Below are 245,884 nucleotides of genomic sequence, written 5' to 3'. Positions count from 1 at the left end.
AGTACAGCATAAAGGTGCATTGTGTAACGTTTCGGCTGGACCGTCCATCAAATGCTTTTCTCCATGGAGATGTTATTGCTTTATCAGAAAAGTTTCACAGTATGGCATTCAACCTTTTGATCTTCATGGAGGCCAAACCAGACCAAATTACTGGGCAGATCTGTGGAGATTAGGGATGGGCATGATTCATCGATTAATCGATAATTGATCATTAAGAATTTCGTCGATTACGTTAATTTTAATCAACAAACCGAATGTAGGTTGCTGTGTGTAGCGTGACCAAACAGGGGTCTGTACATGTGTCTCTCTGCACTCAGAAGGAGCGAGCAAACACAAACATTCGGTCAGTCTGCAGCGTACCGAAGCACAAATGCGTATTTAACGATGACTTCTACAAGAAAGTCCACGCTTTCCGTTGCGTTCGGGACAAGTGTGAGTCCATGTGCACAGTGAACAAAGCAGGAACATATGTTTCTGTGTCCAGTGGGAAAAAGTTTTACCAGGTGAGAGTCGCGCAATGTCGATGACGAGTCCCCACCTCCCTCCCCCCGTACGGTGTCCTGGTTTTGACAAACGCAAATATGGTCACACTAACCTGTATTCCACTGAGTCATGTCTTTTAATCCGACAGAAATTGACCGCATCAGCGACACAAGAGCTGTAGTTTTATCTTCGCTTAGTTTATGCAAATTAGCGATGCGGTTTTAAGTTTCGTTTCTGTGAGAGTTGCGCAAAACTGAATTAAACACATTAATAATTAATAATGTCAAACGGGCTGATGTGGCTCTAGAGTGGTTACGGTTTATATGTCGTAAAGTTGAATTTATTTATGCAGATTAGTAGTGCAGCTAGTAATAATAATGATGATCATTTTAATATAAAAACGTTAATGATTAATCGATAATCGATCGTTAATTCTTCCGACGATCGATTAAGAAAATTTCATCGAATGCCCATCCCTAGTGGAGATACAACCCATCTTACAGTCAGAATGTCTGTTTTTCTCGGTATTTTTGAGCTATAAATCCACCTGTGATTGATTAAATGTAAGGTAGAGCTGTTTAATGTCACATTGCAGAACTTTCGAAGCAGAGCAATGACATATCCATAGAAACAGTAATGGACCCCCAACCAAAAAGTTACATAGTGCACCTTTTACTTGTTATAATGTTGTTACCTTCTCAAAAACATACTTGGAGTTGTGTTTCATTCACACATGTTTGAGTAACCCATCATCATTATTCTGTCTACATCCCTAAAGCTCAAAATGCTCTGTTCCACATTGTGATGTCATGAAGCAGGGGTTTTGCAAATTCACAGCTACCTTTTACCTTTAGATCAGTAGAGATCGGCATTTCCAGGGCTGAAATCATCTAAATAATGATTGTAGTGAAGGTGTATGAAGTTCCTGTGTCACCGTATGACATCACAAGGTGGAACAGAGTGTTGATGTTTAGCTGCCTTTTTAGGTTTTAGCAGATCAAACAGAGGATTTTTTTTTCTTTTTTCCAATATGTTTAATATTCTCAAAGCATTTTTCCAAGTTGTTCAAAGTTCCCAGTGCACATCATTGACCTTATACATCATCCTGTATCTATAGTACTAAATATTTTTGTTCCTCCTCTGTAGCCCAAAGTGATATAATAAGAGCAATAAAGCAGTTCAAGTCTCCAGAGGAAACATTTGATCTGATCACAACAATAAAAATGTTCCCCGGACGCCTCTCACACTGTTTACACGGCTCTTTATCGACGTGTGGAGTTACGTTTCTCGTGTTAAAAGATTAACAGAGCAGCAGATCTATGAAAAAAACTCCACGAGGCCCATGAATATATATGACACCAACATGTGGGGCACGTGAAAAGCATTTCAATCCATATTTGAACGTATAAATGAAAAGAAGTGTGCAAAAATACTTGTCTATAGATTTGATAGTGGTGATGTTAAAGAGGGGATGGAGCGGGTGAGGTGGCTGTTTGCTCTGCTGCTGTGTGAATGGGGTTAAAGATGGTTGTGGCTGAAACATGGTAGAGTGTACAGAGAGTTCATTTATTTTAAAACCTTTGCAAATATTTGGGAGACAAGCTATGAGTGGCTAATAATCTTCCTGGTTGAATTTACGATCCAGGTTAACACTTTGTTAGCATTAGGCTACGTTCAGACTGCAGCCTGAAATGACCCAAAACAGATTTTTTTCGCCCCTATGCTCCTGTATCTGATCTTTTAATGAGTCTGAACGACACAGATCCGATTTTTTTCAAATGCGACCCAGGCCACTTGGATATATGCTCCTAAAACCGATACATACCCGATCTTTTGACATGCGACTTCAGTCTGAACGGTCAGGTCGCATTCATCCCACCTATACGTCAGGCTCGGAGTCTCGTCAATGGAGGGAAAGCGAGGTTAGCGAGTTTATTAATATTTGGGGGATCGCTGTATTCAGGCCTAACTGGAGGAGTCTTATTGGAATGCGGTGGTTTTTGAAATGACTGAGCATGGCTACAGGCGGTTCTGGCTTCAATGTCAAAAAACAAAAAATAAAGAGCGTAAGGGCCAAATACACAAAGGCTCAAGACTCAAACAAATGAAGCGGCTGTGGGATGTGAAACCTGTGAATTTTACAAAAAAACTGGACAGTATTTTGGGAGACAAGCTCAGCGTTTAGGCTACTTCCGTAAACACTGAGCAAACTCGCTGCGTGTGACATCGTCGTGTTTTCCAATGCGCATGTGGGACACTTTTGGGGCATTTAAAGTTCACACTGGAGATCACATACAAATCACATTTAAATGGATATATGAACAACCTCTCAAAAAAATCCAAATTGAGCATCAAGTCCTTCAGTCTGAACATAGCCATAGATAGGACTGATAGATAGGCTTGGGTCACGACAGAAATCAGACATTTATTTTATTATCAAAAATTAATCTAAAAAGTGTCTTACCATTCCGTGTTTTTGAATTCAAGTTTTAAAATCCACTGTAGATGAGAGAGCCATTTTTCTCCAGGTTTTGCAAGTTATACAAATATCACATCAGGCCACGGAAGTTAATTATTTGTTTTTCGATTACACTTTTTTTTTTTTAGAGAAGCAGTTCATAGTTTGCAGCGACATCACACTGGAGGTGTTGTGCACATATCTGTATGGGGGAATTTACACCAGTTTCCATGGTGACACAATGCACACACACACATAAGCAAACACTGCCAAAAATAAATAAATAAATCAACAAAAAGGTGAGCGTGACTAACTGAAAAACTCGCTTGTATATTTGAGAGTGTCTTGTTTAAGGGTCCACTAAACACCAAAATCACTTTTTTTCTACTGATTAACTGTAAATGGGTCTAAAATAGAAGTGTATACCTATCCCTGGACTTATTTTGGCATTTTAGTGCGTACTTGTTAAAAATCAGACTTTTGGGTCATAAGCCTGTTCCGGCCTTTTTAGGATCAACTATGGCCACTACATTTGAATTTTCAGGTTGGACTAACGGCCCCTAATGAGTCAGATGCAGGTTATTACGTGACGAGCACAACCACTGGCGTCTACGGGCGGTACGTGAGGAGCCCCTCTCAGCCCCGCCGCTACCTGGCACTGCTGGTCACCGCGATGTCCCGCCGTGTCTGGAGAAAAGAGAAATGGTGTAATCCAAGCACAAATGTCCGCTCTGTTTCAAGGTCTGGAGCACACCGGTTTTGGTGTTGGATGTCTGTCGGCTGTCAGTCATCTCTCCAAGAGCTCACCCCACACCTGCTCCCCCCAAACCGCCCACTCTGGAGGATTTTTCAGATTTTGCTTACAGGCTGAGTAAAGCTTCGAGGCGGTGTTTAACGGCTCTTTAACAGCACAAATCAGCTCACCTATTGTAGTCTGAACTAAGTCAGTTTTTAATGGTCAGATTGTGTTAAAATAAAGATGATATTAAAGTCTAACTTGAGTAACAGTTTCAGAGCATCACACTGCCAGGGAATGTTGATGACATCGCAATATATTTCAAATCTCGATTCTACATTTCAGTCCCTCACCTGAATTGTTCCTTATCTTGCACTACAGTTACAAATGTTTCATGTTTAATGGCAAACTACAGAACATGTCAGTCAAAGCAATTACATGTCCAGCTTGAACCCTCCACCAGAAAAGCTACAAAAAGTTACGTAGTCCACCTTTAATGCCAAGATCACACGACCATCCAACTAATATTAATAATTCATGTATCATTTGTTATGTTCTTTATTGACTTCCATGTCCTTTGTGTTTCCAGCCGGGCCATGTGAAGTTGTCCAAACCTGTGGCTTTGTGGACCGTACAGGACGTGTGCAAATGGCTGAAGAAGCACTGTCCCAATCAGCACCAGATTTACAGTGACGCCTTCAAACAGCACGACATCACAGGTACACGAGCTCCTCCATGTAATGTTCTCAAGGCTAAGGAGGGCACAGGGAAGTCAGTTAGGAGCTGGTTATGTGATATCAGCAGGATACCGTCTACCTGAAGGTAACTGTGTCAAGTAGAAGTTTTGAAAAGTTTTTCAAAAGTGTTGGATAGCACATAGGAAAATACTGATAGACGTGAACCTTATAATAAACATGTCTACATATATATTTTAATTAGAGTTGGAACAATTATCATTTTCATGTTTAAAAGGCCCATATTCACAATTTGAATTTACCTGGAGCTGTGTTTTGTTTCATTCACACATGTCTAACTCACAAATCCCGCACATTTAGGCTGAGTTTCTCTCTCAAACAGAAAACTCTGTTTGACAATATGACATAACTCTTGTTATGTCATATTGCAACACAGGAAGTGCTCCAGTATGTTTTTAAACGCCATACACCTTCACTAGAATCATGTGGATGATTTCACCCCTGGAATTGCTTACTCTACTGAATCTCTACTGAACTAAAGGTAAAAGGAAGCTGAAAACTACCACTACATGACATCACAATGTGGAACAGAGCATTTTGAGTTATGGTGATAATAGCAGACTAATAATAATAATAATACATCTTTATTTATACTGCACTTTTAAAAATGTTTTCAAAGTGCTGTACAAGCAGCAAAGAACAATATAGAAAGAATAAAACTAGCATGCAGAAGGCATACAAAAACAGACAAAGATGCAAACAATCCAATAAATTGTAAACAATAAATAAATAGAAAGGAATAGAATAAAAATAAATAAGTGTAAAAAAACCCTCAGTCGTCCATAGAATCCATGGGAAAGGAGAAATTCAGTTTGTCACCTGGACAGAAGTTTATTTTATCAAATACGTTTAGCAGCTCATCCAAGCTGCTTCTTCAGTTCTTCAGGAATAAAATCGAGCTAAAGCATTAGTTTTATATAGAGCTTTTCCAGACGCTCAAAGTCTCTTTACAGTTTGGTGCATTATTCATTCACTCTGCACTCAGCACCGGTCCTGGGACTAGTGATGTTACGAGATGTGCCGACGCTTCGAAGCGTGTGCCGAGTAATCCAGGAAGTCTTTGGTGAAGCTCGTATCGAGGCTTGTATCTGTGACGTATGTGGTGACGGTCGAAGCCTCATGAACCGCCCGTACCACGTGACTGGTTCAGGAAGTGTTTGCGGATTTGGTGTGATTCGAAACATAAGGGCCAAAGAAACGCAAGAGATTCGCCCAATATATTTTGTGGTTTTGGGTTATTGCGAGTTTGGTACGTTCTATTTGAGATTCTTCTTCTTTTTTTTTTTTTTTTTTTTTGCGATGGAGCCAGCAAGTGACTTTTCTCTGCACGCCTGCTTCATCTGTGCACTGTGAAAGTTTTTTTTTTTTTTCAAAAGCAGGGGAAATACTCTGTAAAAAAAATAAATAAAGAAATCGTCTGAGTCCAAATACTGTGGAGAAATCGATATTTTTATATAAAAATGAATAAAATGACCATATTTTGCCATCCTTATTGTGGCACAAGCACAGACATAAATTAGTAACACAAACACAGTCACATTACAGCCCTATCTCCAATTTGTTCCTACTTTTTCTTTTAACCTGACCATTATATCATGAACACAGACTCCAGGTTAATACATTCACACTTTAAATATTTTAATGTTTGTGATTTCAACATAATCATTCATTTATTCAGTATAAATTTTTCCATCAGAACCTCGATGATCATGTTGAATGTTCTATTATCACTCTGCCTGTTATACATTTTTTGGTCACTTGATGGCGCAGTAGAGCAAATGAAGCACCTCGAAGCATTAGCTTCAGTGCTTCATGAGGCTTCATCTCACCATCACTCCCTGGGACAGACCGTCAGAAAAGAGGCTGCCAATCTCGCTACGAACACCACCAACACTCACACCATGCTCATACTAGGCACTGTGAGTGAAGCGTCTTGCCTAATGACACAACATTTTTTTGCCATTGGCGCCCCACTGTAGCACCAGATTTTCTCAGCGGTCTCCTGTCCAGGTACTACCCAGGCCTGGTCCTGCTTATCTTCTGAAATCTGACAAAATCAGGCTTTGACAAGTAAAGTATTACTCAAATGTGTGAATGAAACAAAACACAACTCCAGGTTTGTTTTTGATGAATAAACAATTATAACAGTGCTCAGGAAGTAGCTTATATGTGCCCTTTGAATCATTTCAGTTAAATATGTAATAAGTGTTTCTATGCAACACACGTCCCAACAGTATTCACTTCGGTCCACTAGATTCCTTGTTGCTTTTCCACCCATTCCCGCGCCTTGACCCTGACCCCCCCGCGCCCTCTCCTGCCCCCCCACCTGTCGGCCCGTCCCTCCACCTGCGTTCGTTGCCCCTGACAACCGCTTCCATGTCAATCACACCCTAATGAGGCGGCACAAGGTCACCCTGCGCTCACCCTCCTCTCTCCGCTCCCAGGTCCAACCAGCAGCGAGGGCTAATTACCCCTCGCTGCCTGGGCTCCTGGAGCATGTCTGATTGTGCTAATATGTTTATGTATGGGAGCGCAGGCCCCACTCCGCTGGAACTGCTGACCAAGGAGAGGGAGACGGAGAGAAAGTACGAGCGAAGGAGAGAGATAGAGAGAGAGTGGGCGAGAGAAAGTGAAATGGGATAGAGAGAGAGCTCAGGGAGGGAGAGATCCAGTGCTGAGCGGAGGGAGGGGGGATGGAGAAAGACGGGGAAGGTGGGAAGTGAAAGTTGTATAGCTGTGGAGTTAGGCAGAAGGAAAGAGAGAATGATGCAGAGAGGGAAAGCAAAAGAGAGAACACACTCTGAACCTCTGGCATTGATTGAGAGGCAGATGGAGAGAGAGAGAGAGAGAGAGAGCAAGAAGAAGGGAGTAGAAGAGAGAGGGAGGTGGATGGGGAAAGTTAGAGAAAAGAAAGAAAAAGAGGAGAGAGAAGAGAGAGACTGGGAGGGGAAAGAGAGAGACTGGGAGGGGGGAGAGAGAGAGACAGAGAAAGAGAGAGATTAGAAGGGGAAAGAGAGAGAGAGCAAGGAGGGAGGGGAAGAGAGTTGATGGATGGGGAGAATTAGAGAAAAGAGAGAGAGGAGAGAGAGATTGGGAGGGGAAAGAGAGAGAGAGTTTGGGATGGGAGAGCAAGAAGGAGGGAGAAGAAAGATGGGGATGGATGGGGAGAGTTACAAAAAATAGAGAGAGGCGAGAGAAGAGAGAGATTGGGAAGGAAAGACACAGGTGAAGAGAGGTAGAGGAACAAAGTAACAATCGTGGCACTGACCAGAGAGAGAAAGAGAGAAAGTGAGATGGCGAGAGAGACAGACAAAGGAAGTGAGGAAGAGATGTGTACTCTCCTGACACTGGTTGATCGAAGAAGGAAAAGGGAGAGAGAAAGAGAGGGATGGAGAGAGAGACCGACAAAGGAAGAGAGGAAAAGGTGTGTACCCTCCTGGCACTGGTTGACCGGAGTCAGGAGGAGGAGAGAGAGACAGAGAAAGAGATGGAAAGACAGAGAGATGTGTGGGTCGTAGATGGAGAAGTTAATGGCGTGTCTGTGGTAACGATGACTGACAGAATGACTCATTGTTTAGTGTCTGAGTTGAGTTGTTGTGTGTCAGGAAAGAGACGGAAAAAATAGCATCTTTTGTGTTCCAACTGAAGCATGCAGGTTTTATTGACTGACCATGTATACATGTGTGTGTGTGTGTATATAATATATATATATATATATATATATATATATATATATATATATATATATTTTTTATTTTTTTTTACAGTTAGGCTATTTGTCATATGAAGTACAACAAGATGTGCTCAGTCTAATCACTTTTGTACTTTCATTTCCGTGAGAATATTTTACTTGCAAACATTTGTCCTGTTGACAAATTGAATTTCTTCCTTTGCCATAGATTCTACCTGGAAGACTGAGGGACTGTACACATAAATCACACTTTATTTTACCATTTAGACCAGGGGTGTCAAACTCAAATTCACAGAGGGCCAAAATTAAAAACTGGGACTAAGTTGTGGGCCAAACTAAATATTTACTGAAACATTTCAACAACATCTGCATGTTTTTTCTTCTTTCGAGATATGTAATGTTCAGAGTGTAAAATTTGCAGTGAAAAAAATTCACAGGAAAGATCCAAGATGCCAAGGCAGAAGCAATCAAACATCTCATCTGTGGGCGGGGTTTTCACTTAAAAAAATAAGAGATGAGGTTTTGATGAGGCTAATTCTGACCAATCAGATCGCTTCATTGCACTATTTCCTGTTTGTTACTAAGTTGTACACTAAGTTAAGTATCGGATCACTTTGGCTCAATTGCTTCTGCCTTCTCTTGTGAAACTTTTCACTGAGAATTTTGCACTCTGAATTTTGACTGTTGAATATGAGGACTTCAAAATACCTGAGCTGAATATTTAAAAAGTGAAATATTTATTTTAAATTTGATACATATTGAAAAAGTATGTTTAAAATTTCAGCAACTAAAATTCTGAATAAAAATAAAAAATAAAGCATCTTTTTTCATTTTTTCTGTCTTCCTACCGGTGGAGGCAGGACGACAGCACCATCTGCAGTCCGACTTCCTCAGGACAGTATCTCGTATTTCGATTGCCTCTTTAATCCAGCGACAGTGTTTGTTTTACTCTGTCCCAAAAAAACAAACGTCGCTGGATGAAAGAGGCAATCGAAATACGGAAACGTGCCTATGGAACTGTAAACCGGGACGAGGGTGCTTTTTTACTCTCACACACCTGGGATACTGTCCTGAGGAAGTCGGACTGTAGATGGCGCCAAAACCTGTATAAATCAGCTAACTCGCAACATGACTTGACCATTCTGAGGAAGACCGCTAGTGAGCATTCAAAATTGTCAGGTCTGAAAAAAGAACTCATTAACATAAATTATCTGAAGACCAAATGTTCCTCATTGGACTATTTTTTTTTTTTTTCAGAGTTTAAAGATTCAAAGTGAGAAATTCAACAGTATTTAAAATTCAAAACCTAATGGAACAAATCATCTTCCACAATTTCACCTTATAACAAACACATAGGCCTGAAAGCAGCTATTATAATCAGCACTTCTCTTATTACTGTTCTCACAGACAGTTTAGACAAATACCACTGAAACATTTCCATAATCATTTGATAGCATTGGCATATTAGAGTGAGACAGCCTGGCCCCTGATGTACTCCACAACACTAATGCATGTGGCTGTGCTGTGGAGCCAAATGATGCCTTCTCTTATTAGTCTGTGGGTGATTAAACCGTCATAACCTGCTTTTCTAATGAGCCATTAACATAACAAGCCTTGTTTGTATTAGCAGTAATGATTGCAGCTGGCTCACAGGGATGGAAGGGTTAACAGGTATCCATTACACTCAGACTCCGACGCACTGCACTGCTCCAATGTGGGGTTTCTGAGCTTTTGGGGGACATTATTTAGACTTGGACTGTATTACCTTATATTGTATAACTCTCTAAAATGCGTATCTCAAGTCGGACTATTTATACTTTGTGGTGACGTCATGCTGGGGGTGTTCTACATGTATCTATATTGGTGGAATGTTCAGCAGTTATCATGCTGATACAATGAAAGTCTGAAAGTTAAGTAAAAAACAAAACAAATTGATTTAAACAACACAGTTTCCAGAGCCTATCATCAATACAAGTGTTCATGGTTCTGTTTAGGAGTTTTTGGTTGATTTATTTTGGTGTGTGATGTGATAATTCAACATCAGTATCGTGGGATGCTGTATTGATATATCTCCAAGAGTATTTTTTGGTATATTTTTCTAATTACCGTATTTTCCGCACCATAGGACGCACTCATATGCCTCCAACCCCATTAAAAAGCGATTGTGCACCCTATACACGAATCCACTCGGGTGTCCCAGCACGACTTCAGTAAACTACAAAGCCGCACCACCCGCAGCGCACGCAAACACGCACGGAGCAGACAGCGACCAAGCAGTGAAACACACCTGCAGCCACACTCATCACTCCACGCGGACGAGGAATGGAACAGAGGAACGAACCGAAAAAGCGAGTGCAATGTGCCACTTCTAGACACAACTGAACAACTGAGTCAGTGCGAACACGCCAACAATCCAGTGGTCCCAGACAGCACCCTCCCTACACGCCACAACTGAACAAAGCTGAGAGTCACCGTGAACACGCCAAACAAAGTCCGACTGACCCATCCAACTGTTGTGTTTCGTTTAAAGTCCGGTGCGGGTTATTTGTGAAAAAAGTTCTAAAATAGACCAATCTATGACAGTGCGCCTTATAATCCAGAGCGTCCAATAGTGCGGAAAATATGGTATTTTGTTACAGTGCTACAGTTTTGTTGCTTGGTTATAGGAAGAAAACTTGTTTATTTGACATTTTCACAGTTTTGACGATTAAAATTGGTGTGTTTCATATTAACTTTGCACAAAATGTGGTTTAACAAAGACTTCTAGTATCACAGCCATGAATTAGCCGTTATTTTTTATTGAACCATATCAAATTGATTTGAAATATACCATATCAAATCGAAATTTAATTGTATCGACATATGTATCGTATTGTGGCCTACATATCAAGGTATGCACCATATCGGCAACTTCTTAATGACACCCAGGCCTAATCACAGGTATAGTCTGACATTATTTCACAGACAGACGTATTTAACATACACAGACCAAAAAAGTGTAGGCTGAAGTTTGAGCTTATTATGCCTCCTCTTTATTCTTTGTCAGAGCATCATCTTGACACCAGTTCATGTTCATAAATACAGCAAGAGGAAACAAACAAATCAAACAAAACAAAGTACTACAGCACAAACTAAGAGTCATATTTCATGTAAGGTCCACCCCTTAACAGATATACAGAATGTCATAATGTTCTCATTTTCTTCTTGATAAACATGGTCGTTCCTCTGAGCTCATATTGTCTATTTTCAGCAAAAAGGTGAGAGTGACTCAACTGAAAAAAAGCTTGTGACTGTATATGTAAGTGTGAGAGACTTATCCAACAGCACAAAACATCTCACCTGTACAGTTGAAGTTCCAACTAAATCAGTTCTTTCTGGTCTGATTGTATGGCGTGTGTATTATGGGGTCCTATAATACACACACACGATAAAATATGCATTCGGGCGTATTGCATTATTTCACACACGTAGATATTAACTGCGAACTAGCAAATTATCTCTGTGTGCGAGGAGAAATCTGTGACCTGCACGCAAAACAACCACTGGGCGGAAGATGCAAAAGAATGCAAAAGACAATGAACTCTCTCGAAGTTGATTTCTGCTTGTGCGAGATTCATTTCTCTTCTCTCAAGTTGTTTTCTGTTCGCTCTTGCACAAGATGGATTTCTCAATCCGTGTGACATTCGTTGATTAGTTTTTCAAAATAAAACCAAAACTAAAAAAACAAAAAAAACAACTTTTTTTTTCATTATTTGTCTCCAAAACCAAAATGAAAAAAAGGGATAATGATTAATTTTTTTCAGTTTTCGATTTTGTGTTTCAATGAATAATGGAAAAAATGGATAACAGCTGTTTCCTGTTTCTGTGACTTAAAATGTAATGCCGGACTTTTGCACCGCATACGGACTGAACCAAGACTGAACCAGGACTGAACCAGGCTTAAAACGGGACTGAACCGGGACTGAACCGGGACTGAACCGGGACTGAACCGGGACTGAACCGGGACTGAAACAAGAATAAACCAGGACTAAACCGGGACTGATACGGGACTGAAACGGGACTAAAATGTGACTAAAACGGGACTGATACAGGACTTAAATGGGACTGAAACAGGACTAAAACAGGACTAATGGGTCTAAACCAGAAAAATGAAATGAAAAAATGAAAAAACTATTTATTTTTTCATTTTGGTTTTGGAGACAAATAATGAAGAAAACAGTTGTTTTTTCATTTTCTTATTTTTGGTTTTATTTTGAAAAACAAATGAACAAATGATACACACCTTAAAAAAATCCCCCTTGAGTTTGAGCAGAAATCAACATCAAGAGAACTCATTGTCTTTTCGAGGGTGTGTCTGCCGCCTAGTGGTTGTTTCGCGTGCAGTTCAAATTTCTCCTACCGCGCAGAGATAATTTGCTCACTCGCAGTTAATATCTACACATGTGAAATAATACAATACGCCCGATGCACGTTTTATCGTACGTGTGTGTTATGGGACTAGTTTGACGCCATAGATTGTGTTAAACAAAGCTCAGATTAAAGTCTAACTTGAGCTTCAGACAGAGCAGTGCTTCTTGTTAGTATCAGACCCACAAGGAATGTTGATGTCATCAGCTGCAAAGTACCAATACCAAACTGCCACTCAACTGATGTAAAACTATGATAAATAATTACCACAAGTACTACCCCACCACACTATTTAGAAAACCTCTTAACCTGTACTTCACCTTTAAATCATGTGGTAGAACCTGATTGTTTTCCATAAAAGGAATGATGAAGGGACGAATTGAGTCCCCACAATGTGATAAACTCCCGCCCACCACAATTGGCACAATCCTGTATTGAGATTATGCAGGCATAATTCAGTTTGTCTCTCATCTAGTATTAATTAACAGTGACCAATTAAAACAGACCAAGCCTCACCAATTAGGCGCACAAGGTAATTTGCATTCCAATCAATCTCCCAAATATCACGGCACTATTTTCTGCGCTCCTATTAGAGTAAACAGAGGAGGGATATTGTGGGGACACAATCATGCGTAGACAAACAAGTGGATGAATTCATTTGGGAGTGCGTGCAGCGGTGCATCTCTGAACGTCTATTTGTCAAGTGTTTTTAGAGGCAGCGGTCGTGACCTGAGAGTCAGAGGGGACGTGAGCCGGCATCACAGAGTCTGCTTGGGTTTAGGGCGCATTTTAATATTAGTTTGAAAGTTTAAGCTTTGTTTTTGGGATGGAAATGGAAACAAAAGATGCATGGGGTCAAAATGCGTTTAGTGTATGGGGATGGGATGTTCGCAAAAAAACAAAACAAACAAACATTGAATTGCTTGTTTCTGGTGTTTTCAACTTCATGTTATGTTCGATCTCACTTGTTCCTCAGCCTTTCACTTTAAAAGTCCTGTATTATGTAAAATTGACTCTTGTGAGCTTTAAAGGTGCACTATGTAACTTTTTGGTTGGAGTCTGTCACTTGCTTGTTTATATGGAAATGTCATTACTCTGCCTATATAACATTAAACACCTTTACCTTACATTTATTTAATTACAGGTGGTTTTATGATCATATTAAAATTGGGAATAAACCTGGACTAAACCTGGACTAAACCTGGACTAAACCTGGACTAAACTTGGACTAAACTTGGACTAAACTTGGACTAAACCTGGACTAAACTAGGACTAAACAAGGGTGAAACCTGGTCTAAACCTGGTCTGAATCTGGACTAAACCTAGGCTAAACCTCTAGTAAACCTGGGCTAAACCTTGAGTAAACCAGGACAAAACTAGGGTTAAACCTGGGCTAAACCTTGAGTAAACCAGGGGCCTAAACTGGGCTTCAACCTGGGCTATACCTGTGCTAAACCTCGAGTAAACCAGGGCTAAACTTGGGCTAAACTTGGGCTAAACCTGTACTAAACCTGGGCTAAACCTCGAGTAAACCAGGGGCCTAAATCTGGGTTAAACCTGGGCTAAACCAGGGCTAAACCTCGAGTAAAACAGGGCTAAACCTGGGCTAAACTGGGGCTACCAGGGCTAAACCAAGATATGTTGTTTTACTTCACAGCTGTGTCTTTTCAGGGTCAAGAAATACCAAAGTGCAAACAGGGTTCAAAGCAAATTCATATTTAATTTTTAACCTAAAATAAAATAAGTTATTTTGAGTTAAATGTTTTTGTTTACTTCATTCTATTTTCATAGTTTTGATGCCTTCGGTGACAAGCTACAACGCAAATAGTCATAGAAATAAAGCAGAAACATTAATTTAAAAAAGTGTCCAAACTTTTGACTGGTGCTGTATAGAAGAGGGAAGACTGCTGAGCTGTGCCGACTCAGCTTGAACCCAAACATCTGCATATGTGATGTAAAGTGTGCGTTTTCTCCACAGCAAAAACACTTTGAAATGTTTAATCTTCCTTCTCCTTGTACCTCAGAGCCCAGCCCCGCTCTCTCTGCCAGCTCCTCTCCATCTCTCCATCTCACTTGTCTGTGCAATGTAGCCGTCTGCTCCTGAAGTAGCAGATCAATAAGCACTCTGTATTGTAGATCATAATTCCGAGCGGCATCAGTGTCCTTCCTGCTTTGACATAAAACAACAGAGGGAAATGCATCCGCGCTAAAGGCCCTGGCGCTGCGTTCAGACCAGAGTTTGAGTATTCTGCTCCATAGGCTCCTGTAACCCCCGCCACACAAATCAATATGTGCTCTGCTCCCTTTAGCATACCCTGCCAAGAAATATTAGTCTCCCAGCCCCTGACAGAGCACGCTGGGGTTTAGCTCAGACACCCTGCTGACATTAAAAATGCATTAAAGCATATTAAAGCCTAATTAGTTATTAGTCCCTTTTCTGTCATCATCTGAGAGAGAGGTGATTTGTGGGCTGCTTAAGGAGTTAAACACTATTCCCCTGTATTTAATATGGCCTCAGTGCACAAAGCTGTTAATGTGAGGCTCTTGGAGAAAGACATTTTCAAAGAATCATCTGAATAATTTGTCACGGGGTTGCAGTGACGATATCAAATCCTGTTGTAATCTAACCCTATGACGATGAGGAGACATTGTAATATTGTGAATCAGTGTATTTGTGTGTAATGCATCTTCTCCTATGGCCCAAACACAGACATATGCCAACTACTATCTCCAACCCACTCCTCTAATTTGACAGCCATAGTCATCGTCTAACTGAGTGACAGTCACTACATTTACTCACACAGGTAACTCTAAGCATAGCCAAAAATAGCTTATTAAAATGACAACATGAATATAAATCAGTGTTCATACTGATTTTAGTATAATCTCACTGAATGTTCTGAATGTCTGTGACAATTGTTCACACCCAAAGCCATCAGCGTTCTGTGGAACTTGTTTTGTAGGAGAAAGGGGGGGGGGGCTTCTTTCATACATAAAGTGGAAAATAAAGCTTGTGCTGGTTGGGTCGCTGAAACCTTGCAACTAGGGGTGTGCAAAAATATCGAAATATCCATATATCATATAGTTTAATGTGATGATACAGTATCGGTATTCTGGACTGCTATATTGATATATCGCCAAGAATGTTTTTTGGTGTATTTTACTCAATTATTTTGTTACAGAGCTACAGTTTTGTTACTTGTTTATGCAACACATTTAGCATGTTCACTGTTTTGATGATTTAAATGGCTGTGTTTGTACAAAAAGTGGTTTAACAAAGACTTTCAGTATCACAGCCACAATTTAGCTTTTTTTTTTAAATTGAATCGTTTCGAATCAATTTGAAATATATTGTGTCGAATCGAAAGTGCATTGTATCAAGATATGTATCGTATAGTAGCCTATGTATCGAGGTATGTATTGTATCAGCAATTTCTTAAACAGACAGTTTGGAATTTTGGACATGGAACCTCATTTTCTAGTTAGCCAGAGTGGAGATGTGTGGAGACACTTTTTAAAATGCCCATAGTTATCCTGCCACTAAAAACAGTCTTACCCACTCCACAAAACACCCGAAGCAAAACTATTACACCAGACTGTCCATGTAAATGTCTGTGTCGAGAGAATAATGTTGGAAATAAAACCTTGCATCACATGAATCGTCGCATGTTGAGAAACTATTTTCTCAGATATCAGGAGCTCACTGTTGCTGCTCAAACATAAATCCTTCAAATGCAAGGTTGGTTTTACTTCTAAAATTATTCTTTCAACACAGACTTTTAAATCGACAGTCTGGTGTAATAATAGATTTGCCTCGGGTGTTTTGTGGAGTGGGTAAGACTGTTTTTAGTGGCAGGCTAACTATGGCCATTGACATGCACTAGCCTAGCACCAGTGACCTCTGCAAATACAAGGACTGGATGGAACATTTTAAAAAGTGTCTCCACACGTCTCCAACACTCTGGCTCACGAGGAAATGAGGCCCTATGTCTAAAATTCTGAGCTGTCTCTTTAATGATACCCAGCCTTACTTGCCACCCTTATATAACTACACTTTTTGCAAATACAAGCCACATTTCATTTATGTTTTATACATTTAATTTTCAGACATAATAGGAACTGCATGGCTCAAAAGCAAATATACATTGAAGTACCTATATTTTTTACTTTTCTCTAAACATGACCCAACAATACAAGCTCGTCTTGTCGTGGTCAGGCCGTAGTTTGTTTCATTATGGGAAAGGGTTGGCTATACGGTAATATTAGAAAAAGATTGACTTGACATCTCCCTCCTTCTCAGTCTCCTCAGTTTCTTTCCACATGGAGAATCCAGTGATAGATGCCAATGATCCTTGTAATATCCACTGATGTGTTGTGTCATTAATCTCACTCTGAAGAATTGATACTAGAGCGCTTGCGCATTAGCATTAGTTTTTTTCACTTCTGTATTTGACCTTCCACGGTTTACTTTTTTTTTTTTTTTTTTGGAGTACTGCCCCGACTCTTACATCACGTGTCCGAGCCAATGACTCCAACCAGCAACCTGATGCATTTTTGACGAGCTGGAGGGAAGGAAAAAATGTGACACTAGCCAATTTAAAACAAGCAGAGATCTCCATCAAAATGTCTTAACTAAAGATGTACTGCGTAACTTTTCTGGTTTAGAGCCTGCCTGCTTGTCTTCATGAAGATGTTATAGCTTTGCCTGGAATGTTCTACACCACAGGATTAACCTTATCTATCCCCATGCAGACAAGTAGGGCCAACTTACAGGTCAGATCTATTGAGAGGCGACCCCACTCACAGTTAATTAAGTGTTTTTCAAGCTTTTTTTTTTTTTTTTTTACCTGGAGGACTAAAGGAGTGAGGGGCGAGGTTTGGACATACGAACAACAGTGTGATTGGTCAAACTGTTATCTATATTTCAAACTCCAAACAGACACCTGGCTTTAATCAATTGAACATGCGTGATGTCACATAGTACTTGAAATCATGGTGGCCACTGGAGGCAACACACAACACAAAGCAAAGCAAAGCTGCAAATTTACCTAGTTTGCACTTAAATCGAAAGAGACTAGAAACAGTAGACAATGCTATTAAAACACCATATACTAAAAGCAGATTTAGAGTTTAGCTCTGCCTGGAATGTTCCACAGTGTGACATTAAACAGCTCTAGTTTACATTTATTTCATTACAGGTGGTTTTATAGCTCAGAAATACTTCAAAAAATAGGCATGTTTGACTGACTGTGAGCTGGCCTCTCCACAGATCTGACCTGTAACTTGGTCCTGTTTGGTCTCCATGCAGATAGAAAGGTTTAATGCCATACTGTGAAACATTCCAGACAAAGCCAAAGTTACACAATACACCTTTAAGCCATGTTATAATGCTGTTACCTCATCAAAAAAACAGACCTGGAGTTGTGTTTTGTTACATTCACACATTTTTGATTAATCTTTTATTCTTAGTCCATCTACTTCTCTAGACCACAAAATGCTCTGTTCCACCTTGTGATGTCATGTAGTGGTAGTTTTAAGTTCACAGCTTTTTTTTTTTTTTTTTTCATTAAATTTGTAGTGGTAGTGATGGTAGTAGGTAGTGGTAGTAGTAATAAGTAGTAGTTAGTAGTTAGTAGGATTAGTAGTAATAGTTAGTAGTTAGTGGTAGTAGTGATAGTGGTGGTAGTAGTAGTAGTTAGTAGTAGTAGTGGTAGTAGTGGCAGTAAGTGTAGGTAGTAATAGTTATTAGTAGGATTTAGTAGGTAGTAGTAGTAGTAGGAGTTAGTAGGTAGTTGTTAGTAGGATTTAGTAGGTAGTAGTAGTTGTAGTAGTTAGTCGGAGTTAGTAGGTAGTAGTAGTAGGTAGTAGTAGTAGTAATAGTAGTAATACTAGTAATAGTAGTAATAGTAGTTGTTAGTTGGATTTAGTAGGTAGTAGTTGTTAGTAGGTAGAAATAGTAGATGTTGTAGTTGTTAGTAGGAGTTAGTAGGAAGTAGTTGTTAGTAGGTAGTATGTAGTAGTAGTAATAGTAGTAGTTGTAGTTTTTAGTCAGAGTTAGTAGGTAGTAGTTGTTAGTAGGAGTTAGTAGGTAGTAATAGTAGTAGTTGTTAGTACTAGTTAGTAGGTAGTAGTAGTAGTAGTTTTTACATTTTTTATTGTTGTTTTTTATGCAAATATATGAACAATAGACACAAAGACTAAAAGACACAGGGGTAATTCACTGATTCAGATGGAAGTTCTCTATGAATTTATAACATGCTATTAGCTTGTGGAGCACCTCCTGTATTGCCACATGACATCACAACGTGGAACAGAGTGTTTTCTTTTAAAACTTCATCTAAATATGCAGGATTTGTATGTTAAAAATGTGTGAATGAAACAAAACACAACTCCAGAAACATTATAACATAGACATCAGAAAATAGTGTCATATGTGCGCTTTAATGTTATTCTGTGGAACATTCCAGGCAACGCAAGAGCATCTCCATGGAGACAAGCGTGTAGCAGACCAAATTAGGAGGGTAACTCTTCGAAATTGATTTTGGATATGGGCAATTTTCACTAAATAAATGAACGCCCAAGTCAACAGCTTTTAAAATTGCAGTATTTCCTGTTCTGCCCACCGCTGGACCAAATATGTTTTTAGAAATGAGCAAATGAAAACTGTCCCCGAGAATATGATTAAATAAAAAGGTAACACAGATGCAGGTAATGGGTAAAGTGCTCCATCGGCTCCCATTGTTTAGCATTGAATCCAAAAGGGAAATTTGAGCCACTCCGATGATGGCCTGTTTGGAGCCAGGCTGACGCAGATGGAGAGAATGGAAGTTAATGACGCCATCGCCAAGGTGATTATAAAGCAGTGCGTAGTGTGGCTTTAATTACCTCTCTGCAAATTGGAATTGTGCATCTGCCACAGCGGATGAGCTCATGTGAAAGATGGGACAGACACGGACCACTGGCACCGAGTCCCTGTTTAAATGTAACTGTGCTGTTCTATCTGATGGGAACAAAAAACATGCTGTAAAAGTGATGGATTTCATTTGCTTATGTGTTAAATGTGAAATACTTCTCAGTCTCAGTTTAGTGTCCTATATAGAGGAGCATCTAAAGTATAGAACAGCTTGCCCTCCGTCTGTATAGAGCTTTCAAGTGAGTTTAAAAACCCTTTTTAATCTCCATCTCTGCTTCTGGATAACCATATGGTACTTCCTTTTAAGCTTGATGTGTATCTCTGTTTGTACTGATTTATGCATTTCACAGCATTTCACATTCAAATACATATATTTTCAACTGTTGCATGTCCACTACCTGCTTTGTTTTCATGGAGATGCTATTGCTTTGTCTGGAATGTGCAAGGGTATAGATTATATTTATATACATGCATCCCAAATTTTGGACTTCCGGTCATGGCGTAATGCATACTGGGAAAAATCCTCCAAAAAAGTGAGCATCAAACCGCCTTGTATGATTTCCCAGTCGGATGCATCTATTGTCAAAGCCGATTTTTTCAAGTCTTTTGAACCATATCACTTTTGTTTCTGGTTCTGATATTGTCATGTTTTAGTTATAGGATTCGGACATCGTAATTGTATGGTTGTTGGATGTACTAACAGCAGAAAATGGCTCGAGAAATGGGCTTCGGCAGTTTGCAAACTCCATAAATGCAAAAGGGAATCAGATGTGAAAAATTGTGTGACTGCAAACCTCCGTTCAAACTCTTTCCCTTCCCAGCGGAATTGAAAAATAGTGAAAGGCGAAGGCGATGGGCAGTATTGATACACAGAGGACAAAAAAGCTAACCTTTGGCTGTGCAAGAAATTATCCGAAGTTTGCAGCGAACATTTTGTATGTGGAGTGCCATCAAAGCAAAATCCCGTTTGTTAAGCGAGAGGTGCAGAAGACAAACAGGCTGAGCTCGCACTTTCTTGTTCTTGTGGTTTTACAGCAACATCACGTCTTGGTCTCTTTGCAGTGGAAGTTGTTTCTTGGTGAAAAGCTGGTGCCTTCCACTTTGCCGTTGACTTTTTAAATTCGTAACCAAGGTTGAGCGAGGGATCTAGTATTTTTCTTTGATGGCGCTCCACATACCAAAAAAAATTCTTAGGCAGCCAAAGGTTACATTTAGTCCTTCCTGTGTATCAATACTGCCCATCACTTTCACCTTTCACTAATTTTTTATTCCATTGGGAAGGGAAACAGTTTAATTGGAGGTTTGCAGTCACACAGATCTGATTCCCTTTTGCATTTATGGAGTTCACAAACTTCGCAAAACCCATTTTCCGCTGTTAGGACATCCAACAACCACACAGTTACGATGTCTGAATCCCATAACTACAATATGACAATATCAGAGCCAGAAACAAAAGTGATATGGTTCAAAAGACTAGAAAAGATCAGCTTTGACAATAGACACATCCCACTGGACATCAAACATGGTGGATTGATGCTCACTTTTTTGGAGGACCCTTCCCAGTATGCATTGCATGATGACTGGAAGTCCAAAATTCAGGATGCACGTATTAACTCTATGGTATCTGTTTTTTTTGCACCGACACAGCACAGAGCAGGAGATATGAAGTGCAGAGAACAAACTGTATATATAAAGTGTATGTAGCTCTTGACTTCACGATGACTACGGTGGGAAACAAGGAAAAACTGCTGTGTTTACTGTGTTTAAAAATGTTGGCAGTGGACAGCATGAAGTCAAATAAATTACGGCGTCGCTTAAAGACATTACATCCAATCATGCTGATAAGCCACTTGAGTTTTTTTCAGCAAAAGCGTGTCATATATTTCCAACAATCATCCCGCTTTGTTAGTTCCTTCAGTAAACCAGCGAGCACTGTAAGCATCATGTAAGGTGGTGTACCAAATAGCAGAGGAGCTGATACAGCCGAACTATAACATGGACATCATTTTTAAAGACGGGGAGGACACAGGAGCGGACTGCCTCATGATGCATGTGAGCGCAGCGTGGAATATGGATGAACACATGCTGCATGTGTCCTGGGAGTCGCTTTGGAGACGCGACTAAAACATTTGCTCTCGTATGTAGGCGACTGAATGCAAGGGTGCAATTTATCCACATTTGGTTGTAGTTCTGTGGAGTGGGGGGTGCAAAATGTTTTCTTCTTCCTCGAGGGGCGTGACAGAAAATAATTGAGAAGCACAGATATAACGTATGTATCTCAATTGAAACAACTAGGCTACATTACAGGTCGGAACTGTGGAGAGGCGAACCTATTTTCAGAGAGAATTGCATTTTTGAGCAATGGAAACCTATGAGTTAATGAATAAATGTGTGATAGATGTGTTTTATGTCATACCGTGGAACATTCCAGGCAAAGCAATAACATCACCATGGAGACAAAAAGGTGACAGACCCTCCACCAAAAAAGTTGCGCGGTGCACCTTTAAAATATGCTGTAGGGAGTTACCACATATTAAACCCTTTGAGGTCTTTTGGTAGCCTTCATTTAAATTCTCTTCTAAAATAAGTTGTACATTCATTTTTATGATGTGAATAAAAAAATCCAGTCTGATGTTGAGATGTGTCACTATGCTGTGCCGGTAGTGTTTTTATTTCAAGGATTTCGAGAAAAGCATTATTTTTCTCTCATTTGACTCAGACAATACGTACTTTGTTTGTTCGCACTATGAAGTCATTCGGACAGGTTTTGTTTTTGTTGTTTTTGAAATGAAGCAAAAGAAGGTTAAATTCTTTCAAACGACAAGGTGTTTCATAGTGAATATGTTGTGTCATTCGTCCAAGTAGCTTCTTAATTTCTGACAGGGTTCTTAAAGTATGTATGACAGATTTTTATGATTCTCTAATTTCGATTTCATTCGTTGGGATTATAACTATTGTAAATATAGATGATAGTTATACACCAATCAAGAAGCAATTTGTGACAAAGTTGAAAAATATGTTGAAAATTACAGGAAGTAGAGAGTTGATACATGCTGATACCGCACAATTTACACATAAGAAACCTTTTTTTTTTTTTTTTTCAGATTAAAACTTAATTTCAACAAAATAAAGGTGTTTGCTTATATTTGTTTTTGTCAGATAATGATTTCTTTGTACATGCATAGATGGATGAATTTGTTAAGTATATTTTCCGCACTATTAGGCGCTCTGGATTCTGGTCATTGAATGGTCTATTTTTTAACTTTTTTCACAAATAAACCGCACCGGTCTTTAAGCGAAACAACAGTTAGATGGGTCAGTCGGACTTTGTTTGACGCGTTCACGGTGACTCTCGGCTTTGTTCAATTGTGGCGTGTAGGGAGGGTGCTGTCTGGGACCGCTGGATTGTCGGCGTGTTCGCAGTGACTCAGTTGTTCTTTTGTGTCTACAAGTGGCACATTGCACTCGCTTTTTCGGTTCGTTCCTCCATTCCGTTCCTCGTCGGCGTGGAGTGATGAGTGTGTCTGCGGATGTTTTTCGCTGCACGGTCGCTGTCTGCTCCGTGCGTGTTTGCGTGCACTGTGGGTGGTGCAGCGTTGTAGTTTACTGAACTTATGCTGGTACACCCGAGTGGATTCGTGTATAGGGCAATCTGGATTGCGGGGTGCGCAGTCGTTTTTGCTGGGGTTGGAGGCTTCTGAGCGTGCCCTATGGTGCGGAAAATACAGTAACAGTTATGGAATTCCACAGTGTCATGTCACGTTTCCTAGCCTGTTTCATCAGCCGGTTTCACTTTGTGGAAACCATCTGACTTCGCAGCATTAGGATTCATTTGCTCAACGATAGGCGGGTACTTTTTTATTTAACCAATCACTGCTATTTGGGCAAGATGTATGTAATGCGCCAGAACACTCAATGGTGTCCAAGTAATTGCCCGCTACACAGCTCTTCGTTGATTGGCCTTTGCACAGTCTACAACTTCTGGGGTTCTTGCAAACTATCTAGTGTATTCTGATTACTGACCTAGCCGCTGGAGAGAAATGAAATTGAGCAGAGGCACTAGGTAGCACCAGCCTGGCTAACATTTTCCAACCAACATTGTCCAAATTGGAAAAACGAGTGTGAATGTTTTTGCAAAAAAGCTTAAATATAATGATCTTAACTGTGTTGTAGTAAAATGATTAGTCAAACCTGTCACCTGTCTTTTGAACCCCCCCCAATGTGGGTACTGTATACAATATATTTATCATAATCATTCATGACCCAAATGAGTCATCTAGCTCCTGTTAACATGCTCTGATTAGCTCTGTTGGGTGTGAAGATGGAACTGTAAACAGATGAAGTTGTACCATACGCCTCTGTTTCTGTTCTGAAACCACCTCTTATTTAGGGAAAATAGTTAGGGTCCATATTGTGCCATTTCCATATCTATTCTAGAATGTTGTTTCCTCATCAAAAACTCCATACACTTTCACTAGAGTCATTTGGATAATTTCCACCTTAGAGCTGCCAATCTGTACTGAACAAAAGGTAAAAGGGAGCTGTAACTGTAACTTCAAAACTACATGTTGCGGGAGCAAGCTTTTAGTGTGTTGTACACCACCATTCCTATAGAGGCCGCGCATGCCCTGTTTTTTTTTTGGTTTTTGATTTCAGACAGGCTTGTTGTGGTTCCCAAATGTTTTTAAGCAGTCGAATCAAGCTACCTTTTCTTGTTGGGGTTAAGTTGGCTATAATATTGTTACAGAGGCAAGTAAATGGTAGCCTGATTAATCAGCCAGTTTCACTTCGTGGAAACCGTCTGACCTCGCATCATTAGGATTCGTTCACTCGACGGTAACCTGGTACTTTTTTTTATTTAACCAGTTCCTCCTATTTGGTTGTGACATTTGTAATGCACCACTAATGGGGCAAACTGGTATATTAAGCTTTTCCCAAATCCCGTAGGAAGAAGGGCAATAACATATTTTCCCTTGATAAAATTCACCAAACATTTTCTTTGTTCCAGCTTTAAATCCGTGATCTCTGGAATCATTGCCAACACAGAATGTCTGGCTTCGTTTACATCCATCTCGACCACTTTGCTTACTGGTGTGCTGTACCACAAAAGAGACCCAGACAGGCATTGAGTTTGACGTCATGGCTTCACAGCTCTTCATTGATTGGCCGGTGTGCGGTCTACAACTTCCAGGATTCTTGCAAACCGTCGACTATATTCTGATTCCTGACCTAGTTGCTGGAGAGAAATGAAATTGAGGTGAGGCACTAGGTGGCGCCAACCTGGTAAATAAATGTACCAACTACCCGAAATCCTGTCTTATCCCTGTTACGCTGCACCACAGTGAGCAACGGAGGGGTTTAACCCTGAAGTCCCGTTATCCTTCAGCCCTGGAGCTGCATTGAGCCCTCTTGTTTGTCTCAGCACAAATCGGAAGGGATAGCATGAAAGGTTAACGTACAGCTTCATGACATCACAAGGTGGAACAGAACATTTTGAGCTTTGGAGATGTTGACTAATAAAAGGTTACTCTAACATGTGCAAATGAAACAAAACAACTCCAGGTATATTTTTGATGAGGTAACAACATAACATGGTTTAAAGCTCCCAAGAGTCAATTTTGCATAACATATGACCTTTCCGCATGTTAGTGAGGTCTCATAGTGAAATTACAGGGCACATTACTGAAACCATTGCTAATGAGGCAAAGTGCAACTCCACGGAACAACTGTTCAAACTACTTGGTTAAAAGCTCAAAGAAAAAATTTTTGCATAATATGGTGCATGTTGAAACTTAAGTGAACAAGCACAGTGCGTTCTTCTGTATACTTGTATTTCTTATGACACTTTATGAATTAATTTGACAATAATTACCACTTTTTATTTTACCTCTCCAGTTTTCCATGAAGGTTTCAGCTGATAACTGCAGAGCTTAATCTTATAGTGATCAAAAGAGTCCGTGTTGTAGCATGTTTTTCCTTGTACCTATACGTCTTACACGCTTCATTGTCACTGATCTGACTGCAAAGGTTAAACACCGAATTCCTGTCGCTGTCACAACATCTGTCTACAGTACAGTTTTCACCTGTGTCTCTGTTACCATGGGAACACTGTGGGAAAAGTACCTAACTCCAATTAAGAACGCTCAGAATTGTGGTTGTGTCTTCTTGGCTTTGTGCAATAGAACAAGATAAAGTGATTCAGGATTGATAGTGACATAGGTTTGTTTTTGGCCTGATTCATCAACTGGTTTCACTTCGTGGAAACCGTCTGATCTCGCAGCATTAGGATTCGTTCGCTCGACGGTAGGCGGGTACTTTTTTTTATTTAACCAATTGCTGCTGTTTGGTCGTGACGTATGTAATGCTCCAAATCCTGTAGGAAGAAGGGCAGTAATGTCTTTCCGCTTGATAAAATTCATCCAAACATTCTCTTTGTTCTGGCTTTGAATCCTAGATCTCGGGAATCGTTGCCAATACAGAATGTATGTCTTCGTCTACATGCATCTCGACGACTTTGTTTACTGTTGTGCTGTACCACAAAAGGGACCCAGACAGGCGTCATGACTTCACAGCTTTTTTCACCATCTAGTGTATTCCTTTTCCTAACCTAGTCGCTGTTTGATATAGGGCTGCAGAATGAATCTCAATCAAACTGATATCGTGAGTTTAATGGACACAATTAGAAAATCGCAAAGGCTGCAACTTTTGTGTATCATTGTTTCTTCCACAAGCAACAAAATATCGTCTTATTCTGTATAAAACTGCCATAACGCTGTAGTTTAGATCTGTACAAACATGTTCTGAAATGTGATTCTTGTATTAGTTTGTCCATTTATATTTCAGTCTTTTTGTCGATACGTCTGGATGCGTTGAAAAGACTTCTAATGTGATCTAATCTAATTCCAGGAAAATTAGAAATCTCTGACAAACATATCATAAAAATTCCATAGTCCAACTTTAAAAAGCAACGCATTTAGCCAAAGATTCCGCCAACTTTTGTCAGGTAAAGTCCTATACTAAACTAAATGGATCTTGTGAGCTTTCAGCCATGTTATAAAAGCAACAAAGCTCCAAAGGCTCTGTTCCACCTTTGTTTTGAAGCTGTATTTTTCAAGGTAACAGCTGCCTTTTACATTAGTTCAGTAGAAATAGACAATTCCAAGGCTGAAATGATTCAAATGATTCTAGTGAATGTGTATGGAGTTTATGAAAGTATGTCTGTGACGAGGAAACAACATTATAACATAGATCAGAAAACACCATAATATAGCTTCTTCAATAATTGAAGAATGAATTCAAGATGACTACATTACAAGATGGATATGTTGAATACCATACTGTGGAATATTCCAGAGCAGTGGTGTGGTGGGGATTTTTCTCTAAGTGTGGGAATGCGATTCATGACACATACACACACACCAATAAGGAGCCAGCCCAGTAAAAATCTGTAATATTTGATGTTTTTTTTTTTTTTACTCAGAATGACGCAGAATCATGTTATTAACATTAACACCATTCATAATCACCTACAGAACATAAATCACAGACTACAACACATGAACCAGGACTAAAGCAGCAGGACTAAAGCAGGCCTGAACCAGGACTGAACCAGGACTGAACCAGGAGGGAACCAGGACTAAACCAGGACTAAACCAGGACTAAACCAGGACTAAACCAGGACTAAACCAGGACTAAACCAGGAACCAGGACTAAACCAGGACTAAACCAGGACAGAACCAGAACTGAACCAGGACTAAACCAGGATTAAACCAGAAACCAGGTCTGAACCAGGACTAAACCAGGACTAAACCAGGACCAAACTAAGACTAAACCAGGTCTAAACTAGGACCAAACCAAGACAAAACCAGGACGAAACCAGGACAGAACCAGGTCTAAACCAGGTCTAAACCAGGTCTAAACCAGGACAAAACCAGGACTAAACCAGGTCTAAACCAGGACTTATCTTAGACTTGAGAGCGAGAGAGAGAACCCCGAGCTCGCAGAGCAGTGTGTACATAAACCTCGATTGGACAAAGGCTGGTCTTAGCCCCGTGGGGTGCGGAGCTCTGCGCCGGTCCATTTGCATGCGGTCACCCGATGGTCTACATGGGCGCACCTCTGTCCTTTCAGTTCAGTTCTGGTTTTGTTCTGGTTTAGTCCTGGTTTAGACCTGGTTTAGACCCGGTTTAGATATGTTTTAGTCCTGTTTTAGTCCAGGTTCAGTCCTGGTCCCTCATGTCTCAGGTCACTATAGGACAGTAGTGCAGATATCATGAGCCTATGCAGGTTGTTTTCACCATTGCCAATAGCTTCGGTTTGACATTTAAGTTGTAGCTATTTTTATATTTGTTTGTTTTTTTATATCTCAGCGTATCCCAGCATACCACGCCCACTACACCCCTGTTCCAGACACTTTCACAACATCACAGACACAAGCAGGTGGTGGACCCTCCCCATGAAAGTTACACAGTGCTCCTTTAAAACCAATACCTCCTCAGTGCTTCATCAACCCGTTCTACTTCCCTTTAAGATTTCCAACCAGGTTTTCTGTGAATTCCATTGAAAATCAGCTCTGACATTCCAGGTTTTGTTGTCATCAGCAAGTTACCCCTCTAATCCTGTTTAAATTCTGCCCACGTGAACTCTCCACCCCAGCTCTCCCCGTTTCACCACCTGTTCCACTTGTATTTGACACAGTGTAAGGCAGATATTAGGGATGCGGTTGCCAGATGCACTTCGCAAGTTTCATCCCCCAGAGGACTCACATATGTGCTCCCAGCTGTCACAGAGATTTAAGGAAGCACTACAGGTGAAGTGCAGTCGTATTCAGTAGGGAGATTTGGGCGCGCTTGAGGCTTTGTAGCGTTCCGCGCTAAAATAGGGTGACACAGAAATGAAATGTGAAATAAAAACATCAGTTCGCAGCTTTGTCAAAGTTAGTTCATGTCACTTTAAATCAGATATATGAATTTCAATAGCATTAGAATATTTCAATGTTATACCTTAAGAAGTAAAGAAAAAGAAATAATAAAATCAGATTAGTGGAGAGTAGAGGTATGCATGTTTTTTAAAGGTTGTATGGAGGATTTTTTTTAATTTCAAATTGTCAGTGAAAGCTTAAAATACCATTACAGAGATGCAGCAGCCTTGTAATTATGATGACCAAAAAAAAAAAAGAATGAAAATTTATCAACTGTGGATGTAGTGAGGGCAGATAAACATCAGCCAATAGATAACGAGACTACCTCATTATCTATTGGCTGTTAGGTTGTCAATCAAACTCCTTATATTTCTAGTGTAACTGACTTGCCTGTGCGCGGGATTATGTAGTTTATGCAAGCGGTTCTTAGAGGCTTTTTCAAACTGTAGCTTCCTTGCAATTCGCACAAAGTTTGTTGCGATGGCAGACGAGAATCCATGACCAGTTCATTGCAAAAGAAAGTCTGTTTTTGAGGTAGATGAAAGAAGAAGAGAAGGGGAAAAGGAGCGAAGCCAAACTGAGTGACTGTGACTGAAGCAGACGAAGGGTCTACAAACTGACGCGTCGGTCGCTAAATCACATGTAGACACGTCACTTCAACAGTAATTCTGAACGCGCACCGGCTGTAAACAAGCGTGGTTTCTAGAGTAAGGAGGCGGGAGGAGGTGTTTCTACTGAGGGAGCTGTGGAGGAGGAAGGTGATGTCATGCATGCACAACATTTGAAAAAGGAGTGTCGCTGTATTTTGCTTTGCTTAAAAAATCCTCTATGCAACCTTTAAGTAAGAGAAATGTCAATAAAAGGTACAGTATATTGTCCCTTTGGGGAAATATGTCCTCTGCATTTGACCCATTCTTCACTGCTGTTGCTTGAGCTAGACCTGGTCAGGACTACCTCAGGATTTGACCTAATGTGCATGACGGCTATAACTGCCCCTCCTCCACCCGAAAAGTTTGATAGTCCATCTTTAAACATGTTAAAAATAGTGTTATAATTATGATGTAATTATGTGTTATTAACCAAATGTGCTCTGTCTTCGGTGCTTCCCTGCGCTTCATCCAGGCGGGCAGATTACCAAACCAATAAGCACAGCGGCTGTTCCTTTGGACGATGTCTTCAGTGGATGAATGGTGTGGGTCTTGGATGCTTGAGAATGTGGTATTACTGCAAAAACAAGCACATAGCATTGTCTTAGAATAGTATAACAGTGGTTTTACAGTAACAGAAGGTACTATGAAACCAGATTGTTTCAACGTGTTCACAGAAGATGAATTTATGAGCTGACATGCTGACGTAATGTGACAGTGGAGTCCCTGTCACGGTAAATGTGCGTGAACGTTGTGGGTCGGGGGCTTGGTGGTAGGTTGTGTGAAGTCGGGAGCACCACATTGGACTCGATCGGCCACGCTGTAAAGCACAGGCAGCGGGTAATGAGCAAGTCTGGAATACCAAAAATGCATAAATGCGGAGTTACAAGTGTAAAACTTACTGATGAAGCACTCCAACGAACCTCATCCAACTTATATTGAATCTGGGTGGGAACTTTTTTTTGTTGTTGTTTATTTATTTCATTCATAAAGTGTAAAAAGACATCAACAGTGTCACAACATCAAACATAGAAGAAATGAATGAAAAGGAGCAGAAAGAAGAGTCATCTTATGTTATCTGCCCCTTTTTCCCTTTTCAAGACAATCCATCTACACCGATAGTTACTAAACATTTCAAATCAGTACATTTCAGTTCAGGCACAATTATTAATCAGTTGTAAACAGAAATCTTCACTTTTATGCACAACAACTTGATTTTCGTTTTCATACGTACACATTGCATTTGATTTTATGTGTTTTTTTAAATGCCGTCATTGGACTTGATTCTTTTATATTGTTGTCAACACTATTCCATACTTTACTTTGGTTCTGAATCTGGATTTTTTAAACATGTAGCTTCCTTTTAAATTGTATTGGCTTGTTCTAATCTCAAATAGTCTTTGAATATTTACAGGTAATACATTGCACTTTGCTTTGTACATGGCTTTGAGGATACTTAAGTCAACAATGTCATGTATTTTGTCATGAAACTTTGAAAAGTGGAGTTTGCGGGGGTGCTTCTGAGAGAAATGGCGTGGATATTTGTAATTGGATGATTGTTGGGGGGGGGGTTAAAAATGTTCAATAAATAAGATCGTTTGGCCACCCACATGTAAATGATTATATTTTTACCAACATACAGGCTGTGCTGGCTCAGGACACTGCGTGGCAAGCGAACATGGCTTCTTTTAGCATTCCCCCTCATTCCCCTTCTGTCCCAGTGAGAGCTAGACTAGTAGCCGCTCCAGGTACTGCAGCTCCCAGTAAAGAATTCTCCCATAGAGAACAATGTAAAAGAGGGTCAGTGTTAGTGCACCAACACAATGCATTTTGAGGGGAATTTGCACTGCCTGTGTTTGGCTGACAGGGCATCCACTTCACCAAGGACAGATTTTGTTGGAATTCTTCTGTATTTTCACAACATGAACTTTTTTTTTGTAAGACTTACCCTAGCCTTGCTCTTAGCCTAGTGGGTGCTCAGTGAACGCGTGCACACACTTCACATTTTTCCACATGTTTCTCGTGAGCTTCCTTTCTAGTGGTGAACACACAATGGGTTTTCACTGACCAGCGGGTCCACATAGTTTTACAGCTCCATTAGTTTGTCACTGTGTTGCCTGTTCACATTCTCGTCTCATTGTCTTTTGTGCTCTTGTCCTCTGCCTTCATGTCCCCAATAGACTGTTTTGGCTTCTGTTTAAATAGCATTTGTTTTGGCCTGTTGGCTATTAAGTTAAGTTTTGTTTTTTGAGTCCTGTTTTGCACTCAGTCGAGGATCGAACCATTATCACAGGAGGGAAAACACAGACCCCAGTCCACAGATCACACCCACAGAGAGGAGTGAGAAACACTGCGGCTCGTTGTAATCATGCACTCTCAAAAATATAGTCAGCTTAACACTGGGGAAAATTCTGGTGGATACTCAGAGATTTGCGTGGGCGCTCTGGCCCCTCAGCACCCACAGGATCAGCGCGTATAGCTGTCATTATTTAAAATAGATTACGGCATGCACATTGCTGATGTTACATAGGTGAGAGGAACTAGCCTGTACTGAGGAAGTAAATGTGGAAGAGAACATTATTTACCATATTTTTCAGACTATAAGGTGCACTTAGAATCTTTTAATTTTCTCAAAACTGGACAGTGCTCCTTATAATCCGGTGCGCCTTATGTATTAATTCTGGTTGTACTTACTGACCTCGAACCGATTTTATGTGGTACATGGTGCTCAAGAATCTGTCATAATGTTTTAGTATTGACTTATGAAGTAGAGGTCTGCGCAGGACAGAATTTTCAGACCCGCTCTCGCCCACAAAGAATAGTAATTTTCTTGCCCACTCCCATCCGCATCTGCGATATTTTGTTCCGCTCCCGACCGCAAATCCCGCAAGATGGGGATGTTCGCTTTCTTAAGATCTGTCAAACACAGAGAAGCGGAAATGTGTCTTAATATATGCACGAGATTGGACCAGATCTGCAAGTTTATGCTGCTTAAAATGTTTTAATTAATGCCAAATAAAATATCCAGCACAAATTATGTATGATATGCTTACATTAATCATTTTATTTTGTTTATTTTACTTACTACCCTCACATTTAGTTTGCTGGACTGCAGTTTATCATCCCACCCGTCCACTCCGGCATTGTGCAGTCCCACTCTCGCCCCCAGTGAGCTTTCAAAATGTGTCCCGCGCACAGTGCAGGGCTCTACTACAAAGCCACATGGTTTGATGGATTGTCGGAGCACTGCAACTACCGTAGTCATGAGTCTCATGGAGTAATTCACATTCACCAAGACAGGGAGGCAACGCCGGGCGAGTTACACCACAATCTGCCAATGGATCGTTAATGCTTGGGCTAAGGTCTCAGTCTCAAATGTCATACTTTTTTTTTTCACTTAATGCGCCTTATAATCTGGTATGCCTTATGTATGACAATAAATGTGAGAGTTCAACATGATTGATTTTGCACCTTATAATCTGGTGCGCTTTATAGTCCGAGAAATACGGTGTATGGGCCGAGAAATACGGTGTATGGGCCCATGTGCCAATGAGCACAGGCCACTGAAAACCATTCTTGGGTTCACTTTCCACATTGTATTATACTTCTCTACTCCCAGTGTACCAATATAAAAGCCATAGAAATGCATTTATAACATAAAACAACATCTGGATAGCTCATAAGCAGCCAGAACAAAATATATTCTTAACAGTTACATGATAGCTTTCACAAATCAAATGGTTTGTAATGATGCCAGTATAGTCCACTATAATTTTATCATGCCATTTGTTTTTAGTTTCAACCTGTATAACTCTTTGACCTGCAGAAACAGTGGTCTAATACATCCTGGTTTGTTACACAGCTGCCAAAACATGCCAGTGTCTGAGGTTGGCAGTGGGATTGTGACATGGAGAGGGTGGGGGTTTCATTTGGTCTCTTTGTAAAACTGTCTCTCTCTCAAATTGCCCCCACTCTCTATTGTAATTAGCCTTGCATTTTAGCACTACATGTGAAATGACAGAGCTGGCTGAAATGACTATTGTGCCTGGATTTCTATTGGACATGTAATCATACTGGGTTTTATACAGGATTCTGTGTGTGTCCCAGTGCACTTGAGACCACTATTCATCAAAGCAGGTGCGACGTTGCCAGGTCATAGCTCCAGATTTATCATCTTTGGGTCGAGACTACAGCACACACACACCTCATTAATCTAACTGCTAAGTGTTCCTGTGTTCTCTACAATATGACATAGAAAACATGCTTTAAAGGTGCTGTACATGATTTATACTATGTTGAAAATGTCAAAAACAAAACGGATTTATTTTAAACGCATTCTTCAATTTCTTAACATATTTTTCGCATCCTAATTCTTCAGTGATGAAAAACGAGCATATTTCTCATCAGTTGTATTATTTTGCATTGGGCTGCCATTCCCCATTGCTCAAGTTCAATAGAGATTATGCACTGGCATCATTTTATTAGAAAAATGTTCCTCAACATTCTGACTAAGTGGCAGATCTATGGGCAGCATCTGTTTCTTTGCTATTTCCAGCCTCATTTTTGTTCGTGGAGCTGTTTTCTAACCTGGCTCACACTAGATTGATTTGTGTGTCTCTCTCAATTAAATTGTACACATGATCTATTTGGAACGGCTCTCAGTGAAAGTGATCGGAACACACAGAACAACGACTGTTTGAATCTGATTGGCGAAGCATCACAACAGCGGATGAAATTTAAACTAAATCTAGTTGAGAGAAAAGCACAGACATCTTCCCTGTCCACAAATCGCTTACCTTCTGCATGTTTTTCACAAACAATAGTCTGAAAATAGTTAGTTTTGGTTCATTTGGGCAGTTCTCCTTTGGCTTCCACACAAACCTCAGTGCTCTGTGATTGGTCGCCCACCACCTGGCCCTATCACACCAGCGGGGCCATTCCAAGATGGATTCTTGTGAGTTTGTGAACTCCATGTTGCTGTGCAAGGTTAATTGTTTTCCCCCAAAATAATTATTTCCTCAACACACGGACTCAGAAACATGTTATTTAAGGAGAGAAAGGTTCAGTTGAACTGTGTGTGATCCCAAAGTCTGTGAGCACAGCCTGCTGGGTCCCTGTTGTTTAGCAGTTTAACTGTTCATTGGTTTTCTACGACGATTTTCTTGTTTTAATGCCAGATACAAACTAAACATTAAGTAAAGTTGTAGGCTTTTATCTTTGTTATTCAACTGTAGCAGCTCTTTCACATTTTCCTCGTGTTTTGAGCTTTTACAAAAGATAATGTCATTACTCACCAGTGACACTCATGTTTCAAAGGTTGTGATGTCCTCTGCATAACCTCCAGACACACTACACAGCTGTTTTCAAGGCACCCAGAGAAAAGGTGCATGTGAACACTGAACATTTTACACAAGTCAAACTATTTCATACTGTATTATATTCTAGCTGCAAAAATGTTCTGTTCTTCCTCATTTAAATGAATGGGATTCTGCTTAATAAGCCAAACACAAGAGAAATGGTAAATGGTCACCACCTTCAAGTTAAGTGTCTTGCCAAAAGAACACATCTGATTGCTCAACTAATGATGTTTATGTGGAGATCAGTGAGTAGTGAGGTTATTCACAGCCAGAAGTTAAATAAAAATATTTCAGGAGCCATACAAAATACAATACACTTTTCCCCAAAAATATCAAAATCAGACAAGGAATTCTATCCTTGCATCACCACAGGCAGTGATCTATAGCAATGAAGGAGAAATTGTGTCAGTGGTATTATCTCTGTGTGCTTCAGGCTTATGAGAACCAATGAAATGGCACAGACGTGATTTAATATTGAAAATGTAAAGAAATACCTGTCTAAATACTGAGCAGAGGAACAAACAACAAACAAGAGGCCCAGACAAGCATGCTCTTAACATTTTGGCAGATTAAAGTCACTAATAATTTATGAAGCTTCAAAATCATTTACAAGCTCTTCAAATATGCAGAGCAGTCAACAAAAGTGAGTGGTTAATATTGCAGCCGAGGCAGCGGGGAGAGGAAGGTTGGGGCCGTAAATAGCACCAAAACTCCACCTCCAATATTAAAGCCGTAAATTTACTGCAGCGACTTGTGAGGAACTACAGAGATTTGAAACTCATAAAAAAGTCTGAAATTCTCCATCATTAAAATGGGCCCACAGTGAAACAGCACATCTGAATAGGCTCCAGTACTGTAAGTGCATGTTGGTGCTGCTGAAGATTACCACATATACTGTAGGAGATGGACTCAGTTATTGCATTGAAATCTGTGGATCATCAAACTAAATCTTACCAGAGTACACGACCAGTCAAAAGTTTGGCACACTTTTTCATGTATGTTCTTTATTTTCATCATTTTTTGCATTTTAGATTCTCACCAAAGGCATCACAATTATGAATGGGCACATATAAAATGTAGTAAGCAAAAAAAAAAAAGAAAAAGGTAAATAGCCACCCTTTGCTTTGAACCTTGGCAGGGGTGGCTGGCCAATAGAGGGTGCTCCCTAACTTGACCTAGATAAAAATAAATAAATGAATAAAAATAAATTATAAAGTCATCATTTTGTGGATGCATTTAGCAAAAAACAAAAACATCTCTTGCTGGTCCAATCTATTGATCAAATTGAGATCTGAATCTATTGTATAGTTGTTACCTGGTGATTTTTCATTATAATATATGTTATTAGAATGTACACAATATGTATACTCTTAGTCAACTTTCTATATATGGTACATAATAAGTATGTATAACGCAATTTCTGCTGATGTCTTTTGACGGAAGAAATTTGCTCGTGTTTTGTATAGAGGGAATATAAACACATGCGTCTTTTTTTGTAAATGTGCAAATGTGTATATACATGTGTATGTATATATAATATAATATGTGTATATGGGTAGGGGTGTTTATGTAGATGCTGTATATATGTATTATATATGTATATGTGCGTTTTCTATTTATGCATTTATGTGTCTGTATGTGCGTGTACATATGTTTACTGTAGATGCCCATCAATAGGGAGTTTAAGGGTGGGGGTTTAAAAGGGAGAAAAATGCACTGCCAACTGGAATATATATAACTGCTAATAATAACATGGATAATAATTTGATCAAAAAAAAAAAAGTCATTATTTTGTCTTAGGCTTTATGTTTCATATTTTGTCTCAAATTTAACATGTATCTGCAGAGACTTATTTTTATCATGTTAAATGTTCTCATATCCCCTTTACTTGAGTCATGTGTTTGGCCTTTGAGTTCGCTAAGTTGGAGCAACTTAATTGAAGTTTTGAGAGAATATGATGTTAGTACATTGCTTCTGCCCATGACTTTACATTGCAGCCCTGAAGTACGTCTTGGTGGAACTTGGGGTGCACTCAGATCAACTGATTGGTCTTCATAAACGTTTATCACACACTTGACCTATTGTGATTCAGCATGCGAACTCTCTCTCACCGTCGCTGATGCCGTGTGTTCGTGTTGTGACAGTAGCCTCTTATTGTAGGTGACGGTGACGTTGTTGGGGCTGGTTGAGTGTAGTGTGTTATGTTGTGTTGTTAAGGCTGGGTGTGAGTGGTTGATCAGGTTGTGCATTGTGCTCTGATGGATATAGTTCAACCAATAGTGACCAAGATGACTGTTTCTGGCAATACTATATAGCCTATATATAAAACACATATAGTTATAATAGATATTTATCATTTTTGCCTAGGCGCCTGCTAAAAAAATTATACCACCAGCTGCCACTGAACCCTGGTTTACACTTTTGGCACTCTTGACCTTGTCAGAGGCACATCTGTCAAGTGAAAACCATTTCAGGACACTTCATCATAAAGTTCATTGAGAGAAAGCCAAGGGTTTGCAGCGCTGTCAACAAAGCAAATGGTTTAAGAATTTGAATGCAAAATGTATTTCTTTTGTCTTTCCTACATTAATTCATATATCTTGCTTTATGTATTTGATGTCTTCTGTATATATATATCACAAAAAGTAAACATAACATTAAAAAAAAAAAAGAGAGAGAGAGCATGTGTCCATACTTCTTTCTCCTCTTCTTCCTCCTCTTCTTCCTTTTCATCCTTCTCCTCTCCTCCTCCTCCTCCTCCTCCCCTCTCTGCATGGCTGTGCTCCACTCTGCTCAGTTTGGATTCCTGCAGCTTTGTCCTGGCCGTGTTTCTCTGGCACCCCCCAAAACAAGAGTCCAAGAAGCAGGTCCAGCCCCACAGTCCAAAGCTGGAGCCCACCTGGTGCTGTTAATACTGGAGCAGCCCGGAGGAGCAGTTCAGGCCTGATTTAGTTAAACGTCTTTGGAGAAGGCAGCTTAAGTGAATTAGACCCATCGCTCTGATGAATGATTTTGGATAGGAGCAGCAGCATCCATTCAGAGGAACAGTCTCGGAGGAGAAATCAAGGCGTTCACGTTAGAAGAACTGCCAAGACCATTTCAATAGCTGTCCAAGATTTGTGCACAATGATATGTAGTGAGCAAGGTTTAAGCTAATTGAAAAGAGAAAAAGGAAATAAAATAAACATCAAGCTACAAATACTAAACATTTTTCAACCTAGTTTAAGGTTATACAATCTAACTTTTCTGAGGGAAGGTCTGCCAGCTGCTTGTCTCCATGATGATGCTAATGTTTTGCCAAACAGGGTCAAAACATATTATGAAAAAGTGTGATACTCAATGCAAAAATGTTTTAAAAATGTAATTTAAAAAAATATATTTTCGGTTAAGAAAAAAATAATTTTCATTCCATTAAAAGTTTCTTTAAAATAATCATCTTATCATATATATCTCATCTTATCTCTGATATATATCAAGATCATTCTAAGGTTAGGTTTACACTGAAATAAATCATCGTATCACTGTATCGGAAACAGTTTGCATCCAGACACGTAGTTTCTAACTAGGTAGTTCTAGCTAAGCTGTTGCCCGTTTGTCTCTGGTTTGTTTAAACTGTTTTATGCAATAGCGTCACATGACCGATGTCACAAACCCAGCGAATCAGGAAGGCGCATGTCACAGTGACGTGGTCCAATACGTACGGCATCTAGAGCTTCTACGTCAGCTTATCAATGTTTTCAGGCGTCCACGCAGTGCTGGATCAGATCTGTACTCAGATGAATTCGAGGGAGCTGGCGGCATCAGATCGTTCCATCTCTGGAGCAGTTTTCCATCGGATTAGTGTGGATGAACACTGCATCCACAACAAAAATGACTCAAATATGTACTAGTGTGGATGGGGCCTAAAACTGATCAGGAAAGGGCCATTCTGTCTGATTGTGTGAGTTTTGTGTACTGATACTTGAAGTAGCAATTCAGAAACAGCAGAGATTTAGTTACCTCTTATAGACCGTATAAAAGATTCTAAGATACTAAGAATTTAATCTAAATTGTGATCTGGCTCTAAGGAAATGGTGATATGATTTTCTTGGCATATGGGTCACCACTACTCCAGACTGAGCCAAGAGAAGATGAACTTGAAAAGCCAGGAGTCAAGAGGAGGGTGTGTTCACTAGCAAATCCACAAGATCATAACCGGGACTGAACTGGGCTTAAACGCATCACTAAACCTGTGCTAGATCAGGACTAGAACAGAACCAAAATCTAGGATTCAGACTGGGCCTAAACCAAATGTGAGTGCACCCTCCTTCAGTGAAATAATAATAATACTACAATACAACAGCAGCAATTCTCAGGGGCAGGAAGTGACTAAAAATGTTATTATTCAACTAAAGACATGTCCTACTGATCGATTAGGTGACTAAAAAGAGGGGGGTGCTCCCAAAACAAACTGCAAAAACTACTATTTATGCAGAAAAAGTACTAGGAAACACTGTATTTGTTTAGTTTAGTCAGTTTAATCACAAATAAATACCAAAAAATAGCAAATCTTAAAATCACTTACTAACTTAGGTGACTAATCATTTTGTTATTACCAGAAATTTTGGTCGATTTAGACACCATTGCCTTATTAATGGACTAGACGGCCCTACAAAGCGCTATTTCCTCCGTCTAACCCGCCTGCTTTTGTGCATGTACGTCTGTGTTTGTTTTCAGGGCGGGCTCTGATGCGTCTGACGGACAGGAAGTTGGAGCGGATGGGCATCGTTCAGGAGGCACAGAGACAACACATTCTCCAGCAGGTGCTCCAGCTGAGGGTGAGGGAGGAGGTGCGCACCCTGCAACTGCTCACACAAGGTACCAAAAACACAACAGTTCACAAACTACTACAGGAAAATATCGTAGGTTTATATTGATACTTTGCAGCTGATGTCGTCATCGTTCCCGGGGGTGTGATGACAACTGTAGGCATGCTCCGTCTGAGGCTTTATTAGACTTAAATTTGTGCTCCTAAACTCCATAACAAGACCATGAACGCTCATATTGACCACAGGCGCCTGAAAATGAGTTGTTTAAATCAATTTTGTTTTATTTTTTAGACAATCTTAGAACTTTTTTGACTGTGTGCAATGTGTTACCATGATAACTGCTGAACATTCCACCTTATAGGCATACATGTAGAACACCCCCGGCGTGATGTCACTGCAAAGTATCAATAGAGAAAGGATGTTACAAAGTCAAATGTGATCATGAGAAGAAGCAATTTTACCACTGTCATGATGATTGACGCCTGAAAAATGGTGAATTTCTTTATTTACTTCCATTTCAGATTACAATACAAATAATTCGTTTTGCATTCATATGTCAAATTTTCTCTTCTCCCCTGCTGCAATATCAACTGTGTGTTCCTACTTGTGCTGGGTACGCCTGATATAGGCTCAGTTTTGTCATTTTCTAGTCCTGGTTTATTTACCGTAAATTCCAGATTATTGAGCGCACCTGAATATAAACTGCATCAACAAAATTTTAACTCAGTTTTAAAATTGTACATATATAGGTCACACCTGAATATAAGCTGCAAGTGTCCACGTCTTCAAGTACATTTTCAAGTTTGGGCCATCTGCTTTTATCGCCTCTGAAAGCTTTTGTCGTCTTTTTGCATTAAGTCAGTTCGTCACGCTGCCGTCGCCAAAGTCTCACTGTCGACTCATTGATGACGAGCTCACATGCAGCAGCTCTGTTTCCTTCTTTCACAGCCACATCAATTGCCTTTAACTTTAAAGCTGCATCATATGTATTTGTTTGTGTGTTTTCCATGAGGAGGGTGTGTGCATGAAGTGCAAAATAACTGTTCAAAACACAATCAAACTAGCATCTCTCTCGGCGCATCAACCCCGTCTCTCCCCACACTCTATTGCGCATGTTTTCTGCAGAAAGAATCTCTGTCCTGTCTGTATCATATGAGTGTCTTGTAAGATTTCAGCAGATTTCAAACTCTCCCTGGGACGGGGTTAGTTCTATCAATCATGTGTGAGTGGATGTCCGGCTACTGAAGTTTGAGATGTTTCTTCTCGTCATTTACACACTCACCTGCATTTAACACATACGAGTAAGACCTATCCCACTCTCTAATTTTAATTTAGCATCATAACTTATTTTATCACAAAGCGATGAACTGTTTGAGTGCGCTGACCACATCGCTAGATAAAACTGCAACTTCTTGTTAACTGCACATCCGCTGTGTTGCTAAACCATAATGTGCCAAACAAATAATCCGTCTATATATTAGCCGCATCATTGTATAAGACACATGATTCAAAGTGTGAGAAAAAAGTAGCGGCTTATAGTCTGGAAATGACGGTAGTCTTGGCCTAGTCAAGGTTTAGTCCTGGTCTAGTCCAGGTTAAGATCTGAATTTAGTACCAGTGCTTGTGTGTGTGTGTTTTTTTTTTTTTTTTTTTAAACTATTGACACAATCTGACATCAAGGCTACCCAAGATCAATTTGCCCATTTCAACTTGCAGCATAAACTATCATTATTGTTTTTATATTATTTAACAATATAACCTGAATACAGCATATGTTAATAATTACCTTGTGCACCTCTGTCATAAAAAGTTGAAGTCATTGAGCCATCATTGTTTAACAGGAGGAGTAGTATGAGCAGGGTTAGATATATTGCATTTGTTATCGTACACAAATGGAGTGACATCTCACATTGGGATCCATAATTATTCATGTGTCTGTGCCATCTGCGCCATGGAGACTGTGCATGTTTGAGAGCCTCTGGAAGTGAAGAATGTGAAACAATTATATAACGACTCCAACACAAATGTCTGTCACTAGACACTCAGGATGAAGAATCGGATGTAGCTTTATTTTTAGCTGTGAAAAATTCAGGTTAAATTCTCAGGAAATGTCACTTCCACATTGGATGGGCAGTGTTTAAAAGGCCCATATTATGCAAAATAGACTCTTGTGAGATTTAAGCCATGTTATAATACTGTTACCTCAAAAAAACATGCATGAGTAACCATTTATTATTAATCTGTCTACATCTCCAAAGCTCAAAATGCTCTGCTCCACCTTGTGATGTCATGAAGCAGTGGTTTTCAAGTTAACAGCTATATTTTTCTTTTAGTTTAGAAGAGTTTCTTAATTCCAAGGTTGAAATCATGTCTCTTCAGTTTGAGAGAAGAACTCAGCCTAAATATGGAGGGTTTATGTGTGAATAAATGAAACAAAACACATCTCCAGTTTTGTGTGTGCAGAAATAACATTATAACATAGATCAGAAAGTAGTGTAATATGGGCCCTTTAAGTTCTATACCACTGTACAGAATAAAAAGGCTTGGGTGCTGCGGGTACTGACAAAACAACTGGAACTGAACTGGTATCAAAATAATATCGTCTATCAGCTGATGGAGTCTTAGTCTACCAACATTTTCTATAGCTGATCTATTTTAGATGATAAGGATTTATATGGGACGGAAGAAAGAGTTAGTAAGTTCGCTGAAATTGTTGAGAACTTTTTTGGTATTTATAAGGCAGATTAAACTTTCTATAAAATATGTAGTTTCCTAGTACTTTTTATGGCTTTTGTTTTTTTGTTTTTTTTGCATAAACTCCCCTGCAGATATAGTCTTATGAGTGCAGTTTCGTTTTGAGAGCTTTTGTCACGGCCACTTTTTAGTCAACTTATCGATCAGCTGGACATGTCTTCAGTCGACCAAGAGTTTCTTTAGTCGAATGTGTCCTCTGAACATCATAGTTTTGTTTTTTTTATTCTAGATAATGATTAAAGGCCATATTATTACACATTTCTGATCTATAATGTTTCCTCATCAAAAAACAGACCTGGAGTTATGTTTTGTTTCATTCACATGTTTAAACCCTGCATATTTAGACTGAGCTCTCTCAAACACAAAACACACTGTTCCACCTTGTGATACAGGAAGTGCTCCACTGTGTTTTTAAACTCCATACACCTCCACTAGGATCATTTGGGTGATTTCAGCTCTGGAATTGCCAATCTCTACTGAGGAAAAGGTAAAATGTAGCCGTTAACTTGAAAACCCCCGGTTCATGACATCACAAGCTGGAACAGAGTATTTTGAGCTTTGGAGATGTAAAGAGACTAATAATAAAGGGTTACTCAAACATGTGTGAATGAAACACAACTCCGGGTTGGTTTTTGATGAGGTAAGAACATTCTAACATGGCTTTACACAAGAATCCATTTTGCGTAATATAAGACCTTTAATACAGGATTCGTATACTTGGTACTCAGATATATAGTGGAATGTGCTTGTCCAGAATTCATACCCCTATTGTCCAGTCCATGCAGATGACTAAATTGAACTTAATGTGCTTAATTTTTCTTTCCTATTTTTCATTTATTTGTGAAATCTATAAATTGAGTGGACTTTTATAACTTTTTTTTCCCACTATGATTTGTTGACAGCCATGTATCTAAAAGGAAAAGATGTCCATGTACATACAGTTCTAATATTCCCATGAAATCTCTTCTTGCTTTGGACTGGCAGTACTCGTAAACAATATGTGTAGGAGGCAGTCGTCACACTGGCCTCTGGAGAGAAGCAGGACCACTTTCCAAACAACGTGTTAAAGCTATAAATATTCACAACGGTTCATATGATGCTACGCTCCATCTCTGCATTCGCACCTTCAGACTGACTGAGTTTGTTACATCAAGCACTAAGGAAAAAAGATACGGTTTGGGCATGTACAGAATACGTGAATGCATATATGGTACAGAGGAGGGAGGGTGAGTACACGGTACAGAGCAGGAACAGTCGTATGGTATTCGCTATTTCCATTTTAGCTCATCAGGGAGACACATCCAGCCAACAATTTGTTATTGGAAAAAAGTGTTTGGGGGGTAAGAGGAGGCTGAGGAGGCTGGTGATTCTGCTGCTGTTATGAAGAAGAGGATTGTAGAGTAGAGCTGAATGATATGGTAATGATCGCAGGCTATGATTGGCCGATGACAAGAGACGTGCGAGATGAGGAAATACCTGGGTGAATTCAATCCAATCTACTTCTTCTTTTTTTCTTTATTTAGCATATTTTGTAAACATGACATTTTCCAAAGTGCTGCACAGACAAATTAACACAATAAAAGACGGCAAATCAAACAAAAACAAGAAATGAAAAGTGTTAAAATGCATAAAGCTCAATTCATTTTAAAAAATGAATAATAAAAAAAAAAAGGTAGTAAAAGTAAAAGTGGGTCTTAAGACTAGACTTAAAACACTCCGCTGTTGGGGCTGTTTGGACGTGGTTGGACAGAGCGTTCCAGAGCTTTGGGCCAAAGGTCCTGTCCGCCCTGGTTTTAAGTTTTGTTTTAGGCACCACGAGCTGGAGCTGGCCCTTGGACCTCAGAGCTCATACGTAAATCTGAATGAGGTCCAATATGTATTGCTGTGCCAGTCCATTAAAAGTTTTAAAAACAAACAATAAAATCTTAAACTCAATTCTAAATCGAACCGAAAGCCATTGCAAAGACGCGAAGGTTGGTGTGATATGTTGTAGTTTTTTGGTTCCTCTTAAAAGTCGTGCCGTGGAGTTCTGAACTAACTGCAGACGAGAGAGTGCGTTTGGAGAGATGCTCATGTGAAGTGCGTTCCAGTAGTGATGAAATAAAAGAATTAACAGATAGAACATTCATTCATTACTAGTTAGGTTCAGTTATTCTTCTATAGGTTTTAGGACTAATCAAAATTGCAATTTGAGTTGGCGCATTTATCAAATTGTAGCTGCAGGTATTTAAATAGTTGGTGTCCTGTCGGTTTTACAGAAAAGTCTTGAAGTACTTGTACTGTAGTTTAGACATACATGGGATTTGGTTCATATTTTAAATGTGATTGCTTGTCAGAAAAAAATCACAATTAGATGTTTGTTTGTTTTTTTTTCAATCATGCAGCCCTACTAGGATTCTAGTTGGCTGTATGTGTGTTCCTAAAGCCTGTGGAGATGTGGAGATGTGGAGTGACAGTGTCCACAGCAGGAGGCAGGCCATTAGTGAGATGTGTCGGGGATTGGGGACGACAGGGACAGGGGCTTCAGGACACTGCCAAAATCTGGATACAAAATATGCAGATAGATTTCTTTACTTTTCAGAATTCTTTCAAAAATCTTTTGTGTTATGTTCTAAAAACACCTGGCTACATCGTCTTATGTTCTTATAACACCAAATGTTGTAGTCATTTGAAGTCACACAGTCATCCATAAATGTACACTCTTAGGAATAATATCTTACTTACAAAAGATATTACTTCAGCTATGTACGTTGGCCCTGTCGCACCTTGGCAATTTAGCCAGCATATGCCGTACCAGAAATTAAATTAAATCAATTTTGACCGTATACATAGAGTATTCATAACAAGTTGGACCTATATATAACATATTAGTAACTTATATAGAACGTTTTGATAAGTTATAGATAACTTATACCAACTAATGCTTAGCGTGTTGCCAGCATCCACAACTTATGCCCAACGACAGTCTAACGTATGCAGCGCATCGCCGACGCTCACGTGTCGTCACCTATAAAAAGGCTGCTGCTCAACAATTCATAACTGCACTAGACATCGCAGTTGCAACATTAATCAGCGTGATCTCTTCTTCTTCTGGCTCTATTGGCACGCAACTGGTACAGTGACAAATCGATGAGATCATGCTGATGTTGGAGGACAGCTAGTATGTATTCTCGTCTCAGCGTTGCCAGATCCTCCATCTCTCAGATGAAATGTGTAGCGGGTGGTACCACGGAGTTTGCTCACCATGAAGTCTGGAGAAGTACTGACGGTTTCCCCATTTTTATACCCATTTCCTGACACGCTGCCAATATGCCATTGTACGGGAGCTATATGTTAGAAACACATTCAGTAAGTTCTGTGATCGTCAGAACATGTCAGATACATCTGCTTACGTCAATATGCGTTGGGGGTAAGTTTGATGTAAGTTACACATAGGTTCAAAGCACGTTACTCATAAGTTCTGGGTACACTAGACATTATCTCAACGTATTTGGACTTATGAGTAACTTACAATTAATGTGTGTGAACGTGTGTTAATGATCCCATAATTTACCTACAACTTATGGCCCACGTGTGCAGGATGTATAAGCATATGTTGGCATGTTGAGAAATTTTCAGCATGCTCATTTTTCGACGGCCTTGCTGTACTTTGATGTATGCCAGCGTGCTTCACCATGCTCCTAACGTATGCAAAACTTACACTCGCATACGTCCGATAATTTATAGGTATTTGCCAAATTTTTCATACGTCGGCGTACACTGGCTAAATCGTCGAGGTGTGACAGCCCCTTAAGGTATTTGACCCATCCTTCAGTGCCACTGGGGTAACTAAAGGATGAAGAGAAGACCCATCTCCAGATTTTAATATTGGACAATGAGGTCAGCCATAGCTGGAGGATTTGACCTATTCTGTTTTGTGTTCATGGGAGAAACCAGAGTGCTTGGAAGAAACCCACCCAGACACACGGAGAAACATGCAGGAAGATCTGGCCCAGGTGTCGAACCAACAACCTTTGAGTGAGCAAGTCACCATGACCTGGTATGACAGTAAAGTAGACAATCTCTGAGGAAAAACTTTTAGATGCTGGCATCCCTTAAATCTCTTAAACAGGGGGCATTATGCACATTTTACCAAAGATGTCATCCATGCATGTTTACGTCATTTAGCGACCTCTCCCATGGCCCAATGTGAACCCTACTTCAGTACTTCAAATATAGCAAAAATATAACACAAAACTGTACACAGCAACATGACAAACTTGATGCGATGTCCAGTAGTTACATTAAAGTTATGCACCCTGATTGTGTTTTGATATCACTCTGAAGGGGGAGTGACTTAGCGTGAAGAGCAAAGGGAGGGGAGAAAGTTATAAAAGATGTTAATGTGTTGTTTTTGGCGAATAATCACTATGGCAACGCATCTTTATACTTTCTACAGGGTCATAGCATCTTTGAAGACGGACATTTGTGTTGTTTTCAGACATGAAGTATTTCTGCTTCTCGATGATTGAACTTCATGCGGAGGAAATGATTTAGAGATTTTTTTAGCTTCGCTCGGATGTGGCTTCCAGAGATGCTTTTGGCGCCAAGCAGAAAAAAGAGAAGAGAGACGGTAGCATTGCAAAGACCCTGGGCTCTGTTCCTCCAGCTACTGTTGCTAAGGCGAAAAATCCAGGAAATGAAAAAGTATAGAGGATGTGATGGTGAGGAAGACGAGAGGGAGAGAGAGAGAGAGAGACAGCGGTGGGTGAGAGGAGAGGGGGAGGAGGAGGTGTGAAAGAAAGGAAAAAGAAATAAATAATTCCTATGTGAGAAGTGAGAGCCCTCTGTCTGAGCTCGAAGATGTGTCGGAGAAAAACTTACAAGAAATAACATGCACTGGCTGTTTTTGTTCACCAGATCTAGACAATGTAGTTTGACAAGCTTGGTTGAAAGTAAGGCGTGAGATTGCGTTAAAAATTACAAACTTGAATTGATTGGAGCAGGTAGAAACAGGAAATCTGTAATAATTTCTGATTAACTGTTAATATATCACCTCCCAATGTGGCTTTTAACTGTAAGCACTGGTCTGTCTGAGGCTTTCTTAGACTTTAATCTGACCTTTTTTTCACCACAGTTTGAACCTGGTTTAGTCCTGGTTCAGTCCTCTGTTTCAGTCTTTGGTTCAGTCCTTGGTTCAGTTCCTGGTTTAGTCCCAGTTCAGTCCTGGTTTAAGACCTGGTCAGTCCTGGTTTAAAAGTCCTAGTTTAGACCTGGTCCAGTCCTGGTTCAGTCCTAGTTTAGACCTGGTCCAGTCCCGGTTCAGTCCAGTTTAGACCTGGTCCAGTCCTTGTTCAGTCCTAGTTTTAGACCTGGTTTAGACCTGGTTTAGTCCTGGTTCAGTCCTCCTGTTTCAGTCTTTGGTTCAGTCCTCGGTTCAGTCCTGGTTTAGTCCCAGTTCAGTCCTGGTTTAGACCTGGTCCAGTCCTGGTTCAGTCCTAGTTTAGACCTGGTCCAGTCCTGGTTCAGTCCTAGTTTAGACCTGGTTCAGTCCTGGTTCAGTCCTGGTTCAGTCCTGGTTTAGACCTGGTCCAGTCCTGGTTCAGTCCTGGTTCAGTCCTGGTTCAGTCCTGGTCTAGACCTGGTCCAGTCCTGGTTCAGTCCTCCTGTTTCAGTCCTTGGTTCAGTCCTAGTTTACTCCTGTTTCAGTCCATACTTTGGCATCTTTGTACAGGTACTTTTAGTGAGAGTAACTTAAAAGTAATGCAATAGTCGTGTAATGTCTTACATTTTAAATGCAGTAACGCAGCAATGTAACTAATTACTTTGAAATGACAGTAACAAGTAATAAATCACGCATTACAGTTTTGAAGTAACTTGCCCAACAGTGGTGTTACCTCTTTTGATACTTTCATTTAGCCTTTGGTGTAGATGCTGAACTTTGTAAATAACTAGGAGAGTGCAGCCCGATAAGAGCGGCAACAAAACCAAAACTCGGACTTTGTTTACTCTTAATAATTAAGAGTCTTTTTACAGGCCTCACTGTTGTTTTTATCCACACTGTGGGAGAAAGTGAAAATGCTTAAATGAGCTCTACTTATTGGTATTATACATTACAATAGTTTAGTCCTCAAAATCTTATTTATTCTTGCAAAAAAGCCTTTTAGAAGATGTATTTTTTGCTCTTGTGTGTTAAAATTAAGTAGACTAGGTGTACTTCTTCACACTATAGTATCAGACTGGTTGGTAGTTGGTAAACCTTTGTCATCCCACAGATGAATGCTGTCATTGTGTCCTTGGGCAAAACACTTAACCCACCTCACCCTCAGTGTCTGCATACACTGTTGTATGAATGCATGTGTGAATGGGTGAGTGGTTCTTTGTTGTAAAAGGCCTTGAGTGCCTTCAAGGTGGAAAAACACTATATACAATGTGATCATTTACCATATACCATCGGTGAGTACACCAAGGCCAAGTATCGCATCGGATCTAATCCCCAAAAAAATGTATTGGAAAAATGCTAGTTCAGTTAAACTCACCTTTCTGTTGAGAATCAAACTTCAAACAGGATCTTGAACACGCATTGATCACAGGCTCCTGAAAATGTGTTGTGTAAATCCGTCTTGTGTTTTTTCTTGAGTTTTCAGGCTTAACACTTATTTGAGTTCATGAATTTCTATTAAACTCCACATTTGTGTCATCCTTAAGTGTTCGACCAGGATCAAAATGACCATACTACAGACTCGTGCTTAGTGCGTGTTTTGGGTTGATGGAGGAAACCAAAGTGCTCAAAGGGAAACCATCCAGACACAGGGAGAACATGCAAACGAGCTGGTGGGACGAGACACCAGACTGGATCTATGAGAACGAGACAAGATGAGATTTTGACATTATTTACGCTATAATAAATACTTTGTGCATTTCAATTCTCAGTTTTAGTCTCACCATTTTAGTTTTACTTTATTTATTTTGATTTTTGGGACTTTACATTCTCGTTTTTTTTCAATCCAAACGTAAAAACATGAGGGAAAAAGTCAAGGTTATTATGTGTGTGCAATCTTGTAGCAATTTAGTCTCGCGAGATCTTCTGGGATGAGATCTTGTTCCATGCAAACTCCACATAAAAAAGACCCCGCTTGTCTACTGTAGAATAAAAATGGTGATATAAATGTCCTAGTTTACTAATTAAGAAGAATAAGTTCCAGTAGACTCAATATTGCATAAATTACATTTGTTGAAAAAAGAGAACAACTGTAGAGAGATTACATGTCACAACAGCAGACAGCAGAGGACATGCCGAGACTATGGCGGAGCTGTTAGCTGTGCCGCGCCTGTAATGAAGGGACAGCAGGCCGTTTGAAGCAGGATATGAATGTGAGAAAAACAAGCATTTTATGGAAAAGACAACAGCACGTATCTCTGTCCCCTCTGATAACCACGCTGTGACTGACACGCTGCCCGTATAACAGACTCATATTTTGGTGGTGATTTTCAAATTAGATTTCTTGTTTATCTGAAAGGTGCCACAGCAAACTGGCTCGTCTCACTTTGCAGCTAGAAGTTCTCTGGTTTTATTCCTGATATAGGCTAGAGATTGATTGATATGGGTTTTTTTCATGGCCAATCCAGATACCGTTATTGTTTAGTTCAAAGATACTGATGGTTGATCAAGTCTGCGATATTTTAAGGCTGATATGTAATGCAGGTTTTGATGTTTGAGAATGTATAGTCACATTTTGTGCAGTGTCCTCTTTGTATTTAGGTGTTCAAATTAAGCTTTATGGGCCCGGTCAAGCAGAAGTAAACAGCAAGGCCAAAAATTCAAGTTAATGCATCTGATATCAAAATGTATTCGACAGATACATATGTACTCTAGTTTATGAAACTGTTTACCTTTTTTCTGTACCAGTTTTTGGTTCTAAAGTTACATATGTTTTAAACAGACCATGTATGAAACATGGAACAAAAATTATTTCCCAAATTTCAAAGACCTGCAAATCATGTAAATAAATGGATGTATTTCATCATATCTTGTGTTGTTCGATCTTTGAACTGTTGATGAAGGTACAGGATTTTTCCAAAAAAAAATAAAAGTATTTAAATGATAAAAATTTACTTGAAAGGACTGACATATTTTATAGAAATAGTTTCCTTTCAGTTTGAAGTAATATTAAAGTATTCGGAAGAAAGAAAGAAAAGCTGACAAATTATGCAAAATCATGCACCTTCTACTTGCTTGCACAATTTTCCCTCCGTTACTTTTCTTAATAAAAAATCTCATTACTCAAAAATTAAGAGGTTTTTCAACCTAATCTTGTACCATATGGTAGAAAACTATATGAAGCAAATATTCAAACCAGTTTGTTAAGGATATGTAAGTGAGAACCACTAGTTATCGCTGTTTGTATTTATTGCCCAAAAAGTGCTGCATATTTCATTCCTTCTGTTACTGACATGAGTTTTAAAATTTTTTGTCAACAACTTGATAGAATATCACAGGTTTAACTTTACCCTGTTGGAGTGTAACTCTTTCCTACATTCTGATACTTTACTTATTTCAATAGTCCCTCTAGTTTCTGAATAAGAGCTATTTGAATGTAAAAAATCTGTCCCTGTTTCCCTCCGTTACCGCTTGACCGGACCCTTATGTTGTTGTTGTTTTTTAGGTAGCTAATATAGGCTTTTTTGATGTGGACTTTGGTACAGTCCCCCATCATCAAACTAAAACAGGGGTCTCCAACCTGTAGTTCGGGAGCCATCAGTAGCTCTCTTAAATTTCTTAATTCAAGCAACATTAGATTTTGTTTCTTATGTTAAGTGCAAAGAGTTGTTGTTTTTCTTATTCTACATGTAGCAAGATCTATTTTCATATTTTAAGTACAAAAAGTGTAGCAAGTGTCTATCACATTATTAGACTCATATTTCACATTTTGTTCATTGCAAAACAAAATATCAATCTAAAACGGTTCAATAATAGAAACAGGCTGACTGACTTCCTGTTTAGAACCGCAGAACTGATGGGCTTTGATGAGTTTCTGGTTAGTGTATAAGAAAAGAGGTGAGGACCATAAAATTATTTATGACAGTTTAATACACTCACACACACACATAACTCCGCCTCTACTACCTACAATCCAGAAAGTAAAATCTGCAGAGTTAAAATTATGTGAATTAAGAGCATATTATTTTAATCTGAGTAAATTTTACATGACAAGTAATGTTATCTACCAATTATCTAACAAGCCTTTTTGTAGTTAAAATAAGTAAATAAATCTTGTTACACTTAAAGGTGCACTATGCAACTTTTTGGTTCACCTGCTTGTCTCTGTGGATTTGTTACTGTTCTGCTTCGAATGTTCCACAGTATGACATTATTAAACAGCTCTACCTTACATTTATTCAATTATAGGTGGTTTTATATCTGAAAAATACATAGAAAAGCATGCATTCTGACTGTGAGCGGGGTTGCCTTTCCACAGATTTGACCTGTAACTTGGTCTTGTTTGGTCTCCATGAAGATAAAAAGGTTCCAGACAAAGCTATAGTATCTCCATGGAGAAAAGTATTTGACAAGATTAAAAAAAAGCCACGAATCTTTGCATTTAGAAAAGAAACTAAATCTCATGTGCCTTGAATCAAGAAAAAATGATCCATTATGTCTATATTCATTGGTAGATCATCTTACTTGTCAAGTCAAACGTACTAAAACCAGGTTAAATATTCTTAATCTGAGTAATTTGAATTTATCTAGATATTACTTTTTACAGTCTACATAGCAAATCTCAGTAACAGACACTTTTTTTTATACAATGGTGGATGACACCAGGTATAAGACTGCCAACTGGTGTCATAAAAGTGTGCCGTCACAGCTTACCTTTTGTGATTTTGAAGTTGCTCTGCTCCTCATGTGTGCGGTGTCAGTGTGACTCTGAGCTGCTCCGTCAGATCGTAACCACAAAACATCAGCAACGCCACGGTAACAGACAATAAAACGACGAACACAGACAAACTCGGGATATAGCGAAAATAAAGAAGATTTTATTCATTACTCACCTCTCGTTAAATGGTAAATTCAAAGTGCAGCATCTCATCCACATTATCCATAGAAATTGCCCAACGCAAATAATGACATCGAGTTCATAAAACAGTTTGAGGCGTTCTTTGAAAGTAAAAAGGTGAGAGTAGTTCCTCAAATGTGTCTGTTTACATTTACACAGCGCATGGATCGAGGTGAAGCTGCAGATTAGCGATAGTGACTCTATTTCGTGTGTACTTTATCGGCAATCTTTTATGCTTTAAAAATCATGTATTTGAAGTATTGCACCACATTTCACAAATAATAATATCACAGTTTTGACTTGTAGCTAAACTAGAAGTGCAATGTTCTGATCTTTTGAACATTTAAGATTCTCAAAGCGAGTGGTTTTACTGTAGACAGGAAACAGCTGATGCAATCGCTCTCACAACTTATACCATGAGTCTTTGCGATCGGAGATTTTAAGTCACGTAAGATTCTCCTGGTGTGCGCTTTTTGTTGCATGTTTAAAAATCGTTTAAGACCCAAAAAATCCTGTAGCACTTGGCGAATTTTAGTACCAGCAAATGGTCTATTGAGCTCCATAAACATTCTATAACATCAGGAAATAACAAATAGTACATTCTCATTTTTCTTCCTTCCTTGTCTGTCCTTCAGTTAAAAGGAAAAAAAAAACATCCCTCTTCATAAGGCCATTTTACTGTAACAAGCAATACATTTTCATTTGTTTCTTCTTCATATTGTACACAAATGGGAACATTTTTGAATCAGAGTTTGAATTTATCAAAGGATTGCAAACAAAGATTTTATGAGCACTCAAGTCTTAAAAGCAGTGCTTATCTCAAACAGGTATGAATCAATCCAAATACATTACTTGTGATTTGTTTTATTCACACAAGTCTGATTAATCCTTAGTAGTCTATCTGCATCTCGAAAGCTCAAAATGCTCTGTTTTATCTTCTGTCATGAAGTGGTAGTTTTCTAGGTACCTTTTTTATGTATTGTTCAGTCGAGATTGGCAATTCCACTTCGGAAATCATCCAAATGATTCTGGCGAAGTTCTATAGAGTTTGAAAACACAGTGGAGCATAATGGAGCATATAACAGATCAGAAAATAGCGTAGTATGAGCCCTGTAACTGGAAAATGGGTGAAGATTTCTCGGTTACATTTTGCTTATGTTGACAGTTCTTGGTGCAGATCTGGCTCCCTTCTTCTACACTGATAAGTAGAGTTTTAGATGAACCAGAGATGAATTCCATTTTTACAGCTCTAAACCACAGGAATCAGCCGCTCAGCATTTCTGCACAAGTGTGTCATGTGCAAATGAAAGATATGAATGTGTGAGAGATGTGTCTAAATGTTGAACATTGAAACCAGTCACAAAATACAACCGGTTTCAATTCTGCTAAATGCTTTCCATAGATTTTCCAATTTTGAGTCATGTAAAGGGAATGTTTTCATGGGAAATATAAAAAAAATAGCATGCAGAAGGTCTACAAGAACAGACAATGATGCAAACAATTCAATTCATGAAAATAAATTGATAAAAAGAAATAGTATAAAAAGAAATAAGGAATAAAATCTAGCTAAAACCAGTTAAAGAAGGGCCAACCGATAAAAATGAGTCTTAAGAAGTGGTTTAAAAGATGATACTGTTGGTGCAAGCCTTATCTCCTCAGGCAGATCGTTCCAAAGCCGAGGCGCCCGGACTGAAAAGGCTCCATCACCTTTCATCTGGAGCCTGGACTTTGGAACAGCGAACAGGGACCTGCCTGAGGATCTGCGGCTGCGGGAGGCTCGTACAGTGATAAAAGATCTGAAACTTGGTGCAAGATCTAAACAAGCTTTAAAAATGATCAGTAAAATCTTAAAATCTATTCTAAAACACACCGGCAGCCAGTGAAGAAAAGCATAGGTTAGTGGTTCGAAGCCCGCTCTTGACGTAAACATCATCGATAGAGCAGCCAGATCCACTGACCCACAGGCTGGAAGTGTGATTCAGCAGATTTACAGATGAACGTTGGCTTTGTTTCCTTGGGCAAGACACTTAACCCACCTTGTCCCCAGTGTATGAATGGTATATGAACGTGTGTGCGAATGGATGAGTGCTTTCTTAATGTTGAGTGCCTTGAAGGTGTAAAGGTGGGTGTGCTTCCAGCTCCATCAACTCTAATTGTGTCTCTAATTCACTTTGTATTGAAAAAATGTCACCCCCTCTCTCCTGATTTTCTTAAAACGTTCATATTAACCTTTTCTACACGATCCTGGTGTTTTTATTTCACTGTTTTGTTCATGAATTCCATCCATTTTCTTCCACTTATCCGGGGCTGGGTCGCGGGGGCAGCAGTCTAAGCAGGGACTCCCAGACTTCCTTCACCCCAGACACGTCCTCCAGCTCCTCCGGGGGGACCCCAAAGCCAGCCGAGAGACATAGTCCCTCCATTAATTCCTATTCCTAATATGGAACTTGGCTCCAAATGTGCCTCTATAACTGCTCGCCTCGTGAGCGGTTTCAATATGATTGTTTATCTTCTATATTTACTTTTACAATATATCACACTTCAAAATGTGTGTCTGTGTACACTGGTGTATGAGCGTGTGTGTGAATGGGTGAGTGCTTCCTTGATGTAAAGTACTTTGAGTGCATTGAAGGTGGAAAAGTGCTGTATGGAAGTGTGACCATTTACCATCATTTATGTCGACACAAGACTGCAGTGAAAACACTTACCTTTGTACCATGTCATGTAGCCAAGGGCATTTTAAATTGTTATTGAATAAATCTGACGAAATTACTTTTGGATTGATAAGAAAAGGGTTGTCAAAAGCACCATCACCCAGATACTAATGGATACTTAAATATGAATCCGAGTGCTTTGACCTAAAACGCCTGACTACATTTTCCCCCAGTTCAAATTAAATCTGTGTCTGAACACTTAGAGCTACAAACAATTGTCTTTGTGAATTGTCTCTTTGTGAAGCTGGGACTCTGGTGGCCTCTGTTGTCTGATCTGTGCTCATTATAAAAGGGAACAAGCTGTGCTCACTGTTTAAGAGATATTTAATGTCACTGGGCTTATTTTCTCTGATGTAGATTAGCATTTTAGCACAACATGTAAACAAACAGTGTTGAGATGATGTCACCGTGCCATGGCCTCAGCTTGGGTGTACAGGTGCAACTAGATCTGTCAAGATCTACAGTACAAAAGGTTGAAGTGTGATATATTGCTGAAGTAAATATAGATGGTAAACGATCATATTGCAACCAGCACATGAATCTGAATTATCCCCAAAAATATTTCTAAATGTACAATATTGTTAAAAAACATGAGCTGCAATAATACAAAACATACTGCAACACTTACGTAGCTAGTTATGAACAATGAGTCATAGCTCATAATATTTCAACTAGGGATGGGCATGATTAGTCGACTAATAGTTAAGAATTTCATCGAACACGTATTCATGTTTAATCGACAAACTGAATGTAGGTTGCTGTGCATTGCGTAAGGAGATGAGGCTGCATCTGACAGACAAACACTGGAACTGCGGCCTCAAATTACCACATTTTGGCTGTGGCACACCTCCTTTACAGCACATCAGTGTCCCGGGTATGATCGGGTTTTTTGAGTATCCCGGTTTTGTCATGGTGCATGTATACGCAGTATCCTGGTAACTGCAACATAAAGTTGAGTGCACATGCGTCCAAAAGACAAACACTTTTCAGTCTTTTCATCATAACAAAAGCCAAAATAAATAAAGTGACCAACATAAATAAAGTGCATGAAATAACTGTTAAATAAAGAGCGCTAAGAGCTAAGAGCAGCGCTTACAATTTATGCAAATGAGCCATGTGGTTTTAAGTTTTGTTTCTGTAAAACGTAAACAAATGTGTCAAACCTGCATTGAACACATTATAATGTCAGGCTGATGTGGCTGATGTTGTAAAGTTAAGTTTATTTATGCAGATTAGTAATAATAATGATGATAATTTTACTATAAACACATTAATGATTATTTGAAAATTGATCGTTAATTCTCCCGACGATTGATTAAGAAAATTTAATCGAGTGCCCATCTCTAATTTCAACACTACAGCTCAAAGAGTGTGCAATTTTACTTGAGCACTGCATGATTGAAAGAGCCTTTTATGAGTGCACCCTAAAACTGGAAATTCCCATATAAGCTGAAGCACTACTATTACTCAAAATTTACTCTTGTGACCTGTAAGCCATTTGAGAATGTTGTTACCTCCTCAGAAACATACTTCCAAAGCTCAAAATGCTGTGTAAAATTTACCTTTAGTTCACTAAACATTGACAATTCTGGTGCTGAAATCAACCAAATGATTCTAGTTAAGGTGCACTGAGTTTAAAAACACAGTGGAGCACTTCCTGTATTACCACGTGACATCACAAGGTGGATCAGAGATTGGATTCTGTTTGACGGAAGAATTTAGCCTAAGTATGCAGCATTTGTGTGTTAAGCATGTGTGAATGAAACAAAACACAACTCCAGGTAAGTTTGTCATGAGAAAAAAACATAACACAGATCAGAAAATAGCGTAATATGGACCCTTTAAATTTAGTTTTAATTAAAAGTAGTCCAATTAAGTATATGTAGAGTCTAACGAGATATTATGTACAGTGTATTGTGTTGTGTGCAGAAAATAGGGAGACTCACCATCTGTCACTACACCTCCCTCCCATGGAAAAAAAAACCTCCATAAAGATTAAAAATATGTAATCATTATCTCTAGACGACTTTGTTCAAGATCTTAATTACAAATACCCGAGTTTATAATTGTCTGTCTCCATAGAAACTAACGAGAAGTCACGCATACAGAACAAAATGTTCTTTAGCTAAAGTCAATTCAACAGTCTGTCATTGTATCATTATTATTATTACAGTACACCCTTACTATTATAGGTTTAAGTAGGGGTAATTGACACTACCTTGATATGAATTACTATAATGTTTAGTAAAATACACTGGACAAAGTTATAAATATTTTGATCATTATTGCTGCAACTAAAATGGACTCACATTCACATTCATCACATCACATTTTTTGATACAAATATTATTAGTAATATTAGGCACATCTTTCTATGTTACATGATCCATTGCAGGTCCATTACATCCAAGTCAGATTCAAAAAGTCTCCCCTCACCATTTGGTCACAAAACAAATCACAGAGATAAACTGTTTATTATGGAGTTCATACGAATCACATCAAAATTTGGACTAAACTTGGATGTACAGTTGAGCAAGATCATTAAAGTCAGGGCTGGTTAAGGTGAAGCTTAATATTTCCGTAGACTATAGTTAACATGGATCGAGTAGTAGTGTAGTAGTAGAGGTAGTGGTATACAGTGGAAGTAAAAGTAATAGTTGCAGTAGCAGTATTGGTCCCTGGACAATGACGTCATTCATATATATATATATATATATAGCGTACATGGCCCATATCAATACCCAGATACTAATGGATATGTAACTACTGTCAAAACAAGATACTCATTTGAAGTATCAATACTGGAAAAGAAAACAACTCATAAATAAGACAAATTGTTACTGTTCCTGAAAGGATGTATAATGTTCTTGATCAAAAGTGGCAATGGTAATTATTTTTTAAGTATATTCATTGACTTACAAAAAGCTTTTGATGTAATAAACCATTCAAGATTACTTATGAAAATAAACAAGTATGGCATTCGAGGGGTGGCTCATCAGTGGATAGCAAGCTATTTAGAAAACAGAAAAAATATATGCAACTAACAACACCGAAATCAGAAAGGTATGATATTAAATGGGTGTGCCCCAAGGCTCGATTCTTGGGCCCAAATTATTTATATTGTATATGAATGATTTTGTTAAAAGTTTCCGAGCTGGGAAAATTCTATTTGCTGATGACACAACATTATTTTACTCTGGAAAAGACATAAAAGAGGTCACAAGTAAAGTTAACAAAGAGCTAAGAAAAGTAAAATATTGGTTTGATTTAAATGGATTGATTATGAATGTTAAAAAAAACTAATTTTCATTTTATTTAATGATAAAAACGAAGAAAGACAACATAACATTAGAAATAGATGGGATACAAATTCAAGAGTAAATGAAACTAAATTTTTAGGAGTTATGATTGATGAAGGTCTAAACTGGAGATCTCATATAAATTACACAAAAGGCAACATTTTCCAAAGCCATTGCTGTTCTGCATAAAATAAAGTTCTCACTAAATAGTACAGCATTATTAACTTTGTATAACTCTATAATTGTACCATATCTGATTTACTGTGTGGAAATTTGGGGTTCAACATGTAAAACTTACCTACAACCTTTATTTATTTTACAAAAAAGGGCCTTGAGAATTATCACCAGCAGTCATTGTAGAGAGCCATCCAACCCAATATTTGTTCAACTTAAAGTGTTGAAAATGCAGGATATTGTTGACTTAAGTATCCTCAAAGTCATGCATAAAGCAAAGTGTAAATTTATTACCTGTAAATATTCAAAAACTGTTTGAGATGAGAACAAGCCACTACAATTTAAAAGGAACCTACATTTTAAAAAACCCAGATTCAGAACCAAGGTTATGGAGCGAAGTGTCGCTGTGAAAGGAGTTCACTTATGGAATAGTCTTGACAAAGAAATAAAAGAATCAAGTACAATGATGACATTTAAAAAACATATGAAATCGAATGCACTGTGTCTGTATGAAAAAGTTGTGTATAATGAAGAATTTACTGTTTGCAATTGATCAGTAATTGTGCCTGAACTAATATGGAATGTTAGCGACGATCAGTGTTGATGTTTTGTCTTGAAAAAGGAAAGGGGGGCAGATAACATAAGATTTTTTCTTCTTTCTGCTCCTTTTCATTCATTTCTTGTGTGTTTGATGTTGTGACACTGTCGATGTCTTTTTATGCTTTATGAATGAAATAAATAAAAAAAATAAAAAAGTAGTAGTAGGTAGTAGTAGTAGATAGTGGTAGTAGTAGTAGATAGTAGTAGATAGTGGTAGTGGTGGTAGTGGTAGTAGTAGTAATAGTAGTGTGGTAGTAGTGGTAGTAGTAGTAGTAGTGGTGGTGGTAGTAGTGGTGGTAGTAGTGGTGGTAGTATGGTGGTAGTAAGTGGTGGTAGTAGTGGTAGTAGTGTGGTGTGGTGGTGGTAGTAGTGGTAGTAAGTGTAGTAGTAATACTGTACGTACGTAGTATAGTGGTTGTTGTTGTTGTAGTGGTTTTAGTAGTAGTAATTTTAATACTACTAGTAGTAGTTGTTGTTGTTATAATAGTAGTGGTTGTTGTAGTAGTAATTGTGGTTGTAGTTGTGGTGGTTTTAGCAGTAGTAGTAGTTGTGGTTGTGGTTGTGGTAGTACTTGTGATTATAGTAGTAGTGGTTGCTGTAGTAGTACTTGTGGTTGTAGTAGTAGTATTAGTTGTGGTTGTTGTAGTAGTAGTAGTAGTATTTGTGGTTGTGGCCGTAATAGTTGTACTCACAGTCGCAGTAGCAATTACAGTATTAGTAATAGTTTGCGGCCAGAAATAGCTGTCAACACTTGTTTTGATGGCAGACTGCTCCTCGCATCTCTCAATCAGTGCAAACAGTACACTTTTAAACCTCTGAAAATACATTAAGAAAGTAATTTTACACACCTTCTTTATTCAATTTCACAGGCCTTAGTACTGCGGAGGGCTCAGTAGAGTAAATATGCCATTACAGCAGTGTGTGATCCAGAGTGTGCTGAAAGCTGGATTCCACAGTTGAGAGGGTCCTGTGAGATTGGCTGTCTGTGCACATGAGGCTAATCCGTGAACACTGTGGCGGTGTATGCTTCGTTTGACTTATTTATTTAGAAGAGAAATGAGATCGGGAGTCTACAGTGAAAGGATGGGCCTGGTGTTCTGACTGGAAAAAAAAGATTGTATAACTTTATATATAACTAAGTTTGCAAAGTTTGAAGTTTGCTCTGAAAGTTGCAGAAAAGTGTCAGCTCACATGCATGCGCGCAGTCAGGCTTTCCATGTTTAGGAGCTAGGAAATATAATGCAGATAATACTCCCTACAACTGCGCCGGACTATAGAGGGGCAGATAATGCTCCCTACAACTGTACAACAGCTCACCCTTATGTAACAGATAATACTCCCTACAACTTTACAACTAGCCCTCTGCACCAGACTATAGAGGGACAGATAATACTCCCTACAACTGTACAACAACTCATCCTTATGAAACAGATAATAATTCCTACAACTGTATAACAACTCACCCTTATGAAACAGATAATAATCCCTACAACTGTATAACAACTCATCCTTATGTAACAGATAATGCTCCCTACAACTGCGCAATGACTCACCCACTGCACCAGATTATAGAGGGACATATAATACTCCCTACAACTGTACATCAACTCACCCATATGCACCAGATAATACTCCCTACAACTGTACAACAACTCGCCCTTATGTAACTGATAATACTCCCTACAACTGTGCAATTCACCTTTATGTAACAGATAATGCTCCCTAAATCTGTACAACTCACCCTTATGTGACATATAATACTCCCTACAACTGTACAACAACTCACCCTTATGTGACATATAATACTCCCTACAACTGTACAACAACTCACCCTTATGTGACATATAATACTCCCTACAACTATACAATGACTCACCCGCTGCACCAGACTATAGAGGGACATATAATAGTCCCTACAGCTGTACAACAACTCACCCTTATGTAACAGATAATACTCCCTACAACTGTACAACAACTCACCCTTATGTAACGGACAATCCTATGTCCTGTTAATCATCATATCATTGTTGCATTGTCTTGCTATGACCTCTTGTATAAAACTGTTATTTTTATATTTTATTACTTATCTTTCTATTTTATTTTCACTTGTACATTTACATTCATATAATTATGTCTGGAATAATGTTAGAATGCATTTTACCATTTATATATTTTTTCTCTTATTTATTGTGATGTGTGAGCTACTGTGTCCAAGTAATTTCCCTTGTGGATCAATAATGTTTGTCTAAGTCCAAGTCTAATTCCCTTTTTCACTGCCACCGGTGTATAAATATAAATAAAACGTGCAAATTACAGCATAATGATCCACGAGTGTTATATATTATAATTATTCAGGAGACACAAGCACAATAGGTCTTCTGAAAACACAAAAACAACTTCAAAATATACAACACACTTTGTCTTTTAGCTCATTTAACAGCCACAAAGAATTCTGTATTGGAATTTGGGTAGGGCAAAGTAAACTAATTACAGTTCTCTAATTACAGTCCTGCCTTAAAACAAGAAGGTCCCAAGTTTGACTCCCAGACCACGTAGTAAAGTTCTGTCTCATTTGCATGTTCTCCCTTTGTCTGTCTGCATAATATTTTCTTCAGTTCTTAGACATTCCCCTGTAACACGAAGAATAACACTACAAACTACAAGGCCATGGTACAGGTTAGATCTGTGGAGAGACGACCACACTCAGTAGTGAAATAATGCCAGACTGTGGAACATTCAAGGCAACTGAACAGTTCTGTATCTCCATGGGGAAAAGCCGGTGGAACACTCCCTACCAGAAAAGTTACATACGGTGAACCTTTAAGTGGAGCTATCCAATTAGGTCATGAAACGTTCTTTATTTCACTCCTGTTTTATCTGGGGTGCAAGAAAGTCTTTCATTGTCAAACGTCTCTTTAAGGAATATAGTTACACTTTTTAGTTTTTTATACCGGTTCATACTATAATGAATACTCGCTCTGCTTCATCACAGGAGCTCCTTTCTGTCAGAGCTTTGCATAAAACAGGCCTTCTCCTCCTGCTTTTCCCTTGCCGTGAATTTTAACTAGTTTGACGACTGAACTTTGCTGACTAGAACGTCTTGAAAAGCTACAGTAACTTAACTGAGCTAAGCAGAAATGGAGGCACAGAGTGTTCACTCAAAACACTTTGGTGGTTTCTTTTACTATAAAATTCTCTGTTACATTTCTGATGGAGGTGATGCTTGTTTCCGTGAAGATGTTGTTATTGCTTTGTGTGACATCAGAGCAGTTGTTACAGATTACAGGTTAGGTCTCTGGAAAGGCAAACCTGCTCACTGTAAGAATGCATGTTTTTTCAAAGCAAAACACCCACAATTGATGCAGTAGAGATATGTTTAATGCCATACAGTGGAACATTTAAGGCAATGCAATACCAGCTCAGTAGAGACAAGTAGGTCTAACTGTAAACTACATACTGACCCTGCATTCGATTATCCTTCCGAATCAGTTTTTCAAGGAAGTTGCCTAGCGACATGCCTGACATGCCCTTTTTCCTGGGACTGTGCGACTCAGACCTCGGTGGAGGAAAAAGTAGACCGAGCAAGGATTCTGAGTCAGAATACAAGATGGCTGTGCCCACTGGGACGTGTAAATATGAAGTGTTTTCATTGTGTTTGGACACTTTGGTGGTTTAAATGACAATTTCAGTCACTCATATTACTGTAATACCTTACCGCGTCTGTATCACTGAATCTGGGTATGGTAGTTGGTGTTGTGGTGAGGTAGCCAGGCTAGCACCACCTAGTGCCTCCGCTCAATTTAATTTCTCTCCAGCGACTAGATCAGGAATCGGAATACACTAGATGGTTCGCAAAAACCCCGGTGCAAGTTCGGACACCAGACAATCAGCGAAGAGCCATACATTCTGTGTTGTCAACGATTCCCGAGATTGAGGATTTAAAGGCAGAATAAAGAATGTTTGGTGAATTTTATCAAGGGGAAAGATGTTATTGCCCTTCTTCCTATGGGATTTGGGAAAAGCTTAAAATACCAATTAGCCCTGTTAGCAGCGCATTATATACATCAAACCAAATTGCAGCAACTGTTTAAATTTAAAAAAGTATCCTCCTACCGTCGAGCGAATGAATCCCAACACTGTGAGGTCAGATGGTTTCTATGAAGTAAAACAGACTGATGAATCAGGCTAGTGTTGAGGCCAATATTGAACAAGTACTTGACTTAATGGGTATTAACATCCCTAAGGTTGTAATGGATGAGAAATCATAACATAAAATGAAGTGCAAATTTAAAAAAAATTAATGAATTAAAGTGGCAGCATTTTCATAAAATGAGGGAATAGTCATAATCATAATCCACGTAGTCCGACACGTGAAACGTATCAATACGCTTTAAGCTCGGACATGACATCAAATCCGAGGTCCAAGTGGGAGTCAGAAGATAATCGAATACAGGGTGATACTTTGTAGCTGATATCATCAACATTTCCTGTGGGGGTGAAGCTAACTGTAAGCACTACTCTGTAAGAAGCTCTGTTACTTAACAGACTTAGACTTAATCTGAGTTTTATTTTATCACAATCTGACCAGAAAGAGCAGATGGTTGGAAACAGAGATGATTGCTGCACTTAAACAAGTCACCCCACATGAAAATTGAAAATTAAAAGCCTAGACTGGACCATGAACACTTGTACTGACCACAGGCTCCTGAAAATGTGGTGTTTAAACCCATTTTGTCATCTGTTTGCTAATGTGTGCATTGTGTCATTATGGTTTCTGCTGAACATTCCGCTAATAGACATGCATGTAGAACACCCCCAGCGTGATGTGACTGCAAAGTATCAATACGTGCACATTTAAATTCACCAAAGATAGCTTTACACTTTGACTAGCAGCAGCAGCAGCAGCACTGTTTTTCTATCCTATATCATCTGTTTTTGTTAAACACTGTGCAAACATCTCATTTGTATGTATTCTAGTTTTACTTTACACATATTTCCCTTGCCAATTTATTCATTGTGTATGTTTGTGTTTTGGCAAAGCAAGATTGCAAGTTTGCCTTTCAGTGTGATTGCTGATATAATATATATCGATATTATCAAACTTTTTTTCTCACACTATTATATACATTTTTAATCTAATAACACGACCTACTGTGAAGGGGATTTGAATTCACATTTTGCTCGTACAGCTTAAAGTGCTCGTGGACAGCTCTGACCCCCCCTATGGGCTTTTAGCGTATGAGAGGTCTTTTTTTTCCCACTGTTTTCATTATCTCCCTCTCACCTCAGGCCCTGCCCTCTCTGGACCTCCTCGTCATAACTCTCTACTCACTGTGAGCGAGAGGAATCCATATTAACACTGAATTATCATCTTTATGGACAAAATACAGGATTACATTTCTCCTTTTTATGATTGTATTTATTTTTTTTACATCGGCAATAACATTTTGCTAATAAAAACTTCCACAACATTTATACTAACTGGATAATTGGCTTGACTTGTATATAGATCAAATGTGGTATTTTGTGTTTCCATTAGGGAATGAGATTGAAATGCCAACAAGATACATCAATGAATAGTTTAAAGTGCACTTTTTCAAGCGTGTATTGGAATGGTTGAGAATGTCACTCAAAAATTTAAATTATTTGAAAGGATAGTCATAGTTTTGGTACTGCAAGAAAATCCTAAAAACAAAATCCTAAAGTTAAGGTAGTTCTTAGCTGGAAAACTGGAGATGGGTCCCTGACAGGTTGCCGCAGTGACGCTAAAGGATGGGTCAAAAGCAGAGGACACATTTCTCTAAGAGGACAATAAAGTCCCGTAAGCTATAGGAAGTGTTTTGCCCAAGGACGGAACCCCACCAGTCTGACAGCACAAATCTTAATGAAATCTTCCTTGGGAATATACAACATCACTGGCTTTACTGGTGTCTGGTCCAGGGTATAGTGGGCGTGGTACGCGAGGGTACGTCGACCACCCACTTCTCCCGAGGTGAGATATAAAAACTAACAAATATAAAATAGCTACAACTTAAATGTCAAACCGGAGCTATTGGTAATGGTGAAAACAACCTGCATAGACTCATGATATCTGCACTACTGTCCTAAAGTGACCTGAGACATGAGGGACCAGGACTGATTCAAGGACTGAACCAGGAGGACTAAACCAGGACTCAACCAGGACTGACCCCAGGACTGAACCAGTACGATTAAGCAGGACTAAAACGGGACTAAAATGGGAGTAATACGGGACTAAAACGGGACTAAAACAGGTCTAAACCCGAAGTGAACCAGAAGTGAACCAGGCTTGACCCCAGGACTGAACCAGTAAGATTAAACCAGTAGGATTAAATCAGGACTAAAACAGGACTAAAACAGAACTGAACCAGGACTGAGCGGACTGAGGATGGGCCTGGAGTAGACCCACGTAGACCATCAGGTGACCACAGGTGAAAGGACTGGCGCAGAGCTCTGCACCCCACGGGGCAAAGCGCAGCCCTCGCCTGATTGCGCTTTGCTGACACACTGCACCTAGGGCTCGGAGTTCTCTCTCTCGGTCTCAAGTCCAAGATTAGACCTGTTTTAGTTCTGCTTTAGTCCTGCTTTAGTCCTAGTTCAGTCCTAGTTTAGACCTGGTTTAGACCTGGTTTAGTCCTGGTTCAGTCATGGTAGGTGTGTGGGATCCATCACATCGATGACCCCCACTTTAAAAAATCCCCACTACACCACTGCTCTGGAACACATGCAGAATTCAACTTTTTGAGCTTAACATTGTTTCCTTCATTCCTGATTAATTGGTGAATCAAAAAATCATCATGCAAGTTTGAATTTCCTAGGATTGTTACGTCACAGGTAAAAGTCCAGAGCTTTCCTGCACTGTTCCGTAAACGATAGCTAACCCTAGTTGTTGTTTGCTTATTCAATAGTAATTCCCCCTGTGAACAGTAGAGGGCGAGATAACCTCATTTCCCAAACATGAAATACCAAAGTGAAGTTACTAAAGAGCATGTTTAAAGCCCAGTGATACTTTGTAATAACATTAAGCTGGGGGCGTTCACCAGTCATAATGGAGAGACTATGAACAAATTAGCAAACACTGCCAAATAAGTTTTAAGATGAAAAGAAAGAAAAAAGATACAAGCATTCATGGTCCTGTTTAGGTATTTGATTTTCAACAAAAAGGTGCGAGTATTAACTATTGTCACGTAGCTCATGGCTGTAATGTTATTTGAGAGAGATTGTTAAACAGCAGAAAACCAGTTCACCTCTTCCAAATAGCAGTTCCAACAAACTCTTCTTCTTCTTTCTGGTCAAACTGTGTTAAAACAAAGCTAAAATTAAAGTCTAATGTGAGTAACAGAGCTTCCGACGTAGCAGCGCCCTCCAGGAAAGGTTGAGAACAACAACTACAAAATATCAGTAACAACTAAAGAATAATATTTGTACATTAAAACCTGAATACTGGACTGGCTCAATCGCAAAGGCTTGTCTTCACCTTTGTATTACCACTGCAGGTATGAGTGTCAAAAGCTTTCACATCATCAGTATACTTCTACTTCTACTTCGCACTCTAATCATGCTCGGAAACGCAAGCTGTAATTGACTCCCCCGTTGTGAAAGCAAAGACTATTTTTTATAAGGACTTTTCAATTGGATCTGGCCTTGATAATGAAGGCACCCCAGCGCTGCTATGGCAGGTATTCAATCACTAAATGGAAGTCCAGTTGTTTTCGTAAATTAGAATGAAAAATTTCTAAAAGGATTGAAAAGAAACCAATTCATTCAATCGGAGAAATGCAAAAATCTTTCTACTCCCAAGTAGTTTTATTATTACTTTAAGCTATAATTATCCTTGACATGACGTGAGGACTCCGCGCTTTGGGCCCACAATTACAGTGGCTCTGAACACTGAGCGGCTAGTTCTTTCTTTACAGTGAACAAGAAGAGAAAGGAAGAAAAAAAAGAGAGGGGGATAGATAGGGCTGTGTCAAGGTTAGCGGAAATGCATTTTATGATTCAGTTTTGTGCAGAGGATTTCAGCACTACCTCAAAATACACTGTACATATAACTATTTGACACAGGGTTTAGTTTAATTTTCCTTGGAGATACAATCTTTTCAAATGGTCAGTTTTTGAGTATTTTCGCGTATATGTCTATTGGATTATCTTAAAGTTTTGCACCTGAGCTTATGTTTTATTTTTGGACTTATAAGCAAAGGTAGTCAGTTCAAATCTTGTCTTGTAGTTAGTTATTCCTTAGGCTAGACTAAGTTACAAGTCAGATTTGTGGAGCAGAAGTTGTGACTTGGACTTGAGTCAGACTTGAGTCACTATTTTTAGGACTTGAGACTTTACTTGATAAAATGGACGAAGACTTGGGACTCGACTTGGACTTGAAGGTCAGTGACTTGGGACTTGACTCGGACTTGAGGCCTGTGACTTGAGAAAACTTGAGAAGCACTTTTGAATCCAATTTTTTTCTGACTGTGATGATTCACTCGAAGATCTTGTCAAGAAATTTAAAAAGGAAAAATTTGAATTTCTACTACTCTTATATAAATACTCAGTACTATGATTTTTTTAAAGTACAATTTATCTTAAAATTCATATAAATTGCAATAATCTAAGATATATTTGGTACTTTGGTTTAAAGACTTGAAATTACTTGAAGCTCAATGCAGACAACTTGGACTTGACTTGGACTTATGGGCCAGTGACTCGAGACTCGACTTGGTCTTGCCTGTTTTGACTTGGGACTTGACTCAGACTTGAGGACAAAGACTTGAGATTTCCTTAAGACTTGCAAAACACTGGCTTGGTCCCACCTCTGGCACACAGTAAGAATGCACATTTATGATCAGTACAAACATAGATGCATTTAATTCAAGATTGTGGAGACGTGAAATCTCCAAGGAGACAAGTGGAACCCCCCCCTACTAAAAATGTTAGTAGCCATTTAACAAAACCACTTAAAAAAAAAACACGATTACCATTCCTTGTGATTAAGGCTTCTTAAGGATTAAGGGTATCTTTAAGAATTTCCTGATTCGATATATACCTCGATACATGAGCCACAATATGATACTTATCTTGATACAGTGCGCATTCGATTCAATATGATATATTTCAGATCAATTAGATACGGTTCAATAAAAATAAAAGCTAAATCATGGCTATGATACTAAAAGTTTTGTTAAACTACTTTTGTGCAAAGTGAATATGAAACACACATTTTAATCCTCAAAACAGTGAAAATGTCAAATGTGTCGCATAAACAAGTTTCCTTCCTCTAAATAAGCAACAAAACTGTAGCGCTGTAACAAAATAATTGAGTAAAATTTACCAAAAAATATTTTTAGTGATATATTGATACAGCAGCCAACGATATCGATACCATGCCATCACATTAAGTGATACAGTATATTGATATTTTCATATTCTTACACACTCCTACTTGTGATGAATTGTGTGAAACTCTTGGGGTCTATGGGGAAAAACGTATGGGGGAAAATGCTCCATTATTTATTACATGTATGAACCATGATGACACAGGGTAAACAAGGGGTGGATTATATATTATATATTATTCATTCCCCACATTATGCAGCGTTACACCCACAAGTCTTTTTCAATAACAACTGTAGCGTTCACCAAGCCTGAAACGAAATCCATAAAGATTCAATACTGTTCACTGAGAAAAGCGGCAGTGCAAATTACCAGCTGTTTAAAGGTCCTTCCTTTATTACCCAAAATTGACTCTTGTGAGCTTTCAGCCATGTTATAATGTTGTTACCTCATTGAAAACAGACCAGGAGTTGTGTTTTGTTTCATTCAAGTTTGATTAACCCTTTATTATTAGTCTGTCCACATCTATAAAGCTCAAAATGCTCTGCTCCACCTTGCGACAATTTTTCAAACTCACAGCTACTTTTACCTTTACATCAGTAGAAAGTGGGCAATTCTAGGTCTGAAATCATTAAAATGTTTCTAGTAAAGCTGTATGGAGCACTTCCTGACATGACATCACAAACTATCCACCACAGCTTATTCATGTAATCTAAATGTTCTCATGGATCTTGCGATGTTGGTGTGAAATCAAAGCCGACCCCATGCTACCAATGACTGGACGCTCGATAGCCCTGTAATACTGTTTTTGTGCCTTTCAGCCCTGTAGGAGCGGCTCATGTTTCCGGACACGCATTCATTAGCTTATAGTGAAATGAGACGCCATTATAAAGTCATTGTGTCAGTGGAGGGCAGCGCTTTGGTTCCACTGTGTCTGACCACCTCTGGACAAACAGGAGCCTACAGTTTCCCAGCATCCACCGCTGCGCCCCCCTCCCCCTTCCTTTCTCCTCGCCCTTCCTCACCCCTCCTCACCCCCCAGCCCAATCAATAGCCCCGGGACAGTGCACCAGGACTGCCCGTTTCCCATAAACATACCCCAGACCTGCCACTGTGTAACATAGAGGAGCTTTAAGTCATGCTATAATGTTGTTACCTCATCAAAAACATACCTGGAGTCAGAGTCCTGCGGGTACAAACAGTTGCTGAAATGGGCGGGTTTTAATGATATGGAATTTTACGGGCGAGTATGCGGGCGGGTAGTGGTTACACACATGTCTAAACAAACTAAACCAGGTCTAATCTTGGACTTAAGAGAGAGAGAACCCCGAGCCCAAGGAGCAGAGTGTCCTCAAAGCGCAATCGGGCGAGCTGGTCCTTTCACCTGCGGTCACCCGACAGTCTACACGGGCACATCTCTGAGCCTGTCCCAACAGTGAGTCTTGGTTCAATTCTGGTTTAGTCCTGGTTCGGTTCTGGTTTAGTCCTGGTTTAGTCCAGTTTTAGTCCTGTTTTAGTCCTGTTTTAGTCCTAGTTCAGTCCTAGTTCAGTCATGGTTTAGTCCCCCTGGTTCAGTCCTGGAATCAGTCCTAAATTAGTTCTGGATTAGTCCTGGCTTAATCCTGGTTTAGTCCTGATTCAATCCGTGGCATGTGCGGTGGAAAAGTTCGGCATCAAGATCAGTGTTTCTTCTGCTCAGTAAATAATGTCTACTACTGAAGAAAACGTAACCGTTTCGTTTCATTTCATTTCGCGATTGTAATTCTTGAAGTCGTAACTTTTCAATTCGTATTCTGATGGATGCTTCAGTTAAAAAGCTTTTAATGTGTGTGATTTATCAAGGGCATGGGCAGGTAACAGGTGGAATGTTAACGGGTCTGGGCGGGTGCGGGTTTAACTTTGATATAATCACAGGTTAACAGGCGGGTGCGGGTTTCCAAAAATGGACCCATGCAGGACTCTGCTGGAGTTGTGTTTTGTTCCATTCACTAATGTTTGAGTAATCCTTTATTATTTTACTTTTACTCTATCTACATCTCCAAAGCTCAAAATGCTCTATTCCACCTTGTGACATCATGTAATGGCAGTTCAAGTTCAAGTTAATAGCTCCTTTCTTCAGTAGAGATTTGTACTTCCAGGTCTGAAATCATCCAAATGATTCTAGTGAAGGCGTATGGACTTTAAAAACACAGTGGAGCACTCCCTATATTATCACATGACATCACAAGGTGGAATAAAGTGTTTTCAGTTTGAGAAAAGAACTCAGCCTAAATATACAGGATTTTTGTGTGAATGAAACAAAACACAGCTCCAGAGATGTTTTTGTTGAGGAAACAATGTTATAATTTAGAAAAATAGCGTAATATGGGCCCTATAAACTACTTTTGACCATGTTTGTCGCCACGGTAACCACGATATTGCGGATCAGTTAATGCGCCATGAGGAGAGATGTAATATGCTAATGTATCAGTGCAGGCTGGTTTATTGTGAGTGGGGCTTTTAATGGGATTACTCATTAGCCATAAAAACACAGAGAGGGCTGCTGGGAGAAAGGGCACAAACTTGTTTATCGATTGTCCAATATTTTAGTTTACAGCCCATCATTATTGTCTTCATTGGAGGTTTAGGGGCCAACGCTGAACGGATTATACCATTGACAAACCAATAGTAGTGCACAGAATTCACTGCTCATTTTCTTGTAGTATAGTTTTAAACAGATTAAGCTATTTTCTGATCCATGTTATAAAGTTTCCTCATCATAAACAGACCTGGAGTTGTGTTTTGTTTCATTTACACATGTTTAACACACAAAGCAATTTGTAATACAGGCACTGTGTTTTTAAACGCCAGGCGCATTCATTAAAGCAAGTTTCTTATGAACAAAAGGTAAATGGAGCTGTTAACTTGAAAACTACCTTTTCATGATATCAGAAGGTCATTTTGAGCTTTGGAGATGGAGACAGACTAATAATAAAAGATTACTCAAACATGTGTGAATGAAACATGAGGTAACAGCATTATGACATGGCTTAAAGCTACAAGAGTCAATTTTTAAGACTCAGTTTAGCCAGCGTATGCAGACGTATGAGAAATTTGGCAAATACGCTGGTGTACGTCGTATAAGTTATAGGCAAGTATCGTATAAGAGCACACTGAAGCACGCTGGCATACGTCGACATACGGCAAGGTTGTCGGAAAAATTTTGAGCATGCTGAGTAAGGTCAGTTATACGTTAATTGTAAGTTACTCATAAGTCCAAATACATTGAGATAATGTTTAGCATACCCATAAGTTATGAGTAAAATGCTTTGAACCTGTGTGTAACTTATATGGAACTTACCCCCAGCGCATATTGACGTATTTGACATATTCCGACGACCATAGAACTTACTGAATGTGTTTCTAACTTACATCTACCCTATAATGGTGTATTGACAGCGTGTAGGGAAATTGGTTTATAAAAATGGGGAAACCGTCAGTACTCCTCCAGACTTCATGGTGAGCAGCCCCCATGGTACCACCCGCTGCACGTATCATCCGAAAAGATGGAGGATCCGGCAAGGCTGAGAATACATACTAGCTGTCCTCCAACATCAGCATGATCTCATCGATTTGTCACTGTACTAGTTGCGTTCCAATAGAGCCAGGAGAAGAAGAGATCAATGGAAGAGAAGGAACTGGGTGAGACCATGGATCGGAGAGCAACGTCAATTGGAACTTAATGTTGCTACTGTGATGTCTAGGGCAGTTATGAATCGTCGAGCGGCAGCCTTTTTATGAGAGTCGGTGATACGCTGCTGTACACAATGCATGTCGTTGGGCGTAAGTTGTGGACGCTGGCAACACACTAAGCATTAGTTGGTGTAAGTTATATATAAGTTATCACAATGTTCTATATAAGTCACTAATATGTTATCTATATGTCCAACTCGTTATGAATAAGCTTTGTATACGTCCAAAAAAAACAAACAAAACAAAACAAAAAAACATCAATAGTTCAGCCTATTCCAGAATTTTAGGGAAATTCTGGTACTTTGGCATACACTGGCTAAATCGTCAAGGTGTAACAGGGCCAAAATATCGAACCTTTAAGTGCTGTATAGTGGCTAATGTCGTAATGATGCATGTATAGAGCTATATGAAGATTGAAGTCAAGATTGCTGGATTTTAGTTACAACACAACAATTTATGAGCCACAACAATCATATTTAATACAGTCAGGATGCAGATTTGTGTTGAAATAAGGTGAGTTTTTGGGTCAAGTCAGAACAAATGATCAGCTTAAACATCAATGAATTCACCTTTTGGATTTGTCATGTCAAAATAAAATGATATTAATAGGAAAAACTGTCTCTTGCCCTCATCTAGAATATGACATTATTACATTCTATAGAATCTTCAAAACACCAATAACATTAGGGTACGTTTGTGTCTTCACATCTGCGCAAAGTGATTGTGTAATAATGCGATGTGAAAAGTGGAATGTAATCAGCAGCTATAATCAAATATATGCAAACAGTTGTGGGGAGTGTTTGCGCTCCAATCTCTGCTCTGTCCTTGAGCAATGGATGGAAAATAAATATATGGCTGTGGGAGGTTTACATGCATTTCAATGATGACACATGATGACAGTATAAAGCATCACATATATGAAAGTATGAAAGTGCTATTGAAGACTGAATAAGTGTATAGTGGAAGTATTTGCACTGCTCCTGCTAGAATAATCACAACTGAATCAAAATTACACCCATGTATGAAAACTGTCCACAAACAACAATCTTATTCTGCCTAAATCTGCCAACATTGTAGTTTAGATTTGTACAAACATGTTCTGAAATGTGGTTCTTGTATTAGCTATTTGGAAAATCAAATTGGAATACTTCAGAAAAACTGCAATTTGACATTTTTATTTCCATCTACTCACATCTGTGGTATTCAAATGGCAACACTGCAATAAAATAAAACTACTCATAAAAATCTAACAAAAATACGATTGTTTACTGCATTGTCAGAATTAACAGCACATTATAAGCACGCTTCTCGCTAATGAAACTACTGCACATCACGTCAGGTTTGTCAAGTTGTTGTGTACAGTTTTGTGTCGTGTTTTTCTGTATTTATGGAGAATTGTCTTCTGGGAGCATAGATTATTTAGACTTGTGGGCTGAGCATTGCACAGATTCTTACAGCTAACCATAAAGAGGGTTTGATTAGGTCCCGGGAGAGGTCGCTAAAATACTTGAACATGCATGGATGACATCTAAAACCTCTTCAGGCATGTTTTTAATGATGGGAACATCATTGTAATATGGTAAAGAGCTAAAAGGAAATTGCATAATGCTCCCTCCTTAAATTGAAGTAAAAATCATGAATTAACTCTTCACTTTCAATCATAATCTGGCATATAAAATTATTTATCATGTTTTGTGAACAGCCATAAAACATTTTTTTTCTATTTCCATTTTTACTCATGAGTCTTTTCAAAAAGACGTAGAGTATGGGACAGCTCAGAAATAATATATATATAAATATATCTGTAATAGCCCAATGAGGTTCATTAGGTCTTCCAATAATTTGTTATTAGGTTCTTTTTTTCAGACCAAGAGTTTTCATTTGCTTTCATACCTGACAGTTTTGACTGTTCACTAGCGCTCTTCCTCAGAGTGGTCACGTGATGTTGCTGTGACGTGTCCAGTCAGCTGATTTATACAGGTTTTGGCTCTGTGGAGACAGGACGACAGCGCCATCTGCAGTCCGACTTCCTCAGGACAGTAAGTGTGTGAGAGTAAAAAAGCCCCCTCATCCTGGTTTATAGTCCCGTGGGCACGTTTCTGTATTTCGATTGCCTCTTTAATCCAGCGACGATGTTTGTTTTCCTCTGTCCATAATGTGGTTCTCTTTTTTACAGTGGTCAGAGATGGCCGATTTGGGTTGTTCCTGTTCTGCTTGGTGTTTTGTTGCTCGTGTGCACGCCTTCACTGTTTTTTACTCTCACACACCTGGGATACTGTCCTGAGGAAGTCGGACTGCAGATGGTGATGTTGTCCTGCCTAGGAAGACAGAGCCAAAACCTGTATAAATCAGCTGACTGGACACTTCCTAGCAACATCACATGACCACTCTGAGGAAGAGCTCTAGTGAGCAGTCGAAACTGTCATGTATGAAAACAAACTTTTGGTCTGAAAAAGGAACCTACCGTATTTTACGGGCTATTAGGCGCTCTGGATTATAAGTCACTGTCATTAAATGGTCTATTTTCGGAATTTTTTCACAAATAAACCGCACCGGACTTTAAACGAAACACAACAGTTGGATGGGTCAGTGGGACTTTGTTTGTCACGTTCACTGGTGACTCTGGGCTTTGTTCAGTTGTGGCGTGTAGGGAGGGTGCTGTCTGGGACCACTGGATTATTGGCATGTTCGCAGTGACTCAGTTGTTCAGTTGTGTCTAGAAGTGGCACATTGCACTCGCTTTTTCGGTTCATTCCTCCGTTCCATTCCTCTTCTGCGTGGAGTGATGAGTGTGTCTGTGGGTGTTTTTCGCAGTGCGGTCGCTGTCTGCTCCGTGTGTGTTTGCGTGCGCTGCGGGTGGTGTGGCTTTGTAGTTTACTGAAGTCGTGCTGGGACACCTGAGTGGATTCCTGTATAGGGTGCTCTGGATTGTGGGGCGCGTGGTTATTTTTTGATGGGGTTAGAGGCTGAAGAGCGCATTTAATAGCCTGGAAAATACAGTAATAACATAAAAATATATATATATATCTGTTTTGAACATTGGTATTGAATATTGACTAATATCATTGCTGTATTAATCTGTCTACTTACATTTTTTTGCATTCAAATGACAACATTGCAATAAAATAAATACTAGTCTTAGACAAAAGTAAGAATGGTTGCTACACTGTCAGAATAAACACAGTAGGTTTTTTAACATGTAGGCCACTCACTGCAGAATAAAACCTACTCCTCATTCAATCCTCAATCTCAAACTAATCAGAAAACGCTAAGTAAAAGACAGGTATTACAGGCGCTAATAGAGTGGGACCAGGTACATTAAAGTCAATGATGTATTTTATAGCGGACCGCGATCAGAGCCGGAGGATTTATGGTTAGCGGCGTTAGCTAGCACACCTGCTCATTCATTATTATGCTAACTCCTCTCACTTCCAGGGCACGCTTGACTGATGGGGCCCCGCTAATGACTTTGGCTTGAATGTGATATTACGACAAAAGTGACACTCCAAATTTTATAAGAGCTGGTTTTTGGAATAGCTTCGGAGCGGGACGCCTTTTTAATTTGAATGAGAATAATGAAAAGCCTGCTAATGTTTTTAATGCACAGATTAGGACACTCACATCCTGCAAATCCTGTTTAATCCTCGTCTTTATTTTTCACTACAATGTTTGGTGCCATTAATACTTAAAATACCTAAATATCATTATCATTGGACATAAAAAGCACAATTGCAGATAACTGGCTCTGTGCACATTAGCGCTCAGCAACCTCATTAAAACAACACCACAAATAATTGAGCTGCCCTTATTTTAATTAATTGTAATAAGTTGTTTATTTTATGTTTTACATTTCTAAAAATAAAGTTGCTGTTAGCGTTGAGACACAGTGAGTTATCTTGCATGGTACGTGGCAGTGGTGACCTGAGCAAAATATATTTTGATAAATGATTGTTATTACCTTATTTTTCGGACTATAAGTCGCTCCAGAGTATAAGTCACACTTTTTGGGGGAAATTTATTTTATAAAATCGGAGACCAACAACAGACCTTTCATCTTGAAAGGCAAGAATAATAATAACAATAGAACAGAGAACAACAGGCTGTAAATTTAACACATGAACAGTTCTTCAGATAACTATAGCATAAACAACAAAACAGAACAAGTTTACCAAACTCTCCATCTCACTCCAAATCACTAAATGCATTGAATTCTTCATCCTCTGTGTCACTTCTGAGCAACTCTACGACCTCCAGAGGTGAACAGATCACCACTTCCTCTTCTGTGTAGCTGTCGTCAAACTCAGCATCAGTTCCAGTTAGAATTATTAATTAAATCCCGACAGGATGGTTTTGGTTGTCACTCGGTTGTCCATCCAATGACTTCCAGGAAAGTTGCATGCTGCACCCTCCCGGTTGTCACAAGTTTCTCGCTCACTCCAAACTGCTCGATTACCGTTTTTGGCTGCATATTTTACTACTTGCAGCAGGACAGCGGCTCTTTCTGCAGGAGACATGTGCAGTAGAGCTAAGTGACAGTGGCACAGGAGTAATAGTAGTGGCAGATACTGACACACAAGCCTAGAGCCCCCTGTCGCACTGGAGTATAAGTCGCAGAACCACCCAAACCACGAAGAAAAGTGTGACTTATAACCCGAAAAATATGGTATTATTATTATTAAATGTACTTTTTTTTTTTTTTTTTACTATTATTATTACTACTTTGTTATCCTTTCCGCTCATTGAATGCCTTTATAGCAAACACACATCCATATCACTACAGATATACACACACACACACACACATCATGCCACACATACACTCAACCCCAGCACAAACTGTACAACCAAATTGCTCATGATTCAAACAGGTTTGTTATTCTTGCAACCTACAATTGCCCATCAGGAGTTGGTCGTGAGGTATTAATCGTTCTCCTTACCCCATGTTTACTACATGAAGCACAACACACAATTAAACCAAAAGTCAGCCCAATCCCAAAAACTGTCAAGTGAGTGAAAAATGGCTCAAAAAGGGCTAAAAATCACACAGTGTGTGCCTTAAGACGCTTCAAGATTCAAGTCAGGATCACCCCAATACCTTCCCCTACCCCTGCCTTCCATTCTGCCTTTGCTTTTTCTTTTCCTTCACTACTGCATGAATTATCCAAAGTACATGATCTATGTATAAAGGTGCACTATGTAACTTTTTGGTTGGGAGTTTGTCACCTGCTTGTTACTATGGACATGTCTTTGCTCTGCCTGTCCACAATATGATATTAAACAGCTCTACTTTACATTTATTCAGTTACACTAGTATTAGTTTTCCAGCTCAAAAATCCCTAGAAAAACAGGCATTCTGACTGAGCGGGGTCACCTCTCCACAGATCTGACCTGTAAGCTGGTCTGGTTTGGTCTCCATGAAGATAGAAAGGTTTAATACCATACTGCGAAACATTCCAGACAAAGCAGTACCATCTTAATTACACAAGGCACCTTTAAATAAACACTTCCAAAATCTAAAAATAATGAACAAATAAAAAGGACATTAGAATAATTTGGCAAATATGATATGGAGAATTGTGGTATTTCTGAGGGCAGTTGACTGATTGCGACTGACACTAAAAAATAATTTGAATAAAGGGAAATTAAAAGCAATTCTTGCATAGAAAACACAGATCAGTGGACCCTGCTCTGGTTGTAATTGGTGCCATTAGTCTGTGGAAGCTTGATTGCCTGCCAAAGTGTCCCCCTATCTGTTTCCTTCCACCCACATTTTTCATTTTCACAACTGTCAGTAATTAAAAGTGATTGTCTTTTTGCCTTTTAAAAGACCTAGAGAAGTCCTATGAAAATCAAGTTCAACAAAAGCGTACGCTGGAGGCTCTGTCACCAGCTTGTCTCCATGGAGATGGCATTGCATGTCTAAGAATGTGTCAAAGTCTCGCATTAAACATCTATTTCTTTGTTTTGTTTTTTTTGCAATTAGCTAACAGCTTTCAGTGGGCCAATATGGAATTTTATTTAGTCGGTACCAATGATATTTCACTTTTAAAATTCACAGAGAGGCCCGCAAATCTATCTTATTTTATGTCTCTGGGGTATCACAACATATTTAAATTGCCATGTTACCTTTTATTGTTTTGAAAATGCTATATTGTTGAAGAATGTATTAAAGTGTTTTATAGGTTTCACTTTGGTTTTTGATTTTTAGAGCCTCACCTTCCTATCCTCCCCGTGTTAAATTACTCCACCTTCAGTGCACCACCATCCCATCAGGTTTGTTAAGTTGTTGTGTACAGTTTTGTTTCATTCTTTTGTTTAGCCTAATTCATCAGCCGCTTTCATTTTGTGGAAACCATTTGACCTCGCAGCATTAGGATTTGTTCGCTCAGTGGTAGTTTTTTATTTAACCAATCGCTGCTCTTTGGTCGTGACGTATGTAATGCGCCAAATCCCGTAGGAGGGCAATAATGTCTTTCCCTTTGATAAAATTCACCAAACATTCTCTTTGTTCCGGCTTTAAAGCCTCGATCTTGAGAATCATTGCCAACACAGAATGTATGGCTTCGTCTACATCCATCTCGACCTCTTTGTTTGCTGTTGTGCTGTACCACAAAAGAAATCCAGACAGGTGCTTGAGGCTGACGTCATGGCTTCACAGTTCTTCGCTGATTGGCCAGCGCGCGGTCTACAATTTCCGGGGTTCTTGCAAACCGTCTAGTGTATTGGGATTCCTGAGCTAGTCGCTTGAGGGAAATGAAACTGAGTGGAGGCACTAGGTGGCGCCAGCCTGGCAAAATTATCGAGTGGGAGCATGGATGATGTAGACGTGTGAGCTGAGCATTGCACAGAAACTTACAGCTAACCGCACAGAGGGTTCAAATAGGGCCCAGGAGAGATTGCAGAATTACTCAAACATGCAGGGATGACATTTATAACCTCTTCAGACATGTTTTTGGTGAAGGAACAACGTTACAACATGGGAGAAAGCTTAAAAAAATCAATTTTCAATACACTTCCTCTTTAAGTTGAAGTGAAGGCCACAAATTAACTTGTCACGTTCGTAAAAGTAATAACATAAAATATTTACCTATATAATATTCTTCAGTTTCCATTTGTACTCATGAGTCTGTGCAAAAGCTCCACTGAGGAAAATCTGACACAAGGCCACATAGAGTATGGAGTACAACTGAAAAGATATTGGTATTGAATTTTGGTTTTGAATACTGGTATCAAATATCGGCCGATAACGTTACTGGAACCCATATATCCCCAACCCCAGTAGCACCTGTAACACCTGTAAATGAATATATCCATGATATATACTGTATGTTTACTTTGACAACGCGGTCTTCTTGGAAATGCCGCAAAAGCTCCACAGTGCACCTTTAAGAAACTGTTGAACTGTTTAGACAATGACTTACTTGTTATACTAATTGCCTAATTTGCTGTGACTGTGCTTTGGGTCATGAGAAAAGCAATTAAAGTATGACAGATAATTCATTATGTTCCGGGAGAATCATAGTTCACATTTACAGAGCCAGAAGCTAACTCACAGCTATTAAATGTTTAGCAACGAAGTATAAATATGATTCTACACAAACAGACTCGGTTTTTCTACAATTGCAGTGTAAATGACGGAGATTGGTGAAATGTGTTGTTTACTAATGAGAATAAACTACACTATATCAAATGTACAACAAAATTATTACAAAAATAGCTAGAAGGATCTAACTCAGGTTCAAACCAGGACACATAAAAATGCAGTTTAATAATTTATAGACCTACCTAGCAGGAACTAAGTACCAGAAACTAACTCAGGTTCAAACCAGGACACGTTAAAATACAGTTTAACATTTGCGGACCTTCTTTGGGCTTTAGTCTAATTCACTTTTTGCACAATCCAGTTAAAGTTAGTTATACTGTACTATTTTCTGATCTATCTTATAATGTTTTCTCATGACAAACATACCTGGAGTTGTGAAAAACTGGGACACCCTGTTTTTTTGGTGGTTGTAGTGCATAATTAAGGAGAATTGTTGCACCCGACCCATTCACGACTAACATGTGAGAGAGTATAGCCACGTTTTCTTTGTGTTTTGGTCATTTTTAAGCAGCTTTTCTGTAGTTTACCTCAACAAATGACAATGTATGCCTTGGTTTACTGTTGGCGGATATTAAATTGGTCAAAAATAGGGACACTTGGGACATTTCTTGTATAAAACTTTGACAAATCAATGTTTTTGATTTGTATTTGATTTGTTTATTTTGTGAGTTCAATGTATTTCTTATTCTGTAAAGCACTTTGAATTATTTTGTGGACGAATTGTGCTATACAAATAAACTTGCCTTGCCTTTTGGATAAATCTGTTGGGTCAGGGGACACAGAGCTCAAAACTGGCACTGTCCCGGGTAAATAGGGTCATCTGGTCACCCTAGTTTTATTCCATTCACACATGTTTAACTCACAAATCCTGTATATTTAGGCTGAGTTCTTCTATTAAATGGAAAACACTCGTGCTTTCACCTGTGACTCCAAAACTCCTGTCACATTCACCTTCACTAGAACCATTTGGATAAGTTCAGCCCTGGACTTGCCAGTCTCTACTGAACTAAAGGTAAAAGGCAGAGCCGGCGCTACCATTAGGCAAAAGTATGCGGCTGCCTAGGGCCCCCAAACTAATTGCCCTCAGTGCACTAATGGCCGAGGCCTCAGAGCAATTTCATTTTCTCCTAATATGACATTAAATGAGAGTAGTTTACTTTCAAACAATCATCATAAGAAAAAAAAATATAATCATATATCATGGATGTAAACAAAAATGTAATTGTACTAGCAAAAAAATACAACTACTTCCAGTTCTGGTTATCTAGTAGGCATCCAAACTAATAAGACAAGTTTCCATAATTCACATAAACAGAGATGTGTGTGTCTCAATAACAATGTTTTTGTAGGTATTTTTGAGCCATAAAATCACCTGTAATTGAATAAATGTAAGGCAGAGCTGTTTAATGTCATTCTAGGCAGAGCAAAGGCATATCCATAGAAACAAGCAGGTGACCAACTGTACCAAAAAGTTACACAGTGCACCTTTAAGACACAAATAAAAGCTTCCATTTTCTGTATTTCACCTGTTTGAATTCATATAGTCTAACTGTTGAAACATACATCATTTCTCTCCACACTTACGCAGAGTTGTACATTCTCAGAGGGCAAACACGTCTTTAACCTGAACCTCCATTAAAGCCTGCACTCCTTCACACATTTATTATCACTGGGCCCTGGTTCAGCGGAGAAACAAGTCTGACTTCATCTGCAGTTTGTTTCTTTGTCACGAGATTAAAGCGCGTTTTATACTTGAGTGATCTGGATCCACCCCCCGTACCCCGCGCCGCTTTCAGACGTCGACTACAAAGCGGCGCTCCCCCCTCTCTCTCTTTCACACGTTCTGTGTGTTTTATCTTGTCTTTCTTTGTCATGAACACCTTTGTCTGTCTGTGTCTTTGCTGTCAAGGGTACACTGGGTTTCTTGGGCAAAATCTGTGTGTGTGTGTTTGATGATTTCTTCTGTTTCTGTTTTGACCCTCTGGATTCTTCTCTTCTTCTTTTTCCAAACTCATAAATCTCTCTCTCTTTTTTTAGTTGTTGTTTTTTTCTGTTGGTTATCATGATTAAAGGTGCATTTTCTGGTGGACGGTCCATCAAAATCTTTTCTCTATGGAGCTGTTACTGCTGTGTCTGGAATGTTTCACACTATGGTATTAAACTTTTCTATTTTTGTGAAGTTACAGGTCAGATCTGTGGAGAGGCAGCCCCGCTCACAGTCCAAATGCCTGTTTTTCTTGTAATTGATTATATGATGACTGTATGATGATTGTATGAAATCTTTACTTGTCTTTCAACAACTGCTAATGGGATCATAACAAAACAAATAAGTATACTATTTGAATAATAGCTTGTGTTTACTTTGCACTTCAAGATCATAGCTCTCATTGTGCTTTAAATCTGTCATTCCATAAACTACTACCGTATTTTCTGCACCATAGATCGCGCTTATAAGCCTCCAACCCCATTAAAAAATGACTGTGCACCCCGCAATCCCGAGCGCCCTATACGCGAATCCACTCGGGTGTCCCAGCACGACTTCAGTAAACTACAAAGCCGCACCACCCGCAGCGCACGCAAACACACACGAAGCAGACAGCGACCGCAAAGCGAAAAACACCCGCAGCCACACTCATCGCTCCACGCAGACAAGGAATGGAACGGAAGAACGAACCGAAAAAGCGAGTGCAATGTGCCACTCTGAGCCACAACTGAACAACTGAGACACTGCGAACACGCCAACAATCCAGTGGTCCCAGACAGCACCCTCCCTACACGCCACAACTGAACAAAGCCCAGAGTCAATGTAAACGCGCCAAACAAAGTCTAACTGACCCATCCAACTGTTGTGTTTCGTTTATAGTCTTGTGCAGTTTATTTGTAAAAAAAAGTTTGAAAATAGACCATTCAGTGATAGTGCGCCTTATAATCCAGAGCGCCCTATAGTGCAGAAAATACGGTACTTTCCATGGAAATCCTGGAAAAGTCATGGAAATTGAAAATGTCATTTTCCAGATCTACAAAAGTCATGGAATTTTAGTATCTCTTTCACGCAGCTACAGTCTGTTATCATTAGGCTATTATGATTATTTCCAAAGTATGCGCCTTTTGTTTAGTCAGGTTGGCACCACCTAGTGCCTCCGCTCAATTTCATTTCTCTCCAGCGAGTAGGTCAGGAATCGGAATACACTAGACGGTTTGCAAGAACCCTGGAAATTGTAGACCATACACCAGCAGTCAGTGAAGAGCTGTGAAGCCATGACATCAAACTCAAGCGCCTGTCTGGGTCCTTTTTGTGGTTCAGCACAGCAGTAAACAAAGCGGTCGAGATGGATGTAGACGAAGCCATACATTCTGTATTGGCAACTAGGATTTAAATCTGTAACAAAGAGAATGTTTGGTAAATTTTATCACCAATTAGGGGAAAGACATTATTTTTATTCTTCCTATGGGATTTGGGGAAAGCTTAATATACCAGTTAGCCCCGTTAGTGGCGCATTATATACTTCACAACCAAATAGCAGTGATTGGTTAAATAAAAAAAGTACCCATCTACCATCGAGCAAACAAATCCTAACACTGCAAGGTCAGACAGTTTCCACAAAGTAAAACCAGCTGATGAATCAGGCTACCTTTTGTTTAAAAGAGAGGACGAAGGCAGTGACAGAATTTTAAATGTTAAAAAACTATCATACCAAATCATAAGGTGAGAGAAAGGTTTAACATTTCATATTTAGTATGTTAGTGAAAAAAGAGTTTGAACCCTGACTTGATGACATCAGAACGAGCATTTAAGGTTTGGAGACGTAGACAGACTAATAATAAAGGATTATCCAAGCAGGTGTGAATGAAAGAAAACCCAACTCCAGGTATGTCTTTAAAGAGGTGATGACATTATATCATTACTTAAAGCTCACAAGAGTACATTTTGTGTAATCTAGGACCTTTAAGGATAATAGAGTTAACAATAGTGTGTGTGTCTGGGTCACTTTGGGTCTCTTCTGTACATTTCTGTGTCCTTTAGTGTTTTCGGACAACTCACTTCACTGATTTTGTCCTGTGTGGTCATCTTCCCGCCGGTCACTGCTTGGGGGACATTCCTCTTGTAATTACACCCTTTGATTTTGATCCAGTGTGACCCTATAGGCCTATGCCCTGCTCTGGAAGCTGCTCCTTTAGCACCAGCGCTAATGAGGATGCCTGCTCCCCTTCGCTGCCTCAGTCCTTGATTTATTTTTGCTTGGTTCGTACCTGCGGCTGTGTTTTTCTGTGTACCACTGCAGTTAATAATGGAGTTTACTCTGGGCCTGTTCCCGTGGTGATTTGGGAAAGAAATACACCAATGGTAAATAGCTGCATACATTAGTGGTGATATAGCGCATACTTTCTCCTCTGGAAATTAGAGGCGTCAAAGTTCTTCTTATTTGTTATACGTATCTTTTGCGAGTTTATGACACCAGTAATGGTAGTCGTATATCCCTGAAGAGGTGGTGCTGTGATTCAAACCTGGGGTAGGTGTTTTTAAAGTTTGAAGGTCCTATATCACGCAAAATTGACTCATGTGAGCTTTTAGTCATGTTCTAATGGTGTTACCTCATCAAAAACATGTGAGTTGTGTTTTATTTCATTCACACATGTATGAGTAACTCTTTATTATTAGTTTGTCTACATCTCCAAAGCTCAAAATGCGCTATTGCACCTTGTGATGTCATGAAGCAGTAGTTTTCAAGTTAACAGCTACCTTTTTCTTTTTAGTTCAGTACAGACATGTCAGACTCAGGCCCAGGGTCCAGATATAATTATATTTGACCCGTAAGATCATATCAAATATGTATTAGAGCTGCCCACGAGCTACAGATAGACTATACAGAGATTATTTGTTTAAAATTGTGTTATTATTTTATATTTTGCTTGTTCTGGATTCAATGTTTAAGCAAAACTATTATGAAACATTTATTTTAATAAGAAAAAGCTTAACATTACATATCTCGAAAGAAGAGAAAACATGCAGATGTTAGTTTGGCCCGCATTTTAATCTCCATTTTTAATTTTGTCTCTCTGTGAATTTGAGTTTGACACCCCTGGTTCAGTAGAATTTGGCAGTTCCAGGACTGAAATGATCATATATTAATTGGTTTGTACTAATAAATCTCACAATTAGCAAGTAAGAAGGTGTGCGGGATTTTCTGTGTTCTTGGGCTGCTCCCTCTCCTCCGACGCACCCATCTCTACTAATTGATGTGTGAAGTTCTCATTCTTTTATAGGGCTGAAATTATCCAAATGATTCTAGTGAAGGTGCATGGAGTTTAAAAACGCAGTGGAGCACTTCCTGTATTACCACATAACATCACAGGCTGGAGGAGTGTTTTCTGTTTGCTTAAGTATGCAGGATTTGTGTGTTAAAGGGGTAGTTCAGGTTTTTTGACATGAATCTGTATGGCATCCCCACTGACTTTACCTCCGACAGTGTCAGATTTTTGTTGTTACAGCCTGGATAATCACAAGTCCACACTATTTTTTAGATATATTCTTATATATCTTATACAAGCTTATATACTTATCACTCTAGCTCTCACGTTAGCTCTCTCATGTCATGGCGGTCTGAGCACGTAAACACTGCCGAACAACTAAAGAAAGTGATGGATCCATGCGTGGCTGTTACCTGGCGGCAGCGCGCAGTGATACAAACAGAGAGAAAATAATGCCAAGCGATTATAAGGTCTGATTTTTTTGAGGACGAAGGTTTTGTGATGCAAGTGTGTCACTCTTGTGAACACATGTTGTTTTGAGAAGAAAAACACTTTAGTTTTAATGTCCCCAGCCAACTTGCCCGACTACTTTCATCAGCACCGAAAACGGCCAGTATCTCGACTCACCGGAAGCTGTCGGGGGTAAGTCACTGTGGATGCAAAATACTGCTGACTGGGGATGCCATACATATTCATGTCAAAAAAACTGAACTTCCCTTTAAACTTGTGTGAATGAAACAAAACACAACTCCAGGCATGTTTGTGATGAGTAAACAACATTATAACAGAGATTTAAAAAAAAAATAAAAAAAAGTTTAATATGGGCCCTTTAAAATACATGAATAGTACATCGCTGCATACATCTAGCAGTGATGCAGTGTGGATATTATATTCTAGAATTAGATTTACATGAGACATCAAAGTACTGCAGGTATTAACTTAGAAAATTAGTCTAATAAATAATAAGTAGCCACGTATTATTGAAGTATTATGATTCGAAGCTGAGGTAGGTATTCTTAAAGTTTAAACTACCTCGATGGTAAATAGCTGTGTAGATATAGTGTACTTTCTCCACTAGAAATTAGATACGCACCAGACATCAAAGTTTACTGCTTTAAACATGCAAATACGTATAATGAATAAAAGGCTATGTACTGTGTGTATTTTTCAAGAGGTATTGAGATTCAGAGCTGAGGTAGGGATTCTTTCAAAGTTTATGGTAATAGGTGCATACATTTAGTAGTAATATAGTGTGTACTTTCTCCTCGGGTATAAACATGTAGAAAATAAGCCTAATAAATAATAGGTAGCTGCGTATTGTTGAAGAGCTAGTATTATGATTCAAGTTAGAGGTCATATATTACACCACACCTTATGAGCTTTTAGTCACATTAAAATGGTGTTGCCTCGTCAAAAACAGACCTGGAGTTGTGTTTTGTTTCATTCACATTTTTGAGCAATCCTTTATTATTAGTCTGTCTACATCTCCAAAGCTTGAAATGCTCTGTTCCACTTTGTGATTTGAATGGCTACGTAAGTTCAATAGAGTAGAAATTCCTTCCAGGGTTGAAATTATCCAAATGATTCTAGTGAAGATGTACGGAGTTTAAAAACACAGTGAAGCACTTCCTGTCAGAGTCCTGCACGAGTCCAGACCCGTAACTGCCTGCACATGCACAGTTCAGCACCACAACCACCCGTTAACCCGTGATTATATCAAAGTTAAATCCGCACTCACCCGGACCTGTTAACATTCCACCCATTACCCGCCCGTGCCCGTGATAAATCGGGGTCAGCCCATTTGTCCAATAGCCCAGTAGTCCAGGACTAAACCAGGACTGAACCTACGCTGTGTCATTAGCGGACTATAAAAATATACACGCTGCAAACCACAGAGCTGGTCGCCAGGACTACACCAGGACCTGACCAGGTCTAAACAAGGACTAAATCAGGACTGAACCAGGACTGAACCAGGACTGAACCAAGACTGAACCAAGACTGAACAAAGACTAAACCAGGACTGAACCAAGACTAAACCAGGACTGAACCAAGACTAAACCTGGACTGAACCAAGACTAAACCAAGACTGAACCAAGACTAAACCAAGACTGAACCAAGACTAAACCAGGACTAAACCAGGACTAAACCAGACTGAACCAAGACTGAACCAGGACTGAACCAGGACTGAACCAAGACTGAAGCAGGACTGAAGCAAGACTGAACCAAGACTGAACCAGGACTGAACCAGGACTGAACCAGGACTGAACCAAGACTGAACCAGGACCACAGGCGATCACCTTCGCTGATGGGTTTTATGTAATAAAGTCGTTCTCAACCTGGTCCATCATTCCGAGAAAAGATCAGGAAATGGCACTTGTTTCCAGGGCAACAGACTTCCTGGACATGCATCAGGTATTTTTCTCTCGTTCGTCGTTTATTGATTCACCAGACCCGCCCGTGTGTAATCTAAAACTACCCGTCCGCATACCCACCCATAAAATTCCAGAACCTTAAAACTCACCCGTTTCAGCAACTATTTGTGGGTACCTGACCCGATGCAGATTTCTTGTTTTACCACATGACATCACTTGAATGAAATTAAACAAAATTTAACTCTAGGTATGTTTGTGATGAGGAAACGACATCGTGACATAGATCAGAAAACGTAATATGGGCCCTTTAAGCAAGTTTAATAGTTACAAATCCTTTACAACAATTGGACTAAGACTTTTTAAAAATTTTAGTAGGTTTGAAATTTTAAGTGGAATGTAGTTTTTCTCTCATTCCAATTGTAATTTAAGAGCAACTTAACATTTGTTTGTTGAATAACTCTTAGTAGTGAATTCGTATTTGTAGTTATTAGTGTGCAGTACTTGTCATCTTGCCCTGCTACACCAGAGGTATAATACTCCCTACAACGGAAGCATAGCCAGACTGTACCGTGCTAGACTGAAATGGTCAATACTATCACAAATGATTGAAGATTTATGTTTAGAACTCCAGCATCAAGCCTGTTCTCTTCAACTCTCTGGCTACTATAATGTTTTCTGTCTTACCTCCCAAACATCTGAGAACTATCTTTCTAATTTACAAGTTTAATTTCTTCGATATATTTCACCAAACCTGATCCTCCTGACCAAATCACATTTATTTCAAACACGAGGAGATGAAGTCCATATATTTGACCTCTCATACACTTTTAATATAACATAGCTAGAGGACAAGAGACTAATTCTCTCTGAACGAAAACACGCTATTACCCAGTCCATCAGTAATAATGTGTCTCTGCTTTGACTTTTTAATGAGAATCCAGCTAATGATACAGCCACCTGCGACTGTTGGACCAAAGCTGTAATTTCTGACTCCTTTCATTAGTGCGTATGAATGAATCCCATATAGTGGCCTTTTGTTCAGGTAAAGAGTCGTGTATACTCCATCGGTCACTTTGGCCCAATTACTCCATCTTGTAATGTTTATGCTGATTATGTGGGAGGGCTAACCTTGACGAATCAAAGAAAAGCTCTTTTTTCACCTCTGGTATTCGTAAAAACGCACGCGAGGCCTTAGAGTGATTATGCGAGAGAGAGGGGGGATAGAGAGATAAAGGGATGGAGCAAAAGAGGGAGAGAGAAAGAGAAAGGGAGAGTAAAAAGAGGGAGAGAGGCTCGGCACATGCAAATTTGAATAGCTGTTTGTCTAATTGTGCTATTGACTGTAATTTGCTGAGCCCGAGGCACTGACGCATGACTAAAGCTTTCAGATGTAAAACTAATGTAACCTGTGAGTGTGTGTAGTGTGTGTAATGTCACTTGCGAGTGTGTGTACTGTGTGTAATGTCACCTGCGAGTGTTTCCTCTGTGTAATGTCACCTGCGAGTGTTTCCTCTGTGTAATGTCACCTGCGAGTGTTTCCTCTGTGTAATGTCACCTGCGAGTGTGTGTACTCTGTGTAAATGCTTCAGAAGTGTACCAGTGTATAAAGTATTTTACACTTCGATACAGACTGAACAATAAAACAATAACCACGTTTATATTTATTGGGTGAAAAATGGCTCAGATCATCATAATTAGAAAGCATTTATTTGTCAATTTCTTCACATGTACTAGACATACAAAGGAATCGAAATGGGACCTGCCATTCCATCCGTACATTACAAACACATACCGTATTTTTTAGACTATAAATCACTCTGGAGTATAAGTCGCACCAGCCAAAAAATGCATAATGAAGAAGAATAAAACATGTATAAACTGTTAATACAATTTACCAAACTCTCCATCTCACTCCAAATCACTAAATCCATTGATTTCTTCATCCTCTGTGTCACTTCTGAGCAACTCCGCGACCTCCGAAGGTAAACAGAGCACCTCTTCCTCTTCTGCGTAGCTGTCGTCAGACGCAGGATCAGTTCCAATTTGAATTATTCCGACCTTTCTGAATTCCAACAGAATGGTTTCGGATGTCTTTTTAAGTTCATTTAAATTTTTAATTTTCTCTACAGAAGTGATTGTGCGATCGACTGACATGATATAGGCAGGACAGAGGCTCTTTCTGCAGGAGACATGCGTAGTAGAGCCAAGTGACAGTGGTACAGGAGTAATAGGAGTAGCAGAAATTGGCACACAATCCTAGAGAGCCCTCTCATGGCTGTTGGTGTGAAAAAGTTGCGCCTGAGTATAAGTCTCTGGAACACCCAAACGATTTATATGTATAATGCGACTTACAGTCCGAAAAATATGGTAATACAATATGACATGGGGCGAGCAGACGTAACCCGAAGCGCAAGACATTCAAGACAAGATATTTAAGCCCAATTTATGGTCGTGCATCAAATCGTCGGCTTCATCTTGAACCCCCTCTTAAGAGCGTCTGCACCAACCGACATGCACCTCCAAAATTCTCTTAACTATGCATTGAAATGACGTAGCCAACAATTGAAGTAACGCAGACAATAAGGATTCTGACTGGTCCTCTCTGCCACCGCTCTACATACATTTCCAGTACTCCTTTTTCCCCACTTCATTTTGCATTCACGAACACCAGTTTTAAATCCTGGCCTCCTACCTTTGTCATGGTAATTTACTTCGCGGCGCATAGACCTTGACACAGATCTATAAACGAAGGCAAGGGCAGCAGTGTGCGTTGAGTCGACGCAAAACTATAATTCGGCCTTTAGGCTAAGTTTTTCTCTCAAACTCCTCCACCTTATGATGTCCTGTGCTAATACAAGAAGAGCTCCACTGTGTTTTTAAACTCCATACACATTCAGTGGAATCATTTGGATCATTTTAGCCCTGAAATTGCCAGTATCTACTCAAGTATAGGTTAAAAGTAGCTATTATCTTGAACTCACAAGATGGAACAGAGCATTTTGAGCTTTGGAGAGGAGATGTAGACAGACTAATAATAAAGAGTTACTCAAACGCAATGAAACAAAACTCCAGGAACGTTTTTGATGAGGTAACAACATTAGAACATTGCTTAAGGCTCACAAGAATCCATTTTGCGTAATACGTGACCTTTAATGTTGTCTACTTCCTAATAAAGCACTACTCCCTTTGGCTAGCTTTCAAAGAACAACAAAATCACATTTCACAAAGTTTCCACGCGCTTCTAGAACAGGGTATTTATCTGACCCAGTATCACACAGCTACTTCAAACGGCTGTACAAATATAGAGACAGCGAACAGGTCCAATCTTCGGTATCCGTTACCATAGAAGTCCCACACGACCACTAGCTCACCGCACATAAACCAAGATATGGCCTTTTGCGATTTCTCCCAAGACGCAGCTAAAGCCCCACAATGCAACACTAGCCCCACTAAACTTCCCACCCCTTTCTCAGCGGGCATTCAGCCATGGTATGTGCCCACTCTGTCAAAAGAATGGAGCGAAGTGTCCAAAGAGGAAGTCAGTATCGCGCAGTGTTTGGAAGATTTGTCTGTTGAAGCAATCGAGTGGCTCTTTTCGACGTGAGATACTCTGCACTTTTGGCGATGGCCGGGGTAGAGTTATAGCATGTCAAATATTTAAGTACCGCTAGTATAAAATGGACCCAAAGTAACCATAAGGAGAGGAGGATACTGGCTGGCCGTTTCTATGCTATGCCAATCTTTTTACAGTCCTGCCAACAGTAATATCAAGACACACTGCGCACTTGGATCACCACACACCCCAACGCCCTGTGAGATATTTATGGAGAACGCATTATTTTTCATTATGCGCGCGCTAAATCTTCGGTCTGAAATATAAGGCCGCCGTGAGCTCCGTTTTCATCAGCGAGATTTTACCCCGGGGACCAAAAACACTCACTCAAAGTCTTGTTTTGCAGTTAATATTTTAGGGACATTACCGCAGCGACTTGGAACGGTCTGTGCTTTTGTGTTTGAGTGTGACCGCTGCCCCTAGTGGAGAGAAGGCATACAGTATAAAAATGATTAAACTCAAGTTCTATTGGGGCAGAGTTGTTGAGCAGTTTGAGCTGAGAGGCTGTGGGTTCTATGATTCTATCCACTCAGTTCATTGTGTGGTGGTTAGAGCACTTGTACACCAACTTGAAGGTCAGAGTGGCTTTGTGAGTCATGTGTGAGTTATTGCTCTGGTTGGAGGGGCCGACGGAGCAGATTGGCAGGCTTTCCTCCATCAGTCAACCTCAGGCCAGCTGTGGCTACAGAAGTATCAAGACCAGTTATGGTGAATGAGTAATGATTACTGCGGAACTCTGTGAGAGGCTCTGACAAGCTTGGAAAGTGCATTATTATATTATTATGTTATTGTTGCGCAGTGTTGGATGTAACGGTGTTTATGTATAACGGTGCTTTTTGGTAACGGAGTAATCTAATTAATTACACTCCCCATCGTTACAATGTTATCGTTACCAGGAAAGCAAAATGGCATGTTACAGTTGGGTTGAATGAGGTGGCGCAGTGTCAGGCTTCATGCTGCGGACAGACACACATCATCAGCAGGAGCGGTGAGAGCTCAGGAGAGAGCAGGGCTGCTGCTGATTGGCTAAGAAGTTGGGTGGGCGGAGTCTCTGCTCATGCTGCCTTGTTGTTTCTTTACCGCACACTCCAGGCTAAATGAGACAAATTCAACGAGAATGCGACAATGACAATGACGAACCACGGACATTCAAAGGCAGTGGTTTCAAACTAGAAATACCGACACTACTTCCCCCTCATTGAAATAAAGGGACAGAATGTGTATGTTAAGTGTACACTGTGCCCTGGGAAAAAAAAATTCTGTCCGCGTCTGCCTCAAGTAACTTGAATCTAATGAAGCATCTCAAATCGACACATGCCAACACACCTCTCGTTGCTGTTTGCCCCAGGCCCCGGTGCACTTAGCGTGAGCTCTAGCCAAGATGGAGCCACTGCATTAAAGCAAGACAAAATGAAAAATAACTGGATAATTACTTTGCTGAGTAAATAATTACTTTAACAGCATGGTAACTGAGTTACTAACTCAGTTACTTTATGGGGGAAGTAATTTGTAATGGTAATTAACTGCTTTTGCCAACACTGTTATTATGTATGTAGGTAAGCAGGCAACTAAAGACCAGCTAAATCAGTGCCCACAAATGTTTGCACATTGTCATGGACTCTAATATGATTCCCTAAAACACCACCTCATTGTATTTGTTTAGCTTTCGTGTAATAGATTACAAATGTAAGTTAAGTATTGGTACAGTTTATGTTCTTAGCATCTCAGTGCCTGTAGCTGCTTATTCCAGATTTTAGGTCACTCATAGGAGTCAGTGTTTGTAGAGTGCATTGTTGAACCAAATTATGCATGGAGTTGCCCTGGTTTCTTTAAGTTAATATTAATGCTCCGCTGTGCGGTCTCAAAGGGGAGCTCTCATTTACATTTTGCCTGCATTCACATTGTACCACCCTTATGTTGTTTGTGGGTGATTTATATTTCAAAAGGCTGATACAAAGTTTACATGCTGTCAGTACGAGCTTCAAAATGTCAGTCAAACATAACATTTACGTCATGTCTTGAATGTGTTGCTTGAAAACTATTCTCCCCACTCTTAATGAAGCAAGTTATAGTATCATCAAATCAGTTTACTCAAGTGCTATGAACTAAATATTGACATTTATTTAGTATATAGTATTTTGCTAAAGTTAAGAGTATCAGTGATAGTAGGAGGAGGAGTAGGAAGAGTAGCAATAGTAATGGTGGTGGTGGTGGTAGTTGTAGTAGTAGTAGTAGTAGTAGTAGTAGTAGTAGTGGTTGCTGTAGAGATTGTTAAACAAAGGGGTTTTCAGAGCAATGGCGTCTTGAATCGTCGTGAACAAATATGACTCAAACATACATGAATCACTCTAAACACACACCTTCGACCGGGTAAATAAGAAGGGAGCACATTTACAATGTGGTTAACAACTCTCAAAAGTTATTTTTACACAATATGTTCCCTTTAACCTTTTGTATCGTAAAGAATTTCACCCCAACACCCCAAGATAACTTTTCTTACAGTTTAAATGCGAGACATCTGAAAACAGCGCATGTTGACGTGCTCCTCGGTGGGTTTAGTTTGTTTTGCTGCTGTAGTCCCTGTGCTCTGGGATTTCCTTGTAAATTGTATATTCTTGTCGGTCTGTGGATTTATGTTTGTGCATGCTGATAAATCCTTTTTTTTTTTTTTTTTTTTTACGCCTTCTCTGCTATTCTTAGCCTTTTCAAACACCACCGCTGTAGACATGTATGCTTGTGTCTGGGGATGGGGTTTCTGCAGAGGGCACACTGCTGCTGTAATTAAAGCATCGGATGAACTCGTTGTGCATGAGATACTTTTTAATAATGTGCAGGGTTATTAAAAGGTGGGACTGTCTTTATTTTATTTTTGTTTTAAATGAAAAAGTGCTGCTCCATAAAATTGATTGTTGCGAGCTTCAAGTCATGTTATAATGTTGTTACCTCCTCAAGAACATATGTGGAGTTGTGTTATTAGTTTGTCTGCATCTCCCATAGACTGTATATATGACTGGATAGAACTAGCATGTCAAGGCGAAGGCGATGGGCAAGATTGATACACAGGAAGGACTAAAAAGCTGCAAAATCCCAATCCCTCCCTCAACCTTGGTTACAAATTTAAAAAGTCAACTTCAAAGCAAAAGGCACCAGCTGTTCACCAAAAAACAACTTCCACTGCAAAGTGACCAAGACGTGATGTTGCTGTAAAGTCACAAGAACAAGAAAGTGTGACCTCAGCCTTCTTGTCTTCTGTACCTCTCACTTAACAAACCGGATTTTGCAACACTGCCCATCGCCTTCACCTTTCACTATTTTTCAATTCCGTTGGGAAGGGAAACAGTTTGAACGGAGGTTTGCAGTCACACACATCTGATTCCCTTTGCAGTTATGGAGTTCGCAAACTTCCGAAGCCCATTTCTCGAGCCATTTTCCGCTGTTAGAAAAGATCGGCTTTGACAATAGATGCATCCCACTGGGAAATCAAGCATGGCGGTTTGATGCTTACTTTTTCGAAGGATCCTTCCCAGTATGCATTGCGCTATGACTGGAAGTCCGAAATTGGGGATGCATGTATTAACTTTACATTAGGATCTGGTCGCCCGTCTCTCTGTAACTACCACTGTAAGTCTCATCATTTTGGTCTTAAAATGTTCGTATTAACCCGCTCTACATGATCCAATTTTTTTCATTTCGCTATTTTGTTCCTAAATCAAGATATGAACATAAATAATGGACCAATCAGAAGTCTTCATTCCCCAAGGTCGGTCCGCCAGAGTTAGCAACAGGTTTGATTGACAGCCCATGTGTTTCGTAGCTAACTAAGCTCCGTTCTCACTAAAAGTTCCCTTATTATTCTCAAGAATCACCAAAATACTGTGGTCTATGCAGAATGGTGTGGAGGAGAGTATTTGTCACTCTTTAGTGAGAAGGACGGGCACATTTAACAACCTCAATCATTATTGGCTTTTGTGGTTGCTATGATACTCGCAATCGGATTTCCAAATATGGAGCCTGGCTTCAAATTCACTCCTGTAACAGTCAGCATCAGGAACCTCATTTCAGTGGATCTGAACGCTATGGGTGACATCACTTAGTCCACTTCTTTAATATAGTCTATGGCATCTCCAAAGCTCAAAATGGTCTGATCCTTATGATGTCATGTAGTGGTAGTTTCCATGTTAACAGCTACCTTTCACCTTATGTTCAGTAGAGTAAGGCAATAGGAGGGTTTCAGTCACGTGATCACGATGATGCGCGAATTTCAGGTGGAGGGCAGGAAGTGAAGACAAACACGACAAACACGGCTCTGGAGAACATAGATATGGAGAAGAGTTCTTATTATAAGGATTTAGATTCAGTAGCAAGGCAAAAGAACGAGCAGTTAGTCGACAAATATATTGGGCGTGACCCTGATCTTATTGAAAATGAGAGAATTTTCAACCGAAGTAAAAGATTTGCCGACAATCGAGGCAGAGGAGATCACGAACTATTTAGCTCTTCAGACATCGTTCTACACCAGACAACAGATGAAGGCCTACAAAAGTTTGGAGGCATATAACTTTTTTTGTCAGTGGATGGGTCCTCAACCTTGGTGCAAAACACCTAAATGATGATTATCCTTTGGTCTTCGCCGGGGTGAGTGTTTCTCTTATTTTATGTGTATAGACGTTATGGGAAAAACTGCAGTGTATCGGCAGTAACCTCTATCTGAACTATTTAATGTCAACAAACGTCATTAGTCGTTAGTCGTTAATGATTCGTTTATGTTTAGGTAAACCACAAAAAACAATTTAGCTTTGTAACGAACCTTTGACGAGGTGGTCACTGCAGACAAGAGCATTAGCGAATTCTGCTCCTCCCGACCGCAAACAGGTTTGTAATCCACTTTTTACGGCGTTTTTCTGTCAACTTTTCCCATTTCTGACCTTTGTGGACGACTATATTCAGTACTCTAAAAAAAACGCTTTTCCTTCTCTCGGTTAGAACAATTGGCACAGCCATAAACTACACAACACATCAGCACTTTCCTCTAGTCAGTTCACTTCCTGCCCTCCATCTGATTTTGCGTGCTGACAAACGTAGCCCTGTGACGTCACGTTGAAACCCACCTATTCCAGGGATTAGATTATCGGAATGACTCTAGTGAAGGTGGATGGAGTTTAAAAAAAAACAAACACTGGAGCACAAGGTGGTTTTTAGTTTGAGAAAAGAACTCAGCCTAAATATCCAGGGTTTGTGTGAACTCTAGGCAAGTTTCTGAATAGGAAACAACATTATAACAGATTAGAAAATAGCGTAATATGAGCTTTTTAAAGCATTAGATGAACACTTTGTGCATGGTATACTTTCTAATAATGTACAGGGTTATTAAACGCTGGGACTGTCTTAATTTTATTGTTTTAAATTATAAAGTGCTGCTTCAGAGTGATTAAAGGAACTGTAAAATTCTGCTGTCCACTTTCTGGCCTTGTCAAGATGTGTAAAGATGCTCGAACACCCACACGGTTACAAGTTGCTTCTAATGATGATAATGTGTTTACAAGTGAACTGGCAATACATTATATAAGTGTCTGCCAAGTGTTGCAAGTATTGATGCGTTTCATTGGCACACTAATCAACTTTGGAGCCAGTTTTGGATTGGACTTGATAGATATTGATACTTTGCAGTGACAACACGCTGGGGGTTTCTACATGAATCTCTGTGATGGAATGTTCAGCAGTTACCATGGTGACACAGTGGACACATTAGCAAACACTGTGAAAAATGTTTCGAGATAGTCTGAAAACTCAAAGAAACGACAAATTCACACTCCCAGGGAATTAACATCAGCTGCAAAGTGTCAATCAGCAACGTCATAGATTTCTGAGGAGGAGTCTGCAGACTTGTTGCACTGACCTGAACACTACCCATCCCAGATCAGAATTACACTACAAAAGTGGGTCAAATGTTTCTGAGCTAACTACAATGGTTATGATTGAGTGCAGATTATCATTTATAGGCCATTTGACTTTTTTTTAGTTTTTTTTAATACAAATTAAAAGGGTTTTGACACAGTAAGTATATGAATAGGCACAAATGACAACAAAACTGATAGATGGACCTTATAAATGCTTATTATACCTTGGGTTGAAATGAGTTACTGTTGGAAAAGAGTGAAAAACCTTATGTAGATGCAAGAGATGGACTGACCCAACTGATATATAAGGCCGATATTTGCACTTGGCTTTCAGAGTATCAACTAACGGCCTTAAATCTCCAGCACGTCAATGTTTTGTTTTGGCCGATCTGCTGCCTAAAGGGTACACACAAAGCCTTATTTGAACACTTTATTGTAGGGACATAATTGTACAAAACTACTTTGCTTTCTTAATGTTTTACAGTAAAACAATGCCGGAGGGAAGTGTATAGTAAATTTAAACTACTGTATTACTCTGGAGTATAATTTGCACGAGCCAAAAAATGCATAATGAAGAAGGAAAAAAAAACTATATAAATCGCACTGTTTATGGAAAATGTATTTTATAAAATCAGAGACCAGGAACCAACATTTCATCTTGAAAGACAAGTTATAGAACAATATGAACAGTTCTTCAGATAACTATAGCACAAACAACAGAACAGAACAAGTTTACCAAACTCTCCATCTCACTCCAAATCACAAAATCCATTGAATTCTTCTTCCTCTGTGTCACTTCTGAGCAATACCATGACCTTCGGAGGTAAACAGAAGGTTCCTCTTCTGTGTAGCTGTCGACAGACTCGGCATCACTTCCAGTTAGAATTATTCCAGCCTTTCTGAATCCTGACAGGATGGTTTCGGTTGTCACTTAAGTCCAGGTTTTGTCGATCCATCCAGTGACTTCCAGGAAAGTTGCATGTCGCACCCTCCCGGTTGTCACAAGTTTCTCGCTCATTCCAGAGTTTCCTTCTGCTGCTCGATTACCGTTTTCAGCTGCATATTTCGCTACATGCAGCTTGTAATCTGCAAAATATGATTTTCTTTTTGGGGGCATTTGTGTTCAGTCCTCTCAGTTGTCTAGGTTTAAATTAAAAAATTCAGTGGTACAGAAGTAATGGTGCGACTGACTGACATGATACAGACAGGACAGCGGCTCCTTCTGCAAGGGACATGCGCAGTAGAACGAAATTGTGATAATTTTAATATGTAAGTTGCACTGGAGTATATGTCACAGGACAAACCAAACCATAAAAAAAGGTGACTTATAGTCTGAAAATGATGGTATATGTTTTGTGGAAAAGAATCATCACATATCAGCCAGAAAATATCAACAGAATATATCAGCCATTGTTTTCTCTGAACTCTAAACAATTGAAATCAGCCATGAAAAAACCCTATTGGTCAATGTCTAGTAGATGCTCAAAGTCCTCTTGGTGATGGTTTCAGTGCATTGCCTAAGGACACAGCTATAGTATATGTGCTTTGTCTAAACTGCCACCTTCTGTTTAGAGGGCACACACTTGACCCACTGCACCGCTGTCAGATATAAACTCCGTGTATTAAAGCACTCTTAGTTTACAGCATATGAGAACACTGCTACTATAAATGTTTGTAGAAGGCCTCGGTGGCAGCCCAGTGGAGACGATTCGCTAATCAATTTAAAGCTGCGATCCATCAAGATGTGACCTTTCTAAGTTCCCATCCTCCGTCCATATTAAATGTTACAGATGATTCCTGACAAGCCGCCAACAGCATTGACTTGTTCATCACTTTGCATATTTACGACGCTGCTGCAGACAGTAAACAGAGGGGGCGATGTGTCCCACGCACACATCCAAAAGAGCACCAGAACAAGTGTCTCTCTCCACTCTTTTAGTCTGAAAACTGCAACTGCTGCTGTCACTGTCTGACGCTCACTAGACACACTGTACTTACGAAGATTCACATTTGTCTCTGAGCATACTGGAGTCACTATAGTAGGGTAACCAGGGTAGGGTAGGGTACCCGGGACAGTCCCAGTTTTGAGCTTATGTCCTCAAAACTGTTGATTTGTCCCAGTTTTATACAAAATATGTCCCTGAAGTCCCTATTTTTGATCAATTTGACACCTGCCAACAATAAAGAGAGGCGAACATTGTCATCTGTTTAGGTAAAATACAGAAAAGCTGCTTAAAAATGACCCAAACACAAAGAAAATATGACTATACTCTCACATGTTAGTCATGAATGGTCTCTGCATAACAGTGTTCCTTAATTATGCACTTGTTTCACAATTTTATTATTACCAACCACCAAAAAACTGAGAATGTCCTAGTTTTTTATTCTGAAATTCTTGTTTCACTATAGCCTATTCCAAGCGATTAGGGATGGGCGATATATCGATTCCAGGGTCATATTGGATACTTAATACTGATATTTGATACAGATTGTTTAGTGCTTCTCCATTATCTATGTGCTTTTTGGAGCAGACTAATGACTTTCTTTTTTTTCTTTTTTTTATACGGAAGTGAAAAGTTAAAGCAATCAGATATGGGTTTTAAAAGCTAAATAATTGTATCAGCAAATATTGATTATCGGTCAGAGCAGAAAGGCAAATATCAGATATCACTACCGGCTCAAAAAAGTTGTCCTATTCCAAATGTGCAAAGTTGTTTCTCACTGCTGTATAAGAATTTACAAAGTGATGGCATCTGGTGGCTCACAGCAAGAAGGTTCCAGGTTCGAGACTATTTTTTTGTGGAGTTTGCATGTTCGTCCTCGTGTCTGGTAGAAATCCTGCTCATGTAGTCCTCACCAAAAAAATCTCTACATATGTAGCCGGTTCCCAAGTGCTACGCGCTGTATGGAAGCGGCTCACTGCACCTGACAGGTCACCCCAGAGGCACTGAAGGATGGTCACACACAGAGAAGGGATTTTCACTCACTGGAAATGCATCAAGTATTATTCCCAGCGGTTTCCCATTCGAGAACTAACCAGACCCTACCCTGTTTAGCATCTGAAATTGAAGAAGTATGATATTTTTTTATCATGTGGCCCACCTTTTTAAAAGCACAGAGTTTCCAAGGTGTTATGGTGTTATGGTAGCCTGATTCATTAACCGGTTTTACTTTGTTTCACTTCGTACAAACCGTCTGACCTTGCATTGTTGGATTTCGTTTGCTCTACGGTAAGCGGGTACTTTTTACCATTTAACCAATCGCTGCTATTTGGTCGTGACGTATGTAATGCATCGCTAACTGGGCTAACTGGTATATTAAGCTTTTCCCAAATCCCATAGGAAGAAGAGCAATAACTTAAATTAACTTAACTTTAAATCCTCGATCTCAGGAATTGTTGACAACACTGAATATATCACACTTCGCTCATTGGCTGGTGCCCAAACTTGCACTTCCGGGGTTTTTGCGAACCGTCTAGTGTATTTTGATTCCTGACCTAGTCGCTGGAGAGAAATGAAATTGAGCGGAGGCACTAGGTGGCACCAGCCTGGCTAGTGTTATGGAGCGGTGACGCAGGAAAACCATCTTCATTGATAGTTTGCAGTGACATCACATTATGATCGTTCTGCATGTATGTCTATGGCAGATTGTTCAGCAGTTATCATGGTGACAATGCACACAGCCAGAAAAAGTTTTAAGAGTCTGAGAAAAATCCAGAAAAAATACAAAATGGATTTAAACACCACATTTTCAGGAGTCTGCGATCAATACGAGCATTCACGGTCCTGTTCAGGGGTTTGATTTTCAATAAAAGGTGAGCGTGACTTGGTAACTAGCTCGCTCGCTTGTGACTAGTGTAATTAGTAGTTATTTGACAAGAACTTGTTTAACCTCACAAATCAGCTCACCCCTAACTCGTAGTTACAACCAACTCAGCTGTTTCTGGTCAGATTGTGTTAAAACAAAGCTAACTTGAGAAACAGAGCTTATAACAGAGCGGTGCTTTCAGTTCGCTTCACATCCCTCGGGAAAGAAGCTGCAAAGTATCTCTATATTTAGGTGTTAAAAAAAAAAAAAGAAAAAAAGAAAGAAGTGCATTTCTGATCACATACAGTAAACATGTATAGTATAAATTTGTTTATTGTGTAGATTTGTGAGCCTGATCCCGTTGTCTTATCTCCTGGACGTTAACTTTGATATATGCCCCACTTCCATGTTCTCCCGACTGGCAATACATCTTTCATGCGTTTTCCGTTTGAGTTCCTCCGATATCTTGTGTTGAAATCGACGGGCCCAAATGCAAAGCGTGCCATGTTTGTCACACTCTGCAGTTTTAGAGAGAAAGTAAAGAAGAGAACCCAGAGACTACTTAGACCACATCAGACTCAGGGGAAATCTACACAGGCAATATCCAAACCTCACCCCAGCACACCGCCACCTTTGCCCCACACAATTACAATACTATCTGACAAGGATATTGAGCTCGGTTCCCCTGGCATTTCTTTAAGGGATGCATCTGCCCTCAGCTCCCTGTTCGATCAAAAAAGTGCCGAAAATGGTATTACGGAGCTGACTTATTGAAAAGGGAGACCGTGCATTCAAGCAAACAAGAATAGAACATGTTTGACTTTTTGGAGGCGGTGAGATGAGGAACAAGGTGACCTAACTTTTGAGATGAGAGGCGAGCGTTGAGAAAGAGTGACCTGTGATCTGTTTGGTTCGGGCTTGTAAAGTGCTTGTAAGTACGGGAGATGGGTTACACACTGTTACTGGGCTTAATATGAAGACAACAGAAGTTTATAGCTGTTTGGAAACGCATTGTTCAAAGTGAGGTTGGGGTTTGCAGCTTGTGGTTAAGACTAGAGATGCACCGATCCAGCTTTTTCAGTTTCGACACTGATTCTGATACTGTAGCTTCAAGTATGTGCCGATATCAACAGATACCAGTGCATAGCCTGAAAACTGCTTTTATATTTACTTAAAACAAAAAAAAGCTAAGACAAAACTGATCCAAATGTGTTATGGAGCTGTTATTTATCTCTCAACTAACTACTGAAAAGTTTTGTATATATAAAAGTTAAAACATTAAGACACTTCTAGACCGATAACAATCTTTTTAAATCTGTTTATTTGGCCAAATAGGATATTGGCTGAATTGGAAGCTGATATCCGATCCAGCAAATTTTTCAGTATCGCCACATTTCTGACAACAGAATCGGATTGGTTCATTCCTAGTTAGAACCTGTGTGAATACAAGCAAGTTGGGGCTTACAGTATTTTTATTAATCCCAAATCTAAGTGGACCCATCCCCCCATCCATCTTCTTCCGTCTATCCGGGGCCGGGTTGCGGGGGCAGCAGTCTAAAAGCAGGAACTCCCAGACTTCCTTCACCCCACACACTTCTTCCAGTTCCTCCAGGGGATACCGAGGCGTTCCCAGGCCAGTCGAGAGACATAGTCCCTCCAGCTCCTCTAAATGAACAGTTTACTTAATTTAATACTCAAAAAATAAAAAAATGCAGAAGTGGGTAGTAGTTAGTGTTTTGAGTACATTTAAAAAGAGATTGTCAGTATAACCCAAACCTGGGCATTGTAGAACCACATACAGCTCATTTGGAATTACAAAATTTAATTTTATCTCATGTATGGTCTAAATTGCATTGCTTTTATTTATTTATTTTTTATTTTTTTGTGACATTTTTTGTAAGGAAACCTCTCATTTTCATAAACTCTTACCAGTCTGACCAGCTCATCAAAACAATGCTACTTCTGCTTTTTATAAAGAAATACAATTAATATTATGCAGAATTGAGCTAAGCATTTTGGCCCAGCCCTCCACAGTATTTAGTTTCTCATGTGGCCCCATGGAAAAAAATAACTGCCCACCCTTGATAACCCATAAGACACTGGTTTCTCTTCCAACTGTGAGTAAGTTAAAGCAGACCTTAAATGAAAAATGGACTCATGCAAATTTTCACACACTCACCGCTCCGCACTTACTTCCTTCTCCATCTTTTATTTTCTTAATTCTTATTTTCTTGATTTGACAGCGTTGCATAGTCATTTTGGTACAAAGGAAAAAGAATCCACTACTTGCTAACGTGATCTGTTTCTATCCATCAGAGGTGCTGACAACTTCACAGTTCTTTGTTGTGATGCATTTACAGTGACGTCTGCTCCCACTGGGCACCTCAGTTTTCTAATACAGAACTTGTTTCTTTTATTAAACTATTTTAGATAGAATATTACTATTTAAAATGTCCCAGTGATCGTAATGATTCACCGTTGTCATTGATTATAACTGAAGTACAATAAATCTTCCTTAAGTAACAAACGCTTTATGTTGACAGTATTACATGAGCTGAACATTTGTGTTTAACTCAGATATGAATTAGTTTTTCTAATTATTACAGTCTATTCTTTCAAAATATCAGACACTGTGCTGTATTTGGTTTGCCAGAAGTGTGTTAACTCAAAAACCCTATTACATTCACACAGTTACTTTTCCTCGAGTCGTAGTTTCCCACAAATTCTGTTTAGTCTCAATAATTTCGTCATTTTCAGAGCAATTTCTTTCCCACAACTTTTTAATCCCACTTGAGTAATCATATTTTTGAAGTAACAGCACTTGTACTTTAAAAGACTGTTTGGCTATAATCCTCACACCACAGCACTCCTTAGGCTAAAGAAAACACTGAAGTAACCAGTTTCTGTTGTGCCTCCTTGTCTCAAAGAGTGAAATAGAGATAGTGTTTTAGGTCTAGTCTTATTCTCTCCATTCTGTGTAGTGAAATGCGGGGCACCTGAAGGCTTTCACAGAGCGCGCTCAGAAGAGGAGGTAATCAAACCGCTCATGAAGCACCAGGAGAGAGCAGCCGAGCAGCCTGTCAGCCAAACTCAGGAATAAAACTGAAAAGGACCATAAAGCCATTGTCTCATTCTATAACTTTTGTTTGGGAGTTTTGCAGGAAGTGAATTCTATTTGGAGCTCAGAAGTATCAGTTTTAAAGTTTCTTGTTTTTAGTACGCAACAAGCCCTGTAGTGACTGTTATCTTTTACCATTCTTAAGAGGTATAACACTCAACAAAGGACCTAATTGGAGCTTATTGTGGATTGACTATTCAGCTGAAAAACAAGATAATACTGCAAAGGCCACCACACACTACAAGATTTTTAGTTTTTTTTAAAGCATGTGACAAAAACAGTACACCACAGGCACAGACATGAGAAGTATGGAAGATAATTTGTTTAATCAGATTTTGAAATGTAAATGCTGTTGAATTTCTGCCTTTGAGTGTTTCATCTCTGAAAAAACGTGTTTGAATTATTTTTATTCTGAATTTTAGTTGCTGAAATTTTAAGTGTTTACATTTTTGACTGTTGAATATGAGGGCTTGAATATATTTGTGTTGAATATTTAAAAGGTAATTTTTTATTTTGAATTTTAGAGTGTAAAATTTGCAGTGAAAAAAATTTGCAGGAAAGATCCAAGATGCCAAGGCAGAAGGAATGATCCGATCTAATTTAATAACAAGCAGGAAATGGTGCAGTGAACCAGTCTGATTGGTCAGAATTAGCCTTATCCAAACAGATTTTCAATAGAAAGTGAATTGGAGCCAGAATCACTTCCTATTTGAAAGGCAGCAGCTAACAGGTTTGCTATGTTCATTTACATATAGTCTATTTGTCAAATAAAGGTGCAGTATGCAACTTTTCTGATGGATGATGGAGATGTCACTGCTTTGTTTTGGATGTTCCACAGTATGACATTACAACTTCATGGACACAAACTGTTGATTTTTTGTATTTTGTATTAACTAGTACCTTGAAGAGTATTTTTCATGCATACTTTATACTTTTACTATATTTTTCAGTACTCCACCACTGAATTGCAGTAGCGATAGTGCAACTGCAGTATGGAGTAATATTAGTCTTTGGGGTAGCAGTTAGCTAGAGAGGTGTTTATCAGATAACCAGAAGCTTGCTAGTTTAATCCCTGATGCTGATATTGCAAACTGTGCAAGTGGGCAAGAGACGCACACCACTGTCTTCCTGTAGACACGGCTGTAATTGTAGCTGATTCTCTTCTCTTCCACTCTTCGTTCAGTAAAATCTATCTTGCATTATGAATGAGAACCAATGTACGTTTCTCGGGTTTCTAATGTGAGCGCATAAGCAGCACATTACGTGCCTGTCCTTGGGTCTGCTATTAGAATGTTTCATATGTGTGTTGTAGCCATAGCTTCGGGTCAAGTCTAAATGAATTTGAATGTAGTGTTCCTGCCTGGTGAATAGAAAGTGTTAATGTAAGACTAATACATGATTTAGTGCAGTTATGTTCCATACACCGAGCATCAATAATTTAAAGTGTGAATGCTGCAAGAAGAGATTGATTTGAATACAGAATCTATGGTACAACCTCCAACCCACTTGCAATGTGTCAGCTAGAAATGGAATAGAACTAGTCCAGAGTTTGAGTTTACTTTGCTACGATCCCACATGGGCAGTTACTCAATAGTGTGACATATGAAAATGAAAAGGCATATATTTAAGAGACTAATGATCTTCTTGGGCATTTGGTTCCTTTGGCTGTTGAAATATAGAAAGTATTTAACATGCATTTCTCTGCAGAGTTTTAAGACAATGAGAAACCATAGTGTTGATATGAAAGTTGGAGTGTCAGTGTGGGGAGTGAATGAACATATGCAGTATGAAGAGACCAAGGTCATTTTCACATTAGTCACTAGTTGGACGTAGGTCGACATCAAAAAGCTTTGGCTCTGAGAGCGGTGCGTTTGGGTCAGTGTGAACATGACCGTCTCATTCTGATGCACAATAAAAACTGTGAAAGCCTAAGACAGGAGGTCTTAGAGAGTCTTAGAGAGCCGCTCACACTGTGGAGCAGGCGTTCTGAACACAAAAGTGTGTTGTGAACACAGCCGACTTACACAGGATTTTTTTTTTTTTTTTTTTCTTAACGGACAGATCATGTATATTTGTATGAATGTGGCTGCAGTTTCACACTTTTGTCTGACAAGGCAATTTGGATCACGCTTATATCAACAACAGTCTCCTCCTGCCTCTGTCTGTGCAGCTAAACATTCTTGGTCTGTGTCAAAAAGCTTTTTCTCTGTTCTACATAATATACAGTCCTCATGGTGTGTTTAGCCACAGCTGAAAGAAAAGACCACTGTGTGTTGCACAAGGCTCTGTCCACTTGAAGCACGTTGTCATGGAAATAAGTTCACCATGTTTCATGGTGTGTGTTTGCCAGAACTAATGGAACCGATGGAAAAAGTCCCGAACCTGGGTTTAAACCAGGAGGGTAAAATTGATCTAAATGTGTGTTCACACTTGTCCAATCATCACATCAAAACTAGGACTAAACTAAAACTAAACCTGAAACTTAACAAAACTAGAGCAGGACTAAACCTAGACTAGCAGGGGACTAAACCAAATCTACTGGAGCACTCACACTCGACCCAAAACACTCTAACCCGAGTCTTCCAAAAAACCAAGAACTAAAACTGTAGTGAACCAAGTTATGTAGTGCTCTGTAAAAACACCAGAGGGTTTGAAGGAATGAATAAAAGATAAATGAATGATTCTTTCAGTGCATTTGTTAAGGCTTAATCAAAAGGCATTACTAATGTACACTGCTATTACAAGCCAGATGGAGAACAATGTGTTAATGAATACAATATGCAGACATCATTATAGGAAGAAAAGTGATAATTAAACAAAGAAAGATCATACACTTTGGGGATTTTGAGGTTGGACTAAAATGCTCAAGGCTACATGAATGTGAGCCCAAGGAACCATAGGTCGCTGGCTTAATATGCATCAGTAAACTGACAGAAATGATGTGGACTTTATGTGTTGGAAGTGTTAGAAATCATTTACATGCACAGAAGAGCCACTGTGAATATGGGTTATGAGCTTTTATTAAAGGGCTCATATTATGCTGTTTTCTGATCTGTGTTGTAATGTGAACACTCTGTTCCACCTTGTGATGTCATGTGGTAATAAGTGCTCCACTGTGTTTTTCAACTCTATACTTTCACTAGGATCATTCGAGTAAACTCAGCCCTGAAATTTCCAATCTCTTTTGAACTAAAAGTAAGAGGTTTAGCTATTAACTTAAAAATGACCACTAAATGACATCACAAGGTGGATCAGAGCATTTTGAGCTTTGGAAACTAATAAACAATATACTCAAACGTGCAAATGAAACAAAACACAACTGCAGGTATATTTTTTGAGGTAACAACATTATAATATGGTTTAAAACTCAAAGAATACATTTTGTGTAATACAGGACCTTTAATGTGAAAAATTATAGATCATTCTTTGTGTTTTTCTGTTTACGAAGACTAAAACTTTGAAATCATGTTCCTAGAATCAATACAAATTCATAAAGTTTTGGCAGTAAATGTATAGAAGTATAGAGAGCTGCAAGTTAAGACCATTTATGTTATTCTTCATCTGTTTCTGTGGTAAAAGAAAATTCAATTCTGTCAGCTGGACAAAAGTTTGAGTGTTAAGAATGACTAGAAAATGACCTTCTCAGACGTATCGCTTTTACTGCTATTGACAAAATGTTCCACATAAAGAAGAAGAAGTCTGCACTATGTAAACACACTGTCAAAACTGAAAGCAGAAATGTGCTGTGAATCTAGAACAACAACGCAAAGACGTTCACTTTTCATTTTCACAACACTTTTTTATTCTCTCTCTCTTCCTCTTTCAGTCTTCATTTCTCTCTCCACTTCTCTCTTCCCCTCTCTTCCTCTCTCACTCTTCATCGTTAAATCTTTATTTCTCTCTCTACCTCTCTCTCTTCTCCTTCTAGTCTCTCTCTCTCTCCCCATCTCCCTCTTTCTCTCTCTCTTACTCTTTCAGTCTTCAGTTCTCTATTCTGTCTTCTCCTTTTTTCTCTCCTTCTCTCTCTATCTCCCTCTCCATCTCTTTGTCTTTCAGTCTTCATTTCTCTCCACTTCTCTCTCTTCTCCTTTCTTTCTCTCCTCCATCTCCTCTCTCTCTCTTCCTCTTTAAATCTTCACTTCTCTCTCTACTACTCTCTTCTCCTTTTTTCTCTCCCCCTTTTCCTCTATATATCTCCCCTGTCTCTCTTTCTCTCTCTCTTCCTCTTTCAGTCTTCATTTCTCTCTCCACTTCTCTTTTGTCTCCTTTTTTCTCTCCTCCTTTTCCTTTCTGTATCCCTCTTTCTCCATCTCTCTCCCTCTTTAAATCTTAATTTCTCTCTCTGCCTCTTTCTTTCTCACCTCCTTCTCCTCCCTCTTTCTCTCTTTTCTTCTTTCAGTCTTCAGTTCACTCTCTACTTTTCTTTTCTTCTCTCCTTCTTCTCTCTATATCCCCCTCACTCTCTCTTAAAATCTTCATCTTCATTTCTCTCTCTACCTCTCTCTTCTCCTTTTTTTTCTCCCCTCTTTCTTGTCTCTTTCTCTCGCAGTCTCTTTCTCTCCCTCCATTCTCTCTCCTCCTTTTATTCTCTCCTCTCTTTATCCCCCCTCTCTCTCTTTCACTCTCTGTCTCTCTATCTCTTCCTCTTTCAGACTTCATTTCTCTCTCCACTTCTCTCTTCTCCTTTTTTCTCTCCTCTTGCTCCTCTATCTCTCTCTTCTCTCTCTCTCTCTCTTCCTCTTTAAATCTTCATTTCTCTCTTTTCCTTCTTTCTATCCTCCTTCTCTCTCTCTCTTCCTCTTTAAATCTTCACTTCTCTCTACCTCCTGCTTCTCCTTTTTTCTCTCCTCCTTCTCCTCTATATATCCCCCGTCTCCCTTTCTCTCTCTCTCTTCCTCTTTCAGTCTTTATTTCTCCCTCCATTCTATCTCATCTTTTTTCTCTCCTCCTTCTCCTCTCTCTGCCTCTCTCTCTTTCCTCTTTCAGACTTCATTTCTCTCTCCACTTCTCACTCTTCTCCTTTTTTCTCTCCTTCCTTCTCCTCTCTATACCCCTCTCTTTCTTTCTCTCTTCCTCTTTAAATCTTCATTTCTCTCTCCACCTCTCTCTCTTCTCCTTTCTTTCTCTCCTCCTTCTCCTCTCTATATCCCTCCATCTCCAACACTCTCCACTCCTCTCTTTCCTTCTCTCCCCCTCTCTCTCCCTCCTCCTTTTTCTCTTCCCCGTCACTTCTTTTTTCTCTCCCTTCTTCCTTCCTTTCCCCTCTTTTTCTCTTTCTTCTTTTCACTCACCCTGTCCTTTTCCCTTCTTTCTTCTTATCCTCTCTCCCACACTCTCGCTTCTTTCAACTTTCCCCTGTTCGCTCTCTCTTCTCATTCTCTCTCCCTCCCTCTCTGCCGCTCCCTTCTCTTCTTTTCTATTCTTTTCATCCTCTCTCAGTCTGTTTCTCTTCCCTCACTCTGACCCTCTCTCCATCCCTCTCCATCTCTCTATCGATCTAAAATAAGCCTGAGTGATATGAGATTGGGGTCCCGCTGTAGTCGCTCCCTCGCTCGCTCGCTGCAGTGCATTGTGGGAGAGGCGAGCGTACCAGAGCTGAGCCGGTCCAAAGGTCTGATTCGGTTTCTAACGGCGACAGAGACGAGTCCAGAGACGGAGACTGTGGTTCAGACCAGACTTCAATTAAAGAAGTGGAGGAGAGAGAACGAAAGAGGGAGAGAGGAGACGGGGAGGAGAGGAGATGGATAGACGGCAAGAAGAGGGGGACAGATGGGTTGTGAGAAAGAAGATGAGAGAGAGATGACGAGAAATGAAGAAGAGAGAGAGAAACAGGAAGCAAGAGAGGGAAAAAGAACGAAGGAGGAAAGAGAGGGTTGTGAGAAAGGAGGAAGGGAGGAGTTTGAGTCTAGTCCAGTTTAAACCACATGTGACATTAAAGGTGCACAGTGACTTTTCTGGTGTAAGGTCCTCCACCTGCTGGTCTCTCTAGAGCACGGGTCTCCAACCTTTTTCCTCCAGTGAGCTGCCTTTACAAAACAAAAACACCAGAGAGCTACTAGTTTTAAAGTTCACACAAAATTTAGTATATAACAGAGCCACAGCAAACCAGACGTCCCTGTTTACCCGAGACGGTTCCAGTTTTGAGCCCAGCAGATTGATCCAAAACCAGTGATTTATCCCAGTTTTGGAAAATAAAAATCCCAGGTGTCCCTATTTTTGACCAATTTGATCCCTGTCAGCAGTAAAGAGAGACATACTTTGTCATTTGTTTAGGTAAAATACAGAAAATCTGCTTAAAAATGACCAAAATACAAAGAAAATGTGACTAGTCATGAACAGGCCGAGTGCAGAAAAGTTTTCCTTAATTACGCACTCGTTTCACAGTTTTATTATTCCCAACCATCTCAAACCAGGGGTGTCCCAGTTTTGATTTTCTGGTCAACCTTAGTTCGATGCCTATAAAACATAAACCATTATCCATTTATTAGTGTTTAAAGTCAGGCATCAAAATGATACATGTGCAGTGATAAAAGGCGTTTAATATATCACATTTTACTTATTCAGCACAACACATGTAATTCAGAAATCCCCTAGCGAGCTACTTGGAAGGAGGTGGAGAGCTACTGGTTGCTCCTGAGCTACAGGTTGGAGACCCCTGCTCTACACTTATTGTTTAGGAATGTTCCACAATATGGTTTTAAACCAGGGGTGTCAAACATATGGCCCGTGGGCCAGATCCGGCCCTTCAAGACCTTTAATCTGGCCCTCGGCTATTTTAATTATATTTTCTATTAAAATATTGGTCATTTTCTGCTCCGCTTAGCATCACAGCGTCTCCAGTGTCTCTGTACGTGGCCCCTCCCACCAGAGCAGCACAAATGAAGACTTGTCTCTTTCCAAACGCTCTTAAAGGACGATCGTTTTGACTGTTGACCGTGACACCCTCATCAGAAAAATGTCAAAAATGAGAAAAGTGGAGCCGAGTGCAGGATTTTACAAGAAAAATTGACTTATTCCTGTTTGCATACAAGTTAATGTTAAAACAATGTGTTGAAATTGCATTTTTCTTAAAGTTTCAGGTTGTTCATAATATTATAATATTTTGTAAAAGAAAAGAGTTCATCAGTTAAATAAGATTTCTGTAATAGATTTGCGTTTGTTTGCACACATATTTGAACTTATTGTTATTTTGGGGGTTTATATGCCATGAGTTTTCTGATCCGGCTCCTTTGGGATCAAAGTGGGTTGGATACGACCCCTGGACCAAAATGAGTTTGACACCCCTGTTTTAAACATTTATGTCTCCATGGAGAGAAGTCAGGTATGTGAAGAGATGGTGTCGTGTTGGTATGATGCCCTTGTTGCGTCCCAACACAACTGCAGCTATTCAGAACATGATGTGAAGAATAGTGTTGTTTAAGTGTTGTTCCTCATACACAAATTACAAATGAAATCAAATTTACATCAGAATTATTCATATTTCAGTGTCAACATTGTCACATTTTAATTTGATCATGAAATGATTCATATTTATATTTCCTGAGACTGACATTTTCTTGTCGAAATACACACTTTTTTTTTTTAGACTGTTATGACATTTAATTATAACAGATTTACAGCAACGCTCCCTTAGTTTGTTCAAGATGTTTCTAAGATTCATCACGTGAACCAAAACAGACTTATGTTTAATAATCATGAATCATGAGCTCAAATCTTCTTTAATTGTCCATTTGTGAAACTTTAACACAAAATAGCTCTTCTTGAGAACTGATGCATAATTCAGCTTTCAGAAACAACTAAAGAGGAGCAAAACTCGACGGGGGAGCGTAGTTTGACAGAGCAGCTCACAGTAAGAATGCAGATTTTCCAAGGTATTTTTAGCTAGAAACAGTAGCTGGAATGTCCCATAGTGCAACTTTAAAAGCTAAGTATTTTCCCAACTTTGAAACATATTTAAGTTTATCGCGCTCTCTAACTTCACGTCGCAATAATGTCTTTTGATGTTTTACCCTATTTTGAAGTTCTTTTGCCTTTATAAAGTGCCCTCTCTGCATGAGCCATCCACGGTTGATCTCTGGGTGCGGTCCTGCTTGTGTTGTCATGGTGATTAATCATAGTGGCATCTCATTTTTAGCTGCTCGCTCCCCCCGGGTCCTGCTGTCATCCCCGGTGTCCTCGGGGAGTGTATGTACTCACGCTGAGAGCCAGAGCACTTAGCTGGCCTCTGCGGAGCGCAAATACAGCTAAATGTTTACAGCCACACAGACACAAGTGGAGTAGCACCCATGGGAGCCCGGACTGACCTGTTTTAGAGGATTTGTGGGGGAAATGGCATTAGAAAAGCTGTTAGGACGTGGTTAAGGTGCTCAAAACCCTCCTGACAGCGTGACTTTGAGGTTAAAGCCACAGGGGTCGTTTAACTGTTGCACAATTATTGGAATGAGGCAATAAGTAAAGTAAATGTGAACTACATTTGTAACCTGAGTTTGCAATGTTGGTTTGGAGGAAGATCAACACAGAGATTTATGTCACTCTTATACTGCTTCTGTACTCCTGGGCAAAACACTATATGTATTTGTTAGAAGCCGTGTACAATATTTCACAGTTCTTACAAATTAAAATATAGTTGTGCCAGATTTAGCTCCCTCTACTTTGCAGTCTCCAGGTTCATGACTAAACACAATTTAATAATAACTACATTAAAAATATAATGCAGTTTAGCACTTGGAACCTGCACCCCAAAGGGAGGAGGTGGAACTTTTCAGACAGAGGATGGGAGTCACTGCTCACACACTGTAAAATCTAATAAGTAGACCTTACTTTAACAACTCTAGGAAACAGATTGCCTGACTAAAGTGGACTGTGAATCTAAAGCTGAGTTTACAAGTAATTTTTTAGTGTAGTGTCCAGTAAATTCCTCTTTCATCTAACTAGGCATGGCAACTTAAGTGTACTTTAGTTATCAGCCATAGAACTCATGTTGTGATAGCCAGGCTAGCGCCACATAGTGCCTCCGCACTCAGTTTAATTTCTCTCCAGCTACTAGGTCAGGAATCAGAATACACTAGACCAGTGGTCACCAACCTTTTTCAGAGAAAGATCTACATGTTTGGTCCAAGAAAAGAGCAAGATCTACCAACATGAACGTAAATAACAACAACAAAAGTGATCATGTTTATAGTTCTAGACAGCTTTATTTTTGCAATCTTACTTAAGGAACACTCATTACAGAATGGGGACTAAAACACTCTCTGCAAGAAAAAATGTGTAACTGCAATACAAACAAAATGCAAACCAAATGCAGTGAAAGCAACCAGTGCAAATTTGACCACTAAACAGCATTAACAGTATATCGAAGGGTTAATGAGAGAAGTTCTATTATTATCAAACTCAGGGTGATGGGTGAGTCTGAATTTCCTTGGATAATGTTTTGAAGTTTGGTTTATAGTTGCAGACAGCTAAATTGAGACAATCTGTAAGGTGCCTATCAGTCAGACTGTTTCTGTGCTTGGATTTGATGATTTTCATTTGTGAAAAGGCCACCTCACGCAGATAAGTTAAACCAAAGTAAGCACTCACTTTCAATGCACATCTAGTATCACAAATTGTTGAATTAAGCTGGAGATCTACCGGAGACACGGCAAAGATCCAACTGCTGATCGCGATCTACAGGTTGGTTGAAGAGCCATACATTCAGTGTTGGCAACGATTCCCGAGATCGAGGATTTAAAGCTGGAACAAAGAGAATGTTTGGTGAATTTTATCAAGGGGAAAATTTTATTGTGCTTCTTCCTACAGGATTTGGGAAAAGCTCAATATACCAGTTAGCCTCATTAGCGACTCATTACATACGTCATGACTGAATAGCAGTGATTGGTTAAATTTAAAAAAAAAGTACCTGCCTACTGTCAAGCGAACGAAATCTAATACTGCAGGGTCAGAAACTGGCTGATGAATCAGGCTAATGTTGTGAAGCTGTGCCAACTAATCAGTCAGTTCCTCAAATCTGAAATATGTAGTAATGTTTACTTTAAGAGTAATTTAATCTTACTTGGTAAAACTGTGGAAACCAATTGCCTTGAACTGAGCAAGTAAATGTAACTTATATACACAAGTTATAGTAAAAACAGGTTCTATTCTACAGTAATGCCATTTAGCTCTGCATCAGGTACAAGGATTTGAATATTTATGAGTCTTTGGAAAAAATGTAGCAACACTTTTGTTCAGCTTAAATTCAAACACGTGGTAACATGTGTAACAATAAAATAATAAAGTGCGGTCATTCCATGTCAACTCAACAAAGGCCCCCGCACTTAGGGCTCAAAAAATGCTGAAAGAAACAAAACAGGTGAACAGGTGTAATTGAACACAGACTGAATGAACTGCGGGAGAATTCACCCTGCGTTTGATTATCCGTCACAATCAGTTTTCCGAGCAAGTTGCTTAGTGACACGCGTGACACGCTCCTTTTCCTGGGACGGAGCGACTTGGATCTCAGTGCTGGAAAAAGTAGACCGAGCAAGGATTTTGAGTCAGAATACAAGAAGGCTGTGCCCACTGTGACGTGCAAATATGAAGTGTTTTCATTGTGTCTGGACACTTTGGTGGTTTAAATGACAATTTCAGACACTCGTATTACTGCAATACCTCACCGCAGCCGTGTCACTGCCTATGGGTTTGGTAGTCGGTGTTGTGGTGAGGCCTGTATTGAACAAATACTTGACTTTACGGTCCTTAACGTCCCTGAGGTTGTAATGGAAGAGAAATCATAACATAAAATGAAGTGCAAATTTCAAAAATGAAATTAATTAAAGTGGCAGCATTTTCATAAGATGAGGGAATAGTGATAATCATGATCCACGTAGTCTGACTCACGAAACATAATAATAACATAATACGCTTCAAGTTCGGACATGACGTCAAATCCAAGGTCTAAGTGGGAGTCAGAAGATAATCGAACACAGGGATAGAGATGGCCTTGGGATGATTTGGGAATGAGTGGCAGCTGTAGGAAAAACAGGGAGGAAGCAAAAGGAGGACTGGAACAGACTGGGAAATGGAGCTGGACTCTTGGCAATAACACATCACCGTTGAAGTTACTCATCTCATTCAAGTTGACCTTAGTCTAAATGACAAATAATGTGCTTTTTTCGCCCTGAACCTAACTGTTACTTGACCACAATCATTAAGCTCCACAAATTCGTAGCTGTGAGTAAAGTAAATGAGCTGAATACAAGTGTTTGATTTTACAGTGCAGTATTGGAGGCTACACGCTGCACCTGTCTGGTGTCCAGGGCTGCACCTGCCTGGTGTACAGGGCCTCAAGTCTCAGCTGGGACACAGTAATCAGCGTATTGGACCAGTGAATGATCTGATTCAGTTTCCTCTCATCTTTCAGTGCCAGACTGTGAAACCAGGCCATCGAGGAGAAAGATGTGTTGCAGCGTTTGGCTCTTTTTTCTTCCGTGCTACTTGTCGTTAACATTACAGTAACTCTGACCTCTGAAAGATGCGAAAAGCACTTCTAAACCCGCTGCGGTGAATCACTCGGGTGCTCAGATGCGTCGGGAAAGCGAGGATTACCGCCTGTTTAAAATGCGCTCGTCTGTTTTTCATATCCTCAAGGTAAAAATCAGGCGCGGCCCTTTTAAATGTTCTCACACGCAGCAATAATGAATCCTCATCTTCCACGAACACTACAGACATTACACCAAAGTGCTTACTCCTTCTAATGTGTTTTACAAATACACCTCCGTAATCACTCCTTAATCAGAACGTCAGTAGAGCTCCACTCGTTCACTCCTCTTCCTCCTCTTGTGCGTGAGTGTCTATAGACGTAAACAGCCCCTCTGCTCTCCTCTCTCTCTCTCTGTCTCACATCAGAGGACTGGTGGTGTGTAATTACAGGTTAGATTGCGCTGTACTTCTGTGTGCGTCTGCTCTAATCACTGTGTTTGTGTGTTGTCAAAGTCAGGTGTGCGGAGGTGAGCGCTCCTCGGATTTTGTCGAGAAGCAAAGCGAAAATGCTGTGCGGATGGAGCCAGATAAGGAAGAATGAATAACTGTATAGGAAATCAACAGTGTACTACCTAAAAATATATTTACTCCGAGCAGCAAAAGTATCATAAAGTCTTACAATCTTGCTTTAAAGGGCCCGCACTATGTTATTTTCTGATATACTATATGTTAAAATGTTGTTTCTTCATCACAAACAGACCTGGAGTTGTGTTTTGTTTTATTCGCACATTTTTAACAAACAAATCCTGCATATTTAGGCTGTGTTTTTCTCTCTAACACTCTGTTTCACCTTATGATGTCATGTGGTAATGCGGGAAGTGCTCCAGTGTGTCTTTAAACTCCATACACCTTCACTCAAATCATTTGGATGATTTCTGCTGAACTAAAGGTAAAAGGGAGCTTGAAAACTACCACGACGTGACATCACAAGGTGGAGCAGAGCGTTTTGAGCTTTAAAGATGTAGACAGACTAATAAACTAGGATTTCTGAAACAAAACACAACTCTGGGTATGTCATAACGTGGCTAAAAGCTCGCAGGAATCCATTTTGTTTAATATAGAACCTTAAAGATTTGACATAAATATCACAGTAGATTTGAAAAAAGAGCAAATTTGAAGTACCGTATTTTCCGGACTATAAATCGTTCCAGAGTATAAGTTGCAAAAGTCAAAAAATGCATAATGGAGAAGAAAAAAACATATATAAGTTGCACTTTTGGGAGAAATTTATTTCATTAAATCAGAGACCAGGAACCAACATTTCATCTTGAAAGGCAAGTTATGATACAGATCAGTGTTTCACAAACTTTTTTTCTGGGGAGCCATATTTTAAAAGTCTCAAACCTTCACGACCCAAGTCAATAAACATTATTTGTAAATCACAAAATAAGGTAATAGGTGGATTTGACCATTATTGAAGATTAATAAGGATGTTTTATTTATATACTATATACATACTGTTTAACCCCGAAATCCAGAGTTATATGAACATTTAGAGAGTAAACAGATTTGTAGAGTTATTCTGATTTAGCTAAACAACACACAGAGGTGTTTTATTTTATTTTTACTATATTTTTGTTAATTTAAGATGAAATTATGTACAAAGCTGGTTCAAACTGGTCTTCTCTCACAAGAGTTTGAAGTGGTGAATGGGAGGAGCCAAATTAACACTAAGAGAAGTTGAATTAACACTAAGGGAATTTGAATTAACCTCAACCACATCAACTCTGACAAATAACCCCCATTTAACTTTCAAATTATTAAAATAACACTTTTGGTGTTAAAAACAACTCTGAAATATTTTACCCTAAAATTTTAACCCTCCAGTTTTTGCTGTGTGTAAGCCACCGGACCACCCAACCACCACCACGAAAAAAAATGTGACTTATACTCTGAAAAATACGGTAATCAAAGCACATCTTTTGGAATCAATGACACTTTGACCTGCATAAAACGTTTGTGTATTAAATGTATTCGACCACTGACTTTTTATTTTGCAATTATAATGTGAAACTTTCAAGACGTCTTTCCAACAAAACTTAAAAGTCGATTAAAGAATGCAAATGTGTACAATAGTAAGACAGGAGAGTATCACTGGTGCCAACAAGTCAAGCAAAAATCAATATGTAGTAGCAGTATGTTTATGTTGGCTACTGTACAAATCAACCATTGTGTATTTCAAAGTACTAGTACAAAAGTAAATTGAGTACGCAACTTTATTCAGAAAACATACATCATTTTGTGGCATAAAATATTGAAACAGTGAGAAGAGAAGGCAAAATGAGCCATAAATGTCTCATTTGTGTTTCAGACAGAGGCAGCAGACGCTCTTCATTTCACACAAAAGACTCCTACTCCTCTCTCTCTCTCTCTCTTTCTCTCTTCTCTTTCACCTCTGCATCTTCTATCTCCTCTCTCACCTCGCTTTGTTTCTCTCTCCCCTTCTACTCTCTCCCTTCTTCCTTCTCCCTTCTCTCTCTCTCTCTCTCTCCTCTTTAACCTCTACATCTACGCTCTCACTTCTTTGTTTCTCTCTCCCTCCCTTTCTCCCCTCTCACTTCTCTCTCCTAATTCTCCCCTCTTCTCCTACTCCTCTCCCTTCTCTCACTCTCCCTCTTCTATCTTCCTCCTCTTTCTCCTCTGCATCGTCTATCTTCTCTCTCGTCTTTCTTTGTTTCTGTCTCTCCTTCTTTCTCCCCTCTCTCTCCCTCTCCCTCTTTTTCTTCTCACTCCATTCTCTCCGTCTCCTCTTCCCTCTTCTCTCTCCTAACACTCTCTCTCTCTTCTTTCACCTCTGCATCTTTTGTCTCCTCTCTCACCTCTCTTTGATTCTCTATCTCTCTTCTCTCTCCTTACTCTCTCCCTCTTTAGTCTCTCTCCTAACTCTCTCCCTCTCCTCTTTCACCTCTTTATCTTCTATTTCCTCTCTCACCCCTTTTTGTTTCTCTCTCCCCTCCCTCTTCTCTCTCTCTCCTCTTTCACCTCTGCATCTTCTATCTCCTCTTTCCCCTCTCTCCGTCCCTCCCTCTTCTCTCTCTCCCTCTTTATTCTATATCCTCTTTCTCTCTCTCTCCCTCTCTTTCTTCTCTCTCTCCTCTTTCACCTTTGCATCTTCCATCTCCTCTAACCTCTCTTTGTTTCTCTCTCTCCTCTCTCTATCCCTCTATCTTTCTCTTCTCTCTCCCCTTTCCTCTCCCCCCTCTCTCCATCTCTCCCTCTCTCTTCTCTCTCCTCTTTCACCTCTACATCTTCTATCTCCTTTCTCACTTCTCTTTGTTTCTCTCTCTCCCTCATCTTTCTCCCCTCTCTTCTCTCTCTCTCTCCCTCTCTTTCTTCTCTCTCTCCTCTTTCACCTTTGCATCTTCCATCTCCTCTAACCTCTCTTTGTTTCTCTCTCTCCCCTCTCTATCCCTCTATCTTTCTCTTCCCTCTCCCCTTTCCTCTCCCCCCTCTCTCCATCTCTCCCTCTCTCCTCTTTCACCTCTACATCTTCTATCTCCTCTCTCACTTATCTTTGTTTCTCTCTCTCCCTCTTCTTTCTCCACTCTTTCTCCATCTATGTCTTTCTCTACTGTCTCCCCTCTCCTCTCTCTCTCCTAACTCTCTCCCCTCCTACTCCTCTCTCTCTCATCTTTCTCTCACTCTCCCTCTTCTGTCTCACTCATCTTTCACCTGTGCATCTTCGTCTCTTCTCTCTCCTCCTTCTCCCCTCTCACTTCTCTCTCCTTTCTTTCTCCTCTTTCATCTCTGCACCTTCTTCCCTCTTTCCCCCTCTTTTTCCTCCTCTCTCTCCCCTCTCTCCATCTCTCCCTCCCTCTTCTCCCTCTTTAGTCTCTCTCTTCCTTCTCCTCTCTCTTTTCATGCTCTCTTTCCTCTTTCACCTCTGCATCTTGTCTCCTCTCACTGTTTCTCTCTCTCCCCTTTCATTCTCCCTCCTCTCAGTTTGTTTCTCTCTCTCTCCTTTTCTTTCTCCCTTCTCTTCACTTTCTCTTTTTCTCTTCTCTCTCCCTCTCTCTCTTCCCCTCTTTCTCTCAATCCCTTCTCTCTCTCTCCTCTCTCTTCTTTCGCTTCCCTCCCTCTCTCTTGTGGCTTTGTTGAGCGTGTCATCCTTTGTGGCCCTGGCTGTCCTCCTCCAAATGACTGCCTGTATTCACTCATCACTCTTTAAAAACACAAGTGCAGATAAAGAGGGGAAGACTGCTGTTTATTTGTCCATCAATGCTCTCTCTCCCTCTATTTCTCTCCTTTTTCTCTCCCTCTCTCCATCTGGGTAAGAGCAGAGAGGAGGAGAGAACTAAAGATATTTTCTTTGAGCTCTGTGTCATTGTTAAGTTTTCACAGAGACAAAAGGAGAAGTTGAATGTGAGTTAGTCCAAAACATTTTAATGGCTTTATTTTGAAAGGATCGGTTTGGGGAACTGGATTAAGTGACTCTAGACCACCAGATTTTCATGTAGCGCAGAAAAACTTGTAAAAAATGTAAAACCTGGACCACCGAATTGTCCATCAAGAAGACAATGAAAATGTAATTGCAAAAAATGTTTATTCCACCTTTGCTTGATTCACAAATACTGCTCAAGCTACAATGTTTTGCTTCTGAATATCCACAGAACTCTAATCAATCCTAAACATAAATAGTAGAGATGCACTGATACTGATTCTGGTATCAAATATCGGGAACATTTGCTGGATCAGGTATTTGAAGTATTTGCTGACAGTCATCAAAGAGGCTCAAAAATACATTGTTATTTTATTGCAAATCCCAGGGTCGCATATCGTACATGTCAGGGATTGCTACACTGCTTATTAGGGATGTAATGATATCCAAATCTCTCGATACGATATCACGATATACATCTCATGGTACGATATTTATTGCGATATTTTGGAGAGGCTGATATAATTGTAGATAAGACACTTTTTTGCTTTTGGGGTGAATTATTTCTGTCATAACCTCAAGAATTCAAGTTAAAAACATATTTCTTCATGTTGTCTGCACTGAAATGAATCATGGGATATGTAGTTCCCAATGTTTATAAGCTGTTACTTAAGCAAAATAACTTGTAATTCGATATACTGTGACGGCACACGATGATATGGTGACACTTTTGACGATACAATATCACGATATTTTGGGTATTGTTACATCCCTACTGGTTATACAGTAGCCAGGCTGACGCCACCTAGTGCCTCTGCTCAATTTCATTTCTCTCCAGCAACTAGGTCAGGAATCTGAATACACGAGATTGAGGATTGAAAGCTGGAATAAAAAGAATGTTTGGTGAATTTCACGTTATTGTCCTTCCTACGGGATTTGGGAAAAGCTTAATATACCAGTTAGCCCCGTTAGCAGCGCAATACATACATCACGACCCAATAGCAGCGATTGGTTAAATGATAAAAAACACCTGCCTAAGGTTAAGCAAACAAATTGTATGAATTTGTTCAGCTGTAAGCTGATGAATCAGGCTAGTTATACAGTGCATAATATAGTAATATAGTTCCTGTGCATATCACTACAGTATCAGTCCAATGAGGTTCATTATGGTCTTCCGATATTTGATGTTATTAGGTTCTTTTTTCAGACTAAAAGTTTGTTTTTATAGCTGACAGTTTCGACTAACTAGCGCTCTTCCTCAGAGTGGACACGTGATGTGGCATGGAGCAAACGTCACTGGGACAGATGAAAACAAACACTGTTGTTGTAATAAAGAGGTAATCGAAATACAGAAACGCCCAAAGAACTATAAACCAGGGCGGGGGGCTTTTTTACTCTCACACACCTGGGATACTCTCCTGAGGAAATCAGACTGCAGATGTCGCTGTCATCCTTCCTCCACCGGTAGGAAGACAACTCCAAAATCTGCATGAATCAGCTGACCGGACACGTCACAGCAACATCATGTGACCACTCTGAGGAAGAGCGCTGGTGAGCAGTCGAAACTGTCAGGTATGAAAACAAACTCTTGGTCTGAAAAAAGAACCTAATAACATACACTACAGTATCAGTTCCATGATATTGGTTCAGTCGATGCGGGTTGGGTCTTTTATTGGTTTTAATAAGACAATTAACTCGCTGAAGTATGCTCCAGAACGTCACATTATTTGGATTTTCACTCATACAAAGCTCTTCTGTAGTGACATGCAGGATAAATGACACAGTTTGATCCATTTTGTGTGTTATGAGAGAGAAAAAAAAAAGTAATTTTGGATATCAGTGTATACTTAAGGCCAAAGTAAAGAAAAATCTGTAACAGTGCAATCCTAATAAATCAGAGTTTACATTTACTTTATAGGCCTTTGCATTTTTTCCCACACTATCCATGGGTTTCAGAGTTATTAAAAAATGTATACCGTTGCTGTAGCAATTTACAAGACAAAATATTCTTCTGAACATCTTTCAAATGGGAAAAACGTCCTCAGAATATTGTGCATTTAACAAGAAGCCGAAACCCATAAATAAGTAATGCCCTTATAGTTTTAATGATATACCACCAATAAATATATACACCAGCATCAAACGCCAACATGCAAATAAGGTGTTTGTTTATGTTCTAATTCAATCACATTTCAGTAATAATCATCTCAAGGTGATTTGTTGAGTCTTCCCTCATGGTCTCAGCGCAGACAGAAGCATAAATAATACTGCAGTTAAAGATATGTTCATTAAAAGCATTTGAATTCCCAAACAGTGCAGCGTCTCAGTGTTTAATTAGCATTCATACAGATTAGAAGAATACCCAGTGGCAAAAACATGCATATTTGAACGTGTTCTTTTGCCCTACTTTACCAAACCCTCTGCTTTTGTGCCACAGTTCGAAGCATCTGTGTTAATATACTTGACTCTCGTGGTGTTTTAAATATGGTCAAACCTACTGGGTCCTTGCATGTCCTCCCTCTGTTACTGTTGATTTTAATTTTTTTTTTTTATTTTTTTTGGTCAGTGTTGATACGTTGGGGCTGTGAAGCTAACTGAAAGAAGCTCTGTTACTCAAATTTGACTTTATTTTAACACAAACTGACCATGAAGAACTGACTTGGTTGGAACTGCAAACAGGTGAGCTGATTTGTGTGTTGAAACAAGTATTTTTTTTTTACTTTCTATTAGATTTCTTTTGGGTCAGCATGGTAACTGGTGAACATTTTGCCAGTAGAGTACCACATAGAACACCCCCCCAGGAAGTATCAATAGTAAATGCGATACGGTCAGTTTATTGTGAATGAATGTGAGAGTGAATTGTCTGTCAGTAAGTTATACTGCATTGTTAACATTTGAAAATTCTGACCCAACTTTCAATGCCACAGGAGCAGTGTTCGTCTCTATTGGTAGTTTTCAGATTCTAGAACGGGGGTGGGCGAACTTTTTGACTCATGGACCACAAAGGGTTTGAAAATTTGACAGAAGGGCCAGACCAGGTTAGCCAAATTCATCAGCCACTTTCATTTCGTGGAAACCGTCTGACGTCGCAGCATTAGGATTTGTTCGCTCAACACACTAGGCAGGTACTTTTTTTAATTTAACCAATCACTGCTATTTGTAATGCACCAAATCCCGTAGGTAAAAGGGCAATAACGTCTTTCCCCTTGATGAAATTCACCAAACATTCTCTTTGTTCAGGCTTTAAATCCTCGATCTTGGAAATCGTTGCCGACACAGAATGTGTGGCTCTTCGCTCCGAACTCGTGCTTCCGGAGTTCTTGCAAACTGTCTAGTGTATTCCGATTCCTGACCTAGTCTCTGAAGAGAAATGAAATTGAGCAGAGTTTTTTTTGGTAATCCACCTCATAAGAGAAAAAAATGACATGTTACAATATTACATTATTGAAATATCCCATAATTGAAAATCATTATAAAGCATTACAACAAAATATCTGGCTTTCAAGTTCCGCAGTGTTTACTATTTATTGACATGACGTTTAAAACACTGAAAATCATTATTATTCAAGTTTGGCGGGCCTGATTAAAAAGATTAAAGGGCCGCCGTTTGCCCACCCCTGTTCTAGAATGTGATGGTAGAGCATTTGTCCACTGGTCCGAAGTTTGGCGTTTCGAATGCCATTCTCGGCATAAAAAACATCATTGGTTGAGGGGTCAGATCCACTGACCCACAGGTTGGAGGTGTGCTTCCAGCTCCCGCAAATGAATGCTGTTGTTGTGTCCTTGGAAAGACACTTTAGAAACCCACCTTGCCCCCCGTGTCTGCGTACACTGATGTGTGAATGTGTGAATAGGTGAAAGGTTTCTTGCTGTAAAGAGCTTTGAGTGACTTGAAGGTGGAAAAGCGCTCTATAAAAACTGTTACCATTTGTGACCATGATGTCGTACTTTCAGATGAGGAGCAAGAGCCAGTTTTTCCTGTTAATTACACTACCGGTCAAACAAGTTCCAGTTTCCAGTTATTTATTGCAATTCAAGTCGTGCAAGTCCAGTGAATAGCTTCAAATGGTACAAAGGTAGGTACTGCAAGAGGTTAAAAAAAAAGATAAAAGATAACAAAACACAAGTCCAAGATCTGCCAAAACTACCTCGAGGAAAAAAAGAACAAGATGGTGAGTTTGAAAACATGGAGTGTCCAGCAGCACAGTGTCCAGACTTAAACCCCATTGAGCTGGTTTGGGATGAACTGGACAGAAGAGTGAAGCAACCTACAAGTGCCACACATTTATGGAAACTTCTGCAACAGACTTGGGAAGAACTTTCTGAAGAATATTTGATTTCTGTTGTAAAAAGAACGAGCCACGAGTGTGTTCAGCTGTTAAAGGTGCTGACTTTGATGAGTCAAAATTTCAGCACACGTTTTGGTCAACAGTAATCAGTAAAAAAACTGGAAAAGTGTGGTGTTCTAAAACTTTTGACCGGTAGTGTTTATTGTATTTTTTGATTAAATATCTGAAAGGTAAATTCCCAAATATTTATCCTAATCTTTTCTATTTCTGACTAGACCCAAGACCAGGCTATATTACAAGAAAAATCTGAAGTTGAACAATATTCATGTTAACTGTCCCCATGTGTATTAAATGTTCAGGACAGAGGATTATCTGTTGTGCTTTAAATTGATGGGGTAAACCTGAATAGCCCATATAGTAACCTTGCCTGAGCAGCCAGTCCCTTGTACATTCTGTTTGACTCCAGAAGTGTCTGGAATTGGACCATAGAGGGTGAAAAACAATCCGTGTATCATTCGTTCATTCATTTTTCAATATAAAACCAAAAATAAGAAAACGAAAAAAAACAGTTTTCTTCATTATTTTTCTCCAAAACCAAAATGAAAAAACAGATAACTATTCATTTTTTCAGTTTATGGGGAAAAAAAGGACAGTCTCAAGTTTGGACGAATCCCTCTATCATTTGTTCATTCGTTTTTCAATATAAAACCAAAAATATGAAAACGAACAAAACAACTGTTTTCTTCATTATTTGCCACCAAAACCAAAATGAAAAAAAAAAAAAAAGGACAACAATTAGTTTTTTCAGTTTTTGATTTTGTGTTTAAATGAATAATGGAAAGAACTGATAACTCTTCTGTGACTTAAACTGCAATGCTGGACTTTTGCACCACATATGGGCTGAACCAGCACTAAAACAAGATTAAAACAGGACTAAACCAGGACTAAATCGTTTACAGTCCTGGCCTTAGTCCCGGTCTCGGTCCTGACTTCAGTCCTGGTCTGGTCCCGGACCTGGTTCAATCCTGGTTCAGTTCGATAGAGGGATTCGTCCAAACTTGAGACGGTCCAACCACAGCTGCTAATTTGTCTCACGTGTCTCAAATGCAGAAAACATCTCCTCTCCAAAATGTTTATAACACTGACAACAAAATATATAACTTCTTTTACCTGAGATAAGTAATAGATTGTTGACACGATGTGGCTCCAGATCCAAATTTTGTCAGTTTTGTCAAAGCGTGTGGTTCTCGCTGGACAACTAAACAGGAAGCGAAACTTTATCTCGCTTCTTGCAGGATAAGCAAAAGAGGTTAACTTTATTTATGTATGTATTTATGTATTGCTTCTTCATTCAGTTGGATAAATCTCCACTACTACACGATTCCTTTATGTGCTTGTAATGTTGAATAAGAATCGCTATACTGGGTCAATATCGCACATTTGCCGGGGCTTTTGTCTTCATTAAAAAGAGCTCTTTCTGTGCAGCTGACTGGATTAACATTACATTAGCATTTGTGTCAGTGCTTGAGAGTGAGAGGAGCCGAGTGGTTAACACAAGAACTCTCCATCCGACTGTGAGCGGCTCCTGCTAATTAGACTTGTGTAACTGGAGTCAAAGTCTGCGCGCTAAAAGACTGTTGATTTGAACTGTGCCCGAGGAGGAGTGCACTTTAGAGGATTCACTTTCAAATGCTGTTATAGACTATTTTAACCTGAAAGCGAAAGTACAGGACTGCAATGAGAAACAGCTTGTGTGAAGAAGCTGCCATGATCTGTCTGGTGTCTGGTATTTATCAAAGTTATCAGTATGAAATGTGAACTCTGCGACCACAAATAAAAAGCATAGATTGTGAAACATTTTAATATTCTGTAGCCTACTGTTTATAATTAAAAAAGTCTAGATTACACTATTTTCTGATCCATGTTGTAATGTTGTTTCCTCATCACAAACATACCTGGAGTTGTGTTTTGTTTGGTTCACACGTTTAACACACAAATCCTGCATTTTTATGCACATGTTACAAGCTGCTGCACCTTCTAATATGTGGTGATACAGAATGTACTCCAGTGTGTTTTTAAACTCCATACACCTTCACTAGAATCATTTGGACCATTTCAGTCTAAAATGAAAAAACGAATAACAATTACTTGTTTTTGTTTGTTTGTTTGTTTCGATTGTGTGTTTAAATGAATAACGAAAATAACTGATAACGGGTGTTTATCATTTCCGTGACTTAAACTGTGATGCGGGACTATTGCGCTGCATACGGACTGAACCAGGACTGAATCAGAACTAAACCAGGGCTGAAACAGGACTAAACCAGGACTAAACCAGAACTAAACCAGGTCTCAGTCCTGGTCTGGTCCCGGTCTCAGTCACTGTCTCAATCATGGTCTGGTCCTGGCCTTAGTCCCAGGGTGAGTCCTGGTCCTTTTCCCGGTCTCGGTCCCGGTCTAAGTCCTGGTCTAAGTCTTGGTCTGGTTTTGGTCTGGTACCGGACCTGGTTCAGTCCTGGTTCAGTCTGTATGCTGCACAAAAGTCCCGCATGGCAGTTTAAGTCATGGAAACGGGAAACGACCGTTATCCATTTTTAACATTATTAATTTAAACACCAAATTAAAAACAGAAAAGAATTAAACAGCCATTTTTTCATTTTGGTTTTGGAGACAAATAATGATGAAAATAATTGTATTGTCGTTTTCTTATTTTTGGTTTTATATTGAAAAACAAATGTACGAATGATACACGGATTTAAAAGGAGCTTTTAACTTGAAAACTACCACTACATGACATCACAAGTTGGAACAGAGCATTTTGAGAAAGGGTTAAGGCCGCCACCCACTACAGAATCATTTGCCCGATATTAGCTGCGATTTGCTTCTCCCCGTGACCCGACTTTTTGTCTTCATGTGCAATTTTGAAGCCTCTACACTCCTTGTGTGTGGTGTTAATGTGACACTGAGCTGCTCTGACATATCATAACTACTAAACATCAGCAATGCAATGGTAACAGCAAATAAAACGATGAGAAGAGAATGAGAAGACTTTATTACTCACCTCTCGTAAAGTTGTAAATATAAACTGCAGCATCTCATCCATATTATCCATAGAAATTGTCCTCCACAAATAATGACACCCAGTTCACAAAACTGTGCTATTAATCCAGTTTGAAGTGTTCTTTGAAAGTAAAAAGGCAAGAGTAGTTCCTCAAGTGTGTTTGTTTACATCCACACAGTGCACGGATCGAAGTGAAGCTGCAGATTAGTGATAGTGACTCTACTTTCTGTGGACTTTATCGCCAACCTTTCATGCTTTAAAAATCATGTATCTGAAGTTTTGCACCACATTTCACAAATAATAATAATACAGTTTTGATGTGTATCTAAACTAGAAGTGCAGAGCTTTGATCTTTTGAACACTTCTCAAAGCGAGTGGTTTTACTGTAGACAGGAAACGACTGACGCGATCAAGCTCACAACTTTATAGCCTGTGGTCTGCAGACGTATCCTCCTGAAGTGTCAGCGATCAGAGATTTTAAGTCTCATAAGATTCTCCTCCTGTCTATAGGCTGCGCTTTTTGTTGCACTTTTAAATATTGTTTAAGACCAAAAATTCTGTAGTGTGTGGTGGCCAAATTAGTCAAATATATGTGAATGAAACAAAACACATCTCCAGGTATGTTTTTTACTTTATTACTGGCTAAAAACTGTCAATTTTGTGTAATATAAAACCTTTACATTTTGCAAAAAGAGTTAATTTTTTCCCCTTTTTACTCCTAAATTGCAATGTTTGTTTTTACCAGAACAAACCACACGTCCGATTGGTTAATTTGCTTGTCAGTCACGCTTTCTGAAATGTTTGAGACGGGATACTGCTCCAGACCCGCTCATTACGTACATTTTTGTCAAAGCGTGTTATTATTTCTTACAGCTACTGATATTTCATTTACATCCGTCAAGATTCTCAAAATGTTTCCACAGCTGCTCTGGGGTAGGAAATGGATGCAAGGCAGCCAACCACTGCCAATCATACATTCATTTATATGCAGGGTGGGTGAAGTGTCTTGCCTTAGGACACAACAATAACATGCGCATCTGGTGGTGGACTAACATTCTATAACCACAGAGGAACATGCCGCTCCTACCTCGGTCTCTATTGGTACTTCCACTTCTGTTACTGTTATTTATACTTGATACTTTTCACAACAAGTACCACCAAGAGAATATAGATTTTCTAAGTACCACCAGATCTAAACCAGCTCTGGTATATACTGCAGTTATATCCTATCACACCTGTGGATCATTGTTATTGTTTGCACATGTTAAAGGTTGTATAGAGGATTTTCCAAGGAACGAGAAATCCAGCGACTGTTTGTCCTTTTTCAAATGTTGCGCATGCGTGAAACCAACCCCCCCCCCCTACAGCTCCTACGCAGAAACGCCTTCTCCCGCCTCCTCTTTACGCCAGAAACAGGTTTGTTTACAGCCGGTGCACTGCACATGACTTGTAAACAACTAACTACAGTGTTGGTTAGGCAAGGCGGAGAAGTGAGGAGCGGGGGAGCGGTGTGCGGACATTTCGTTCGCGGACGAGAAGTGAGCAGGAGAAGAGCGGAGCAGGAGAGAGGGAGAGAGGGAGTCGCGGAGATTCCGTGCCCGGAGAAGTGAGGAGCAGGGAGAAGAGCGGAGCAGGGAGAGAGGAGAGGAGAGGGAGCGGTGCGCGGAGATTCCGTGCCCGGAGAAGTGAGGAGCAGGGGGAAGAGCGGAACGGGCAGCGGGGAGAGGAGCAGGAAAGGGTGCAGAGAAGGTTGCGCGGAGATTCCGTGCGAATGAACTAGCTACAACACGCAGCAGCAAGCGGACTCTTTCTTTGCCTTGAAAATTACGTTTTCAGACATAGGATATCGCTTTCGTGTCCTGAAAAACGTTTGACTAGCTCTTGGAAATAAAGTACGTTTTCATAATAAGCAGAAGTGACCTGTCCAGGAGTAATTTGTGGACCAGTGCGTCAGTCTTTAGACCCTGCGTCTGCTTCAGTTGCGCCATCGCTGGAATGAATCTTCAAGAATCACCTTAGTTTGGCTTCGCTGCTTTTCCCCTTGTCTTCTTCTTTCAGCGACCTCAAAAACGGACTTTCTTTTGCGGCTAACTGCTCCTGGATTCTTGTCGCCATTGCAACAAACTTTGTGCTAACTGCGAGGAAGATATAGGTCAAAAAAAGCCGCTAAGAACTGTTGCGTTGGTGGAGTAAACAGCGTCTGTGCGTCTTGCGTCTGTGGACTGCGTGACAGGCGTACGTAAACCACGTACCGGCGGCGCGCAGGCAAGTCAGTTACGCTAGAAACGTAGGGAGATTGATTGACAGCCTGTCAGCTAACAGATAACGAGGCAGTGTCGTTATCTATTGGCAAATGTTTAGCCCCACCACGTCCAGAGTTGATGAATTTTTATTCTCTTTTTTTTGGTCATCATAATTACAAGGCTACTGCACCTCTATAATGCTATCATTGACAACAATTGACAACTTGAAACAAAAAAAAATCCTCCATACAACCTTTAAATTGCAATATTAAAGTATTAAAGTGGGAGGAAGTAACGTATTTACTTCGTCCCACTCCTTTTTCGGACACAAGGAAAATTCGGCGTAACATTTATTTTGCCTGTTATTATAGAATAGATATATTTACTTTTTGTGTTATATATGTATTTATGTTTTTTATTTATGTTCTATGTATTACTGTCTGAATAAACATTCAAACATTCATACATACATTAATCTAAAACATGCCCACGCCCCTTTGACCGGCCTCCCAGCCCCTTTGCCCCCCACTTCCTGAACTGTCCCTATGAGGCAATTCTCAAAAGTTATCATTTTTTTATTTACTTTTTGACAAATAACACATCTGCGTCTTGTATGTAGTTGATTTTTTTTTTTTCAATTAAAAAATGATATTCATATGAAGTATTTATATTTACATTATTATATGACGTATTTACATTTGCCGCCAAATTTTTGTCACCTGATAAGCTCGAGATCAAATGTCAATCAACATGTGCAGAGATCTGTAGTGCAGTTAAGGACAGCAAAATGGCTCGTGTTAAAGTACGAAAACTTGACAGAGAGTGCTGAGTTTTCAGTGGACAGTGGACGACCGATTATTTTATTGTTCAGTGTAGGGATGGGCATGATTAGTCGATTAATCGATAATTGATCATTAAGAATTTCATCGATTACGTAAATTTTAATCGACAAACCGAATGTAGGTTGCTGTGTGTAGCGTTACCAAATAGGTCTGTACATGTGTCTCTCTGCACTCAGAAGGAGCGAGACACAAATAGTCAGTCAGTCTGCAACGTACCGAAGCACAAATGTGTATTTAACGATGATTTGTACAAGAAATTCCACACTTTCCGTTGCGGTTCGGGACAAGTGTGAGTCCATGTGCACAGTGAACAAAGCAGCACATATGTTTCGGTGTCCAGTGGGAAAAAGTTTTACCAGGTGAGAGAAGCGCAATGTCGATGACGAGTCCCCACCTCCCTCACCCCGTACGGTGTCCTGGTTTTGACAAACGCAAATATGGTCACACTAACCTGTATTCCACTGAATCATGTCTTTTAATCGACAGAAGTTGACCGCATCAGCGCACAAGAGCTGTAGTTTTATCTTCGCTGAGTTTATGTAAATTAGTGATGTGGTTTTAAGTTTAGTTTCTGTGAGAGTTGCGCAAAACTGAATTAAACACATTATAATAAACGGATTGATGTGGCTCTAGAGTCGTTACGGTTTATATGTCGTAAAGTTGAATTTATTTATGCAGATTAGGAGTGCAGATAGTAATAATAATGATGATTATTTTAATATAAAAACGTTCATGATTAATTGATAATCGATCGTTAATTCTCTCGACGATCGATTAAGAAAAGTTAATCGAATGCTTATCCCTAGTTCAGTGTAAGGACTGTGTAAATATGTAAAGAAAGTGTGGTGGTTTTCAAAGAATATAATCTGCATCGACAGTACGAAATCCACCACAAAGAGTATGCCAGCTTGTGAGGGCAAACGAGAGAAGACAGGATTCGGCGGAAGAAAGGCAGACTGGCTGCTCAACAACATGTATTCCTTCGTCTGCCTACCCGACTCCTGCCCCCCATCACAGTCCGGAGCGATAATGTGCCCCCCAGAGAAAAAGATCTGGTGACCCCTGATCTAAAACAACTTAATAAAACAAACATGTCCGCTGACCTCTGCATTAAACATAATCAAAGCAAAGAGTTGGCACCTCTGATGGATAGCTGCACGTTACACTAGCGAATCCTATGTGTATCACAATTTACGAAAATAAAATTGGAGAACAAAGTAAGTAGAGAGCAGAGGGCAGTGTTGTGCAAGTTCACACTTTTCATGAACTAGTTCAAAGTTCAGTTCACACTTGTTCAAAGTGAATAGTTCACGTTCATAGTTCACAATTTTAATTTTGAACTAGTTCAAAGTTCAGTTCATTTTATATTTAGATGAGATCTGTAAATGAAAGGCTGCATTTATTTTTCAAACTGACTTCTAGTTTACAACAACTTTACAAGATACACTGTTGGACAAGTGACTTTAAAACTGTAATGTGTTATTTATGACTTGTTACTGTCATTTCAAAGTCATTTGTTACATTACAATATTACTGTATTTAAAATGTAAAACATTACATGACTATTGCAGCACTTTTAATTTACTCTCACCAAAAGAACTGTTAAGATGCTGAACTTTTGCGCCGTACATGGACTGAACCAGGACTAAACCAGGTCTAAACCAGGACTAAACCAGAACTGAACCAGGTCTAAACCAGGACTAAACCAGGTCTAAACCAGGACTAAACCAGAACTGAACCAGGTCTAAACCAGGACTAAACCAGGTCTAAACCAGGACTAAACCAGAACTGAACCAGGTCTAAACCAGGACTAAACCAGGTCTAAACCAGGACTAAACCAGAACTGAACCAGGTCTAAACCAGGTCTAAACCAGGACTAAACCAGGACTGAACCAGGACTAAACCAGGTCTAAACCAGAACTGAACCAGGACTAAACCAGGACTGAACCAGGTCTAAACCAGGACTAAACCAGGTCTAAACCAGGTCTAAATCAGGACTGAACCAGGTCTAAACCAGAACTGAACCAGGAATAAACCAGAACTGTGAACCAGGACTAACCAGGACTAAACCAGAACAGAACCAGGCCTGAACCAGGTCTAAATCAGGAATAAACCAAGACTAAACCAGGACTGAACCAGAATTGAACCAGGTCTAAACCAGAACTGAACCAGGACTAAACCAGAACTGAACCAGGACTAAACCAGAACTGAACCAGGACTAAACCAGGACTAAACCAAGACTAAACCAGGACTAATCCTGGACTAGAACTTGGAATCTAGGACCGCCCCTGAGAGAAACCCCGAGTGCGATCGGGCGTCAGCTGCGTTTATCTCGGTGGAGCGCGGACTTCTGCGTCGGTCCTTTCGCTCAGGATCACGGTTTACGCGGGCGCACCTCCGGCGTTTCACCGCTGCTGATATCGCGGTGATTTTAGCAAATTTGTATGAAGAAAAACGAAAAAGCCACCATTTCAATCCAGGTTAAAAAAGCATTGTGACGCGCGTTACTGACATATGTACCAAGTAAAATAATACGCGCGCAGAGCAGCACATCCTGTGCGTGTAGATTTCAGAAAATAGGATCCATCCTATTTTTTGACGCTCTACACGAGCTTAGGCGCGTATCCCCGTCAAAATACACAGAGAGCATGTATCTACTGTTGTATTTGTGCATTTACCATCAGCACATTGTGCTCCCTGGGCAGTTCTGTATCATGTGAAAGAGCCCAGATCCACATACACTGTTAATTAGTGCTTTGAAATGTACTTTTGAAATCCTTGCGTTTGCCGTGGTCAGCCTGTACAGAAGGTAAATACAAGCAGCTAAACGCGCCCAGTCAAGTTTGATTGACTTTCCCATTGAGAGACACAAGAGCCCGTACGTTCCGCTAAAGCTGCCGGTGGAGTCGCCTTCGCGTTGACACGCGGCTGTGGTTTCGCGAGGTGAAGTGCGAGCAGATCGTCACTCGTCAGGTGAAAACAAATTCCGACGTTTAACTGAACCCCAACAGTGACGTACGTCGTTCATCACACATAATTTGAACAATGCGTTCAGTTCAAAGTTCACTGAAAAATGAACGTGTTCAATGAACGCGTTCTTTTGAACTCGTTCATGCACAACACTGGCAGTGGGCATGTGCCAGTGGCAGTGAAAACAGGGATTAACTGGCAAAATGGCATCTTGAGCACAACAGAATAATGGTGATTATTGCATGTTTGAGTAAACATGCAAGAATCATGCCAAATAAAAGTTCTGGTGAGTAAATGGAGAGGATTAAAAGCTCTCAAAAGTTTATTTTGCAGAATAGGCCTGCATTAAAGGGGCTGTCACACCTTGACGATTTAGCCAGTGTACGCCGACATATGAAAAATTGGGCAAATACGCTGGCGTACATCAGATAAATTATAGGTAAGTTTTGTATTAGTTATGAATATGCTGAAGCATGCTGGCATACGGCATACTGCAAGGTCATCGAAAAATTATGAGCATGCTGAACATTTCTCGTATGTCAGCGTGTGCTTATACGTCCTGCGTACGTGGGCCATAAGTTGTAGGTAAGTTATGCAATCGTTGACACACGTTCACACAGTTTAATTGTAAGTTACTCATAAATCCAAATACATTGAGATAATGTCTAGAGTACCCAAAACTTAAGAGTAACGTGCTTTGAACCTATGTGTAACTTATATCGAACTTACCTCCAACGCATACTGAAGTATGCAGATGTATTTGACATGTTCCGACGACCACAGAACTTACTGAACTTGTTTCCAACTTTTAGCTACTGTATAATGGCGTATTGGCAGCGTGTAGATGATGGATCCTCCCTACGATCAGGAAACTTCTTGGCAGCGTTCTTTGGAGTTGTCTTTGGCATGACGCTGATTAATGTTGCTACTGCGATGTCTAGTGCAGTTATGAATCGTCGAGAGGCAGCTTTTTATAGGCGACGACACGTGAGCGCTGGCGATGTGCTGCCGTGCGCTATGCATAAGTTAGACTGTTGTTGGGATAAGTTGTGGACACTGGCAACACTCTAAGCATCAGATGGTATAAGTTATCTATAAGTTATTGATACATTATATATAAATTACTAATATGTTATGTATACGTATGGAGAGTTCAGCGTATACCAGCATTTTATGGAAATTCTGGTATGTCGGTATACACTGGCTAAATCGTCAAGGTGTGACAGGGCCAAGCCAGACTCTTCCAGGTCTAAACCAGGTCTAAAATAGAACTACAGAAATGTTATCAAGCTCATAGTTGCGTAGGTATGAATGCAACTGAAACACAACAAATTCTGAAACTGTAGAAAAATATGCAAACCAAACTTCAAGAAAAAGTTTTAACATTCACAGAAGTATTCGGCAGTACGACTGGAGACATTTGACATCCCCACCCTGCACTTTATTAACACACCCATGCTTTTAACACACAAAAAACTGCCATGAAACACATTTTGTTCTTGGGTACAAAATAGCAATTTGCCAACAGCGTCGGCTAAGTCATTATGTTCCTTTTGTCTTCTCCTGTCATCCTTCCTCCTCTCCTCCTCCTCCTCTCCTCCTCCTCTTCGTTTTTCTCCCAAAGATATCACAGTTTTCAGTTCTCACTTTGAATTGTGCTTCCTCAGTTCTTCATGCCCGGAGCAGGTGTGGTGCTGTACCCCTGCCAAGCTTTTACTTGACAGTTTACTGAAAATAACCTAGCCAAAAAGTGAAGGGGTATCTGGGGCCATGTGCTTTAATGAGAATAATGAAGAAGGATGGGTACTGGCTCTGAATGCAGTAGCTCCTATAGTTTGGTTTCATTTTGCATTTACTTGCTTGTTCAATAGCGAGGCACTGTTTAAATCTGACTAGAATTAAAGATTTATTATGTAGCTTTTCCACAGTGGAGATACAATTGCATTACTCAGAATATGCCAAAGTATAGCATTAAAACATATCTATCTATAATTTATTAAAGGTCCTATGTTACACAAACTTGACTCTTGTGAGCTTGAAGCCATGTTAGAATGTTGTTACCTCATTAAAAGCATACCTGGAGTTGTGTTTTGTTGCATTCACACTTGTTTGAGTGAACTTTTATTATTTGTTTGTCTACTCTAAAGCTTAATATGCTCTGTTCCACATTGAGATGTCATGAAGCAGTAGTTTTCATCTTGGCAACTAACCTTTACCTTTTGTTCAGTAGAGAATGGCAATTCCAAGGAGGCAACAATCCCAAAGATTCTAGTGAAAGTGTATGGACTTTAAAAACACATTAGAGCACTTCCTGTATTACCACATGACATCACAGAATCAACTAACCAGTTCTCCAGACCGACGGTAACATATAAGATACATGGGAATATGTTTTATATAACCGTGCATAACTTTCTAACCATAAAAGACAGAAACTTACTTTTTTGTTCTCACGCATATTTCTGGCATTACCCTATGTCACATGCTATGTGATGACGTCAGGAAAACGAGTGTCCAGGAACTTTGTTTTCCGTCAAACACATGCGCTTCATCCATTTTGATCGGCCCAAACTTTGCCAAAGAGTGTAGTGCAGGGGTGTCCAAACTTTTTTCATCAATGGCCACATATCTAAACACAAATGAAGCAGAAATTTGATCGAGGGCTGTAGACTGGTGCCCAATACAGTGATTAATTAAAATATGTGCACGTTTAACATGTTAGAATGAGTCATCAGTCTTTATTCATGCTAACATCCTTAAAACCGCACACTAAATATTAAATATTAGCTTTATCAAGGTAGATTTTTCAAAAACTTGCAATAAAAAGTAAATTCTTAATTGATACAAGGTAATTTTGGCCAATTTACCTGGAAGCCTGAGGGCCAAGAAAAAATTGTCTGAGGGCCGCATTTGGCCCACGGGCCATAGTTTGGACATGCCTGCTGTAGTGAGTCAAAATGGTCGATGCTCTGAGCGTCTGCTTTCGTAACAATCGAAAACGTCGCTCTATGTGCAGTTATTTCTTAAATACATGGCAAATTAGGCATCTTGGTCTGTGTAATTGTGCATTCCTTGCTATTTTTATTTGAAAGGCTTATTTCACTCAAAATGTACAAATCCAAATGTAATAAACACCATGGAAATGCAGGAAGTGATGTGGCTCTGTGCCCTGGACCTGACACCAGCTGTTTCCATAACTGACACCAGGAAAGTCATGAGGTGTTTGCACTTTTTTATTTTGAGGATATTTTTAGTTTACTTCAATCTTGATATTTTGCACTTTTGTAGCTAGGGCCCTAAATTAAGCATTTTTTTATGTCCGAAAAGTTGTTTATACATGTTTGCTGTGCGTTTTGTATGAAAGAGTGTGAATTTTATTTTCCTTTTTTTTTTTTTTTTCCCCATTTGTATTTCTGCTCTTATAGCTTTTTTTTTTTACAGCCGTATGCCGATAGTGAAAGAGGAGGTTGTACTGAAAAAAGGATGTATAACACTTCACTGGGGGAAAAAGGGGGAGTTCTAAAAGCACAATTAACAAAAAAAATAAAAATCCAGGCGAGGACACATGTAGTAAAATTGCCCTTAGCTTTATTTGAAAAAACCTTTCAGACCTAACAAAGCCTCAGACTGAGCATCAATCAAACTCAATCAATCGAACTTGTGATTAAAAACAATTCCACATTTCCTTCCAAACAGACCCAACCACTCACCCACCTACCCAACCCCCACAGCTGCCCGACCCCACACAACCAAACAACCCAGACGCCACATGCAGTCTCACCCACACACACACACACACACACACACAAACACACACATACTAACCTGATAAAAAAACATAAAACTACACCTAATAAAACATGAGGCTGACACAGGCGAACCAGTTGAAAAGCACCATCAGGGGAGCCGTCAACACTGGGAGCAGAGACCTGTCCGCCGCCACCAGGAACCGCCACAGGGCCCAGGGGAGAGATGAAGCCAAACAACCAACCCTCCACCAGGAGCCCACAGGATAAACCCTGACAGCCACAGCAGACCACCGCTCCCAGTGCAGAGGAACATTGGAAATTCTAAAAATGATAAAGGAATATGAGCTCAATCTAATAGTATGCCTACGATAAAATAAAATAAAAATGTAAAAGTAGAAAATTGCAATCAAAAGCTAAGATAAAAAGGTGGGTCTTGAGCATGGATCTATTAAAATAACTGGATAGGGTGTTGCTGCTTGTAGCTGCCTCCAGTTGATGTAGTGGTCACTCACTTGGTCTTCAGCGGAAAAAAATCCCCTGAGAAAGGATTTTTCTCATAGAGCGGAATGTAATCACAGCCTACAGGACACCTACAACTTTCAAAAATGTCGGATTTGTTGGCAATTTTTACCTAATTTTAGATCATTAACTTTTTCTCAGCTCAAAGTCTTTCAGTTTTCTTAAAAAAACACTTTATTTTGCTTCGCTCTAGCTTCTCTTGCTCTGATTGGTCAAAGCGATCACGTGATACATGAGCAGTGTTGGGGAGTAACAGATTACATGTACTGGAGTTACGTAATCAGAGTACAAGTTACTGTTTCAGTGAGTGGTAATTGGATTACAGTTACTTTGTTGAAATAAATGGATTACACAGCGGTATTTTCCTGTTTTCACATTTTGGGCTAAATCCCCCTTTTGTTGTTTTTTTTTTTTTTTTCGGTAATTCCACTCATTGCTGGAAATTAAACCAGGTCTAAACTAGATTTTAACTAGATCTAAACCAGGACAAAATCAAGACTAAAACCAGGTCTAAACCAGGACTAAACCAGGTCTAAACCAGGTCTAAACCAGGACTAAACCAGGACTAAAACCAGGTCTAAACTAGAGCTAAACTAGGTCTAAACCAGGACTAAACCAGGAATAAAACCAGGTCTAAACCAGGTCTAAAACCAGGATTTAGCAGGACTAAACCATGCCGGGCGGACGTGTCTCCTCCTCTTCTATCAATAATATTTTTAATACGGTTAAGTAAAGACTGGACTTTTCATTTTCTTTTAGCAGACAAAACATCTTATGTTACGATATCCTGGTCTTTGCTTCTCTACAGCAAATCAAGTAATCCAAAGTATTCAGATTACGTGACTCACTTTAAATAACTTAATGGATTATGTTACAAAGTACATTTTGGGGTATGTAATCTGTAATCTGTAGGGGAATACATTTTAAAAGTAACCTTCCCAACACTGTACATGAGACCGCGCTCCGTGTGTGTGCTCGTGTGCATTGACATGTGCTCGTGGGAGAAAAGAGCTCTACTGCACATGCTCAGTTGGCCCGCAGCCACCGGAAGTATCTAGCCGGGTGTGGTGGGATTCTTCCAGAAAACGCAGGCTTAGTCAGGAAATGCGTTTTGGGTGCTTTATTTATTGTGCTCTCCAACAGTGCAAAAAAGGTGCCAAACGTGACTGGAAAAATATTTACAGTGGTTCAGGCTAATCTGGAGTCATGCCATTAAACTAGGCTCTTTGACTTGAATGGGCGCCATTTTGAAACCCCGGATCTTGGTCTTGAGCCTACTTTTAAAAACATTAACGTTCTCTTTGGCCCCAAAGTCCTCCGGCAGACTGAGTGAGTGTGTGTCCCGAGTTTGGGAATGACCAGGGGACGGAGGGTTGGATGAGCCCAGGGTCTGCGAGGGTTCGTAGGGTAAAAGCAGTTCTGCAAGATAAGAAGGCCCATTACGACATAAAAAAATAAAATAATTCCTGATCCTGAAAATCACAGGGAGCCAGTGCAGTGATTTGTAATGTGGTCCCGCTCTCTGGCCCTAGTCAGAATACGTGCTGCTGAATTTTGTAATAATTGCAAACTTGAAACACTTTCTTATGCTTACGGTTAGCCTCACACCCCCAGAGAAAGTTAATGACATCAGTGGTTAAGTATCAACAGTGTTGGGAGTAACGCGTTATAAAAGTAACAAATTACTGTAATGCATTGCTTTTTGCTGTAACACAGTAATGTTCGGCATTACAGGGAAAAAAATTGTTTAATATTTTACTCTGTACAAATGTGAGTAACACGCGTTACAATGCTTTTTTAACCTGGATTGAAGTGGTGGGTTTTTCTTCATAGAAATTCGCTAAAATCACCGCGATATCAGCAGCGGTGAAACGCCGGATACGCGGCCGCGTAGACGTCAGTTAACCGCGGGCGAAAGGACCGCCGCAGAACTCTACGCTGTTTAGACCTGGTTTAAACCTGGGTCAGTTCTGGTTTAGACCTGGTTTACAGTCGTCCCTCGCTCTATTGCGCTTTCACCTTTCGCAGTCTTGTGGATTTTTTAAGTACAATTTTGCATGCTTTTTGTTTTTATAGTGTATGAAGGAAGGTAAAAGTTATGCGCTGTAGCAGAGTCTTGTACCTGGTCGGGTACCCGCAAATAGTTGCTGAAATCAGGGCCGCGAGCCCATGCAGCAGGGTGTCCATCATGCGCGACAGCCGCTCATACCTCCGTGAGGTGCGGAGCAGAGCCGGTCCTTTCTCCTGCGGTCACCTTCGAGCCCATCTCGACAGTGAGTCCTGTTTTAGTCCTAGTTCAGTTCTAGTTTAGTCCTGGTTTAGTTCTGGTTTAGTTCTGTTTTACTCCTAGTTCTGTCCTGGTTTAGTCCTCCTCTTCAGTCCTGGAATCAGTCTGAGGTTAGTCCTGTTATAGTTCTGGTTTAGTTCTGGTTCAGTCTATGTACAGCGCAAAAGTTCAGCATCTTCCCAGTTATTTTGGTGAGAGTAATTTAAAGTAATGCAATAGTAATGTAATGCCTTACATTTCAAATGCAGTAATATTGTAATGTAACACATTACTTTGAAATGACAGTAATAAGTAATAAATAACGCATTACAGTTTTAAAGTAACTTGCCCAACAGTGAGTATCAATAGTATCTCCATGGAGTCAAGCAGGTGGCAAATCTACCAGAAAAGTTACAAAGTGCACTTTAACTTGGTTTGTTCCTGTTCTAGTCTTGGTTTAGTTCAAGTTTAGTTCAGGTCCTAGTTTTGTGTCCTTTTGATGTGCTGTGTTTGATCATGTAAATGTACCCTTTTGTTGGTGGTGTCCTGGTTTCTGGTTGGTTGGCTCAGCTGTAGGCGTCGGTCGCGTTGGCCAATCTCGTGGCCCTCTGTCTCTCACTGTGGGTTACTCAGTGTTTGGTGGGCGGTGAAAACAGGTGACACGTTTATTTGCAGAGCAATGTGATTCTTCAAACATTAGTCATGATTTGAGCAAATGTTCTTTCACTTTTATTCTCCAAAGGCACGGATTTAAAATGAACCGTTCTGCTTTGTGCTCGGTCTGAGATGAATGCATTTATTCTCATGGAAAGTCACTACTGTGGGACGGTGATTAAATATGACATTGGTTGTTTGTGTTTGAGATGTCAATCTCAAAGTGTAAGGAAATGACAAGTGAGCTTCATATGGCCTTTTCTGTTGGGGTGCGTTCACACTTGCACAATCACCACATCAAAACTGTGACTAAACACAAAACTAAATCTGGACCAGAGCAGAACTAAACAAGGACTAGAAAGGGACCAAAACAAATCAGTGTTAACGTGTCGCACCCTTAGTTTTTGTCAGATTAGTTTGTTATGTTTCCAGTTGGATTAAACCAGATGCTCTTTCCTCCAACTTTGGACATTGTCTTTTTATTATTTATTATTTTTATTTTATTAAATCAATATTAGTATATGCCATGTAAAACTGTGCTGCAAAAAAAAAAAAAAAAAAAAAGTCAAGTTAAGATGACTTGAATTAAAAACGTTTGATCATGATTTGAGTATATTTCACTTGAGTAAAACGATCTGCCAGTGGAATACAGTGGAAGACTTTTTGTACTTAAAATATGAAAATCCATCTTGCTATACTTAAAATAAGAAAAACAACTCTTTGCACTTACAATAAGAAACAAAATTGAGTGTTGCTTGAATCAAGAAAAACACACTTATTCCATTGGTAGATCATTTTACTTGTCAGATTGAATCGACTCAAATAAAGTAAAATGTTCTTAATTTACCGTACTTTCCGGGCTATTGGGCGCGCTCTTACGCCTCCAACCCCATCAAAAAATGACGTCGCGCCCCACAATCCAGAGCGCTCTATACACGAATCCACTCGGGTGTCCCAGCACGACTTCAGTAAACTACAAAGCCGCACCACCTGCAGAACATGCAAACACACACGAACAGACAGCGACCGCACAGCGAAACACACCCACTCATCACTCCATGGTTACAAGGAACGGAACGGAGGAACGAACCGAAAAAGCGAGTGCAATGTGCCACTTCTAGACACAACTGAACAACTGAGTCACTGCGAACACGCTGACAATCCAGCGGTCCCAGACAGCACCCTCCCTACACGCCACAACTGAACAAAGAAAGTCACCATGAACGCTCCAAACAAAGTCCAACTGAGCCATCCAACTGTTGTGTTTTGTTTAACTCTTTCCCCCTTGGACGCCTACTAGGAACAACCCATACATATATTTTTAGGGCTACCCATAGAGCATAATTGCATAAAAGAAAACAGACTTCCACGAGTGATTATAAATGATTTTCACACTCATGAACTTTATTGAAACACAGACATATTTGGTATCTCTGGAAACCTTAGACTCTGAACTCTTCATTTATGGATGTGATTTAAATAAATGTGATTCAACTCATTTACAGGTTTATAACAGCTCACTGAAAATGAGCCTGGTCAGGTGCAAAAATCGAAAACAAAAAACTACATTCTGCATCTGATATATGCATGTTCTGAGTACTGTATTCATAAAAACATTTAAAAATATATTTGTGAAAGTGTTTAAACAGATTTCATATCACCAGATACAGGATAGCCAAGAGTACACCTTTTTTTTTGTACCTGTTGTACACCTGTGTGCACCTAATTCGTTTTTTCCATTTAACTTGTTCAACTTATTTAGCTTATTCAACTCATCGTCAAATCACGTCTTTAGTGATATAGAGGCTTTGCACCGTCACGTGACCCCTATAGCAACGGTACCTACGCCGCCATGATACCGGGAACGCTATGCCATTGACTTCAGTAGCATCAGAGAAACATGGGCAGGTTTTGTTGTGTATTTGGTTGTTCTAGACGCTCTGAACGGGATAAAACGATTCATTTCTTCACTGTTCCTCTGGAAATTACTCATCCGGAGCTCATACAAGGGAATTATCGGAAAAAAAAAAACAAACAAAAAAAAACGGGAATTATGGCTAGAGAACAGAAACCGCAAAGAGATTTCCTGTGGTACCATCAAGACACACTCACGTCACTTTCATCAAGGTATTTGCTATTTAAATAGTTTCATAGCTTATTTAATGAGAGAAGCACATTTACTGAACTAAATGTACCGTATTTTCTGGACGAAAAGCCGCTACTTTTTCCCTAGATTTTGAACCATGAGGCTTAAATAAAGGTGCGGCTATTCTGTGGATTTTTCTTCCACCGCTAGGGGCACTCTAACCGGAATTAGAATAAAAAATAAGATAGACGAAAAATCAATGCAAAGAAGAATACGGTACTTTTTCTTCAGCAGATAGAACACGCACGAGAAATTACCAACTGGTAATTATTTTAAAATCCTCGCCCCTTCATCATGGAAATGGCACGAAGAAGTTCGTATGATGCACGTTTTAAGCTGAAGGCCATCGATCTTGCTATCCAGGAAGGAAACCGCGCTGCTGCACGCAAGCTTAGCATCAATGAATCTATGGTGAGACGATGGAGGCGTCAGCGTGAAGAGCTCATACAATGCCAAAAGTCAAAAAAGGCTTTCAGAGGACATAAAAGCAGGTGGCCTGAACTTGAAAATGTCCTGGAGGACTGGGTGAACACACAGAGAGCAGGTGGCCAAGGTGTATCCACTGTACAGATCCGACTGAAAGCCAAAACAATCGCCCGCGAAATGAATTTTGAAGATTTTAAAGCTGGGCCGTCATGGTGTTTCCGATTTATGAGACGTAAAAACCTGTCCATTAGGGCACGGACCACTCTCTGTCAGCAACTCCCCGCTGACTATCAGGAAAAAGTTGAAAATTTCCACAAATTCGTTGACACAAAGATACAAGAAAACTCCATCAGACCAGACGACATCATAAATATGGATGAAGTACCTTTGACGTTTGATCTGCCTCTAACCAGGACTGTTAACAAGACAGGTGCATCGGACAAAAACTTCCTCCAATGGTGATTTTTAAGCGGATAACTATGCCGAAAGAACAACTTCCGAAAGGCATTGTGGTCAAAGTTAATACCAAAGGGTGGATGATGGAAGGCCTAATGAAGGAATGGTTAACGGAGTGCTACGGCAAGCGCTCGGGAGGATTTTTTCACCGGAAAAAAGCACTGCTTGTTTTGGATAGCATGAGGGCCCACATCACAGATTCTGTGAAAGCAGCGATCAAGAAAACAAACTCCATTCCAGCTGTGATTCCTGGAGGTACAACAAAGTATTTGCAGCCACTTGACATCAGTGTGAATCGGGCATTTAAAGCCGCTCTCCGGGTTGAGTGGGAGACTTGGATGACAAGTGGTGAAAAGTCATTCACAAAAACTGGCCGCATGCGAAAAGCATCCTTTTCTGATGTCTGTCAGTGGATCCTAACAGCGTGGAGTGCTGTGAAAGAATCCACCATCACCAAGGGGTTCCGAAAGGCTGGACTGCTATGCGAAGAGAATGGCGTCCCTTCAGAGCCAACTTCACCGGAGGATGACAGTGGCACGGAGAGCGAAACTGATGGAGACAGATGTGACGAAGCGCTTCTGAGGCTGTTCAACTCCGAAACTGAAGAAGAGGACTTCATGGGTTTCAGCGAAGATGATTAGAGTGACTTGTGGTTTCAAACACAAGAGAAATTAAGGTAAATAAATACCGGTTATTTTGTCTTGGTTCTGTTCCGTTTTAATTAGCAAAGTTGTTGCCGTGTTAAAAGGCACTGTTTAAAGAATCTGTTCAGGTACATTTATTTTGTACATTTACAGTACAAAATCGTTCTGTACATGCAGTAAATATCAAATTTTTCAACATAGATATCTGCGGCTTATAGCCTGGTGCGGCTTGTATATCGTTATTTTTAAAAACAGAGCGGATGCGGCTTTTATACAGGTGCGCTCTTTTGTCCAGAAAATACGGTAAACATTTGCAGTGTGAGTGGCAGTAGAAACTGTATCTTCCAACGCACATATAAACATGTCACTCGTCGTAGGACCGATGTTTTCTTTATTGCCTTGCTTATCCACAACTTTGTCTTTTGCAATTAATCGCTTTTTGTGAGCGGATCTTATAAACGTTCGCGAGGATCTTTTCATGGCCGATTCTTTCGAGGTTCGGCTCACAGACTCTTCGACTCGTGCGCCATGTTGATCATAGGAGCCCATTGTAGGTTCGTTGAATCGTAAACTAATGCTGGTTTTCCTTAATAAGTTAATGAAATTTTAGTTCAGTAAATGTGCTTCTTTCATTAAATAAGCTATGAAACAATTTAAATAGCAAATACCTTGATGAAACTTCAGGTGTCTTTATGGTACCACTGGAAATCTCTTCGCGGTTTATGTTCTCTAGCCATAATTTGCGTCTTTTTTTCCAATAATTCCCTTGTTTGAGCTCCTGATGAGTAATTTCCAGAGGAATAGTGAAGAAACGATTCGTTTTATCCCTTTCAGAGCATCTAGAACAACCAAATACACAACAAAACCTGCCCATGTTTCTCCGATGCTGCTGAAGTCAATGACATAGCGTGCCCGGTGTCATGGCGGCGTAGGTACCGTTGCTAAAGGGGTCACGTGACAGTGCAAAGCCTCTACAGCGGAGGTGTCAAAACATTAAGGATACAAGGGGGGGTTATCAAATGTCGTCTTCATGGGGGAAAGAGTTAAAGTCCAGTGTGGTTTATATGTGAAAAAAGCTCGAAAATAGACCATTCAATGACAGTGCGCCTTATAATCCAGAGCTCCTAATAGTGTGGAAAATACAGTAAGTCATTTTAACTCACCTAGATATTGTTTTTATGTTGTTGTTGTTGTTGTTTTTCCAGTGTGACTTCACTACATGATTATTATCTTAAGTATATTACTGCATGCAATAGTACAGTGGTGCCCAGTGCTTTTCAACATTTATTTTAAAGTACATAAGTGTGGCTTCTCCACCGGTGAAGCTGATGTCTATAAGGGAAAATATAATTGTTGGATGGTTAATGAAGATGTTTTATAAGTGATCACAGTAGGATTCCTTTATGTATCACAATACTTTATAAATGTCATTATCATTCCTTCTCTCCTAATGTTCCTCTTCAGAAGTATAATTAACTAATGAGTACACAGTTATGATGGCAATAAAATCTAAAGGGCCCAAATGACGCTGTTTTCTGATCTGTGTTATAATTGTTTCCTCATCACAAACAGACCCGGAGCTATATATGTTGTTTGATTCACACATGTTTAACTCACAAATCCTGCATATTTATTCTGAGCTTTTCTCTCAAACATAAAAAAGAAAAGAATACAAGAAGTGCTTCACTGTGTTTTTTAAACTACACGCACCTTCACTAGAGTTATTTGGATATGCCAATCATCTGCAATTTCCGATCTCTACTACACTATAGAGGCAATATCGCACTATTTTCTGATCTATGTTGTTTCCTTATCAAAAACAGACCTGGAGTTGTGTTTTACTTTATTCACACATGTTTAACACACAACCCCCTCATATTTTGGTTGAGTTCTTTCAACACTCTGTTCCACCTTGGCTGCGTTCAGACTGCAGCCTGAAGTGACCCAAATCCAATTTTTTGGCTTCTATGTGACCTGTATCTGATCTTTTAATGACAGTCTGAACGACACAGATCCGATTTTTTCAAATGTGACCCAGGCCACTTGGATATGTGGTCCTGAAACCGATACATATTCGATCTTTTGACATGTGACTTCAGTCTGAACGGTCAAAGCGCATTCATCCACCTACACGTTATCAACAAGCCACAAACGTCACTATTCTGCGCTGAAGTAGGTGAAAATTGTTAATGAACTCCGTGTCACTGAAACGAAGCACATCACCACTCACCACTCTTGGCTACGTCTGCGCATCCACACGTTCCTTTCAACGGACGTCGTTGCCACTGCCCCACAAAACACCACGGCCAAAAACCTTGTCCTTCTCCTTCTCAATCGCCTTAAAACAAGTAAGTTGTTCATGTTCTGGCTCCGGTACGAGTGGAACTTTAAAATCTCCAGGTGCTCAATGCTCGCGTCCATGTTTGGACAACTTCTGTAAACACAGAGCACGCTCGCTGCGGTTGACGTCATCGTGTCCTCCAGTGCACATGTGGGACACTTTCAGGCCGTTTACTGTTCAAACTGGAGTCACATACAAGTCACATTTAATTGGAAATGTGAACGACCTCGCAAAAACATCGGATTTCACAAAAAAATCGGAATTGAGCATTAAGCCCTGCAGTCTGAACGTAGCCCTTGTGATGTCATGTGGTAATACATGAAGTGCACTACTGTGTTTTTAAACTCCACACACCTTCACTAGAATCATTTGGATCATTTCAGCCCTGGAATTGCCCAACTCTGTAACTAAAGGAAAATAGCAGCTGTTAACTTGAAAACTACACCTTCATGACATCACAAGGTAGAACAGAACATTTTAATCTTTGGAGATGTAGACAGATAAATAATAAAGGATTACTCACACATGTGTGAATAAAACAAAACACAACTCCAAGTATGTTTTTAAGAAGGTAACAACATTATAACGTGCCTTAAAGCTCACAATAATTCATTTTGTTAATACAGAAACTTTACCGTATTTTTCGGTCTGTAAGTCACTCCAGAGTATCACTCGCACCAGCCAAAAAATGCGTAATGAAGAAGAAAAAAACATATAAGTTGCACCGGACTATAAGTCACACTATTTGGGGGAAATTTATTTTATAAAATCAGAGACCAGGAAGACAAGTTATAGTAACAACAATAGAATAGAGAACAACAGGCTGTATAGGTGTCTGGTATGTTAATGTAACATATGAACAGTTGTTCAGATAACTACAGCATAAACAACATAACATAAGTTTACCACTCTCAGTCTCACTCCAAATCACTAAATCCATTGAATCCATTGAATTCTTGTGTCACAGCAAACTTTGCACTTTCAGAGGCTTCTCCATTCACTGTTCTCCAGTTTCCACCAGTTTCTCACTCAAGTTTACATTTTACATTTCTGATTACCAGTTTTGCAGACACAGCAGAGTATAGAGCATTCACAAAAGGACCAGGACCACCCAATCCATGACAAAAAGTGTGATTTATAGTCCGAAAAATATGGTAAATGTAAACCTTAAAACATCACAATAAACCATAGATAGGCCATTCTTTAAAATCTAGAACAGACCACTGACCTTTTGCAGTTTCCTTTATGTGGTATAGAAACATAACAACAGTTGTCATGCTGCTTCCTGAATCGTCATCTTAACCCAAAAGCTTTTCTGAGACCTATACCCTCTTGTACGGTATAAAACATCTCTCTATGACTGCTGCTATTTCCTTCACATTAACCTCCCTCGGCTCTCCACACGTCTGTTGACCTAAACTGTTTCTTTGCCATGGGCCTTCTCTAGAGACATACGAAATCTACGTGAAGTACTTGCCCCTGGCGTCGGCCCCCCGCTGCTCTCTCTGCTGCGTAAATGCGCATGTAATCGGAACACACATACGGCGGCCATGTTACTGCTGGCTAGAGCTTATACCGAGGCTAATGAAGAAGAGATAGTAGATTCCCTGTAGTGTTGGCGCATCTTCACACACTCACCAGAACATGTGATCATTAATATTCATTGACTTCCAGAGTGCCCCCCGCGCCTCCATCGGGACCCAAACACCTGATACTGACATTATATGCGTTTACATGCAAGCTCAAGGGCACTGTCAGCGCGGGGCAGCGGTGGTGGATAGGGGATTGAGGAGGGGGGTTGCCAGGTATAACGCCTCTGGGAATCCTCACATTCGTCCCGTATTCTACCTCCAGCTGGTAAATACAGGTTTAGAGCCGGGGAGCTGACAGGGCACAGACAGGTGCTGCATGCAGGAGCAGGCTGCAGCGATTCACTCAGAGAGAACTGTAGAGAACTGGACATAGACACGCAGGATTAAAGGGCCTGTATTATGCAAAGTTGACTTGTGTGGGGTTTAAGCCATGTTAGAATGTTGTAACTTTGTCAAAAACGTACGTGGAATCAGTGTCGGGTGTGACATATTACAGAAGTGCAGTAACGTAACTACTTTTTTCAGATAAAAATCTTTAAAGATCTTGAGGCACAGAAACGATTTAGGTTGTCTTTTCCACAAGGGGATATTTATTATGAAGCTACAAAAAAAAATAATGTTAAACCAGCTTCAACAGTCCCTGCTCTCATCCCGTGCCTAACTGCAGTAAAAAACACTCCAGTCTAGTCCAAGGCAAACGTACAAAACCAGTGCGGGACGTTCAAATGCACCTTGTAAAAACAACAGTGTTCAGAATTTAAAATACATACACCATAAAAACAATAGGGGGTGTCAGTGAACCTCAAAACAATTCATGTTTACATGAATTCACAACAATCATGTATAACTGTAAATTAATTAATCACGTCTCTCACACTGTGTAACACGCTTTTATTGAAAATTTGGGAACGAAATGCAGTTCCTTTTTCAGTTCAGCGCAATGTTACTTTTTTGTGTACCCTAAGCACGCAGCCAGAACATCATGCTACCTTCACTTCAAGCCTTTCCAGGCCGACCCAGAGCTGGTCACGGCACACCGTCTAGGAGAAGTGTGCTCGGTTCTTTTCAACTTTCCCTTACAGTACTTGTCGACTATTGTCTCCTGCCAGTATTTAACCTTAGACAGAGTTTACCATGAAAAAGTTACCAAACTAATGAGTAACGTAAAAAGTTATTGTCCATAGAGGGTAACTAAGTAAAGTAAGGGATTACTTTTTAAAGAAGCAACAAGTAACAACCCAAAACTACTTTTTTAAAATAACTTCCCCAGCACTGCCTGGAGTTGTGTTTTGTTTCATTCACACATGTTTGATTAACCCTTTATTAGTCTGTCTACATCTCCAAAAATCAAAATGCTCTGTTCTCCCTTTTTATGTCAGAAAGCGGTAGTTTTCAAGTTAACAGCTACTATTTACTATTTCATTATTTCGTAGAAACCGTCTGACCATTAGAATTTGTCCGCTCGACGGTAGGTGGCTACTGTATTTTATTTAACCAATCGTTGCTATTTGGTCGTGATGTATGTAATGCGCCGCTAACGGGATTAACTGGTATATTAAGCTTTTCACAAATCCTGTAGGAAGAAGGGTAATAATGTCTTTCCCCTTAATAAAATTCACCAAACATTCTCTTTATTCTGGCTTTAAATCCTCGATCTCAGGAATTGTTGCCAGGGTTCCTGCAAACCGTCGAGTGTTTTCAATTTCTGACCTAGTCGCTGGAGAGAAATGAAATTGAGCGGAGTTACTATGTGGCGCCAACCTGGCTTGGTAATTCCAGGGCTGAAATTATCCAAGTGTATGGAGTTTGACACACACACACACAGTAGAGCTTCCTGTTTTACCACGTGACATCACAAGGTGGAACAGAGTGTTGGAAGAACTAGGTGAGCCAAAATATGCAGGTTTGTGTGTTAAACATGTATGAATGAGCAGGTGTGTTTGTGATGAGGAAACAACATTATAACATAGATCAGAAAATAGCGTGACAAGAGCCTTAAGGTGTGTTGTGTAATTTGCCTCGTGGGTGTTATAACTTTGTCTGGAATATTCCCATGTGTGGCTCTAAACACATCTCCATGGAGACAAGCAGGCCAAGTCAGATCTGTGGCGAGGTTGTTTTTCTACAAGCCAGAATTAAAGAGGCCTCATTTGTATACTGTCATGACTAATTTGTACATTTAAATTGACATGCAGTGGGTGTAACCACTGATGGATGTCTTGGAGAAACATTCATTCTTCCTCTGAGCTGGCTCACCTCTCCACAGACCTGACTCATAATTTGTCCTGGAGGCGCACTGTCATCCACTTGGCACGGCTGCCTCACTCCTGTCAGTCTGCTCCAGGACATGCAGCTCCTTTTCTTTCCGGTACAGACTTCAGTTAAAGTCTGAATCTTAACTCAGCTTCGTTATCTTTTGTGGAGTCTGTTCTAGTCCTGGTCTGGTCCTGCTTAAGCCCTGGTCTAGTTCTGCTTTAGTTCTGGTCTGGTCTTAGTATGGTCCTGGTCTAGTCCTGCTTTAGTCCTGGTGTAGTCCTGGTCTAGCCATGGTTTAGTCCTTGCCTAGTCCTCGTTTAGTCTTGGTTTAGTCCTGGTCTAGTTCTGGTTTTGTCCTCTTCTAGTCCTTCTTTAGTCCTGCTTTAGCCCTGGTCTAGTCCTGCTTTAGCCCTGGTCTAGTCCTGTTTTAGTCCTGTTCTATTTCTGCTGTAGTCCTAGTTTATTCCTGGTCTTGTCCTGGTTTAATCCTGGTTTAGTCCCAGTCTAGTCCAGGTTTAGTCCTGTTCTAGTCCTGCTGTAGTCCTAGTTTCTTCGGGTCTTGTCCTGGTCTAGCTGTGGGTTAGTCCTTGCCTAGTCCTGGATTAGTCCTGGGTTAGTTCTGGTCTAATCCAGGTTTAGTCCCGGTTTAGTCCTGCTTTAGTTCTGGTCTAGTCCAGGCTTAGTCCTGTTGTAGTCCTGGTTTAGTGCAGGTCTTGTCCTGGTCTAGTTCTGGTTTAGTCCTAGTCTAGTCCTGGCTCAGTTCTGGTCTAGTTCTGATGTAGTCCTAGTCCAGGTCTTGTCCTGGTCTAGCTGTAGGTTTGTCCTGGTCTGGCCCTGGTTTAGTCCTTGCCTAGTTCTGGTTTAGTTCTGTTCTAGTCGTTCTTCAGCCCTGGTCTAGTCCTGCCTGAGTTCTGGTCTAGTCCAGGTTTAGTCCTGTTCTTGTCCTGCTGTAGTCCAGTTTTAGTCCTGTTCATGTCCTGCTATAGTCCTGGTTTAGTCCGGGTCTTGTCCTGGTCTCCTCCTGGTTTATTCCTAGTCTAGTCCAGGTTTAGTCCTGGTCTACTCCTGCTGTAGTTCTAGTTTAGTCCAGGTCTTGTCCTGGTCTAGGTGTGGGTTAGTCCTGGTCTTGTCCTGGTTTAGTCCTTGCCTAGTCCTGGTTTAGTCCCGGTTTAGTCTTGGTTTAATTCTGTTCTAGTTCTGCTTTTATTTTGTTCTAGTGTTGCTGTATTGCTGGTCTAGTCCGGGTCTTGTCCTTGCCTAGTCCTGGTTTAGTCCTTGTCTAGTCCTTGTTTAATCCCGGTTTAGTCTTGGTTTAGTCCTGGTCCAATCCTGGTCTAGTCCTGGTATAACTGAAAGTTTATTCTGATGTGGAAAAACACGCATGGCAAATTTCAGAGCCAAAATGTTAAAAATGGAATCACATGCCCGTTTTTATTTATTTATTTATTTATTTATCCTCTTTTACAAAAAAACAACCAAACCTTCCACTAACAATCGTCCGAACTGTGATTTCAACCAGCACCCAATTCACTTCTCCCTGCGTCTGATCTCACGTTCACACCGGGCAAAGAGCAGGCACGAAACCAACCTCATTCGGGGGGAAATCTCTCACACTTTTTTTCCTTTTAGAACTGCGAGAACAAAGCCAGCGCCGTGACACGTCTCTGTGTATAAAAACAGCCCCGGCTCCTTCAGCGCGGGGGCTCACATGTTCAGATCACACGCAGCCCCGCTTTAGCCCGCAGATATTCACCGTGTCTCATTACCTCTGACGATCATCGCACTCCGAGCTACTGCAACAAGTCTGCTCCTGCCAACTGATCCCGCGCTCTGTGGGAACTCTGCGGGGAAGCCAAAACAAAAGAGATGCTACTTCACCACGCAAGAGCTGTGGAAACATCACACAGCTAAGAGCGTAATTGTTGCAGTGTCTAAAAGTCCCGTAGATTTGGGATAAAGCCGCTCAATGTGTTTAACTCGGTGCGCTTCAAAAAACAATATAAAAATACAATTTTACAGAAATACCAAAAAGACTAGATACATCGTCCAAACTATGACTATTAACTAACATTACATTTTATTTTGATATGATCATAAATGATAAACTTTGTGCCTTCTTTATCATTAATATTAGTTTGTACAACCAGAAACGAAAACAAAAAATCCTTATATTTTTTCATTCTCATCGTGGTTTATTTTGCACGATAAATAAACGATAATATAATATGATAACAATGGCATAAAAGTTTATCAGTTTGTACGACCATATATGAAAACCTAAATTTTTTATTAACCAACACTTTATTACTATTTACTTTGTATGTTTATAAAAGATAAACTTTAATTGTGATGAAGAAGGCAATATTAATTTGTACGACCGTAAACAAAAAATCCTTACATTTTTCATTCTCATTACTGTTTATTTTGTATGATCATAAACAATAAACTTTTGTGCCATTATTATTATAATTAGTTTGTGCGACCATTTTCTTTCTTCATCCTTATTACTTTTTACTTGTTATGTTTATAAAAGATAAACTTTATTGCCTTCTTCATCACTATTATTAATTTATACGACCATAAACAAACAAAAAAAATCTAAATTTTTTTCATTCGTTTATTTTGTACGATCATAAACGATAAACTTTTGTGCCATTGTTATCATTATATTATGAGTTTGTACGACCATATATGAAAACCAAAATCCTTACTTTCTTAATCTGTATTACTATTTACTTTGTATGTTTATACAAGATAAACTTTATTGCCTTCTTCATCACTATTATTAATTTGTACGACCATAAACGAAAACAAAAAATCTTTAAATTTTTCATTCTCGTCATGGTTTATTTTGTACAATCATAAACAATAAACTTTTTTGTCGTTATCATTATAATTAGTTTGTACGACCATTTTCTTTCTTCATCCATATTACTATTTACTGTGTATATTTATTAAAGATAAACCTCAGTGCCTCTTCATCACTATTATTAATTTGTACGACCATAAACAAACAAAAAAAATGCTTAATTTTTTCATTCTCATTACTATTTATTTTGTACGATCATAAGTGATAAACTTTGTGCCTTCTTTATTGTTATTATTTATTTGTATGACCAAAACCAAACACAAAATCCTTATGTTTTTTCATTCTCATCATGGTGGTATTATTATTTTACACGATCGTGAATGATAAACTTTTGTGCCATTATCATTATAATTAGTTTGTACGACCATTTTCTTTCTTCATCCTTATTACTATTTACTTTGTATATTTATTAAAGATAAACTTTAGCGCCTCTTCATCACTATTATTAATTTGTTCGACCGTAAACGAAAACAAAAAATCCTCATTACTCATTACTGTTTGTTTTGTACGATCATAAACGATAAACTTTGATAAACTTTGTGCCTTCTCTATCATTATTATTAGTTTGTAAGTTTATAAATGAAAATATATTTCTTCGTGTATGTTTAAATGTGTTATGTTTACGTATGTATGTGTATATAACCTTATATTGAGTATGAAATGGATATTTTGGATGTGCATGTGTATGTATGTCTGTATGTACTTATTTATGTATTTATGTATATATGTGTGTGTGTGTGTATTTATGCAATGTATACGACAAGTAAGCACTCCAAAGGTGTCAAAAAAAAAAGTCAACCACGTGGTAGGACACTAAGTTTTTTTTTTTTAAAACTTCATCCTACTCCTTTCGAGCATCAGGTCCTAAATATGTACATGTGCATATCCTTGTTTTTTTTTTTTTTTTGTTTGTTTGTTTTTTGTTTACATTATTGTTTATTTTATTATACCTCACTCAAACAAATAAAATAAATGAAAAAAAAAAAAAAACACACACACTGAAGACTGAATCATAGGCTGTTTAAGGCGAGTTCCATATTACAAATACAAATAGATTTATGGACCAAATAGCAACATAAAAACACCAGGATCAGTGTGGAACGGGTTAATACAAACATTTTAAGACCAAAATAAGGACCCTGACAGCAGTAGTTACAGAGTAAGGGGTGACGTTTTTTTAATGCAAAGTAAATTGGAGCCAGAGTCGATGGAGCCAGAATCATGCCCATGGTCACTTCCTGTTTTAACATGGCAGCCTTGCTGGGTTTCAGATGACATCATAACAGTCAGTAATATTTAATACAGATGAGGGCAGCTAAAATTAATATTATTACAAGTCCATTTTTTTTTTTGTTTTTTTTTTGTTACTAAAGTAAAAGTACAGATAAAGGGAGAAAACAATACTCAAGTAAATCTAAAAGTATGACATGAAAAAAATCTTAATTAAAAGTATTAAAATACCTGTTTAAAAATGTACTTAAAGAGTAAAAAGTAAAAGTATTGGCAGATTTTGAGCTCTAATAAAGCTTCAAATTAGTGATTTTTATACAGATTTAGGCAGAATTTTGTTCAACAGAAACAATCATTATCATCTTTTTTTTTCTTTTTTTTTTTTTTATATATAGCTGTATTTATTTGCATATTTTTGTTTGCTCAAACTACAAATATGATCAAAATAAACCCTTCTGGCTTTTCAGCAGGTCTCAAACTAAAATAAAAAATATTTATACTTTTCAGTCCAGTTCAAAAATGTAGTGGAGTAGAAAGTACAGCACAGCCACATCTGACAGTTTGATAGATCACATCCTACAGTCTGAAAACTACCAATTGTGGAGGCTTAACTATAGGTTAAAATCTAACAAAATATTTAGTCTCATGGGGACTCAGTTTTTTTATGTTTAAACCTTGTGTACTCTGTGGTCTAGGCCTCTACAAACCTTCTCTTTTGAAATGCATGCACTGAATTTATTTAAAAATCTATTCACATCTGCAATATTCATAACACTGTTAGGGATTTTCCAAAATTATTTAGCTCTTTGTAAAATACTGTTTATTTTATTCTAAAATGCAAGAAACCCAAATACTGTACGCATCAAATGAAGTAGTCTGTGAGATTACTTCTGTCTAAACATAAAAGGTAAAGCATACAGAATTTTGGGACCTAAAGAGTCAATATTTTATCATCGTGGATAGAAGTAGATAACATATTAAAGGCGCTGAACCTGATTTTTACTGTTAGTTGTGTTTTTACTGTGTTTAGTCAGTTTACAGTGGTCCAAACTTATTCCTCACTTACCTTATGCAATTCCAAACATCCTATTTAGTTTTTTAAGAGCTTTTCACAACTTTCAGAGCCCAGAGTGGAGTTTGCAATCACTGCAGTGCCAATAACTAATGTACACTTCTTGATCCTCAGACATTGAAACACTTTCTAATTAGGTGCACACAAGACTTGTTTTGACCTCAAGAGTTGCTTTTACAATATATCTGCGCTGTGGTAAGACAAATTTCAGTCAAATGCATGAACAAAATGAGTACAGGGCCTTTAAAAATCAAAACATGATCAACACAAAATAGTAACACATATATGAAATGCAAGTAATAAGTGTTGCTTATTAGATAATTATTTCATATATATTACACAGAATTGACTTTTGTGACTTTTAAGCCATGTTATAATGCTGCTACCTCATCCAAATTTACCTGGAGTTGTGTTTTCTTTCATTCACACATGTTTGAGTAATCCGAATGTTTATTAGTGTCTACATCTCAAAAGCTCAAAATGCTCTGTTCCACCTTGTGATGTCATGAAACAGTATCTTAACAACTGCCATTTCCCTCTTGTTCAGTAGAGATTGGCAATTCCAGGGCTGAATCCAGATTAAACAAACACAGGTGTATGGAGTTTAAAAACACAGTGGAGCACCTCCTGTATTATCACGTGACATCACGAGATGGAATAGGTGTTTTTAGTTTGAGAGAAGAACTCAGCTTAAATATGCACGAAACAGCATCATAACATAGGTCAGAAAATTGTGTAATGTGGGTCCTCTAATAAACCAAAGGCAAAAACCTGTTAAAATCTCCAAGTAATTCATTACAAGAACCCAAGTTTTCCGAGTATTTGATTAGATTAATGGTGGCAGAGTTGGAGATGTGACTGCCAGGTAGAGGGAGTGGGTGTGTTGGTGACTTTGGGTCCTCACCAACTTGTATTATTTCCATTGAATGTATAATGCAGTCTGCCTACAGAGTTCCACGCTCAAACTCATTCCTTTTTCTTTCTCAAGGAACAACAGTGTTTCCATTACTCCCACACAACACACTCTGCACTCCAACTCACTGCGACACACACTCTCTATGCAATGTTTGTTCAACGCAGCATTATGCAATTACAACACACGCAATTAAACAAAAAAACTATTACACAGAATTAAAATAGAGAGAGAATTCTGTTTATTTAGTTGGTATGGAAAGTAGGGGTGGGCAGTATATTGTTTACAAGATTGTATTGGAATTATTATTTGTATAGCTGAAAATTTGATTATATCATCATTTGATTCTTCATCAATGTTCCCTGGAGATGTGATGCTAACTGTAGGCTCTACTCTGTCTGAAGCTTTGTTAGACTTTAATCTGAGCTTTGTTTTTACACAATCTGACCAAAAAGACCTGATGTAGTTGGAATTACAGCAGGTGAGATGATTTCTTAGTCACTTTTTGTGGGCCTGTTTACACGAGAACGCTTGCGGGTAAAAACAACAAAATATTTTTATCGGAAGTGTCTTTCATTTAGACGGTGATGGCGTTTTTGGGGCTAAAAAACACAAAAATCTGAAACCATCCTCCAGAGTGGAAAAGTTCAATACGCTCCTCCATAGAGTTTCCATCTACACTGCCCAAGATGCAAAACTCTGGTCAGATCTGCTCACGTCATGTATGCATTTATGTCACATACATACAGTACACAGAAACAAACATGTCAGATCATTTCCATGCATCTGGCAGCTCTAATAAACTTACAGGAGGCTCTCAACAAATGTACAGAGCATGCAGAGACACTATTAGTGAACAGAGAAGGATCTGCAGTCACCTCTGTCAAATTCTGGATGCATGCAAACCAGACGGTTATGGACGAGACCTGGAGAACCAGTCGATGGTGGGACAACTTTGTGGAAGGAGTAGCTGATGAAAATGAGTGCCGTGGAAACCTCCGTATGTCCAAAGATGATGCTCTTGTTGCTTTAAATACAAGCATACCCAATCAAATTCCAAGCACTTCTGCATCACCGTATGCATGCAGATTTCCTCCTGAAAACACTCGTCTAAACTGGGAATAAAAAGACGCCCCTTTTGTGTCTTCTGTTCAGACCGCCATCATATAAACGTAGCCTCAAACTCCTAAATAAGACTATGAACGTTCGTATTGATCACAGGCTCCTGAAAATGTGTGGTTTACATCAATTTAGTATTTTTTCTTGAGTTTTAAACTGTGCTTAATGTGTGCATTGTGTCTCCATGGTAACTGCTGAGCATTCCTCTGTAGATATACTTGTAGAATACCCCCAGCATTATGTCACTGCATAGTATCAATAATAAGAAAATTGTCCAAAGAGTAAAAGATAAAAGACAAACAGAGCATATAATAGTGTAATGTAAAAAAAAAAAAAAAAAAAATGTACAAATAAATCATTATGGGTCACATTTCTGTAGCAGTTTTCCACCTTAAGTTAAAGGGACTCAAAGCACTTAACAGTAAAATTTTTCTACTCCAAAAAAACATTATTAGGATTATTAATCATGCAAATAACTATGCACCAATAAATCCTCTTTTTGTTAAGCTAAAAGTATCTTACATATTTTGATCTTGTTGACCTGAGTACAGCTGTAGTGATGTACAAAGCCTAGAATCATCTGCTTTCTCCTTGTTTACAGAAGTTATCTGAGCAGAGAAAGAGTCAGTTTAACCTTAGAGGAACAGGTATCTTAAAAAAAAAAAGAAGGTAAAAACTAAGAAAAAAGTGTTTGTATTTCTGTTTGAGGGGTTAGAATATGGAACAACCTGAGTGATGATTTTAAACAGTCTAACACTGTAAAAGCCTTTAAAAAAAGAGTATAAAGTGTTATGTTTTGAAAGATACAGAGCTCAAGAATGAATGAATTACGTGTTAAATCTTGTTTGTTTTAGTTTATATTTTGTCTCTTATATATACAGCAAGTCGTAAGTGAAATTGTAAATGTAAATGTAAACTTTCTGTTTCTTTCTGTCATTGTTTAATAAGGTTTGGCATTACAAGTACTTTTTAATTCAGCCTAAACCCTTTCGGTCATGATCCACGGGATTGTAGTTTGTTTTGTTTTGTTTTGTAGTGCTGCAAATTGACCGAATAAACTATTACTACTACTACAACATTCACACATGCATTCATACTGTAGGTCAGTGGTTCTAACTGCTCGACCAATGATGTTGCGGGATTCGAACCACCAACCTTCAAATCATGTATTTTAGCTTTGTCTTTTAGCACATTTCTGATGGATTACAAAAAGATGTTATTATTGTTATTGCAATGATAAAACATAAATATACATGTCAATATGGCCCACGCCTATGGCAAGTGTCTCCCATAATGCACTTCTCCCCATGCAGAGGCACAGAGGACATAATGCGTTTGTATGGAGCCTCTCTGAGGGGCATTTAAAGCTGAAATTGCAATGTGTGGCTGTCACAGGATAATGATGTCATCACAGCACTGCCTGCAGGGACAGAGCACAGATTTAACAACAAAAGAGGATTCTGTAGCATTGTAGAGTTAAGTGGAGGAGCTTATGTGCTGACAAATGTTAAACTAATGACGCCCTTTTACACGCCTACACTCTCAAAGAAGGCATTTAGTGTTTCCAGGCACAGAAAATAATACTAGATAATATTAAACTAATACTGACTTTTGCCACTATGTATTTTGCACTTTTATATGTAATCCCTGTCTTACCTTCTTAGAAAGTTGTCTCTATAATGCATTTTTTATCTTTGTTGACTTTAGAGAAGACCTATTGTGCTTGAGCCTGCCATACATTTATAATCTATGACATCTGTGTATCATTATGTTATAATTTGTACATTTTAAATCACAATCTTCATTATAAACGACTTAATAAAAGAAACAAGTCTGTTGACATTCACGTTAGTAAACTGTGCTGCCCAATGGGATCAGATGTCATCACAACAAAGAGTCATGAAGCTGTAGCAATAACAGAATTTGCTGGATGATTAATTGACCGAGAAATTATTGAGATAAATGGTAATATTGACATTTTGAGAACAGTTTCAACTAATATAATGACAATGGAATCAAAATGAAAATACACCCTTTCAAATAAACATTACTTTCTAAAGAACATTTAACACAAGAACAGCAAGAACATCAAAAACAATAAAATAAACTTGTTAACATAAGAATAGTCTAATGTAGTGTTAACAAAAAATGCACCTAAACAATAATAAAATGATGTCTGTAAGTCTCTAACAAAATTGTGCTTAAAAGTTACTTTAGTTATTGACTTACATTGAAATATTGTGGCTCGTCTCTCTGTGGCTGCTGCTGTGGCCTCGACATTTTGGTCTTGAAGTCTTCGTATTAACCCGCTCTACAAGATCATGTTTCGCTATGAGGGAGCTGCTGTGATGTCTGGTATCGTGTCGGTGTCTTGTGGGATTTCAGCGGCTCTCCCGGGGGCTAGTTGTGTCAATCGGGTATGGGTGTACGTCGGCTGTTGGGGTTTGAGCCATTTCTTCTCGTCGTTTGCACACTCGCTGCATTTGACCCATGTTCGCCGTTGAGACGTATCCCACTCACTAGTGTTGATTTGGCATCGTGACTTGTTTTGTCACAGCTTTGAACTGTTTTGTGGCTCTGACGGCGACATTAGCTGGCGTTGCACGTTGTGTTGTTGTGTGTAGTGTTGTTCAGGTTAACCGCACAGACAGCGGCGCTTTCTGCACGCAGGCTTCGCGCGAATCCAATGTGTTGATGAACAAATAATCCGTCTATACTGTCTATGCTGACATGTTTGTTCAAGCGTCGAGCGAGAGTGAAAGAGACGAGGAAAACAAACAAGCAAACATGCAAATGAAAATGATCATAGCCAGAACAGTTATCGTGTGATTAATTGATTTATTGATTATCATTGGAGGCCTAGTCACAAGGCTGCGAATGTGTGCTGACCACCAACAATCACTCACCACATTCATACGGTTTATCCATAAGGTTGGTGAAATGTTTTGCCTAAGGACACTACTAGGGGTGTGCAAAAATACTGAATTATCTATGTATCGTATCGTTTAATGTGATGATACAGTATCGATATCATGGGGTGCTGTATCGATTTATCTCCAAGAGTGTTTTATTGAATATTTTACTAAATTATTCTGTTACAGCGCTACAGTTTTGCTGCTTGTGGAAGGAAACTCATTTATGCAGCACATTTGACATTTTCACAGTTTTAATGATTAAAATGTTTGTGTTTCATATTAACTTGGCACAAGAAGTGGTTTAACAAAGACCGTTAGTATCACAGCCATGATTTAGCATTTATTTTTTATTGAACCGTATCGATTCGATTTGAAATGTATCGTATTGAATCATATTGAATTGAAAGCTCACTGTATCGAAATATGTATCGTATCGTGGCCTTTGTATTGAGGTATGTATCGTATCGGCAACTTCTGAATGATTCCCAGCCCTAGACACTACAACAGTATGCATTAGAGCCACTACTGTCCCGCTTGGTATCATCAGTGGTCTCCCATCCAAGTCCTCAACCCTGCTCAGCATCAGAGATCAGACCAGATCAGGCATTCACAAAGTGTTTTTAACTTTCTTTTGCAATTAGTCTGAAGGACACAGTGGCATTATTCTCATCAATCTATTAGGGGTGTAACGATATCCAAGTCTCACGATACGATACTGTCGAGGTATGAACGTCACGGTACGATATTTATTGCGATATCCTGGGAAAGCTCACGATATGGTGGAGAGGCTCATGATTAGAGATGTAATAATATCCAAATCTTTTATGATATTTACGCAATATTTTCACAATATACATCTCACGGTACGATATTTATTGCAATATTTTGTGGAGGCAAACAAAACTGTTAATATGCTACTTTTTCCTCTTAAAATGTCTTGACAAGACTTAATCCAAAGACTTAAAAGTGCTTAGAACTGTTATTTCTTCATGTAGTCTGCACTGAAATGGAGCAAAGGATCATGGTCTATGTAGTTCCCTTTGTCTTTTTTTAGCTATTGCTGCACCAAAACTCTTAATTTAAGCAAACAGACTTGTAATTCGATATATTGTGATGGTCCACGATATTATTATGTGAACTTTGACGATACAATATCACGATTTTTCAATTATTGTTACATTCCTAGTCTGTATCAGAGCTTTCTCTACAGCGGTGTGTATGTTTGACCATCTGGAAACAGCTCAGCGTAGAGCCACTTCTCCTTTTGGCTCGGACCCCATTGTTATCAGCAAACATCACTGAATCGCAAACTTTGAAACAGTCCAGATTGCGGCGTAATGTAAACCACTTGTGACCGCGCAGAGATGAGATAAATGTGCACACATACAGGTAAGACATGTATCATCTGTACTCTATCAAAGGGCCAGAGGTGTACTTCTTGAGGTAAACACAATTGAATCATCGACTGGTCCTTATTGAGTCTGACAGTCGGTAATGGCCCTCTGAAGTGCTCGCAGATATCCGATCTGTGCTGGGATCCTGTTTCTTCTCTCACAAAGGGCAGACAGTGAGGTCATTACCAAACTCCAGCTGATTTCTGTGGAGAGGAGCGCTTCATTAAAAGGACCGTATTATGCAAAATGGACTTGCAAGAGCTTTTAACCATGTTGTAATAATTTCCACTTCTCATTTACCCACTCGAAGTCGTATTTAGAGTGATTCATGTGTGTTTGAGTAATCTTTGTTCTACATTCGAGACTCCATTATCTAAACAACGCGTTTCTACTGGTCCAATACACGCCCATTGCTCTTAAAAGCAACCAACCTAGAAATTAGAGGATTTGTTTCTTTTATTAAGTCATTGTAACTAAATATTATGATTTAAAATGCCCATAATATAACATAATGATCCACGAGTGGCATAGATTATACTTGTATAGCAGACTACAACATTATGAGATACATGGCTCACTTGTAGTTAGCCAGCTTCCAGGTCCTCCTATCTAACCACTGCTCCACTGTAGTCAACTCATCAGATTTAAAGTGCATGTGACAGGTGACAGTTTGTGGGGAAAAAAGTTAAGAAGAAAAGTACAAAAACTGAGGAAGAAACTGTGAATTCTGAAACTGAATATATCTACCCATCAACACCTGGTCCTTCCAAAAAGTAGGGACAGTTTATGCATTAAATATTTTCAGATTAAAAGTTGCACTTTTTGGGGGAACTGACATTTCATCTTGAAAGGCAAGCTATAATAATAACAATCAAACAGAGAACAACAGGCTCTTAACATAACATAACAACAGTTCTTCAGATAAATATAGCATCAACAACAGAACAGAACAAGTTTACCAAACTTTCCATCTCACTCCAAATCACTAAATCCATTGAATTTTTCACCCTCGGTGTCACTTCTGAGCAACTCCACGACCTCTGGAAAGTAAAACGGAGCGCCGCTTCCTTCATTGTCAGAACCAGCATCAGTTCCAGTTAGAATTATTCAGGCCTTTCTGAATCCTGACAGGATGGTTTTGGTGTCACTGAAGACCAGGCTTTGTCGATTCAATGACTTCGAGGAAAGTTGCATGGTGTATTCACCCGATTGTCACAAATTTCTCGCTTTCTTTCTGCTGCTCGATTACAGTTTTCAGCTGCATATTTCGCTACTTGCAGCTTGTAATCTGCAAAATATGATTTTCTTTTTGGGGGCATTTGTGTTCAGTTTTCACAGTTGCCTCAATAAGTTTATTTAAATTTAAAATTTGCAGTAGTACAGAAGTAATGGTGCGATCGACTGACATGATACAGACAGGACAGTGGCTCTTTCTGCAGGAGACATGCGCAGTAGACCAAAGTGACAGTGGTACAGGAGTAACAGGAGTAGCAAATACTGGCACTCAAACCTAGAGCACCCTCTGGCAGCTGTCAGTCTGAAAACTTTAATATATAAGTCGCAGGACCACCCAAACCATGAAAAAAAATGCAATTTATAGTCAGAAAAATATAGTAATCATACACTATACATTTTAAGATACATGTCTCACTTGTAGTCAATGGTTACATAAGTAAAAGTACAGATACTGGAGCAAAAAATATTCAAAAGTAAAAGTATGAAATGAAAAAAAATCTACTTAAATAAAAGTGTTAAGGCACCCATTTAAAAGTAAAAGTATTTTGTGCAGATTTTGCATATTACTTTTTCTCTGATCTGGCCAAGATTTTAAAACTTATATCAGGTTATTCATCGTGTTTTCAGATTTATTATCTACTTACTAGTTCTGAGATGTTTAATTCTCGTCTAGAGGTAGTTTATTTTAGGATAACTTGTCAAGTAAAATGCTCCATGGACAGATAATTTCACTATTTTTAATTCATTTTCTCATAGATTTAAGTGTTTATATCTTTAATTTTGTCCAAGCTTTTTTACAGTGGGGCTTCAAGTGTAGTTAAAATGTAATGATAAAAAAATACTTTTACTTTTCAGTCCAGTTAAAAATGTAGTAGAGTAGAAAGTACAGATATGTGGTCTCAAATGTAGTAAATAAAAAAGTAAAAATCATCCAGTTTAAAAGCTACTTGAGTTCATATACCTAAAACGTATTCTTATGTACAGTACTTTTACTTTACTCTTACTACTTCTTACTACTTGTACTTTATGTTCCAAGAGTGCTCGTAGCTATCCCACTCCTACGTCCTCCACTCTAACCACTGTCCCTCTGCGCTCCTCTCATCACATTCAGACTAAAAATGATACTTTCTCTGTCACAAAGATGGATGATTCCCTTTAACCTAAAGCACAGTAGCACTTCCCTTCATTCTGAAATCGCACACAGTCACTTTGCCTGGCGCTCCGGTGAAGGCGGCTCATATCTCTGCATTTAAGAGCTGTTGACTTTGAATGGGGAGTCTCCATAGGCCGGCGCTATCACAGACTTAAGCAGGTCTTTTTCTTCAAGAGCACTCCAGCAGCACTCAGCAGGCACATCCCAAGGGCAGATTGAACACAGAGCGTGGTAATAGACTGGTGTTCTCTTTTGTGAGGAGGATATCATTGGTTTAGCTCAAGTGGTGACACCTCTCTCTGTCCGCACTGGCAGCTGCATTACATCTATATACAGGGCTATAGGGGCAGGCTTAAGATCACTATGCACAGCTTTGAAACTGAAAAGGTGCTAAACAAGTGACTTTGGAAATGTTATTCTGCCTGGATTAAAATTCCAAGTCTGTCCTTTTATTGACTTTATTGACTTTGACAGACACGTCGTTTCTGTGTTCGCAATCCTTCCCTATCCACACAGTTTTGCGCATATTTGTTTACGTTTTACAGAAACAAACTTTAAAACCGCATGGCTAATTTGCATAGACGAAGCACTCAAAAAAACGCTCGCTCCTTGTGCGCTGAATGCAGTTCAGTTTCTGTCGGACTAAAGGACACAGTGGAATATGAGTGTTCTTTCTGTGACAGAGGGGTGTTCTGCTGATGGTGAGTCTGTTCTGTGCTTCTATCTCGTTGGGGATGGTTCATGTTAAACTTTTCAGAGATTATACGTATGCAGGTCATATGCGAATGGACATATATTCTAGCCTCTTAGCGTTTCGGCGGTGAATTACTTTGCAGTGCATAGACCTACATCAGTGTATCAGCATTTTCAGGCATCCACACAGTACCGGATCAGATCCGTACTCAGATGAATTTGTGGGAGCTGGCGGCACCAGATCATTCCATCTCTGGAGCTGTTTTCCATCGGATTAGTGTGGACGAACACTGCATCCACAATGAAAACTACTCGAATACGTACAAGTGTGGACAGGGCGAAATTAGCGAAATTTGTACTCTAGTAGATGTTATAAAAGCAGCTCTTGAGGTCAAAATATGTCATCCGTAAGGTGTACATCTAAATAGAAAGCATTGTTATGTCAAATAATCAGGAAGTGCAAGTTAGCATGCTGGTTATATTAGCTTTACTCTGACAGCAAAGCTCAGAACTGGTCTTTAAAAGTTGTGAAAAGTTGGCCCCGACCGATATGTTGGTTGGCCAATATGGGAACTTGGAGACATACCGGCACTCAGCCTAAATCTTACCAATATGGGCCGATAGTTCATGTGGGCATGTTAACCCTCTTAATAAAGCTTAGGCCAGGGGTGCTCAATACGTCGATCGCGATCTACCAGTCGATCGCCAAGGTCGTGTGGGTAGATCGCCGTGTCTCGTCTCGGACTTGCGTTTGGACTCGGTCTTGTCTCTCACTCAAGGTCTGACACTCAACAATTGTGATCATATTTCATTGCAGGAGCGTGTGGGGCGTCTCCGTGCAGCCTGTGCGCTCAGTGCAGCCGGCGGAGACTCTACGGCACATCACAAATACACACGCTCCCTATGCACGGCTCGTCTGCAACAGCGTGTGCCCTCGTGTACCAGCGTGCATCACAGGGCAGGTTAAACTTCCTAAACATCCTACCTGTCCATCTGCCTCACGTCAGCACGCCGCCCCTCGCCTTTTCACGCTCTCGCTCCTTCCTGCGTACAGCGAACACAAGCCCCTCCCACAGTGCGGCTGATTAGAAGAGCAAGACCAAACGTGAAGCAAAAACCAGTCTAAATTTGTGTTCCAGTGTTGGCACAAAGCAGGTCTACAGCATAGAGCGGATCTACAGAACAGACCTACTGCCACATTTGGCTGAAGTTTGTCTAACAAAAGTGCACAAATGCATCTGTGTTTGTCACGATGTGCGTTTGGTTTGGAAAACGTACAGAGGCTGGTAAATATCACTGCAAAACCAGAAAAGAATGAAACTCCAGTTTGGAACTTTAAAAAACAGGTTTAAAAATCTTCCTTCACTTTTTTCACAGTTTTGTGTAAAGTGCCAGAGGAAGTTCTCTTAAAGAAGGGGTTCTCAAACTGTGGGTGAGGGTCCAAAAAAGGGGCACAGAGTGTTTCAGTGCAGTTTGCTTGGCTTTGTATGAGGTAGATCTTTATGACTTGGTCATTTTGTAAGTAGCTCGCATGCTGAAAAAGTGTGAGCACCCCTCCCCTGGCTTAGACTCTCTGTATTATGTCCATTTAATCCAATTTACAGACAGATAAATGTCCTAATATGTGGCCCGCATCAATACTTATCTGCGGAGTAATTTGTCTGTGTTTGTGACGCACCTCCAGACTCGTGACTCGTGCACTTGTTTACTCCCCTGCGCAGCCATAGATCCACATGCACAACACTGAGGTGCTGCTTTAAATGCTTTTGTGTCTGATTCACAATACTGACCATAAATAAAAGTGAACTTCAGTGCAGTTGAGGCCAGAAATAAAACTAATGCAGCTGCTCCAACATGCTGCATTATATTCTTTGACGGATGATTGCTTTGAGTCAGGTTTAAAGGGACACTTATTTGTGAAGACTTGTGATCTGAGAGGTGCCTGTGTGAGCAGTGAATGTTGCAGATATGTCGGTTTCAGAGCTACTTTTGGTTCTTTCTCATTGGTTAGCCATTAGCTGCTGTAGCTCCCTCACATAAACAGCCTGTTTTTTTGTTTGTTTTTTTTTTTGTTTTTTTACATTGGCCTAGTGTAAAGTGACTATAGTGGTTGTGTACATGTTTCTGGACCTGCATTGACATGTAAATTAGTAGTGAATAGAGGTGTGAGTGATTGGCATTTACACATATAATTAATTACCGCAGCACACACTCATTTAGCGGGCTGATAGCGGTAGTTTACTTAATCTCTTTTTTGCCGGGGTCTCCAACCTGTAGCTCGGAAGATACCAGTAGTTCTCCACCCTCTTTCAAGTAGCTCACCAAGGGATTTCTGAATTATATGTATTGCGTTTAATATGTGTCATTTTGATATTTTGATGCCTAACTTATACAGTAACAAATGGATAATGGTTTGTGTTTTATAGGCATCTAACTGTATCCTGTCAGAAGCTTGCCATGGCTCTTCTATTTTCTCAATTTCTTGCAACCGCTAAAACGAGTATCTCACTGTGGAATTTATGTTTTATAAAGGTAGCTCACCAAAGAGCAAAAGACTGAAGACCCCTTCTTTACTGGCTAGAATGTCATGCAAAAATGTCATCAGGCTTACTTTCCTACTGTCTTTAAATATGACTGTAAAGAGGAAGAATAACAATAAACGTCGCCTAAGCAAACCCAATTTAAAACCCAGCAGAGCCAGGCCTAAGTTTAATAATAAACTGAAGATTTACAGTGAATTTTTACATCACTAAATAAATCAGCTTTTATATCGGCTATCGACAGCTCCAACTCTTATTGGTATCGTACTGACCGCAAAAAAAAACCCAACATATCGGTCGGGCCCTCGTGAAAAGTGCTTATAAACTCATGCATCCTAATTATTCACCATGATAATTTAAGGAAAAGCTTTGTTTGAAATGAACTAGTCCTATTTTTCAAGTTTTTCAGACCTTTCAAGTTTTCCAAAGAAACAGAAAATAAAAGGCGAATTATTCTTTCCTCATTTGAAAGATTTTATGAGGACTGTCATCTCCCAATTTCAGTCAGTTACCAAATTTGCGTCAATCATGCTATCCCGTTATCTTGACAGTATTCGACTATTTGCTTGGAGGACTGTTGCCATAGCTTCAAAGTTCAGTCTCGTGGCTCTACTAACACATGCTTTGAAGTTTAACTCTGACTTAAATTTTAATGAAAACAACAACTCGACTCGGGGGAAATCACACTCTCTTTATTTTATCGATCAGGCCACTTAATTAACAACCAATCACCCTTCAAAGACTGTTCCTGCTTCATTATTTTAACGAGACCCTTAGTTCTGTCCTGTTTACCGTGAACATGGCAATGTGTGTTAGGCTTGTAATGGCTGTTAGTTTCACCATGGCGGCAAACCTTCGCATTCTCACAAGTTGTAAAAAGCTCTGATAAACTCATTGCGGTGAATAATTACAACGCTATGTACGCATAACGTAAGTGAGGAATAACTAAAGGCCGCCACACACTACAGGAGAATTTGCCCGATTTTGGCCGCGATTTGTTTCTTCCCAAGTTTGGGGAAGGCGTGACCCGATTTTGTGTCTTCATGTGCGATTTTGAAGCTGCTGCGCTCCTCAAGTGTGTGGTGTCAGTGAGTGTGTATACATGCCCGTCAGTATCCCAGTTATGATCAGGTTTTTTGAGTGTCCCGGTTTCTTCATGGTGCATGTATACAGTATCCAGTTTCAGTATCCCGGTTATGGCACTATCCCAGTTATTAGAAACTGGGTTACTGTAGCTGGTATAATCCAATAGTAAACAGGGATACTGTGGCATGTATATGCAGTATTCCCGTTACTGCAACATAAAGTGGAGTGTACATGTGTCCAAAAGACCAACACTTTCCAGTCTTTTCACCACAACAGTAGTGACATAAATAAAGTGACTAACATAAATAAAGTGACCATACATGAGTGAAATGACTGTAAAATAAAGAGCTACACTAAACCTACACATGTACAATCTGCACTTGTATGACCTGCATGCGTATGATCTCTGAAAAGCTAAAACATTAACTATCTTCTACGACAGGCATACCCAAAGTCCGGCCCGGGGGCCAGTTGCGGCCCGTGTACAAATTTCCACTGGCACGCAGCCTCTGGAATAAAAATAATTATGTGTGGCCCGTCAGCGCTAAAGACCAGTGTAAAATACACATATATATGCAATATTATATTTCACCAGCAGATGGCAGTAGATTCGAGCTGTGCTCTGAGACCGCGCTCTTGCTATACCTTTGGCCTTGCCCCACCCTTTCCTGACCACTTCCAAAATGGACACTCACATGAAAAAAAGGAAAGTCGACAATGAGGGCCGTCGCTTCCAGGAAAAGTGGAATTTGGCATATTTTTTCACAGAAATCCGAAACAACTGTGTCTGCCTAATTTGTCAGGAGACTGTCGCTGTTTTTAAAGAATTCAATATCAAGCGGCACTACCAGACGAAACATGCTAACTATGACAAGCTAACTGGGTGCGAACGCCGTGAAAAATTAAAGCAACTTGAGGCTGTGTTAGCAGCACAACAGCGTTTCTTTACAAGAGCCCATGAGTCGAATGAAAACGCGACAAAGGCGAGCTATGAGGTGGCAACGCTGATCGCGAAGCACTGCAAACCTTTTACTGAGGGTGAATTTGTGAAAGACTGCATGATGAAAAATCGTGCAGAACATTTGTCCTGAAAAGAAGCAAGAGTTTACCAATGTTTGCCTGGCTCGTAGCACTGTGGTACGGCGAATTGAAGACATTTCATCGGATATTAAGAGACAATTTGAGGCAAAAGTAGTGGAGTTTGACTTTTTTTCGCTAGCCTGCGACGAAAGCACGGACGCATCTGATACTGCCCAGTTACTGATTTTTTTGAGAGGAGTGGACAGTGAAATGAATGTGAGGGAAGAGCTACTTGATCTTTGCAGCCTAAAGAGCCAAACAAGGGGAACAGATTTATTTGTTTCACTTTGTTCTGCCGTAGATGACATGAAACTATCGTGGAATAAAGTAACTGGGATTATTACGGACGGTGCACCTGCCATGGCTGGCGAGCGAAGTGGATTAGCAACCCTCGTCTGTAACAAAGTCAGCGAAGAAGGAGGAAAAGCTATAAAACTCCACTGCATTATTCACAAACAGGTTCTCTGTGCCAAACATCTCAAATATGATCACGTTATGAAGCCAGTGGTAAAAACTATTAATTACATTCGCTCCAAAGCCCTGTGCCACCGCCAGTTTCAGCAGTTTATGATTGACATCCAGGCCGAATACGGAGATGTTTTGTATCACAGCGAAGTAAGATCGCTCAGTCGGGGGTCTGCGCTGCAGCGCTTCTACTCTCTTAAGGAGGAAATCGGACAATTCTTGACAGAAAAGGGACAACCAATGGCAGAATTATCCGATCCCGTTTGGCAGGCTGATTTTGGATTTTTAGTTGATATAATACGACACTTGAACACGCTTAACACAAATCTTCAAGGGCAAAATGCAATGGTAAGCCAACTCTATTCGGACATCAAAGCCTTTGGGACCAAACTGCAACTTTTCGAAAGGCACCTGTTAAAAACCCCACCCAATACCACACATTTCCCAGCGCTGCAGGAAATATTGACCAATATTCCACGTAACAACATCAGTGCGCAAATGAGGAGGTATGCAGCAGACATCTCATCTCTGGCTGAGGAATTCAGAGAGCGCTTTCGGGATTTTGCGGCAATTGAAAAGGAAATCACGCTTTTTTCCTCTCCCTTTTCCGTGGACCCCGATAACGCTACAGAACACCTGCAACTGGAGCTTATTGAGCTGCAGTGTGATGACGAGTGTCGCAGTCGGCACCAGCAGCTCCCTCTCGCTGACTTTTATCGTCAACTGGATAAAGACAGATTTAAAGAAATTCGAACATTTGCTAAGAAAATGCTGAGTTTGTTTGGTTCGACATATTTATGTGAGAAGACATTCTCGGTTATGAACTTTAACAAGAACCGTACGAGGACAAGACTTAATGACTCTCACCTGCGTGACGTTTTGCGCATCAAAACCACTGTCTTTGAGCCAGATCTGGCCTATTTACTACAGTCCAGATCTCAGTTTCACCCTTCACATTAGTGCAGGCAAGTTATTTGTTAGCCTTTCTGAGGTGAATAAATTGTAAAATCTCAGTGAATTTATTTTATTATGATTATCAAAACCACAGTTTAAATGTTCACTTTTTCATATTTATAACCTGTGTATCATTCATTTTGTTTCTGAAAGGTGAAAGCCATTTGCAATAAAAAGTAAAAATGAATTAAATAGTTAATTTGCATTTAATATTATATCATGTAATATAATATTATATGGTTCAAAGAATGATCAAGCCGAATGATCGGCCCCCACACATCTTCACCTCACCTAATTTGGCCCTTTTTGCAAAAAGTTTGGACACCCCTGTTCTACGATATACACACAGAACACACTCACCATCATTAGCACCTCTTCTGTCACAAAAAGAACACACATAATCCACTAAGTCGTGTCGTTTAGTCCGAAAGAAGCTGAACGCATCAGCGGCACAAGGAGCGAGCTGTTTTTTCAGCGATAACAGTTTATGCACATGAGCCATGCGGTTTTAAGTTTAGTTTCTGTAAAACGTAAACAAATGTGATCAAAGCTGAATTATATGATCAAACGGGCTGATGTGGCTCTATAGTGGTTATGGTTTATATGTTGTAAAGTTGAGTTTATTTATGCAGAAGATTTTAATGAAGAATCTGTTGGGTTTGATCTGTGCAGTGGATTGTGGGATCTCTCATAGTTTCTTACTGCTGGTTAAACTTTCCGAGCTTCCTCTGCTAAAGGAGCTCATGGTTTGTATTTTTACTGGTTTATTAATTTAAATTAAGTTAATTTTTGCACTTGAGCATTTGGAAGATTACGTCAAGAAACCAGAATACTCCATTTGATCATGTACACAGGGATATGAGTGTCGAGGTTTCTCAGTGTGCATGTACACGCAGTAACCTGAATACTGACATAACCAGGATATGACTAATAACCGGGATACTGATGTGCATGTATATGCATTCATTGTGGCTCTGAGCTGCTCTGTCAGATCATAACCACTAAACATCATCAACATTATGGTAAAATGTATGAAAGTACAATTTGCTACACAAACAACAACAACTCTTTCCCCTTAAAATAAGAAACAAAAATCGATTGTTGCTTGAATTAAGAAAAACACACTTATTGCATTGGTAGAATCTACTCAAATAAAGTCAAATGTTCTTAATTTAAGTCATTTTTAATTAACCTAAATGTTACTTTTTGCAGTGTGAATGAGTTTCCTTCCTCTAAACAAGCAGCAAAACTGTAGCTCTGTAACAAAATAATTTTGTAAAACATACCAAAAAATATTCTTGGCGATACATCGATGATACAATACTGTATCATCACATTAAACAATACAATATATCGATATTTCCATATTTTTGCTCACCACTATACTACATATAACAGTAAAATGTAATAGTTTAATTAAAAGCATAATCTTTAAAAACAGTTGTTCTGATGTTAAACAGAATGTGCCATACTTAGTTCTTCTGCTCTCTTCTGTTATTTTGCTCTCCGCGTGAAACTTTTGAAACTCTTGTCGTCTTCGCTTGTCTAAAAATGCCTGTATCTCACGCTATTGTTCATATATTTTTAGCTTTTAAATCTCAAAGGCTCGGAGATGTTCACACCACACTAATTAGGCCGTGACAAGAACATGACTAGAGCCAACCACCGTTCTCCTATAGGGACTTGTGTTATAAAAAGACGATAAAGTCAAACGCGTAGCCAAAATATAGTACGGCGAGAGGCGGCAGATAGGGAGACAGGGAGAGAGGCTTTCTAAGATGGAAAATAAAATCCCTTCCTCTATGGGAACACAATACCGGATGGCGTGCGCTAGCTAAATAAATTATCATAGCTCTATTTTAAGCTAAAGTGTTAATGCAGTAATCCTCTGAGTTGCAAAAAGCCACAAGAGAAGTATAACGCTGGCTTTATCTCCCTCTCTAACCCCCCTCCTCTCTTCTCCTCTTCTCTTTCTGCGTTCACTCTGCCATCAGCTCTATCTCCTTTGCTGTTTCTTTCCTTTCATATGGTAAGATCCTTCCTTTTTCAGTCGCACTATTTTGCTTATCGTCTCTCCGCGCTCTCTTTGGGGACTCCTCCGAACTCTATTGTCACAAACAATAACAGACTTTTGAACGGGGAGTGGAGGACGTGTCAGGGGAGGAAGCTCAAATCATGTGGGCATATATAGGGCCACACTATGGTTATTTTTGTGGTGGGAAAAAGTGGAATACGTTGTGTAAGGTGTGCGATAGTGAGGAATATTTGAATTTGCATGATGTGATGTGAGAATTTTACCCAGCATTAAGTAGATGCTTTAAAGGGTTCATATTACTCTATTTTCTGATCTATGTTATAATTTAGTTTCCTCATCACAAACATACCTGAAGCTGTGTTTTGTTTCATTCACACATGTTTAACACACAAACCCTGAACATTTAAATTGAGTTCTTCTCTCAACCACCACCTTGTGATGTCATCTACCACCACAGTATGTTTTGAAACTCTCTACACTAGGGGTCTCCTGACTTTTTCATCTGGTGATCTACTTTTTCCAAAATGAAAATGCCTTAGAGCTACTCATTTAGCAGTCACAAGAACTTGAGTACCATATTGTAGGGCTGGGTATCATTAAGAAGTTGCTGATACAATACATAACTCGATACCTAGGCCACGATACGATACATATTTCGATACAGTGAACTTTCAATTCAATACGATATATTTCAAACCGATTCGATACGGTTCAATAAAAACAATGGCTAAATCATGGCTGTGATACTAAAAGTCTTTGTTAAACCACTTCTTGTGCAAAGTGAATATAAAACAAAAACATTTTAATCCTCAAAACAGTGAAAATGTCAAATGTGTCGCATGCACTGCAAAAAATAAAATCTAGCCAAGTTAAGATGACTTAAAGTTTTATCATGATTGGAGTAAATTCCACTTGACAAGTGAAATTTTCTATCAGCGGAATACGATTTTGTACTTAAAATCTGAAGATACAACTTGCTACACTTAAAAAAAACAAAAAACAACAACCCTTAAAATAAGAAATGAAATCGAATGTTGCTTGAATTTAGAAAAACACTTATTCCATTGCTCAACTCAACTCAAATAAAGTCAAATGTTCTTAATTTTCATTTTAACTAACCTTTTTGCAGTGTGAATGAGTTTCCTTCCACTAAAGAAACAACAAAACTGTAGCGCTGTAACAAAATAATTTAGTAAAATACATCAAAAATACTCGATACGCAATATATCGATAGAGCAGCCCACGATATCGATACTGTATCATTACATTAAACGATACGATATATCGATATTTCAATATTTTTGCACAGCCCTACCGTATTGTTTGGACTACACGGCACACTTAAAATCTTTTAATTTTCCTAAAAATCAACAGTGTGCCTTATAATCTGGTGCACCTTATGTATTAATTCTGGTTGTGCTTACTGATCTCCAACTGATTTTTTTTTGTGGTACATGGTGCTCAAAAATCTGTCAAAATGTTTTAGTATGACTTTGGTCATATTGGTTGATAGATTGTTAGCATTACGGCTACTGTAGTCAGGAGCCTTGTGGAGTTAGTCCGACAGAAGCTGACCACATCAGCGCATAAGGAGCGAGCTATTTCTTCAGTGTTTGTAGTTTATGCAAATGAGCCATGTGGTTTTAAGTTTCGTTTCTATAAAACGTAAACAAATGTGCACAAAGCTGCATTAAATGCATTACTCACTGTATATTTGAGTCCTTCCCATAGGAAATAAAAAAACTAACATAAATTATCCATCCACTTTCACATTCATAATACACTTTCACATGGAGACAACGCCGGGTGAACTGCATCACGATCTGCGAATGGATCATGGATGCCTGGGCTAAGGGTCTCAGGTGTCATCCGTTTGTTTCGCTTAATGCGCCTTATAATCCAGTGCGCCTCATGTATGAAAATAGACGAGAGAATTCAACATAGTCCGAAACATACTGTAAATATAAGAGCCTTAGGGAGTACAGCTGCATATAAAACATTTACACAACTATTATATGTATTATCATACAAAGATAGGCATCAGAATTATACATTTACAATGGTAACAGTCATTCAATTAAATCAAATTTTAGTCATTCAGCGCAATGCATTTGATTCAGAAATCCCTTGGTGAGCTTCTTGGAAGGGGGTGGAGAGCTACTGGTAGCTCCTGAGCTACAGGTGGAGACCCCTGCTTTACACGTTCACTAGAATCTTTTGGATAATTTCAGCTTTGGTATTGCTCATCTCTACAACTGCCTCATGACAAGTTAGAACAGAGCATTTTGAGCTTTGGATAATGTAGACAAACTAGTAAGTGTTCTGAATATGTTTTTGAGGAGACAAGATTCTAGCATGGCTTAAAGCTCCCAAGAGTCAATTTTGCACAATAGGACCTTAAAAATAAAATATAACTGTATCATTATTGAATCGTGGCTATTTTTGCACATCCTAAAAAACATTAACGCTTCAATGTTTTGTTCAGTCAAAATTTGGTTAAATGTTGACAAAACATTAACAACATAATAACAGTTAATACTAAGGTGCACTGTGTAACTTTTCTGGAAAAGGGTACACCGCTCGCTTATCTCCATGGCGATTATTAGCCTACTTGCCCTGGAATGTTGCACAATATGACATTAAACATATCTATCTCCGTGGAAACAACCAGTTGGCGTTAGGCGACCAGCTAGAATTCATATTGATATTTTTGCGCAGTAAAAACACAACACTGTGGAACATTGAGAATATATGGCACATGAGAAAATCCAATCGTTACACCTTTATATTATAGCTATATTATTCTCTCTTCTAATAATAGCAGTGGGAAAAAACAAAATCTTGATATTTAAATGGTGTAGCAGCTTGCATCACTGCGTTCATAGACTGACTGCTGTGTCTATAATGGAGCTTTATGACAATTGGACTACTATTGGAGAATGTAATGTCTCCATCGATCAGCTGTGAAATGGAGGAGGGACAGAGTCTGAAGAATCTGTGTACGAAATATGGAACGTTTGACAGTTTGAATGCTCTAAGAAATAACCTCCTGAAATGTATTATAACAAACCCAGTGTTGTGCATCACGCAAATGATCCTATAGCACTAGTATTTCCTAGAACATAGACCATTTTAAGGGCCTATATTGTGCCAAATGGACTCTTGTGAGCTTTAAGACGTGTTAGAATGTTGTTACTTCATCAAAAACATATCTGGAGTTGTGTTTTGTTTCATTCGCACATGTTTGAGTAATCCTGCGTTTAATCTGTCAATATCTCCAAAGCTCAAACTGTTCTGTTCCACCTTGTGATGTCACGTTAGGGGCGGACTGGCAATGTGTACGTTCTGTGAAAGTCCAGAACAGCCATCTGACTGTGGGGTTGAATGGCCGCCGCACCCCCACCCCGGTCCTCAGTTTCAATCGCGAGCCAGCTTTCACTGACCCCCCCTCCTTCCCTTGGATTGTGGGCCGAATGGTATGTGCCAGATTTTCCGGGCTTTTAGATGCACTCTTAAGCCTGTAACCCCATCAAGAAACGACAGGCCAGAGCACCCTATACACGAATCCACTCAGGTGTCCCAGCACGACTTCAGTAAACTACAAACCCGCACCACCCACAGCGCACACAAACACACACGAACAGACAGCGACCAAGCAGCGAAAACCACCCGCAGCCACACTCATCACTCCACGCGGACGAGGAACGGAATGAAGGAACGAACCGAAAACTCAAGTCCGATGTGCTTTTCTGAGCCACAACTGAACAACTGAGTCACTGTGAACGCAACAAAGAAAGTCCGACTGACCCATCTAACTGTTGTGTTTCGTTTAAAGTCCGGTGCGGTTTATTTGTGAAAAAAGTTCGGAAATAGACCATTTAATGACAGTGCGTCTTATCCAGAGGGCCTAATAGCCCGTAAAATACGGTAGTTGTAATTTTGTAAAATGTAAAAACATTTCACTCCAGGTATGTTTTTGATGAGGAAACAACATTATAACATAGATTAGAAACCTTTAACCTCAGCGGGTTTGGATCTGTTATGGAGGATGGTTTCACTTCAGTAGGTTGTTTCTGACCTATTTTGAATAATATGCCCCCAGACAAGCCCATCAGAGACTTAACACGGCTCAGAGAAAAACACAGCAGCTACATAACAGCTATAGCCCACTGTATATCAGATATTAATGAGTACATTTCGTAAAAGTACACTGCATGCATAAAAAACAGTTTGCAAGTAAATAGTAGTGACTGCATCCTCGGCCTGTGCTGTGTTGTTTTTGCATCAGGCCATGGTCAAAACACATTCTAATTATGTGCACTTGAATTGGTTAAATGTATGGTACAATAATGTGAGTAATATTAGGGGAAATCATATTAGTGTGATCTCCTGCACAAACTTGATTCCTGTGAGCTTTAAATCGTGTCAGAATGTTGGTACCTCATCAAAAACTATACCCAGAGTTGTGTTTGGAGTTTTTTTGACACAAGTTTAATTAACTTTTTATTATTAGTCTGTTTACACTTCTCAAAATCCATCTTGTGATGTCATGAAGCACTAGTTTTCAACTTAAAATCGACCTTTTGGACATCGACCACTCCAGGAATTGATAGATTGACTGTTACGCCGCGTTCTGTTGAATGTCAGTAGTCGATAAATCCTGTCAGTTCTGTTGTAAATGCGTTCCATTGCAACAGTCGGGGAAAATATGGATGCCTGAGAAAGTTTAATGTTACATCAGGTATCGCAAGCGTCTACTATTAAATAGTCTGTTAACTAACGTTAGATGTCAGTTTGACTATTACATGTTCGCAAAGAAACTTCTGTCTGCTGCCAAATAATGTGAAATACGTTCAGACTGCAGGGGTTAATGCTCACTTTGGATGTTTTGTGAAATCCATTTTTTTGCGAGGTCATTCACATTTCCAATTAAATGTGAGTTGTATGTGATCTCCAGTGTGAACTTTAAACGGAAAATTGGGCAGGTTACACGTCCATGGTCACTTAATTTTTGTTCTTTAGCCTCTTTTATTTGGCTCGCAAGCTCTTTATTTTTTGTTGACATTGAAGCCAGGACCATCTGTCTGCCATGTCTTTGGTTATCATTTCAAAAACCGTTGGGTTCCAAGAAGACCCCTCCAGTTTGGCCTGAATACAGCGATCCCCCCAAATAATAATTAACTTGCTAACCTGGCTTCCCCTCCATTGACGAGACTCCGAGCTGTAGGTGGGATGAATGTGACCTGGCCGTTCAGACTGAAGTCGCATGTCAAAAGATCGGATATGTATCGGTTTCAGGACCACATATCCAGGTTTTCTGGGTCGCATTTGAAAAAATCTAATCTGTGTTGTTCGGACTGTCATTAGAAGATCAAATACTGGTCACATAGGGGCGAAAAAATCAGATTTGGGTCACTTCAGGCTGCAGTCTGAACGTAGCCTAAATGTCACTACAAAGTTTTTAGAAGGCACTTTCTCTACACATACACAACTTAACATGTCAAAATGATGAAAAGACAATTCTACCTGCTTACTGCGTGCGCTCCCATTTTTGCTGTGACGTCAGTCCAACCGACTCACCCGACTTTTTGTTTCAGAGCCCCGATTTAATTGGCCGTTCCATTGCATTTTCTTGAGGTGGAGGTCGATTTTCTCTAAGTCCCAAGTACAATAGAATGCAGCATTAATGTTTGTATGACTAGAGTTTTTCTTTACTTTGTTTTGTTTTTGTAGTTTTGTAATTTTGTGTGGAAAAAAAACACCCCTCTCTCTTTACTAATCTTTTTTTTTTTTTTTTTTTTTTTTTTTTTCATTATGTATAATTTTAAAATAAAGAATGAAACAAGAGTTAGGAAATTCTAGGACTGAAATTACCCAAATGATTCTAGTATTACCACATGACATCACAATCTGGAGTGTGTTTTCAGTCTGAGAAAAGAACTCAGCCTAAATATGCAGACTTTGTGTGTTAAAGATGTGGGAATGAAACAAAACACAACTCCTGGTATGTTTGTGATGAGGAAACATTATAACATAGATCAGAAAATAGCGCAATATGGGCCCTAACTTCACTTTTACTCCAAAAAAGTACTATTGTTCTGTCCATCGGTTTCAGAATGATACAAAATTAGGACCTTTGCCATAGAGATTATCTTAAAACATAACATTATACTTTTTTTAGTGCATCAAATGTTGCTCTAAACAGGCAGCAGGAATCCACAAATAGCTGGCATTTCTTATCATTTTAATCCATACCAACAAACCAATGAATTACAATGGTAAAAACAATCACAACACATAAACCAGTTTCATTGATCTGGCCTGTTACACACATAATATTCCTCCTGCATATAGTTTGATAAATCCAGCTGTATCTGCTGTGAAAAGCCTTTGTGTCATAAAAGTGTGGACCAAGCACAGATCGATAAGGGAATCAATACAAACAGTGCGTGGTGTGGGAGCAGAGACAGCGCAGTGGCCTTCTGTTTGAACGTCTGATGGAACACCGCTGTCCAGAATACACAAGATAATTATTCAACTTTAAAAGACACAGATTATGCTGTTGTACGTTTCCTCGTCACAAATATACCTGGAGTTGTGTTTTGTTTTCATGCACACATGTTCGAGTAACAGTTTATTATTAGTCTGTTTACATCTTCAAAGCTCAAAATGCGTTGTTCCACTTGTGATGTCCATGTGATAATACAGGAAGTGCTCCACTGTGTTTTTAAACTTCACACACCTTCACTAGAATCATTTAGATGATTTCAGCCCTGGAATTGCCAATCTCTACTAAACAAATGGTAAAAGGTAGCTGTAAACTACTGCTATATGACATCACAAGGTGGAGCGGAGCATTTTGAGCTTTGGAGATGTAGACAGACTAATAATGCATTCAAAAAAAAAAAAAAAACTTGTACAGGTAGTAAAATATATTAAATCAACTGAGGTAATTTTTTACACCGAAATTACATAATTCTGTGAGAACTACAACTTATTTAATAGCAATGGACAAAATGTACATATTTTACGCATGTCGAAGTATTGTGTTTAATGAGTAAGTTCTACTATTTTATCAGCAATACGGTCACTCACAAACACAGAAATACTACGTAACAGTTGCAAAGAGCGTTTGTCCACTGATCCGAAAGTTGGCAGTTCGAATCCTGCTCTCATTAAAAAAAAAAATTCCAGCTCCCACAGATGAATGCTATTGCTGTGTCCTTGGGCAAGACACTTAACCCACCTCGCCACAGGGTCTGCATACACTGGTGAATGCATCATATTTACTTAATTATTTAATCACAGCAATGCCATTAATTATGACAATATTTTATATATTTTACTTCATTTATTTACATTAATATGACTTCTAACTTAAAAAAATAAATAAATAAAAAATTGTGACAATTACTCAGTAAATTCGTGTTTGATAATTGTGGTGGTAAGTGCATTTTACTTAATACTGACAAGTAAACTGTACCGGATATTACAGCAGTAGAATTTAATTAAAAAGTGCTAGTGCAAATTGTTAAAATCATATTTTTCTAGTAAGTCTTACAAGTTATTTATTTTTTTTTTAGTGCTGTTTTACTAAAAATGTGTGTATGAAACAAAACACAACTCTGGTTATGTTTGTGATGACGTAACAACATCCTGACATGACTTAAAGCTCACAAGAGTCAATTTTTCCCTAATTTAAGACCTTTAAAGAACATTCTAGAACATTATTCACACCCAAATGTAACTCAAACCAAGTACCATCTGGTTGCGTGGTGTGAGTACTACACATACTTCATTTTAAGTGCAACTCTGTAACTGATCTTTGCTTTGCGTTGCTTCTTTTATTTTCTGTAGTTTTCCTTATTCATTTTGAGTAAAGCTGTGTTGTTATAATTCTACATTTTTCTCTTTTTGAGCTCGTGTTAAAATCAACTGATCAAACATTGTCAGATGTTGTTTCACTAACGACTCAACACAAAGCTGCATTATGAACAGAACGGGACTGTCACTGTGCTCGAGACGGAAATTCAACTACGCTAGCACATTCAAATGATACTACTACTGCTACTACTACTACTACTGCTGCTGCTGCTACTACTACTACTACTACTACTACTACTACTACTACTACTACTACTACTGCTACTACTACTGCTACTACTACTACTACTACTGCTGCTGCTACTGCTGCTGCTGCTACTGCTGCTACTACTGCTGCTGCTACTTACTACTGCTGCTGCTGCTACTACTACTGCTAATGCTGCTTGCTACTACTACTACTACTGCTACTGCTTCTAATACTAGTACTGCTACGACTACTCGTACTACTACTCATACTACTACTTGTACTACTACTACTACTACTACTGCTACTACTACTACCACTACTACTACTACCACTATTACTATTCCTACTACAGCTACTACTACTATTATTACTACTGCTACTGCTACTACTGTTACTGTTACTGCTACTACTGTTACTGCTACTACTACTGTACTACTGCTACTGCTACTACTACTACTGCTGCTGCTGCTGCTGCTGCTGCTGCTGCTGCTGCTGCTGCTGCTGCTGCTACTACTGCTACTACTACTACTATTGTTACTACTACTACTATTGTTACTACTGCTGTTACTACTATTGCTACTGCTGCTACTACTACTACTACTATTTCTATTGTTACTACTGCTACTACTACTTCTACTATTCCTGCTACTGCTGCTACTGCTGCTACACTACTACTACTACTACTACTACTACTACTACTACTACTACTACTACTGCTACTACCACTACTACTAATGCTGCTACTACTGCTACTACTACTTCTACTACTACTACTTCTACTACTCCTACTACTACTACTACTACTACTACTACTACTACTACTACTACTACTACCACTACTACTACCACTACTACTAGTACTAGTATTAATATTAGTACTACTACTATTACTATTATTACTACTACTATCAGGTACCATCTGGTTGTATTTACTCACTTTGCCAACAAGTGTTATCTGGTCTCAGCATATTTTGTCCAGTTTGTTGTTTTCCCTGTACATTTTGTAGTAAAGCAGTCTAAAAATATTTCCTGCTATTTCTGCTACACATGAACCATCATTGCATTTTTGACGACAAAACATGGAAAGATTATGCTACATTTATTTAGTTTTAACCATGTTATAGTTGTTATAGTTCCCCTCACCATTTATTCACCCAAAGATGTAACTGGAGTGATTCATGCATGTTTGAGTAATCTTTAATCACTTATTTTAAAGACGCCATTTTAAAGGGACAGTCTGGAATTTTGCACATAGGGTTTCATTTCCTAGTGAGCCAGAGTGTTGAAGATGTGCGGAGATTTTTATAAATATTCCATCCAGTCCTTGTATTTGCAGAGGTCACTGGTGCTAGGCTAGTGCATGTCAATGGCCATAGTTAGCCTGCCACTAAAAACAGTCTTACCCACTCCACAAAACACCCAAAGCAAATCTATTATTACACCAGACTGTCGATGTGAATGTCTGTGTCTGCAGAATAATTTTAGAAGTAAAACCAACTTTGCATTTAAAGGAGTTATGTCTGAGCAGCAGCAGCGAGTTGTACTTCCTGATAGAAAGCTTGGCAGCGGCGGACTGATATATGAGAAAATAGTCCCTCAACATGCAACAATTGATGAGATGCAAGATTAACTTTATTTCAAACATTATTCTATCAACACAGACACTTACATCGACAGTCTGGCATAATAATAGATTTGCTTCAGGTGTTTTGTGGACTGGGTAAGACTGTTTTTAGCGGCAGGCTAACTATGGCCATTGACTGAATGGAATTTTTTTTAAAGTGTCGCCACACGTCTCCAATGCTCTGGCTCACTAGGAAATGTCCAAAATTCCAAACTGTCCCTTTAACGATTAACCCTTCATTTCACCCAATACACTCAATGCCCAGTACTTACTTTACTCTCCAATTTTATTTTCTTAATCAGTGATACGGGTAGCATTTGGCACAAAATCTCCACTGCTCGCTAGAGCGATGCGCAGCTCTCCGTAGCAGGGGTAGTTAACTCTGCGCACCCTATTTTTCATGGAAGTTAGGCTTGTTTCTTCTTGTTGTTTCAGATCAATATTGTGATTTAAAACGTCCAGATTAGGCTCAGTTGGTAAGAGCTTTTGTCCACTGATCAGAAGGTTGGCGGACGGTTCAAACCCACTCTCGACATAAACATGGTTGGTTGAGCGCGCAGATCCAATGACCCACAGATTGGCGGCGCGATTCCAACTCCTACAGATGAATGCTGTCGTTGTGTCTGCTTAACTTAACCCACCTCGCCCTTAGTGTCTGCGTACACTGGAGCATGAATGCGTTTGTGACTGGGTGGTTCCTTGATGTAAAGTGCTTTGAGTGCTTTGAAGGTGTTCCACAGATGCATTAGATCATAGCTGTACAGCAGACAAAAGCACAATACCTCCTCTTTAAACCACAATATTTTTTTATTTAGCCGGCAAATTCCTCTTTTGAGAAAATCAAATGATGTGTAACTGATCAACATTTACAAGCTACATTCTGAACACTTTTCAATGTGCTTGTAATCTTCTTGTAATCAAAGGATGTTTTAGCACAGATTTTGCCTGCAAGGACAAAAAAAGGGCAAAGCACACTCAAACTCTCATTCGCTGCTCTAATTACTGTAATCAGCAAGCCCAAATGAAACCTCAGTGTGAAAAGAGCGACACTGACACACAGCCTGCTTCAAAACTGGGGGAGATGTCGTTTATTTTGTACATGTATGTTACTCTACAGGGGGTAACACAGTCGTACAATCTCCACCCCGTCGCTATAAGCCCACAATGAAATCTAAACTAAACCAGAGCACATCTATAATGAATGCTGCGCTCTGTATGGGAGAATTCACACATGAATTCTATCTGATGCGAGCACACTTGGAGCCCATTGTATCTCCTGTGCCATGGTCAGAGATTGACTGGGAGATACTGACTCGGCCATTTTACAATAAAATAATGATAAAAAATTGAAGCATAGGCAAAAAAAAGCAGGATTCTGGGGTAATGAACTTGGAAAGGCAGTTCAAGTTCAAGCTGTGTGTGCATTTGGGTTTGTGAGAGCTACAGGAGCAAGTTAAACCGATTTAAAAACCTATGTTCTCCTTTCATGGTTTCAAAGTCAGGTGTCAGGCATGAGTGAGTGACCACCGCATCTCATCAGTCAGCCCCAGTGCAGCTCTGGCTACTAGGGATGGGCGTGATTAGTCGACTAATCGATAATTGATAATTACAGGGTAGCTGCGAGGTCTTAAAAGTCTTCAAAAAGTCTTAAATTTCATGTTCCTAAATTACAGCATTAAAAAGTCTTAAATTATGTTGTCCAAGTCTTATTTTTTTCACATAGGTCTTAAATGTCATTAGCCTATTTTTATTTTTTTTATTTTTTTTTTGCATACTTATGTTAAATGGAGGGAGAGATATAAAACAACAACGTGAAATCATGTAACTTGAATGAACGTTTAATTCGGAGTATATGCAAACAAATCCGTGTATCATTCGTTCATTCGTTTTTCAATATAAACAAAAATAAGAAAACGAAAAAACAACAGTTTCTGCTACTCCATGAAAAAACGGATAACGATTCGTTTTTTCAGTTTTCGAAAATGACAATGGAAAAAACGTAACGGCCGTTTTCCCGTTTATGTGACTTCCGTGACTGCGATGCCGAACTTTTGCACCGCGTAACTGAATCAGGACTGATCCAGGTCGAGACCAGACGGGACCAGAGCGGGACTGAGACGGGACAGAGCTGCTCTGGTCCTCCGCGCTCAAGAACCGCGGCTGGTTCCGAGGTGGTGCAAAGCCTCTGACTGACGCTTTCACACCAATGAAAATGAATCGAACTAAGAGCTTTTGGTTCAAATGGACAGGTCCGCCAGACTGGGAGCGCTACTGAGACTAGGACCAGACCGGGACCAGAGCGGGCCTGAGACCGAGACCGAGACATATTTTGATATTGATGAACGAATTACACGATAGTACTTTGGTTTCTGGCATCGTCGACAATGAGTAAACAATCAGTACAGCGGAGGAAGACGTTGGATGGATCATCGGGAAGTGTAGGTCTAGTGCACAGTGACTCTTAGATTCTAGATATAGTACTGGTAGGGTCATTATTAGAATTGTATCTGGTGTTTTTCGCCCGCATAATGGGTGCAATGTTTGTCTTAATTTTCATTTAAGTGGTCTTAAAAAGGTCTTTAAAAAGTCTTAAATTTCGGGTCGTCAAACTTGGGGATACCCTGCATTAAGAATTTCATGTTCATTTTCAATCGACAAACTAAATGTAGGTTGCTGTGCGTAGTGTAGCGTAAGGAGATGAGGCTGCGTCTCACAGCGCAAACACTTGAGTTGCGGCGTCACAGTTCAACGTTTCGGCTAAACCTGCACATGTGTGATCGCTGAAGACATGAACCAACACGATATACACACAGAACAGACTCATCATCAGCATCCCTCTGTCACAGAAAGAACACTCATATTCCACTGAGTCGTGTCCATATGTTGCAAAGGTTTTTTCTAACCGTGGAAGCTTAAAATGGAGTGCCCAGTGGGAAATGCCCCTCCTATGGAGAGCTGCACATCACTCTTGCGAGCAGTGGAGTTTTTGTACGAAATCCTACCTATATCACTGATTAAGAAAATAAAATTGGAGAGTAAAGTAAGTACTGGAATCTGTGTATCATTCATTCGTTTTTCAATATAAAACCCAAAATAAGAAAATGAAAGAAACAACAATTTTCTTCATTATTTTTCTTCAAAACCAAAATGAAAAAACGGATAATGATTCATTCTGGGACCAGACCGGGACTGAGACCGGAACTGAGACCGAGACCAGGCTGGGACCAGGCCGGAAGCTCAGAGCCCACGGCAGGGCAGGAGCTCAAAGCTGAGGCTCAGACCCCGCGGAGGCTTAGAGTCAAAGCTCGGAGTCCGCCCTGGTCCCGCCCTGGTCCCGCTCTGGTCCCGCTCTGGTCCCGCTCTGGTCCCGCTCTGGTCCCGGACCTGGCTCAGTCCTGGTTCAGTCCTTACACGGTGCAAAAGTTTGGCATCGCAGTCACGGAAGTCACATAAACAGAAAACGGCCGTTATCCGTTTTTTCCATTATTCATTTTAACACAAAATCGAAAACTGAAAAAAAACAAATCGTTATCCATTTTTTTCATTTTGGTTTTGGAGACAAATAACAAAGAAATCAGTTGTTTTTTTCGTTTTCTTATTTTTGGTTTTATATTGAAAAACAAATGAACTAATGATACACGGATTTACTGGGCATTGAGTGTATTGGGTGAAAAATGGCGTCTTTTAAATAAGTGACTAAAGATTACTTAAGCATGCACGAATCTCTCCAGATACATCTTCAGGAGAATAAATGGTGAGTAATAGTAATATTAATGATGATAATTTTAATATAAAACCGTTAATGTTTAATTGAAAATCGATCGGTGATTCCCCCGACGATCAATTAAGAAAATTTAATCGATTGCCCATCCCTAATGGCTCCAGAGAGAATTTACAACCAAGTACATGGAGTGAATGAATAAATCAGGATTAAACAAGGATTAACACACTGCTGCGAGTGATTTCACTTTAAATATATAGATCCTATAAATAGAACTCTAACAAGCCTCTCTCTTTCTCGCTCTCTGTCATCATAATGTGATTATTCTCTGCCATGAAAACTTTAGGATCACGATCATATTTGGATTCACTACATGTAGGAAGACATGCAATAACTGTAAACTTTACGCAAATTAGCTCGTAACTCATTAATATTCAAGAACATGTGAGTGCATCTGTGGATCGTTCACAGCCCATTCCAGCAAAGTCAAAAGGGAAAAACAAAAAAACACTATAACCTGCTGCAGACTAAAGCGGCTCAGTTGTTGAATGGCATAAAGACAATTGTCACTCAGAAATGATTTGCGTATATTTTAAACTAATCTCACTAAAAGCTAAAACATTTGCATTGGATCAACATAAAATAATTGAATGGAAAAGGTGAGATAACACAACATTTCATTATAACTTTCTCGTACGGTGCCAGTATTAAAAGCTTTGTACTTCTGAAACAAAAACATAATTGAAGACTTGAAAGACTCCAAGTTGAATATTTTCTTCTCGTGTTGAGCCTCATCATTCACAGAGCTCCTCATGTGTCACTCACCTCAGCTCACAGGACACTAAACTGCCTTTGTACTACTTCACACCATGTTTTGACACAACTTTTAGACTCAAGTGAACATCGAAATCCCTCCTCAAATCTATTTTTACCTCAGACTTGTCAAACACTTAGTCGCAGATATGATTGTCTATTCCCCACTGTCACCTGTCAGGGGCGCTGCTGAGCTGACACAGGCTGGAACTGTAGTAAAACAGACATCAGACAACACGCCGTCTTTAGAAATCACTCTTACTTTTGTGTTATATTTGTCCTTTATTCACTTTTTCATGCTGTTTTTTCCAATTTATAAAAAGCTTAAACAACATATAATGGAAGAGAAGAGTTACTACTTTTTTTATTTTAATTTTAATTTTTTTTTATGTATTTATTTTAGGCAAGTAAGAAATTTATATTCTTATAAAATGAAACGTATAACATTAGTGAAATCATTATAGAAATAAACAACAAAAAAATTGCCCAAAAAGGAGTGGGAAGAAGAAAAATTAAATTCCACTCCCACTCTTCTAATTTAACATGAGTTTTCTTTTGCATTTTTCAGGCATTTTAGATTAACGTTTATGAACTATTTACAAGTGTGGATAATGAGTAACTGTTATAGCTTGGTTGTACAACTTTTAAAAATTTTGCAGTAATACATAAGGATATAGACAATGGTAACAGAAAACACATACAAGTAAAGTAATGGACAGCACAAACCGGTAATGGTAAGAAAACAACCAACAATAATATTAAGACCCACTCTCTATACACTGTGTTTATATAACAACTTGAATTTATGGATATTTTGGCATTGCTTGAGACGTGTATCCAGTTGGGGTATAATGTTACACAAAAATCACAGTTCAGTACGTTCAGTTTTGAGATCACAGTTCGGTTCATTTTTGGTACAGCATGGAAACAAAATGCAAAATTATTTTCTTGTTTATTTCTGTGTTTATTAAAATAAAATAAAATAAATGCAAAGTGCTGCTTGGTAATACTAATAAGTTAAATAAAATATTCTCAAATAAGCAATAAATGTATGAAATATGAAAAATCAATTCAAAACAGTTGTAAACAGTAAACAAAACTTTTTCAAAAAGTAAAGCACAGCGCTAACAGTTCCACCATGAAGTTTTACTCAATCTTCATATTTTTGTCCAGAAAAACCAACTTGTCCACATTGTTTGCAGTAAGTGCAGATCTGCTGCAGTTGCAATGTCCTCAGCGGCTGGAAATGTATGGAGTAAGAAAGCTTTCAAAAATATTTGTGCGTATAGAATAGAAATCCATGTGTATTTGGGAAATCCGTGCATATTTGGCTGTAGTTGCGCATAAAATAAATATTTGTAAACTCTCAAATGAGTCCAGTCAGACATAAAATATATTGTGTTTATTTTATCCATCAGAATACGAATTGAAAAGTTACGACGTCAAGAATTACAATTACGAAATGAAAATTTACGATTACGCTTTCATCAGTACGAATACGAATTCACAGATGGAATTTTACTGTCAAAAATATGTCATCACTTCACAGACATTATTTATCGAGCAGAAGAAACATCGATCAAGATCAAGACTGTACATGCTTAAGTTTGTAGCAGAGGGTAGAAACGGAGTAATGGCACAACAAGGAGCTACAACAGCGACCAACAAGTGGGTTCATTAAAATCTATTGTAAAAATGTCTTTTCTTGCCACATTGAATTCAGGAACTGAATGCTGCTGTGTAATATTGTGTAGAAATACCTCCTCTGAACAGGAAATTGCACCGATATGTTAGATAACATAGTGGTAGCCGGATTTCTATTCTATGCACATGAATATTTTTGAAAGCTTTCTTACTCCATAGAAATGCCCTTTCGCTAAGGATAGAGGTCACGGAGATTCCATGCTGGCGAAAGTGAGGATTGGGTCGCGACGACCGTAGTTTTGTGAGGATTCACATGGTTTGGAGGGATGTAGTCAAGGCGGGGGGCAATTGTTGTCAAGGTGACTGCCCTAACTATAAAGCATTGCAGGAAACATTGCCACCCCAATCACGGACAAGTTGAATATTGATGATGAATATTAAAGAGTCATTCCTTCCGTGTAGCTGCACATGTAGTGGCAGAATGTAAACACGCACAAGTTCAAACAAACACATTCTTGGTCTGAAAAAAGAACCTAACAACATAAATTATCAGAAAACCAAATAAATCTCATTGGACTTTTAGTTCAGTAGAGAAAGGGTGGGGCACAAAGAAATTATTCTAATCCGATGAGCTCTGGGTAGTGACCGAAAGGACAAGATCGCGGATACAAGCACTCGAAATGAGTTTCCTCCACAGGGTGGCTGGGCGCTCCCTTAGAGATAGAGCTCAGTCACACGGGAGGAGCTCGGAGTAGAGCCGCTGCTCCTCCACGTCGAGAGGAGCCAGTTGAGGTGGCTCGGGCATCTGTTCCGGATGCCTCCTGTGCGTCTCCTCGGGAGGTGTTCTGGGCATGTCCCACCAGGAGGAGGCCCCGGGAAAGACCCAAGACACGCTGGAGGGACTATGTCTCTGGGCTGGCCTGGGAACACCTTGGGGTCCCCCCGGAGGAGCTGGAGGACGTGTCTGGGGGTGAAGGAAGTCTGGGAGTCCCTGCTTAGACTGCTGCCCCCATGACCCGGCCCCGGATTAGTGGAAGAAAATGGATGGATAATTTATGTTATTAGGTTCTTTTTTCAGACCAAGAGTTTGTTTTCATAGGTGACAGTTTGGACTGCTCACTCGCGCTCTTCCTGCTGATGGCGCTGTCGTCCTGCCCCCACCGGTAGGAAGATGGCGCCAAAACCTGTTTAAATCACTTGACCGGACACGTCACAGCAACATCACGTGACCACTCTGAGAAAGAGCGCTAGTGAACAGTCGAAACTGTCACGTATGAAAACAAACTCTTGGTCTGAAAAAAAGAACCTAATAACATCAACAAATGACTCTGGCGAAGGTCTGTGGACTTTAAAAACACAGTGGAGCACTTCCTGTATTACCACATGAGGAACAGTGTGTTTTCCATATGAGAAAATCATCTTAAATATGCAGTGTGTTAAACATGTGTGAATGAAACAAAACACAACTCCAGGTCTGTTTTTGATGAGGAAACATTATAACCTAGATCAGAAAATCGCGTCACATGAGCCTTTTAAGCTCCAGGTTGCTAGTCGAATTCCTCTGCTGTGTTGTGCGCTAAAAATACTGAACCAAGCCTGTGTCCCTGCAGCTATATAAGAATAGTATTGACAGCAGCATAAAATAAAAGCACAATATGTCTTGGCCTGGGGCGTGTGGACATTGTGTAATAAAGTGTAAAGTGCCCATGAAATGAAGGCTGCAGGACGGTCCCTTTGGCTCACGCAGGTCTGTGACAATGCAAACTATCCGTGAAATAATATCAAATAAACTCGGAGTAAAAGTGCATTGGAAACCTCTCTTTATAGCCTCGGGTTGGATATGAGGACTGAGTTTGTTGTAATATCAGCAAAAATAAGGTCTGGGCTTGGAAATCTGCTTTTTTGTTACTAAATATGGACGGGACAATAAATAATGATAGAGTTTTTTGTGATAAAACAGGAATAGATCAGTTATAAAATCGTGATCATCGCCAACAAAAATACTCGCCATTGTATCATCACTTTTCCTGTATCACCTCATGACATCACAAGGTGGAACAGGGTGTTTTCTGTTTGAGAGAAGAACTAACTCCAACTCCAGGGAGAATAAATCAGAAAATAAAATGGGCTTTTAACTTACAGGGACCTATGTCGTAACTTTAAATCATGTTGTTGATCTTTACATTCTTTCTTGTAAACCTTTTCTCCTCTTTTTCTTTCCTTTCCTCTATCCTTTTTCTCTACTCCCTCTCTCCCTTTCTTTCTCTTTCTCTCTTTACTACGCTGTTCTCTCTCTCTCTCTCTCCTCTGTCTCTCTCCGTACAGTAGCTCTCCCCATCTCTCTCTTTTTCTTCTCTCCCTGCCTTTCTCTTTCCTCTCTTTCACTCATCTCTCACCCTCTCTCTCTCTTCTCTCTCTCTCTCTCCTCTCTCTCTCTCTCTCTCTCTCTCTCTCTCTCCCTCTCTCTCTCTCTCCCTCTCTCTCTCTCTCTCTCTCTCTCTCTCTCCTCTCTCTCTCTCTCTCTCCCTCTCTCTCTTCTCTCTCTCTCTCTCTCTCTCTCTCTCTCTCTCTCTCTCTCTCTCTCTCTCTCTCTCTCTCTCTCTCTCTCTCTCTCTCTCTCTCTCTCTCTCTCTCTCTCTCTCTCTCTCTCTCTCTCTCTCTCTCTCTCTCTCTCCTCTCTCTCTCTCTCTCTCTCCCTCTCTCTCTCTCTCTCTCTCTCTCTCTCTCTCTCTCTCTCTCTCTCTCTCTCTCTCTCTCTCTCCTCTCTCTCTCTTCTCTCTCTCTCTCTCCCTCTCTCTCTCTCTCTCTCTCTCTCTCTCTCTCTCTCTCTCTCTCTCTCTCTCTCTCTCTCTCTCTCTCCTCTCTCTCTCTCTCTCTCTCTCTCTCTCTCTCTCTCTCTCTCTCTCTCTCTCACTCTCTCTCTCACGCCTCCTCTCTATCCTCTCTCCCCTTTATCTCTCTCTCTTCTCCCTCGCTCTCTTTCTTTGCCTCTCTCCATCTGTTTCTTTCTCTTTCCATGCAGTATACATATCTCTTTATCTCTGTTTCTTGTTCTCTCTCTCCCTCTGTCTCTCTCCTTTCTCTCCATACAGTATCTCTCTCTCCCTCCCCCCTCATCTCTCTCTCTTTTCCTTCTCTCTCATCTCTCTCTTCTCCTTCTCTCTCTCTTTCTTCTCCCCCTTTCTTTCTCTCGCTCCCTCTTTCCTCTTTCACTCACGTCTCACCCTCTCTCTCTTTCTCTCCCTTTTCCCTCTTTTTCACTCATCTCTCACCTTTCCCCTCTCTCTCTCTCTCTCTCCTTCCTCTCTCTTCCTTTGTCTTTCTCTTTCTGTCTCTCTCCTCTCCATACACTCTCTCCCTCTTCCCCCTTTCTCTCTTGTCCCTCTCTCATTGCTTATTTCTCCTTCTCTCTCTCTTCTCCCTTTCTTTCTTTCTTTCTCTCCCTCTCTCTCTGTCCCTCCCTCCCTCTTTCCTCTCTTTCACTCATCTCTTACCCCCTCTTACTCTCTATCTATCTATCTATCTATCTATCTCTTTCTCTATTTGTTAATCTTTCTATCTGTACATTTGTAGATTTGTTCGAGGTTGTTGGTCTTTCTCCCTCTCTCTGTCTCTCTGCCTCTTTCTCTCTCCCTCCATCTCTCTATCTCCCCTCTCCTCCTTCCTCACCTTTTACTATCACCCTCTCTCACCATCTCTTTTCTTCTCTCTCAGTCTGTCTCTCCTGCTCTTTCTCTCTCTGTCTCTACCTCCCTCTCCATCCTCTCTCTCTCTCCCTCTCTCTGCTCTGCTCTCTTCTTCTCGTCCTCCTCTTCTCTGTGAGTTTGGTTCTTGTTATCTGGGCTCTGTGTTTGATCTCACTTCTTCCTCATTTCTTCTCATCTGCGTCACTCTCTCAGTCTCCCGCTGCCTCCCACTCTCCAAACTCTTTCATGCTCCTCTCACGCTTTCATTTTAGAGCGCGCTATCTCTCCCTCCCGTCTTCCCTTTCTCTTTGTCTCTCGCTCTCTTTCACCCCCCTCCTCTCTCTCTTTCTCTCTGTCACTCACACTCCCTCTCTCTTCCTCCCTCTCTCTTTGTCTCTCCCTCTTACACTCACACACTCTCCCTCTCTCTTGCTGTCTCTTTCTTTCTCTCCCTTTCTCTCTCATACACATATCCTCTCTCTGTCCCTCTCTCACCCTCCCTCTCTCTTTTTGTCTCTCTCTCACCCTCCCTCTCTCTTTTTGTCTCTCTCTCACCCTTCCTCTCTCTCTTTCTCTGTCCCTGTCTCTCTCTCCCTCTCTCTCTCGGTCCCTCTCTGACCCTCCGTCTCTCTCTCTCTCTCTGACCCTCCCTCTCTCTCTCTGTCTCTCTCTCTCAACCTCCCTCTTTCTTTCTGTCCTCTCTCTCTCTCTTTGACCCTCCCTCTCTCTCTTGCCTCCCTCTCTCACCCTCCCTCTTTCTTTCTGTCTCTCTCTCTTTCTCTCTGTCTCTCTCTCTGACCCTCCCTTTCTCTCTGTCTCTCTCTTCTGACCCTCCCTCTTTCTTTCTCTCTCTCTGTCTCTCTCTCTCTCTGACCCTCCTCTTTCTCTCTTTTGGTCCCTCTCTCTCTTTGTCTGTCTGTCTCTGTCCCTCTCTCACTCTCTCTTTCTCTGTTACCCCCCCTCTCTCTCTCTCTCTCTGACTTATTCTCTCTCTCTTTCTCTGTCCCTCTCTCTCTCGCACCCTTCCATTTCTCACTCTCTCTCACTCTCTCTTTCTCTGTTACCCCCTCTCTCTCTCTCTCTCTCTTTTCCCTCTCTCCCTCACTCATTAAACCACTCCTTTTCCATCCTCAGTTCATTTGGTGATGGATTTAAAGTCTGGAAACTTGATGATCAGAAATAGCAGCTCGCCCAAGTCCAGTTTGTGGAGTTTATGTCTCAGTGATGAATCAAAATAAAAGACTTTTCTTTTCTTTTCATAACTGCGTATACGTTTATGATTTATTGAGTTTGGATGTTCTTTAGATCTGATTTTGTATAAACTGAATGTGCTGAATACTCTGGAATGACCTGGAGTAGAGGATCCTGCACGTACCTGCACCTGTCTGGAGTCTTGTATTGTACTTTATTTTTATCATCTGTTCAATCTATAAGCACAGTGTCCAAGACAAATTTCACAATAATTCACAATTCACAATAATCCAGTGTATAACATAAAACCAGATTCTTGGGACGGATCTGGGGTGGATCTGGATACACACTTCAATACTTTACAGAGATGTGAGTCTGGTCACCGGTGAATCTCTGTGATTCTATTTGTAAATGATGGTGACCAATAAGCTCCTTCATTTCCATATTTGAAATAGTTGGTTTGTTTACGGACAAAATAGGCTGCGTTCAGACTGCAGCCTGAAGTGACCCAAATCCGATTTTTTGGCCCCTATATGACCTGTATCTGATCTTTTAATGTCAGTCTGAACCACACAGATCCGATTTTTTCAAATGTGACTCAGGACACTTGGATATGTGCTCCTGAAACCGATACATATCTGATCTTTTGACATGTGACTTCAGTCTGAACGGCCAAAGCGCATTCATCCACCTACACGTTATCAACAAGCCACAAACGTCACTATTCTGCGCTGAAGTAGGTGAAAATTGTTAATGAACTCTGTGTCACTGAAGTGAAGCACATCACCACTCACCACTCTTGGCTACGTCTGTGCATCCACACGTTACTTTCAATGGACGTCGCTGCCGCTGTCCCACAAAACACCACGACCAAAAACCTCATCCTTCTCCTTCTCAATCTCTTTCTTAAAACAAGTAAGTTGTTCATGTTCTGGCTCCCGTACGAGAGGAACTTTAAAATCTCCAGGTGCTCGATGCTCGTGTCCATGTTTGGACAACTTCTGTAAACACAGAGCACGCTCGCTGCGGTTGACGTCATCGTGTCTCCAGTGCACATGCGGGACACTTTCGGGCCGTTTAATGTTCACACTGGAGGCACATACAAGTCGCATTTAATTGGAAATGTGACTGACCTCGCAAAAACATCGGATTTCACAAAAAAATCGGAATTGAGCGTTAAGCCCTGCAGTCTGAATGTAGCCATAGTGAAATAAAAACACCAGGATCATGTAGAGTGAGTTAATATGAACATTTTAAGACCCCCATGCTCACTTTCTATTTAGAATGGGAAGGCTAGCAGGTTACAGGCTGTTTGTTGCATTGGGGGGGGGGAAATGCAACAGAGAGCGTGAGGACCAGACTGACACTTGAAAATGTCTTGGTCCATACTGTATTGGATGGATGGATCCAACAGGATTAGCAAACTGTGTTTAAAATGAAATGAAACAAAAAGCAAGGCTGCGAGGGGTGTAACGGTGCATAGAAATCAGAGTTTGATAAGTAAGACCTTGACCTTTTGAGGTCACAGTTCAGTTCATTTTCGATACAGTCTGGAACAAAATGCAAAACCATTTGCTTGTTGTTTATTTGTGTTTTTATTAAACCTACAATTTGTTTTAACATTATACAAACGGGAAAATAAAATAAATGCAAAGTGCTGCCTGGTAATACTAATAGGTATAAGCAACAAATGTATGAAATATTATAAAAAAATAAATTCCTTGTAAACCGTAAACAAAACTTTTCAAAACATAAAGTGCAACACCAATAGTTCCAGTATGACGTTTTTCTCAATCTTAATATTTTTGGAAATACCCTTTCACTAAGGACAGAGGTCGCGGGTGGGGGGGGGGGGATTCCGTGCCAGTGAAAGGCAAAAGTGAGGCCCGGGACGTGATGACCGTAGTTTTGTGAGGATTCACGTGGTTCAGAAGGATGTTGTCAAGGCTCACTGACTTGTGCACAACCACGCACTGAACCGAATGTCCCGCACCAAAATAGTTTGGCACGAATACATGGACCGTTACACCCCTACAGGCTGCTCTAACTTCCATTTTTTGATGTAACTGGTTGAAAATGATCCATGACAGTGGTAAAGTGGTAACGTTGGTTGGTGAATGTGTGAAAAATAAAAACACTTAAAGGTGCTCTGTGTAACTTTTCTGATGGAAGGTGCGTCAAATGGTTTACTCCATAGATGTAATAAATGTCATTGCTCTGTCTGGTATTAAACCTTTCTATCTACCAGACGAAGTTACAAGTCAGATCTGTGGAGAAGCGACCCCGCTCACAATCAGAATCAGTTTTTCTAGGTGTTTCTGAGCTACAAAACCAATTGTAATTAAATAAATGTAAGGTAGAGCTGTTTAATGTCATACTGTGGGACATTCCAGGCAGAGGAATGACAGAATCAAGCACATGACGAACCCTCCACAAGAAAAGTTACACAGCGCACCTTTAACATACGTTTGCAGTAGCAGTTTTAGCGTCTTTAGCTCCTCTTTTTGTTTGACTTCCTGTGTGTAACTGGTCTTCTCCCTGTGTCTCTGCAGCCTCTCTGGAGTGCACCCCGTCGTCTCCTTAAAACCAGATGGACCGAGCCTCTCCACAGACGCGCCGATGTGACCACTACATTCCCACACCCCCCTTTCCTCCTCCTCCTCCTCCTCTTCCATCCACACGCTTTGGATTTCCGGCCGTGTCCACTGACTCATCTGGGAAAACCTCCTAAAAGCTCTCTATATTTTGTACTTGTCATCTCAGACTCATCTCCTCCCGGACCAATAGTTTCCGTTCGCGTTTGACCCGAGATGGCGAGGGACCGCTGGGCTACGATGGGGGAAAAAAAAATAATAATAATGAACCCGCTTTAACTCCCAACATTCATTCCGTCTTTATTTAATCATCTCTAAACCCCAGACTTTGCACACGGGTCTTCGGACTACCACTCCCGGCGAGTACAAAGAGCTCGTCCCGTTTTCCTCGAATCGTTAACATACCGAGAAAGCCGCAGTTTTGCCTTGAGTTTTGATATAGTGATCTGCATGCGATGATGTTCCTTTAGGGATGAGCCGGTCCAGAAAACTACTCCCTTTGACCCACTTTTAGACAATGTGGTTTTCACTATTCGCTCACAAGTGGACGCCGCTAATGATCGATCACACCTCCTTTTACTATGAGGAACATATGGGGATTTTCAAACTAAATCTGTCTCTCTCTCTCTATCGATCTTTTATTCTTTCTCTCTGTTTTTCTCTCTTTGTGCCTCTTTTAATCTTTGAGCCTTTCTTTCTCACTCTCTGTCTCTATTTTTCAGTCTCTCTGTCTCTCGCTTTGCCTCTCTTTATTTCTTACTCTCTCTTTCTCTCTCTCTGCCTCTCTCTTAATTTCTTACCCTCTCTTTCTCTCTCTGTCTCTCCCTCTCTTTGCCTCGCTCGCTTAATCTCTCATCCACTCTTTCTCTCTCGGTCTCTTTCTGTCTCTCTCAATCTTTCACTGTCTCTCTGTCTCTCACTTGGCCTCTCTTTATTTCTTGCCCTCTCTTTCTCTCTGCCTCCCTCTCTTAATTTCTTATCCTCTCTTTCCCTCTCTGTCTCTCCCTCCCTTTGCCTCTCTCTTTTAATCTCTCACCCTCTCTTTCTCTCTCTGTCTCTTTCTGTGTCTCTCGATCTTTTACTCTCTCTCTGTCTCTCGCGTTGCCTCTCTTTATTTCTTACCCTCTCTTTCTCTCTGCCTCTCTCTCTTAATTTCTTTCCCTCTCTGTCTCTCCCTCTCTTTGCAACTCTCTCTTAATCTCTCATCCTCTCTTTGTCTGTCTCTCAATCTCTCTGTCTCTTTCTCTTCCTCTCTCTACCTCTCTCTCTTCATCTCTGACCCTCTCTTTCCATCTCTCTCTGTTTCTCCTTCTCTCTGTCTCTCTCTCTTAATCTCTCACCCTCTCTTTCTCTCTCTTTGTCTCTCCCTTTCTCTGCCACACTCTTAGTATCTCACCTTCTCTTTCTTTGTCTTTGTCTCTCTCTTTCTCTCTGCTGGTCTCTCTTAATCTCTGACCCTCTCTTTCTTTCTCTCTGTCTCTCTTTGCCTCTCTCACTTAATCTTTTGCTTACTCTTTCTATCTTTCTGTCTCTCTCTCTCTCTCTCGCGATGTTTCTCTCTGCCTCACTCTGTTAATCTCTCACCCTCTCTTTCTATCTCTGTTTCTCTCTCTTTTCATCTTTCTCTCTGCCTCTCTTCCTTAATCTCTCGCCTTCTCTTTCTGTCTGCCTCTCTCTTGTGGTCTCTCTGTCTCTCACCCTCTCTCGGTCTCTCTCTCACACTCTCTGCTCACACTCTAAACCTCTCTCTGTATCTCTATGTGTCTCTCTCTTTTCCCCTCTCTTTGTCTTTCTGTCTGTCTCTCTCCAGCTCTCTCTCTTTGCCTTCTCTCTCTTCCTTCTCTTTTTCTGTCTCTCCGTCTCTTTCTCCTTTCTCTCTGTCTCTTTCCCTTCCCTCTTTCTTTGCCCATCTCTCTTTCTCTCTCTCTGTCTCTCTAACTGCTCTGTGTTTTCAAAGTAAAACCTCTGGTCTCTTTCCATAAATCAAAGTAATAGTAATAGCGGGGCATATGGGAAATACGATGGAGAATATGTGAATAATCTGAAATGGTTGAAAGATTAGACTGGGCGTATGGTGCTGATTTAGCCAGACCACCAGGCCATATGTGTGAGACAGTTCCCCTTTGTTTCACGTTCAACAGTTCCTCCTTTGGTGATAGCATTTGGCAACTGCGCATTTGGCACAAGTTAATTCAAATGTTGTGTTTTTGAAACTTAAAAATAGGACTCACTTAGATCACACACTGCGGACGGGTTTGCCAACAACAACACAAATATACTGTATAGTACAACAGAAGATGCAGAACGGGAACTGATAAATGTATGTGGTGTACAAAATATCATCTGCTTAAAGGTGCAATACGTAACTTTTCTGGTGGAGACTACGCTACTTGCTTGTCTCAGGAATGTTCCACAGTAAATATTCAACGGTCCAATTTTTACATAGTGTTTTTAATTGATTTTTTTACGTAAAGAAACTCACCCAGCGCACACATTCACGCACCAGTGTACGCAGACACTGGGGGCGAGGTAGGTTAAGTGTCTTGCCCGAGGACACAACGACAGTATTCATCTGTTGGAGCAGGACTCGCACTGACATCCAGCAGGTCAGTGGATCTGACCGCTCAACCAATGATGTTTGTGACAAGCACAGGATTCAAACCACCGACCTTCCGATCAGTGGACAAACGCTTTACCAACTATGGCATTAACCTTACCGTATTTTTCAGACTATAAGGCGAACTTAAAATCCTTAAATTTTCTCAAAAATGGACAGTGCACTTTATAATCTGGTGCGATTTATGTATTAATTCTGGTTGTGCTTACTGACCATTGAACCAATTTCAAGTGGCATACGGCACTCAAAAATCTGTCAGAATGTTTTAGTATAATTTGGGTAAGTGAAGCTAGCCTGATTCATCAACCGGTTTCACTTCGTGGAAACCTGCCTGACCTCATTCACTCAACGGCAGGCGGGTACTATTTAAATTTAACCAATCGCTGCTATTTGGTCATGACATATGTAATGCACCGCTAATTGAGCTTAACTGGAATATTTAAGCTTCTTCCCAAATCCTGTAGGAAGAAGGGCAATAACGTCTTTCCCCTTGATAAAATTCATCCAAACATTCTCTTTGTTCCAGCTTTAAATCCTCGATCTCGGGAATTGTTGCCAACACAGAATGTATGGCTTCATCTACATCCCTCTCAACCACTTTGTTTACTGTTGTGTTGTATCACAAAAGGGACCCAGTCATGGCTTCACAGCTCTTCGCTGATTGGTCGGTGCATGGTCTACAATTTAGGGCGTTCTTGCAAACCATCTAGTGTATTCAAATTTCTAACCTAGTCCTGGGAGAGAAATGAAATTGAGCGGAGGCACTAGGTGGTCGGAGAATTATGGCTACCGTAGTCAGGAGCCTCACGAAGTCCAACAGAAGCAGCACAAGGAACGAGCTGTTTTTTCAGCGCCTATAGTTTATGCAAATTAGTCATGTGGGTTTAAGTTTCGTTTCTGTAAAACGTAAACAAATGTGCACAAAGCTGAATTAAACACATTATTAATCAGTGTATATTTGAGTCCTCCTCGTTGGAAATATTAAAAAAACAACCTTAAATGATCCACCCACATTCACATTCATAATACACATTCACCAAGACAGGGAGGCAACGTCGGGCAACACTACAATGGATGGTTACAATCTGTCAATGAATTGTGGATGCCTGGGCTAAGGGATCAGTCTCAAGTGTCGTCAGTTTGTTTCGCTTAATGCACCTTATAATCCAGTGCACCTTATGTATGAAAATAGATGAGAGAATTCAACATTATTGATATTGCACTTTATAATCCAAAAAATACAGACTATAAGGCATTATTTTTACAGTATGGAGACAAGCAGATGGTGTCTCGGGTCAGATTTGTGAAGAGGTGATCTAGCTCATAGTAAGAATGTATGTTTTTGAAGGTACTGTTGAGCTATTAAAAAAAAAAAAAACATAATTAATTGAATGCTACCTAGACACGGTGGAACATTCCAAGCAAAGTAACACATCTCCATGACAAGCAGACAAGTTACGTGAAGCATCTTTAATAATCAAGGTCATATTGTTTTCTTCTATGTCACTGTCTTTTTGTGATTTAATCTGAAAAACAAGCTGATGGGACTTTCATACAATCCTCTCTCTTCCTCAGTACCAGTGAACCTCTTCTGAACTTTATGTCAAACCTGTAGCAGAACCTCATCACATACATGGACAATACTCAAATCCAGATCCTCCACGATACAAGAGAATCCTCCAGACTTCAGTAGCATCTTCTGAACTGTAAATGTGTCTCTCGTGTGTCTGCTCAGTGTCGTGCAATGGTCCTGTGTCATGGGAACTTCACTGTGAAACCAACCAAATGTTAAACTGTGGGTTTTCTGTCTGCAGCAATGTTATCCTGAAGGAAGTGGAAGTGTTCACGGCAACACTCATCTTCAAATAGGGGAAAATAGCTTGAATTCAGTAGTATTTAGCTTGATTTGAGTGTATTTGGACAAGTCGAGACATAAAGCTTGAAAAATCAGTTCAAAAATAATAATCCCAATAGTCGAAAATGGAGCAAGTCAGAATTCTATGATGAAACAAAAACACACAAAGTTCCACGTCTTCTCTGTTAGTATAAATGAACTAAAGTAAAATTATGTTTTTATGATACTTTGCAGCTGATGTCATCAACATTCGCTGGGGGTGTGATGCTAACTTAATGCACTGCTGTGTTTAAAGCTCAGTTCTTCAAGTTAGGCTACGTTCAGACTGCAGCCTGAAGTGACCCAAATCCAATTTTTTCACCCCAGTGCAACCTGTATCTGATCTTTTAATGACTTTTTGAAAGGATTTTTTCAAATGTGACCCAGGCCACTTGGATATGTGCTCCTAAAACCGATACATATCTGATCTTTTGACATGCGACTTCAGTCTGAAAGGCCAGGTCACATTCATCCCACCTACACGTCACAAATGTACACGAACGTTCTTCTCGTCATACAGAAATTGTGTCTGAACTCTGTGTCAGTGAAGCAGTGAAGCACAAAGCAATCCCACCACTCTTGGATGTGACTCCGCACCCACACGTTTTTTTCTACGATCGTTGCTGCCACTGTCCCCCACAAAACACCATGGCCAAAAAACCTTCTTCTCATTCTCAATCTCCTCCTTAAAACAAATAAGCTGTACATGTTCTGACTCCGGTACAACGGCAACTTTAAAATCTCCAGGTGCTCAATGCTAGAGTCCATGTTTAGGCAACTTCTATAAACACTTGTTTGCAGCATGTGACGTCATTGTGTCCTACAATGCGTCTGTGGGACACTTTGGGGGCATTTAAAGATCACACTGGAGATCACATACAAGTCGCATTTAATTGGAAATGTGAACGACCTCGCAAAAAAATCTGAATTCACAAAAATATCCGAATTGAGCGTTAAGCCCTGCAGTCTGAACGTAGCCTTAGACTTATATCTGAGCTTTGTTTTAACACAATCTGACCACATAGAACTGAACTACAACATGTGAGCTGATTTGTGCTGTTAGACAAGTCTCTAGCATTAGAAAACATTCACTCTAACCTTTTTTATCCAAAATCGAACCCCCAAACAGGACCATGAACGCTGACTTTAACCACCATGCCCTACAAACACAAAAGACCTTAACTTGTCTGAGTGTGAAACTGAGAAAAATTACTTTCAAAGTTTCTGTTTTTGTCCAGACTAAAGTATAATAGCTATGGCTCCCAAAATCTGATAACTAGCTGCTATAATGAAGAAATATTTGTATGCGAAAACTACTGAGCTCAAAATTTGACCATTGACCATATTTGGCCCTTTGCACGACACCATAATTGACACTGTTACTGCCTTTGCCTTTGCACGACTCCTTATTTTTGGCACATGATACAAAGGCGGAGGACAGGAAGTGCCAAAATAATGGTCAAAGGTCAATTTTGAGCTCAGTATTTTTCACGTTATCCTCCTGAGACCCGGTCCAATCTTTTAAGTGTATGGAGTTAGACTCTTAATGGGGGGACTAGGTTCCTCTGCCTAGGGGGATTATAGGGTACTATCATGTCCAGGATAAAAAAAAATAAAGACCTCAGTAGTAGTTAGTTTGTGACTGCACTATGATATATTAAAAAAAAGAAAAGAAAAAAGAAGAAGAAGAAATGAAAAGGGAGTCTAAAATCGTTGACTGTAGAAGCTTGTCAGAGATGTTAGTCATCGAAAAAGTAGTTTTTGTTACGCTGTTAACATGGATTTGGATCACATGGAACGGACACATGGATGGACTTCCAAATAGATAGAAAATCACACACACAAAAAAAAAATTGCAATACACTCACAATACTTTTTTTCTTCGGGTTCCAGGAGGATATTCTTCTTCTGTCTTTGTAGGGCAGCACAGGCTCCTGAAAATGTGTTGTTTAAATCCATTCTGTATTTTTCTTGAGATTGATGTGTACATTGTGTCACCATGGTAACTGCTGAACATTCTACCATAGCCTAACATATAGAACCCCCTCCAGCATGATGTCACTGCAAAGATATACTGTATCTAGCTTCAGAGAATGATGCCTTTATACAACCCTGAAGACATGACTGTTGTCAGTTAAAAGGACTTAAATCATGATAAAATTCAACATTTGTGGACAAGTTTGACTTTTTCTTTCAAAAATGTAAATCTCCCAGAGTCATACTGTTGCCTGTAGCCTCCATTTGAAAATACAATTGAATTCTAATACGTGAACGCAACCTACTGAGAAGTGGATTGTCCAAAATTCACTTAAACAGTCAACTAAGAAGAAGAAGAAAGTCTGAATTCTAGCTATTTGAACTTATTTAAGATAGCTGTTTCTTAGTGTTGCCAGATTGAAGAATGGAAACTCCCTTTGTATCTAAATGTGGTTAAACCTTCTGAAAAAGGGGATGCCTGGAAGTGTAAAGTAAAACTGTACAAAGTTAAGCTAAAAGGGCTTGTGCAATTGACTCCTTTGCTGCTAACGAGATAAGAAGAAGTGACATAAGAGCGCATTCTTCATCGGTCTCTCCTCTGCTTCGTCCGCTCCTCTCCTCCGCTGCTTTGGGACTATTTTTAGATGAATTATATCTAAAATAGCGTATAGAGATTGTCAGTGTTTTGTGTGCCAATCTCCACACAGTATCTTCTTCCTATGTATCTCTATGGAGACCGCGCACTCTGTCTCTGTCAGTGGAAATGGCCAGTCACTGTTGTAATCATATTTCTTGCACTTAAAGCTCGTGTCTGGAATATTGCGGTGGGTGTAAATACTGTAGCCACTTTGAGATCTCTACATTGTTGTCTATGGGGTAAAGGTGTAACATTGGAGTAGCATGAAATGTTGCATAATGGCTTTAAGTTTACATGGGTTTCAGAATGATGAGAACTTCGGACTGTTTCCTTTAAAGAGCCATTAAACACCCTCACGACGCCCCTAAGCAAAATCTGAAAAATCCTCCAGTCCCAAAAGTCAAATTTTGAACAAATATGCACTAAAATGCCAAAAATAAAGCCAGGGATAGGTATACATTTCTATTTTGGACCCATTTACACAGCTAATCAGGAGAAAAATGTTTTTGGTGTTTAACGGCCCTTTAATTCAAAATATCCAATCTCTTGAATGGGAAAAAGTCCTTAAAATGCTGACAATAACAAGAAGCTGAACCCACAAATGTGGGAATTTACTCTAAAAATTAAATGAACTGAAAACCCATAAAAATGTGCTCTGGATTTGTAAACATTTGAACATGTTTCAGATATTAAACATTGCATTTATATAGCACCTTTCAAGATACTCAAAGCACTTTACAGTTCATTGTTCATTGACTCAACACTAACTGGTGGTAAGATACTACTGTAGCCACAGCTGCCCTGGGGCAGACTGCCAATCTGCACCATCAGCCCCTCCGACCACCACCAACACTCACACACACTCCACTTTCATACTAGACAATGAGGGTGAAGTGTCTTGCCTAAGGACACAATGACAGGTTTTGCCACTGGTGCCACACTGTGCCACTTGGAATCCCAGTGATCTCCCATCCAAGTCTTACCCAGGCCCGGCCCTGCTGAGCTTCTGAGATCTGACGGGATCAGGGTTTGACAAGCCGGTATGAGCACAGATATGGAGGGTGGAGAGAAGAAGGGCGTCTGACACAGACTACATCACTGAATACTGCAGATATATTCACCCTACAATATTGGAAGTTAATGAAACATCATCTTTAAAGGGCCGGTATTACACTATATCTGATCTATGTTTAGTTTTCTCATCAAACACATATCTGGAGCACTGGGGCCCCCACACCTCTAATCTGATTGGGCCCTGAAGTGCCCCTGTTCTGTCAATCAACTGATGAGAAGAACAACTGGAGAATTCAATGATCACCGATGCAGTTCTACCCCCAAACTCGGCAGCAGTAGACCTATTGCATCAATACAACTTAGTGGGAGAAGAAACAGACCTGTGGAGGGCTTTTCTATTTTGTGTCAATACTTGAAACGCGTGAACGTTACCATTCATGGAGATTAATTCCACACTTTACTGCTTCATAATGTTTTATTTGTGTTTGAAAAAATGTACTGGATGACTGTCCAAGTGTATTTACGCCATACCGAATTAATCGTTTGTGTACTTGGATGTACTCAGTACTTGGCCCCTGAATGTAACATGTGGCCCCTCGATGGCCCCTGTTTCAGAAAAATCCTAGAACCACCACCGACCTGGAGATGTGTTTTACTTCATTCGCACATTTAACTCACAAACGCTGCATATTTAGCCTTAATTCTGTTCTTCTCAAACAGAAAACAATCCACTCCACCTTGTGATGTCATGTGGTAATACATTAATTGCTCTACTGTGTTTTTAAACTCCTTCTAAACACCTTCACTAGAATCATTGGATCATTTCAGTCCTGGAATTGCCAATCTCAAGTGAACAAAAGGTAAAAGGTAGCTGCGAACTCGAAAACTACCACCATGACATCACAAGTTGGAACAGAGCATTTTTAGATTTGAAAAAATGTGTGAATGAAACAAAACACAACTCTGGGTATGTTTTTGATGAGGAAACAACTTTATAACATGATTGAAAGCTCACAAGAAAAGATAATTTGGCGTAATATATGACATACATTTTATTATATTTCATAACATAACATTTTACTTCTTATATTCTCCACACATTTCTTTCCTTAGATTTTATCCTTTTAAACTTCTCTCTCTTTTCGGTTGCGTTCCCCAGCCTGTCGTAGCGGTGCATCAGATCTGGGAGCGTGCTGGAGAGAAAGAGGTCAGGCCCGTCTCCGCAGAGCCATTGGTTTTTAATGGGATTCTATTTGTACACAGGTCCCTCCGTGCTCTGCCTCTCACTGTTCGGATCGGAGCTCCCAGCGTGAGGCAGGTCTACGGCAGATTGAGCGGTATCGACCACTGCTCCGGGGCGTCCGGTGTCACCCGAGGGAGGGGCACGGACGCCTTTGGGGGGTGGGGGGGTCTTTGGTCTTGTGGGGGAAAAGAGATGTCCAGACGAAAAACATAAGTGCTTATTTCACGGAGAGCTGGAGATGTCGTGTCCGTCCGTTAAGGCCGAAGGAAGAGGGAGGGAGCGGAGTCAAGTTTGGGACCATTTCTGTCGTTTTCAATTTGAATTTGTGTGGGAATATTCACTGTTGGGAAATAAACACAGGCAGTCAAGCTAACATTCTGGTTTAAAAATTGATTCACAGTTAATTAAAAATGTTGTGTTTCATCCAAACTCCAATTTCAGATTGTATTTTTTGGCAATCCTTTTGATATAACCATAGCTAGTTTAGTTGTAATGTATTCCAATCATTTAAAGTAAATCAGAGTACTTCATATATACACAAAAAATAATTTGACTGACTTTGTATTGCACGATAAAACCAAAGATATTAACTTTAGCCACAAGGGGCCAGTAAAGCAACAAACTGGATACAGTGTTTACCATAGTGGCACTTATCGAAGTATTTCCATCTAAACTAGAATCTACATAGTTATAAGTAGGGTTTTAATGATACAGAAGAATCATGGTTCGGTACATACCTCGGTTTTGAGCTCACAGTTGGGTTCATTTTCAGTACAGTATTGGAACAAAATGAAAAACCATTTTCTTGTTGTTTATTTGTGTGTTTATTAAATGAACAATTTGTTTTATCATTATACAAATGGGAAAATAAAATAAATGGGAAGAGCTGCTTGGTAATATGAATACATTAAATACAATATTCTCACATAAGCAACAAATGTTTGAAATATTGTTAAAAAAAAATTGCAGTCAAGACGGGGGGGGGGGGGGGGGGGGGAATTGTTTTCAAGGCGGCCACCATAACTATAAAGCGCTACAGGAAACACTGCCACCCCAATCACGGACGAGTTCCCTGGTGAATATTAAAGAACTGGACCTTTTGTGTAGCTGCACATGTAGTGGCGAAATGTAAACACACACAAACACACACACACACACAACACACACACTCATGCACAGCCCTGCACCAAACTGAATGTCCCGTACCAAATGGTTCGGCACGAATGCATGTACTGTCACACCCCTAGCTTATAAGGCATGAACTGAACTGAGTTAGAGTGATGTCACCCATAGCGTTCGGCTCCAGTCAAATAAAGCTCACCAAGGCTAGCTGTTATAGGAGCCAATTTAGAGCCCAGTTCCATATTAGGACTAGGAATTGATTTACAATAAATTGGCAAAATAAAAACACCAGCTGCAGTAACAGAGAGAGGGGTAATATTTTTTCAATACAAAGTGAATTGGAGCTGGAGCGATGGAGCTGGGCAGCGCCATCTGCTGTGCCACTTCCTTATTACAATATCCCAGGTGTGTGAGAGTAAAAAAGTCCCCTCGTCCTGGTTTATAGTCCCAAGGGTACATTTCGTTATTTTGGTTGCCTCTTTAATCCAGTGATGATGTTTCTTTTCCTCTGTCCCAGTGTTGTGTGGTTAGAAATGGTTGATTTGAGTTGTTCCTGTTCTGCTTGGTGTTTTGTTGCTCGTGTGGATGCCTTCACTGTCTCCACCGGAAGGAAGACAGCGCCAGAACCTGCATAAATCAGCTGACCGGACACGTCACAGCAACATTACATGACCACTCTGAGGAAGAGCGCTAGTGAGCAGTCAGAACTGTCAGGTATGAAAACAAACTCTTGGTCTGAAAAAATATACAGTCTATGTTTTACACCAATATGAGCATTGCATTGGTGGAGGTAGGTCCAGTCTTCTATTGTAATTTATTATCCATTCTTTTTGTTTGAGTTTGTTGTGTTTTATGTCCTAAAAAGTGCACATTTCTATGGGTTTGAAGAATAGACTAAAATATACTATTCTTATTGTATAAAAGGTTGATGCAACTCCTGAGTCCCAGTCCGGCCCTTTAGCGCTATTGGAAAAAAACATGAAAGTAATTGACTGGATTTAAACTTGACTTACAAAGAGTTTCATCATTTTCCTGCTGGCCACCGTCTGAACCACCCCCCCGCTCCTATTTCAATCCTGCACTTCAATGTAGTGCCGTGACTTATTTAAGCCTTTGTATCAAAAATGGTCTGAATGGTCTTTGAAAATCATATCTACCAAATTCCACGGTGGTTGTAATAAATTTAAAGTGACAGTTCCTGATTTTGTTCCATGTATTTGAGCAGAGTACACATATATTATGATTTTATAAGGAGCACTTGAGGTCAAAATAAGACCGCTGTTTGTTGTCTGTACGTAATTACAAAACACTTTAAATGGTAAATGGTCACATTTTTCTATAGCGCTTTTCCACCTTCAAGGCACTCAAAGCGCTTTACAACAAGGAACCACTCACCCATTCACACACACATTCACACACCAGTGTACGCAGACACTGTGGGCAAGGTGGGTTAAGTGTCTTGCCCAAGGACACAACGGCAGCATTCGTCTGTGGGAGCTGGAATCACACCAGGATAAAAACCGCCAACCTTCAGAGCAGTGGGCAAATGCTCTACCAACTGAGCTACTGCTGCTTTATTGTCTGAGAATCAGGAAGTGCGCAGTTAACATTGCTCGTTCTTGCTGGCTTTACCGTGACGGCCTCTGAGAGTTGCGAAACGTGCTTAGAAACTCATTGCTTGGAAACAGTTATGATGCTCTGAATACATTAAGTAAGTGATTAATAACTTTGGACCTCTACAAACTGTATAATCAATCAATCATATAAAGGTCAATCGGCAATCAAGGTCCTACAGTAAATTAAATCTTGAGAGCTTGACGTCATGTTAGAATGTCCATCAATCTATTTTCTACCTCTTATCTGGGGCCAGGTCATGGGGGCAGCAGTCTAACTCCCAGACTTCCTTCACCCCAGACACTTCCTCCAGCTCCTCCAGCGGGACCCCAAGGCATCCCCAGGCCAGCTGAGAGACATAGTACCTTCATCATGTCCTGGGTCTTCTCCAGTCTCCTCCTTCTCGTGGGACATGCCTGGAACACCTCCTGAGGGAAGCGCCCAGGATGCATCCGGAACAGACGCCCGAGCCACCTCAACTGGTTCCTCTCGATGTGGAGGAGCAGCGGCTCTACTCCGAGCTCTTCCCATGTGACTTAATGACTTAGTTCACTGATTTAATGAAACAGTGCACAATATACATTAGCCTTTACAGGATAGATGCATTGTTCCAGGTTGTAGCACCAGCGCTAATTTCCACCTGTTGTCCCTGGGCAGGTTAACCGATTTATTGAATTTAATTGACCTTAGTTATCAACTATCAGCTATTCCTCCTGGAGCCCTGTGTAACATGTTTTGGGTGAGTGACGCCCAACCACCCTGCAGAGGAAACTCATGTCGTTCACTTGTATCCGTGATCTTGTCCCTTCGGTCATTACACAAAGCTCATGATCATAGGTGAGGGGATGTAATGTCATCAAAAACATACCTGGAATTGTGTTTTGTTTCATTCACACATCCTGTATTATTAACTTGTCTTCCTCTCCTAACCTCAAAATGCTCTCTTCCACCTTATGATGTCATGAAGTAGTAGTTTTCAAATAAACAGCAATATCTTTTCCCTTCAGTTCAGTAAAGAGAGGCAATTCGAGGGCTGAAATTATCCAAATAATTCTAGTGAAAGTGTATGGAGTTTAAAAACACAGTGGAGCACTTCTTGTATTACCTCATGACGTCACAAGGTGGAACAGAGCCTTTTCTGTCTGTAAGAGAAGAACTCTTAAATATAAGTATGCAGAGTCTGTGTGTTAAATAGGGGTTTGCAAAAATATTGAAATATCGATATATCGTATCGTTTAATGTGGTGATACAGTATTGATATCGTGGGCTGCTGTATCGATATATCACCAAGAGTATTTTTTGGTATATTGTACTAAATTATTATGTTACAGCTACAGTTTTGTTGCTTTTCTAGGGAAGGAAACTAATTAATGTGTTTTGATGATTAAAATGTTTGTGTTTCATATGAACTTAACAAAAGAAATGGTTTAATAAAGACTTTTAGTATCACAGACATGATTTAGCCATTTTTGTATCGAATCGATCAATCGTATGTATCGAATCGAAAGCCTGTGTATCGAGATATGTATCGTATCGGCAACTTCTTAATGATAGCTCTAGTGTTAAACATGTGTGAATGAAACAAAACACAACTCCAGGTATGTTTGTGATGAGAAAACAACATTATTACCAACATAAATCAGAAAATTGCATAAAATGTGCAGTTTAAAATGAACTAGCTCTTTTCTAACGGTAAAAATCAGGTAGAGCGCATTTAAGTGAAACCCCAGATTCACTTTACATAACAAATGTAGCAGTGGCATGGGTTAGCTGCCTCTATAACTCCTTGGCAGTGGCAGTGTAATAACTAGAGTGAGGGCAGTAAAATATAGATCCATTTGCCCTGTACCCTGCGGTGGGCTCCCTTGTGCAATGGAGGAACGCATACCGTAGATTTTCATGGCGAAGAGAAAAAGTTTGAATCAAAGTTTGTGGCGATGAGTAATACAGGCATAACACGCTCCAAATGTGGTGACTGGTGAGCCAAAATAGTGCAGGGCTTGCCAGGACTGGTAGAGCCTAAAAGAGAAGGCCCAGCATGCACCGTATACAGGTATTTTCACAAAAAGACGCCACATTCAAATTCACCACAAGACTGCACAAGAACCACGGCCCGGGCTCATGCCAGAATGTGATTATCTGATGTTTGGTGCAGATGGTTTCTACTGGTACTGAGGTCAAAGAATGAAAACCCAGATGGTAATCAATACAGAGAAATGTTTTTGTTTGGGGAAGAATCAGTGGTGAACATATTACATAAAAAGGCAAAGATTCCTGAATAACTATTGATACGTTGGTAAATGGTACATTTTTATATACCTTCCCACCTTCAAGACACTGAAAGCGCTTTACAACAAAGAACCACTCGCTCATTCATACACTAGGGCTGGAGTCTCAACCTTTTTTGTTTGTTGAGCTACCTGTACAAAAAGAAAATGCCAAAGAGCTACTAATCAGAGAAACTGAAACAAATCTATTATTACACCAGACTGTGAATGTAAATGTCTGTCAATAGAATAATTTTAGAAGTAAAACCAATCTTGTTTTTGAAGGATTTATGTCTGAGCAGCAGCAGTGAGTTGTACTTCCTGATAGAAATCTTGGGGGTGGTGGACTGATATCACCTAGCACCTGTCTTACTGGCAAAGTAAAATTCCGCTACTGCTGAAAAAACAGTCCCCCAACATGCGACGATTCATGCGATGCAAAGATGATTTTATTTCAAACATTATTCTATCAACACAGACATTTACATGGACAGTCTGGTGTAATAATAGATTTGCTTCGGGTGTTTTGTGGAGTGGGTAAGACTGTTTTTAGTGGCAGGCTAACTATGGCCATTGACATGCACTAGCCTAGCACCAGTGACCTCTGTAAATACATAGACCGGATGGAATACTTTAAAAAGCACCTCTACACATCTCTAACACATATATAAGAGCCATGGCAAACCTTAGATGAGGTGCAGTTCAATTCCTATAAACCATTTTCTATTTATTAGTGCACAAAGTTAGCCATCAAAATGCTACATGTACAATGCTAAAAGGCATTTTATACATTTATTCAGCACAATACATGGGATTCAGAAATCCCTTGGTGAGCTACTTGGAAGGGGCTGGATAGTTACCAGTGGCTCCCAAGCTAGGGGCACTAGTCACTAGGTGTTAAGGGTCTTGCTCAAGGACACAACAACAGCTGGAATCGCAACATGTAGGTAACCAATGATGTTTCTATGTCAAGAATGGGATTCAAACCGCCAACCTTCTGCTCAGTAGACAAACAGCTCTACCAGCAGAGCTACTGCCGCCCACTTTAGTTGCAGTGACATCACATTGGGGGTGTTTTACGTGTATTTCTATGACAGAATGTTTCTGTAGTTACCATGTTGTCACAGTGGAAATACAGCCAAAAAAAAGTTTTAAGATACAAAATGGATATAAACAGCCCATTTTCCGGAGCTTGTGATCAGTGCGAGCGTTCATGGTCCTGTTGAGGTGTTTCATTTTCAACATAAAGGTGAGAGTGACTCTCTTCAAACTGTTGCTATCACTGTTAAGCCTAATTTTAGCAACAGAGTTTGTGACAGAGCAGTGCCTACAGTTAGTTTTACACCCACAGGAAATGTGGATGACGTCAGCTGCAAATATCAGTAACCATGAAAAGAAAGAAATGACTGTTCGGTATTGAAAATGACATTTTTATCATATTTTTAAAAATGATCTGGTATGGTGGTATTGAAATTGGTGTCTAGTATTAGTCATTTTCCTTTGGATGTCTAACTTGATTGTGTTACTAACTAGTACAAGTAAGTGGTATAAGATATGGTTAATATCTACTTGAGTTAGGTTCATTTATTTGCCAATTGTAGTTAAAATAAAATAATAATAATAATAATTGGACAACATGTGCAAGAGGCTCAACGTGCATCATGGGACTATTCATACTTGTATTCTCACTCAGTCTTTTATAAGGACAGTTCGGAATTTTAGACATAAGACCTTATTTCCTAGTGAGCCAGAGTGTTGGAGACATGTAGACAATCACATTGTGCAGTCCCGCTCCGGTCCGCTCCTGCAAAGAATTGTAATTTTCAGTCCCGCTCCCGTCCGCATATACACCCGCAAGTCCCGCAAGATGGGGATGTTCGCTTTATTAAGCTCTAAACACGGAGAAGCGGAAAGGAATTGTCTAAAATGTGCATGAGAATAGACCAGCTACGCAATTTTAGGCTGCTTAAAATGTTTTTAATAATGCCAAATAAAATCTCCAGCACAAATTATGCATGATAGGCAAACATTCGTTATTTGTATATTTTACTTTACACTCATATTTAGTTTGCAGGACTGCAGTTTATCATCCCACCCGCCTGCACCTGCATTGTGTAATCCTGCTCTGGCCCGCGCCCGCAATGACCTTTCTAAATGTGTTTTAATTTGCCAGTAAGATAGGTGCTAGGTGACATCAGTCTATCAGTTTCTATCAGGAAGTACAACTCGCTGCTGCTGCTCAGACATAAATCCTTCAAATGCAAGGTTGGTTTTACTTCTAGAATTATTATATCACATCCTCACATCGACAGTCTGGTGTAATAATAGATTTGTTTCGGGTGTTTTGTGGGGTGAGTAAGATGTTTTTAGTGGCAGGCTAACTATGGCCATTGACATGCACTAGCCTAGCACCAGCGACCTCTGCAAATACAAGGACTGGATGGAATATTTTAAAAAGCGTCTCCACACGTCTCCAACACTCTGGCTCACTAAGAAATTAAGTCCTATGTCCAAAATTCTGGACTGTCCCATTAAGTCAGTATCAAATATATACTGTAATATGTTTGAGAGTTTGTGCGTCTAAATTTCCGTTTGGAAGTAAGTGTAAAATGGATCAGGTGGCAAGATTATACCGTATCAAAGAAAGCCTGAGCAAACCTGAGAATATAATCCAGTATGTTGTGATGAGATGTAGAGACACGTCCTACACAAGCACACAGTTCATTCATAAAGATGTGTGAAGCTGTTACACACTTGGATCTGTTGAGCACTACACCTTCTATATGTGTGTGTGTGTGTACAATAAACTCTTCAACCTCAATCTGTCATTATTCTCTTATTTTATTTTGTTAAAAAGTCTAGCTACCAAAAGTTATGTGCTTCACTAAAAACGGCCTCTTCTTCTAAAGCGTTTGCAGATTTGAAAGGCATAACTTTGCCTAACTTTACAAATGCTATTCTTCATGGAGATTTTATTACTTCGTCTGGAATGTTTCCCAGTGTGGTATTAAACCTTTCTATCGTCATGGAAACCAAACCAGACCAACTTACAGCTCAGTTCTGTGGAGAGACAACCCCACACACAGTCAGAATGTCTGTTGTTGTTTTTATAGATATTTTTGAACTATAAAACCACTTGTAATTGAATAGGTGAAATGTAGAGCTGTTTAATGTCATACTGTGGAACATTCCAGGCAGAGCAATCACATCTCCATAGAAACAAGCATGTGACAGACAGACCTCAACCAGAAAAGTTACACAATGCACCTTTAAATATCTCATACATTTACAGAAGTATTTCAGTATTTTCAGATTACTCGTTTCACTAAAACGTAATTCTATTTCAAATTTAGCTCAAATGTTTAATGAACTTTACCTGTTTTGACAATTTTGGAAAAGTCTTGGTTGTACTCAGCCGATCTGACACAGAGTGAGATCATTCTATAAAAGTTACTGTTACTAGCAATTGTGTATACTGTATACAAAGGCACATACTTGTTTAATCTACACTACAGTAGTTACAGAAGTATTTGACAAATATATAAATACATATATAACAGTGCCTTTATTTTGTTGAAAAGAGATAGAAAATTGTGGTCCTTGCTCTTAAATCACCCTTGAATTTTGGATGTAACTTTAACATTCCTTTGTAAAACTCAGAGCAAACTTCATGAACTTTAAAAACTTCATTAGGGTATGATCCATTTTTCAATTCCATTTCTCTCCAGTGTCTAGGTCAGGAACCAGAATGCACTAGACAGTTTGTAAGAACCCTGAAAGTTGTAGACCGCGCACTGGCCGATCAGTGAAGAGCTGTGAAGCCATGATCTTAAACTCAAGCGCCTGTCTGGGTCCCTTTTGGTACAGCACAACAGTAAACAAAGCAACAGTAACAACAGCTGATATACGACACGTCACCACCAACACCAGTGACAGTTCTGAAGATGCTTGCAGCTGCAGCCGAAACATGTCAACAAGGTGAATACACTTTACTGCATTGTCTTTAAAAACAACCCAAGAAGTTAAACTATATAAGAAGACAAAATGAACATCTGGCTTAATAAGTAAACAAAGCGGTCGAGGTGGATGTAGACGATACAAACATTGCATTTTTTATAGCACCTTTAATTCACAAGTTCACCTCACAGAAACAGCACCAATCATTGACAGACATGTTCACTCTCTGTTTTGTTTGCTGTTGTGCCGGCAGTTACTTGGACACCACTGAGCGTTCCGGCGCATTACATACGTCACGACCAAATAGCAGCGATTGATTGAATAAAAATGTACCTGCCTACTGTTGAGCGAACGAATCCTAGTGCTGCGAGTGCGATGAATCAGGCTTTTACTACAGGAAGAACCAAACAACATAACCATTCAAAAACCTGTCATAGAGTCAAAAAAAAGAAAAACTTAATTCTTCTTGGACAAGCCTTTCATTTCTGTCATAATTCTATTTCCTTGACTCTATGGTACGTGGAATTTTCTGCCCTGTGTCTTGCTTCTACCATGTTGGACAAGGTGGGAGACTCTGCTGTCGGTGTGTGGAGAATAAAACATGAGAGAATGAGAAAAAAGATGGATGGAGAGATTGAGAAATAGAGAGGGGTGGGGAGATAGTGAGGAGTAGCTCTCGTACAGCCTCCACTGTCATATAAACCACATGAATGAAGAGACCAGTCGACAGCAGGATTACATATTTTATCAGCAAAGCGAAGAGAAGACGTCTGATGAAATCACAGGGTTTCTTACACGATCTTTTGTTTCGAAGACTTTGGGACATGCAATACGTCATGTTTCTCTTGTCACTTGTCTCTCGCCTGAAGAAGTTAGAAAAGTTTTCTGGCTCGTCTCATGAAGATTATATTGATATTTGGCTGCTGATCCCATTAACATTCCCTGGTGGCTGTGGTGTAACTGTAGGCACTGCTCTGTCTGAGGCTTTACTAGACGTGAATCTGACCAGAAAGAACTGACTTAGCGCTGTTAAACAAGTCTTTCACGCATTTTTGTTGAAAACCAAACACTTAAAGAGGACCATGAAGACTTCTATTGATCAGACTCCTAAAAATGTGTTGTTTAAGACCCCGTTTGCACTGAAACGAATCCGCATATCACCGTATCACCTTATCAGAAACGATCTGCATCCACACATGTTGTTTCTGTGTCTGCAATCTTTCCTTATCCACACAGCTTTGAGCATATGCGTTTACGTTTTACAGAAACAAAACTTAAAACCGCATGGCTAATTTGCATAAACTAAGGCTATTTTCAGACTGCAGCCTGAAGTGACCCAAATCTGATCTTTTTGCCCCTATGCTCCTGTATCTGATCTTTTAATGACACAGATCTGATTTTTTCAAATGCGACCCAGGCCACTTGGATATGTGGTCCTGAAACCGATACATATCTGATATTTTGACATGCGACTTCAGTCTGAACGGCCAAAGCGCATTCATCCGACCTACATGTTATCAACAAGACCACAAACGTCACTATTCTGCGCTGAAGTACGCGAAAATTGTCACTGAAGCAAAGCACATCGCCACTCACCACTCTTGGCTACGTCTCCACATCCACACGTTCCTTTCAACGGACGTCGCTGCCGCTGCCCCACAAAACACCACGGCCAAAAACCTCGTCCTTCTCCTTCTCAATCTCCTCCTTAAAACAAGTAAGTTGTTCATGTTCTGGCTCCGGTACAAGAGAAACTTTAAAATCTCCAGGTGCTCAATGCTCGCGTCCATGTTTGGACAACTTCCTGTAAACACAGAGCACGCTCGCTGCGGTTGACGTCATCGTGTCCTCCAGTGCACATGCAGGACACTTTTGGGCCGTTTAATGTTCACACAGGAGTCACATACAAGTCGCATTTAATTGGAAATGTGAACGACCTCGCATAAACATCGGATTTCACAAAAAAATCTGAATTGAGCGTTAAACCCTGCAGTCTGAACGTAGCTTTAGTGCTCAAAAAACTGTTCGCTATTGTGCATGGTTCAGCTTCCGTCAGACTAAAGGACACGACTCAGTGGAATATGAGTGTTCTTTCTGTGACAGAGGGTGTTCTGCTGTTGGTGAGTCTGTTCTGTGCTCCTGTCACGTTGGAGATGGTTCATGTGAAACTTTTCAGAGATTATACGTCTGCAGGTCATACACACACACCGTATATTTGAGTATATGCTAGCCTCTTAGTGTTTTGGCGGTGAATTTGTTACTTTGCAGCACATAGACCTACATCAGCGTATCAGCGTTTTCAGGCATCCACACATTGCCGGATCAGATCAGTACTCAGGTGAATTTGTGGGAGCTGGCGGCACCAGATCGTTCCGTCTCTGGAGCCGTTTTCAATCAGATTAGTGTGGACGAACTAGTGTGGACGGGACCTAAATCCATTTTGTTTTTCTTAAACTTTCAGACTATCTTAAAACTTTTTTAGCAGTGTTTTGTGTGCATTGTCTCCATGGTAATCGCTGAACATTCCACCATTTGAGATACATATTGCCGGATTTCACTCACATGACCTTGGACACAGGAAGTGATTTACTCTGCTTCAAAACACAGCACAATGGGTGAAGGCGAGGACATTAAAAGTTTGAACGGGCCGGCACAGACCCGTTATTGCGAAAAAATAAGTCTAAATATAGGTCGTGATCCGTACGCCGTATGCTATGGAGAAGTCGGACATTTCATACAATTTGGAGGAGTGGAGATGATGAATATAATAAAGTATCTGGTGCTGCAGAGCTCTTATGACAATGTGAATCAAATGAAAGCCTCTGAAAGCCTGGAGGTGTACAACTATTTTCTATTCGGTTGGGTTTATAAAAAGATATAAAACGCCCAGTTACAACGGTAAGGTAATAAAATTAGCACCACATAAAGCTTTTTGCGTGACAAGTTAGGACTTGTAATGCAACAATTTACCTGTCACTTATGATGCTTGTCTTTCTAAAAAAAAAAAAAAAAAACTGTCCAAAAAAACCCCAAAACTTTGAATATATTAATTAATAAATGACACAATCCTTACCTGTTACAAAGTGTCGCTGCAGACTCTAGAATTGTCCATTTACGTGCTTCCTGTTTTTAGCCGGAAATTGTCAATCCACTTTTGACCTCTTTCTTCTGTAAGTTTTTTTGAAACTAACTTCCTCGTGACACACCACTTTGGGTACATGAAAAAAAAAAAAAAGTTTGTCTTTCTCTCGATTAGAGATGTTGCAGCAACCACAGACTGCTCACAAATGATTCACTTTCCTGTCGAGTCAGCGGAGGTAAAAGAGGTTCTGTCCGTGGGTTCTGTGCGTCTGGTTTTACTTCTTGACCCTCATCTGCTTTTTGTACCAGGAATGTTCCACAGTATGGCATTAATTATCAGTTTAAAGCCCTCGTTTTCATGTTTTTAAGACTTAAAATAATAATAATAATAATAATTAGGTACAGTGCTTTTAATGCCACACTGCAGAACATTCCAGGAGACAAGCAGAGCTACAGGTACATTTGACCAGAGCATCACTAAAAGAAGCTGTGATCAGTGTGAACTTCAACCACACTTTTGTTAGATTTGATTGTTTGCTCTCTCTCTCTCTCTCTCTATCCCTTCTCTCTTCCTTTCTCTTCTCCCGCTTTCTGTCTTATTCTCTCCACTCTTCCTCTCTCTCTTCTCACACCCTTCCCTCTCTCTCGTCTCTCTTCTGCTTTCTCTCTTTTTCTCTCTTCTCTCACTTCTCTCTTTCTTTTCACTTTTCTCTCCTCTGTCTCTTCCTCTCTCCCCCTCTCTTTCTTTCTCTCCTCTTTCTCTCCCCCTCTCTTTTCTCTTTCTCTCTCTCTCTCTCTCTCTCCTCTTTTTCTCCCCATCTCTTTCCTCTCGCTCTCTTTCTCTCTCCTTCTCTTTCTTTCTATCTCTCTCTCCTTCTCTTTCTGCTTTCCCTCTCTCCCTCCTCTTTCTCTCTCTCTCTTCTCTTTTTCTCTCTTTCTCTCTCTCTCTCTTTTCTCTCTCTCTCTCCTTCTCTTTCTGCTTTCTCTCTCTCCCTCTCTCTCCTCTTTCTCTCTCTCTCTCATCTTTCTTCTCTCTTTCTCTCTCTCTTCTCTCTCTTGCTCTCTTTCTCCTCTTCTCGTTCTGCTTTCTCTCTCCCTCTCTTTTTCCTCTTTCTATCGCTCTCTCTTCCTTTCCTCTTTCTTCTCTCTCTCTTCTATCTCTTTTCCTCTCTCTCTCTCTCTTTTCTCTCTCTCTCTCTCTCTTCTCTCTTCTCTCCCTCTTCTATCTCTCTCTCTCTCTTTCCTTTCTCTCTCTCATCTTCTTTTTCCTCTTTCTCTCTCTCTTTCCTCTCTCTTGCTCCTTCTCGTTCTGCTTTCTCTCTCCCTCTTTTTCCTCTTTCTATCGCTCTCTCTCCTCACTTTCCTCTTTCTCTCTCTCTCTTTCTCTATCTCTTTCCCTCTCTTTCCTCTTTCTCTCTCTCTTCTTCTTTTTTTTCCTGTTTCTCTCTCTCTCTGTCCTCTCTCTCGCTCCTTCTCTTTCTGTCTTTCCTTCTTGTTCTGCTTTCTCTCCCTCTCTTTCCTCTTTCTTTGTTTCTCTTTCCTCTTTCTCCCTCTCTGTCCCCTTTCTCTCTCTTCACCCTTCTCTCTTTCTCTTTCTCCCTCCCTCTCTCCCTCTCGTCTCTTTCTCTCGTCTTGTTCCTGGCTCGGTGATTTAGTGTGTGTGTTTTGTGTGAATGTTCGGCTCAGTCCCTGAAGTTTCATCAGTCTCTGTTGCCATCTGCTCCCTCAGCTCCTCCTCTCTCTCCTCCTCTCTCTTCTCCGCTCACTCTCCAGTCGATCCTTTCATTTTGTTTACATGTGTACGTCGCGGATAGAAGAGCTAAAACACAGGTTTGCAGACAGTCCTTTGTTTTGAGACAGATTTCCTCTTTTGCACTTAATTGCAACTCACATGTCAGTTCAAATCGCCATAGCAACAGTAACATAAAGAAAGTCGCAGCGTTTGAGCGCAGTTGTTCACTTCATCAACAGGCTTAGTGGAAACATCCAGCTCCTCTTCTTTCTTTTATCACACATCCAAACGGAACTAAACCAGGACTAGACCAGGACCAGGACTAAACCAGGACTAAACCAAGTCTACATCAGGACTAAACTAGGACTAGACCAGGACTAAACCAAGTCTATATAACAACTAAGCCAGGAAGAAACAAGACTAAAACAGGAGGACTAAACCAGGACTAAACCAGAACTAAATCAGGACTTACCCAGGACTAAACCAGGAAAACTAAACCAAGTCTACATAACGACAAATAAACCAGAACTAAACCATGACTAAACTAGGACTAAACCAGGACTTAACCAAGCCTACATCAGGACTAAACCAGGGCTAAACAGTACTAAACCAGGACCAGGATTTAACCAAGTCTACATTAGGATTAAACCAGGACTAAACCAGGAGGACTAAACCAGGTCTACATGAGGACTAAGCCAGGAGTAAACTAGGACTAAACAGGAATACATCAGGAGGACTAAACCAAGTCTACATCAGGAATAAACCAGGACTAAACCAAGTCTATGTCAGGACTAAACCAGGACTAAACCAAGTCTACATCAGGACTAAACCAGGACTAAACCAAGTCTACATCAGGACTAAACCAGGACTAAACCAAGTCTAGGACTAAACAGGACTAAACCAAGTCTATGTCAGGACTAAACCAGGACTAAACCAAGGATCCAGGACTAACCAAGTCTCAGGACTAAACCAGGACTAAACCAAGTCTATGTCAGGACTAAACCAGGACTAAACCAAGTCTATGTCAGGACTAAACCAGGACTAAACCAAGTCTATGTCAGGACTAAACCAGGACTAAACCAAGTCTATGTCAGGACTAAACCAGGACTAAACCAAGTCTATGTCAGGACTAAACCAGGACTAAACCAAGTCTATGTCAGGACTAAACCAGGACTAAACCAAGTCTATGTCAGGACTAAACCAGGACTAAACCAAGTCTATGTCAGGACTAAACCAGGAGGACTAACCAGTCTATAGGACTAAACCAGGACTAAACCAAGTCTACAGGACTAAACCAGGACTAAACAAGTCTATGTCAGGACTAAACCAGGACTAAACCAAGTCTACGTCAGGATTAAACGGGACTAAACCAAGGCTACATCAGGACTAAACCAAGACTAAACCAGGAGGACTAAACCAAGTCTATATCAGGATTAAACCAGGATTAAAGAAGGACTAAACCAAGTTTACATCAGGACAAAACCAGGACTAAACCAAGTCTATGTCAGGACTAAACCAGGACTAAACCAAGTCTATGTCAGGACTGAACTAAGCCAAGTTTACCTCAGGACTAAACCAAGACTAAACCAGGAGGCCTAAACCAAGTCTATATCAGGACTAAACCAAGTCTATGCCAGGACTAAACCAGGACTAAATCAGGACTAAAGGAGGACTAAACCAAGTCTACATCAGGACTAAACCAGGATTAAACCAAGTCTACATCAGGACTAAACCAAGACTAAACCAAGGCTATGTCAGGACTAAACCAGGACTAAATCAGGACTAAACCAAGTCTACCTCAGGACTAAACAAGGACAAAACCAGGACTAAACCAGGAGGACTAAAACAAGTCTATGTCAGGACTAAACCAGGACAAATTCAGGACTAAAGTGGGACTAAACCAGGACTATACCAAGTCTACATCAGAACTAAACCAAGACCAAAATAGAGTTTGAGTCTGAACATAAGGTTAAGTTATAACATTACACTTGCAGGCAGTGAGAAAAGAGGAAAGTTCAAATCCTGATTCAGTTTTGATTTTTGTTTTATTTTTTTCAGATTTTTTTTTTGTTCACTAAAATCTATACAGTTCTATACGTTAAGTTAGTTAGTAAGTTAAGTAAGATAAGTTAGTCGCTCAGTGGGTAGAGCAGACCATGTTCTGTCATTGTGTCCTTGGGCAAGATACTTCATCAACTCGCCTAAATAAAAAGCGGTGTGTGAGAGATTAGTGGTCAGAGGGGCTGTGAGTGGTCGGAGAGGCTGATGATCTGTGGATAACAGGTTCATTATTATTGTATTCTGCTTTTTTAGTCATATTTTAATTATGATATTTAATCTGTATATTTTTGTTTTAGTTGCATGTTATTTAAAGCTCCTATATTACACAAAAATGACTCTTGAATGTTATTACCTCATCAAAAACATACCTCTTTTGACCTTTAGTTCAGTAGAGATTGGTCATTCCAGGGCTGAAATTATCCAAATTTTTCTAGTGAAGACGTATGGGGTAAAAAAACGATTTGAAGCACTTCCTGTATCACCACGACATCGCAAAGTGGAAGTGGAAAGTTGAGCGTTTTCAATTTGAGAGAATAACTCAGCCTAAATATGCAGGGTTTATGTGTTTCAAATGTGCGACTGAACCAAAACAAAACTCCAGGTCTGTTTGTGACGAGGAACAAATAAAATATCAGAAATAGCGAAATATGAGCCTTTTAACCTGACTGTAAATCTGTAAATCCTTCTATTCTTTACCGCCTTTCTCTGAGTCAAAGCGTCTGAACAGCCTAATGGTTTCCAGGTGTTTAGACTCTATATTTCTAACAACACAGAGCTGGAGATCCTCTGCTGCATTCTGTCTTTCTAATGAGCTGTTGCCCTGCACGCCACCAGCCCGACCACAGACAAAATGTCCGCCTTGTTTCTCGCAGCCTTTCCTTGATCTCGCTGTCGGCCCGGGCATTGTCTCCGTCTGTTTTGATGGACTCGGAATAAAGAGAAGGCAAAAGAAAAAAAAAACAAAAAAGCAAGAACAAAAGAGAAAGCGGTGTGACATGGGATCTGGGGGAGGAAAGGTGTGTAAATGTTGCAGCGTTTGGGACAGACATGCGGGGTACAGACTGGAGCTCTGTTTGATGGGGTCTCTGCTTTCATCTGCGGTGTGAGTCAATATCCATTAGAGCCTGTTCAATCTCTCCACATGGGTCTAATGCCGGGGTTTTTACAGGGCGCTGTGCGAAGAAAATACAGTATGTTATGGTTTCAAAATGTTCAGGTGGGTAAGGACGGAATGGAATCTGCTTTATTGTCCTAAAATGTGCTGTAGTAAATGAAAACTTACCTGTAACTGTTCTTGTTGCTTAAAAACATTCTTAAATGTGCATTGTGGATCTTTTCTGGTACCGTATTTTCCAGACTATAAGTTGCTCCGGGGTATAAATCGTACCAGCCAAAAAGTTGCATAATAAAGAAGAAAAAAAATAAATAAGTCACACCGGACTATAATTTGCACTTTTTGGGGGAAATTTATTTTATAAAATCAGAGACCAGGAACAGACATTTCATATTGAGAGACAAGTTAGGCTGCGTTCAGACTGCAGCCTGAAGTGACCCAAATCTGATTTTTTTGGCCTTCTATGTGATCTGTATCTGATCTTTTAATGACAGTCTGAACCACACAGATCCGATTTTTTCAAATGTGACCCAGGACACTTGGATATGTGCTCCTGAAACCGATACATATCTGATCTTTTGACATGCGAGTTCAGTGTGAACGGTCAAAGTGCATTCATCCACCTACACGTTATCAACAAGCCACAAACGTCACTATTCTGCGCTGAAGTAGGTGAAAATTGTTAATGAACTCAGTGTCACTGAAGAGAAGCACATCACCACTCACCACTCTTGAGCTACGTCTCCACATCCACACGTTCCTTTCAACGGACGTCGCTGCGGCTGCCCCACAAAATGCCCAAAAACCTCGTCCTTCTCCTTCTCAGTTTCCTTCTTAAAACAAGTAAGTTGTTCATGTTCTGGCTCCAGTACGAGAGAAACTTTAAAATCTCCAGGTGCTCAATGTTCGCATCCATGTTTGGACAACTTCCGTAGACACAGAGCACGCTCCCTGCGGTTGACGTCATCGTGTCTCCAGTGCACATGCGAGACACTTTTGGGCCTTTTAATGTTCACACTGGAGTCACATACAAGTCACATTTAATTGGAAATGTGAACGACCTCACAAAAACATCGGATTTCACAAAAAAATCTGAATTGATTGCATTAAACCCTGCAGTCTGAACATAGCCTTATAGTAACAACAATAGAACAGAGAACAACAGACTGAATAGGGTCTGGTATGTTAATGTAATGTATGTTAAAGGGCCCATCTCATGCAAAATAACTCTTTTCACATTGTATCTTCTGCACATGTACAAACATAATTTGGGTTTTGGAACATCCATTACACAATAGTTATGAAATCTTACTGATTTCTTGGAGGCGTACACGGACCAGGAACTACGAAAGGGCGGCTATTGCTATTGAAAATTTTAATATATAAGTGGCACCGGAGTATAAGTTGCAGGACCACCCATCCATGAAAAAAAGTGTGACTTATAGTCCAAAAAATACGGTAGTTGTCATTGATCTGCCTCGAGTGTTACAGTGACATTAAACTGTTCTACCTCACACTTATTCAGTTACACTCAACTCAACTCAAAAATACTTGACTGTGAGCTGGATTGTCTCTCCACAGAACTGACCTGTAACTTAGTCTGGTTTGGTTTCCACGAAGATATAATAGAAAGGTTTAATGCCATACCGTGAAACATTCCAGACAAAGCAAATAACATCACCATGGAGAAAAGTTTTTTTTTTGTTTTTTTTTGTTTGTCCATCTTCTGATAAAAGAGTGTTCTCAAGCTCGTGGAAATCCATAACCCACTTACTTTCAGTTAAATCAACCATTCTGAGAAGAATCTGAACCAGTTTGTCTCTTCTCTCTCCTCTCTCTTCTGCTTTCTCTTTCTTTCTCTCCTCTCTTACTCTTCACCCCCTCTCCCTCTGTCTCACTGCTCCCTCCCTCCCTTTCTTCTCTCTCTCCTTTTTCTCTCTCTCCCTCTTTCTTTTATTCTCTCCTCTCTCCCTCTCTGTCTTCACCCGCCCTCCTCTCTCTCTCCTCTCTCTTTTGCTTTCTCTCTCTTTCTCTCTTTCTATACCTCTGTCTCTCCTCTCTCTCCCTCTCTCCAAAACCACAGATAAAAAAATAACCAAAATATTCACAAAAACCGAGTAGAACTTTTATATGAATTTGGCCTTTTGTTTTTTTTTAAATGTCAAGTCCTTTTTTTTCAGCTACTTTTGCTTGTAGTTTGTAATATTTTAAGACTTTAAATGACATTTTTTTGTTTAGAATCGACCCTGATTTTGGTTGAAAAATACAAAAATGATGACTTCTTTCCAAAATGTGAAAGCAGATTATTTTGAGCTCCCTCTGTTTTCCAAAATAACATTGTGCACAGTTTTCATTTACATCGATCCTCAAGCACCATCATAACTACACCAAGCCTCTGGGGGTTACCTGGATTAAATTCAAACGTGTAGCATTTATTTCATTACAGTTGTAAATTTTACTCACAAATACCTTGAAAAACTTGTATTATTGATTGGGCTGCCTCTCCACTTCTTCTCTCAAACCAAAAACACTTCACCTTGTGATGTCATGAGGAAACACAATACGTGCTCCAGTGTGTTTTTAATCTCTGTACACCTTCACTAGAATCATTTTGATCATTTCAGCTCTGAAATTGCCCATTCGTATTGAACAAAAGGTGAAATTTAGTTGTTGAGTTGAAAACTACTGCTTCATGACATCACAACTGATGACCGTTTGAGCTTTGGAGCTGTAAACAGACTAATAATAAAGGATTACTCAAACATGACCTCTGAACCTCATCCGTCTCTGGTCACGGATATGAAACATCAGCTGTGTGTGCAAATGCAAACACATGAAAAGTGTTTGCACCAGAAGAAATGCCACTGCGGCTCTGAATGCTTCATGATCATCATCAGAGCAAAAGATAAACACTGGTCGCACTTTTGGCTCTTCAGCTCCTAAAACTCCCTTTATCTCACTTTACAACAGTAGTAGCAGTAGTTTTCCAGAATCTCCACTCTAACCAGAGCTTTAGAAAGATTAATTTTCAGAGGTAAATTCGCCGTTTGCGTGTAAAAGATGGGTAGAAATGAAGCGAAATGTCTCTGGGCCTTAATTGCAGCCTGGAGCGGGTCAATAATGATCAGCAACAGTAGTTTTTGTGCATTGTTATTTTTTGTGTTATCTCAAATACTCACATGTGTATCGTCCAAAACTATTCTTCATCATGAACATCAACGAAGATGCTTTTCTGCTTTTTTGTGTATTTTTTGTCCTCTTTGGCAGCCTTTAGTGTTTATCAAGAAAGAATAAATACAATCCTAAAAGAGCTGAACATGTGCTGACAGTGACCAAAACCACTCTGCATATTTGTTGTGTGTGTGCGTCTGCGTGTGAGCGTGTGCACGTGTCGGCTGTAGGTGGTGTACGAGCTGCTGTAGATGCTATCGATTCTACCAATGACAAGCTGACGATCTGATGAACACAGAGTACTGACGGTCTGATGTGGTCGATGAGCAAAGTTTAAACATCCTCCACAAAGCCACAGCCTCACCACATGTCACGCTGTTTGGATGAACTTGTACAACATTTTCAAGTCAAAGGCACGTAAAGGCACAGTCCAGAATTTTGGACACAGGACCTCGTTTCCTAGTCAGCCAGAGTCCATCCAGTCCTTGTATTTGCAGAGGTCTCTTTTGTTTGTTATATAACTTTAATTGTCACTGATGTCAAATTAATCTGTATGTGTTGAGCTCTTACAGTGACTTATGTGCACAGAAAATAAATACATGGAAAAGCCACACTCATCTGTACAAGCGATTATTCAGCTAAAGCCGCTTAAACACTCCACAAATCGCCCGAATCAAATCTATTATTACTCCAGACTGTCAATGTGTCTGTTTTGATAAAATAATGTTTGAAATAAAACTAAACTTGCAATGTATAGTAAACATATTCTCCTGCTCTGTGATCAATGAGCTGACAGCACTCACATCCCGCTCTTGATCTCATTGGTTGAGGTTGCTTGCGTCACAAAGAAGATACCGGAAAACAACAAAGCAGCATGGACGACAGTGGCGCCGACGGTGTTTTACGGTGTTCTGTCGAAATGGGATGCCCCGTCAAAATGAGCTACCTGCATATTATTAAGTATTTCCAAACGTTTTGTCCGCTTCCTTTCAGAGCTTTTCCAATGCTTGTGCTGCTTCCACACATGCTTTGTCATATTAAAGTATTTGACCGATCACATTTCAGCCGTCACTTGTTGCTTGGCAGAGTCAAAGTCAAAGAATCGTTCCTGAAGCCTTCACAATCCGTTCTGAATGCCCTCTAACACTAAATAAATGTCCATGAAACTGTTGCTTCAACCAATCAGATTTTGAGTTGGTATCACCAGGGTCTTCTAGCAAGCGTACGACGTCACTGGATTCAGACCCGCTGATTGGACAGTCAGAGAGCGAACCAACCAAAGCAAAAACTGCATCAGTAGCGGAACCAGGACTAAACCAGGTCTAAACCAGGACTAATCTTGGACTTGAGAGCGAGAGAGAGTCCGCAAAGAGCGATCGGGCAACAGCTGCACTGAGCCCCAAGCGGCATGGAGCACCGTGTGAAGCCGAGCTCCGTGTGGTGCGGAGCACTGGCCCCGGTGCAGTCTTTTCGTCTGCGGTCACCCGACAGTCTACGTGGGTACACCTTCGGGTCTGTCCCGACCCACAGTCCTGGTTTAGTTCTGGTTTAGTCCTGGTTTAGCACCCCAGCGCTCCTCACTTCTTCTCCGTGCACCGCACGCCCCCTCTCTTCACTTCTCCACAGCTCTTTATACTGTGTTTCTGTGTAATAAGATGATTTTTTATAACCATAAAATAGTTATTGAGGAGTGGACTGTTTCAGACAGAGCACTACTGAAGGTCTAGGTGTGAAATGCACGCTCCATCACTGGTGCTAGGTGATATCAGTCCAACGCTGCCAAGCTTCTGTCAGGAAGTACAACTCGCTGCTGCTGCTCAGACATAAATCCTTCAAATGCAAGGTTAACCAACCTTTAATATTTACTTCTAAAATGATTCTATCGACACAGACATTTACATTGACAGTCTGGCGTAATAATAGATTTGCTTCAGGTGTTTTATGGACTGTGTAAGACTGTTTTTAGTGGCAGGCTAACTATGGCCATTGACCTGCACTAGCCTAGCACCAGTGACCTCTGCAAATACAAGGACTGGACGGAATATTTAAAAAAGTGTCTCCACACGTCTCCAAAACTCTGGCTAACTAAGAAATGAGATCCTATGTCCAAAATAAGTACTGGAATAAACGGATTGTAATTTGGACCCACTTTTGTATACATGTGTTTATATTAGTTAAAGATGAACATCACTCTGCAGCAGAAAACTCACAGTCCACGTCCAGCATATTAATCTGGGAAGGTCTTTGGGGTGAAGGTCTGTTCATACGTATCATTACATCACCATTAAGAAGAGAAAATTGGCTTGGTTCAGACATTCTAACGCCAACAGCACAATTTCTACAGGTAATAGATGGATTTTAGGAATAAACAAACCTCCTCCTCCTTCATTATGTAAGCTTGCGTGTGGGTTCTGGCTAACCTCTGATACAATCTCAAAACACTTAAGCAATCATTTCCCAGTCTCATTCTTCAAGTGTGATTTTGATGTAGATTCAGTTTGAGCAGTTTGATGTGCACATTTTGTACTTGTGTTTTTGTTGTGTTTCGTCCTTCACTGACTTTGCCATAACACGACGCTCCGAGATTGCAAGTTTAATATTTAAATAGGACAGATATGCTTGTACTTCAATGTGACTGCAGTAATGTGAGATGTGGCAACAGAAAAACACCACAGACTGAAAACACTCACCTTTTGTTGGAAATCAAACTCCTAAACCTAAACTGGACCATAGCCATAAGACTAAAGCAGGACTAAACCAGGACTAGACCCAGACTAAACCAGGACTAGTCCAGGCCTGAACCAGGACTAGTCCAGGATTAAACCAGGACTAGACCCGGACTATACCAAGACTAAACCAGGACTAATCCAGGACTAAACCAGGGCTAGACTTGGCCTTTTGTTGGAAATCAAACTCCTAAACCGGACCATAGCCATGGACTAAACCAGGACTAGACCCAGACTAGACCCGGACTAGACCCAGACTAGACTCGGACTAGACCAGGATTAAACTAGGATTTATCAAAGGACTAAAACCAGGACTAAACCAGGGCTAGACCCGGACTAAACACGGACCAAACCAGGACTAAGGCAGTACTAATCTAGCACTAAACCGGGACTATAACAGGTCTAAACCAGGACTAGACCAGGACTAGACCAAGACTAAACCGGAACTAATCCAGGACTAAACCAGGGCTAAACCAGGACTATACTTGGACTAGACCTGGACTAGACCAGGATTAAACTAGGACTAATCAAAGGACTAAACCAGGACTAGACCAGGACTAGACCAAGACTAAAGCAGGACTAATCCAGGACTAAACCAGGGCTAAACCAGGACTATACTTGGACTCGATCTGGACTAGACCAGGATTAAACTAGGGTTTATCAAAGGACTAAACCAGGACTAGACCCGGACTAGACCAGGATTAAACTAGGACTAATCAAAGGACTAAACCAGGACTAATCCAGCACTAAACCAGGACTATAACAAGACTAAACCAGGACTAAACCCAAACTAAACCAGGACTAGGACTATAACAAAGACCAAACCAAGTCTACATCAGGACTAAACTGGTTTTAAGACAAAGACAGCGTGAACTCAAATGCTAAAAATACAACCACGCACGTCTGCTTTCCCGTCAAAATAACCACTTCATTCTTTTGTAATAATAAACTATAGTGTAATTTCAAAACAAAACAATCACAGACACAAAATGCACCCTCTTTCTATATATATTTCTGTTCTTTTGTATTGTCAGGCCTTCGCAAACACTGAAAATGAATGTGACTGGTCTGGAGCACAATCACATTATACTGAACGCTAGCCACTTCAGTAGGACCATCATTTTGAGCTATCAGGACAAAATATAAAAATAGTACTGAACAAGAGCGATCAGAAGATTCAATCAGGCTATCTCAATGTTTTGGTTAGTCTCCAGTCACCTTCTTTAAAGTGGAATATCATGTTAATCGAGCTCATCTCCAAGACGGTTAAACCAATGGGGATTTTAAGATGTGAAATAATTAAGATCAGAGTTCATTTCAAAGTATTCTGACTCTATAGTAATACATGTATTTAACAGTATGACACAACATCTTGAGATTATTTTTTGTTATCTTTTTTATAATATTTTTACTAATGAATCCCTATGGAAAATAATGTGAAGTTTTTGTGTTCTTTTTATTACCAAGAAAATACTTCTCTTTAAGGTCCAAAATTGACTCTTGTGAGTTTTAAGACATGTTATAATGCTGTTATCTCATCAAAAACAGACCTGGAGTTATGTTTTGTTTCAGTTACATGTTCGAGTAATTCTTTATTATTAGTCATCTCCAAAGCTCAAATAGTCATCAGTTGTGATATCATGGAGCGGTAGTTTTTAATTCAACAACTAACTTTCACCTATTGTTCAATAGGAATGGGCAAGTTAAAGGGATATGAATCTGTGTGTCATCCCCGTGAGCAGTGTCGTGCATCCACACTGACTTACCCCCGACAGCGTCCGGTGAGCCGAGATACTGGCCGTTTTCGGTGCTGATGAAAGTAGTCCGGCAAGTTCACTGGGGACTGTATAATAAAGCGTTTTTCTTCTCAAAACAATATGTGTTCAAAAGAGTGATACATTTGCATCACAAAACCATCGTCGCCTAAAAAGTCACTTGGCACTATTTTCTTTCCGTTCGTATCACTGTGTGCTGTAATCTGTAATGATGTAAATGATTCTAGTGAAGGTGTATAGAGATTAAAAACACACTGGAGCACTTACTGTATTTCCTCATGACATCACAAGGTGAAGTGTTTTCGGTTTGAGAGAAGAACTCAGCCTAAATATGCAGGATTTGTGTGTTAAATGTGTGAAAGAAAACACAATTCCAGGTATGGTTTTGATGAGAAAACAACATCATAAGAAGAAGAAATCCTCTCTCTAATACTCTAAGACTTTCCAGAGGACACTTTGAGAAAATGAACCATTTCATCAGTAACCGAAACACCAGAGCGTAGTAAGAGTGAGGCCTTTCTTTCCTGTTGTGTTCACCTGGTTCCCTCTGGACTCTGCTGTGATGCTGCAGGACACAGGGGAGACTCTTTTATCTCTTCCTCAGGATCTGCTGACCCTCCCTGACCAGTCGTCCTGTTAAACTGCACTGAGACATTTGACTGAGACAAAGACCACTGAGATGTTCAGTGGAAATGTGGCTGCAGCAAACTTGAATTTCCCTCTCTCTCTTTTAACATAGACATGTTGTCAACTGTATGTGGACAATATGAAATGATCGGAACATTTGTGTTTCTTGCACCTCTTCTTCAGATATCATTTAGTTTGTCTCATTATCATTGTCTTTTGTGCATTATTTCAAGCTTAATTGTTCAAATGACATTAACTTAAATCACTTTTACTTACTTTACTTGAGTAGTATTTTTCCCAAACACTTTTTTCCTCTTACTCTGTGGTGGAAAACATTGAAGCTTCATTAGATCTGAAAATCTGCTCAAAATATTTTTACTTTTTGCTCTTTTAACTGGTACTTACTTTTAATTTTAGTTTTACTTGAGCATTTTTTACCCAAGTAAGTGATTTAAGTGACAAAACTGAATACTTCTTCCACTGCTGCTCTTACTTGAGTAATTTCTTATACCACTACTTTTCACTTTTACTTGAGTAATATTATTTTGAATTGTACTCTTAACTGAGTACAGTTTTGGGCTACTCCACCCACCTGCTCTTGCTAAGTATTTAAAGTTGCTGCTTTGATCTCAGTGGTATTTAAAGTACTACCCATGAAACCACATGTAATTGCAATTGATGGCACTTAAGTTTTTATATTTGATCACTTGGAAATACAAAAGAAATGAATTGGGAGTGACCAGAAAATAATTATATGTATTAACTGCTCTAAGTGAGTTCTCATTGAGTCACATCACATAAAAATGCTCCACAGTATAGAATTAAACCTTTCTATCTTCATGGAGACCAAACCAGACGAAGTTACAGGTCAGATCTGTGGAGAGACGATCCAGCTCACAGTCAGAATGCCTGTTTCTTGTAGGTATTTTTGAGCTGTAAAACCACCTGTAATTGAATAAATATAAGGTAGAACTGTTTAATGTCATACTGTGGAACTTTCCAAGTGGAGTAATGACATTCCCATAGAAAAAAGAACACCAAATACCTCAAATTTGTACTTACAATATTGTACTTTTACTTTTGTACTTTGTTATCTTCCACCGCTACTTTGTACTTCCTTCTTCTGTTGGAGCTGTGGACAGACTTTATCGATTAAACGTGTGTCTTCGCTCGGGGAGAAGACGAGGATTATGTGGCCGTGGTGTTGACACGTCTACAACCCCAATACGGCGTCGTGCCAAGGAGAGCATGTTCCAGGGTCAGTGGAGAGGCAGAGGGGGGATTGCGGGTAATTGTGTGACAGAGAGAGGGGGGTGGGGGGGGGGGGGTGAACGGGCCAACTGGCAGCCCTGGATCTTCTGAGGTCCGCGGGGCATTGGCGCTGGTCCCCTCGGCGCTGACAGCTGGGGCCCAAACGCCAAGCAGAACAGAGACAAACAGACAGAAACATGGCACCAAGTGGAGAGCTGCTGAGGGCATGACAAGAGACAGCAGACAGGGCCAGGGGGGCAGGTCAGCCACGAGAGTTATGGTTTTTTGAGAACTCATAGAGCATCCGTGAGTTCATTCTCATGTACTTTGAGCAACTAAATTTAAATTACTTTTTTTAACTTTATTTTTCGGAGTATAAATCGCACCAGCCAAAAAATGAGCAATGAAGAAGAAAAAACATATATAAGTCACACTTTTTGGAGAAATGTATTTTGTAAAATCAGAGACCAGGAACCGACATTTCATCTTTAAAGGCAAGATCAACAATAATAAAACAGAGAACAACAGACTGAATAGGCGTTAATATGTTAACGTAACATATTAACAGTTATTCAGATAATTATTGCATAAACAACAGAACATAAGTTTACCAAACTCACCATCTCACTCCAAATCACTAAATCCATTGAATTTTCCATCCTCGGTGTCACTTCTGTGTGACCTCCGGAGATAAACCGTAGATCCATGATGTAAACAGAGCACCGCTTCCTCTTCTGTGTAGCTGTCGTCAGACTCAGCATCAGTTCCAGTTAGAATTATTCCGGCCTTTCTGTATCCCGACAGGATGGTTTCGGTTGTCACTGAAGTTCAGGCTTTGTCGATTCATGCAGTGACTTCCAGGAATGTTACATGGCGCACCCGCCCGGTGACCGTGAAGCTGTGTTCGCCATTCCCACTTTCCGCCAGTCAATCACCAGTTTCTCTCTCACTCCAAACTTTCTTTCTGCTGCTTGATTACCGTTTTCGACTGAATATTTCACTATTTGCAGCAGGACAGCGGCTTTTTCTACAGGAGACATGTGCAGTAGAGTGCAAAGTGACAGTGGTACAGGAGTAATAGTAATACTAGATACTGACACACAAGTCCAGAGCGCCCTCCCGCGACTGTCAGTCTGAAAATTTAATACACTTTTATATTATATATTATATTATTATTATATTTTATAGTCTGAAAAATACAGTATATCACAACAATCTGACTAAAGTGAGTTTTAATCCATGTTATAGTGATCTCCTCAGAAACAAGTTGTGTTTTCCTACATTCCCATGTGTTTGTGACCATAACAGCTTGGTCAGATCTAAAGTTAAAGGCCAGGCTTGGTTAGTACTTGGATGAGAGATCACTGGGAATTCCAGGTACCACAGTGGGGCGCAAGTAGCCAAGCGGGGGCCACCTAGTGCCTCCGTTCAATTTCATTTCTCCCCAGCGACCAGGTCAGGATTCGGAATACACTAAGACCGTCTGCAAAAACCACGAGAGTGTGAGTCCGGGCACCAACCAATCAGCAAAGAGCCAGACATTCTGTGTTGGCAACGATTTCTGAGATCAAGGATTTAACCAGGTCTAAACCAGGTCTAAACCAGGTCTAAACCAGGTCTAAACCAGGTCTAAACCAGGTCTAAACCTGGACCTCCTTAGGAAGTCCGTGTAGAGTACAGAATTTTCAATGAGGTAATACAACTGTTGGGCAAGTTACTTCAAAACTGTAAAGTGTTATTTATGACTTGTTACTGTCATTTCAAAGTAATTTGTTACATTACAATATTACTCCATTTAAAATGTAAAACATTACATGACTACTGCAGCACTTTTAAGTTACTCGCACCAAAATAACTGTGCCAAGATGCCAAACTTTTGCACAATATATGAACTGAACCAGGACTGAACCAAGACTGAACCAGGACTAAACCAGAGATGAACCAGGACTAAACCAGGACTGAACCGAGGAATGAACTAGGACTAAACCAGGACTGAACCGAGGACTGAACTAGGACTAAACCAGGACTGAACCGAGGAATGAACTAGGACTAAACCAGATATGAATGAGGTATAAACCAGGACTAAACCAATGCTGATCCAGAACTGAACCAGAGATGAACCAGGAGTAAACCAGAACTGAACCAGGTCTAAACCAGGATCAAACCAGCGGGTGCACCTCCGGCGTTTCACCGCTGCTGACATCGCGGTGATTTTGTATGAAGAAAAACGAAAAAGCCACCACTCATGAAGCGTTTGTCCTTTGCTTGTCTCCATGGAAATGCTATTGCTTTGCCTAAAATGTCCTGCAGTGTGGCATTAAACTTATTTACATCCATAGACAAAAGCAGGTGCATTTTCTAGGCTATATAACAGGTCAGATCTGTGGAGAGGAGGCCCAGCTCACAGTAATAAAGCATTTTATTTTATTTTTTGTCTTTTTCCAAGTTTATTGCCGTACTTTGTAACATTCCAGATGAAACAATAATATCTCTATTGTCTATTCCATCAGGGAGGCTCGAAACCAGGACAGAGCTTTTGGAAAGGGGCCCAGAGCGAAACACTGGGGGTCAGGAAGTGTCATGAGATCCAGTGGAGGTTAATGGGACCAAACAGGAGCTGGTGGAGACATTTTTCTTCCCTGCTCACGGCTCATTTATCCAAACACTTTGTAATGCCTGGCTACCTGCAATAAGATAAACAGCCCAGTACAGTTTAACTCTCATGTCATAACATTTAGTGCGAGTGAAGGGGCCAGTGTATATAATAATGTGTGTTATTTATTGCGGCTTTCAAACACTCAAAACTGCAGTCGGAAATTCAGCGCTTAGACAAAAATAGTTGAAACTTTTGCAGGTGGTGAAGGCCATTCAGGAGGCAAATATGTGAAGGGAATATGTGAGTCTTATTCAGTGTTTAGAAAGTTCAGTAAAATTCTTATGGGTTTGTGTGTGTACATCTTTTAACATGGGTTTTCCACATGTTTAATCTGTGTGTTTACCTCTTTCCAAACTATACACAAATAAATGAGACTAGGCTTACAAAGTGTGCCAATAAAAAGGCCTATTTCTGACAAATGTGGTTTAGGATCAAGTGCATGAGTAACTCTTTTGGATTTGAATTGAATTTGCCAGAAAATAGACAAAAATCGAAACATTTTTTCCATTATGGTTGCGTTTATTTAGCCAGGCTGGGGCCACCTAGTGCAATCTGTGTATCATTCGTTCATTTGTTTTTCAATATAAAGCCAAAAATAAGAAAAAAACAACAGTTTTCTTCATTATTTGTCTCCAAAACCAAAATAAAAAAACGGATAACGGTTTGTTTTTTCAGTTTTCGATTTTGTGTTTAAATGAAGAATGGAATAAACGGATAACGGCCGTTTCCCGTTTACGTGACTTCCGTGACTGTGATGTCGGACTGAACCAGGACTGATCGAGGTCCAGGACCAGACCGGGACTGAGACCAAGACCAGGCCAGGACCAGAGCGGGACCAGACTGGAGGTTCAGAGTCCACGGCAGGGCCAGTGCTCGAAGCTGAGGCTCAGACCCTGCAGAGGCTCGGAGTCAAAGCTCGGAGTCCGGTCTGGTTTCGGTCTGGTCCCGGTCTGGTCCCGGTCTGGTTCTAGTCTGGTCCCAGACTTGGATCAGTCCTGGTTCAGTCTGACATCACAGTCACGGAATTCAAGTAAACGGGAAACGGCCGTTATCAGTTTTTTCCATTCTTCATTTAAACAGAAAATCGAAAACTGAAAAAAAAAAAAAAAATCATTATCAGTTTTTTAATTTGGTTTTGGAGATAAATAATGAAGAAAAAAGTTGTTTTTTCATTTTCTTATTTTTGGTTTTATTTTGAAAAGCTAATGAACGAATGATACACAGATTTAGTGCCTCCACTCAATTTAATTTCTCTGCAGTGACTAGGTCACAAATACACTAGACGGTTTGCAAGAACCCTGGAAGTTGTAGACTGCTCATCGGCCAATCAGCGAAGATCTGTGAAGCCATGACGTCAAACTCAAGCGCCTGTCTGGATTCCTTTTGTGGTACAGCACAACAGTAAACAAAGTGGTCGAGATGGATGTAGACGAGACCAGACATTCTGTGTTGACAACGATTCCCAAGATCGAGGATTTAAAGCTGGAACAAAGAGAATGGTGAATTTTATCAAGACGTTATTGCCTGTCTTCCTACAGGATTTAGCACATTATATACATCACGACCAAATAGCAGTGATTGGTTAAATAAAAAAGCACCTGCCTACCGTTGAGTGAACAAATCCTAATGCTGTGAGGTCAGATGTTTTCCACGAGGTGAAATTGGCTGATGAATCAGGCTAGATACAACCAACGAGACAAGCAAAGCACTGCCTGAGCGAGATAAACCTGGTAATTAAACATGTTACAATATTAAACAGATATATTGCACTGAAAAGCAAAAGCATGCATCCTTACTCTGAGCGGGCTGTTTCTTCAGCTTTAATATTCTACACACTGTGGCATAAAAACCGACACAGAGAAGGTTCCAAAGAATTTTTTTATTTTTTTTACTTTCTATTTCTTTGGAACCATGCAGCTGACTTTCTACCCACAGAAAGTTACATACTATCACTTTCAGTTGGTGCCATTTTGCATTTTGTTGCATTTTTATATATTATGTATTATTATATGTATGTATTTATTTTGTTTATTTATGTAAAATTGTTATAATACTTTTAACTTCAGATAAAAGACATCTTTAGTAGCACGTGTAAACTGAGAGATAATATAAAAATGTGACCTTATATGATTTTATGAGTATATGTAATGGCTTTAAAGCAGAACCTCGTGGGCTTTCAGTGGAAAAGCTGTTCTCTAACTTGCACATTAATAATTACCAAACAGAGGGGAAATCCAGAAGTGACAGTGGTTAACAACTAACTAACCGTTCACTGGAAATACCTGACATGTTCTGTGCAACTTCAGAGCATTACAGGAACTAAACCACCACAAAGCACCAGCCCAGTGTGCTCCAGCGTCTGTGTGGCAGATGCAGACAGCTGAGAGCCACTCAATATTCATCTGTAGTGAATATGGAATGAAAACAGGCAGGGCAAAAGGTTAGACCAACATCAGAGGCCTCCATCCCATAATAATAACGCTTTCTCTCCCTTAGAGCTGCTCAGGCATTCAAAGAGGCATCCATTTTTCACACTCGCTCACTCCCTCCTGAGCTGTGGCAACACCAGAGCAAATGTGACAGTGCAACTTTAAAGAAGCATTAAGGAGGAAAAAGGACAACAAGGATACAACAGTGGAGCAGTACGCCGGTCTGGTGTGTATAAATATTTGTAGTAAGTGCTAAGATAAGTGGTTACTTAGGTTTACTCAAGCATATTTTCCCATGGCCTATCTTTAGGAAATACCAGATTATTTAATGTTTAGTACATTAACCTAAACCAGGGGTGTCCAAACTTTTTTCATCAAGGGCCACATATCTAAACACAGACAAAACAGAGGGTCGATCGAGAGCCATAGACGGGTGCTCAATACAGTTAATAATTGAAATATGTGCATGATTAACACGTTAGAATGAGCCATCGTCTTTATTCATGCTAAGATCCTTAAAACCACACACTAAATATTCAACATTGGCTTTATCAAGGTAGATTTTCAAAAAACTTGCAGTAAAAAAATATTTTTTTAATTGATGCAAGGTAATTTGGGCCAAATCACCTGGAAGTCTGAGGGCCAAGAAAAATGTGTCTGACCTAAACCTAAATCACATTTTACTTTCAGCCAGTTACTCATTTTTGAACTTATCTGAGTAGTAATTTTCTATCTTATCCACCTCGACATAAAAACAAGCATATAAAATAATAATAAACATAATAATAATGTTTATTTTGGTTGAATACGTTTCGCTGCTCATCCAAACTGCTTCTTCAGTTCTGGTCAGGGAGGAGCTAACTACACTGAAACTACTCTGAAACTAACACACCTACTTATTTACAGTTTCTGTTAGTTATCCAGGCCTATTGAACTGTACTGAGTGTGGAGTCTAATTAGCAGAACCATTCAGAGCCATAAAGGGAGATTTCACACCTTTGGACCTTATCTGGCTACGGCTATTGTTCTCTTGTTTGTATTGATTTAGGTTTGAGGATGGAGTTGTAAATAGGAGATAGATGGTGTCTGAGGCCTCCATTTCTGTTAAAAATGTTGTTGTTTAGTTCTAATTATGTGAGAGCCTGTATTTCGTGTTTTATTTAAATTAGATAAAGCTTAAGTATAGAAAGTTAGGTACAGTATTTTCCGGGCTATTAGACGCGCTCTTAAGCCTTTAACCCCATCCAAAAACGACAGCGCGCCCCGCAAGCCAGAGCGCCCTATACACGAATCCACTCGGGTGTCCCAGCACGACTTCAGTAAACTACAAAGCCGCACCACCCACAGCGCACGCAAACACACACGGAGCAGACAGCGACCGTGCAGCGAAAAACACCCGCAGACACACTCATCACTCCACGCGGACGAGGAACGGAACGGAAGAACGAACCGAAAAAGCAAGTCCAATGTGCCACTCTGAGCCACAACTGAACAACTGAGTCACTGCGAACACGCCGACAATCCGTTGGTCCCAGACAGCACCCTCCCTACACGCCACAATTGAACAAAGCCGAGAGTCACAGTAAACACGACAAACAAAGTCCGACTGACCCATCCAACTGTTGCGTTTCCTATACAGTCCCGGTGTGGTTTATTTGTTAAAAAAGTTTGAAAATAGACCATTTAATGACAGTGCGCCTTATAATCCAGAGCGCCTAATAGCTCGGTAAAATACGGTAGTTAATACGTGCCCTGTAGAAGCATAGTTTACTCTATTGTTCATGTATTCAGTCAAACAGCAAAAAAAAAAAAAAAAAAAAGAAGAGAAGTCATAGATATTGTCCAGAGTTTTTGTGAGTAGGGACCACTATTAAGGAGGAAAGAGCAACAAGGATCCAACAGTTGAGAAGTAGGCCGGTCTGGTGTTTATACATATTTGCACTAAGTACTAATATAAATGGTTAGTACTTAGTTATGTTTACTCAAGCATATTTTCTCATGGTCTGTCATTTGGAAAAAATCTGATTTTTAAATGTTGATTACATGAAAGCTCAAATGAGATTTTACATCCAGGCAGTTAGTCACGCGATTGAGTAGGCTGGTGGTTTCCTGTTCTATCCACCTCTGTGAATAAAATGACTAATGCGGACAACTGTAACAGGGGTGTTTTTTTTTTTTTAATGTTCTATCTGGTGTATTTAATATCAGTTAAGGTCCTTACTGCATTTAGAATCTTCTGGTACCTGGTAGTGCAGGTGAGGGGAGTAACTGCTGTGGCTCCATTGTGTTACATTGTACTGTATTGTATTTAAAGTGCATATGGTGACATTATAACAGGGACAGACGTTGATGTCCAGTCTATAGGTGAGTTTCAGCTGACGTCATTGTTATTAAAAGCCTGCGTTGCCTGATGGGAAATATTGTGGCCTGAGGCAGAAAAACATGATGATGAATAAACAAAGAGCATAACTTTGCGTTCTTATCTCGTGTATTTATCTGCAATAATGCTCAATTCCTGCTGCATTATCAGATGCACAAATAGCAATATTGAGGTCTTTTTCGTATTCCAAGTGAAAAAAATGCCTTCGTCGAATTAAATGGCTTTCAACATCCGCAGAGCGAATCTTGACGATCCGAGCAAACCGTGGATTCCAACAAGTTCATATATCCGTGTATGTTGGGCCCATTTCTTGACATGTCTGTGCATTTCATTAAAATTAATTATTTAAATGTGTATTTCAATAAATCTGAAGGCTAAATTTGTCATCTTTTTGACACAGGAGCCGCATTGTGATCCGAATCATCTGGACTACACACCACAACTGAATTTGAGATACAAATACCAGAAAAGCAAGGACCAGCTCAAACAATCCCTGAGTTGCTTCGAGAGACAAAGCAAACGATTCTGTAGTGATGAGCCAACAGTTTCTGATAAATGTCAGGATGAAACTTCCACTTGTGCTTCTTCACATCCTAACTTAGAATCCACGATTCCTCACAAAGACTCTGTTAGAGAGCCACAGACCACCTCGAACGATTCAGAACAACTAAACACCACTCGTATTACTGCAGCTAAAGAACCAACTGAAAAAGCCTGTCTTGTTGTTTTAGATCTTTATATAAAAGGCATCAAATCCTCAAGAGTGATCTTGTCTATACAGCCAGGGTCAGAGTCGCGGGATTACACGAACAAGCGTATTAAAACATAATAATCTGGTATTGTAAAGTAAGGTATAGCCTTGATCAAGTGTTCAGTTTGTTTATTTATAACGATCTGTGTGACTGGGCATATTTCATGTTTCATATAGGCCACTGAATCAGTCTTGTCAGACTGTCAGATGTGTATTCAAGTCTTGTCTCAGACTTGAGGTCTAACACTTGACAAGTATCATATTTTATTACGACTGGTAAATGTGCAGAAGTTGCTAAATATCATTACAATGATAATGTAACTGTAAATGTAAGGAACTTGAAAAAAACAAAGAATTGATTCACTTTGAAGCCGTTTTCTGTAACATGCCAGTGGAATTGGGATTAAAGAAGGGGTTCTCAAACTGTGGGTCAGATCCCAAAAAAGGGGCACAGAATGTTTAAGTGCAGTAGAGTTTGCTTGTCTTATTTTATGCCTAAATGAACATTTATTAGATCAAACGGAGAAAGATTCATAAAAATGTTGACATATATGTGCCAAAATAACTGGAAAATACAAATAAATGTTGGAAATTACAAAGATGGTCTTGATTTGGTCTTGATGGGACCTTCATAAGTCTTGGTCTTGTCTCAGTCTCGCCCTTTAAAAGTCTTGTCTCAGTCTTGGTCTTTAAAAGTCTTGATCTTGTCTCAACCTCAGTCTTTAAAAGTCATGATCTTGTCTCAGTCTCGGTCTTTAAAAGTCTCGGTCTTGTCTCGGTCTTGATTCTCAGTGGTCTTGGTCTTGTCCTGATCTCAGCACCCTGTGGTTTCAAACTGGTCTCGGTCTCGATTAGTGCAGTCTTGACGACAAAACTACTGCAACAAGACATATTTGTTTAATGCCGTTCTGTGGAACATCCCAAGAAACACCAGAAAAGTTACACAGTCAAACTTCAAAGTATTAATTTCCAACATACTTTTAATCTCCGTATTGGACACTGCTGTAAGTAAGAAACCTACACCAACAACTCTATCCCTCCTCCTCCTCACTCACCCCACACAGCGCCCCCTGGTGGGACTCCAGACCTGGCCTATCACACCTCCTCTGCCTCTCTTATCTAAGAAGCACTCAGACAACACACTTTGTTAGCGCTCACGTTGATTAATTACAGATACACCGAGCTGCTCCAATTTCCCCATGTAGGTCAGACTGTACGTGAAGCATTAGGAGACGAAAAACGTGTGTGCCCAAACATACCAAAAAAAAAAAAAAGCGAGATTTCTGTAGTTCACTGAAAAATGCGTAATGAAGAAAGTTGCACCTGGGTTTGAGGGAAAATGTTTGGTCTGTAAAGTTTTTTGTCGGCATCAGCGTCTGCGGGGTTCGGAGGTGAAGTCAGTTTTGGGTCAGTCTGTTCCTTTCTGTTATGAATGTGGAATAAAAAACAGCATAGAGACAAAATGCAGGTTTATTAAAGTGTGGATATTAAAGGTGCATTGCGTAACTTTTGTGGTGGAGGGTCTGTCGATTGCTTTTCTTCATATTCTTCATGTTATTGCTTTGTCTGGAATGTTTCACAGTATGGCATTAAACCTTTCTACCTCCATGGAGAACAAACCAGATCAAGTTACAGGTCAGATCTGTGGAGAGGTGACCCCGCTCACAGCCAGAATGCCTGTTTTTCAAAGTATCTTTAAGCAGGAAAAACACCTGTAATTGAATAAACGTAAGGTAGAGCTGTTTAATGTCATACTGCGGAACATTCCAGGCAGAGCAGTGACATCTCCACAGGAACAAGCAGGTGACAAACCCCCCAGCCAAAAAAATACATAGTGTACCTTTTAAAAACTATAGAAGGGGGATTAAGTGGTCTAACAATTACATATTAAGGACTAGGGGAGACATGTCAAATTCAGGCCCGTGGACCAAATTTGGCCCACAATATAATTATATTTGGCCCGTGAGATCACATCAAATATGTATTAGATCTGACCCAGTTGTTTTGTTTCACTGACACATGTTTAACACACAAATTCTGCATATTTAGGCTGAATTCTTTTCTTAAACAGAAAACACTCTGTTCCACCTTGTGATGTTAACTTGAAAACCACCGCTTCATGACATCACACGGTGGAACAGAGCATTTTGACTTTTGGAAATGTGGACAGACTAATAAAAGGATTACTAAAACATGCGTGAATGAAACAAAACAACCCCAGGTCTGTTTTTGAGGAGGTAACAACATTCTAACGTGACTCAAAGCTCACAAGAGTCCATTTTGTTTTATAGAACCATTAATCAAAACTGGCTGTAGAGGTCTTAGATAAAAATAACCAAGAACATCATTGACATTATTGAGTAGCTACTTAATAAGTGAATAACTATAGCTCAATTAGAATATGACTCATTACACGACCACGGTAAAGTGACCAAAATAAAACGCTAATGTTAAATATTAAACTAGAGGTGAACACCGTGTGGTCAAGGAGTGGGAAATAGCCATAATGATACTATTAAAATGGTTGCCACGGAAACAATAAATATAGATAAAGACGCACTTAAGAAGAATGAGTCGTTAAAAGAGCCGCCGGGTTAAGTAAGCTGAGTATATACACAAACTCTATAACATTGTGCAGTAAAAAGCCTGAGATGTTTTGTTACGGAGATAAGAGCTGAGCACAGGGCAAACCACGGCCGTAAATGTCAACAATCACAAAATAAATGCCCCACTTTAATGTTTTAAAGAACGGAATATGTATTTAAACATTTTGAAGGCCAAGCTATAGTGATGTTATTGTTTAGTAATATTTAAAGGTCCTGTATTACGCAAAAATTGACTTTTGTGAGCCTTGTTATGTTGTCAAAAATATTCCTGGAGTTGTGTTTTGTTTTATTTACACATGTTTGAGTCATCCTTTATTATTTGTTTGTTGACATGTCCAAAGCTCAAAAGCAGGGGTCATCAAACTAAGGCCCACGGGCTGACCTCGGCCCTCCATGTCCTTTTAACCGGTCCCCCAGCCCCTCTGCCCCCCACCACTTAAACTAGTCCTATGACGCAATCCTCAAAAGTTATCATGGCTTTTTTTTAAATTACCGTATTTTCCGCACTATTAGGCTCTCTGGATTATAAGGCGCACTGTCATAGAATGGTCTATTTTCTAAATTTTTCACAAATAAACCTCACCGGACTTTAAACGAAACACAACAGTTCGATGGGTCAGTGGGACTTTGTTTGGTGCGTTCACTGTGACTCTCGGCTTTGTTCAATTGTGGCGCGTAGTAGAGATGCACGGATGGCGGTTACAGCCACGGACCCCGAGGCTAAACCGCGGGTCGGGTGGATGACGTGACGAAAAATAGTATTTTAATAAAATTCGGGCGGGTGGCGGTTTCACTACTTAAATAAAAAACTCTGAACTCGGAGCAACTGGGAGGAGACTGAGCGGATGGCGGGTGGGTGCGGTTTTGAAATCTGGTCAAAAACTGTGGTTGCAAATGGATAGCGGGCGAATGATGAGTTTTGTGATGCGGTTGCAGATGAAAAAGTAGCCCATCCGTGCACCTCTAGCGCGCAAGGAGGGTGCTGTCTGGGACCGCTGGATTGTCGGCGTGTTCGCAGTGATTCAGTTGTTCAGTTGTGGCTAGAAGTGGCACATTGCACTCGCTTTTTCGGTTCGTTCCTCCATTCCGTTCCTTGTCGGCGTGGAGTGATGAGTGTGGCTGCGGGTGTGTTTCACTGCGTGGTCGCTGTCTGCTTCGTGTGTGTTTGCGTGCGCTGCGGGTGGTGCGGCTTTGTAGTTTACTGAAGTCGTACTGGGACACCCGGGGCGCAATCATTTTTTGATGGGGTTGGAGGCTTAAGCGCGCGCCCTGTAACCTGGAAAATACAGTATTTTTTGGCAAATAACACATCTGCATCTTGTATTTTGTTGATTTTTTTCAATTAAAAAATGATATTTATATGAAGTATTTATATTTCTATTTAAATAATGATATGACGTACTTACATTTGCCTCAGAATTTTCGTCACCTGACAAACTCGAGATCAAACGGTGACAGTCGACGCACGTGTAGAGTTCTGTAGTGCAGTTAAGGACAGCAAAATGTCTCGTGTTAACGTACGAAAAGTTGAAAGAAAGTGACAAGTTTCCAAAGAACAGTGGACGACCGATTATTCTTTTGTTCAGTGTAAGGACCATGTAGTTTGTCTTATATATAAAGAAAGTGTGACGGTTTTCAAAGAATATAATCTGCATCATCAGGGTCATACAAGTTTGTTGTACTGCCTACCCGACCCCGACGCCCATCACAGTCAGGAGCCATAATGTGGCCCCCAGAGGAAAAACTTGGTGACCCCTGCTTAAAAGGCTCTGTTTTCAAGTGAACTGCTATTTTTTACATTTTGTTCAGTAGAGATTGGCAATTCCAGAGCTGAAATCATCCAAATGATTCTAGTGAAGGTGTACAGAGTTTAAAAACACAGTGGAGCACTTCCTGTATTACCCCATGACATCATAACTTAGAACAAAGGGTTTTCAGTTTGAGAGAAGAACTCAGCCTAAATATGCAAGTTTGTGTGTTAAATAAAACAAATGGTGTGACTGAAACAAAAGACAACTCCGACTCTGTTGTTGATGAGGAACCGATATTATAACACAGAGTAGATCAGAAAACAAAGTAGTATGTGCTCTTTACTTATTCAGGCTCACTCAAAATGATGCTGTAACTCCAAAAAAAAAAAAAAGTGCAAAGTAGTCTCTTGTGTCATCGATCATTACTGCCACACCAGTAAAATGGAATTATTAAGTAATTCTAGTGTAATCTTGAATTTATTAGGGTGGAACAACAATACTGTTCATGTCACATTGTTTGGTGATAATGATCCCCATGTCCATCAGAACTGACCAGTAAACTTCGGATGACATTTTAATAAAGTCAACTCCCTTCGATCCAACTGCTGATGGATGTTGTGTCACATGTCATGCCCTGTCCTGACTTTGGCTTAGTTCTGGTTTAGTCCTGGTTTAGTTCTGGTTTGGTACTAGTTTGAGCTCCGTTTAGACCTGTTCTGTTACTGGTTTGAGCCCTGTTTAGTCCTACTTTAATCGTGCTTCAGTCCTGCTTTAGATCTGGTTTAGTCCTGGTTTGGCCCTGGTTTAGTCCTGGTTTAGTCCTAGTTTAGTCCTAGTTTGAGTCCTGTTTACTCCTGGTTTGGTTCTGGTTTGAGTCCTGTTAAGCCCTGGTTTAGTCTTGGATTAGTCCTGGTTTGAGCCCTGTTAAGTCCTGGTTTGGTTCTGGTTTGAGTCCTGTTAAGCCCTGGTTTAGTCTTGGATTAGTCCTGGTTTGAGCCCTGTTAAATCTTGGTTTAGTCCTGGTTTGGCCCTGGTTTAGTCCTGTTTAGTCCTAGTTTAGTTCTAGTTTGAGCCCTGTTTAGACCTGGTTTGGTTCTGGTTTGGTTCCGGTTTGAGCCCTGTTTACTTCTGGTTTGGTTCTGGTTTGAGTCCTGTTTACTCCTGGTTTAGTCTTGGATTAGTCCTGGTTTGAACCCTGTTAAATCCTGGTGTAGTCCTGGTTTTAAGCCCTGGTTTTGTCCTGGTTTAGTCCTGGTTTGAGCCCTGTTAAGACCTGGTTTAGCCCTGGTTTTGTCCTGGTTTAGTCCTGGTTTGAGCCCTGTTAAGACCTGGTTTAGTCCTGGTTTGGCCCTTGTTTGGTCCTGGTTTAGTCCTAGTTTAGTTCTAGTTTGAGCCCTGTTTAGACCTGGTTTAGTTCTGGTTTAGTCCTGGTTTGAGCCCTGTTAAGCCCGGGTTTAGTCCTGGTTTGGTCCTGGTTTGAGCCTTGTTAAGACCTGG

The 245,884-nt window shown here is 39.9% G+C and overlaps 1 protein-coding gene and 1 long non-coding RNA gene across 2 annotated transcripts; one reads left to right on the top strand and one right to left on the bottom strand.

Moving 5' to 3' along the window:
- The first annotated feature begins 2,498 nt into the window (after window positions 1–2,498).
- On the top strand, window positions 2,499–196,678 carry samd12 (sterile alpha motif domain containing 12). The gene is made up of 5 exons (XM_055157606.1): window positions 2,499–2,549; window positions 3,486–3,626; window positions 4,267–4,396; window positions 39,084–39,224; window positions 195,893–196,678. Exons 1-5 carry the CDS (start codon window positions 2,499–2,501, stop codon window positions 195,922–195,924), a joined length of 495 nt encoding a protein of 164 aa, XP_055013581.1. The 3' UTR covers window positions 195,925–196,678.
- Window positions 196,679–235,699: 39,021 nt separating this feature from the next.
- On the bottom strand, window positions 235,700–236,300 carry LOC129410066 (uncharacterized). Its single transcript, XR_008632704.1, has 3 exons — window positions 236,267–236,300; window positions 236,077–236,197; window positions 235,700–235,952 (listed from the first exon to the last, which is right to left on the bottom strand). It is a non-coding gene; the product is annotated as an uncharacterized LOC129410066 (long non-coding RNA).
- Between the last annotated feature and the right edge of the window lie 9,584 nt (window positions 236,301–245,884).

This window comes from Boleophthalmus pectinirostris, unplaced genomic scaffold (genome assembly GCF_026225935.1).
Source record: "Boleophthalmus pectinirostris isolate CB_2022bp ecotype Guang Dong unplaced genomic scaffold, ASM2622593v1 HiC_scaffold_21, whole genome shotgun sequence".
NCBI lineage: Eukaryota > Metazoa > Chordata > Actinopteri > Gobiiformes > Gobiidae > Boleophthalmus > Boleophthalmus pectinirostris.
The sequence above is the reverse complement of the archived record's forward strand: the minus strand, read 5'-3'. Positions and strand labels throughout refer to the sequence as shown.

Bases quoted from the DNA above. Each gene is read 5' to 3' on its own strand.
- samd12 (XM_055157606.1), top strand. From the start codon at position 2,499: ATGGCTACAGGCGGTTCTGGCTTCAATGTCAAAAAACAAAAAATAAAG. The intron at 2,550-3,485 runs GTAAGGGCCAAA...TTGAATTTTCAG, and splicing joins AAAAACAAAAAATAAAGAGC to GTTGGACTAACGGCCCCTAA. The intron at 3,627-4,266 runs GTCTGGAGAAAA...TTGTGTTTCCAG, and splicing joins TCACCGCGATGTCCCGCCGT to CCGGGCCATGTGAAGTTGTC.